This window comes from Hyaena hyaena, unplaced genomic scaffold (genome assembly GCF_003009895.1).
Source record: "Hyaena hyaena isolate Hyena2069 unplaced genomic scaffold, ASM300989v1 scaffold_473, whole genome shotgun sequence".
Lineage (NCBI taxonomy): Eukaryota > Metazoa > Chordata > Mammalia > Carnivora > Hyaenidae > Hyaena > Hyaena hyaena.
The window spans coordinates 117,299-405,656 of record NW_024081105.1 but is presented as its reverse complement, the minus strand read 5'-3'; the positions used below and the strand labels follow the sequence as shown (position 1 = coordinate 405,656).

Genomic DNA, 288,358 nt, shown 5'->3' with positions numbered 1-288,358 from the left:
CCTCCTTAATGTTAGCATTTGTTAAACAGGTGGTTTTTTTTTTCTTCTTCTTTTGCCTATTAGTGAAGCAGGAAACCAAGTTACTGGACTGCACCTAGAACTTTTTTATTAATAAGGGCATAGAACATAGCACAGTAAAACAAAGGAAAAAATGGAAAAGAGTGCAATAGAAGATAAAACACCATAGGATTTACTCTTCTTTATAAGAATTCCATATATTGCAATACATTCTACAGGAAATTGATAATCAAGGAGTGTAGACACAGTAGGGGATGATGTAACAAATTTGTCCCCTGGCGTTTCATAATTTATGGTTTATGATGCTTATGGGTGAGGTCCCCTGGGACCCTCTAGCGCTGGCATATCCACCAGATAAATGTGGCTGCGCATGTGAACCTAGGTGATTCTGGCAGAACAATCTCCAAGACAAGGCACAAAATGTGGAAAATAAAATAAAATATTGGCAAGCTTTTACTTTTGGTACTAACTATGCTTTATAGAGAAAAAATACACATATATTTCCATTTCCATTGAACCCTTTTATTATTTTTGTTTTCAAGCAGGCCAAGGATGAAAGTCCTACTTTATGTAAAGTGGACATGGTAAATAGTATTGATAACAACACACTCTTTAAAATTATCAGTGGAATTTTTTCTTATAGCATACTCTAGTTTGACAATGTATAGTTGTTATAATAAACTTTAGTTGTTTTATTTTTTAATTTTAGAATGAGCATAAGCAGGGGAAGGGACAGAGGAATAGAGAGAATGTTAAGCAGGATCCAAGCTCAGCATGGAGCCCACGACACTGAAATCATGACCTGAGCTGACACCAAGTCAGATATTGAACCTACTAAGCCACTCAGGTGTCCCAATCCTCTTTAGTTTATTGAAAAACAAGAATGCAAATATATTTTTTATAGGAGGCAATGTTAACCTAAACATGAACTCAGATTTTCAAATGTAGATAATTATTTCTTCAATATTTCAATATTCTCTGCTGGGAATAATTAATATTTTACATGAAAAAGTGAAATAAGAGTAACTTTCACCTAAACTTATTTTATCAGTAATGTTTTCTTCACACCACTATAACAATATTAAGAATATATAGTAACTAGGGCAATTAACTTAGAGTCTTGCTTTCTATGACAATAATGTGTTTTTTAAATGTTTGCTTATTAGTTAATTAATAGCACATACGAGCAGGAGAGGGGCAGAGGGAGAGGAAGAGAGAGAACCCTAGGCGGTCTCTGTGCTGTCACACAGAGACCAATGCAGGGCTGAACTCATGAACTGTGAGATCATGACCTGAACTGAAATCAAGAGTTGGACAGTTAACCAATTGAGTCACCCAGGCACCCCAACACTGTGGGTTTGTTTGTTTGTTTTTTTTTTTTGACATTTTGAGTCCTTTGGTGTACTAAATGTATTGGAAAAGATCATTTTTCTCCACAGAATTTAAAATTTAGCCTGTTAAGTGTTCTGGAAATGCCAGATGGGAACATGACAGAGAAACTCTGGCACCAGCTGGAAGTGGCTTACATTGGCCAAATTTGAGACAATTTGAACCTCAAAAAGAATAATGATACTAATGGGTTATAAAATATCAAATAAAAATTAAAAATGAATTTTTGTGAAAACAAATAATAATCACATATTATTCCTTCAAAAAGGCTGAATGTCTTAATTCAGAATAATAGGTGTCTAAATTTGGAAAGCAGGAACTATGTCAGATGAATGAATTCCTATCAGCAATATGCTTTATGGGTACTCAGTTAACTTATATATAATTGGTCACCTAATTGAAAATTTTACTCATTTATAAAGTGAAGCCAGTGGATATCTTCTGGAATAATCACAAACAATACACAAAACCACACAAAGAGCATGTATTGCCTACACTAAATACATAATGATTACTTGTATACAACTGTATACAACTAAATACATAATGGTTACTTGTATACAACTGATAAAAATTATACAGATACATGTAATAGTTGCTGAAAGAGAATATTCCATGAATAATATTTTATTGTAGGCAGCAAGACCTGGTAATCAGTGGTTAAAGACAGATTGCTGGGTTCAGTTTTGGTGTGTCTATATACAAGTCTGTGAGGTTCATGCTTCATCTCTAAAATAGGAATGATGGGGGCGCCTGGGTGGCTTAGTCGGTTGAGCGTCCGACTTTCGCTTAGGTCATGATCTCGCGGTTCGTGGGTTCGAGCCCCGCGTCGGGCTCTGTGCTGACTGCCAGCTTGGAGCCTGGAGCTTGTTTCAGTCTGTGACTTCCTCTCTCTCTGCCCTCCCCTGCTCACGCTGTCTCTCTCTCTCTCTCCTAGAAATAAATAAAACATTAAAAAATAAATAAATAAATTAGGAATGATAATTGTAGCTAACCTAAAGGGATTTGTGAAGAATATACCTTTTCAAATTTAGAGTAGGGCCTACTATGTGACAAGTCTTCAATTATACCTCAGTAGTCGAAATAATCTAATAATAAATACTGATCTGCATCTGTACCAGACACCATGTTAAATGTTGACATTATTCAATATATTTGCTCTTCATTCTCATCTCTGTTTACTATCAATGGGAATCTTGCAACTGTAAGTGAAAGTGAAGTACTATAACTGTCCTTGTTTTACTTAATGAATAACTGGGTTACCTGGGCCCCAAATTCTTATGTGTAATAATGGCAGACTTTGAATCTTAAGTACTATAAACTCTTCTAAGTGGGTGGGTTCAGTTTCGGATATGACAACTTTGGGTATTGGCGGGGTCATCCTAATTGTAAATTGTGAAACAAATTGCCTTTTTTTCCTAGAAGATCTCAAAAGACTGTATCCCAAATCCTAAAATTAACAGATAATTATTCCCCATCGCCTGCATATAAGATTAATTGGCATTTGGCCATATTGGACCAGGGTTACTGAGAGTGGGACTTTCGTTTTTTGTTTTTTGAGTATTATTTTTTTAAGCATAATAAACACAAGCATATCTGTTTCCTCTGGGTATTGCTAGCTGTAAGCCTGAAAAATTGATATGATAACTAAAACTGGAAAACATAGTTTTTAATTTGTTCTTATGGTCTGCTGAGCAAGACATTCATCCATGACAAATACCCACCTGTCCATACCTAGAGTTTCTGTAGCTACCTACAGTTACTGCACACGGTATAGCAAGACATAAATCATTGTTTCACTCTCTGGGGATTTAAATGCATGTACTTACACAGAATCATTATTCATACTTATAGCAAGATAATTATGAAGAGGGATTCTTTACAAATGATGACCAATGTAGGTGATATGAACATAAATGACTAATTTATTTGTTCTGAAGAAATATATTATATGGTCAAATGATAAGCTAAGGCATTATTTTGATTTCTATGTCTTGAATTAGTTAAATGCACTTACTTCAAAATACAAAATCATGTACTTTGTACATTTTTAAACTAAAAAAAGAATTTATACATAAGAATTAGAAATTTCTTAGTTCTATGCTATCATTTGAGTTATAGCAGTGGTGTACTAGATTGAATTATCACTCCTTTTGGTTTTACTTCTTTATAATAGCACACCCCTTCATTGGAGGTATGAATTTTTCAGTGACTCCAACTATGGGCAGAGTATCATCTCTGTCCCATAGATGCTGTGTGTGCTAGTATGATTTGATTTTGGCCAATGGAATACTAGTGTATGAGTTTAACATGATAGGTTTGAGTTTCCTCATTCTGTTGATCCATGGTGAGAATAACATACCCCAAATAGCCACTGATGATGCTCCTTCAATCCAGATCCCAAAGTGAGACATGTAGGGTTGATCTGTAATATCTAGCCTACCAAAGTCAGCCAAACCGCACCTCAACTTCAGGCCTGTGTGTGGAAAATAGTTTTTATAGAAATACATTTAAGTTTACATTATTTTTCCCCAGCAAAACATTATTCCTACAGATAATTTAACATGTGTTGCTTCTTAGTTGTTAAATGTCACTTCTATTTTATCAATTATTTGTCCCTTATATTCATCATGTTTTCACTGTTTTCCCATTCTCTCTCTCATTGGTTAATTAATTAATTAACAGCTTTCTCTGCAGTTCTACTTGGGAAAGATCTAACGTTATTGGGGAGTTTTGAAGATTAATGTTTTTGGTAGTGATGAGTGTTAGTGTGAGAGGATACACAGGAAGTAATATGATAAATCATTTTAATATTTAATATTATGTTCTTAATAGCAATAACCTTTATTTTAGGTGAGATTTCTTCCATAGTATTTCAAATACATTTCTGGTACCACTCATTACAAATGAGCAGCAGTGATTACAATTCCTTCAATAGTAAAACATCAACCTTTCATCTATTTCTGGAGGCATATGCTTGAAAGAGGAATTCATCAATATATGAGAGGCTATTTTAAGTTTTAATGAATACAGTTTTGTGCAACTTAGCTATCTCACAAGAGCAATAAATATTTAATCCAATTGAAATAGTAAAGAGCAAAAAGATTCATGTACTCCTTAGAGAAAGATGAAATATAAATTGATATGAAGATAAGTCTATTTCTATAGATTAAAATTCTTCTTGTAAATGTACTTGGATTTATTTATCAGTTGTTTATAGTTTTGCTTAGAGAATCACTTAAATTGGTTGTGGTTCCAAGGAAAACAGTAATTATTAGATTGAAATGAATGAAATCCTGAGACTCTGAATACTTTTTAATATTACTTTCCATGTCTATATTTGTGAGAAGTAGCATAACTTCAAAAAGAAGAATGGTTCTGTATAAATGGGTGTGGTTTTAATGAATGTCTAAAAATGTTTACCAGACTTGCAGGAGCTCTTTTTCAAGGTCCATTGCTGCCTGGATAATTAGCTCACTTGGAATTTCAGGTTCCTATGTTGAAGCTTACTAGAGAGAAAATTTATACTGTTTGATAATTAACAAATATATATCATCATGTACTATTATTATTATTTCCTCATATATTACTAAAAGCAGACAGTTGGAGTCAACTTCAAAGGAGTAATGGTAGTGATCACTCTCATCTAAATTAAGAATAACACCAGGATTAACAGCAATATATTACCTTGCATACTTAAACCCCTTGAGGATTTTCTTCAGTTTTGGAGGAAAAGTTGAATTTTCTAAAATATACTTTGTAGTCAATTTTTATATAATTTTTGTCAATTCATTTATTTTACACATTAAATCTCTCCCATATTAATCTCTTTTCTCACATCTGGTAACTATACCTCCAGAGAGAGTGATACATTTTCTCAATGGAAAATTCTCAGATTTGTCAAATCTAAACTTTTTTTTCATAAATAATTCCTTTAACATGTGCCATAGCTCAGCTTCTATTTATCATATTAGATTCTTTTTCATTGAATCATTACTATTTTCTCTATTTCATCTTAAGATGCCACAACTAGAATTAGATGCTACTTACAGGCACACCATTTCCTTATATCATAGGCCATTTTCAAATAAGAAGTCAGTAAAACTGTAGACGGGAAAGAGGTCAGGAGATTGTTTTCAACCTTGAACATTCCCATCATTTTTTAAATTATTTTCTTTTAAATTGAACATTCCCATCTTAATAAGACTGAGGGTTATTTCCACAGTTTGAGTCATTTGCACACACTTATACCTGGAACATAACAATGATATTATTACAGAGCTGATGGGAATAATAGAAGAAATTTTCTTTCAAAATTTTAAACGCTGTTTAAGAAACAAAACAAACAAGGAAAGGGAAAAAGAGAGAGAGAGAAATCATGAAACATTCATAACTATAAGGAAAACACTGATGGTTACCAGAGGGGAGGTGGGTAGATGGATGGGTGAAATTGGTGATGAGGATTAAGTCCACTTGTGAGGAGCATAGGGTGATGTATGGAAGTGTTGAATCACTGTATTGTACACCTGAAACTAATAGAACACTGTAGGTTAACTATACTGGAATTAAAAGAAAATTTTGAAAACAAATTGAAGCTAGGGAAAAAACCCCAAAATTTTAAGGATTAATTTTTAAAATTAAATGCCCTGATAAGCTAGATATTAAAAATGACTGTTAAATACTTTTAAACACACATTAATAGTTAATTTATAAAGCATAGATAATAATAATGCCAACTTTTCTATTAATGGTTCCAGTTTTAATAAATAAGCAGGCTATTATCTTTAAGTTTGAAGCATTTTTTGTTTACACATTTATCAACTAATGAAAAGATCTACTTTTCTTCAGGTGATTAAGTGCAGTAAAGAAATGATATTAATCCTAAATAATGTAACTATTTTTGTGGCTTTTCAGAATTGAAATTAGTAACACTTGTTTCTTTAAAATATTACCACTGAAGCCTTTCCAAATGTCTACTTCTTCATTCACTCTGCTGTTATTGAGTTATATCTATTTCATCATGTTTCAATTTAGTTGTTATACAGATTTGAATGATTTGTAAATTGGAGGATTAATAGAACTTACTTAGAATATTAAACATATGCAGGTGACCCTTGAATGTCATGGATTTGAACTATGCTGATCTCCTTATATGTGGATATTTTCTAATAAATACAGTACAGTATTATAGGCATATTTTCTCTTCCTTATGATTTTCTTAATAATGTTTTCTTTCTTCTAGCCTACTTTATTATAAGAATACAATATATAATATATACAACATATAAAATATGTATTACTTGACTATGTTATCAGTAAAGCTTATGGTCAATGATAGGCTCTTAATAGTTAAGATTTGGGGGGAATTAATGTATTTTGGAGGTAATATCCAGTAGTGAAATTATCTGACTATAGGTGCAATTACCTGATTTAACTTTTTGAGGAACTTCCATACTGTTTTCCAGAGTAGCTAGACTAGTTGGGATTCCCATTAACAGCGCAAGAGGATTCCTTTCTCTCCACATCCTTGACAATACTTGTTTCTTGTGTTGTTGATTTTAACCATTCTGACAGGTATGAGGTGATATCTCATTGTAGTTTAGATTTGCAATTCCCTGCTGGTGAGTGATGTTGAATATATTTTCATGAGGTTGTTGGCCATCTATGTATCTTCTTTGGAGAAATGTCTGTTTATGTCTTCTGCCCATTTTTAATTGGATTATTGTGTGTGTGTGTGTGTGTGTGTGTGTGTGTGTGTGTGTAGTTGTTTAAGTTCTTTTTCAAAGGGACACATACAGCCTTGTGTTTGTAGGAGCATTATTTACAATAGCCAAATTATGGAAGCAGACCAAGTGTCTAGTGATAGATGAGTGGATAAAGAAGATGTGGAATATATATACACAATGGAATATTTTTCATCCATAAAAAGTGAAATCTTGCCATTTACAACAACAGAGATGGAGCCAGAGAGTATAATGGTAAGCAATATATGTCAATAAGAACAAGACTCATACCATATTATTTCATTCACATGTGGAATTTAAGAGTCAAAACAAATGAGCACAGGGGAAAAGAGGGAAAAGCCAAGAAACTCACCCTTGACTGTAGAGAACAAATGGATGGTTACCAGGGGGGAAGTGGGTGGGAGGATGGGGGAAATAGGTGATGAACGCTGGTTGCTGTATAAATTCTTGAATCACTATGTTGTTTACCAGAAACTAAAATAATATAGTATGTCAACCATACTAGAATTTAAAATAAAAAAAAATAAAATAAAAAATAAAGTTTGGAGAAGTCAAAAGTTACATGCAGATTTACAAATGTGGAGGATGAGTGCCCCTAATCCTGTATTATTCAATAGTCAACTATAATTACTATTTGTAATGTAAAACTAGTATTAATCTACAGTGTTCTATTTATCCTGAGTTTTTGTCTATTGATGTCAAATATACTATAAACTTTCAAATGTCATTTTTAAAAAATATGTTTTTGACATTCATTTTTGAGAGACAGAGAGAAGCAGAGCATGAGTAGGGGAAGGGGAGAGAGAAAGAGAGGGAGAGAGGGAGAGAGAGAATCTGAAGCAGGCTCCAGGCTCTGAGCTGTTTGTCAGCATAAAGCATCATGCAGGGCTTGAACTCAAAAACCATGAGATCGTGACCTGAGCTGAAGTCGGACACTCAACCAACTGAGCCACTCAGGTGTCCCTCAAATGTCATTTTTAAAATAAAGTAACACTATCAGAGATTGGATGTGGCATATCATTAATTTTGTCTCCATAACAATTTGGTAGAGAATAAGATTAGACCAAATGTAAAAACTACAGAATACTATATTATTTATTGACATATTACCAAATTTTTGATACATGAGATTTTACATATATTATTGCTCCATTCATGTATTTAGAAAATAGTTCTTGGAGCACCTAGGTGGCTCAGTAGGTTAAGCATCCAACTTTGGCTTAGGTCATGATCTCACAGTTTGTGGGTTTGGGCCCTACACTGGGCTCTGTGCTGACAGCACAGAGCCTGGAGCCTGCTTCAGATTCTGTCTCCCTCTCTCTCTGACCCTCCTCCACTTTCTCTCTGTCTCTATCTCTCAAAACTATATAAACATTAAAAACTGTTTTTAAATAAAAAAATAAAAAAAATAGTTCTTGAATTTGTACCATGGGAAAGTGCTATTTTAGATTTTGTGACTATTATAATTAACTGTTTTAAGTAAATCTTAGATTTATATTCTTTCTAACCAAAATGATATTAAAATGTATTTGCAATTAACATTGACTAAAACATCAAAATAAATTTTGAAAGCATCAAAGTATTCTCTAATATTTTTAACATAAATTAGAGTCAGTTGATAAAATTACCAGTATCAGGAACACCTGGGTGGCTTAGTAAGTTGAATGTCCAGTTTGGCTCAGGTCATGATCTCATGGTTCATGGGTTCCAGTGCCACATCCAGCTCGCTGCTGTCAGCTCAGAGCCTGCTTTAGATCCTCTGTTCCCCTCTCTCTCTGACCCTCCCCTGCTCATGTTCTCTCCCTCAAAAATCAATAAACATTTTAAAAAATACTAGCTTCAGATATATTTCATTGTCTCTTTCAAAATTAGTTTTAGATCACACAAAACTAGACTATCTATTGCAATTAGGAAAATAAACTAAGTGGAAATGTAAAAATGTTCATTTCCAATCTCCTCTCTGAACTCTTTGAAATATTTTCCTCCTCTTTAGCTCATACATCACTGACATTGTACAGTGTAATCTGGCTTATAGTTGGAGAGAGAGAACAATATCTATAGCAATATATATAGGTAAAATTCTATTTTTATTGAAGTAAAGTTATTAATTTAAGAATATTATTAATAATATTTCTTTCTGTACTAAGATGCAAGACTACTTTGGAGACTATTATTTAGTAAACATTTTCTGTCTTTTGAAATTTCAATATAATTCTCATATATTTTATATTATCCATGAGAGTTTTGTGAAATGAATCCTGTCATTCTTTTTTGAATTTTTGTTTTTTTCATCTATAGATGACTAACCTCCAGACTAATTGTTAATTTATTAATTCAATTAGAAACAAAATCAGAACTGTAGTTTAGTCATTGTGGGGACAAATTTTGAAGTCAGACAACTAGATGAAAACTCAGGTTTTGGAAATAAGTAGCTATTCCATCTTGGATAAATTGTTTATTTGTTCTAGAACTCAATTTACTTAACTGTTCAAAATGTATCATAATGAGAGTAGGATCTACCCAAAAAAATTACTCTGAGAATTACAAAAGTTAATATATGAACACTTAGAAGAGTACTTAGTGTGTATAAATCATTAAAAAATTAATAAATTTTAAGCTAATTGAGTATATCAATAATGGATATTGAAATAATTGTCAAGAAAAACAAAAATTCCATCAGAGCCATGCCAAGAGATCATTAACATTGTACAAGGGATGTTTAGTAGGGTAAATTATATTAGTGTAAATGTCTAGGAAACACACTGGAATGGATTACACCTCAGCATACATTTTACAATTAGATTCGGTGATTTTTCTTTATTTAAGATGAACAATATGTCTCTTTCTCCCTTTAATGGGCAATTATGTCAGATATATAAATCTTAACTCTATGCTGTTCATAGTTCTCATGCAATAAAAATGTCTAAATTAAATTTTACTGTGTATTAGAGAAGTTTTTGCTTGACACATTTAATTTCAAGATAATATAGTTGTTAAAGTAACAAGAGAATTTTCAATATACAAAGCTCTGTAAATTCACAATGACAAACTAATTATGATGGTGGATGCAATTCCTTGACAAAGGTTATTCTGACACTCTGTAAATCTGCGGTTCATAAATCCCAGTAGTTTAGATTACAGCTCAATAATGGAGCGAGGACTAATCAAACAATACTTCTGACAGCAAATATTTGCTCATTTCCTTCTTTACCCATGTACCAGAAGTCAATAATTAGTCTTTTCCATAACTATTCTGTCTATGAGCCAAGATTATTATTGTAGCAGGATTATATCTTTGGAAAAGTATTTCATAAATAAAGGGTTCCCCAGACACTGTTCTATATTATATTTTAAATATTTGCTAAAAATGTAAAATGTTTTTTGTGTCAAGAAGTTTAAGAATTACGGGGTAAAGTTACCTTAAATAATTTTGGGGGGGAGGGAGTTTCTTAATAAGCGACATAGTACACCTCACTTTCCAAACTTGTATGAACACAGAGAACTTTCATTTTGGAATGCTATGAACATTCACTAGTGCTATATGGGGAACACTATCATACACTGAAAAATAGTGAATTAGTCTTTCACCAAAGTGAATTAACAGAATGTATTTAAAAATTTTTCTATTTTAGCTGAAAATCTGTCTCTTGCTGGATTTAACAAACATTTAAAGAAAAATTCAATATTAAAATGGTAGCATTTTTTTAAACACTATTTTTCAATCCATATCAAAGGTGTCTGGAATACTCTTTCTAACACTACTTGTAATTTAATTCTTGGTGATTTTATCATCCATAGAATATTATCTTTTCGCTTCTTTAAACAGAGTTAACCTCCCTGTTTCTAAAATCTATTCTATTGTCATTCCTCATTTTACTTGAGATATATGAACACTTGGTTGCACCATTCTCTTCCATGTCTACACTGAATTCCTGAATTCCATGTTTTAAGATCACGTCAACATGAGTTCAACTTCCAAACAGATACAGCTGCAGCCAATATAGCCCTCCCCTCTAGATATTTGGATTATTGCCATTTTTTGGCTGCTACTAATATTTCTTCCATGTATATTCTTGCTTTTTTTTTTTTTTTTTTGCTGCACAGAAGTATTTATTCTCTTGACTATATATGTAGTAACAAATCTCTGAGATCAGATAATATGCTTCTGCTTATTAGTGATTAAAGATTTCAAAGTGGTTGCACTGATTTGTACCCCAACCAGCAATGATAAAAGGCCTAGTTATTCCAAACTGCAGCTAATACACTTCGTAAAAATTTCAGCTCTTTTTATTTTAATCAGTCTACTTACTGTAAAGTGGCACCCTATGGGGTAGGTAATTTTGATATATTTTCTTGTTGTCAAATGCTTGTTTAAAAACCATGCCCTGTGCCTTGCCCTTGGGATGCAGAGAATACCTTGGTTTCTGGTGGGACCAAGACCCCACCTCCTGGTCTGTGCACCCTTGACTACCAGTGCAGACCCAGAGGAAAGAGGTTCGGTGCAGGCCTGGTGCACCCTTCTGTCTAGGAATGGACAAAGGGAACAATGCAGAAGGACTCAGTGTACTAGTGCCTTTAGATTGGATTGGCTTTGGCTGAGAGGCACTGGTTGCTTCTGGTGGGGTCATTGGCTCTGCAAAAGCAGGCAGTGTCCCGTCCCTGGCTGTGGGCTCCTTTTGGGTGATTTGGCAGGCCTGGTGCTTATCGATTATCTCAGGAACCAGGACACATGTAGGATTTCCTGGCTAGGTCTGGAACTGGCATTATGGGAATGAGATTCCACCACTCTGGAAAAATGTATGCCTGGGGCTTAGTTTAATGCTGCTGGTCACCAAATTTGGGATTAATGTGTTCAAAAGACCCTATCAGTAGTGGTCATGTCCCAGCTTGGATTCATGAAGAATTAAAAACTTCCACTATTTTTAGTGTATTAAGAGAAACGATCAGCATTTTCACATATTCTGACATTTTACTTAAAACAAAACAGAACAAAAGACTTTAAACTTCCCAAAAGAGAAATCAGTTAGTATCATTATAACCTTAAAGAGGTACATGGTATGTAAGTCAATAACTTATTATTATAATCTCATACAGTTTGGTTTTTATGTTGATGTTCTCTCTTCTTTCTGTATCTGTAGATAAAAAATCTAAGGGGGTAAAATGGTATCAAGGTTGGGGGCCCTGAAACCCCATGCCCTACCCAAAACAGTGTGAAAAAAGTCTTTTATGAAATTTAGGATTTCTGTTCTTTGGCTCAACTTAGAGCACAGATCTACTTTGAAATGATATATCAATGAAAATAAAGTTTACCTAAATAATAAAAAGAAGTGCCCTTTGGAACAAGTAGGTGGCTCAGTTGGTTAAGCATCCAACTTTAGCTCAAGTCATGATCTCACAGCTTGTGAGTTCAAGCCTCATGTCAGGCTCAGTGCTGACAGCTCAGAGACTAGACTCTCCTTCATATCCTGTGTGTGTCTCTCTCTCTGCCCCTCCCCCACTCACACTCTGTCTCTCTCTGTCTCTGTGTCTCTCTCAAAAATAAATAAATATTTTTAAAAGATTTAAAAAAATAAAAAAGGCCTTTTCTCATAGGATTAATAGATAGCATTTTCTCATAGTTTGGAAGAATTTTTTGTAATCACTTGGTATAATTCTTTCTTCCATAGATAATATAAATCTTATATATCCACACATCCATTCCTGTTTATATGCATATTTAAAAATTAGTTATTTTCTCACTAAGTGGTTTGCTATTTAACTCTTCTAATGATAAATTCTGATGAACAAAGTCCTTAATTCAAAAGTAGTTCAAATCAGCAAGTCTCTTCCTGCTGTGAAGATATTTTCTGAGGTTTGCGTCCTATTTAAGAATTCTCCTATTCCAAGTAATCAAGAAAGTCTCCAATGATTTCTTCAAATGTTTCATTGTTTCACTATGTATATTTCTAACCATCGTCCATATAAAATTTTGTTTCTGTAGTATGATTTTGGGGGTGAGGATTATTATTATTTTCTTACGGATGACCAATTGCTCCAGCATTATTAATTGAAAAGACATTAGCCACATATTGTACCTTTTATTATTAATCAAATATTTTTATATGTGGGGGACTATTTTCACTCTCTCTGTTCTGCTCCACTATTATATTACTAGTTTGATTGCTAATATTCTCTTATAATTATATAATGTTCTTGATTAGGAATGACATAAATTTCTTTTCTTTGAAAATCCTAGTTAGCCTTTGGTGTTGGCCTCATAAAACAATTTAGGGTATTTTCTCTTATACTTTTTTCCTTAATAATTAATTTTGTGATTTGGGCAGGTGTGTGGCTCAGTCAGTTGAGCATCAGATTTCAGCCTAGATCATCGTTTGTGAGTTCAAGTGTCACATTGTGCTCACAGCTGTCAGCCTGTTAGCATGGAACCTGCTTTGGATCATCTGTCCCCCCTCTCTCTGCCCCTCTAACACTATGCTTACTCATAAATAAATAAATATTTAAAAAATATTGGTTTATGATTGTTTTGTTTTTTGTTGATGTTTGGAGGAATTTGAAAAACATAAGATCCTTGAAAGTTGTATAAATATAGAATCAAATTATTTAATAAATATGCAAACTTCAAGATTTTCCAGTATTTTTGTACAATCACTGATTATCTTTGTCTAGCAATTCTATCATTCCATCTACACTTCCAAATATGTAGGTACTGATATTTCATAATGAACCTTAAATGTGTATTTATATTTTTGGATCGATAATGATGCTTTTGTTTTTTTTCTTTAAATTATTTTAAGTTGTTATTTCATTCTTCTTAATATGTCTTGATAGATGTTTATCAATTCTACTAGCTTTTTCAGAGCTTCAATTTTGGTTTTGTTGATTTTTCTAACATCCATTTTCTAATATATTATCTTATTAGAAATAAGATATATATTACACTTTATTATGTATTAATGTATTACTTTATATGAACTTCTCATTGTTGCTTCTATATTAATTCTCTTTGCATTTAATTTTCATTTAATTCATATTTTTTTCAGGTAGATGCTTTTAGCCTTGATTTTTTGCCCTTTTTCTTATTCTGAATTTAGATTTACAACTATGCTTAATTGAAACTTAAAACTATATATCAAAAATTATCATTTTGTTTATTATCCAATTTTCCATATGATTCCTCATTTTACTTGTACTACTTAAAAAATAATTGCTAGCCCTCAAAACATTTTATTTTTATTCATCATTTAGTTACTGTTATATCATCAGGAGTTTGTATGATTTACTCTTCACTCTTTTAGAGTAGGAAGTACAAATTTTCTTACTATTTATTATCTTTAAGGATGTGAAGGCAGAAAGGAACAACACTTGAAAAAAACTTTATATTTTAGATATAAATATTTTTGATGATATGAAACCTCAACTTGCAATTATTGACTTAATCTGATATAATTTGATCTCAGAGGTCTTTCAAATCATCAGGGAATTTCATTTACTTATATAAAATTTTAAGTGAAATTACATATTAATGACTTTATATTAATTACCATAAAATAAATTTAAAAGACACTCACTTTTATGTGAAACATGATATCTTCTTATTTCTTGAAATCTACACACATTCATTACTCTCCAATTTGATTAATTATGGAACCCATAAAATAGAAGACCTTTAAATTCATCATTTTGACAAAAACAGTGTAGTGGCATAATTAATTTAATTTTTAAGATGCTCAAAAATTTATTTTCAATGTCTGTTATCAATCATAATGAATCAAACACTATGAACTAGAATTAACCTATCATAATAAACATCTAGAAAATTTGCCACATAAAATATAAAGCAATAATTTTCAGACACTGGAAAAAAGTACAGTACAGACCTCTGATCGCCATTGGATAGAAACAAAGTGAGAGCTCCATGGGACTTTCTGCCTAGAAATGCTTTGGGGGGCCATAGTACAGGAAGGGCTATCTGAAAGCAAAACATGGTAGTCTTAGACATACAGTATAGTAGAGACCAAATTTCAATGGAGCATGACTAATTTTCTACTTGCACTTTACAGGAGAGTACCATATAATGAAAGAGCTCCAGAAATCAGTATAATGTTCCCCTTAAATCTGTTGCTAAATGTTAAGGTATCTTGAAACTCCACAGGGCTGGCAAAGAACAGCAGGTAGCTATAGTCTGAACAATTTACAAATTTTACATACAACTTGAAAACAGTTTTTTTCATCCATAGTGGACAGTCCTCTTTTATCATCCAGAGTATCTAGAAGACCCAAGAATGACCATGCATTAGTAGCAATATTAAATTATTTATAGAATGAAGGCTACTTAAAACTTATTAATAATTTTTTAAACATGCATAAATTGAGGGGTGCCTGGGTAGCTCAGTTGGTTAAGCATCTGACTTCAGCTCAGGTCATGATCTTATGGTTTGTGGGTTCAAGCCCCGCATGGGGTTCTGTGGTGACAGCTCCAAGCCTGGAGCCTGCTTTGGATTCTGTACTTCCCTACCCTACTTCTGTCTCTGCCCCTACCCTACTCATGCTCTGTCTTTCTCTGCCTCTTTCTCTCAAAAATAAACAACATCAACATCAAAAAAAATACACAAATTGATCACACTGACCAGATATGATGCAACTACCTGTAAGTGTTATATATATTACTCAATAAGGAAGAGAAACAATTTAAAAATCCTTTATAATAATATAAAGGCTAGAATATGGAGGGTCTAGCCATGCAGCAAAGCAATAATGTTGGATACAGTTAGGAGGAAATCAATCAATGGCAGAAATGGTGGAATTAGCAGAAAAAGTCCATAAAATGCTCCTATAAATATGATTATTAGGCTGAATATACAAAATTACCCTAGCTGGAATTAAGAGCAACTTAAACATTACAAAACCAATAACCAGTGAACTTGTAGACATAGCTATCAAAATTATGCAAATGAAGACAGTGAGAGGAAAAACAAAGTTGAATAAATGAACAGAACCTCAGTAACTTGAGAGATAAAATATCAAGAATTCTAACATATTTTTCATTCAAATACCAGATAGAAAGAGAGGAGGAGGGTGCTTGGGTGACTAACTTGGTTGAGCATCCTGTTGATTTTGGCTCAGGTCATGATCTCAACTTTGGTGAGGCTGAATCCTCCATCAGGCTCTGTGCTGACAGCACGGAACCTGCTTGCGATTCTCTTCCTTTCTCTCTGCCCCTCCACTGCTCATGCACTCATGATTTATCAAAAAAAAAAGTAAATAAACTTAAATAAAAGAGGGACACCTAAGTGGCACCGTTGGTTGAGCATCTGACTTCAACTCAGCTCATTATCTCAGGATTATTGAGTTAGAAACCTGCATATGACTCTGCTTCGAGCAGGGAGCCCTCTTGGATCAGGTCATCTCTCCCCTCTGTCTCTACCCCTCCCCAGATTGCATGTGCTCTCTCTCTCAAAAATAAAAAAATGAACATTAAAAACAGAGAGAGAGAGAGAGAGAGAGAGAGGATCAATTCTATAACTTTAAATATGTATTTAAAGGCAATTTAGTTTTTGGGGCACCTGAATGACTTAGTCATTGAAGTATTCAACTTTGGCTCAGATCATGATCTCACGGTGCATGGGGATGAGACTCACATCAGGCTCTGTGCTGACAACTCTGGACCTGGAGCTTGCTTCAGATTCTGTGTCTCCCTCTCTCTCACCCCTCCCCTGCTCAAGCTCTGTCTCTCTCTGTAAATTTTATTTTATTTAAAAATAAAATAAACATTAGAAAAATAAAATACAAGCAAATCAGTTTTTAAACAGGAATAATAGAAAGCGTATTTAACATATATAGGAGTATATATACTGACATATATAGAAGGATATTATACAACAATAAGAATATAAGTGATTGGAGAAGAAAAATAAAACGATATTGTTATGTTTCCTGTATTACTGTAAATTAGTGTAATAATATTTGAAGGCATAAAATGATAAGTTAGAGATATATATTTTAAATTGTAAGGTAATTAGTGAAGAAATAAATAACTCATAGTGATATAACCAAAGATGCAATAGTGAAAATACAAATGGAATGTTAAAATATATACAGGCTAAGTTTTATGCCCTCCAAATTTCACATGCTGAAGTTCTAACCATTAGTACCTCAGAACACAACATATTTGGAGATAGGGTCTTTAAAGACATATTTAAGTTAAATGGCTTTGGCAGGATATGCCCTAACCCAAATGACTAGTGTTCTTACAAGAAGAAGAAATGAGGACAGATTCATTAGGAAAAAAGAAAATCAAGGAAACACACATTAAAAAATAGAACTTCAAAAAAAATCAAAGAGATGCAAAGCTCATTTTTTAAGGTTAAATGAAATTGATCTTCTGTCTTGATTAATCAAGCAAAAACAGAAGAAACAAATTGTTCTATATTGTACTGAAGATCTTGACTATTTCAATAAGATAAATAAATAAATGAGGTGCATATTGCAAAGGAAGATGATATGATTGTGTATACAGAAAATCCTAAAGTATGGAGAAAACTGGGTCATGATTAATAATTGTAGTAAAGTTGCAGACTACATGTAATTATATAAAATTAACTTTATTTCTCTAAAATAAAAGTAAAACCTTAACAATGTAATTAAAACAATTCCATTTAGGGAATCATCTGAAAAATGAAATGCTTAAGAGAATATGTGCAAATTATGTGCAAGATTTGCACATTTTACTATTAAGCATTGATGAATGAATTTAAAGATTACCTATATTAATGAAAATATGTATATCTACCTATCTATATGTCTATGTATATATATCCAATATATGTTGGAGATATATATATATATGTGTGTGTATATATATAATTTGAATGGTCATGAAATAAGGGAATCAAATAAAGCATCAATACTCTGCATTAATCTGTAAATTTAATGCAATGCCAATCCATATCCTAGCAGGCTTACTTGAAATGCTGCATAGTAGACAAATGAAGTAGATGCTGAATTATCCATTTTGGTATTGTCAATTTTGGCCTCATTAAACCAAATACAAGAGGTGAAACCTTAATAATCAGAACCCAATTCCAATTAATTCATCAGAGGACTGCATATATAATTAGCTATGTTTCACTGCTTGTGTTAAAGAAAATTTGAGATGGTTCATATAAGCAGCTGTGAAAAGACTATTAAAATCTCCAACCTTGCTTCTAGGCTGGGGTTGCATGGCATGCTCTAAGGCATCTTATGTTTACTAAATGATGCTTTGACTTCATTAGTGAAAACAAAAACTGCCTAGCAATAATTACAATATGTTCCAAGGGTGTTCACTCACAGCATCATTGCTGCCAACCATAATAATGGAAGGGAGAGTGCCTGAAATATGCCACCATTCTGTTTTAGGATGAGAGGATGCAGGTAAGGGTGGTGGGAATTTTCTGCCTGCTTGGAGAATGTAGATTATATAGGTTTTTTATTTTTTTTATTTACAGAATCCACACAGGTGGGCTAGAGGAAAGAACAGCTGAACCAACTGCATGTCTGCCTCCGTTGTCTGGCTGAATGGAAGCCCTTGAGCCTCTGTGGGTCCCTTCTTTCTCCTCTTGCTCTCCCCAAGTCCTTTATGGGCTCTTGACCACGTGGTAAGAACCCTGCATCCCTGGAGAAGGTCTATCTCAGCTTTCTTGCCCTACCCTGTCCTTTAGTAATCTGTGATCTTGCACATAGAGGCATGGTCACCTGTGGGTGAGGTTTCTCCAAGCCCTCCAAGACTGTCTTTGGGCTTCAAAGCACTAAAGCCACATACCTGCTGAAGGCCCTGGGAATTCACTGGCAAAGAGATATGGATTCACTTTGTGACTTTAGGGTCTCAGAATCCCACTCCTCATAGGTGGCTATGAAAAGGACATTAAAGTTTAGCTGTTACTGCTTACCCCTCTCCATGGTGTGTTTACCCTTCAGTGCATCCAGTGGCCACAGGAATGGAAACTCCTAAGGATCTCCTCTTTCCACGAATCTGTACATCTCATTTTGGAATTTATGTATGTGAGTTTCTCTACTTGTCCTCACCATTCTGATGGTAAAAATAAACAGATAAACAAATACATATATATACATACATACACAAAAATAAGATTTTGTAACTTGTGCTGCTCTTACTCTCTGTTAGAATGAAAATATTGATCTTTGCAACATTATACTTTCTAATCCACATTGGAAGACCCTTAGTGAGATGTCTATTTCTGTTTATGGTAGTTTAAATATTTAAATATATATAATTGCCCTCTTTCATGTTCTTCTTTTGGAGTTGAGACTGAGTGCTTTTTATTTACTATATGTTTATAGAGAATATTTTTTATGTTTGCACATTAAACTGTTCTGGAATTGTTTAAGGCATATTTTAAATTGTGTTCTTTATCCTTGCTAGTTTCATAATACTGTGATTCTGAGAGAATATTAGCTAATTCAGAAAACTGAATTTAATTATTTAGGTTTAAAGGGTTGAATCAAACAATAACAGAGTTAAATTACAATAAACCCTGGATTGAATTGTTAAGATAATTGAAATAAACAAAGTCACTTCTCTTGGACTAATCTGATTCTGAAGCTTCTCTGGGCAAAAAATAGATTTGATTTTGCTCTGTTATACACTTAAGCATCTGTGATAGAAACAATTATTTTGGCAAGATGAATATAATCAACGTTATTTTAGTAATCTTCTGTCATCTTTAGTGGTCATCTTTGAAGTAGATTTAGAGGATTATGAAAAGAAATAATAAACGATATGCTGTAAAAAATGTCTTTATCAATTGCTTTGCTAACATTTAGATGGAGTATTTATTAGTAGACTCACACACATAATGCATACTGTGATAGAAACATCCCGATTACACTGCTGAGGAAGGTCTGGGTAACCTTGATTGCACAAGCAGCCAGATGCTCCTCTGTATACAGACTCCTAATATATTTTCTTTCTTAGAACATGATGCTAAGAAGTTGATAGATTCTTTAACTGAAAAAAACAAAACAAAACAAAACAAAAAACTAAAGGCATGATGGAGGACTAATCTTATTTATTTTGATCTAAAATAATTTAATAAATTGTCGACTTGTGTACTATGTACTACTATTCAGCAGTAGAGTTCTGACATTAATGTCCTTTTCCTCTCATATGTCACTTATAAGTTGTATGTTTAAGGACACTAATCATTCCTGTGTTCCCGTTGGAGGAGGTCGCCAGAGGAATGTGACTTCAGGTGGACCCACAAGGTGGATCTGTTAATCGGAGACACCTCACTGCTTCCACTGTCCTCAGAATGAATGTTCCACTCACCATTCCCAGACATGGAGCCATTTCAAACATGCAGCCTTGAGAGCGAGGTGTTGTTGAGACTGTCTGGACGGTGTACGTAACTGAACACTGTTAAGGCCTCTTATACATTTTTAAAAATGTCTTTAAGTTTATTTGCTTATTGAGAGAGAGAGAGAGAGAGAGCGAGAGAGAGAGAGAGAGAGAGAGAGAGAGAGAGAGAGCACACAAGCAGAGAGAAGGAGACAGAACCCCTAAGCAAGCTCCACGCCATCAGTGCAGAACCCGACGAGGGGCTCCATCTCATGAACTGTGAGATCATGACCTGAGCTGAGATCAGGTGTGGGATGCCTAACCACATGTGCCACCCAGGAACCCCTACATTTTTAAGACTCTGGGGGAGGGGAGAGTGTGACATCTACTCATTTTGCAAGGATCAGTACGAGCTTCCTCTGTATGTTCTTTTGCTTATTAAATCTGCCACCTGCCTACCAATCTGAAGCAGCCTATCTCCTTCATTGTTTCTGTGTTTCCTCTGTGCACAGGGACAAGTCTGAGATTTTATCAGGGCAAAACCGAAGGTTACAAACCAAGAGTTACATGTTATAATTTTCTTCTTTCGTTACTGAGTTTCTCTGATTCTTAGCAAAGGAATCCCACTTTGTGCTTGAACTACTTTGGTCAATGGCAAGATACTATTTTCTTACCAGATTTTAATACTATTTCCATGATATCACTCCAATCTCTCTGTCTCTCTGTCTCTCTGTCTCTCTCTGTCTCTCTTCCTCTCTCTCTCTCTCTCTCTTTACTCTTCTCTCAGTTTTAGTTGCTGATAATTCACTTGGAGTACAGAACCATTATTAACTGCATTGTAAAAGAAACTATTTCCTTCAATCACATTTTTAAAATGCTCACTACAATACAGATATTAAAGTGCTGGGAGCCACACTGGCCTCGCTGGATGACAGTCACAACTAGGAAATGGCAGCGTTTGCACAGCTCCTGCCATGAGAAACGAAAACTGGTATCTCCTTCTGCTACTACTGGCTCATGTTGGAAATGAGCCTGCTGGTATTGACCAGGCCTCACAATATTCCAGATCAGACCCATATTCCCCACACAGATTGCTCATAGGGCAAAGCATATTCCTGCCTTTTCAAAAGAGACTTCAGATGAAAGCACTGTGTATGATTGTCAAAAGGCTCTTCCTATGGGCCTTGCGGATCCAAGACTTAGATAATAAAGGGGGCTAAGAACACAAGAGTTACAATTGAGCCTGGTCCTGAGACAAAGAGCCTAATTTAGAGTTAAGGACAGATATCCACCCCCACCTAATTGTTTCTGCTTGGAGCACCTGCCCCCCAAGGCATTTGTGATCAGTATTTGGAGTGACTTATTCTGGTCTTGAATATGCTGATTGTACCCTGTGAGGAACCTACTGAGGAACTTCTTCTTTTGTGATTATGGGAGCAAAAGTGTTTCCTGAAAGACCTGTTTTTCTTAACACTTGTCATTAAACAAGCTATTGACCCCTGTCCACAAAGGACTAACTTCACCCTTTTTATGCTAAAAACATTGTCTGATATGCTAAAGATACCTTCCTTCCCCATAGGATAAGCATCTAAATCACCTACCTTAATCACTATTGATAAAGGTTATGCATGAGTCTTCTACAAATCTATGTTCTGGGAAATTCTTACAGATCAAAAAAGTTTGTCATCAGAAATCATTGTCGAAGGCAAATGCCACTTCTGTGCCATCCCCCAAACACTTAATTACAAAATAAAGTTGAGCCCCAGTCAGAGCAGAGATGCTGCCTGGTGACCAGAAAGATTCTCGGGCCTTTCTCATCCCTCCCTCGCCGACACCGTCCATCCTTCAGGGACCCCTGGACCTGCTGGAGCCGGCCTCTGACATTAAAGTTTTGTTTTTCTTTGCCTTCTGCCTGTGTGTTCTGTGATCTCTCTTCACCCTTCTGATATGAAATATATATTGGTTTTATTTTACACACCACTCAATTTTATGTGAATGTATCCCTTGTTGGATAGAAAGAAAATCTATGAAAGTTACTGTGTAACATAAATGCATATCATCTCTAGTTACAGCTACTTGGAGTTGTTTCTAATGTTTGAAGATGGCCCATTCACTGAGTTTTGGAATATGTTGAATCTGTTTGACTACTAGTTTCACACATACAGGTACTCTAATATACATGGCACATAAAGAGATTTGAAAAGTGTATCAATTATGATATGTAGACATTATGTCAGCAATGTTCTCTTTTTAAAATAATTTTATTAAGAATTTTTTTAAGTTTATTTCTTTTTGAGGAAGAGAGAGAGAGAGCAGGGAGGGGCAGAGAAAGGGACAGATTCCCACACAGGCTCCATGCTGTCAGCACACAGCCTGATGCAGGGCTCTGCCTCTTGAACTATGAAATCATGACCTGATCCAAAATCAAGAGTCAGATATTTAACCTACTGAGCCATCCAGGCACTTAAGACTTTTTGTTTTTATAGCACTTTTACCTCACAATTACTTCTCTTTTGTTTTCAATAATATATAATAAAGAGTTAAATTAATGAAACTGATATATGATGTAGGGCATGACTAATGATTAAGACTCATTCAATTAAAAAATGCATTTCCATATTTACTGAATACTTAATACATGCCAATGTTTTCCTCAATTCTGAGAATGCAAAACCAAATAAAAAATACAGTCACCATTGTACTAATGCTTACATTTTAGAAGAATAAGACAGGGAGTGAAAAACAAATTGCTAGAAAATGTGTGCTTCCAGATGATGCTAAAGAAATTAGTCTCAGTGCTAGATAAAGTTTTACCAGACAAGTTTAAAGTATTTTAATCATAATTCCAACATGCTCATTCCTGAGAATACTTTCATGCAAGGTGTCTTGTAGTGCTAAAATCTGTTTCATTGATGAAACCTTCAATTTGGCCTATTTGCATAAATATCAGTTGGAAAGACACATACTTTAGTTTGGTCTCGATGAGTGGTTCAGAAATTCTGTTCAAAGATCATTCTTATTTCTGAAAAGTAATGTTCATCACTGAAATGAAGTGAGAAAAATAAATACATTATTTTAGGTGTTTCATAAATATGAATCAATTTGACTTAAAGAGTTATTCTTTTTTAAATCATTTTTCCTATATTTTTATAATAAACTTTGCTTGCTTTATGAAACTATAGCAATAATTGGTAGTTATTCTTTTAATACTGATAACTGGGAGAATTAAAATAGAACACCCATTGTTACTTTTGAAATTTAAAAGCCTAGAAACACCTAGAAATATTCAAGAGCACACTAACATGTTCCAACCGCTATTTGAGAACTTGGCAAATTTGTTAAACAAGTCATTAGTCTAGTTGATTGAGCAATGACCAATAATTTTTCTTAAGTAACAAAACACTGTGTGGCTACTTAGTGAAATCTGCCCAATTATTCATGCTGTACATTGAAGTCTGATAGTATGAAGTATTTTGTGTCCTCAGAATATGCATTGCTCAGGTAGCAAGAGGTTATACATCTTTTTACATGGCAAACATATGTGTATTCTATATGTTTTATAGTTGTAGCTAAAACCAACGTTGAAAAATGTCCAGTACTAAATAAGACCAATGCTGACAAAAAGTTGTTTACTAACATGCATGAGTCCATGTCAATGGGACAGGCTCTCTCTATTCTAACTCTTTGGAGATCACGATTTTTAAAAGATGGAGACAGGTGGATTAGAAGCTATGTGTGTTTTTCCTAAGTTGAGTTTTCTTTCACTTTGTTATTTAAATTTATAAATTTGCTATGGTTAAATTAGATTCTGCTCTTGTTTCATAAAAGCAAGCCTGTTCTATGAAAGGTAAATATTACTATTTTGTAAATTTCCAAATGGCATATAGTATGTAAAATGTTTGGGTGATCTCTGTTCATATGTAAACATATGCCTTGGCTTTCTTATTCTGATGAATCCAGCATAAACTACAATAAGGTCTTTTTGCACACTGGTTGCAACAAAAGAAAGCGATCTGTCATGAAGAGGTTGAGTGCAGTGCACTGAGATGGTCTGTAGTAAAGCTGGGGGAGAGAACAAATCACTAATATTGAAATATATCCTCTTTCTCATCATAATTCCTACATAAGAATGGTTGAAATTTGGTTTTCGATTTGTTTCTTTTCCATTTACAAGAACATATTGCTTTGAGGTGAATGCAATCCTGTATTCACAGGTTTCCATTAAGGGTGAGATTGTGTGTCTGCCATTCCTAAATAAACCTAACGTAATATTTTCTCCACATGTTTAAGCAAGCTCTATTCATAAACAGAATAACTGTAAGATATTTTCATATTGATTATGTTCGCACTTGGTATTGATTATTATAACAGAAAAGAAAAACTCTCATAATTATTTAATATTCAAAAAATAACTTAGAAAAATTTTAATGTTTAATTTTGACAGAGAGAAAGACAGACAGATAGACAGAGTGTAAGCAAGCAATGGGTGGAGAGAGGGAAACACAGAATCTGAAGTAGGCCCCAGGCTGCGAGCTGTCAGCACAGAGCCCAACGCAAGGCTCAAACTCATGAACCGTGAGATTACGACCTGAGCTGAAGTCAGATGCTTAACCGACTGAGCTACCTAGGTACCCCTTAAAAATCGCTTTTTTTTGTCAATTTTATATTAACTGATTCTTCAGTAACTTGCATTTTTTTGATTACACGTGCAATTCTTTGGTTATTTCAGTGATGATGTGTAATTAGTTAAGAACTATTTCTGAATAAATTTGCGAGAGAATGGGATTTAAATCAAGCACTTGATATTGTTTCCCTTACCCAGTTAGCTACATACTAACACAGATTTTAAAGTGCGAAAAGGACTAAATGTCTATCTGATATTCATATATTAATAATGGATTAATATTGCGTTTATCATTTGGATATTATAAATAAAATTCTATTGTTAAAGAGCAACAAAACAACACTCACTCATTTTAATATTGTTCTGTAAAGATGCATTAGCTAACAATTAAGTTTTGGGAAATGAGGATCATGTGCTGTTTGCTTATGCAGTTATCCAAATGTTAACCACACATACTAGCTATTTTCATTTCTTTTCATCTGGGTTCATTTGCATGAAGCATGTACTTGGAGGAGAGCCAATTTTAGAAATTCAGCTGTTAGGGTTGGCTGAAAAACTGTAACATTGGAAGATGATCATAAAATGCTTGGTTTGAAAACTGGAAAATAGTAGGTAATTCTGTTGGTTATATACTTTTTTATGAATACAATGGAAAGCATGTTTTATGCATTTTCTTTAATATCAAAAATTGAGTGTCTATGAACTCCAATTATCTCCAGATAAAAGAAAAAAAAAAAACCTGTCTCCATACGCAAATAATTACCATATTTTTTATCAATTGTTATTGAAAATATAGCTATAGATTAATATTCCTGTTCTAAGCATATGCATACCTCTTGAGCAGTAACAATGATAAATTTCAGCTTAATTATCTCTGCCATTTATTCCTGTTTTCTCCTATCTTTATGATTAAATTTTATTTTCTTTCCTGATTAAGTTAGGTCAAAGAACACCAAAATGTTTGTTCACAAATATATCTTTGAATGCATTTGGATATATTCCCAAAATTTCACATGAAATAATAACAATGTATTTGCATGGCACTTATAGCCTTTTCTTCCTTTTTCCTCACTCTACCTAACCTGAATCCCATTATATGGTAAAGATAAACATCCTTACATATGATGACTAACAATGAGCAGATTTTTACTTTCAAGACATGTTTATTGGCTCACAGAATCATTGTTCTAATATTTTTATGAAGCTAGTTTCTATTTTTAAATTTTACTTTAAAAACAATTTTAGGTTCAAAAGAGTTGTAAAATCAAATATTAGATTCCTCAAAAAGTCCTCATAGCAAGAGGACTACATAGAGTACTATATTTTCTATATAGAAAATAATTTTCTTTAGAGCTTTGATCTTTAAAGGCTATGTGGACTGGTTATAAAATTATTTTGTTTCATTGGATAAAAAAAAATTCTGTTGCATTTGCATGTCCATTGTTTATAGTTGCCTTTGAAAAGTCTCATGATGGGGGCACCTGGGCATCTGACTTCAGCTCAGGTAATGACCTCATGGTTTATGGGTTCAAACTCTGGATCAAGCTCTGTGATGATAGTTCAGAACCTAGAGCCTGCTTCAGATTCTGTGTCTCCCTCTCTCTGACCCTCTCCCTGCTCATGCTGTGTCTCCCTCTGTCTCTCAAAAATAAATTTAAAAAATGTTAAAAATATTTAAAAAGTCTGATTCCAGAGCAATTATTCTGTTTTCATAAGTTGTTTCATCACTTGCCTGGGCCTTTAGGATTTTTTTTCTTTATCCTTAATTATTTTAAATGTTTATATATTTTTGAGAAAAAGAGAGAGATAGAGTCTGAATGGGTGAGGGGCAGAGAAAGAGGGAGACACAGAATCCGAAGCAGGTTCCAGGCTTTGAGCTGTTAGCACAGAGCCTAATGTGGGGCTTGAACCCACAAACTATGAGATCATGACCTGAGCCAAAGTTAGACACTTAACTGACTGAGCCACCTAGACACCCCTTTATCTTTAAAATGTAGTAGCTTTACTGAGATAGACCTTGAAGTTGATTGTGCTGTTTAATTTTCCTAAGTATCCAGTGAAACATTTTAATATATAAATTCAGGCCCCTTGCTTTCCCCTCAGAAGATCTTCTTAGATAATAATTTAAAATGTTAATTCTGTTCTATTATGTTATTTTTGTTCTTCAGAAGATCTAGTAATACAAATGTTACTCCTTCTTTCTTATCTTCTACTACCCCTATTTTCTCTTGAACCTTTCTTTCTCTATAGTTTATTGCCACCCCATTGATTATTTTCCTGTCTTTCTTCATGTTCCATATTAATTTTTGGAGTGTATTCTGTTTTAGGCACCTGCATTATATTCTTGACATTTTTTAAAATTTTATTTATTTCCTTGGAGAGAGGTGGGGGAGAGGGACAGAGTTGAGGGGAGAGAGAATCTCAAGCAGGCTCCACACTACCCAACTTGGGGCTCAGACTCACAAACCATGAGATAATGACCTGGACCTAAATCCAGATTCAGAAGCTTAACCGACTGAAATGCCCAGCTGCCCCTATATTCTTGAGCTTTAAGAAGATGGTATATTCTTCTACTTCTTACTTGAATTTCATCAATTATATATATTTTTTAAAATTTAAGAGTATTTATTTATTGTGAGAGAGAAAGAGAGTGAGAGTGAACAGGGGAAGGGCAGAGAGATAGGGAGAAAGAGAATCTATGCTGTCAACACAGAGCCCTACGCAGTGCTTGCTTGAACTCATGATTCATGATCTGAGCTGAAATCAAGAGCCTAACGCTTAACTGACTGAGCACCGAGGAACTCCATCAATTCTATTTTCCTTTATTTTTTCTGTATATATTCCTAGTTTTTGAATTTCTAATTTATAGTTATTTTTTTATACTTCATATTTTGCTTGAGCATATTTAAGTCTATTTGGAGTAGTGTCTTCAAGTTTTCTTCTGCTTTATGCTTGCATTTCTAGGGAACATTGTATTCAATTGATAAATGATATACTTTGTTTTCTAATATTTGCAGATCTGTTAATTGTTTTGTTATTATTGCTTGTGTTTGTGTTATTGGGCTGTTCATAGGCTTCTTAACTTAGGCTTCCTCATGTGTGAGTATAGCAAAGTAAGTTATTTAGTGTTTCTTCTGTTTTTGTTTATTTTGTTTGCTTCGGTCATGGGCAGGGGTCATGTGCCCTCTAAGCCTTTAAGCCTCTTCTGATGCGCAGGACCTAAAATTTCCATTTTTGCTTCTTCCACCTACAACATCTAATGGCCAAAGAACACTTTCCTTCCTTTTTAACTTTTTTCAGTAGGTGTCATTCCAGATCACATGGATATTTTAGTCCCTTCCTTGGGGATATATTTTGTCCATGCCCTGGACCACCAGATGCAGTCAGCATCTCAAACTGAAATACCTGCAGGCAGAGTCTTTCTGGTGATAACTCGCGATCCCTCTTAGGACCCACTGCTCATTCTCTCTTCCATTCAGTGTTTCTAGGGCTGTCTCTGTTTGCCACTCACCCTGCCATGGGGCAGAACTGGTATAAGTTTGTGAGAAATTGCACACTGTGATTTGTTTCTTTTTTTCTGGCTTTACCTATATTATTTTAAAGTTCAGGCATTCTGTTCCTTCAGGTTAAGCTGAAGGCATGGGTTTATGAGCTTTTCTTTTTCCCTCAGTATTATTTTAGAGAAAATATGGGAGATTGAGTCCTGGTTGCTGCCATTGTCCTTAGCCCCTAGAAATTCTTTATTTCTTTCCTTTTAATATTTTAAATTTAAGCCATATTATAGTATTATCCCTATTTTGAATAATTTATACATATTATCCACAAATTTTAATACATAACTTTTGTCATATTGTTTAAATATCTGTCAAATATTCTTCCTTTTATACAGAAGGAAACAAATACTTTTAAAGACTATCATCCAGTAAGACCTGTATATAAGTTATTACACCATAGAACAACCTGGCATAATACATTCTATTGTTCTAGACTCAGATATAAAAGGACTGTAATCCAACAGCATGATTGAGTGTGTATTTGAATATAATTTTATATAACTTCAATGATAATAAAGTTTTCATCAATATATTCTCCAAATTTCAAGTTCTAGTTAAAATTTTATATATATTATAAATATATTTTATATATATTTATATAAAATATAAATATGTTTTATATTTATAATATATATAAAATGCTAGTTAAAATCAAATAAATATATATACACATATATGTATATATGTATATATATGTGTATATATATATATGTGTATATATATATATCTCAAGTTCTAATTAAAATCAAATGATGGAAACATACAACCTTAGATTATCCAAATCCAAAAGAGTGCAAACTCATAGAAGGTGGAAATTAGTCCATATTTTGAAGACTGACTTTATTAATCTTCAAAGAAAAAAACAAATAAAAAAATTGAATACAATTATTTGTGGGATTATATTAATCCAAAATGAAATGCTACTTTCAATTACCATTGATAAAAAGCAAGTGCTGCATGAAAATCAATGTAGAACTGTAGATCAGGGTGGTGGTGTCCAATATGATTCCATGTTGTGCATGCCCAATAATTGCACAGATCCTACTAGTAAATAAATTTAATTTTTGAAGACAGAAATGAAAATGTTCTTATTTTTCTTTCAGTTTATGTCTGTTGATATTTCAGGTGACTGCTATGTTTTAAGATGTAAATATTTGTTGAGGTTTTTGAACTTTGGCACTTAAAATTGAAACTCCTTTAACAAAGGAGCACTGTGTTTAGACATGGTAAATGGTGAATATTTTGAAGCTCTGACATAGGTTTTGTTTCTGTGTCCTTGGGATGGAATCCTAGTTTGATTAACCTCAGATATAACTTCACTTAGTTTTCTTACCTGAAAAATGTGAACAAAGTATTTAGCATCTCATAGCTTATTTTTTCTTCCAGAATTAAATGCTTTAATATACATGAATCATGGGGTGCCTGGGTGGCTCAGTTGGTTAAGTGTCCAACTTCATCTCAGGTCATGATCTCATGGTTCCTTGGTTCAAGCTCTGCATTGGACTTTCTGCTGTCAACACAGAGCTCACTTCAGATCCTCTGTCCCCTTCTCTCTCTGTCCTTCCCCTGCGAGCTTGCTCTCTCCCTTTCAAAAATAAACATTAAAAGCTATATGTATATATAATATATGATATATATATATGAAGCATATGAAGCAACATGTCACATATTAATATTAGTGCAATAAGTGTTAACTATATATGTCAGTAAACTATGATTTTGGCAGTCAAGAAACTGAAAAAAATTTTTTTTAGTTTATTTATTTACTTTGAAAGAGAGAGTGTGAGAGTGGGGAAGGACAGAGAGAGAGGGAGAGAGAGAATACCAAGCAGGCTCTGCACTGTCAGAGACTGATGCAAGGCTCAATTTCACTAACCACAAGATCATGACCTGAGCTGAAACCCAGAGTTGGACACATAACCGACTGAACCACCCAAGCACCCTGGGACTGAAATTTTTTGAAGAACAAATCGGCAACTGCTCAAATAGCTAGAAGTCAGATGGTATAAGCTTCATTATAGAGTAGTAAATAAAGTCACATGGAAGTGTGGAGAAAGATGTGAACAGTCTATTACTTAATCTACATGAACATTTTGTTTAGGGAAATTTCTGTTCAGCAATCACACACCTAAGTTAAAAACACTGGTTAAGTTCACAAGATTACATGAGATAATTTGGAATATTATAGTTTTTAAGCCTCAATCTACATTTTTATAAAATATCTTTAAAAAAATTAACAGGCATGTCTATACAATTTGGTAGATTATGGATGCAGACATGCATGCCAGCTATTTCAAAGTGTAAGGCAAAGGTTAATACTGGACCCAGTACACTGGTTACTATTTTGCAGTACTGCCTCTGGGGAGGTCACAAAGTCCACCTAGGGTATAGATGACACTATATTATGTTATAGCATGTGATATTATATTGTATCATATCATATATCACATCATATTATGTCATTATATTATATTTATTATATATTATATTATATTATATTATATTTATAAAGGACTAAGCATACTGATGTTCATTTTATTAATTTTATACTACATTCTATATTTTCTTGATTCTTCTTATATTTCAAAATATAAATAGAGATCACAACAAAAGTTGAGAGTTCAAAATTTCTCAACTCTGCTTTTGAAATGTGGAAAACCCCAGCAATCCATCTGCTTTACAAATGATCTTACTTTACATTCACACCACATCCCTTTTTGATAAGTCAACACCACTGGAACATAGGCATTTCAACTGCAGAAACCTGAAAAAGAAACGCGCTCCTGCTAACGTCTTTAACAGGGTAACTAACTTTTTCTGTTAATAATCATGTGAGTACTCGCCTTTGAAAAATAACGCTGACTAAATTACCATAATTTTAAAACATGAAATGGTTTTAATGAATGCTACCTTAAAATGTTTTCACATAGTGAGATTTATAAGGAACCAAAAATAGGGGGTGACATTTTGCAGGAAGCATTTATGACGATTCTAGCAGAAAACACCCATTTTCCTCGTGTGGCTCTGCAAGGCAGTGTCTACACAACAGTGCTCACTCCTATTAGAATATTAAACTTAAAAGGATTGTCTTAAAAACACCAAAGCCCGGCTACAGGCCTACTTTGGGACATGAAGTGAACTAGAGACACAGAAAATGACAGATTTTTCCTGATTATCCTCACAGGGCAGCAGGCCTAAGCGATACTTATTCTTGGCACTGTCATCCTGAAATACAGTAGTCAGAAAATAGAATATCTGCCAAATTTTATTATGCTGGCAAGCTTTTTTTTACTTTCTCAACTCTCATCTGCTCTTGAAAGCTAGGGTAAAGAAAAGTCTGACAAAATTTAATAGCTCTAACATTAAGACTCTTCCCTCCCTCTCAGCTTGCCCTTTCTTTTCTTTTCTTTCTTTCTTTCTTTCTTTCTTTCTTTCTTTCTTTCTTTCTTTCTTTCTTTCTTTCTTTCTTTCTTTCTTTTCTTCCTTCCTTCCTTCCTTCCTTCCTTCCTTCCTTCCTTCCTTCCTTCCTTTCTTTCTGAAACTTAGAGGTCTATAGTATGAACTATCAAACTGTCTCTCTTCTCCCTTAAGCTCTTTGTTCAGCGCTAAATTATTTTTAATATCATTACTTTATAAAATCAACATAATAGATTATTAGATTTTATTATATAATTCAAAAGTTGGATAAATTGTTAATAGAGTATTTGAGAACAAGTTCCAGTGAGAATCCACAGATGACACAACTGCGAACATTGAGGATGGAACTGCACCTCATGAAAACAGATCAGGTTAGGAAATTCATTTTACGATACCAATTTTAGAGTAAAAAGTACAGTATGAACACAAATCTACAAATAGATTAATCAAGTAATTATAAATTTATTAAATTCTTACTGTGTGCCAAAAATTGTGATGTAGTTGTACTTCCTGCCTTTGAAAAATTTAGAATATAATGGGAAAAATTGCTTGTAAACATATAAAGTAAACAATAACATAATGCCATATGCAGAGCTGGATGCCTGAGACTTATCAATAGTAGAGCTATGAATAATGGAAATAGGTAGAGAGATAACAGGAGGGTCAATGATCCAATGAATTTTACAATCTGAGGAGCTGAAAAACAACCATTTGAAATTTGAAAACTTCTACAAAATTCTCTGAAAAATACTAGCCATAATGTATATATTCAGTTTCATATAATTGCTTCTATATCCAAATGTTGGAAATATATATTTGAAGCATCATATTGTCAAATGTGAAGAGTAAGTTATTTTTTAAATATAATTTATTGTCATGTTAGCTAACATACATTATATACAGTGTGCTCTTGATTTCAGGTGTGTGAAGAATAAGTTATGATGTAGAGACATGTAGGTGATATGTTTTACCTTGGTACTGATGATAGTTGGATTATTAGGATTTTTCTCCAGTCAAGTGAGTTGTTCCTAGACCTGTTAGTTGCTGAAGTTCCTGGTAGTGATATCACCAAGAAAACTAGTAAAAAAAATAATAAATAATAAATAACTTGAAAATTGAGCTGAAAAATAAGCCAAGGAACTTGGAAGCCTTCAAGTCATCCTTCGACAGGTGGATGGGTAAATAAACTGTGATATATCCACACAATGGAATAGCACTACAATGAAATATTGATATCGTCATGATAATGATATAGTAAGCCATGGAAAAACATGTAGGAAACTTAAACACATATTGCCAAGTAAAAGAAGTCAATCTGAAAAAGCTGTATTACTATGATTCCGATTATATGACATTCTGGAAAAGTTAAAACTATGGAGACTATACAAAGATCAATTGTTGCCAGAGTTGGGAAGAGTGGAACAAGGAGTAGGTGTGATTTAGAGATGAACCATATTCTGTATAATACTACTCTCATAGTGGGTACATGTAGTTATATATTTGTCAAACCCACAAAATGTACAGTCCCAAGAGGGAATTCTAATATAAACTACATATTTTAGATAATAATAATATGCCAGTATTGGCTCATCATTTGCAACAAATATACCATCCTCATACAAGAAGTTTGTAATAGGAAAAGTTCTGTGTGTGTGTTTGCGTAAGTGTACATGCACAGGACCTTTCCACTCAATATTTCAGTTAACCTAAAGCTACTCTAAAAATTAGAATTGATTAATTTTAAAAATAGACCAAATAAGGGAGATTTGAGAAAAAAGAGAGTAGGAATATTTTTTCCTTAATTCAACAAATATTTATGGAATGATGTCTATGTACCATGCATCACACCAATTACTGAAGAAGAAATGAAAATAAGATAAACACAATGCTTTCACAAAGCTTATAGTCAATTGTGGCCACTAAGTCCATTGTGAAATTAAAATAATAACACATTGGAATTAGCACTATACAGATTATTTCTTCTGGATATATGTACTTTAAAACACCATGTAGTCCTCTTCTTCAATAAGAATATTTGTGATTACTTGTATCTACAGAAGAGCAGATTTTTTTTTTTTATCTCATTTCACTGAATGTTGATTGGAGAGCTTTACAGTTAGGACATCTCAGTTAAGTTAGTTAAATTATGTTGCACCATCTGAAACTACTGGTTATCCATAGGCTTTTTCCCAGCAACATTCAATACTGAATAGCAATGTGACCATAGCACATTTTCTTAACGTAAGAGAAATCATTGTCAAATATGAAAGACTTCAAAAATAAAACACCCATGAACTTTTTACACGAAATGTATTTTTAAGGTTTTTTCTCCCTAGAGCTATGACCATATTCATTTTTTCTGAGGTTTCTATTTGAAGAATATGCCAGATATTTAACTCTTAAGATTTTATGAAATACTTACTACTTGTTGGTACTATTTTGCATTCTTAATGAATTTAACAGAATAATCTTAACATTATAACGCAGGTACAGTAATTGTCCATATTTTATATCAGGGCCATATTTGAAGGAACCATGATAGAGGGCTTATCAGGATAACAAAACTATTAAATGGTAATACCAAGACTTGAACTCAGGAAATCTGATTCTAATTTCTATATTCCCTACTACTGTGCCCTGTCTCTCTTATGGATTAGTATAAATAGATTTACATAACTGAAACATCCAAACTCTTAAGGGAAAGCAAAAGATTATTTCTTTTCAAAATGAATATGTTAAAAAGCTTTTTTTTTTCAATTGCCTATATGTCTAGGGACAAAAATCCTCCATCTTTGTTCAATAGCTTGTAACGTGGTTAATCGAATTTTTAATTATAAAATCTATTCTTATTCTGATCCAGCACAGCCTTTTTAGAATTTTATCTGTTAACCCTAACTCCCTCTCTAGAGATGGAGGTAGAGAAACTTGTGCTATCTTTATAAAAATACTTTACACAAGTGAAGAATATTATCTAAGATTTTATAAATGTGCAAGGGGAAATGAGAGAAACCACAGTGGAAATGGAAAGAATTAAGTTGATTCAAGCTCAATATAATAGCTCAGTGTCCTTTGACACTTTTTCTCAAATGAATATAAGGATACTTTTAAAAGACATATTAATTCATTCCTAGTAAAAGTGATAATATTTTGACTCATGATAAAAATATGCTATGGAACTTCAGGACATATATCTGAGTTACATTCAGACAGTTATTTATACCACTAAAGCATTACCCATGAAATCAATTATTATCAGGAATGGCAAAAAATGTTGGAGACCACTTTGCTATGTGGATGAGGACTCCCAAATGCCTCTTTTCAGTATAAATTATGACTATTGAAAAGGGAGGTTTGAAAACCACAAAAAGTTAAAGTTAGCAAATATGGAGCACTGGTTCTCAATGTTCATGGGAAAGAAGTAGCTGGGTTCTTCTGGGGTGGAATATTTCATAAAATATCTAATGGAAACACAAAACATAGTAGACTAGGGTACAAAGAGAACATTGTGCTGGATTAAGCACGGAGAAGGTAATTACTAGAGAAAGAAGATTATAAATTCACTAGGAATCTTGTATCCTTTTATCTCCTCAATAAGCATGCAGTGCAAAAGCACACAATAGAAAAAGCATCTTTTAAAGTATTGCACTTCTTTCCTTTTCCAAGGATGTGGTGGGAGGAACTTTCTACAAAGGTAAAGATCATAAATACAAAAAAACAAGAGGTAAAAACTTTACACAGTCAGACATGAAGTAAGTTACATACAAAAACAAAAATCAACACTTATTTGAATAGTAGACTTAAAATGCTTTGAAAAGTGCAAGGTCAACTTTATGGGTGATACTAAGACTTAATGTGCTGTTTTACATGTATACTTGTTCCCTTATTTTCACGCATTTAGATGAAAACAACCTTTTCTTTTCACCTTCAATGACCTCCCTAGACCCATGTTCTGTGAATCAAATTTTTACTCCTACTTCACAATTTAGCTCAAGGCTCATTTTCAAGGATAAGTGCACAGTTTATTCTTTATATAAATGTTAAGATGCACAAAAGCATAGTGTATGTTTCTCAGTGCAATAGAAATTAGCCTAAAGTATAGATTTAAGTTGTCCATTATATAAAGGATAAAGTGAGAAGTCTAGAACATAACCTTTCATGGCTACCAGTACTTTCATATTTCTAGTACACATTTCCCATTCCAAAGAAGGTTGAGATACCCAAAATAAATGTCATATTCTCCAGTCTTCCCAGATGACACGTATGTCATTGTGTGTATTAAAGTGATCTACTGGGCACCTGGGTGGCTCAATCTGTTAAGCATCCCACTCTTGACTTGGGCTCAGGTCATGACCTCCTCTCTCTTTCTCTCTCTCTCTGCCCCTCCCCTGGTCTCTCTCTGTTTCTCAAAATAAGTAAACAAGTAAATAAATAAATAATAAATAAACAAACAAATAATAAATAGTGAGTTACCTATGCTAACCTAAGGAATTTATGTTGAGGGGAATAAAGTAAGAAAATATGAGAGCCAAAGGTAAAACAATCATCAAAAATTATTATTTACATTTACCTTCAAAGAGAAGTTTTAACTAGAAAATATTAGTTGGAGGGAACAATATTTGTTCATCTAATTTATATTATAACAAGATTTCTAAAAATATAAGAAATTATCTGCATATTATGTCTTTAAACATTATAGAAGAAAAATACAGCACGTCCTAGTATGTGATGTGCATGAATAATCTTCAGGGTACAGATTTTCTAATTGGAGTTTGACAGTAAGAGAAAAATTATTTCTAAAGACATGCATGCTGAAAAACTTTCGGAAGTATGATTTTGCACTTTCAGATTAACAGAATATGTGTGAATCAAAGATGATGAAAGAAAATAAAAAGTTTTCATGGAAAAGCAACAGTTTCAAATCAGACTTATGGGATGAATGGATGCAATTCTGAGAGGATTTTACAAAAAAATTAAAACAATGATGTATATTATTTGCGTGAAAGTACACTTTGATAATTAACTCCAAGAATAATTAATAAGGAAGCACAATTACATCATCACTGTCTACATATATTGGATGATTCTCTAACATATTAGCATTCTCCAGAGAAATAGGACCAATTACATGTGAGTGTGTATACATAATATATGTGTGTGTGTGTGTGCGCTTATATATGTATAAATATATATATTTCAATATATTTATGCTGTGTGCCATCTATATATACATTCTCCATTATATAGCATGCTACTATATATATCTATCATGTATGATTGTATATATAATATATAATAGTGTGTCTATAATAGTGTATATACTATTAAAATATATATAGTACTATATACAAAATATATGTAAACACACTATACTATATTAAATAATATAGATGTGTATAATAGTATATCTATTTTATATCTAGATATTCTATATGTAATAGACATATTGTTAGATATACCACTCTATATGTGTGTATATATATATATATATATATATATATATATAGTGAGCATATACAGATTGAGAGAGAGAGAACAAATGATAAAACAAGTGGAGTAAAATGTCAACAATAAATAAACCTGGATCAAGATATACTATGTATGTAATTTTTCTGTAGGTGTAAAAAATAAGTAACAAGAATAACAATCAAAAAGTATAAAAGGGCTAGTAAGGAATAATCATGGAAGGAATTAAGGATCATTCTGAGAGGAAGAAAGAGAGGCTTACCTAAGGTGTGTTGATAGGTAAGCTCAGACTTAAATAAAGTAAAGAAAATAATTTAAGTAGACAAACATATGAGTATTCCTGAAAGTTTGTGATAAAGTTAATTTTAAGAAACTAAAATGGGCAACAGAGCTGAGTTGAGTGGAGGGAGACCAGCAAGGAAAAGTGGTTAGCAGCACAGTCATATATGTCCATTTAATCCAATATGAGGAATCAGACTTTATTTCTGGGATCAACAGGATTTTTAGCACAGGATTTACTTGGCAACTAGATTGGGGTAGTCTTTTGAGGTCATTAAAAGTGGAGCATTCTGGATCAACAATACCACTTTCATTTTTACAGTATTTTGAGATAGCGATATATCGCTAGTTTGAACTAGTGATACTTGGAATTGACACTTGGAGTGCAGATAAGGAGATGGACTAAAAAAGAGATTTGGAAGTTGAGCCCATAGACATTTGGCATAGGGTTCATGAGAAGGATGAGTCAAAGATATGGCAGTCATGTTAGGGATCCATGTACTCTGTAAGAGAAAGACCCACTTTAAGGGTGATTTTCGGTAGGTAGCAAACAAAATTTTTCACCCCAAACACCCAGACATCATCTTGGATAACTCTAACCAAAAGGAAAAAACAGAAACAAAAACAAAAACCAACACTAATTCTCATTTAAATGACAGGCCTCCAACAACCAACTTTCAGAGCCAGGTATTGGATTACTTGATCACTAAAAAATATCCCAATTCAAAAATCTGCAATTGTTTGATATGACCTCAACTTCCTCCTTTGCCATCTTTCTAACTCAGTTATTCCACCGTATTTGTTTTTAACTGAAACGTTTTACTAAATATTTTTCTGAAACTTCCAAACTGGGTCTCTCTTCTATGCTTTTCATGTTTATTGGTGTTTTTCTGTTTTCTCTTGATAGCACGGACTCTGGAGTCACACTGCGTGGTTTTAAATACTGGTTTCCTACTTATCCTGTGGAGCAACTTCATTATCTTCTTTGCACAGGGTTCTTTAAATGCAAATGGTGATCACTATAGAACCTACTTAAGAGAATTATGATAAGGGAAATAGGCCAACCACTCTGCAACTGAAAGCTCTTTTTACAGACCCTTTGTGATTTATAGCAGTCTTGGTTTAGTACTCTTGAAAACATGGATTTAACTGAATTAAAATTAGTCCACATTCTTCAATAGATTTCAAATTCCTTGATAAAGTTGTACCAAATTTTTAAAATCTCCCCGTCCTTTGGGCCTTGTTTTTTCCTGGCCATATATGTAGTCAATAACTGTGTTGAATAGACACATTATCAAAGCTAAGTCCATCCTCGATGGAATAATTTTTATCTAGATGACTGGTCCCAAGCCATTGCTGCATATGTTATAATGGCTAAACCTTTTAAGAATGCCTGACATCCTGGTATGTTTTAGGATTAAGCTTAATGATGTCAAGAAAACTTCCACAGTGACCTATGTGTATGTGTTTGTCTCCTTCATTAGATTGTAAATCCCTGTATTGGAGAAACTGTATTTTATTCACTTCTGTATGCTTCACAGCACCACAGCAGAGTAACTTGAATTTAGTAAGTCTTCAATACATATTGAGTTGAACTGGTTATTTGCTCCTTTAAAATCCAGACCAGATAACACTCCTTAGGCAAGACTTCCCTGAATCTTCCATCCAGAACTGATTATTCCCCATGCTATAGTAAGGATTGACTTTTGACTGTATACATATGATCATACTGATCAAACTATAGTTCCCTTCTTCCAAACATATTGATTCATTAGTCCAGAACAGGCATTTTACCCCAAACAGGGCTGTTGGAAAGCTTCACAAGAAAACAGAAAAAAATCAGTGAAGAAATTCAGTCAAGAGAAACAATATCCAATTCCCTGAAACTTGTGTTTCTTGCAATTCTGAATTTGTTTCTGTACACCGTCTAGGAAAAATTAAATTTATTCAAATAAAATGTTTGTAACTTACAACCAACAAAGTGTATACCAATACATCTTATCTCATCAATAACCTAAAGATTTCTGTCCTTCTTCTGTTGTTCTCCTCCTTTCTTTTCCTTCTTCCTCCTGTCTCTTCTGTACTCCTTTCCTCTCCCTCCCTGCTCCTGCTCCAGCTCTCGCACTCTCCTTCTTCCTAGTATGTTTTATCTTTCTTAAAATGTTAAAAAAGTATAATTCAATCCTACTTATTTTAACTCAGACTAAGTTTCCAAATTTACTTACTTACAGTTACCTTCACTTGTTCTATTGTAGGCAAAGCCGAATCCTGAGTTAAAAGATAGGTCGGTGGTGGGCGGATAGATAGATAAGTAGGTAGAAGATAGATAGATAGATAGATAGATAGATAGATAGATAGATAGATAGATAGAAAGATAGATCCATCCATCCATCCATCCATCCATCCATCCATCCATCCATCCATCCATCCATAGATGAATAGATAGATACTGTATTATCCCTTTTTAAAATCCTCATTAGCTTTTTGTTTTGTTCAGAATGAAATAAAGTATTTTATATGAATTATCTAGCTCCACACTATACCAGATCAGATCCCTGCCTAACTTTACTTCATCTACTTCCTCTGACCCTTTGTTTAAAATTATTCAGCCACATTGGTCACTCCTTGTCCCTTAAGCACACAGAGCTCACCTCTGCCATGGATCTTGCAAGTATTTTTCCTGTTTGGTGTTCTCCTCATGGCTGAATTCTTCTCTCATTCTCCATAAATCTCTCTTCTCAGAGATCCTTTCCTTGAACTCTCAATATGAAGGAGTTCCTCTTTCCCTTCCTAGTATCACATGCTTTTATTTTCATTACAGGCCTTATCATCAACTGTCATTTATTTACTTGCTTATTACCTGTCTTCTCTACACTTTATGAGGTAGAAACCCTATCTTGTTCACCTTTGTAACTGTAAGACAAAGCACAATGATTGGCTAATTTCCAACAAATGTTTATTTTCTTAAATTCCACATATCAGTGAAGTCATATGGTATTTGTATTTCTCTGATTGACTTATTTTCCTAAGCTTAATACATTCTAGCTCTATCCACATCATTGTAAATGGCAAGATTTCATTCTTTTAGACGGCTGAGTAATATTCATTATACATACATACATATATATATATACACATACATCTATACACATATGTACATACATACATATATACACATACATACACATGTGTTAGTTCTCTCTTGTCCAGCAAGAGAGCAGGATGCAGGATTGAAAAAAAGCAAGAGAAGCTAATGTCTGGGAGGAGACAAGATTTCTGAGTAAGGGTCCTTGCTCCATTTTTATTAAAATCAGAACTCCTACAAGCATGACGGGCATGCACAAAGATACAATGAAACCATGAACATTAACTCATGGGCATGGGGAAAAGGGGGATTTGGAGATATGTGGTGTTAGAGATTTGGGTCAATAGGAAACAAGATTCTGGTGCTGGGTGGAAGGTTATTTACAGCAAACACAAGGCTCCACCTCTGTTTACCTGAACTGCTCTGGGGGAAGAGGAAGACAGAGCATGCTACCTCAGGGTCAACAAGGCACCGTTGTTTTGCCTATTATCTCTGCTCTGCTGCAGTCTAAAGCTCTGTTTTCCTGTTTACCTATTTTGGCCTTCTTTTCTGTGAAAGCAGCTTTCTGCCATTATACTAAGTTAGGTGGCATTTCTGCCCTGAATATCTAATCTTGTTTATCTCATTTTGGATGTTTTCACATGGAGATTTCCTATTTCTATACCTTTGTCCTATAATGGGGGCCTTTGCCCCTTTTACCTAACCTTAAAATTGGATATTTTCATCCTGTGGCTTTTTTCTAATTCTTTATGCCTTGTTAACCCATCAATCCAAACTCAGGGAATTCCTAAGCTTATTCTCCACAGCCTGGACACATAGCGTTGACATTCTAGAATGCTGCTATGCAATCTGATTTTACAAGTGAATTTAGCTAATTAAGTCAAAGTGGATTGACTCTAATTTCACAGGCACAGTTTTACTTGTATAACAACAATGACAACAAAAATCCCAGAAAAAAAAGGCAGCATTTTTTAAATTTTACATTGCCTTTGAAATTAATAAGCTAGCTTTCAATATTAATAAAATAACATATAAAACTATGATAAATTAGCATCTTTGAAAAATTATTGAAAAAATGATTACACCACAGACTTGAAACTCAGGTATTTACCAGGAGTCCTAGGTCTACTCTGCTTCTAGACTGTGTAACCTTGAGAAAAGTATTCCCAGATCTTCAGATTTTCCCATGTACGGTGTGAATAATAACAGTACAATGTCACCAGGTTTTTACAAGTGTTATATAAGGTACGAGTCTGTGGGGTCAGACCTGTCAGAATTAAGTCTGTAACTATTTCAATTTTCTTATGATTTTTGGTCCCACTTCCAGGAGTCAGTGCCACATCATTTTATGACAAATATCCTGGCTTGTTGAAACCCACCCTGTGAATCGTCAAGTAGGACAGAGGTGATTGGGAAAAAAAAAATGTACTGCAGAGAATACACCTTTAGCAATACCAGACAGGTGTGGAGTTGCTAATTTTCCTATTCTCACTCCTGTTGGCCACAATACATCTAAAGCATGTATTCTGCATCATTTCCCAGAGTGGTCCTTTAAGATTACTCCATGTCACTGCCTACAGAATATATTGCTCTTGGCTGCATGCCCTTTTCTGTACCACCTTCCTTCTCACCTGCCAGCGCATATTAACCTCTCCAAATAAACTGTCTTAGCTTCAGCTTCTGCTTCTAGGGAGAAGTGGACCAAGACAGCAAATAAAACTACTAAACTCAGCACAAAAGGCCCTTGCAACCATCTGCCATCTCCCCTCCACCCAACACACCCATCTTGTTTAAATATAGACTTTATTATTACTAGTTCTATGGCTTTGGGCAAATCATCTAATTTCACTGAATTGTTACCTCATCTGTAAACCAAAGCATTAATGTTTAAAATTACAGTGGTTTAAATCTTCAGAAGAAAAATAAAGGCATTACAACTGAGAAAAGTCATATAAATCTCAATTAGGTGTTTCATAAGGTTATTACAAAATGTGAAAAAAAAACTGAGTACAAGTGACAGCATGATAAATAGAAAGATGAGAATATAGTTCCTATTTGTACATCAAATCTTCAGTTGCTTACCAACACCTGTTGCTGATTCTCTTTCTTTTCATTACTCATTTCAGTCAAGTGTCACCAAATGCTGAATCACATCTATAGAATGCCAGGTGCATCAGGAAGAACACCAACTTCAAAATAGTCAAAGAATTTTGGAAGCTGAAGCAGGAAGATATTTTCATGTGCATAACTAGATGTGGCATCTCTCTGTTTCTGAAATGATTACTTCTGGCCTATCCTTTCTAGAGTCATTAAGTTGGTGTCCTGTGTATTTTTAACTTGATCTTTAGAAAATCGCCTCATTTGGCAATACCTATTGATCTTCTACAACATCTGAGTGTCCTAAGGCTTGACTGGACAAAGATAATTAACACATGAAGGTAACTTCTGGATAATCCAATCGCTGCTTGTTTACACTATTCCCCACCTAAATAGTAATTGATTACACTATTCATGACTTTCTTATTGATGTCACGATATTTTGAGCTTCATTCTTGCTATAAATGAACTCTTTGAATCCAAAACATAGTCTTATGTTTTCTCTTAGTTGTTCATGGCACCATATTATGTAATATATACTGTATGTTCATATAAGTCATGAAAAACAAATGTTAAAACCTTGAATGTGACTTGAATATTTCTTTATGACTGATGAAATAATAGGCTAAAAGTAGTCTAATGACTAGAATTTCTTCTTTGTGTCCGCCTCAGAGTTTATTCACAAATTTAATATGTTCAAGAAGTTGCAGGGTTTTTTCAAATCAACAAAGATAGATAGAAGATTACGATTTACTTTAAGTAATCTCAATTATAACAACAATATGCAAGCAATCAGTTTAAAAATTTGTCTCAATCTTTTTCCGAACTCAAAAACAAAATCCAGAATATAAATTCTTTACTTGGAGGAAAGTTTCACTGGGAATGCTACTGTGTCTAGCTTGTCTTTATATATCCTTGCAAATATTTCCCTTTGCAGAAATCAATCGGCAGAGTCAACCTGTGCTCTCTGTCAAAGTGCCAGAAAGAGAACGAGAATGGAAATGTACCAGATGTGGGCATCCCACAACTCTCCTTCCATTGGGTACAATTCAACACATGACCAGATCAAATGCCTAGGGAGCCCAGTAAATGTACTTTAACTTGTGCCAAGTAGAAAAGAAAAAAATAGTTTTGATAAACAGTAATCTTTACCATATTACCTTAATTTCTCTTTGATTGTAGTCAGAAATAATCATGCCCTGCTTGCACTAGAGTTTCAGCTAACTTTTAGTGAAGACTTGATCCCTTCACAGATACTTTGTGGTCTTCTTTTTTCAGGTGGGTGGAGGTTAAAAGTAATTTGTAAACAGTAATAGTCATTATTTCTACTGTGCACTTTTTAAAGGTTTATTTATCTATTTTTTGTGGGGGGAAGAGGGGCAGAGAACGAGGGAGACAGAGAATCCCAAGCAGGCTGTGCTCTGTCAGCACAGAACCTGGCGTGGGCTTGAGCTCACAAACTGTGAGATCATGACCTGAACCAAAATTTAGAGCCAGATCCTTAACCAACTGAGATACCCAGATAGCCCCTTTATCGTGCATTTTAATGAGTTTTTACAATCACAATAAATGATCTGAATCATCTCCAAAGACTCCATTGTCCTCCTTTGCAGACAATCCCTTGTCCCATCCACAGCCCATCTCAACCGCTGATCAGTTTTGTGTTTTGAGAGTTTGCTTTTCAAGAAATTTATAAGAATGGAGTCATGTAATAAGTAGTATTTCATGTTTCACTCCTTTTACTTAGGATAATGCATTGGAGAGTCACCCTGTTCTTTGTGTCTCATACAACTAATTATTTTATATCACTGAGTAGTACTCAATTATGTGAATCACTGTATGATTACCCATGCACCAGTTGAAGAGATTGACAATTATGAATAGAGGTATTTAAAAAATGTACACATAGCTTTTGTGTACACTTGGATAGCAGGTCAGGTTTCTATTTAATAAGGTACACACATGTTTAACTACATAAGAAATCACCAAACAGTTTTCCAAAGTAATTCATAGTCTTTACATTAATAATTTTAATGCAAAAAAGTAAATTGTCTAACAATATATTATTTCTACTTAAAGTACGTTATTTCTTACACAGCATTTGTTAAATATATAAATCACACAATTCCCTCCAAAATCACCATTTAGTTTTTATTCTGCTGTCTGATCTTGGGATTTAACCCTATTTTAAACTATATGAGTTCATTTGTCTTTGATTTTAAATGTATGCAATACCCATATAAAGAAAAATGTATTTCCTAGGCAGTTTGAAACATCTTTCACAGATCAATCCCAATTACACACAAAATGAGGGTTAAGCCCTCATTTTACAGAAATAAACCAAAACTCAGTAAAATTAGTCATAGGACTAATGTTACCATGTCAACTTACACATTTACCAAGTATCCTACAGACTAAAGAAGCATTTACATTAGCACATTATCCCAGCAGGCAAACTCACAAGGGCTGTTAATGGTGTCACACTAATTGAGGAATAAAGATCTCTGTCACATTTATAGCTTATTCTTATGAGTAATAATAAGATGAAAAAATCAAATGTGTGTGGAAATGATTAGAGTGGAGATAACAGTCTATTATATAGTTTTAGGGCTTACCCTTCTTTCCTTCCTTCCTTTAAGTTAACGTTATTAACACTGGCAAACTTTGATAGGGAATTAACTATCATCTGCTTACAATATTTTATTTTACTTCTTAGCACTTCTCATTTCTAAGCAAATTTGACTCTGAGAGTTTAGTTAGATTATTAATTATCTTGTATCACTTGCCTTCACATATCTTTGCAAAATTCATGAATTTGAAAGCATTGCAGTGAAGACCATGTGTGAGAGATCAGTGGGGTAAGGTCTATCACGTATGAGAGCACAGAGCATTGTGAGAAGGTAGGAAGTATAGGGCTTTGTCTAACAAGAGAAATATTCTCTCATCTCAAGAGCCACTGAATTGATTAAATTGATTTGAACAGAGGATGTCTGTGTGAAAGTGTGGAAGCTGTACTCAGTCAAAAAAGTAATGGCTGTTGAATGTTGTATTGTGGTGGTAGTGGAGTTTGAAAGGAAGTAATATTTAAAAGTCTAGTTCATGAAAAAATAAAACTACCTTGGAGAAAACTATCTCATTTACCAAAAAGTGAAGAAACTGTTACATAAAAATATCCAATACCGCTTAGATGTTTTCTAAATTAAAAAAAAAAATGCTAAAATGAAAGTTATCATATATTTTAAAAACACCATGTACTCACCACTGGATTTCAAAGCTATTAGCTCATAGTCAATCTTGTTTCATTTATACTTATTCTAACACAACCCATCTCACAAAGGAATTAATGTGAGACAAATATCTGGAAAGATATTATTTATTCTGTCTACCTCTTAGTACACACATACAATTTTTTTTAGAAATCTGACACCTTATGATTGAAAATAAAACATATACAGGGATATTGCTATTTCTGTAGATAAACATTTATATGACTTGTTCATCCTTCTTCTATAGAAGAAATGCAGCCCCCCAATTGTAATTAAAAGTTCCATTTAATATCCCAAAATGGAGCATGAAATACTATTTTTACCCTGCTTAATTAATCATCATTTAAGATTGAAGGAAATATTTAAAATCCACTGATTTGGGGGATGAAGCTTATTGAATATAATATATATTGTCCACTTTTATAAAATACATTCCTTTTAGAATATTGGAAGAACATTTTCATTCTAGTTTTTAATACACAGGAATGCATTAATGAGTTCATTCAAAAGTTGAAGTTGTAATATAATATTTTTTTAAACTCTGTGGAACAATATAGCATTAATAAAGTATTGAGAATAAAAATTCTAAAATTTGACCAAACATATAATATAAATCTAAAATGGTTCTATGCATCAAATTTTAAATATTCATGCAAATTATTAATCATGTGAAGATTTAAAGAGCAGAATTGCTTTCCAGTCATTCACATAGGTTGAGAAATATGAGAACTGTCATGAGTGGTCAGACACATTTATCTAGAACTGAAATAAGTCTTCTAAAATAAGTATGTGATCTTTCAAAAGTAAATGAAGAGGCATAAGAAATGAGTATCATAAAACAATTTTCTTTCTAATTTTCTTCTTAGATTGTCATTTGTTCTTTTTAAGCTTTGATTGATCTTAATAAACCAAACTACCTAGGTTATTCTCCACGGCTCCCCTTCCTTTAATCATGTATTTATGAGCATAATGTTTGGTTGACTACTTCCTGTCATCTACTGCCCTCCTCTGCCAATGAGCTCTGGTTCACACAGATCAGTTTCATTAATTTTGAATGCTAGACAATGTAATTGTCATTTTAATATTTTTTACTCTCATATGGACTGTATCATCATTATAAAAATGTGCCTAATACTTTTTTCCAGAAACATTCAGCCTGTATGTTTGTAGTTACCTAATAATCTTAACATCTTTGGAGAAAAAATTATTCTGACACTTGTGACAACTTGTATAGAAGACGGCTCATGATGGTTGTGATAGATGTCAAGACTGTTGCAGATTGGGAGAGAGATTGGATTCAATTCCAGACAGAACAAGCACAAGGGGAATTTATGTCCAAGAACCTTGTTGAGGGGGTCAGTGGTTAGAAAATTACTAAGAGAGAGAGACATCAAAGATAAGGAGAATTCTTGATACACTGACATAGCAGGATTCTTGTGAAGGGCAGGCTAGGGTGATCAGATGTGAGTGTAGGGGAGGAGTCTCTCTAAACTGACTTAAGAGGAGTTTTGCTGAAACTGGGCTATGTATACCTGGTAAGAAATGGGGCCAAGGTTCAGGCTTAGTGAAAAGAGGGCTTAGAGGAGCCTGACTAAAGTTTGGTCAAGGAGTGTCTGTCACACCATATGCAATATCATTATGAATTATGTTTTTTGAATTCCACAAAATGATTTTTTTAAGTAGGCTCCATGCCTAACAAGGGGCTTGAACTCATAACCCTGAGATCAAGAGTTGTGTGTTCCATTGACTGAGCCAGCCAGATGCCTCCCCTACCCCAAATTAATTTTAAATTACTTTTAACATAAAAATGTTAAACATGTAAATGTGATTTACATTCATGTTTGGATAATCTAATTTCATTAATCAGCCTTTTAATGAAAATCTGGTTGAATTAGCTTTTCATGTCATTTCAGAGTCTTATCTGTAATGCAATCTGTCAACTGAGTTTTCTGGGAAGACTCTTCCTTTGGTATGAAAATCTGAATCAGAAGACAGTCATTTACTATGCACATATGCCTTTTTCTTTGAATCACAAAACTCTAAAACATCAGATTTCATAGAGTGGTCTTAATTAGCAACCAGTATATACATAGAATACGGATATAAATCACATAATTATTTTCAGTGTTTTAGGATATTACTGCTACTCTTGTATTACTCAAGTGTTACTGAAAAATATATGTACGAACAAAAGCCACAATAAAAATGTTCATGCATTAAGAAAAAAATAAATAAATAAATACTTTGAAAGCCTAATAAGTCCTAGGGACTATGCTAAGAGGTGGGGAAATGTAAACTTGTCAGATAGACTATTTACTGCCCGCGAGTACTTCACACCTTGCTGAAGATCATATAATAATCATTTTCATATAATTTTTGATATTTTTGTTCACTTTCTTAATTTTAAGTTTACCTAACTCTGAGGATCTAAAACCTCATGAGCTTTCTGTATAATGGCCCAGTGTGCCCTTTGTGTTAACAACCCTTGCAATTCTGTGTATCTGCTGAGAGGTTAATTGCTTACATTCTTGCTCTATCTAAAAGACAGGAAATCACCTATTTAAAGAAAAACCCTGCTGTTACACTCTGTAACTCTCTTACTTAGCTTCTGCTCTCAAACTCACTTTCCATCTCTAACTATCTGATTATAGAGTATAAACTTAGACAAATGTGGGTACAAATGAAGAAACATTTTATTTATAAATTATTTCTTTTGAAAAATAACATCTTTTAGCCTCAGTCTCCTTATCTGTGAAAGGAGAGGAATAATGCCTATTCCATAGACTTATTTTAAAAACTAAATGAGGTAATGTAGACTTATAAAGGGATGTAGACAAGTAACCCAAGAAATATGATCCCAAATGATAGCTAAATTCCATTTCTTTTTTTTATAGAACTGACTAGTTCTTTATTACTAGTATTTCATTTAAGAAGTTGTGCTATAGTGGAAAGGTACCACTTTGAGGATAAACAAAATTTAAATAGAGAGATAAAAGCAAATATTCTGAATACTTACTATGTTCCAAGCACTCTGCTATGCTTTTCTGGTTCTAATTTTCTCTATGACCTTGAACAAATACCCTAATGTATTAAGCTTAATTTAAGTTGCTTTGTCTTCAGAATGAGTAAGTTAAAAGCAATTTTCATTTCCCCAAGAACATTTCATGGACACCTCTATAGGGCATTAATAAAGATTATTGGGGTGTAGAAAAAGTTTTCCATACTTAAGTAATTTGGGGAATGATAGATTAAACCTAGTTAAGCATTGTTTTTCTTTATCTCTCTTTTATTTTTCTCTTGGATTTGTATGTAGATATACCTTGGTCTGATTGTTGGTTCCCCACTACATAAACTTGGCTAACTTTCTTAGCCTGTCTCACTTTGATTATCATTAAAATAGAGAAGACGGAATAACTGAAGAATGTTATACAGAAAAGAAAGGGTTAGGTTAAATCTCTAAAATGCACAGGATGGCTAGAACATAATAAGAGGGTAGTTATTATTGTTATTATTATTTTAATTAGCCTCATCTCTTCAGAAGTATAAAATAATAAGATTTATTTTCCCCTTTCCTTTCTGGAATTGATTAAGGAGATTTTTAAAAAGCAAGAACAGATTCCTTCTCATGTGAGATTTTCTCTCCTTCAAGCTCCAACTCTGTAGGTAACATCTCAGCAGAAGTTGTAGCATCGCCATAAAAAGCATGTAACTGTTATTCCTTCTACAACATCAGCCAGGTAGGAACTTGTTTACCTAACAGTACACACAGGAGAATAGATAGCTAGAACCTTACTGGCTCTAAATTAGTAATTAAAACCAATTAGTTTTTCACACCCAATTGTACTGTATTTTGGCCTGTACGGTTTAGTGCATAAACAGGTAGATAAAAGTGCATGACTAATTAGAGAAATGCTCTTATATAATTTAGAATGTACAACTTTATATTCAAATGTGAGATGTGAATACAATTTTATGAAATTTTTATAGCTAATGAACTATCAGATTAGTCAATTCCAAAAAATGATGAGCAAAAATACTTAGGCAAAGGAGCATTATTAGAATAGACACATATCTCATAATGACTAAACTGGAAGAGAACATTTGAATGCAAAAATACATAAACATCCAGGAATTTCAAAACTTTAAATTGTATCTAAATTCTTATTTTTTTATTAACATTTAAAAAAATATATTTATTTATTTATTTTGGAGAGAGAGAGAGAGATACACAGCTGGGGAGGGGCAGAAAGAGAGGGAGACAGAGAATCCCAAGCAGACTCCGCAACTGTCAGTACAGAGCCCCACTTGGTGGCTGGAACTCGCAAAGTGTGAGACCATGACCTGAGCAGTAACCAAGAGTCAGACGCTTAACTAAGACACTTAGGTGCCCCATACTTTTGTTTATTTATTTATTTATGTATTTAGTACTTGTTTAATGTTTATTTATTTTTGAGAGAGAGAGAGAAACAGAGTGTGGGCTAAGGACAGGTGGAGAGAGAGGGAGACACAGAATCCGAAACAGGCTCCAAGCTCTGAGCTGTCAGCACAGAGCCCAGTGTAGGACTTGAACTCACAAGCTGTGAGATCATGACTTGAGCTAAAGTCAGGTGCTTAACCAACTGAGCCACTCAGGCACCCCAATTTTTGCATTTTAATTAAAAACTCTGTAATTACAATTTCTAAGTGTTTTATTAGATTTTCCACATAGCAAAAATAATTCTTTAAAAAATACACATGCTAGAATTTTGATCCTTTAAAAAATCAATACTAAGCGTACATTTATGCAATGAAAAGCTTAAAATGTTTTGAGCAATAGAATAGTTACTAGAATAAATGCCCAGAAATGCAGGTGCCTCACATAAAGGGAAAAATGAATTTGAAACCATAAGTCATATTATGTTTATTTTAAAATCTGTTACATCAAAATGTGTATATAATTGTGGAAAGTAGCATGAGGGGGCTATGTGTTTTGGGGTAAAATCTAAGCAATCTTGGATTGTTTTCTAAAGACTTCTGACCAACAAGGTATCAGTTTTTAAAATGAGAAGGATTATATCTAATTTGAAAAGCTGTATGTTGTGAAGAATAGTGAAATATCTAAAACACCTGGCACATAGCTAGTAAACAAAATATTTCTACTTGAACATCTGTGTAAATGACAATGGCATTTGTTGAAATGGGGAAAAGAAGATTGAAACATGGTTAGTTGTTAAAACAAAAAAGAGGCACAATTCTGGATACCTTAAATTTAATGTGCTGTGGAAAAATCATTAAAGAGAGGAAGTAGCAATTTGGTATAAAAAGAGACAAAAGATGAGATCTAAAAATATGTATTTATCAGAAGCCATCAGCATGCAGAAAAATATACAAAATATGGAAAATGATGGAATCAATTAAAAAGAAAATATATATAAAGAAAAGATGTGGCTCATATGAAACGCCTGGGAAAATAATAATTAGAGGTTAAGTGAATAAGTTTGAAAAAGTGACTGAGAAGAAACATCAAGAAGTAAATAATTCAAACCAGGATGAAGAGCCTAGAGAACCAAACGGTTCATAGACAATGAAGTAACGATGGATACTCCTTAGAGTTGAGAAAACTGAGAAGTGACATAATGTAAGAAGGAAAGTTTAATGAGTTTGATATGAAAATTAAAGCTTTAATAGGGGTAACTGAAGAGATAGGGGTTGTTTTCCTTTCTTTTTTTGGTGTTTTTTCTTGTATATTTGTTTGTTTACTATTTGTTATTTTAGAGGAGATCAATGAACAATACTTTCACACTCCTAGACTTGAGTTAAAGGTGTGGAGATCAGGATGTGGAATGCAGATGGAGTAGCAGAAGAGGAACAATAGAATGAATCGGCAGGGCACAGAGAATATTTTAGGGCAGGGAAACTATTCTGCATGATACTGCAGTGGTGGGCTCATGTCAGTTTACATTTGTCAAAATCCATAAAATGTATGGCAAGAGTGAACCCTAATGTAAACTGTAGGCTTTGCATGATAATCATGCATCATTGTAGGTTCATCAATTGTAACAAATGTACCACTGTGGTGTGGTATGTTGATAGCAAATGGGTCGAGGCTGTGCATGTATGGGGGAGGAGTTTATACTCCTGTACTTTTATTCAGTGTTTCTGTGAACCTAAAACTGCTCTAAAAATAAATCTATTTAAATAATTCAGTAGTGCAGTGTGGAGCTGATCACTTGCATAAATCTCTATGTCACAAGGAATGTTGATGGAAGCTGGTGTGTTACATATGGTAACACCAACCAGTATAAAAGAATACTTATAATTTCCAGCTCTAAAATTTTCATTTGGTATGTATTTATATTTTCTCCATGCTTTTGTGATAAGTTGTATAATTGCCCCATAAGGTGTCCATGTACTAATCCTCAGAATATTATATCACATGGCTAAAAAGTATTTACATATGTGATTAGTTAAGCATTTTGAGATCGAGAATTTCCTGAATTACCTGGGTAGGCCCTAATTATAATTGACAGTATCCTTATAGAAGAGAAGTAAGAGAGATTTGATATATTAGAGGAGATGGTGACATGAAATCAGGAGCAGAGATTTGAGTGATATGGCCAAGAGCCACGGAATGCTGGCAGCCTCCTTAAGTGGAAGAAGTGAGGAAAGGATGTTCCCTGATGCATGCTGAGGAACCAAGTCTCCTGACCATCTGCCTTTATCCCAATAAACGAATTTCAGATTTGTAATCCCACTACTATGAACTAATAAATTTGTATTGTTTTAAGTTACCAAATTTGGAGTAATTTGTTACAGAAACTGTAAGAAACGAATACAAACTTTCAGGGCTCTATTCGCATGTTACCATCTTTACCAATACCAATATTTTATATTTATCTACAAAATCCAAAATCTCAGAGGACATGGAGTCACTGTCTATAGGCTGCTTTCTTTCCTGATTATAAATGATAATTTCCTGTGTCTTTTCATTTCTATTGTTTTCTGGTTGAGGACTGGACATTGTAGATAACACATCAATAACCATGACACTTTTTCTGTCAACTGCTGGATTACTGGGATACTAGAAAGTATCTCAATACTGGTATTATCTCAGACTATAATGTCCGTCTGCCACGTGTGGGATATAATACCTCTCCTTATCTAACTAACTTGACCTCTATGTGGGTGTCACCCCTGGCACTTCTTAGCCTATGAGGAAATTAAGGATTGGTACAGCTTCAAGACTTTTGGACTTAGTCTTTCTGTAGTTCTCTTGTTGCTGTGCTCTCTCTGTATTTTCATGTCCTTTAAGAACCAAGAACAGCTCTTTGCCATCTCAATCCCGGAAGGCTTTCACGTTTTGCCACCTGAGATGCATGTTAGTTTCTGGTTCTCACCAGGCCCTCTGAGTTCCCCCATGGCATACAAAATTTAATAATCAGCCAGGGATTGGAATAGAGTTAATACTTAAATTTCAGATTTCAAATTGTCTGTAGCTCTCTTACTCAACAATGTTCCCATTAAAAACAGTGGCTCAGCTGTTCTAAAATCTGTTATCTTTCCCAGACCTTATAAGACTACAGTTTTCCACATGAGGGGGATCAGGGGAATATCCCAGATATAAACTTACAGTTTACAGTTCTTACCTGAAACACTAACAATGTTTCATTATAAATTATTTTAAAGTGTTGTCTTTACTCTGCCCATTTTCTAGGCCCTTGAAATATAAGTTATCAGTTTCTTTGTGAATTTTAATTGTCTTCTGCAAGAGTAAATACTCAGTCTCTCCATGCCCTATTATCAGATAATCTTTGCCAAATTTTATGAATACATTTGATAGACTTGCTGAAATAATATTAAAATGAGGTCAAATCTTTTGAGATTAACAGGATTATCATTACCTTGATACCAGAAAGTTACAAATAAGAACTTAGTCATTTTGAGTATATAAGGATGTTAACATATTTAACAATTAGTATAAAATATCAGTATCAAATTTACAGACTTAATCTTTAATATTCACTTAACTTATTTTGTAAAAAACATATTTAATTATGGTTTAAATAAAATATTGAGAGAATAAAACTACATAGTTTGATCAATAAAAACTATATTAAAATTTTATTAGTTTTACACCATTTTTATTTTTACACCATAAAAGATTTTGCAACTAACTTGTCTGACACTTAGACTTTCTTTACAAAAAAAAACAAAAACAGTCACCAATGATAAGGTTACAAAGTTCACCCATCCCCAGGAATTTAATCTATTGCCTGTCCCCAGATCACTCATTCAGTCAATTATTCTCAGTCAAGAGTCACAGGGGGATGACTTCCCACTAGCATCCAGATGCCGTGATTATATTTATCTTCTTCACATCTAAACACATAGCATACTTTTTTACTTTCCTAATGTTAATTCAAAAATTTTCAAGCTGTGGCATCCCGAATGCCTTGGAGAATGAAGAGATGTTAATAGTCTTAAAGCTGTATTTCATGGACTTCTAGTATTTGTCCAAATTAATGTGGTTTATATAAGTCACTTACTCTACTTATTAGCACAGATTATTACATATTTCAGAAATAATAGATTTCCTATATCCAAGCAATTAAACATCAATCTAGAAAGGAAAATAAGCGTAAAACAGATCAATGCCTCTATAGCCTAGAAAACACAGAAATCTTCGATAAATGAAGGAGATATGATATTTTATGTAACTGACAATAGATAAATAATAAATTTAGTCAATTAGATTGGAGTCATATGGGTAGATGAATGACATTTTTGTTATTTTTAATCACACATCTTAAAAAGTAGAGGAAGTTTCATTTTAAAAATTGGGAGATAAGTATCTTTTTGTTACTATCCCAAATAGACACAAACTTTTTCCAATTACTGTGTCTGAAACTCAAAAGAAGATGGAATAAAGGAATTGGCTGATGCCTTTAGGATTCAAGGTTTTCATTTAAAATGAAAATCGATAAACTACCACTCTTCTTTCAATTTTAAACCCTTTCATTTTGATTCTTTTAGTTTCTAAAATAGTATGGGATGTCAAAACCACATTGTGGAAAATATAAAAAGGGCATGTTCTTTAAAAGGTTGTTGCTTGCAAAACTTTATATATTTGACTTCTTTTTTATGTAAACTCCACTATCATATCATTAAGTCTAGAATTGTAACACCTATTATAATGGTTTTTAGTATATTACCTATAATTTTGAGAAAATAGTAATAGATTAGAAAGTAATCACTTTGTAACTCTATATATACCGTAAATGGATTATATATAATAACATCTCTATATTGAAAATATATTGAGAGGGGTGTCTGGGTGGCTCAGTAGGTTAAGCCTCTGACTTCCGCTCAGGTCATGATCTCGCAGTTTGTGAGTTTGGGCCCCGCATCAGGCTCTGTGCTGACAGCTCAAAGCCTGGAGCCGGCTTTGAATTCTGTCTCTCCCTCTCTCTCTGCCCCTCCCCTGTTCATACTCTATCTCTGTCTCTCAAAAATGAATAAATGTTTAAAATTTTCTTTAAAAAATAAAGAAAACATATTGAGAATATACTACTAGTTGTACCCCAATGAACTACTATCTATAAATTGAGGGCACAATAATATACATGAATTTAAGTAGGAAAAGCTTTGCTATTATTCCAATTTTGTGTATTCATTTCAATATCACTCGATTTCTTTTTTTTTTATTTATTTATTTCTAGGAGAGAGAGAGAGAGAGACAGCGTGAGCAGGGGAGGTTCAGAGAGAGAGGGAGTCACAGACGGAAACAGGCTCCAGGCTCTGAGCTAGCAGTCAGCACAGAGCCCGACGCGGGGCTCGAACCCATGAACCGTGAGATCATGACCTAAGCAAAAGTCGGATGCTTAACCGACTAAGCCACCCAGGCGCCCCTGGATTTCTTTTTTAATGTTTTTTAATCTAACACTTAAGGCAAATTATCTAGAAATTCAAATATAGTTGCAAATGTCAAATAAACCCTCCAATGTCCCTGTTATTTTATCTGTTTCCAAAATAAAATACTTTCATTGGTACATACAGGTATTTTCAGTAGTATTTACCTCCATATGTCCAAATATTTTTGTTCTCTTATTTATTGTAATAGAACATTTGTCTTACTATTATGACAGAGAATTTTAGCTCAAATACTATGAGTCCCCTGCTTTTCCATTTATATTAAATTGTGAAGCACCAAAGAACTGATTAGAATTTCTGTCTATGTGATTCTGTGTGTGTGTGAGTGTGTGTATGCTAGTGCATGTTTGAGAGAGCTCAGGGTATACTGGCTGGTCTTCAGTGTAAGATATTTAATGAATTTAATGATTCTATAAGTTGGATTCAATGAAGGTTATTTAAACCTAAAGTGGAAAGGGATTTTTGAAGGTATTAGGTAGTTGAAATTTTGGTTGAGGGTCTAAAGGAGAAAAAGGCACACTGATATTTTAGACTGTTTAGTTCAAGGGCACATGATGATACTTGCAACATAGGTCAGGAAGTCACTGCTGCTATTACAATGAATTTGTTCATCAGTAGTGGTGGTGATTACACACTGTGTCCCTGGATCAAGATGCCATGAGCTTTCTCAACCTCTTATTTTATAACTAGCATTATCTATATAGCATCAGCACCGGGAAGATAATTTTTACCCTATTTCTACTCTTCAAAATACAGTAAATTGTGTGGTTACATTTTAACCCAGAAACTTATTAACAAGGGAATCTGTGGAATGTAGTTTATAATTCTTGGAGCAGAAAGCCAGAATACTACATTTTATACAGGAATAATTAAAGTCAAGTTATCATTACTTATTGATCTTTTCTCCTGAGCAATTTGTATCCTCCATAAACATATCCTCCAATATCTTGCCTGTGAAGTTTGGGCCTTACGTGGATAAGATAACTTGTTTCCTCAAATGTGAAAGGAACTTCATTCCTGTTTTTCTCATGGCACATTTCCACCATCACCTGCAGAGCCTTCCCTCTTCTTTAGTAGAGGAGCTCTTCCTCACTTGTGCAAGCTTTAAGTATGAATATAAAAGTCAGACTTTATGCCTTTTCAAACTGTTCTTTTCCACCACTATACTCTCCTTAATTCCATTTTCTGTTGTGCACAATGCCTCTGGATCCTGAAAAGTTACTTAGATCCATGGTATAAGCCAGTTTATACACACACACCATTTTACCTTCATTATTTCATTGTTATTTGTTCGTTCTTCTTACCTCCATTTTTTTGTCTTCATGTAGTATTATTTGGAGAAAGAAACATCTCTAATTTTCATTAAATGTAGAACAAATGTTTCTTTTTTTAATGCTTTGTTTTAGTGTGATGGAGGAAAACTATATACAATTTCTGTATTGTATGTAGAATGTCACATTGAGTTCAAAATTTTCAAACATTTTTCTTGAGGAAACTGTGATTTTATGAAATTACTGAGTGAATTAGTAGTCCAGATTAAGAATATAAATTAGAGGTGATCCACATGCACTTGTAAAATCAGTTGGCTTGTCTCTTTTAGTCACAGTTAATTAGGTATGGATTTTTTTTTGTTGATTTTTATTGGAGTTTTCTGTACCTCTTGGATTTGGATAAATGTTTCCTTCCCCAGATTGGTAAGTTTTCAGCTATTATTTCTTCAAATTAATATCCTTCACCTTTTGCTCTCTCTTCTTCTGGGATTCCTACAAAATGAATCTTACTATTTTGAAGGAGTCCCTGGGTTCCCTACGTCTATTCTCATTTTGCTTTTTTTTTTTTTTGCTTTCTTTTGTTCATCCTAATTACTTTTACTCTGTCTTCTATATCACTAATTTGTCCTCTGTTTTTCCAACCTGCTGCTCATTCTACCAAGCATGTATCTCATTTTATTTTTTGAGCCCTTTATCTCTGCAGTGTCTTTGCTATCTCTCACTCATGTCTTTCACTCTGTTCTCAAGTCCAGTGAACATCCTTATGATCATTCTCTTAAATTTTTTTCTCAGGCATGCTACTTATGTCTGTTTCACATAGATCTTTGATCAGAGCCTTGTCCTATTCTTTCATTTTGGATAAATTTCTCTGTGTTCTCATTTTGTCTCGGTCTCCGTGCCTGTTTCTGTATGTTAGGAAAGTCGACCATGTCTCCTGTTTTGGGGGTAATGATCTTACGAAGAAGAAGTCCTATAGTGCTCTTCCATGCAGTGTCCCCTGTTCCCCAGGGCCTGGTGCTTCCAGGGGCATCTCCAATGTGTGCTGTGTGCTCTGCTGTCTCATTCTGGCTACTCTATCCTTCAGGCCAGGCATCTGCAGAGGCTCTCTTTGCCTGTTGTGGGCAGTGCTTTGTTCCCGACGGGAATATAGTGCACTTTTGCTAGGTGTGCTCCAGTCTATTTGTGAAATGAGTCCTGCCACCACTGCCACAGAAACCAGGGCTGTGCAAAATTCCACTTTCAGGACATGTGTTATGAGCAGGGTTTTGTGCCAGTCTTGTTGGGGAGGGAATCCACATCACTGAGACTGATGCAAGCATGACTGGGAGCTGGGGTTCCATAGAAGCATGGGGTATGTAAGTAAGCACTGAAGCACTCTTCAGATCACTGTTTCTAGCTGTATGTCCACAGTTATTTGTGTGCCTTCTCTCCAGGAGCAGCACAATGCCCTCTGGGCTCTACTCCAGCCAACTCTGTTGACCTTTAAAACTGCAAGAACTCACGAAATCTGGCCCCTCTCACTTTCACTTTCCCCATGTGCTCCCCCGTGTGCTAGTCTGTTTCTCATCTTTCGCTATGATCACAGCTCTCTCCCCACCACAGGGGCCACAATCCAATTCTCTCCCAAACTGTGACTCCACACTTCCTATCTTCTTTGATGTGGCCTCTTTCTTAATCTTTAGTTGTGGAGTTTGTTTTGCCAGTCTTCAGGTCAATTTCTGGGGTATTTAGGACGATGACTTATTACTTATCTAGTTGTATTCAAGGCATGAAGTGAACTTAGAGACCTCCTACTCCATAGCCATCTTCCACGCACTTGCTCAAATTTAAATAACTCAAAGTATTTTTATATATCCTTAAATGATCTCATTAAAAATTACCTTGTTTGGGGGCACCTGGGTGGCTCAGTCGGTTGAGCGTCTGACTTTGGCTCAGGTCATGATCTCAAGGTTTGTGGGTTCGAGCCCCGTGTCGGGCTCTGTGCTGACAGCTCAGAGCCTGGAGCCTGCTTCAGATTCTGTGTCTCCCTCTCTCTCTGCCCCTCCCCTGCTCATGCTGTCTCTATCTCTCTCTCAGAAATAAATAAAATATTTAAAAAAATTGCCTTGTTTGAATTTTTAAGCTACTATATTAGATCTCAAAAGTCTTTATAAAATATATATTTTACACACTCATGTAAGAAATGGACAGTCTAAGTATCCTTGAACCAGAAAAGCCAAACACAGTGTTTATTTATTTAAAAAAATTTTTAATGTTTATTTATTTTTGAGACAGAGAGAGACAGAGCATGAGCAGGGAAGGTGCAGAGAGAGAGGGAGATAACAGAATCTAAAGCAGGCTCCAGGCTCTGAGCTGTGAGCACAGAGCCCAATGTGGGGCTCGGACCCAGAAACTGTGAGATCATGACCTGAGATGAAGTTGTACACTTAACTGACTGAGCCACCTAGGCGACTCTAAGCACAGTGTTTAAATCAATACTGTTTTTCAAAGTTTTGTTTAATGATTTCATCTAGTAGTTGAATTTGAAACTTAATTTGAAATTCAGAGTTTGCCATTTTACAAGTAGTCCACTTACCTCTTCCTAAAACTTTAATCATAGGGTTTAACTCTTAAAGAATTTTGGATTACAAGTATCAAACTTATCCTCAAATCATTTTATTGCTTTATTGTTTTCCCTTCATTTAATTGGATTCTCTTGAGTTTAATTAGGTTTAAAGCATAGTGATTATAGAAAGACTATGCTTGTTTAATGCACACATTCTCCCAAGTGGTCTTTACAAATTCTCCCACTTTATTTAATGGATATTCAATCACCTTACTAATTACTGGAAGAAAACAGCTCAAAGCACATTGCCTCCTGATGGTTGTTTAGTATTATCATTCTATTATAGGAAATACAGCATAATTAAGCTAAGAAGTTAGTAAAGCTTACAACATAATTATTATTCAATGTTTTTAAAGAAATGCAGTGATATCCTACTTATCTTGTACTTATGTTCTTGTCCAAGTGTAAAATCAATTTAATTGCTAATATACTTTCAGAAAGTCAAATCCAAACAAATTGAAATAATCTAAATAGCCTACAGAATTATTATTATTATTTTAATATTTTATTTAGTTTTAAGAGAGAGATAGAGACAGCATGAGCAGGGGAGGGTCAGAGATAGAGGGAGTCACAGAATCTGAAGCAGGCTCCAGGCTCTGAGCTAGCTGTCAGCACAGAGCCCGACAAGGGGCTCGAACCCATGAACCGAGAGATTATGACCTAAGCCGAAATTGGACGCTTAACTGACTGAGCCACCCAGGTGCCCCTCATTTCTTTTTCAAATGAAAATACCTTGGAGAACAGCAATTGGTATGATGAATAGGCTCATTAAGTAAGACTGGGAAATTTAAATAAATTTCTATTTTGCTCAGGCCACACTTAACCATGTTCTTGTATCTGGGTACTTGTTTATTTGTATTGGATTTTTTAAATGATGCAATTTTTTGCCAAAATTAGTAATACAACTTATCATTGAAATGGTTCTGTGACATTTAGATTATTATATTTTTAAAAATAAATAAACATATATCCTGACAGTAAAAACAATTTTTAAAGAGTCACCTAATATTGATTAAAGAACAAAATATCAAATAAAATTCAAAATCTAAAAAGAAACAGGAAAAATAGTACATGCTTTGATTTTTATAATTCTTTGTCATTTTATTCTAACAAAACTACCCCCCACCCCCACAAAATCTTTTTTTTTCTTTTTCTCTATCCTTGATTGGTAATGTATTATGGTATAATTTTTCTAAAATTGCATCTATTATTCACTCCTTTTGTTATAGTTTTATAGATGTGTAGTTCATAGGGAAAAGCTACAAATATATTTTTAATATTTGAGTTTTCCTTTGTAGCTTACTAATTTAAATGGGATTAATTGTTTAATACTGCTTTAAAACAAGAAAATGTTTATTCCCAAACTGCTGACTGCAAAAGTACATGATATCTAATAGATCATACTTATTTATATTTGTTCAAAGCTTACATAACCACCACTAAACTTTATGAACTAAAGCTATTGATTTATGAGATTTAAAAATTCTGTTTCTCTCTTTCTGTGTATGTCATATATTTTAAGAGTACATATTTATGAGGTTTGATGTTAAGATTTTAATATTTTCTTTGTGAAATTTTCCCTTTTATCAGGAAATCATTTTCTTCCATGAATTTATAATTTGTTTCTTCTCCAATTCTTCAAATTGCATCCATTACAGAGTAATAGGTGATGGATCTCCCCTACCATTGAAACAAAGAAATTGAAAGACACGTGAAATAACAGTTATCAAACATTGCATACGAGGCAGTGCAGAATGGTGATGCCTGAGATAGTGGAAATAAAATAGGTGAGGTCTGTGATTGCTCCAGCCTATTTCTCAAAAAGAGTTTTCAGACTAAGTCAAAGGGAGGAATTTTTGGTTGTTTTTTTTTTTTATGTTTTTATTTCTGAGAGAGAGAGAGAACGTGAGCAGGGGAGAGTCAGAGAGAGAGGGAGACACAGAATCTGAAGCAGCCTTGAGGCTCTGAGCTGGCTGTCAGCACAGAGCCCGATGTGGGGCTCGAACCCACTAATCGTGAGATCATGACCTGAGCTGAAGTCGGACGCTTAACCGACGGAGCCACCCAGGCGCCCCTAAGGAATGAATTTTGAAACCAACCCTAATAGTATCCCTGAGTTAAGAAGATGGAGCTGTGAATCAGGGTGGGAAGTCTGGAGTGACTTGTGTGTATTACTACAGAGGTGAAACAACATTAGACTTGGATGAGGTTTGCTCTGCTCTTGCCTATCAAAGTTTAAAAGAAAATCTTGAAAGGTCAAAAGTTATTCCATGTGATTAATTGCATCTTAGAACAAAACCACACGATTTATAGGGATACAAAAATATTCTGCTTCCAGGGCGCCTGGGCGGCTCAGTTGGTTGGGCGTCCGAGTTTGGCTCAGGTCATGATCTCAAGGTTCTTGGGTTCAAGCCCTGCATTGGGCTCTGTGATGACAGCCAGCTCAGAGCCTGGAGCCTATGTCAGATTCTGTGTCTCCCTCTCTCTCTGACCCTCCACTGCTCATGCTGTCTCTCTCTCAGAAATAAATAAAAAACATTAAAAAAATTAAAAATAATTCTTCATCCAAAAGTTGAAATTTATAATGTCTAGCAACCAATCAAAATTGCCAGGCATGCAAAAAATTTGGAAAATATGACACATATTGATGGGGAAAGTCAATCCGTAGGAACAGACTTAGAAATGACAGTCAAAATTATTAGACAAGATTATTCAACACATTTCATACGTACGAGAAAGTAAAGAGAAAAAAATCATCAATTTAAGAAGAGCTATGGAAGATTTAAAAGAGACCCAAATTGAACACCTAGAAATAAATAATACAATATGTGAGGAGAAAAGTACTCTGGGTGGGATTAATATCAGATACTGAACTGAAAGACCTATCAGAAGAACCTGTCTGAAATGAACCATAGAGGAAAAGAAAAAAAAAAAAAAAACAAACCTTGAAAAATAAATTAATGAATGATCAGTTAACTGTGGGACAAATTGAAGAGGCCAAATATCTGTGTAAAGGAAAGCCCAAAAGAGAGGGGTAGAGACAAAAATATTTGAAACTTAATAGCCAGACTTTTAAAACTTAATGAAACTATAAACCCACCTATCCAAAATGTTCAACAAACCCCAAGCACGAGAACCATAAAGAAGATTTCAACAGGGAATGCCATCATCAAATTGCTAAAAATCAGTGTTAGCAAGAAAACCTTGCAAGTAGGCAGAGAAAAGAAAAGGGAAAGGATGAAAGAAAACTATAACTTGGAAGCAATGTAAGACAGAAGAGATTGGAAGTATTTCTTAAAATGCTGAAAGACAAAAAGTTCCCAGCCTAGAATGCTTATGAAAATATCATTGAAAAACAAAGATAAAATAGATCAGCAGTAGACATGCACTAAAAGAAATATCAGAGGAATTATGGAAGGCAGAGGAGAAAATGACAGACGGAAATGTTAATCTACACGCAAGATTAGGAATGCTAGAAATGGTAAATATATAGATAAATATAAATGATATTTTCACTTAAAATATTATATGTTATTATTTCCATTTTTTAAAGAATAAATTGTCAAGGAAGGAAAGACAACTGTTGCTTTAGAATTCTATTAGCTATGTCCTTATTTCAGTGCTAATGTAAAGAAGACTTTAGGGGGAAAAAAGGAAGACAGTCAACATGGAGTCTCATTTATAGAACTACTGAAATATGTGCTATAATACAAAGAATATTGATCGCCAAAGTTAGAAGTTGTGTTTAAGATATATGACAGAGGGGCACCTGAGTGACTCCGTTGGTTAAGTGTCTGAGTCTTAGTTTTGACTTGGGTCATGATCTCACAGTCCTGAAATCAAGCCCCATGTTGGGCTCTGCCCTGGGCATTATAGCCTGCTTTAGATTCTCTCTCTCTCTCTCTCTCTCCCTCTGTCTCTCTCTCTGCCTCTGCCCCTCTCCCTTGCTCGTGATCTGTTTCTCAAAAAAAAAAAAAAAAAAAATAAGTGACATAACACAAAAGGTATAATTTTGGTATACAGAAATATTTTCTTCTTATAATATTAGAACAAATAGTACTATTTAGAAACAAGTTGTGCATTGATTTTAATATACTACTCAATACTCATTAAATAATGGAAATTTTATTCACTCACTTATTCTTTCAATAAATATTAATAATGATTATCTAATGAGAAAACAAAACCAAATATTTCTCCTCCATGTATCTTCTAGCCAGAAAGGATAGAATTAATTCTAACGAAATAGTATACAGATAAACAATAATTTTCCCCTAAGTTCTATAGAGAGGAATAAAGCAGAATAATGATTATAAAAAATACAAACATATAATAGTCATGGGGACCTCTCTGGAGAGATTGCATTGAGGTGGGGCAGAGGTCTTAAGGACTGGAGAAATAAAATGAGCTTTTCAAGAAAGAGGGGGTATTAAATGTGAAGATCCTAAAGCATGAAGTGTAGTAAGTAACAGAAAACAGTAAGACTGGAGAGAGAAGGAGAGGGGTGAATAGGATACAGTCCAGATGGAGTGAAATGTGTTGTCGGAGCTCGGAGAAGGGAAGGAGGAGTATACTGCTGCCACTGGAGCCCTGCAGTCTCTGACAAAAATGCCACTGGCACAGAAGGATCAGGGGTGGGGACGTGGACCATAAATGCCTTGGTCTTCTGTTTAATCTACATGACAGTCTCCTCCCAGGACTTCCCTTTAACCAAACATTAATTACAAGCCAGAGGGCAGGGGTGCCAGGATGAAAAAACCCACAGAAATAAGCTTTGCAGGTTACAGAATGGAGCAGAAAAGATGGATGGTGGATATGGCAGAACGGAGGTTATCTGGCACAATTACTACTGACTGTATTTTTCGTAACAACAGATCCACGAAACCATCATAAATCGTTATATTCCCAGCTCCAAAGACAATGCAGAATAAATAGGTCATGGCAGACATCACATATTTCTGTGCTTGACACCATCCTCTTCCTAGCCATCTATATACAAACCGCTGCTCTATTCCTTGAGACACAGTATATATACCATTTCTATTTGAAGTCTCCTTAGCTTCTCCTTCCTCCTTTTTTCCCTCTCTACATAACCCAAGACCTCTCTAGGTAGAAATATGATAGATTTTTGTTCTGTTGTTACATGTCATCTCACACCAACCTCCATTGTATTATGTACCCATAGCATGTTGTAGACTAGTTCTATAGGGCAATTTTATTTTGTGGCCTATTTCTGCACCCCTTAAGAAGTGAAAAAATATTTTAGTCTTTGAATTTTCAGGACCTACTACAGTTAATTGAATAGAGTAGCACCTTAATAAATATTTAGTGAACTATGGGGATGTTAAGAAATGAATGACCAAATGGATGAGTGAATCTGGAAAAAATATTTTAAAATCTAAGGATGTCCTACCTTTATATCCTACTTCTGATTCTACTTATGACTTTGTTGCTATTTTTTTTTAGAGAGTTTAGTGATCTAGCATATTCTCAAGAGAATTCAACTCGATTCTTCACCTGCAGAACAATTTTAAATTAAACTTTGCTTCTTATTTGATGTTCTTGTCTCTTTGCCCTGGACCCTCCCATGTGATCATGAAACCGCTTTTAGGGAATGTGGTATGATTGATTGTATTCATTTTACATAGAGAGTATCCTCCCACATACATATGCCACTACCTGAGGAAAAGCCAAGTCACTAAAATAGACACAGTTTTTTACTCTAAACATTCACCATATATAATGGATAAAAGTGGAACTGAAATTATATATGAAAGCAGGACAATGCAAAACATTTTGACAAGCACTAACTACCAACAAATAAAATAAATGAAACAGATACATTGTAAAAAAACATTTGGTCCTATTCTAGAATAATGCTACTGAGGGAATTACATGTCACAAAACTTATTTGCATTATCTACTCTCAGGCACCAAAATGATCTACTTAAAGAAAACAACCTTATAGTCAATAAAACCAAAAATTTTCATTTGAAGTTTTCATTGTATCAGTTCATGGATATGTCAGTACCACCAGTTCTTTAGTGCCAAGAGTGTTTAAAAATGAAATAAAATGAGGTCCTATCATTAACAGTCACTTTAACAAACATAAAAAGGTTAACACATAAGAGTCCTGATTAAAAAAAAAGTTTTTAATATTCTGTTGCAAATTCTTGTTTTCAAGTTTTTTCTTTACATTACTATGTACTATTACTATGTAATATAAGAATAAAAGTCCATAAAAAGCAGGAATAATGATTCTATTGAAAGGACTTGAATATAATGCCTCTACTATAACATTATTGAATCCCAAGAAAGATTTGGTTCTGAGCAGACACAGTCACAAACCAACTCAGAATTATGAAAGTAAGTCTCTTCTTGCCTAAGAGATGGGAGGGAGGAGAAGAAAACATAGTAGTTACTACCTCACAGAGTCAATATATTTCTTTTTTAATTTAGGGAGAGAACATGAGCAGGGAAGAGGGGCAGAGGGAGACAGAGAATCCCAAGCAGACTCCATGGTCAACACGGAGCCCAAAGTGGGGCTCTATCCCATGAGCCCTAACCTGAGCTGAAATCAAGTGTCAATCGCTCAACCAGCTGAGATCCCCCCAAACAGCCAGAGAGTCAGTATTCAGATTAAACATAATAATGTTTAATTTTGACTAACACAATCACTGACCAATATTAGACACATAATAACCGTGTATCTCCTTTTGAGATAACTAACTTCTCCAAATAGGATTTGAATTATATTTTCTTGGATTAACATTTTCCTCTACTATTTTTAGAAAACTTTCTAAGTCTTATATTTACATTATTTTATTGTTGTATTTTTTACTTTCAGATGTGGGTCACACATATCAAATATAGGTCATATCTTTGTTCATGTGAGTCAACAATCAAAGTTTATATTTAAATTAAATAGCTTCTGAAACGATTAATTTTAAGTGACAGTGATTGTTTATAGCATATTTTGTGGACACCATCATTAATATTAATTAGTAATTATTCTGTGATTAATGAGATAATTACCTAGGGGTAGTAATTACTTCAATACTACGTAAGTAGAACATCTACAAAATAAGTTGTTTTGAATATTTCCATCATTGCATAAATCACATATTTGTGCAGTTGTTATAAGCTTCCAAGTAACGACAACCTTATTTGTAAGGCCTCAGGACATAATTCTCTTTCCTATATCACATAGCACTTTGATGTTCAACCACTTCAGTTCCAGTAGTCATGCATATTGGAGGTTATCATTCCTGTTATGAACCTAGGAAAAAAACTGAAGGCAGAGACAGCCAATGGAAATAGTAGCAAACCCTCATGGACCAAGCATGGTCCCATTTATATAGGTCTTACAACTTCCCTCTAAGGTGGTTACTGTTATTATTCCCACTTTACAGATGAAGGAACCGATAGAAGTTACTTTCTTTTTCTCAGGTCATACAACTTTGGCATGTTACTGAAGGGCTCCAAACTCAGTCTAAGTCTCAACTGGATTATTTTACTTTTCATCTTTTAACATATCTTATTGCTTATCCACTGCCCCTGTCCCCCATTTATACTGCTGTCTTTATTTTCACTGCTACTTTTTACTAAGTAATGCAGATTCCTAATATGTTGGACTCAAGCACTTATAACTTTAATACATGTAATGCGGTTGCATGAGTAGTTTGGAATCAAATCCTCTCTTGGTAACTTTGTTAGAATAGATAGATGTCCAGTGAAGTCAAGAGGTGGATGGTGCGTTTGAGGATAATATGTTTCTGGTCTACAATATTTACCAGAAGACTGCAGAGAAAATGTCTGCATAAGTACAGATGTTGGAGACATTAATGCAAAAAGCACTAGCTAGATTATATTTAGATTACAGGACTGCACTTCTGTGCTTATTCAGAAGATGTGCCAACAGGGTAAAAATTACAAACTGAACCAGGAATAACTGGAACACATTTAGCCACTTATTCTAACAGGGGAGCAAGGGGTACACAACTGGAATGGGGCATGATGTGGGACCTGATATGTAGCAGCTCAACAGATTAACAGGAATTTCAGCCATGTGTATACAGGATATTGGAAGACTGAGTGAAATTAATCTCCATGCCATGTCTACCCTCAAAAACAAGCTGTATAGTTGAGGCATTGCTTCGTCAAACAAGCTACAATTGGATATACTATACTTTGTCAAGTTTCAAGTTGCTTGGAGAAGAGGGTTGGGGGCTTGGTAATTGAGTCAGCTAAAAATGAAAGCCTCTGGGACACAAGACTTTCAGGCACCACCCAGGAAATTTCATGTTGGGCAGTGGGATCTGAATCTTCCCATATAAGACAGTAGTCTATTCCAGTGTTTCTCACTCTATGGCAGTTTCCGGAGACTCAGACCATTTTCCTGGGAAGTTCAATCATAAAACAAAACACTAAATGCCTTCCTTTTTTTTTTTTTTTAATATTTTTATTTATTTCTAGGAGAGAGAGAGAGACAGTGTGAGCAGGGGAGGGTCAGAGAGAGAGGGAGTCACAGACTGAAACAGGCTCCAGGCTCTGAGCTGGCAGTCAGCACAGAGCTCGACGCGGGGCTCGAACCCACGAACCGCGAGATCATGACCTAAGCGAAAGTCGGATGCTTAACCGACTAAGCCACCCAGGCGCCCCGACTAAATGCCTCCTTTTGAGTTGTATTGGAATCCAGGAGGTTATAATAGTTTTTTGGGGTGAGGAGGACTCTCCATTCTACTCAACTCTGAGTCCCAGGTCTCTTGAGATTCTCTGGACCACTGTGTGTCACAGAAAGAAAGAAGTAGAGTGAAGATGATGGGGATGATACCATTTTCTTAAATAAGTGAAAAGTCCCTCCCCCTCAAATTGCCAAGTTGAGGAGGTAAGCAGATGAACCTTCGAACAGGATTGGATGTAGTTATCCTAGAAAGTAGGAAACAAGTGATCACTGTATTGAATTTGTTTTATGACAAGCGTCTGAGCCACTTCCCACTTTAGAGATTAGCTATGCTGAAATGATGTTTGGTCTTTACACTTGTTGATATATTCTTATCTTTCTGATGGAATTATTTGACAGGACCAGTGATGAGTATTGAACTGGGTTGATTTTGCTACCTTTTTATCACTCAGAGATGATGACTAGAGCATTCCAATCAGCTAGCCCTTTTTGCTTCTGGTAAATACTGGATAGCTAGAAGGTCTCTTTACTTACTCTCTGTATGTCTGTGCCTATTGAAAGATAACTTCTGAGCAGATGTACAAGCCTTCAGCTTTCATTTTCCTGCCTGGGGTTGTACACATGGGACAATTTTTTACAAGTGTAAAATAACCATGAAGTTAAGTAAGAATTATAGAGAACATTCCAAGATATTTGTCAAATTGTGAGGTATGAATCTACCAGAAAAATTTAGGATAGATTTAAGTGATATTCTATTTTCCTTGACAGATCCATAAAGACAGCATTGGTCAAAACCATAAATAATTCATGGTACACTAAGGAATTATATTTTTGGAATCATATCTAAATCCCAAAAGTATTAATCACTCATAGTGGTGGTGCAAAAGACATTGTCAAGATACACATGTGTGGTGTCTACTATACTCTTAATAACATCAAAAATTGGATAAGTATACTATCTCAGGATTCTAAAAATGGACTATATTCTAGGATGATACCGATTTTCACTATTGGATTTGTATGTTATTATCAAATGTATGTACTTGTAGGAATATAGATTAAAGCTGTCAACATATACCACCTGAGTTGTATCAATGTGAAAGTGTGAGAGAGAGCCCTGAACTGCCAGGTGTTAAGGTGGTCAATTAAGATAATAAAACAAACTAAAAGTAACAATCAAGCCTTTATTCACTCTGCAAAAATGCAAGCAAGAAACCAAAAGAGAAGGTACTGGCTTCTTCAATGTTCCATTTTACCCCCACAGATCTAAGGGTTTGCTGTATCAGTGCAGGTGGGGAGGGCAGGGAACTGAGTCCTTGGCTGAGTTTTTGGCTGAGTCTCATTTAAGATCACAGAGGTGAACTGTCACATGTCTCTCATTGTTTTGCAAGCCATCTCATGGTTCTTCATAGGATGGTCATGGAAGGGCTTCCTCATCAGAGCAAGAGATGATGTCCCAGCGAACAGTAGTGCTTTTTGAGATTTTGCTCAGATCATGTTTAGTCATTGACCAAATCTCTTTTTGTGGCATTTCAAACTTAGGAGGCAGAGAAAAAAATCATACCTTTTGATAGGAGAGGAAAGACTACAGGCATTTTTTGGTTAATCTATCAAAAAGTAAACAGGCCACTTGTAGAAGGAAAAGGAAGGTCAGATATAAAATCATTTGACCCGGATAAGAAAAAAAAAAAAAAAAAGATACAGAGAGAAGTTAATAAGCATGCTTGATTGTTACCAGCAAAGAAGTGAGTTTATTTAAAACCAATGCCTACAGCTATGTCTTGGGGTGCCTGGATGGCTCAGTCAGTTAAGCATCTGACTATTGATGTCAGGTCAGATAATGAGCTCATGGTCATGAGATCAAGTTCTGCCCTGAGCATGGAGCCTGTTTAAAATTCTCTGTCTCTCTCTTCCTCTGCTTCTCCCCTGCCTGTGCTTGCTCTGTCTCTCTCTCTCTCAAATTATAAAATAAAAAAGAGAAAAAAAAGACTATGTTTTATCACTCCGAGTGAACATAATTTTGTTTATGCAGAAGGAAAAAAATCAGCATTGTCTTCACTGTCAGGTAAGTGCCTTCTCTTAAGAATTACCTATGTATATTTTGAGTTCATGAAGCAATAGAAGATAAAGTCCTGAGACTTTGCTAAGCAACCTGATTTTAAAGTTCAAGAGCCTAACAGGAGTCTGTACTGTTTTTTAAAAACCCAGGGCAAATATAAACCACTAAAAGCTTAGGTATTTATTACTAATCCCTAAACACAGTGGAGGTAAGGAAGTGACAATTATAATAACAGCTCTTGGGTTTGGTTGATCGTGGCTGAAATACAATTTTATATATTCTTTGTAGAATCATTAGATAAACTAAAAAAATTAGGAAGATTACGTACTATGAATAACAATCGTTCTGATTTCTCACTCTTTGAAAAATCTGAATAAGAAACACTGAACACTTGGAGTACTATTGTTTTAGGTATAGCATCTTGCTGTTTACCCATGCCTTTTATAAACATCAATTACCAGTACATTGCAGCGGATATGATAACTGAAATACTCTTTCTTCTTTAGAAATGAGTTCAGCATTTTCCTATACATATAGTCATTTCTATTCATAAAATTTGCATATTTTGTCACAAAATTATTAGATTTAAATTAGATGACACAAGAGACTAGAGCTAGAAGGCACTGATATTGTATGCCAAGTATGCTTTGTGCTTTTGCTTTCCTCCATACGATAAGATGGTATTTCTCCACCGCTTTGCATTTCATCGTGGCCATTTGAATTGCTCTGCCAAGTGAATATGAGCAGAAATGATATGTCTCTTCTTGGCTCACAGTGGAATAAGGAAGGAATGGGCTACCATGTTTTCTTCCCATCATGTGGAAGCACCACTGAGATGAAACCTCTTGTATTCTGGTTACATGAGTGAGTTTGGTGATCAAAGATGCTTGCTCTCCTCACTTATCCCCCCCATGCCAATTTAGTTAGACATTTACTATGCTAGAGGAATAAATTTTCTGGATTAAGTCTCTGGGATTTGGGAGTGGCTTGTTACCACAGTGACCTCACTTTGACTAAAACAGACATTGACATCTAGAAGTCAGGTATTGCCAGAACACAACAACATAACAGCAGTTGGCTAAGAAACTCTTTTGAAGTCTTGAACAGTGGCCACCAATATATTTCAGTGGCATTTGTATTTGGTAAAATCGTCACTGGTGATCACTAGGAAAGCAGATAAAATACGCAATAAACTTGGCAAACTTGTGGAATAAGACTGGAAAATAGGAAATTATTACTGTGAGTTTGTTTCTGTGCTTGGCAGGATAATACAAGAAAGTGTTAAGTGCTCACAGTAATTGGGTTATTTGCAAGCAGAGTTGAATAGACTAGAAGGTATACATACACTTTAGGGATTATAGAGCAAGAAGCAGCAAGTACTACTTACAAAAACCAGTAAAATATAAAATGGAATCATTTTTGGAGCAACTGATTCATAAAGCAGGAATTAATAATTTGACATTTACACCCATTGATAAAATGCCTGTATTGACTATGGTGGCATACATTCAATTCTTCATCTGAAAAACATGGCTCTGAGGAAAGTCTTTGAAAGTGTGGCTCTCCCATAGATGTCCATAGAGCCCCAAAGTACCCCAAATTAAGTCCAATGATATAAAGAAATGATGCAAAAAGATACAGAATTCCTAGGATGTATTTCCAGTATTATCTAGGAGTGTGGCTATTGGCTTTGGGAGCAGATTGGGCAAAGTAGGGGCAGCTACTTGTCTTTTTTGTTCATGAGCATCCAACCACAGAAAGGCTACCTCAAGACATAATACAGAAGCCACTCTATATTTTACCAGATGTAGAGACACTTTCTTTTTTAAAATGTTTTATTTATTTTTCAGAGAGGGAGAGAGGGAGAAAGAAAGAGAGAGAGAGGGAGAGAGAGAGAAAGCACAAGCAGACGAGGGGCAGAGAGACAGAGGGAGATATAATCCAAAGCACATTCCAGGCTCTGAGCTGTCAGTTTATAACCCACTTGAGGGCTCCAACCCACCAACCATGAGATCATGACCTGAGCCGATTGAGCTACCCAGGCGTCCCCCAGACTCTTTATTTATCCAGACATTATAGACTCTAAGCTTGATGATCTGAGTGGATGGGAAGAATACCTCCAGGGAAAGCCTGAGTTAAATTTTAGGATCAATTAAAAAGTGACCATGTGACTTGACTTGCATGGCAACGAGGAAGTACCTCTATCCTGAGTCTACGATCTACTGTCTGACTTGCCTGTTCCTGCGCCCATTCTCCCATTCGGTCGTGGCAATGGGAAGGATCGAGGACTCACCTGGGTTTTTCTTACCGTTTATGCTTTTTCATCGCTGCAAAATAAACCTGCTTGAAGGCAAACTGCCTTGCACAAGGTCAGAGGCCATCTGAGATCCCAGACTGAGCCTTGTCTCTTAAAAGGATCACGCTTCATGTCGCCCAATTCGTATCTGCTTTTAATCCCGAACATTCCTGAAGCACTGTTTACACAGCAAGCTCAGCATCTGTTTCCCGCGACCGGGGACCTAAGCTTCGGCTCGGAGGGGCCGGGTGCGGCGGCCTCGGGCGCAGGAGGGCCTGACTCAGACCACAGGCTGTACGCGGGCGGGGCCCGGCACCTTCTAGAAGCAGGAGGTTACACACCAGGGGTCTCTGCCCAGTGTCCAGGAGAAGTCGGGTGGCCTCCCGCGTGACCGCGTGCAGAGAGCACAGAGAGGGCCCTCCCGACACTCCCCCACCCACGGCCGACCAGCAGGAGCCTGGGTGAGTGGGCCTCACCCTGCAGCCAGGCGCAGGGGGAAGAGGCCCGTCTCCCGCGCGGCGACCTGAGCCTCTCGGCCGCGTGGCCGAGCAGAGCGCGCACCTGGGCAGGTGAGAGGGCCGTAGCCACAGCCGCCTCTCGCGGCTGCCGCCCGCCTGAGCGCTGCTTCCGGTTCTCGGCCGGCGCCTGAGCGCTGCTTCCGGTTCTCGGCCGGCGCCTGAGCGCTGCTTCCGGTTCTCGGCCGGCGCCTGAGCGCTGCTTCCGGTTCTCGGCCGGCGCCTGAGCGCTGCTTCCGGTTCTCGGCCGGCGCCTGAGCGCTGCTTCCGGTTCTCGGCCGGCGCCCGCAGGCCTTCTGTGGCCTCGAGCACCCGAGCGCCGCCCGCCACCCTGGCTGCTTGGCCGTGTTGGGAGGCGGGGGGCGGGGCACCGACGGGCAGCTCCCGGAACATCTTCCGGAAGTGCTCCAGGAGCAGGTCCTCGTAGCCTCCGGGTCTGGACTCGCCCGGGCGGCGGCTCCTGAGCCTGCCGACGCTGACCTGGTCGCCCTGCTGTGGCCCGACTGGCTGCCCTGCGGGTGCCCTTCCTGGATGTTCTCGGGGACCAGGTAGACCCGTGGCGCGGGGCCCATTCTGGGTGCTCTCGTGGTGTTTTTATACGTGCAAACATGTATCACAAGTATAGTAACTACCAGAGGATGTAGCATAAATCGCGTTTATACCAACGCAGTATCTACATGTACGTATTATTTACCATATATGTGTAAATTCATATACATACACACATGTTATATAATACACATATTTTAAGTGTGTAATACATATTTTAACATATATAATGTGCGTGTTATATAATATATAATACATGCACAGTTTTGTATGTATGCATTATCTATATATAAAATGTTTCTATATATGTATACGTATAATTTTCAAGTTTATTTTTTAATTTATCTTGAAAGAAAGGGAGAGAGGGAGGAGGAAACAGAGACTTCCAAGCAGGCTCCTTGCTATCAGCAGAGCCCAACTTGGGGCTTGAAGTCACAAACTGTGAGATCATGACCTGAGCTGAAACCAAGAGCCCCACTCTTAAACAACTGAGCCACCCAGGTGACCTTATGTATACATATAATTATGTACAACCCAGGACCCTGACTTCTTCCATGATCAAAACGGAAACTTTTCCTGTGCTATCCCATGAGATTTGGGGCTGATTGTTACTACAGAATAACCTAGCTCACAATTTATTATTTGACAATATATTATTCACTATATATCATGTATCATTTATTATTTTTACTCTGTGCATCAGAGTAGCCTTAAGCAAATCTCAAATTCTCTAACCTTCCTTGTGCATATTCTAATTGAAGAAAATAATGCCTGTCCTTCCTGTGTGTATGAGAGAGTGCACGCGAAAATTCTTTTTACTTTTAATGCTTTAAAAATTATATCATTATAGAATAATTCATTGAGAAGGGTAAGAAAAGGAAAAAGTGAAATTTTACAAATTATCAAAATTTCAAAATTTCAAAATTGCCGTTGTAATTATTTAAGAACATTTCCCTAAACTTCATAATCTGAGTTTATAAAATTTCTGTCATAAATTCTCTATATCTGAGCATTATAAAACCAGCCTTTTTATTTGACAGAGACTACTAATGAGAAAAAAATGAAAGATAATGTTGCAAAATAACTATATATACAAATTTTCAGTTAAAGTCATATTTTAAAATAAATATTGGGATATACATCTATATACAATTATAAAAAACATTATTTAAATATGGGTACATAAATTTGAGTGCAGTATCATTGTATAAATATCTTCTAAAGATCATAGTAAGTTTTTTAACCAAATATACTGATAAGAAATGTTTATGTAATATTATAATATTCAGAGTTGTTCCCAGTACTAATCTCATAATCCTGGATATTGTGTGTAATATTATTCCTTATACATCTGACACATTCACCACTCAGGAGAAATTATTTTGAATCTGTGCAGAGAGATGCTTTCCTAGTTTGATTTATTATTTACTCAAATATATTCCTTAGGCGTTCTTTGTTTCATGTTGAAAACAAATAACAGAGAGTGTTCCCTGTTTTTGAACTCAAAACTTGCAATTCTAATGGGCAGATATCAATTTTTCAATAATTTTTAGAATTAATGTTAAATACACTTATATACATTATATATGTTAATCACATTTATAGCTAATACCATATATCTAATAATATATTTTCAAAAGTTCAGAAATGGAAGTAAAACCAATGATTCACTGAAATAGTAATTACTGAAAGTTTATTATGCACATGCCAAAAAGACAGTCTGCAAACCAGGAACACTCAAACTAAAACATGGAATAAGGCTCTGGGATAAATTGTCATAATGCAGCTTATGTAGTGAGAAGGCAGCAACTATTTCCTCTTGATAGTGATTGGCTATACTATTAGAATTTTCTTAAATGATAAGAAATTGGTCAGTGGTTACCTCATATCAACCTTGGGATACAGTTTAAGTTTTGCTTATGATTTCTAGAGGCATAAACAAGAAGTCTTGCAAAATAAGCTAGACTAAGCTTTATTTGTATGACTGAACTAATTTTGTCTGCTCAGGGAATTTTTGAGGCTGGTTTCTTTTTTATTTTAACTCTGTAAGTGTATTTATATTAATTAGCATGCGGTGAAGAAGCAAAGAAGCAGGTTTAAGTAAAGTGCTTCCAGCTACTCCTGGTAGTTTTAAATAGTTTACTTATTGAGAACATAATAAGTAAACAAAGAATGATGTAACAATTTTGAAACTTCTACTATTCTCTAGTCAGGTTTCAATTCTGTACATTGGAGTGCTGTGTGTCTACTGCACAATTTCCCCACAGTCCTATGCTTCAGGCAGGATTCTTCAAAACCATTAGTTCATTTATAGACCTGAAATTAGATGCCTAAGAAAAATATTTCTAAGAAGAAATACTCCTCTTGAAAGAATAGCAATGATATTTATCAAGGGTATGTCTATCAAGACCAATGTAATAAATGACTTAAAACTTAAATTCTATAGAAAGTTTCTGGAAGAAACTTTAGATGTCCCTCTGTTTCTTCTAGACATATGTAATATTTCTTTATGCTTTAAGCCTGATAAAACTAAGTAAAAAACTTAACGCTCAGGAAAAACAGGTCACACTTTCCACACTCCACTCAAATTTATAAATTTAGAATGTGTTAAAATTGAAAAGGAAAATATTTGCACAAATGTTGATCAGAGTAAGCCTTTAGTACCCAGTATATTTGGTTCCAAAAGGTGAAAATTTTAGACCCATTTCTATCTCCTTTCAACAGTTTTTTTTCCTTAGCAAATTGAATTGTTGACAGCTCTTTTTCAGAAGCTTTTAATAAGCACCCACTGAATCAGCTGTTTTTGGACGCCCAGTTGAAATAGAGTGTAATCAAGCTATTTTGCATCTGTGAATATCTTCTGGCATTTTTCATAGCTACTGTTCTTTGTTTGTCAAATAATCATTTCCTATAATAAGGGAGCAGGGTGTAAACATGTTTTTTAATAATTTCTCTATCTTTAGATATCTGATTTTTCATAGAATGAACGTGAAATTTTGATGAGTTTTGTAACTGCAATAGTGTGTTTCCACACTTGATCTTATCCAAAAGGCAGAGAAGCGATGCATAGTGTGTATCCAATTAGATATTTGATGAAAAGAAGGTGAAGCTTAACAGTGATTTATTGTAAAGTATTGACTTGATAATCTTTCTGGCACATTTTACTATCTCCCACATTTTCACCAAAGAGTATTTCATTCTGTAAAAGTACACTATTTTTCCACCTTACCTACAAAAGTTATGGATTCTCGTAAGTGTTACTGTATGGGTACTGTTCATACATCTCAAATATATATGTTTAAAATTTTTAACTTCATATATTATTTTCAGAAGAATTTAAGTCATTTTATGTAACTTCTGGCTTATAGAACTCTGATCAGCTTCTTATAAGAAATATGTTAGGGGTGCCTAGGTGGCTCAGATGGCATCTGACTCTTGATTTTGGCTCAAGTCATGATCTCATGGTTCATGAGTTTGAGCCCCGCATCTCGTTGGTCTCAGCGCTGATAGCATGGAGCCTGCTTGAGATTCTGTCTCCTCCTCTCTCTGTGTCCCCTGCCCCACCCCCTGCTTGCTCTTTGTATTTTCTCAAAATTAATAAAAGAGAAGCTTAAAAAAAGAAACATAAAAAATGAGATCTTATTTTTGTTATGGTATAAGCTGGCAGTTCAATTTCATTCATCTGCATATAGCTGTCTATGTTACCAACACCATTTATTGAAGAGACTGTCTTTTCCACACCTTCTATGCATGGGTTTATTACTGGGCTCTTTATTCCATTGATCTATGTGCCTATTTTTCTGCCAGTACCATAGTGTTTTGATTACTATAGCTTAGTAGTGTAGTTTGAAATCAGGGTATGTGATGCCTGCAGCTTCATTCTTCCTTCTCAAGATAGCTTAAGCTCTTCAGAGTCTTTTGTGTTTCACACAAATGCTAGAATTATTTTTTCTAGTTTTGTGAAAAATGCCATTTAGAATAAGCAATTCTATTTCTGGGTGTTTATCCATATAAAACAAAACACCAATTCAAAGAGATGTATGTACACCTATGTTTATTGCAGCATTATTTACAATAGCCAAGATCTGGAAGCAACCTAAGTATCTATCATAAGATGAATAAATAAAGAAGGTGTGGTGTGTGTGTGTGTGTGTGTGTGTGTGTGTGTAGAGAAAGAGCACACACTTATATACAATTGTTAAACTCAAATGATAGTATGTGTGATATGAACTTATACTGTGGACATGAAAAGCTACATAGAATATCGCTTCATTAACTCTACAGCAATGAGGAGGCAGTTTATTCTCTTTACCTTTTTCTGGTTGATAAATGTTCAAATTTATGTCATTTAGTATATTATAAATTAGTCTTTAGAGAAATTTATCTGAAATCTTATTCTTTAAAAAATCAAAATATATGCCATACAAAGGGAGAGATAACTGCTCAAAAATACCAAGCTAAAATATAGAATTGTTATTAATGCTAGAGATTGTTCCTTTTAAACTCTACAGGGGTTTCATAGACAGCATATTTAGTATGTATGATTGTATACTATAAGACACAAAGCCATGATTTGATGGATTCTCATGCAGTGTGATTTGTTAATATATTCATTTTTAACTAGTCCTATAACTTAATTATCTAAAGGGAGACAAATATTCCCTAAAAATAATATTTACATTATATTTTAAGAGTGATTTAGTGACAGGCAAAACTGGGAACTAAAACACTCCTTCATGCCTTATGCCTGAGATAATTTCTATAAAGTTGCAAAGTTTCACAGAGGAATATACTTGGAATCATAACAGTGCATTAAAAAAAATTGTATCAGGGGGCACCTGGGTGGCTCAGTTGGTTAAGTGTCCAACTCTTGATTTCAGTTCAGGTCATGATCTCATAGTTGAGATTGAGCCCCACATCAGGCTCTGCACTAACAGCATGGAGCCTGCTTGGGATTCTCTCTCTCTCCCTCTCTCTGCCCCTCCTGTTCTCTCTAAAAAGAATTAAAATAAACATTAAAAAAATGTATCTGAATGAGGAAGTAGTGTACAACAGAAAGAGAATTCAGGACAATTCATTTAATCCAATATTGATTGAGCCACATTCTAACCTTTACAGCAAGATTAGTATTAGAGAGTTACTACAGAATTAAGTAGATACACAGTCCTGGATTATACAATAGTCAAAGATCTGACTCCTTCCATGTCACTGATTAAATGTATGAATTTTATAATATTCTTTCTTCATCTCAATTTCTTGATACAGTTTCATTACAGATTACTTTTGTGAAGTAATAATGTTAACAAAATCTCTATTGCAATTATTGTTTGGAATGGAATTAAATGCTACCATGAATTTTAAACTGTAAAAGCACTATGCAAATGTCAAGGTTACATAACTAACCAATCTGTAGAAGATGTACCAATCAGGATAGTGGTTTAGAGGTTCAAGTGCTTAAAGCAAGTGTTTTTAAAAGTTAAATTCAGGGGCGACTGGGTGGCTCAGTTAGTTAAGCATCTGATTCCTGATTTTGGCTCAGGTCATAACCTCTTGGTTTTGTTAGACTGAGCCCACAATCAGACTCTGTGCTGGCAGTGTGGAGCCTGCTTGGGATACATTTTTTGTCTCTCTCTCTAAAAATAAATAAATAAATCTTAAACACATACAGACACACACACCCACTCACTCCCCCCCCCTCACAAAACATGTATCAGTCCAATTCTTTATCTACTCTCCCACTTTTTTCTCTGCTAATACGTGGACAAGAATTTATTTTGCTGGTTAACTCCTGTAATTCACTATATGAGCTGCAGTATATCACTAATCAAGGAAGATTACTGTTTTTCTGACCTTGAATAGTTTATTTGACTCTCTGTAGCTATTTCTCTTGAACTGGAAAATTAAATCTAAGTAGAACCTCAGAGCCAAACAGATGCTACCTTTGGCTTGAATTGTCTTGGGTGAATTATAAAATAATAATTAATAACTGAGAGCCAATGCCCAGAAATTATGCAGGCATATCCATTACCTCTGTACATAAACAAAATCAATTTTCATTAAATATGTTAATTCCACACAGCATCACTATCAAAGCTTTGCCAGTGCCTGAGTAGGCATTATGCCTTATTTTGCAAATCAAGCAAACCATTTCTCATTATTTGTTTTGATTATCTTCAATATGGCCTATCCTAATTGTGTTGAGAACAGGTGCATTTGTGTTGCTGAAGAACCCAAAATAACAGTCTGAATATAAACCTTTTATTTGCCGTGTGGTGCAATTATTTCATAGGGATGCACAGTGGGAAGTGTTCTACTGATAGTAACCTTAATGTAATTACAGGCCAAATGGAGAATAAAAAGGAAACAGGAGAAATGTAAATGATTATTTCCAACCGCATCTTTTAGTCAAATCAGTGAATGGTAATATTTGTAGATATTTGAGATTTTTAAAATAAAACCTCTGATTATTTAGAATTTATTCCTGCTCTACATTTATACTGTTTCAGTAAAATATATTTCATAAGAAATTATTTAATGTTACTCTTTAATTAAATTTGTTTACATGTTCTATATCATCAAGTAAGTTTGCTTACTTACAAAAAGTGTGATGGCTCTATAACCGAGTAGGTAAGTTGTAAAAGGATTCTGTCACTTACTAATTGAATTCAGCATTTTTATTATTGATTTGAGTAACAATAGTAACTGATCTATCCAGTGTTCACTGTTATTATCAGATAGGTGATTTACATGTCATATATTCCTTGTATCTATTATATATTAAGTTGACACAATTATTATTGTTATTAATATTTACATCTTAAAAATGAGGAAACCAAAGTTGGTCCAAGCAAAATAATTTGTCCAGTGTGAAACTCTTAGTGGATTAGTGGAAAGAACTTTCAAAAAAGCTAAGTCTGAACATTGTATTCTCTACACACATATTTTTCAGGGCTGAGTAATATTGCATGTAATGAAATACTGCATATCACTTAGCAAGTAAAGATTCCTGGAGCAGATGTTTATGTTTTTGTAAATGTTATTTTCAACCTCCTCCTGCCTCGCCAGTTGAATCTTATTTTCCACTGGAAAGGTTTAGTGTTAAAATATCTGTTTAAAACTATGATAAATTATTAATTAGGATGATAATAGGAAAATATATCCAAGTTTTAATTATATATACTATATGGAGACAAGAATTATCAAATAACAGAAAAAGTGGACATTCTCACCAATTGTTTCAATTTCCTCTCTTCCACACAAATGATAGGCCATGCCAGTAATGTATTTAACTACTATGCATTTTATATAGTTTCTTTCACTGTGTAATTCAAGATTGGAATTGAGAGTAACATGTATTTGACACAACATGTTTATTTCATAAATGAGGTCATTCTACATGCTATGGATGCACTCTAGTCAACTCAGTAAAAGATTTAGACATTTCATTTTAAAAGAAAAATAAGGTATAAACTATGTTTACTTTACCTTATGTACTTAAGTTGGCCAAGGGCAGTTAGAGTCTAATTGCTCAGACTTCTCTATAACTCATCAAAAAGTTTTATATAATACTACATACACATCTCTTGAGTTTGTTTCATGTAAATTATGTGCTTCTTGATTTTTTTCCACTCTGTTTCACTAAATATCAGTAGGTAATAAAACTGTAATTCAGGCATTTCTGAAATAACTAAAAGCTATTATGGAAAGTGCAACATCTCATCTTATTTCAGAGGTCATGTTTAATTTTGCACTTGAATTAAAAACATATCCATACTTCAAATATAGAATAAATATTATCACCTACATGTCTATATATTAGTGATTCAGTATGAGATACCATATCCTTATATTCACTAATATGGGTACAATATGAATAGGTAGCAATAACTATTTAATACATGTTAGGAAATATCTTAAACCTTTCATATATGGTATTTCTTTAAATCATCAAAATCACTAGATGAGAGAGAATTTATTATCCCTATCTGATTGATGAGGTCACTGAAACTCCAAAGAATTGCATTCATGGAGCTTTGTGTAATCTGCCCTGACAAGCTTGACACTCTATTCTTGGAACCATTAGTGTTCATTACTTTTTACAATTCACCTATGCAGTGTAGCACATTTTGGTCATGTCAATGATGGTACACTTAAGAATTTGTCTCGCTGAGATTATAATTTCCTAAACATGCTGTTAATCAGACAAAAGTAAAATGTATTTTGTCTGATCACAAACACTCTATTTATATAACTCTAGGTGATCACAGAAAATGGTTTTATTTAAAAATAATTTTAAAAAAATGAAAACAATTATTCATATTCCTTTCTACTGTTATCAAATGGATATGTCTTCAAAAATATTTTAAAAATATATAAGGGCACAGTACGTAGTCAATCAATAAAACAGTGTTTATTAATTTTTAGCAGATGCCAAAATGATCTAGGAACTGGAGACTCAGTGAATAATGATGTAACAAAATTTGCTGCTCTCAAGAAGTTTCCATTTTGATCTGGAGAATACATAAATAATTTTAGGTAGTAATAAATGCTAGATAATCATAAGAGGAAATGTAATTAGAAGATTTGACACATGGAAAATCAAAATGAAAATGAAATGTTTGGTAATGTAAGACTAGATGTTTTAGCAGTGGAATCCTTTGCCAAGCATGAATGGACTAGATTTTATGACAAACTCAAGCAAGCGATTGTGTCCAGGATGATAGGAATAAGAACACACAAAGAAAACTAAAAAAATGTACAGGGAACAGTTGAAATTTGATCCATAAAATTTAAAGAGGCAATAAGGCATTGTTTGAGATTGAAAAAAGCTAGTAGATTCACATTAGAGTATGAATAGGGACTAGATGGTAATGTGTGGGTCATTAAAGACCACTCTTATATAAGGACTTCATGTTTCTATATCTAAATAATGTTCTACTCCTTTATTAATTCAACAATTACTAATTCAACACAGGTTGTATTCAAATCTTGTTGCTAAAGTACTGGAATAAGTAAGTAGACCAGATTATATATTTTATGAAGCTATTGTCTGATTAGGAAATATAGCTAAAAAACAAATAACGATATATGCTTATGAACTTACCAGTGCTATGAAATGAAGTACAAAGTTAGGGAATAATATAATAATATTCATAATAATTAGGAGTGAAGAAAGCATCCTTATGAAAATGATGCTTAGGCAGAAGCCTGAAATATGTATATGAATTGTCAATCAAGACAAAGTATCCCTGGTAGTTGGAAGTGCATGTTCAAGATCCAGAGTATAGGACAAAGATGCACATTCTTAAGTTCCATATGGCTGGAGAATGCTGTGTTAATAAGTGGAATAAGGTTCAGGCAGAAAACTGCAGGGGTGCATAGACAACTGAGATACAGAATTTATTTTAGTTGAAGGAAGCAAGTGACTAACATTGAAATTTGACTTTTGGGGCACCTGGATGGTTCAATCGATTGAGTATCTGACTTCAGCTCAGGTCATGATCCCATGGTTCCTGAGTTCGAACACCACACTTCCAGATCCTCTAGCCTCTTTTCTCTGCCCCTCCCTGACTTGTGTTCACTCTCTCGCTTTCTCTCTCTTAAAAAAATAAACATTAAAAAAAGAAATTTGATTTTTAACACTCTTTCTGTTGTGTGGATATTGGACTATATATTATGCAAAACTGATGGTAGGAAGACATGTAGCAGAATATTTTACTCCACTCAGTTGAGGCAAGCTGCAGATTAGACATCATAAGTGAAGTAATGTCATCCAAGGTGACTTAAAGTGAATGTTTTTTGGTTTTTATGTTTCTATGTTGTTTTTGGCTTTTGGTTGTTTGCATTTAATGTTGGCTGCAAGGAAATAAAGAAATGTTTCTGTTAGAATTGTTTTCTATGGTTGGCAAGCTGTGGCACTTTTGAGTTCAAGGAAGAGTAATTGAGAGTAATTGACCAGTGAGATAATCAATTCAGACAAGTTGAAATGGAGAAAAACATATATCCAAGAGATAAGCGATACGTACCAGGTAGAATTTCAAGATAAAAATGTTCAAGATGCTGCAAAATTTTAAGTTTCATAACTTAAGAAATGTGGTGAATGATTATAATTTTTTCCATTGTGTTTACTGTGTTTTCCAAGCATTTAAATGAATGTCTGACACAAGTAATCAGTAAATATTTTTCAATGAACAATTAAGTGAGTGGATGAATGATATAGTCTGTTGAGACTGTGAACAAGAAATACAGATACACACACATATATACATTTTACGTTAACATTATTAAATACTATGGATATACAAATGACATAAAGTATTATAAATGAAGTCTGATGAAGAAGGATGGCATACTAATAAATTCAGTATAGAATAATAACCAATATTGTGGAGTTAATTACTATATTTTTAGATGTCAGTTTTTTGAGATATTGTCTTTCCAATTTTACTGAATGTCTTTAGGCAGACATCAAGATGTTTTATCACTTTTTTAATTTTTTTTTTTAATTTTTAATGTTTTTTATTTATTTCTAGGAGAGAGAGAGAGAGACAGCGTGAGCAGGGGAGGGTCAGAGAGAGAGGGAGTCACAGACTGAAACAGGCTCCAGGCTCTGAGCTGGCAGTCAGCACAGAGCCCGACGCGGGGCCCGAACCCACGAACCGCAAGATCATGACCTAAGCGAAAGTCGGACGCTTAACCGACTAAGCCACCCAGGCGCCCCTTAATTCATTTTTTAAACAATTATGATGAGGGGCACCTGGGTGGCTCAGTCGGTTTAGCATCTGACTTAGGCTCAGGTCATGATCTCACAGTTTGTGGATTTGAGCCCTGCATTGGGCTCTGTGCTGACAGTTAGCTAAGAGCCTGGAGCCTGTTTCAGATTCTGTATCTCCCTCTCTCTCTCACCCTCCGCTGTTCACGCTCTCTCACTCTCTGTCTCTCTCTCTCCCAGAAATAAATAAAACATAAAAAAATTAAACAGTTATGATGATTAATTCTATTTGTCAACATGTCTTGGCACAATGCCCAAATATTTGGTAAAAATATTATTCTGCATGCTTCTGTGAGAGTGGTTGTGATGAGATATATATTTAAATCTGTAAACTTCGATGAATGGATAAAGATGTGATATGTATATACAACAGAATATTACTCAACAATCAAAAAGAATGAAACCTTGCCATTTGCAACACTGTGAATGGAACTAGAATATATTATGCTAAGCAAAATAAGTCAGTCAGAGAAAGACAAATATATGACTTCATGATATGGAATTTAAGAAACAAAACAGATGAATATAGGTTAAGGGAAGGAAAAAGAAGATGAAAACAGAGGGAGGCAAACCATGAGATTCTTAAATACAGAGAAGTAATTGATGCTTGCTGGAGGGTTGCTGGGTGGGGGATGGGCTAAATGATGGTCATCAAGGGGGCACTTGTTGGGATGAACACTGGGTGTGATATGTAAGTGATGAGTCACCACATTCTACTTCTGAAACCATGATTGCATTATATGTTATCTGACTTGGATTTAAATAAAATAAAAATAAATAAACCTGTAAACTTTGAGTAAAGCAGATTATCCTCCTAAATGTGAATAGACTTTGTCCAATCAGTTCAAGGCCTTTAGTTTGAATAGAGCTAAAAGGATGACCTCACCGAGCAAAAGGGAATTCTCTGGCATATTATCTTGGGCTTAAACAGCAACGTTTTCCTGAGTCTCTGGTCTCTAGGCCTCCCCCATCAGATGCTTGACTCACAAAGCCTCCACAATTGAATGATTTTACATTTTAAAATAAATTGCTTTACATATATATTTGTCTCTGTCTCTCTCTCTACCTGTCTCCTACCGATGTTTATATCTACCTGTGCATCCTGTTGGTTCTGTTTGTCTGTGAAATCCTGATTGATACACTCAGATTGCAGAAATCCTATCACTTCAAAGGGAGGTCACATTGTGTGTGTGTGTGTGTGTGTGTGTGTGTGTGTGTGTGTGTGTGTGTTACTAAAGATGGGAAGGCAGACATTGTATAATAATAGGAATCATTTGATATAGCAGAGGGTCAAGGAATGTTGGAAGGGTAATACCAATCTAAGTCAGGATCTTAGAAAAAAGAAAAGTTACTTAAACCCATGGAGAATTACACTGACATGGTGTTACAGATCCCCTCCCAGCAAAACCACAGATGACTTTTGCAGTCGGGCTATACTACAGCACTTTGAAACCTATCAAACCGGCTCTCTGAATAGCCCATCACCATTGATCCCTGACTTTACTCTCCTTCTGGTGCCCTATGGGCGACTTTGTCCGTGAATCTATCTAAGGCATTTTATTTCATATACATCACAGTCTAAATCTCTTTCTGTAGAGTGGAAGTCTTTGAACCTTGGTTTACTTATGTTGTACTCTGATGCATTTTGGTCTAGGAAACTCTACAATAATTCATATTTTCTTGTTTTGCTTTCTTAAAGCCCCAAAGTGCTGGACAGTGCTGTGCAATAACCTCTGTAGCTCAGCCGTTACACAGAGAGAGCATCAGTCAAATTTTGTACACATTCTCTGTACTTTCCCCTTCACACCTGATCAAATTGCAGGCTGTAAATACAAATCAAATGGCAAAGGAAAGAATATGCTTTTTTGGTTGATACATTCCAAGAAATTGATGAGCCTTTAAATGCAATTTGTCTATTTTTCCTCCTCCTTCACTTTTATATTTTATGCTTTAAAGTTTCATATAGTCATCTACTTCATTTTTAATTGGATTTTCATTTTATAATTATACTTTAAAAACTTTTATTGAAGTATGGTTAACATACAATATACACCAGTTTCAATGGACAACATACTGATTCAGCAATTCTATATGTTACTCAGTGCTCACCATGATGAGTGTAGTCAGTCCCTGTCACCATGCAGTGTTACTGACTATATTCTCTTTGCTGTACTTTTCATCTGCATTACTTATTGATTTTATAACTGGAGGTTTTACCTTTTAATCCTTTTTATCTATGAAATTATACATTTTAATTTAGCTAAATTAAAAAGGAAACTTCATGTAGTAAAAGTCAACTAATATGAGATAATTGTGGACTGATTTAGGTGTATAGAGATGGTAAGATAAGGTGGTATAGAGAATAATTTAAAAGAGCACCTGTATTGGCACCTCACAGACTTTATTGTACATAGGAATCACCTAACAAACATTAAAATTTAAATTGTAAATCAGGAGGTTTGGGATTGTGCCCCAAGTTCTGAATTTCCAACAATCTTCTGGTAGATGCTTATGTTCACAGACCATATTTTGAGTAGCAAAGAGCTATACTGCAGTCATGAGAATCCTCAATGTAATATAAAAGAGAGGGATCAAATATGAGTCCTTGAAATGTAAAGCCAGTGTATTCTGTCACTTCATAAGACTGCACCTCAGGTCAAGTACTAATCGATGAAATTGCACACATTAACTTATTTAACACTTGCAAGAACTCTAAGAGGGGCCTACCATCGTAAGTTCCATTTTCAGATGAGGAAGTAAGTGCACAGAGGTAGTCTTGTACTTTACCAAAGTCTCAGAGTCTTTGTCATTTTTAATAATTGCATTCTCTCTTCTGATCAGTAAGCTGTTACTAATGAATTTTGTCATGGTTCCTCACAAAATTAAAACAAAATGAACTATTGCCATATAATGAACTGACCTTAGTAAAATTTTAGTATGTTGTAGTACATACATGCTGTTCTAACATGCTGTTGTCATAATACATGCTCCTTTTAATCATTTGAATCATATTAGCTGATTCTGAATACATGCTTAAACCATAACCTAATGTGATACACACCGATACCTCTATCATTTATAAAAATCATAAATGATTTGAAATCCCCTAAAACCATAGGATGTTAAGTCACAGATAGAAAATATTAATTTTTTCATTTCACAAATAGCACTTTTAGGTCAAAATTAGATCTTGTTTTATACTTGATTAGTAGTGACTTTGGAAGAAATAATGTAACTATGGAACTGCTTGAGGTAGCACAGCTCTAAGGATTTGGATACCTCAGCCTAACTTTAAATGTATGTGAGATTATTTTCCCACCTCCCTGCAGAGAGGATTATGATGAGAAGATTACATTCTAATGGGTCTTTAGATCACCCCATGTGATGGTCACAGTTGTGTAATCAAAATGATTAGGTTCATTTTAATAGATTCAGAAAAGACATTTGGCAGAGTCCAACACACATTCATGATAAAACCCTCAACACAGTAGGTTTAGAGGGAATATATCTCAACATAATAAAGGCCATATATGAAAAACCTGCATCTAATATCATACTCAATAGGGAAAAACTGAGAGCTTTCCCCCCAAGGTCAGGAACAAGACAAGGACATCCATTCTTACCAGTTTTTTTTCAACATAATACTGGAAGTCCTTACTGCAGCAATTGGACAATAAAAAGAAATAAAAGATGTCCAAATTGGTAAGAAAGAAATAAAACTTTCGCTATTTGCCTGTAACATGATAGTGTATGTAGAGAACCCTAAAGAATCCACAAAAAACTACTAGAACTAATAAATGAATTCAGTAAGATCACAGAATACAAAATCAATGTACGGACATCCATTGCATTTCTACACACTAATAATGAAGCAGCAGAAGGAGAAATTAATAAAACAATCCCATTTACAGTTGCACCAAAAATAATAAAATACCTAGGAATAAACCCAACTTAGGTGGTGAAAGACCAATCCTCTGAAAACTATAAAATATTGATGGGAAAACAAAGTGAACACAACACAAACAAATGGAAATAAATTTAATACTCCTGGATTGAAAGAACAAATATTGTTAAAATGTCCATATTACCGAAAGCAACCTATAGATTTAATGTAATTCCTATAAAAATACCAGCAGCATTTTTCACAGAACTAGAAATAATCAATCCTCAAATTTGTATGGGACCACAAAAGACCCCAAATAACCAAAACAATTTTAAAAAGAAAAAGAGCTGGAAGTATTACAATTCCAGATTTCAAGCTATGTTACAAAGCTGTAGTAATCAAAGCAGTATGGTACCGCCAAAAAAATAGACACAAATATTAGTGGAACCGAACAGAAAGTCCAGAAATAAACCCACAATTATATGGTCAATTAATCTTCATCAAAAGGCATAAGAATATGCAATGGGCCAAAGACAGTCTCTTCAAGAAATGGTGTTGGGAAAACTGGACGTGCAAAAATATGAAACAGGATCACTTTCTTACACCATACACAGTAATGAACTCAAAATGGATTAAGGATCTAAATGTGAAACTTGAAACCTTAAAAATCCAAGAAGAGAGCACAGACAGTAATTTATCTGACATTGCCAGCAAAAACATTTTTCTAAATATTGTCTCTTGAGGCAAGGGAAACCAAAGCAAAAATGAACCACTGGGACTACATCAAAATAAAAAGCTTCTGCACACAAAGGAAGTTATCAACAAAACTATAAGACACCCTACTAAATGGGAGAAGATATTTTCAGATGACATATCTGATAAAGAGTTAGTATTGAAAATATATAAAGGACTTTGCAACTCAACACCCAAAAACCAAATAATCCAATTAAAATGTGCAAAAGACATGAACCAGACTTTCTCCAAAGACATACAGATGGCCAACAAACACATGAAAAGATCATTCATCATCAGAGATATATACACCCAAACCACAATGAAATATCACCTCACACCTGTCAAAATGGCTAAAGTCAACAACACAAGAAATAGCAGGTATTGAAAAGGGTGTGGAGAAAAAGGAACACTTGTGCACTGTTGGTGGGAATGCAAACTGGTGCACCCACCCTGGAAAACACTATGGAAGTTCCTCAAAAGGTTAAAAATAGAGTTACCTTATAACCCAGCAATCGCACCACTGGGTATTTACCCAAATAATACAAAAACTGTAATTCAAAAGGATACATGTACCCCTATGTTTATAGCAACATTATTAATAGCCAAATTATGGAAGCAGGCCAAGTGTCTGTTGATTGATGAATGGAAAAGAAGATGTAGTGTGTGTGTGTGTGCGCGCGCGCGCACGCGTGTGTGTGCACACATGCAGCCTTGTGCACAGTGGAATATTATTCAAATTAATTTAATATTCAAATAAAAAGAATGAAATCTTGCCATCTGCAATGGTATGGATGGAACTAGAGAGTATTATTCTAAGCAAAATAAGTCACTCAGAGAAAGACAAATACATATTTCACTCATATGTGGAATTTAAGAAACAAATGAGCAAAGGGAAAAAAGAGAGAGAGAAATTAAGGAATAGACTCTGAATTATAGAGAACAGATTGATGGTTACCAGAAGGGAGGTCAGTGTGGGGATGGATGAAATAGGTGATGGGGATTAAGGAATGCACTGGGTGGTATATGGAATTGTTGAATCACTCTCTTGTACACCTGAAACTAATATAACACTTTAATTAACAGAAATTAAAATAAAAACTTAAAAATACCAAAACATAATAACCTCTGAAATTCTGTCCCTAATCTGGATGGTAAGAGTTTAGTAGCTTTCTGCAGATAATTTATCTGAATTTTAATAGTACTCATAACAACTATTAGCTATGTGACTTTGGGCAAGTTACATAAAACCTCTTTTCATCTGAATTTCTCCATCTTCAAAATGGCAATAAGAGTAGAACCTACTTGATAATGTTAATGTGAAATTAAAAGAGTTAATATTTACAAAGTATTTGGCACCATGTCTGAAACACTGCCAACACTGTTATCATTGATCCCTGTTAGTTTTTGTTGCACTTCATACTGAAATAATTTCAGTATATAGTCTCCTTAAATTTCCTACTTCCTAGATTAAGTCAATATTATTTCCCTTGTCTGGAATTTTCCTTTCTCTTTGTATCCTCATATGGCACAGAGCAGAGAGAGGAAGCACACTCTTTCCTGACTTTTATAAGGGTTCTGATCCCATTCATAAGCGTCGCCCCCTAATGGCTTCATCTAATCCCAATTTTCTCCCAAATGCCCTACCTCTCATACCATCACAGTGGGAATTAGGATGCCAATACGTGAATTTGGGTATATACAGATATCCAGTCTATAGCAGAATATATTCTAGGGGACAGGAGTCTTAGGGCCATTTTACCATTCTGAATACTACAGTCCATTTTTTGACCATAATATTTTACTTTTCTCCCACTTTCATAGCACACTAATCCATACCAAAATTTCTAAGAGCCTCATTCCATGAGGGTATCAGTTCAAATTCCAAAATCTCATTATCTAAATTACCCGAGTATACGTTGTGGGGCACAGTTAGTCTCCATCTGTGGACAAAGTTAAAGACCCCTAACACTCAACATACAGTAGTGGGATGTCATTGAATAGCAGTTATAGACATTTGGTTCAGAAAAAAATGTGAAAATGAGCCACTGGACCCTAAGAGTCCTGAAATCCAGCCAGGCAAATGTTGGGTTTCCCTTGATTAGGTTTCAAGATCTGGGAATAATCCTCCATGATTCACTGTTCTCCCTCTGGACTCCGTTCCACCCTCTGAGTCATTGTTCCTTTCTTCGTGAAAGGTATTATGTGTTCACAGCTGAGTAGTTTTATTGTGTTCCTTTCTGCTAACAGACTTTTGTGAGGATGACAGCCTTATTTCATTACATACTCTGCTCCTCTCATTCCAAGCTGACGGTAGTCCTGTTGAAACAATTTTCTCAAAAACTCTGTGAGCCTTCATGGATTTCAAGGGGATTTAATTCATTAAACAAAAGCCACAGCTACAAATCTTTCTGAGATAATCTTTTTTTCTATCTTTGGCTCTTGCTGAGATGGCTGCGAGACAATGTTCTTCCAAGGGACCCTCTCTCTTATTTGAGACATTCTGAGAGGTACACCTTTAATCTCTTCAGCGGGCTCTGGTCACTGTGTGTTCTGACCTGTTGGTCTTTCTGAAGTTTTATCAAAACACTGTGCAGTCACACACTTGGCCTATTCTCTATGCCATGTTTTTCATAGCCATTTCCAAATTTTAGCATCTTTTACATTTTGAAAGGCTAATGTTTGACTCTTCCCTTTATTGACCTCTCTCATCTCACATTTCAGTGTAAGCACCAACAAGAAACCAGACAGCATCTCCAGTACTTTTCTTGGAAATCTCCTTAGGAATATCTAAGTTAATGCCTTCTTACAAGGTTTTTTTCTTCATATAGCTGCAGGGCACAGTTTTGCTAAGTATTCTTACCTACTTATATATCACTACATAGCAGGTATTCCACCTCCTCTAATTCCCCAATAACGTCTCTCACTTCCAAGTCTTCAGCATCCTCAATAACCAGATTTACACTAATAGTTTGTCAATTTGATTTACTTTCTCTGTCATTCTCTCTCAAATTCTGTCAGAGCCCCTTGTCCAGTCTCAGCCTCTTAAATACATTTAAGGTATTTGTGGCAATACCACACGATTTCTTATACCAAAGTCAGTATTAGTTTTCTCTTTCTCTGTAACAAATCATGACAGAATTAGCTTCGTATTGAACCCATTTTTCATCTCGTGGTTCCATGTGCTGGGAAGGAGTCAAACCACATGTAATGAATCAGCTCTTCAGGTTCCCTCAGGTCAACATTGAAGATGTTGGCTTGACTACATGTTCATTTACATCTAAGGGTCTTCTTTCAACTTTATTCAGATTGTTGGCAGGAGTTAGCTTCTGGTGGTCATATGTTTGAGGCTCTTGACCCCCGAGGCTGCCTTTTTCCATAAGAGGTTCCCAATAGCAGCGTGATCTCTGACTTGTGAACCCTGTTTTATACGGCTCATCTGATTAGATTAGTCGTATTCCAGAGACCCTTACTTTTAAGTAATTCAGTATCAAGTTATTTGGACTCTTATCTCACATTTCTAAAATATCCTTTCTCCTTTGGTATATAAAACAGCATAATTATGGAGATCTTATCCATCATAGTCACAAGTCCTACTATCACTCAAGAGAAGACGATTATACAGGGATAGAAATCCTGGGGGCCATTTTAGAATTCTGCCCACCACACCAGGTAAATTATCACTTCCCATTTCCAATCCCTCTATGTCCTCTCAGAGTAATGAGAACCCTTAATATCTGTAACTCCTGAGGACTTTATGAATTCACATAATTATTCTGCTTCTTTTTTGTGATACTTTCCAAATGTCCTTACAAAGTTAGTATACTTGAGTCGCACCTGGGTGGCTCATTTTGCTAAGCATCTGACTTTGGCTCAGGTCATGATCTCACAGTCCATGGGATCAAGCCCCACATCAGGCTCTGTGCTGACAGCTCAGAGCCTGGAGCCTGTTTCAGATTCCGTGTCTCCCTCTCTCTCTGCCCCTCCCCCACTTGCTCTCTGTCTGTGTCTCTCAAAATAAAATAAAGAGATAAAAAATGATAAAAAAGTATACTTGATTCTCATATTCTTTTTTTAATGATTTTTTAAAATTTATTTTCAAGAGAGATAGTGACAGAGCCTGAGCAGGAGAGGGGCAGAGAGAGAGGGAGACAGAATCTGAAGCAGGCTCCAGGTTCTGAGCTGTCAGCACAGAGCCCGATGTGGAACTCTAACTCACAAACTGTGAGGCCATGACCTGAGACAAAGTTTGAGCTTAACCAACTGAGCCAACCAGGCATCCCTGATTCTCAGATTCCTAATGTACCAGTTGGAAATAACACAAACCCTCATCTCTCACAAGGGAGGAATACTGTAAAGTCTTTAGAATTATAGGATGCTTTAAAACTCATGGTGATGTCTCCAATAAAAATGCTCTCTAACCTTCACTGAAAAAAACTGTTGCTAACATTGCCATTCATATCAGACCCAAATGGAGTTGATGCAAATGTCTGTGAAGAGTAGAATGGATAAAAACTATGTCGTATATTAATATAAAGGCATAGTGTGCTACAATAACAATAACCTACAGCTAAACCCAAAATACAGAAAAATTTCTTGCATATTATATTTAGGGGGAAGTCAAATGTAAGTTTTGTGTTAATAGTAGTATTACATTACATAAAGTCAAAAACAGGCTAAGCTAATTTATTATGTTCACAATCCATATAACCCAGAAGGGACAAGTGGTAATGATGGAAGGGAAATTCAGTGGTGTGGTTCATTTTCTATGTCTCGATCTAGATAATTATTTTATTTTACTATTTTCAGAGGGGGAGAGGGACAAATGGAGGGAGGGAGAGTGAGAGACAGAGACATAGAGACAGAGAGAGACAGGTAGAGAGACTGAGAAAGAGACAAAGAGAATCTTAAGCAGTATCCACGCTTAACATGGAGCCCAACATGGGGCTCAATTCCACAACCCTGGGATCATGACCTGAGCTGAAATCAAGAGTTGGGCACTCAACTGACTGAGCCACTCAGGTTCCCCTTGATCTCAGTGATTTTTATGAGTTAGCTCAGATAGTGAAAATTCATTAGCCTCTGTGCTTTGAATTGTATTAGTTTCTGCATGTAATTTATACTTTAATAAAAAGCACAAGGATATATCAAATAAATGGTGACTACAAGAAAATATAAAGAAGTAAAAATACCCTCAGATAAATAAAAAAACAAAAAAATATGTATCATCCATATGTTTGTGATAACATATTCCCTGTACTTACAAAAATATTGACTTCTAAATTATTTTAAAAATTAAATCAGATTACAAAGAGTTTAGAATTACCTACCACCTCTTACATATTGGAACGTAAGCACTTTTTTTGGACCAAAACTGTTCCTTTTATTTCTCATAGATCAAGAAGATGAAGAAATTCTGCCCTGAGGCTTTTTGTGCTGTCACTTTCATTTCAACACAGAGTTTGGGGTTTATTATAGTAGAATTACTATATGCCCTCTAGCATCTCAGGATATTTTAATGGGATATTTGTTAGGCGTGAGTGTGTGTGTGTGTGTGTGTGTGTGTATCATTTTTAAAGTGCAAGAAGTAAATAACTATTTAAAATATAAAACCTTGTTTGGGTACCTGAGTGACTCAGTAGTTGAGCATCCATCCTTTGATTTGGGGCAAGTCATGATGCCAGGGTCTTAGGATTGACCCCATGTCGGGCTCCACACTCAGTATGGAGCCTGCTTGGGATTCTCTCTCTCTTTCCCTCTGCTCCTCTCCAACATGCACAGTCTCTCTCTTAGATAAAATTTTAGAAAATTAAAAGGTAATAAATAAGCAGTTTATTTCCAGTTATTTTGTTTATGCAGAACAAAACAAATTGTGGCATATCGTATTTAATTGAAGAATAATCTTCTCAAAAGAGGTTTGTAAGTTCCGTTAAGGGATACATTATTTTGTTTGAATATTAATTGTAATGTGCCTTAGAATGAATGGCATCTATTTTGACATGAAATCTACATTTTATTTCACATTTAATTCTGGAAAATCATAATTGTCATAACACTTTTCTTATTTTGTGTAGGTATCAACCACTGGTGATAGATTTCATTATTTCTATGGTAGTTTTCTATGTAGAGATTGATTAAATGTAGAGTAATTTAAACCGATGGTATCAGAAGTCTTTTTTTTAAAGTATATTTATTTTTTTAGAGAGAAAAAGTGTAAGTGGGGGAGGGATAGAGAGAAAGGAGAGACTGAGAATCCTAATCAGGCTCCGCACCAACAGTGCAGAGCTCAACACAGGGCTCAAACTCAGGAACCCTGAGATCATGACCTGAGCCTAAGTCAGACACTTAACTGAGCCACCCAGGAGCCCCTCAGAGTTTTTCAGTAGTTAATATATTTGCATTCTGTTTCTACTGGTCCTGTCTTCGACTTTGTATCTTCTCTTTTTATATATCTTCCCTAGGAGATCCAATCCAGTCGTTGCTATGCTTTACAAAATCTTTACACACCTGACATTTTTTTTTTTTTTTAATTTTAGAGCAGTACATCTAATAACCTACAGTAGATTACCTGGGTGGCCACAAATATTTAAGCAGAGCATGTGTAAATGGAATTAACAGGAATGACTGTATTTACCACATACTTCTTGCTTCTTAGTTTCCTATCTCTCTAGATGTCTGCAAACATAATTCTCAAAGATATAATTAAGTATTGCTCTTATTCAAAATATTTAATTAATTAATGTGCTATATTGATTTTCTTTTCATACAAATCCTAGCATTCATCCATTTTTAATCATTCTGATGACTGTTTCTCTGTCCCAGGCCATTTCCTAACTCCTGGATTAAAGTTGCATTCCACACACATTCTACTGGATGTCAATTTTTATATTTGCTGATACATTATCAAGATATTTCATGGATGCTTTTTATTTCTTTTTTATTGATATATAATTGACATAATATTGTACTAGTTTTAGATGTACAGCATACATTTGAAATATGTATTACAAATGATCACATTAAGTTGGTAACATCCAAGGATGTTGCAAAGGACACTCTTTAAAATTATATATTTTCCATTACATGTTTCCACATTGCTTACCACTCTCCAATGTCTCTCAAGTTTATTTAGAATAAGCACATTAACAAGGCACATACCTTCCTCCAAATGTCTCCTGACTAGCAAAAGGCCTACATTTTGACCCTTTCCTTCACACAAATATCCCTTAAACTGCAACAGGCTTCCATTTCTGCAAGTTTGGTGTGTTCTTTCTTTCCTGTCTGGGTCTTCACAAATAGCATTTATTGTAGTTTATTAGAACCTGCCTAGTTCCTACTCATTCTTAAAATCTCAAGTTAAATAGCCACTGGTGTATCACTAATGTCTAAGTGCTGTGTCAGAAACCTCAAAAATCTCACCTAGAACACATTAGAGTTTTCCTATTGCACCATTTACCCTACATCAATGAGAAATATTATATGTCTTCAATATTTACAAGAATGAATAAATAAACTGCTGAACACACTGATGAATTTACAGAATTATATTAGGGTATAATTCTAACTTTCTTCCATAGATGATTAGACGATGACAAAAGAATATATATTTTTTAATGTTTTATTTATTTCTGAGAAAGAGACAGTGTGAGCAGGGGAGGGTCAGAGAGAGAGGGAAATACAGAATCTGAAGCAGGCTCCAGGCTCTGAGCTAGCTGTCAACACAGAGCCCGACGTGGGGCTCTAACCCACGAACCGGGAGATCATGACCTGAGCTGAAGTCGGACGCTTAACTGACTGAGCCACACAGGCGCCCTGGCAAAAGAATATTTTAAGTGCATTTTTTTAAAAAGATATGAAACCAATGTGCTGGGACAATAAATTTATTTGTATTGGCATTGTTTCAAGATGTTAAGTAATATTTAACCATAGTATTCTACAAACTGATAATAAAATAACCAACCTTTTAAAAAGCCACCATACTTTAAGGTGAATAAAATTAATAACATCTCTAAACTGAAAGAGATATTGGAATGAATGCCTGATAGTTAATTTTACATGATCAGCACATCAGCAGTATTGTCTACATTGTTATTTTTGCAAGACTCTAGTGGATTTACTATCATTTTTCCACATAAATTTTTCTTGCATTTATTTGAAAACTCTAATTGTGCCTAGATGCATCTAGGATCAATGTGATGATTTTCTTAATTGATAAATATAATTGAAGAACAAATGGGGAGTATGTATTCTCTATCATGTTTTAGCACTTCTGTGTTCTTGCTTCCCTTAGAATGAGAACTACATTTCCCATAATCCCATGGTGACCAAGAAAGGAACCAGCATCAAATTTTTCAGTATTGAAGCAGAATCTTTCTTCCTGGAAGGTCTGATCATCAGACAGCCTGAGCCATAAATAAACACAGAAATGCCCAGGGATTTCTAGCTTGTCTTGGCATTCTTCCATTCTATCCTCACATAACTCTTTATTCTTAGTACTGTAGATATGTTCAGCTCCCCCCCCTCCCCCCCTAGAAATTAGTTTTAGAAAGAAAGGAGAGTTTTCCATCTAAATCACCTATGGAGCATCAACTAAGTGTCCTTTGTTGTTTTTCCTCTTTATACTTTGGAGAACTTATCTCCTCATGAAAGACTATCTAAATCCAAATGGTTATTTTAAACAAAAGTCACACCAACACAGCAGAATAACTTATTAGTCATGAAAATGTACTTTCTGTATGATTTGTATTATACATTATTACTTGTATTATACATTATTATTTGCATTATGCACCTGAATGTAAATTCCTAGAGATCAAGAATTAGTTTTGTGCACTGATATACACACAAAAGATGACTAACACAAACTGTCACACAATAAATTATATTGACTGATTTTTTTATATGTGTGATCATTGTTCATAATGTTGTAAACCTCACATTGAAAATGATTAGATTAAAGAGAAGGTTACTGATAAATGAAGTAGTTTCCTTTTTTACCAGAAGTATGATCAAAAATTAGATGGGCTACAGAACTCATGAATTACTTTTTACATATACTGTGATATATTATGATATACCCATACAGAAAAGTGCAGAGAATCACCTAAGAAGACTTTATACATAAACAAATCAGGTTTAGAAATTCTTACTGATGTGTTATTTAATATAAGATATTTTGAAGTAAAAATTATATATAGGTTTATAATCCTATTTTATAATTCCCCAATCTCACACTTCTATCTTATTCTTTCCCTTCTTTCTGTGAGCTCATGCCATATCAACCACTTAAAAATAAGTGCTTTGTATCCTTCTTGATTAGAATTTATTAGTTTAATTATATAATTGAATCCACAAGGATTTTATTATGTGTCTTTAAACTTTATTGAAATTTTAACTTTGCATACTTATGTTAAAATGTACTTTCTTTACTCAACATTGAGTTTTAGAGATTTTTCTGTATTCCTTCTTATAACTATTTGTAATTTTAGGTATGATATAATATTCTATTGTATGGATATTCTGATGTTCTATGTGTTTTGTATTCTCTTCTTGATGGACAATATATTTTCAATCTTTTTGTCACTGTAAATTATGCTGCAGGTTCTTTGTATATAATCCTTGTGCAGATTTAAAAAAAAAAAAGTGAGGGCCCACAATATAGATAGGGAGAATTTCTATAACACTTATCTAAAATCTAGTATATATTGGGGTGCCTGAGTGGCTCAGTCGTTTAAGTGTCCATTCAACTCAGGTCATAGTCTCACAGTTCCTGAGTTCCAGCCCTGTGTTGGGCTCCGTGCTGACAGCATGGTGCCTTGAGCCTGCTTCAGATTCTGTTATCTCCTTCTTTCTCTATACCTCCTCTGTTCACACCCTGTGTCTCTGTCTCTCTATCTCAAAATATAAATAAACATTAAAAAAATAAAAATAAATAAAATCCAATGTATATTGACAAATTATTTTTCAAAATAGTCAGTGACTTAGTTTCTTGGGTGTATAATGCTATCTTCTTGTGTTTTTTTTTTCTTTTTTTCCCCATAATTTATTTGATGACTCTTGTGATTAAGCATCTTAACAGATTAAGACAGTCATGTTTCTTCATCCATGAATAGCCTATATAAGGCATATTTTTTATTTGTTGATTTTTAGTTCTGTACATATTTTACATATAAATTCTTTAAAATTATTTCTAAGTCTACAATTTCATATTACTCAGCAAAATTTTGTTCCTAGTTTATCTATGGTAAGATAAAATATATTATTCATTGTGAGGTCATGATTTGATTTAAAGGCTATTATTATTTTGTATTTACTACTTCTACTTTCTTTTTGTTTTTGTGATTACTCTTGATACTGCTCTGGCAGGTTGAACTACAGAATTGTGGTAGTTTACACCATCATCATTTTCTAATTTCTCTCTGGAATAAAAAGTTAGTTTAAATATTTTTAAGGTATTTATATTAGTAGATGTGCTTCTTCAGTAACTTCCTGCCAGAAATATAATGCTCCTTCTTTTATATTAAAATGTTTAAAGGGGCACCTGGGTGGTTTAGTCAGTTGAGCGTCCGACTTTGGCTCAGGTTAGTGGGTTTGAACCCCACGTCGGGCTCTATGCTGATGGCTAGCTCAGAGCCTGGAGCCTCCTTTGGATTCTGTATCTCCCTCTCTGACTCTCCCCTGCTCATGCTGTCTCTCTCTCTCTCTCTCTCAGAAAAAATAAAAATAAAAAAATAAAATGTTTAAATCATATTTTAGCTGTTTTTCTTTTTAAGTAGTATATTAGATGGTTTTATGTTTATTGAATTAGAAAGGTCTCTATTTGAAAAGTTGTTTGTATTTAGTATCATTGTTAATATATTTTGATACATTGTTCTTTCTCATATCTCTACAAATATTTAATAAAATATTGATGCTCATTTCTGTGTGTGTGTATGTGTGTGACAGAAAAAGCTTATATGTATGAACTGTCTGCATGTGTTACAATTTGAATTAAGCAAAAGAGGAAATATATATTTACATTTACCTCTCCTCATAGAAGTCCTTAAGTATAAATGATTTATAAACCATAGATACATTTGTGAAATTTAAGCATGTATCTTTTAATAGCTGTTTTCTTGCTCATTTTCAAATCAGTTGTTTTTTTGTTCTTCATAAACTTGCAGGTAATATTTTTGTTAAAAATCTTCCCTTTATCCCCCATTTGTAAAAGATACTTATTTTTTCAATATTAATTGCATTTATTTTTTTCTGTTTGCTTTATATATATATATATATATAAAACTCATTGTCAAATTGGCTAACATACAGTGTGCACAGTGTGCTTTTGGTTTGTGGGGTAGAATCCCGTGATTCATCGCTTACATACAACACCCAGTGCTCATCCCTACAAGTGCCCTCCTCAATGCCCATCACCCATTTTCTCCTCTCCCCCAACCACATCAACCCTCAATTTGTTCTCTGTATTTACAGCTTATGGTTTGTCTCCCTTTCTGTTTGAAAATATTTTTTCCCTTTTCTCCTCCCCCATGGTGTTCTGTTAAGTTTCTCAAGTTCCACATATGAGTGAAAATACATGATATCTGTCTATCTGACTGACTTATTTCATTTAACATAATATCTTCCAGTTCCATCCATGTTGTTGCAAATGGCAAGAATTCATTCTTTCTCATTGCCAAGTAGTATCGCATTGTATCTATAAACCACCTCTTATTTATCCATTTGTCAGTTGATGGACATTTTGGCTTTTCATAATTTGGCTATTGTTGAAAGTGCTGCTGTGAACATTGGTACAAGTGCCCCTGTGAATCAGTACTCCTTATCCTTGGATAAATTCTTTGGTAGTGGCATTGCTGGGTCATAGGGTAGTTCTATTTTTTAATTTTTGAGGACCCTCCACACTGTTTTCCAGAGCGACTGCACCAGTTTGCATTTGCACCAACAGTGCAAGAGGGTTCTTGTTTCTCCACATCCTCACCAGCATCTGCTGTTTCCTGATTTGTTAATGTTAGCCATTCTGACAGGTGTGAGATGATATCTCACTGTGGTTTTAATTTATATTTTCTTGATGATGGGTGATGTTGAGCATTTTTTAACGTGTCTGTTTGCCATCTGGCTGTCTTCTTTGGAAAAGTGTCTATTCATGTCTTCTCATTTCTTCACTGGATTATTTGTTCTTTTGGGTGTTGAGTTTGGAAATTCTTTATAGATTTTGGATACTAACCCTCTATCTGATATGTCATTTGCAAATATCTTCTCCTACTTAATCAGTTGCCTTTTAGTTTTGTTGATTGTTTCTTTTGCAGTGCAGAAGCTTTTTATCTTGAAGAGGTCATTTTTGCTTTTATTTCCCTTGCCTTCTGAGACATGTTGAGAAAGAAATTGCTGCAGCTGAGATCAAAGGGGTTGTTGCCTGTTTTCTCCTCTAGGGTTTTTATAGTTTTCTGTCTCACATTTAGTTCTTTCATCCACTGTGAGTTTATTTTTGTGTATGGTGTGAGAACCTCAAAATTAATTAATTAATTTATTTGAAGTCAAGTTATTTCAGTCAAATCATTTTTAAAACTCTTAATTTAATAGTAAATTTCCTGCTCTTGTTTTAAAATTTGACTTCTTTCCTTTGAACGCTCCATAGACTTAATTCTTCCCTAAAATCCATTTGTTACTTTCTTCATTTCACCCTCTTAATGGAACAACACCACAGCAATCACAGTAATAATATCTCTTTTGACTATTAAAGTTAGTTCATTGTTTCTGGTGTAAAATCTTCTTTCTTGCACTTCTATCAAAAGCAGTATTCAACTTTGTAAGTTTCATTGTTTACAAAGATCATTCACATGCATTTGTCTTTAACTTTCTCTTCTAATTATTTACTGTATAAGCTATTATTTTAGTCCTAATTATCATACTTAACTTTCTGGAATGCTTAGGATTCATTTGGATAAATGTTGCCCTACTAAAGTATGATTTGCTAAGACCAACAACTCAAGTGGTTTTTAAAAATTTGTTGATTTCCAACATGTCATTTCGTTTTAGAGAATGACGAGATTTCTGAGGATCTGAAAATATGGGTCTTCTTGAGTTTCATGTTTGAATTAGGCTCTGATGGGAATATTTTTCTAGGTCCTTTTCAGTGTTTTCAGAACAAGTTTCATTTCAGTATTACTGTGCATATGTCTTTGAGAACAGAGAGAGAGGAGAGAGAGAAAGGGAGAAAAGGGAATCATTTTCTCACCATGAATTCTCTTTTTGTTGCCATCTGTGTTGACACACAATTTCATTGTCCTAAAGAACTATGTAGAGTCAGACTTTCTGTTTAAAACAAGTTACTTTACGTATATGTAAATATAAATATGTATATATATGTGTACTGAAAAATTATAGTAGTGTAATTGATAGATTTTAAATTTTTTTCCATGGAACAGGGGTTGGAGGTATTTCCTTTCCTGTATTTTTCACATTCGAGAATTTTATTAATAAAGTTATATTAACTACTGATTAACTACTATCTCCATAAAAAAATAGTATTCACAGATCAGCTTAAACAAAAAGATTCATTACATACAGAATTATTTTTCCTTTTCATGTTGAAACCAATTATATTTTCTACATTGCATATGCTGCCTTGCATATTCAACATATCCTGTAAGGATTAGTAGAGATAAATGAGAAAAATATGTATAAAATATTTCATTATGAATGAATGCTTTTTTCTATCATTGTAATTCACAAATTAAAGAAATGCTTTTATGTTGTTGCTTTTGTTGTTATCATAGCTTTTTACTCTTCACAGTTAAATTGACTTTTTACATAGAGTTATGCTAATGATTAAAAATGGAATTTGTATGAGGTATTATACACCTAATGTGTCTACCTTTGATTGAGTCATGTCTATTTATGGCTGCCTTTGTTCTTGGCATTCTTCTTATAGACATCCTGCCTGGGAAATACTTGTCACTTTCAAGAGACCTATTTAATTATCTAAATTCTTCAATGTAGGCTTCTTTTAGATATATTAATTAATTCTCTCATTAAAAAATATAAGTTAATTACTTGCCACATGCCAGGCAGTTTGCTAGGCCTAGAAGTAAGAGACAATATGACTCATTCTCACGGAAGTTATAGCTTAATGATAGGGAGGTAGGCAGAAAGGTTGCAATCTTGCATCAGAATAAGCTATACAAAATACTGAGAACACAAAATATTATACTAAGTATATGGTGTATATATGTAGATATGAAGTCTTTAATTTCTTTATTTGTATATATGTGTATACATATGTTTATATTATATACACATATTGTAGATTATATTTTACATGTATTTATAAATTTTAATGCTGTTGCAAAGTATGTGTCAAAATGGCCTTTATGGAGAGTTGAAACTGGATAGGTATGTAGCTAAAGTGAAGAGGACAAATATAGTACAGTTTGAAAAGGTCTTTCATATTTAATTACATGCATAAATGCTTAAATCATTTAGAATAGATGATGTACAGATGGAAGCTTGAGAGGAGCTGCATTTTAAAGACAGATCATGTGCAAATTATGCAGGCTGTTGTGATTCTTTCTATTTCATCAGCTAGCTTGATGCTCCAGGTTATTAAGTAATTGTTTCTCAGCTCCAGACTCACCATTCTATACTCTCTTTTGGTTTGCTGGGATTTTGACAACCACATTTCTTATTTTCCAGCTGGGTTTATGCAAGGCTATGCCAACAGGAAGTACTAGACGGAGATTGTAAGGTTGTAAAAGGAAGACGAGAATTATTTTTCCTATGTACTTCTTATGGGTTCCTTGTAGGCTTCCTCATTCAGTGGGCAGCGGCCAGCAGTGCTTCTTTATCTCAGGAGCAGTAATTCCTTTTTGAACAGTTAATGAGTCAAGTCTTCAGTTTTTTCTGGTGTGCACAACCAGCGTCAATGTGTTCAACCTCAGAGATGCACACACCAGCCAGCTGGGGCCCCTCCTCAAAGGTGTGAGTGTCAGCTCTTGGCTGAGGGGATGGGGGAGGGAAGATGCTTCTGAGCTCAGAGATGGTAGCTCCGGTCAGGCCAACGTATAACCTCCACTTCTGAGCTCTGAATTTCAGCTCCGGGGGCCCCTTGTAGAAATTTCTAAGTTTGAATTGTTACAACTACTTTGTTTACTCCCTCAACACTTAAGCAGATGCTGCTTGAAATTTATACTTCAGTGATCCCTTACAGTTCTCTTTTTGTCTTTCAGTTATCTAGATTAAGAATCTTCTATTTAGTTAATAATGTCTTACATTAAATTTTCTTTTTTATTTTTTTCAACTTCTGTGGTTTTTGACGGGGCACCAACTGAAATTAACCAATGCTTTTTACCACTAAGAAATCATACTTCAAATATAGTACTTGTTTATTATAAAGATTCCAAGGGTACTACTTCTCTGAGATTCCAGTCCTATTGTTCTGGGTCTGGAAACACATGTATTTTTCAAAACCTTATATGATTCTGGTGACTGGTCAAGTTTTAACAGTGGTCTTATAAACTAATAGGAAACCCTTTAAGTGTTTCTTTTTAAATGTTTTATTTCTGAGAGAGAGACAGATGGAGTGAGCAGGGGAGGGTCAGGGAGAGGGGGAGATACAGAATCTGAAACAGTCTCCAGACTCTGAGCTAGCTGTCAGCACAGAGCCCAATGCGGGGCTCGGACCCACGAACTGAGAGATCATGACCTAAGTTGAAGTCAGATGCTTTAACTGACTGAGCCACCCAGGCGCCCCCTTTAAGTGTTTCTTAAGTGAATCATTTTAGAAAGATATTTTTACAATCCATGACCATTTGAAGTAACTTTGTTGGAGGAAAGGCTGGAAACTTGAGATTCAGTTATAAGGCTTCATGTATGAGGTCTAGGCTGAGCCATAGAATTTGGGCTGGGTAATGGGAGGAGCCATTATAAAGCTAAATATAAAGCTAAAGGGTATAGATAATAGTTTAAAACTAATTATTAGTAGTTTCATCAATGTTTTAGGAAAACTATCTTCATGCTTAGACTATATTTGCTCCCCAGTCCTTCTCCACGAATGAGTATCTCCCCAAAGGGACTATGTTCTAATCAATGACAAGAACCAAGCACTCTGTCTTTTGTTTTCCTAGATCAAATGCAGCAATATGGTAAATGTCCAGTACATATTTGCTAAATTAAAAAACAAGCTATAAGGAAATGCACACGCACACTTGTTTAATACATTGCCTCGTGTTTAAAATTTGAGCAGCACTTTCAACAATAGCCAAATCATGGAAAGAGCCTAAATGTTCAAAACTGATCAAGAAGATGTGGTTTATATACACAATGGAATACTACATGGCAATGAGAAAGAATGAAATCTGGCCATTTGTAGCAATGTGGATGGAACTCGAGAGTGTTATGCTAAGTGTGGATGGAACTCGAGGGTGTTATGCTAAGTGAAATAAGCCAGGCAGAGAAAGATGCCATATGTTTTTACTCATCTGTGGATCAAGAGAAACTTAACAATGGACCATGGGGGAGGGGAAAGGGAAAAAATAGTTAAGGAGAGAGAGGGAGACAGACCATAAGAAACTCTTAAATACTGAGAACAAGCTGAGGGCTGATAGGGTGAGGGAGACGGGAAGGGGAGTGATGGACATAGAGGAGGGCACTTTTTGGGATGAGCACTGTGTCTTATATGGAAACCAACTTGACAATGAAGTACATTGAAAAAATAAAATAAAGTTTTGATTCAGAATATTTGAGTCTTTTAAACTACATATAAAACATGTACGGCTTTTATTATGCATCTAATCTGGATTGTATTATGCCACGAGAGATATTATATAATCAAAAGTTACCAAGATTCTACTTAAATAGAGCATGTGTTCATAATATTCTACTTAAGATCTAATTAAATTTTAAGTACAATTCTAGAATACCCTCATTCCGAGGTTTTGTTGGACTCCACAAACTCTCCATCTGAGCCTAACCATTAAAATTTCTTTTTAAGTTAACTGTGTTAACATCTTTCCTAATTTATTCTCCTGAGCAGTACAGTCCCCTACTGCTTGTCTGTTTTAGTGTTTAATTGCTTCACAGACTCCCAGATTGAATTCTGTAGCAATTTACTTTGCTCTCCTGGTGAAACAGTGAGATTTTCAGCATGAATTAAACAAAAATGGAAATGCTAATAAGTAAAAATTGTAAGGTTTCCTGAAACACTCCACCCTTTCATTTGATTGGAAGCTAACAGTGAATTGATTAATATTATAGAATGCTGTTAGCAGATTTATAGTTCCATTACAAGGAAGTAAAGACTGCTGAAGCTACCCCCAGGTCAAAATTTCCAAGACTGCACCCACTTACCTGAAAGAGGGATCGCTGTCTCATATCAAGACTGAATTAGGGGAGCCTGGGGTGGTTCAATCGGTTGAGTGTCCGACTTTGGCTCAGGTCATGGGTTCGAGCCCCTTGTCGGGCTCTGTGCTGACAGCTAAGCTCAGAGCCTGGAGCCTGTCTTCAGATTCTGTGTCTCCCCCTCTCTCTGACCCTCCCCTGTCAGCTTATGCAGTCTGTCTGTCTCTCTCAAAAATAAATAAAACATTTCCAAAATTTAAAAAAATAATGAAATAAAATTTGTATTATAATTTCTTTACAATCTTCTCAATCAGCTTTTCAAATTTTCCCTGAGAGTTCTTAAACTAACCAGTACACATGCTTTGCCCTGTCTTAACATCTTAAATCTATTGAACAGGGTAAGATCTGAAGGGTTGAGTAACTATATGTCACCAAGTTAAAGAACTAATTAACAAGTGAAATTTTAAAATAAAATAGTATATGAATTTTGTATACAATGCAATGCCAAATTTCTGAATTTTAATTACAAGAGGTAACAACTAATAGTTTTTTTCATTGGGAAGATACTTGAAGACATTAGACTCATGTTTAATATTCTATATTTCTGCATTTTCTGAATCAGTTCCAAAAATTCATAGAACAGCAGCACTCTAAATTGATACCCAATAATCATAACTAATAAGTAGCAAATTTAATTTTACTCACCTAGAACTATAGTTGCCAATCAGGTTTCAAAAGTAACTTTTACCCTTTGGAAGCCAAGGCTTGCCATCTACTTTGTGAGAGGCAACTAACCTGCAATTTGATTAGAGTGAGGTGAGTCTAGTTGAATGATCTTGTATATAAAACTATCACACATAAAAAATGTGAATACAGTTATAATCAGTAAAACTCTAAATGGAAAAATAATATTGACTAAATTTGTATATGTTGTATAGATAATCAGCCTCTAATCCTTGAATCTTTAATTCACCTCATTTTCACTATGATTACAGATTTTTGTATTTCAGAAACTTCAGGAGCTATGTTAATGAGCTCAATGTTAAAAAATGTCCTGATTTGCAAACCTGTTAATGGTCTATTTCAGTAGAAAGAACTGCCACGAGGAGATGTTCTGTATCCGCACTCTCCTCTACTGTTGTTAGCTGCATGTGGCTATTGAGTGTATGGAATGTGTCTAGTGTGATTGTAAAAGTTATTTTGGGGGCGTTCACCTGGGTGGCTCAGTGGGTTAAGTGTCCAACTTCGGCTCAGGTCATGATCTCACAGTTAGTGGGTTGGAGCCCCATGTCAAGCTCTGTGCTGACAGCTCACAGCCTGGAGCCTGCTTCAGATTCTGTGTCTCCCTCTCTCTCCATCCCTCCCCAACTCTTACATAGGCTTGCATGCTCTCTCTCTCTCTGAAAAATAAACATTAAAAAAAGTTATTTTTTTAAATTTAAGAATAATTAAATTAAACTCATATAGCCTCATGTGGCTCATAGCCACTGTATCTGTAGGACAGCAGGGCTATGTAGTATTTTCAGTTAACTTTATTTAATTTTTTCTTATTCTTATGAAGTTACAGAACAAATAAATACGTTATTTCTTATGTTTTTTTTGTTTTGTTTCAGGTTTTTATGTAAATTTCAGTTAACATATAGTGTAATATTCGTTTTGGGATTGTTATTTAGTGATTCATCACTTATAGATAACACCCAGTGTTCATCAAATCAAGTGCCCTCCTTAATGCCCATCACCCATTTAGCCTATCTCTGCCCACCTCCCCTTCTGATAAGTATATATAGCAATTTTTCATGAGTTCTCTCACAGTGACTCCCAAAATTTGAAGATATCTGTAAATAATAAAGGTGTTTGTTTCAGTTAGAAAGCAAAGAAAAAGACAGATGCAGTCCATGTTAAAATAACAAACCCACTGTCGCTAGAATTTGCTGTTGAGATATTAAAAAAATCTTTTCCCCACATTGTTCAGTATATTATAGAATGCATAAAACTTTGAAGTAGTTTTGTAAAAAAAGAAAAAAAAGAAGGATCTCACATGTATTAAAAGTGTTCATGGGGAAAAGATAATGAGAGATTTATCTTTTGGACATATAATTCTTGAATGTATATCCATATTAAAGATTTCCAAAGCAATTCACTCAATTTATTTTTGCATTGTAGGCAGTGGAAATGCCATCTCTAGGATTCACATTTCATTAAATCATTTAATCAATTGATATGACCACTTACTTACAAAAAGAGGTTTCATAATTTATAATTGACTTATCTTTACATAAGATATGCTACCTCCAGGGTACAGAGCATTCTTAGGTTTTCACTGTGAATAGAAATCTCCGTAGTCTACTCTATTCCTCTCCTGAACAGTTGGATTTAGTACTTGAATCTCTATCCTGGAGTGTAATTTTCAGAAATATTTCTCAAAGTCTAATTTCCTGTGAAACTCATCCCCTAAGTTCATTCTTGATGAATTGCACTACAATTAAGTTGAACAAAGTAGGCCCTTTCTTTTAACTCATATGGAAAAGAAAACACACACACACACACACACACACACACACACCACACATACACAAAATAATATTTTCACAGTGATTATCACATGAAAATGGAACTACAAATCATTGCATTACTATTATCATTTTATAGATTCTTTACAGAATTTTAAAAGACACTAGCTGTAGAGAATTTAAATTAACATTGACATATGGGAGTCAAATTTTATGTTTCACACTAAATGATTCTCCTTAATGTGAATATTTAAAAAATATTTGTCAATGCATATGTTAATAATTATGAATAATTTTGGAAAAACATGTGAAAAATGATTGAAATCTATAGTTTATCATGCATGCATTTTTTATTAAGTTTCACATTAAAGAGTCCAGCCACAAGGATTAACTTATTTTACAATATATTTGGTTGAAAAATTCATTATTTGTTTAAAAATTGAGACACTGATTTTACTTAAAATAATTTTCTAGTATGATGTGTATTCTTTAAGAAACTGCTTCATATCCTAATTTGGTAATTTTGATTTCTTCTTCAATGGATGCATTATTCAAATACAAAATAGCTTTTATTTTTTTTTTTATTGAGGAGTAAGTGATATATAACATATCAGTTTCACTGTACAACACACTTATTCAATATTTATGTATAATGATGAAATGATTGCCACAATAAGTCTAGTTAGCATCCATTACCACATATAGTTGAAATTTTTAATGATAAAGTTATTTTTTTTAATTAAATTTTTTTTCTTTCATAGTTTATTGTCAGGTTGGTGTCCATATAACACCCAATGTTCATCCCAACAAGTGCCCTTTTCCATGTCCATCACCCCCCTTCCCCTCTCCCCCAACCCCGTCAGCCCTCAGCTTGTTTTCAGTGTTCAGGAGTCTCCCATGGTTTGCCTCCCTCCCTCTCCCCAACTATTTTTCCCCTTCTCCTCCCCCACCATCCTCCATTAAGTTTCTCCTGATCCACCTATAAGTGAAAAGATATGGTATCTGTCTTTCTCTGCCTGACTTACTTCACTCAGCATAACACCCTCAAGTTCCACCCACATTGCTACACATGGCCAGATTTCATTCTTTCTCATTGCTATGTAGTATTCCATTGTATAGATAAACAAAACCTCCTTGATCCACTTGTCAGTTGATGGACATTTAGGCTCTTTCCATGGTTTGGCTATTGTTGAATGTGCTGCTATGAACATTGGGATCCATGTGCCCCTATGCATCAGCACTCCTGTATCCCTTGAGTAAATTCCTAGCAGTGCTATTACTGGGTCATAGGGGAGTTCTATTGTTATTTTTTTGAGAAACCTCCACACTGTTTTCCAGAGAGGCTGTGCCAGTTTACATTCCCACCAACAGTGTAGGAGGGTGCCTGTTTCTTCACATCCTCGCCAGCATCTATAGTCTCCTGAGTTGTTCATTTTAGCCACTCTGACTGGTATGAGGTGGTATCTTAGTGTGGTTTTGATTTGTATTTCCCTGATGATGAGGGCTGTTGAGCATCGTTTCATGTGTCTGTTGGCCATCTGGATGTCCTCTTTGGAGAAGTGTCTGTTGATGTCTTCTCATTTCTTCACTGGATTATTTGTTTTTTAGGTGTGGAGTTTGGTGAGTTCCTTATAGATTTTGGACACTAGCCCTTTATCTGATATGTCATTTGGAACGATCTTTTCCCACTCTGTCAGTTGCCTATTAGTTTTATTGATTGTTTCCTTTGCTGTGCAGAAGCTTTGATAAAAATTTTAATATCAACTCTTTAAGCAACTTTTAAAAATCCAATGAAGTATCATTATATACTCAGGACTATGCTGTCCATTATATACCCAGAACTAATTTATTTTATAGCTGGAAGTTTGTACCTTTTGACCCCCTTCATTCATTTTGCCAGCCCTCACCTTGTGACTCTGGCAACCACCAATCTGTTCTCTATCTAAGTTTGTTTGTTTTTGTTTGTTTTTAGATTCTACATGTAAGCGAGGTCATATGTTGTATGTCTTTCTTTGTCTGATTTATTTCATATAGCACAGTGCCCTGAAGGTCCATCTGTGTTGTCACAAAAGGCAAGATTTCTTACTTTTTTATGAAAAATACTCTGTAAATAGATGATGTTAGAGTGTTTATTTTATGGTTTTAAAAACGTATTCATCATGTTAAATTATTATTAATACTGTTATAGAATAAATCTTCTAAAGATATAGCAACTCCTTTAAACAATTTCTCTCAATACTTCTAAATGCAACACATAAGAATTTGAATTGAAATATTCCCTCCATCAACCCTAAATATTATAGATAATTGAATCATGACATATCCCTATTGCAATGTTCTGCTACTCTTTCATTACCAGAACTCCTACCCCGCAATGCCCCGTGATTACCCTAGAACATGATTTGACCTTTAACTTTGCCAGAAATTCATGCTAGCCAATATGAGAAGGAGAAAGTTTTAGCCAAGACATTTTCCAGTTCTCTCCCTCCACCTTTCACGTAGGTGACTCAGTACAGTTCTTCTTTCCAGTGTATCAGTGAATTATTTCTTGACTGAGTTGCTAACATATGTTGGTATATCTTCCTACACATTCTCATCTGTCAGTTGTTTATTTTCTTGACAAGCTTAGGAAGCCACGTGTTTAAAATAAGAAAGGCAAGTGACTGGAGCACTTGGTATTATCTTGACTACTATAACACACATTTTACTTTTTTCAGGATAAAGTCAGTTACACACAACAGATATTTTGTTTTGGTATTCTTTGTTTTCACAACAAACATGCCACAGTTTACTAATTTATAGAAATCCATCGTGTGATTGAGATTTTATCCTAAATAATGTGGGAATAAAGAATATAAAATGAATATTTTACCCATATAGGGAGACCATTTTTAAAAGGATTTGTCAGCTCTTGTACTGAATGAAAGAGTCAAAATATTGACTTCTGATATTAGTGTAGGTTTGTTGATTCAGTTTTCTTTCCTTATTTAAAATGATTGAAAAATCTTTTATGAGGTCATGAGAATAATTTATTGAAAAATCTGATAAAAATAATTAAGAGTATTTGTCTATGATACAATATAATGGACTTTTAAAGTGTGTGTGTGTGTGTGTGTGTGTATTCTCATTTTACTTTAGGATTTCTGTTATTGGGATTGTATAAAATTTATATAAGACACTTGCATCTCCAAAACCCTCTATAGAAAATCTGATGTTTTGTGTTTTAAAATAAGTTCTTTTTTTTAAATTTTTTTTTTTTTTACGTTTTATTTATTTCTAGGAGAGAGAGAAAGAGACAGTGTGAGCAGGGAAGGATCAGAGAGAGAGGGAGTCACAGACTGAAACAGGCTCCAGGCTCTGAGCTGGCAGTCAGCACAGAGCCCGACGCGGGGCTCGAACCCACGAACCGCGAGATCATGACCTAAGCGAAAGTCGGACGCTTAACCGACTAAGCCACCCAGGTGCCCCTAAAATAAGTTCTTTAATATGTTTACCAAGATATGTGCTTAGTTATGCTAAATCTACAAAATGTATTATGTTTAGGAGCTATTTTCTCTTTAATTTTACTAAGAAAATAAGGTTAGAAAATATGAGACGCAGAAAATTATAATCACTTTATTTCAATATGTCCTTGGAATATCACCTTCCTATTTTCTTCTTTTAAATTTTTGTATCCGTAAATAAAGTTTTATTGGAACACAGTTATGCTTATTCATTAGTGTGGTGTCTGTGACTGCATTTGCACTTTAGTGTGAGAGTTGAGTGGTTGCAAAAGACAGACTTTATAGCTTGCAAAATCTGAAATATTTACTCTTTATTTTATGTTTAAACTTTATTTTCATTTATTTTTTATTATTTATTTATTTTTATTCTCAAGTTAACATACAGCATAGTCTTGGTGTAGAACCCAGTGATTCTTCACTTACATATCATACATGTTCCCTTCTTAAGGCCCATTGCCCATTTACCCCACCCCCCACCCCTCCACCCCCATCAACTGTCAGTTTGTTCTCTGTATTTAAGAATCTCTTGTGGGGGTGCCTGGGTGGCTCAGTCAGTTAAGCATCGACTTCAGTTCAGGTCACAAATCTCACAGATTGTGAGATCAAGCTCTGTATCAGGCTCTGTCCTGACAGCTGGGAGCCTGGAATTCTCTCTCTCTCTCTCTATACCCCTTCCCCACTCATTCTCTCTCTCTCTCTCTCTCTCTCTCCCTCTCTCCCTCTCTCCCTCCCTCCATCCCTCTCTCAAAAATAAATAAACATAAAAAAAAGAAGAGTCCTTTTTGGTTTGCCTCCTCTGTTCTTAATCTTCTTTTTCCGTCCCTTCCCCTATGATCATCTGTTCAATTTCTCAAATTCCACATATAAGTGTAATGATATGATACCTGTCTTGCTCTGACTTATTTCACTTAGTATGATATAATATCCTCCAGTTGTATCCACATTGTTGCAAATGGCAAGATTTCATTATTTTTCAACACCAGGTAGTATTCATTTTCCTGTTTTCTGTTATTTGTTTGTCTAAAGAAGAACTTCTGTCCCTATGATGAAGAGCTATCTCAAATCTTTAGTACTTCATATTTTACATTAATCTTAAAAGACCATACTAGGTCCCTCCTTTGGTAATTTCAGGTTAAAAAATACAATTTTTCAAGAAATATAAGGATAAAAGCCAAAGGGCAAAGAAAACAAATAACTCAATTTAAAAATGGGCCAAAAACCTTAAAAGACACCTCGTCAAAGAAAATATATAGATGGTAAATAAGCATGTTAAAAGATGCTCCACATCATTTGTCATTAGAGAAACACAAGTTAAAATGATGATGAGATACTACTACACAGATAGTAGAATGACTGAAATCCAGAACACTGACAACACCAAATGATGGTGTGAATGTGGAACAACAGGAACTCTCATTTATTGCTGGTGGGAATTCCAAATGGCACAGATGCTCTAGAAGATGGTTTGGTGGTTTCTGACAAGGCTAAACATACTCTCACCATGATCCAGCAATTGTGTCCCTCAGTATTTACCCAAATGAGTTGAAGACTTATGTCCACAGATAAAGTAGCATACACATGTTTATAGCAGCTTTATTTATAATTTTCAAAACTTGAAAGCAACCAAGATGTCCTTTAGTAAAGAATAAACTACTATACATTCCTACCGTGGAATATTATTTGACTAAAAAGTTATGAGCTAAAAAGAAATGAGTTATCAAAGCCATGAAAAGACCAGGAAGAAACCTAACTGCACATTACTGATTGAAAGAATCCAATTTGAAAGACTCCGTGTTTTATGATTACAACCATATGGCATTCTAGAAAGGTAATACTATGAACAATAAGAAGTTCAGCAGTTGCCAGGTACTCCAGTTAAGAAGATGAAAGGTGGAGTATATAAGATTTTTAGGGCAGTGAAAATACTCTGTATAATATTATAAAGAAATATGTCGAACATTTATTCAAACGCATAGAATATACAACACCAAAAATGAACCCTAAATTAAACTGTGGATATTGGTTGATTATGTGTCAGTGTAGGTTCATCTTTGGTTAAAAAAAATAAAACATTTCTGATAAATGATGTTAATAATGGGGAAGGTTGTACATGTTTTATGTAGGGAGTATATAGGAAATCTCTGTACATTTTTCTCAACTTTGTTATAAACCTAACAAAAAGGGTTCTTAAACTCTTAAACTGCTCTTAAAAAACAAGCCTAAAAAAAGATAATTCACAGACCTTTATTTGGTTAACCTGAAAACTGAATAATCCTTAAGTTGCATAATGAAAATTGTTGCTCTGACTGACAGAAGGTAATCCCTTAATAAAAGCAATCCTTAAATTTCAGAATCTCTCCTACAATCAGATTTGCCCTAAATATAATGATAAAATTAGAATGTACACTATAGTCTTATATATTATGGATAAATAAAATCATTTCCTGAGTTAGTAAAAAATAAATGAATAAATTTCAGAGCAACGCAAAGAAAAAAACACACCATTCATTACAATAAAATGAAATACTATACTGAAAATGAAAGATGTTAAAAATAAAAGGGATTTAGGGCATGGGTGCTAAAATGGAAATTGAGGCTTCTCTATACTATTAGCTCAATTTTTTCTGTAAATCTAAAACTGCTCTAAAATTCAATTTATTAATTAAAAAATTAAAAATTAAATTATTTGATTTTATGATTTAATATACTTATAAATACATTTTTTATAGTTGGAAAAAGAGGCAATGGATGGAGTTTTCAACAAAGCCTATTTCATTTAGAAATGGAAAATCATCAGCCTCCACTTGTATTCCTGTCTCCATTTCTGTCTCTGTTAGTCTTTCCTATTGCCAGTAATCTTTCTTTCCATTAATAAAGGAAGGCTCCCACCCCTCATGGGTTTCAACATATAGAAATACAAAGGAAGATTCTAATTTACCAACTTGAGTTTTGTGTTGGTTCTTATAATCTTCTAAGCATGATCTGACTAGGTGTTCTTACTCCTCAATTAGGTAGTAAACATGTATTTCTTAGCCAAAACTGAGAGTCTCAATTTAATGTAATTTACTGTATGTATGTGTATATATATATGTGTATGCATATATATGCATATGGCATATGTGTATATATATATGTATATATATGGTTATTTTCTTAAATATTTTGTTATTCTGAGTTTAATATGACCTTTTTATGTAGAACCATTATTCCATTATTTCTTCTGGGTTTTTTTTGACTGGTATATAATAAGCATAGAGCTAGGAAATAATAAATATTTGTTGAGGGAAAAATAGTACTAGCCCATCTCAAGACATTCAATGAAGAGTTTCAAGAGATTCCAAGAACAAAATATCACTGATGTTACTCAAGACATCTTTACCAATTCTTTGCAAAAGTGAGTTTTTGGCTTTATATGCTAAGTATTAGAACAATCATTGCATTAATAAATCTCTGTTTCTTAATATATATTTTGGGAATGACAGATATAGAATAAGTAACTACTTTAATTTTGTATCCCAATTCTTTATAAAGAAACTAAGCTAGGAGTTGACCCTTCAATCAGATTCCTTATAGGGACTTATAATAATAATAATAATAATAATACAATAATAATATTAATCTAATTTACTAAACAGACATAGTGTTCCAATTTAGTACTGTTTAAATAATAAATTGGCCAAATGAAATATAAAAGTATATTGTTTCCATATATTATTGAATCTATAACCAAAAGCGAAAATTTCTAGATGTCTGAAACAAAAAGGAAACTCAAAGTAAGGTTGGGAAGAAGGCATTGATTCCAAAATTGCCTATCGGTATCAGAAGCAGATTGGGACTCTGAAGTTTCTGATCTGGCTCAAACTTAATGTCAGGGAGCAGAGAGCCCTAGAAAACCTGTTCTTGGAAAGCATGGGAATTCGTTCCGAGTATGCATTATGTTTGTTTTGGAAACAGCAAATACACTCTTACTCATGTAAAAATTGAATCAGAAATTTAAAGAAGGGGTTTTGCTATAGGCAACTTCCAGGAGAGATGTGCTTTTGCAGGAAACAACTTCCATTGAAAATGAACTTTTAAAACTACCCCACCTAAAAACCCCACAAAAAAACAAAAAAAAAACAAAACAAACAAACAAAAAACACATTGGCATGAGAGCATCAGTAAAGAAACCAGTTGGACCATTTGAAGTGTAAAAACTAGAAAAGAAATAGAACGTCCCCAAAACTTAGAGTAATTATGCTAAATATGTGAAGAAAGGCTTTTGTTATTGGCTAAAACAGTTAGAGTTCTGAATTATACTAATTCACTCATTGAAAGTAACTTTGGAAGATGATGGGTGGGCATAAGGTACTGGGTAAAAGCTTTAGAAACTGATGAGATGAGAGAGTCACTAAGAAAAGAGAAGCCAACACCCTGCAGACACTTGAACAGAAAGGCTGTAGAGTCCTAGCAGAAACCAACTGGTATACAAATAGAAGTTGGATTTGGATCTGTCCAAGTGGCTGTACCTAAAGAGAAAACATTGGAATGAAAGGAATTTAAGAGAAGTCAGCAAAAATCTATATGTTTTCTTAACATGAGTCATTTGCCAAATCCCAAATTGTGCATACAGAGGATAAGAAATGAAGACGTTCAGCAGAAAGCAACCTCTGGAAAGCTAGAGTCATACAGTGGTCTCAACAACTTCAAGATATTGGCAAGAATGAACTTGATTTTCATCTGAACTTAGAAACACTGGCTCCAGTAAACCGCTCAAAGCATCACATCCTGTGATGAAGACTAAACTGAAAAAGACCACTAACCTTATGGATATCTAAAATAAACCCTCTGTATGATAAGAGTAAATTGCTAGTAATTACATTGCTAGCAAGGAATGGGGGAACCTTAAATTTCTTAAAATGATTTTATCCTTCAGAGCTTCTATAAGTTTAAAAATACAAAATTTGGCCAAAGGGAGATAAATGATAAAAACCAAAATCAAACCCCTAGAGAAGAAAAAAAAGACAAAGAGAAACAGACTATTAGGAATCCCATTAAAGGCATCACCAATTAAGAAAAAGTAAAACAAGGAACATAAACTTCCCTAAAATATTAAACTGTATGAATGAAAAGAAAATTGATATAGAAATAATGTGAATTATTTATATTGGCTCTAGATAAATTAGAAGCCAAAATATAAATATCAGAAATATTAAAACTGTCATATAGAGGGAAGCCTGGGTGGCTCAGTCTGTTAAGCATCCAACTGGATTTTGGCTTAGGTCATGATTACTTAGTTGGAGGATTCCAGCCCCACATTGGTCTCTGTGCTGACAGCATGGAGTGACTTGGGACTCTCCCTGTCTTTCTCTCTCTCTGACACGCTGCTGCTCTCTCTCTCTCTATAGAAAATAACTGAATAAACATTGAGAAAAAAGTTATATAGATACAGAAAATACATACACAAATCACCTCAGAGAAGTTTCTATACAGATGCAAACCATGTGATTTTGTTATAAAGTTCTGTAGACTATAAAAAGATATTATTAACATCTCTTTTAAAGTAGAGAAAGTGCAAGATCTCATTTATAAATATTTTGCAAAACAGTTACTAGAGACAGCTAGAAGTATCAATTTATCAATATTATTTATTCATCATTGTAAAACCGATATATTCCAAGAATGAAAAAATAGGCATTATAATAGAATAGTCAATTTAATAGAATGATGGATTCTATTAAATTCACCATAATAAAGACTTTAAACATGAAATATTTTCTAAACCTGTTCCTACGTATGTTTGCTTGTACACTGCATTTGCGTATGCAAAATTGTGGGAATAATTGTAGGCCAGTGATAATTATATCTTCCTCCAGAAAAGAAGGAAGATCCAATGAAGGTTTTTTCTTTATAATTATATTGCTGGTGGATTACTAAATAATTAGTTGGGTTTGGGCTTGGTAGTTTTATTTTGTATCTTAATAACATATGTATTGCTTTTGAGAACAGAATTAAATTTCTTTGTAATCTAATTAGAAATTTACAAGGCAGAAACATTTTCTTAGAAACTGTATCATGGAAGCAATTCAGGATCCACACAAGGACAAGGAAAAATCTAAGTATCTGACTCGGGTACCCACATTCTCCCTTTGATCTGAGCATTTTGACTTAAAATGCTAAGGGCATCCATGTCAGATTTATGCATCTGTTACATTTGGTTGGGTTTTTTAAAATATAATTTAAAGTTATGTGGCTTATAGAAGTCTTTGTAAAAATAAGTAAAATCTTTTTTTAAAAATATTAAGGGATGCTGGGTGGTTCAGTCAGTTAAGTGTCTGACATTGGTTCAGGTCATGATCTCAAGGTTTGTGGGTTTGAGCCCCATGTCAGGTTCTGTGCTGATAGCTCAGAGCCTGGAACCTTTCAGATTTTGTGTCTTTCTCTCTCTCTGTAACCCTCCTATTTGCACTCCATGTCTCTTCCTCTCTCAAAAAGAGGTAAACATTAAAAATTTTAAAAAAATATTGAAATGTAAGACCTATTAATTGACATACCATAAATGGATTCAGAATTGGCTAACTAATCTTTGACAAAGAAAGAATATCCAATGGAAAAAAGTGTCTTTAAGCAAATGATGTTGGGAAAACCGGACAATGACATGCAGAAGAGTGAAACTGAACCCTTTCTTACACCATACACAAAAATAAATTCAAAATGGATGGAAGACTTAAATATAAGACAGGAAACCGTCAAAATCCTAAAAGAGAATACAGGCAGCAACCTCTTTGTGCTTGGGTGCGACAACTTCTTACTAGACATGTGTCTAAAAGCAAGGGAAACAAAAGCAAAAATGAACTCTCTCATCAAGATTAACAGCTTCTGCACAGGGTAGAGAACAATAAACAAAACTAAAAGAAAACCAAATGGAATAGGAGAAGATGTTTGCAAATAACATAGTGGATAAAGGGTTAATATACAAAATCCATAAAGAACTCATCAAACTCAACACTGAAAAAACAAATAATCTGGTGAAGAAATGGGTAGAAAACATGAATAGACACTTGTCAAAAGAAGACATTCAGAGGGCTAACAGACATGTAAAAAAGATGCTCAACATCACTCATCATTATGGAAATATAAATCAAAACCACAATGAGATACCACCTCACACATATGTGGGCAAGAATGTGGAGAAAGGAGTATATGTTTGTACCATTGGTGGGAATGCAAACTAGTCCAGCAACTCTGGAGAACAGTATTGAAGGTCCCCAAAGAATTAAAAATAGAAGTATCCTATGCATTACTAGGTATTTTTTCAAAGGATACAAAAGTGCTGACTTGAAGGGGCACATGCACCCCAATGTTTATAGGAGCATTATCAAGAATAGCAAAATTTTGGGAAGAGCCAAAATGTCCATTGATTGATGAATGGATAAAGAAGATGTAGGATATGGTATGTATGTATGTACCATCTATATGGTAGAATATTACACACCAATAAAAAATGAAATCTTGCCATTTATAACAACATGATGGAACTATAGTGTATTGTGCTAAGTGAAATGAATCAGAGAAAGACAAATATCATATGATTTAACTCATGTAGAATTTAAGGAACAAAATAGATTAACATAGGGGAATGGAAGGAAAAATAAGATAAAAACAGAAAAGAGGCAAACTATAAGAGATTCTTAAATACAGAGAACAAACAGGGTTGCTGGAGGGGAGGTGGGCTGGAGATGGGCTAAACGGATGATTGCCATTAAAGAGGGCACTTGTTGGGATGAGCACTGTGTTTTGTATGTAAGTGATGAATCACTAAGTTCTACTTCTGAAATCAATATTGCACTGTATGTTACCTAACTTGAATGAAAATTTAAAAATATATATAATTAGACCGGAAAGTCAACTAATTTGATTCTAATTCTCACATCTTACAAAGTAGAAAATATCCTCTCTCTTCCCTTAGTCTCAAAATGTGATTTGTGGACTCTTGTTGTCAGTATTTCCAATGCTACTGGGAGGCACATTCCTTGATCCAAAATAAGGCCTGCTAATTTGGAATCCCAGGGAGTCAGACCCCCAAATCTTCATTGTTTTCATCATTTTGCTGATTGGTTCTTAATTATTTTAAACATACAAAACTAAAATTTGTGTAATTATTTTTTAATCAGTTGATTCTGTAGTGTTAGGAAAGTACCTAATATTTGATGAAATATCCTACAGGCCCCTCTTCACACTTCTATTGTGCTTCATGTGCACTCATATTACTAATGAATGATTACACAAAAAACGGAATGTGTTTTTTAATATGAAGTTATGATTCTGAGAGAAAGTAAATTCAGAAACATATTTTTTTTATTCTATGTCATCTGAAATTTAAATTTACTTACTATTGAAGTTAAGAAAAGCAATTTAAGAAAAACCTTATGGGAGAAAACTATGATAATTTTTTTTTTCCTCAGAAAAAGATAAGTTAAAGAAAATAGATTTGGGGATAATCTTTTTCAGAAAATAGATAGATTTGGAGAGTGGAAGGTGATATAGAGAAAATATCCCAAATGATTCACTTAACATTTTTAAAAGGTAGGATAAAGTGTCTTAAAAGAATATATCTAGAGTATTAGTGTGCAAAATAATAAAATGAGAAGTATCTGATATAATATACAATTTTATTTAATTACCTTTTATGAATCCCGTCAAATTAAAAAAAAAAATTCTGGACAATATTAAGCCACCTCACACTGCATAATACACATCATTTGAGCGGATGTTGTCATCAATTTTATGGACTTTCATGAAACAGCTGGATTGCTGCCTTACATTTATGGCACCAATCGTCTCAAATTTATCTCACTATCCTAGCAAATGCCACATATTAGTGAAAAAAAGCTGTCTTTTGAATCTTCATTTAAAATAAGCTGAAATTCCTGGAAAGAAAGTCACTTTTGTAATAATTTTTATTGTAGATGAGACCAAAACTTTTCAGTTTCACTTTTACAAGCACACACATGTCCAAATCATGTAATACATAATCAAAGAAAATGAAGCATTGATATGTGGTTATAGCAATATATATGGAAGAGAATCAGATTGTATATTAATTACAAAAGTGGGTTTCCTCAACAAAATCACTATGAAGGAAATTAAATTTCACTGTATACTGCAAATGTGGTGTTAATAGCTGTTTTACCTTGGTCTAAACCTTTCTAAGGATTTTATTTTTCTCAATTGTGGAGCCCAGGGTATTATTTTAGAAACTCCTCAATACATTTCCCAGCATTAAATATCTGTGGTACTACTTAGACAAAAAGAAAAAAATATAGGGCATAAAAAAACTCAACATAGCTATTAAAGGTTGAAATAAAAAAAAATTCTATCTTTTATTAAAATTTTAGGCTTTTGTTAAAAAACAGTTACCCAGGTGAACTCTCTCCTCCATATGAATAAAAATGTATGAATGTAAAATATGCTATTTAGGGATTTGTTTCACTGCCCCTAGGTGTCATGACAGAAAGAAAATACCCTCATGTTCATTTATTTTCCATGTAGATGAGACTACAAAGCTGTTGTAGCTAAGACTTGATCATCTCTACCAATTAGTCATTTACCCCTCTCCTCATGTCAGGGAAGACAACCTGTGGAACCTGGACTCCTTCCCTACCTGGTAGCAGTGAGGCACCCTTTCCCTTCCTCCCTAGGTGGCATCAGAGAAGGCCAAATAGAGTGTCAGGAGTTTCCCCACCATGCGACAGTAGCAGTAAACAGACATCATTCCCGTATGCATCCAGTTTGATATCAGTGGAGAATGAGTGAGGAACATGCACGCTAATATCCACTCAGTAACAAGGAACTCCTCCCTCCTCCGTGTCAGAAGATGCTAAGGGGAGAACCTGGCCTTCCTGGGGTGTGTGCATCATCACAGTGATGCCAGATTGTCAGGAGCCATTTATTTAGTAAATTGAAATTAACAGGAAGCAATTTCATTAATAGATAGTGCTGCCAGATAAGTGTTCTCCAATTCAGGGCTTATTTTTAAAGTGTCCTTAAGCTATGGGGAATATGCTAAAGAGCTGAATCTGATTTAGTGGAAATTGCTTGACACTGATGTCTCATCTGAGAACATCGAGACATAGAGGGCTTTCTCTTGAGTTGTAAGGACCCTTCCAAGCCACAGTGTTCTCCTCCAATTTGAAGAAGAGACAGGTGTAGACAGTGGTGTGCATACCTGAAGGTAGGCTCTGGAAGTAGTGGGCCCAGTTAGAGAAGGGAACTCAACTCAGCAAATGTTTTAGCCCCTGGAGCAACTCTCAGACTGGCCAGGACAAAGTCACAGAAAGAAAGAAGTCAGACTTACCTAACTTGTGAGGGCTGGATGTACCATGGACATACGTTGATGTCTAGCCCCCCAGAGAAGAGAAGTCCCATATAGTAGTTACCTCAAATCAGGGCAAATTCAGGAAGTCCAGATCACCCTCAGGGCCAGTGTAAACTGGATGAACTATTCAAAGTGACACATTGCTGGTCACAAGTAGTTTCAAAGAAATTTCAAACTTGCTTTGACAGCCCTTAAGGAACAGTTTGCATGTTCTTCTCTTTCTAGTCTCCACAATTGTACTGGACTCTTTCTTTTTACCTCTGCTCACTACCACCTTCACCCTCAGTTGTTCATTATTTCAGTCAATGGCCTCAAATATTTCCCATTGCCCATCCCCCAGATTCTCAACAAAATCATCTGCACCGCCTAAGAACTTGTTAGAAATTCAGATCCTCAGACACCACTGTAGACGTTCTGAAGGAGAAACTCAGAGTTTTAACAACCCCCCCACCAAGGGATTCAGAAGCACAGTTGAACCACTGCGTTAGGTCAAAGGAGAGCCCAAGAGCTATTTTAAGAAAACCCAATCAACAAAACAAAAAGCAAAAAACCTGGCAGTAGAGTCAGCATCCCCTTTTTACCAAGAAAGTTTCAATTTCTTCTTAGATCAATAATGTCCAGGTTTTAATAAAAATCACTTATTATACCTAGAAGTAGGAAAATCTGAAATTGAGTCAGCAGATGACAGCCCTGAGATGACACAGATGTTAGAATTGTCTGACAAGGATTTTAAAACAGCCGTTGTAAAAATGCTTCTTTAGCGATTATGAACATGTTTGAGGCAATTGAGTTGATGTAAAGTCTTAGAAAAAGCAAAAGAGGAGTCTCAGCAAAGAAAATGAAGATACAGAGAAGAGATAAATGGGAATCTAAGAACTGAAAAAGACAACTGGAATAAAAATCTCCATGTTTCAGACACCAAGTAAAGGAATTTGCAAACATCTTATTTTCTCTTCATAACACCATGAGATGGAGAAGTCTCTTGTTTAAGCTCTCCCCACAGCTGCTAAAATGTGCAGTAAGGTTTCAGTTTCAAGTAGATTTGTCAAAAAGGCACTTGCTGTAGTTGCTACACTGTACAACTTTCTTCCTGAAGAAAGTATCTAAAACATAAAAGATAAAAATATGTATAACACTATTCACTGCAACATTGTTCAGAGTGGAAAGAAAAAAATAATAAATGCCTACCATCAGGATAATGGCTAAATGAATGTTAGTATATCCACACCTTAAAATATTGTGTAGTTGTCAAAAAACAATGAATTAAAGATGGTGCCAACTGAAAAAAAAACTCAATGGATAGGTATAATGGCAGAATTGAAAAGGCTGAGTAGAATCGGTGAATTTGAGGACAGAAAATACCTATTTTTTTTTAAATAACAGGGCTTCTGGCATATGTGAGATCACAACAAAAATATCTAACATTTGAAATATATTAATCTATCTACCTATTTATCTAAATATCTATCTGAAATCTTTTGGCTTCTGTCAATTTAAAAAAAAACACCTCAAGGTATTTTGAGACCACTTAACCAAATTTCGGGAAAAAAAAGTGTAATTGGTAATATGGATTTCCAGAAAATGTAGTAATTTACAGAAATTTGTTTTATAAAAATGTGGAATATTTAAGCCTTTGTTCTCAATTTTCTAAATACATCTGGATAGTAATATCTATTGATGAGAACCACTTCTGGTATACTCCTTGAAATACAGGCATACAGCATTCCAGAATCAAATGTCTGCTGGCCTTAAAAAATATCAGCTATTATCATTTGGTCTCAGCCAAACAATTACAGAAAAATAATAATCTTGAATTCTTTAACTTTGTAAAAAGTGCAGCAAAACTTATTCTGTGATATGAATTATATGTCTATCTTCATTTACACGTTTCTACATAATGTGCAATGACTTTACTTGACATATCCCATTGATCTACATAGGCTTTTGAAAGAGACTTCCAATTTTGTTATTAAAACAATAAAATCTTAATATCATTGAAATTGCATGAGGCATAAGTTAGTAATGAATGTAATACATAACAAAAGGCTATTGTCAGGAATACAGAAAACACACCAAAAGAGTTACACCTTAGTTTTGTCAAATTTAACACAAATTTGCAAAATATGTTACCTCTGGCTATTAACTATATAGTATTTATGTGGCATTTATAATATATGGTATGTATATTATATATAGTATAGTATGGTGTACACAGTATATATAGTATATGGTATAGTATATATGGTATAGAGCATAAATACTTTATACAATAGAATATATAATTTATGTAACATTATTATATAGTATTACATATTCATTTCATATCTTTTATTCAAATTCACTGTTAAGAAAATATCATGTTTTTCAATATATTGTCTATTCACTATATATAGTCTATTGTGCTGAAACTCAAGAGGTATTTTTATCACTTAATTTTCTCCTTAAAATGCTGCTTTGAAAATATTTATTTTGTGTTTCACTTAAATATTTTGGGATCTTTTTAAACATTAGAATTCCAAATTACAAGGCATATAAAAATATAAGTTGAAGTGTGTGTGTGTGTGTGTGTGTGTATGTAGGAGAGTGTTAAAAAATTTTAACTTTATGAATAAATTCATAGTTGAAACTTTATATATGATATTCCAAAGGACATTTAATAAATTATCTAATTTTACCTAGTTATCTAAAAATTTAATGAACTTTCCTAAGGTTAAAAATTTATTTCTTTCTTTAAAAGATTATCTCTATATAATTTAAATTAGATTTAAACTTAAAAATGATTTTCGAGATTCTCCATTTTAATTAAAATTATTGATCTAGTCTCTTTATATTGCAATGATATTAACTGCACAAGGGAAATATCTATTTTCTTTTGTCTTGCATATAATGGTGATAGTAAAAATTCAATATAATATTTCCAGTTTATGCTCTTTCTAAAATTCAGTTAATATGAACATTTATTTGAGGAAACCATTAAATAGATTAGCTGTATTTATAATGCCATCAGCTCTACTATTTGGTTTCAAAATATTCCCTATATCTCAGTTTTTCGGAAACAGAAAAACCTATAAACAAAATGTAATAAAGGCATATTTTTTCAAGGCACCCAGTTCTTAAAGAACTATCAAATGCTCTAGTTGGGTGATAAATAGGACTGCAGTAATTCATAGTTTTTTCACTTGATTCCGTTTGTTTGGTTTGCATATGATTCTATTTCCTAATAAATTATATAACAAAGAAAAACTTGACATGTAAAAGGAAAATATTGGTCTTGGGAAGATTTCAAAGAAGTTAAATTTTTCTTTTATTCAAGTTATTCTTTTTTTTCCCCCCAAGAGCTTAATCACTATTCTGTTTTTTAGATTCTCTAAATTTTATGGATTAAAAATGATTTGTGAGAAATTTAATAAATTATACCTTTTTTTAAAAAAAAGGAATCACTCTTCAATGGATTTATAAAGTTCCGGTAACTTAAAAGACCTTCATGTTTCTCTAACTTCATGAGTGATCTCAACACTGACTTTGGAAAGCACCTTCGTTAAGTTTTCATTGATCCATAAAGATTTAATTGCACCATATGTTGCAAATTCACTGCTAACTGAAGTGTAATCAGTACTTTGCATTTTTCTGATTACCATATTTCTTTGGGAATATTTCATTAATGTTTTAAAATAATTGAAAACTATTTTTTAATTGATAATGATTCCCTTCATTCTTTACTTCATGGTCAGCACTCCCTAATGTGCCACTCCATATTATGATTACTAGCCCTGGAGAGCACTTCACTTGAATAATTTTTTAAAAGCCATTTTATTTGCTCAAGTCAAGTGAATTCCACCTAATTTTTTCTAAGTAAACTAAAACAACAAAAAGGATCTTTTAAGAGAATAGTATCTCATTTACATGCCTTTTCACCCTTTTTAATGAGAAAATTAACATTACATTACTTGTAAGGTAGATATTACTGCCAGTATATTTGCAATACCCAGTAAGCCTTATAATTATGAGTTTATATAAGATGTAGGGCATCATATTATAAAAATATTCTGACAGTGATTAGGTTACCTCCATGTTAACCCTAGGGGAAGTTACCCTCCCAAGGGTTTCTGTGTATAATTAGAAGTCATAAAAATGTATTTAATTTTCACATCACCTTTTATTGTTTTTTTGTAGCATTAGCTATTTGTATTATTGCAAAATATATCCTTTGGGATACATAACTTGGAAAATATAGAAAACTAATGGAAAATAATTAAAATTCACTTATCATCCCTCAATAATGGATTCTGTTAAATATTTAGTCTATTAGTATCTAGAAAAGATTATATTTCCCAGACTTCCACAACTTAATGTGCAAATCTAAGAGGGTGTTCCTGACCTCTCTTGCATCCACACAACTCATGGCAACATTGAAAAGAACACGCAGATGAGTAGCACATTGAAGATCTTCTTGTAAAAATATACCAATAGTTGGAGATAAACACAACGACTAAGGAGTCCAACACGTCACTGAAATGATTAGTAATCTACAGGAATTGACCATGAAATAGTAATTAAAAAAAAAAAAACTTTTAAACAGGCCAACAAACAAAACACATTATCATTGCATTTTGCACCAACCAACATTAAAAACACACACCTAGTAACTTTATGGAAACATTATATTTAATACTTTGAAATGTTGTACCAACCCATTTACAAAAGGAGAAATAAGTTGGCCAGGTTTGAGTATGGTTTAGGGTAAAAACAGTTTCTGAAGCAAGTACATACTGTATATAAATAGTCCTATCTATCCTTTGAACCACATGAGTGAAAAGACTCTATTGATTTAGAAATCTCTATAGCAGAAAAGAATTCCATGGATCTAAGAGTACTGTATGGCAAGCTTCATTAAAAGGAGAAAAAATGAAGCCTAAATGGCTTCTGGAAAAAATCCTTGTTTCTGCCAAAAGAATTATAGGCTTTTGAAAACAAATAGCTTCTATTGTGCCCCTGGACCCAATTATGAAGGAGGATTAGATGACGAAGTGACCATATGCCCAGAGCTGGGTTCTGTTAGGCTTATGCAATCATAAGAGGTCAGACCCACCAGAAATCAACTCAATATAATATTAACATATCATAAACTGTACATGAACCATATACCATAGATTGGACAGAGAACACAAGAGAGCCACACATCCAGTGCCTCAGTCTGCGAAACCCACCATCATTGGACCATTGCCTCTTCCTCAGCTCACAACTGTGTCTGCAAAGAAGCTTCCTATAACAAGCTAATTAAGGTTGAAAAGGGCTAAGCCTGGTTCATGGCCATGGACGGATCAACACAGGATTTGAGTCCAGGATGGAAATAATGTGTGACTGTAGTACAGCCTTATTTCGGGTGGTCCTGACAGAGCCAAGAAATTATTCTCACAAATAAACAAGAGTTTCAAGTGTATTTGTTGATATACTTTGTATAAAAAGAAATGTGGCTTGTGGTTAGAATGTGTATATTAGACGGGCAGTTGAAAATGCCTTGGCTGTTTGTTCAGGCCTGGTTAAAGAAAGAATGAAAGATTATTAGGAGGTATGTATAGGGGAGAGGAACATATGGGCAGACCTATGAAAGTGTTTATGAAATATGAACCTATTTGTATCACATGTTAACATTCTTTAGAGACTACTCACCATAGAAGAATAAGTAAACAACAAATTAGACAAAATGATCTAGCCAGTTGAGTCAACTGGGTCAGCTAGTAGATATCAGCCAGTCCCTGTTATTGACCACCAAAATATCTGCACAACAGGTTAATGAATATTGTACCTATGGTGGCAAAAATCAGTGTATGAATGGACCCACCAGGATGCACTCTCAACTCACCAAAGCTGTTTTAGCTACTGAGAATGTCAAATATATAAACTACTAACAACTGAGACAAATGCTAAAGAGGACAAGATCTCTTGAGAAGGCCAACCAGCCACTTAGTAACAAGTGAATTATAGTAAATGCCTTCGAGTAAGGAAAGGGCATGATTTACTTTCACTGTAATTGACATATTTTCTGTGTATGAGTTTGACTTGGATCAAAGAGGCTCAGCTGACTCCACAGTCCAAAAACTTAGTGTTTGATACATTGACATAGGATTTTGCATAACATTACATTCAAAGAACTTACCTCACAGAAAGCAATTTTGGCAGAGTGCATACAACCATGATATCTGTTGACCACATCATAGGTTATACCACTCAGAAACTATCCATCTCAGAATGATAATGTGACTCTTGAAGACGTGGTTGACACAACATCTTGGAGATGATGCTCACTGAGAATGGGGTCCATTGCCTAGGACACAGTGCAAATCATTTTATGAGACTTTGTCTCAAATAGGCAGAATGTGTGGTGTGGGAAACAAAGGATGGAAGTTAAGAGTGGTTTCACAGACCATAACTTAGATATACAGACTTTCTTTTCTCACGAATCAAGGCTCTGTGAATGTATAGGTGCTGGTTTCCAGGATGGAAATGCTTAACTCAGGAACCACAAGGAGATTTCCATTAAACTTTAAACTGTCCCATCACATTGAGCCCCTTGTGACAAGAGATTAGCTGGAAAGGAGTTATCTTGCTGGTTTTCTGTTGCTGTGTACTGATTTATCCCACAAGCTCACAGCATAAAACAAGTATTTATTATGGTCATGGGTTCCCTAGGTCAGAAATTTGGACAGATCATAGAGCGGGGGCTCCTTCATGATACCAGGGTTTTCAGCAGGAAAACTCAAAGTCTTCGACTAGAATCATTTGAAGGACTGTCTAGTGATTGATACTGGTTAAAACCTCAGGTTTTTTATTTGTAGACCTTTCCACGTATCTATCAGATTAGGTAAGACTTCATCAAAACATGGTGACTGTTTTCCCCAGAGCTGGAAGCATCCTCCAAAGAGAAAAACCTAACATCAATCACACATCATCTTTTCTACCCTATTCTCTTAGGTGAAGCAGTCATAAACCTGCCAGATTCAATAGGAAGAACCTACTTCTTGATGGGAAATTATCAAATCTTAGAAAAAGCATGTGGAACTAGATACACAACTGTGGCTATTTTTTAAAACAAACTCTGTGATCTTGTCCTAGGGACAATGTGATATTGTTTGGGGACATGCAATTGAAAGTTACCATCAGCAACAGCTAGGGCTGCTGTTATACAGAAGATCAGAGACAAATACTTTTAGCATCCAGGCAATCCACTGATGTGTTGCTTCTGAATTGTCTACCAAGTCCTGATAGTGAGTGGATAAATATGGAAGCAAGGCCTGGGACTTTATGTGATCAGTACCTTGGAGATCTCTTATGTGAGGGTGGTGGTCCTGTTAGATAAGCCATAGATAGGAGCAGAGAAGCTACATGAGGATGGGGGAAAGAAAGGACTGATAGAAAACAGCTGTGATGCATATCTGTGATGATTAGTCTTATGTGTCGATTTGACTGGCTACAGGTTGCCCTGGTTAAAGGTTTCTGAGTGTCTATGAGAGCTTTTCCAGATGAGATTACCATTTGAAGCATTGGATTTAGTGAAGTAGATTGTTCTTGCCAGTATGATGTGATTGGACATCATCCAATTCAATGAGGACCTGAACTGAACTAAAGGTGCAGGAATGCAGACTTCGTCTCCTTTTCTGTCTCACCAGTTGTGCTAGGACATCTCATCTTATCTTCTTCTGCCCTTAGACTAAAATTTACACTGTCAACTCCCCTCGTTCTCAGGCCTTTGGACTCAGAGTGAATTATATCACTGACTATCCTGGATCTCCAGCTTGCAGAAGGCATCATGGGACTTCTTAGCCTCCAAAACCACATTTGCCAATTATTCATAAGAAATATTTTCATGTATATATATATATATGAACTATATTATGAACATAATATATAATAGGATATAAATTTTTATATATGATACATATGAGATAGATGTAAATAAATATATAAATTTTATATATATATGAATAGATATATAAATTCTACATAGAAATAAATATAAACAAACATATATAAATATATCCTTCTGATTCTTTTTCTCTGGAAAACCCTGACTAATATAGCATCAGTTACAGACTTGAGATTGTTTGTCCCAGTACCTTATTCATATCAATTTCTCCTGGAAAAGATAACAGACTCTAAGGGAATTATCTACCTTAGCTATGTATATCTTATGAAATAGGTGGTTCTAAGCAGTGCAAAGCATGGAACGTAATGGAGTGTAGTGGATTCTGTGCTGAAGGGTTCAGACCTCCTACAGAGCTGAGACACTCATTCCTCCAGATCCTGGGAATAATGGCTCTCAGCTAAATCTATCTTGATAATTACTTTTAATTAAAGAGAGCCCCTTCACTTGAGAACACAGCTAATCTCACGAACACCCTGGAAGCAAGGAATAGGTGATGTTTGATATATAAGGCCTTTCCCCTGTTGCATCAAACTGGAAACACAGAGGCTGAGCACTCTGTTGTGATTGTGTTACCATTCAACTTCTTTCCACACTCAACCCTACTTCGCTAACATTTCCAAGATATTTTTGTCAAAGCACCACAATATATATCTTGCATGTAAACCTCATACTGTTTTCCATGGAAGATTAACTTTGATACATAATACCGCACCAAGAAATAAGACATCTGATAAAATAAACAGCTCTATAAGTATAATAGTAATATTTAATAAAGATTAAGAAAGAGAGCTTTTCTCAAAATTATATAAAGAGTATGATACCAAAGAAATGAAATTAAATGGAATATGAAGTCATTTGTTTGCAGATGTGTGTGTGTGTATGTATGAAATACAAATTGGCTTAGTCGGTTAAGCGTCCGACTTTCGCTTAGGTCATGATCTCGCGGTTCGTGGGTTCGAGCCCCGCGTCGGGCTCTGTGCTGACTGCCAGCTCAGAGCCTGGAGCCTGTTTCAGTCTGTGACTCCCTCTCTCTCTGACCCTCCCCTGCTCATGCTGTCTCTCTCTCTCTCTCCTAGAAATAAATAAAACATAAAAAAAAAATTAAAAAAAAAAAAAGAGAATAGGAGATTGTTTTAAAAAGAAATTTCCAGTAGTACGGTTTCTGATTTGTTTGATTTTTAAAATATGATAATATGTTTTTAATTTTTTTGTAAGACCTAATAATCTGTTTTCAGTCAAGAAAAGCTTTCATTCTGCTGTAATGTTCAAATATAATATACAGTTGCTCTTAATAAGGTCTACTGCAGCTACAAGGTAGAATGCAAGATTATCCCTTTCCTCATAGAGAATACAGTCAATTAAGTCTCCTCTAGAATTTCATTTAAAATATATTAATGTGAATGTAGTCATTTAAATATGCCATGTATTTTTTCAACCATGCATTGTTATAAAGACATTTATTATATATGTATTTAGATTTTAATAATTGCCTTATACTCTAGGCCAAGCTTTTCAAATTTCTTTTCCAGGAATATTGTGATAGAGAAAAATTCTAATTGTTAGGAGTCAATAGAAAAATGTAAATTTCAAACAAGAATTACTGCATCAAGTTATTAAGAAATAAAGAAAGCAATAACAAACCATTTTCCAGATCCTTTTGCATCAATGTTCTGTTCAAAAGCTAAGTGCACTCTCCACGGCCCTATCTCATGCACAAACATAACACACACACACACACACACACACACGCACGCACATTTATTTTCTATTTTTGGATTTCGTATGCTCTTCTAGAACTAACAATAAATGAGAGTTGATTATGCATAAGTCAATAGGATGTCATTTCCAGTGTAAAATGTTCAGTGTTAGTAATCACCACCTTCTATGCATAAATGTGCAGTACACTAATTTTACAGTCTGTGTCACAGTAAGAAAAATGACAGGTGGTATCATGCTCTGTGCTACACTTGAATAACTAATCTACATAAGCGCAGTAAGAAAACTCATTACACAACAACATATGTGGACACATCATTTCAGGGCACCATATGTTTCTAAGACACATATAAAATAATTATCACAGCTAGCCTCAGATCGTGTCATGTGTGTTTCAGCAAACTTAGCTAGGAGGCTTAATTATGCCATCATCTCTCCATTTCTTTTATGTTCCTTCCATCTCAAGTCACTTTAGTCTCATTATCACTGGTAGTTTTATTTTCTACCAATAATCTCTTTTTCTTTGTCCTTGGCCCCAGAGAAATGAAGTAAGGTTTTAGTTATGATCCTTAAGCCATAACTTTAATTTATTGTTGTCTTAGTTATTTTATTTAAAATCTTTATCTTTTTTTGTAGATATTTGGGTGGAATTTCTTTTTTCCTGGTTTTTCCAAGTAACTTTCCTTTTATTAATTTCACCACTGTCATTTGTTTAAAAATTTTTATTTCTAAAGATATCTGAGGATGATTTGAATATGGGTTTTAAAAATTTTAATAGCTATATTAACCCAAACTGATGACATCTTGCCTAGAAAATGGACAAAAGGGAACTTATGATTACAACAACTTGGGCTGTATTCAAATTGATCCTCAAATTCCATGTATAGTTTACTCCTGATTTGGATTCAATTGAGGAGTTTTAGCATAACAATTACTACCCAGTTCTGGTCATCTAAGCCTGGGGATCTTCAAATTACATTGTATGTAGTTATGTAAATACCAGAAGACTTCCTTTAGGTTACATATGCAAAGATAGTTTTAAGCAAATTTATTTTTAGTTCACAACTTCTATCTATTCACAGCCTGAAAACATTCCTGCTTGCAGAAAAACAGGTAGATTTCTATGTGCTTACCATCCCTACATTAATGACTTTTTATCTTCACAAAGAAAGGAGAATCTGTAATCTGTCCCACACTTAGTCATGCTACATACATCCCACACCTATCCCCAAATAAAAAACTCTGGCACTTGACTTGAAGAAGTAAATGGCCGGATAACAATATCCCTTTTTATACCTATTGATTTCTAGTTCTTTTCTTTCAAAAAGTGAAAGGAATCTAAGTGTGCTGTCAGTAACCAGAATATTAATTATAATTTTGAAGGCAAATCCCTATTGATTTTTGGCAGATCTTTGGGAAATTTTTCAAATAATTGAATGGTATTGTTTAACAAAACCACTTTTTTAATTTTTAAAAAATTAAAAATTTTGTTTTTTATTTATAAGAGAAAGAGATAGTGTGAGCAGGAGATATATAAGAGCAAGAGATAGTGTGAGGGTCAGAGAGAGAGGGAGATACAGAATCTGAAACAGGCTCCAAGTTTTGAGCTAGCTGTCAGCACAGAGCCTGATGCGGGGCTCCAACTGTGAGATCATGACCTGTGCCGATGTCAGATGCTTAACCGACTGAACCACCCAGGCGCTCCAACAAAACCACTTTTAAATTCCATTTACTTATTTCAATTTCAGTGCCAAAAGACCCCCCAGGAACACATTCTATTCAAACGCGATTAGGTTTCTTGACTTCTGCAAGTGAGGAAGCACCAAGGCAAATATAGATGATCTCCAGAAGGAGGAATTCAGAGGGTTCTTAAAGATGTCAGAGATCAGGGGCGCCTGGGTGGCTTAGTCGGTTAAGCGTCCGACTCTTGCTTAGGTCATGATCTCGCGGTTCGTGGGTTCGAGCCCCGCGTCGGGCTCTGTGCTGACTGCCAGCTCAGAGCCTGGAGCCTGTTTCAGTCTGTGACTCCCTCTCTCTCTGACCCTCCCCTGCTCACGCTGTCTCTCTCTCTCTCCTAGAAATAAATAAAACATAAAAAAAAAAAAAAAAGATGTCAGAGATCAGAGCTAGTTCTATGGTCAGAATATGTAAACTAAGGAATTACTGGAAAGTTTAGTAGTCTTAAAACATTTAAGTCCATATGAAATTATTGTTTGGTCTTAGCTTAGAATATATGGATCTGAATGAATGAGCGTTAAAACAGTTCAAGAGCATCATGACTTGGTTGGGCACAATTTATCATTTTTATGTGTATATGGAAAGGTCTGATTTTAAATCTCACTACCACTCCATAGGCTAAACTCTAGTATGGGCATTTTTCAGTTTATTGACACTTCCCTTCCAGTTAATTTTCACCTTAAAGCCAAAGATTATGCCATTATCTTTTGTGAACATGGAGAATCTTGTCCTGTACCATTTCGCTGATTAGAATGTTGTTCCGAGAATATTATCTACAGTTAAACAAAAACAGCTCCATTGGGTTTGTTTTGTTGCAAATTAATGTAAAAAAAAAAAAAGCTGTGCACTAGCATTTAAGTCTTTGATAATCATGTATTTGGCAAAGACAACAAATTAACTGCAGTATTTTTGTTAAATTTGAAACATGTTTCATACACCCTGTAATCTATTTGGATATTCTTACATAACCAAGAATCCCAAGGGTCCCTTTGTTTTGGTATAACTGGTCAAATTCTTTTTTAACATCTGAAGAATTGATCCCATGTTTACAAATTGTCCAAGGTGAGAGAATATCATGGGAGTATCTTGCTTAGAAAACAGGCATAACTGCCAACAATATAGACCTGAACCAACTGAGAGGGAAGGAATAAACCAAGAGTATAAAGAACAAAATACATGGGAAGTGAAATAATCAGTCGTGCCCAATATCTAGCTGCTTTTACTTCTGTGGTCTGGGGCAGAAAGAGTCATATCTCTGTGTGCATTAAAACATGCCACATTATACATTTTTTTGAAGATTTACTCTAGGGGCTCCTAGATGGCTTAGTCAGTTAAGCATCCAATTTCAGCTCAGGTGATGATCTCACAGTTCATGGGTTTCAGCCATGCGTCGGGCTCCGTGCTGACAGCTAGCTCAAAGCCTGGAGCCTGTTTTAGATTCTGTGTCTTCCTCTCTCTCCGACCCTTTCCCGCTGGTACCCTTTCTCAGTCTCTCTCTCTCTCTCTCTCTCTCTCCCCCCCTCTCAAAAATGCATAAACATTTTTTAAAAATTTTAAAGAAAATTTACTGTAAAATCACTTTCTGAAAAAGTTTACACCTTTATCAATGTTAATAACATGTTTATACTTTATTCAATCCAATTAAACACACCTCTCTTTCAGGCACATTGTCACTGTTACAAGAGAGGCATGAGTAATGCCTTGTATCACTGCACATTTGCCGTATGATTTGACATTAATCCTAAGAATTCATAAGAATCTCATAAGAACATATATTTTAAGGTTTTAATAAATAATCACAAAGTGCTATTCAGAAAGTCTATTCCAATTTACAGTCTCATCACTGACATTTATACAAACTGTCACAAACTGCAAACAGTTAGTTAATCTGCCAATATGTTAGGTGAAATCATTTCCGTTTTTGTTTTAATGTCATTGTGTAATTAATTTTTATGAAACTAAAGTTAGTTATTTTTTCTTTTGAAATTTATACCAGTAGGAAATGGAGTTTTATAATCTGAATTCTGTACTATCTGATTTTATAATGAGAATTTTAGTATTGTACTTATCTTCAAAAGCGGTACAATGTTAATATACATTCTTTGAGAAGTTAGGTTTTATGTGTTTCCAATTTGAGTTTTGTTTGTATTTGACAGCTGTTTCTGTATGGAAGACTTTAATTTTCAGGTAGTAAAATTTATCAATATTTTCTTTAAAGTTTCCTGATTATGGTTCACACTTAGAAAAAGGCCCCAGAGAGCACTTGTGTGGCTCTGTTGGTTAAGTGTCCAACTCTTGATCTCAGCTCAGGTCTTTATGTAAGGGTCTTGATCTCAGAGTTGTGAGTTCAAGCCCCAGGTTGGGCTCCATGCTGGGCATGCAGCCTACTTAAAAAAAAAAAGGAAAGGCCTTGTTCTCTAAGATTCTACAAATCTTCAACTATTTTTATGATATTGTAGAATAACATATAACCATGTTATAAAAAATCAAATTTCTGTAGTGAAAAAGGAAGATTGTTAAACACTATAATGGAATTATGTGAAATATAAGCTTTACATTCACACAGGCAATATATGAGATTCCAATTTCTCCATGTCATACTGCTTGTTATCTGTCTTTTTATTTTTTCCATCTTACTGACATGGTTTCATTCACCCCTGTGGCTTTGAATTGCATCTCTCTAATGACAAATGATGTTGAACATCTTTCTGTGTGCTTATTGGCTATTTGTATATACTTTTTGGTATAATGTCTATTCAAATAATTTGCCCACTTTTAATTGTATCATTTGTTTTTATACTGTTGAATTATTGTTGAATTGTATTTGTTCATTATGTAAACTATATATTTTTTTCTTTGCAGTGTTTTTCGGAAGAAAAAAACTTTTTTTCATGTAGTCTAAAATATTTTGTTTTCATATTTTGAATCACATATATAAAATGATCATATTACATTCCTAAGCTATAGTGCAGTTCATTCACATTTTTCCAGTACTTTTTTAGTTTTATTTTCTTACATTCAGATATATGATGCCTTTGGAATTTATTCTTGTCCATTCTGTGTGATATGATTGTGAACTTTCATTTTCCAGATAATTTTCTGTTTTTTCAAGCCTCTTTGATTCTCCCACAGTTTGTTAATGAATCTTTCGATGATTTTTCTTTTTTTTTTTTTAACTTATTTTATCTTAGCATTCACCTACAACAGAGAGTTGGTTAGGATTTTCCCCAATGTTAAATGTTCTTATTTCTTCTCTATGAGGTTTTCACTCAGAAAGTAGGAATAAGTATAGAGAAAGAGGATGAATACTTGTATTTTTTGAGGGGGAGGTTGCTTTGTTTTTGTTTTGTTTTTTGCTTTTTTAGTGATTTCTGTGTTGTTGATTAGAATGGAGGTTAATGGAGATAATGGGAATGCCTATTTTGGTGACTTCTGAGTTACCAACCTCCTAGATTTTTCTCAAAGCTCCCCTTCACGTTTGTGTGGGTCCTGCAATACTGCTACTAACACTACACCACTTGTGCCATTAATACATTATGTATCTGTGAATCCTCCCTGTTATGAATTTTTTTAATGACATAATTCATGGATTTATTCTGTTGCATTCCGAGGTGCTTTGCCTGGTTTTATGAGATAACCATACGTTATATTGAAAAAAAATGCACTGAATTAATTTCCTACGGCTGCATAACACATTACCACAACATAGTGGCCAATACAAAACCTATTTATGATCTCATAGTTTTCTTGGGTCAGGAGTTAAAGCATAACTTAACTGGGTCCCCTGCTCAGTGTCTCACGAGACTATAATCAAGGTGTCAGCCAAGGGCTGGGATATCATTGAGACCCAGGGTCTTCTTCCAAGTTCACATGGTTGCTGTAGAATTAATTTCCTTGATGCTATATAACAATTGTTGCATGCTTCTACAGAGCCAGGAAATACATTCATTGTTGACAAATGGAAAATATAGCCTCAGCCCACTACACATTTTTAAATCCCCTCTTGACTTGTGCCAAATCTTTAAAGGCCTCTGCTTCTTTGCTTAGTAAGGTATAGATTTATGTTGCCCAATTTGATACCCAACTAGAAAGTGGGATTTCAGTCCCATTGTAAGCAATCCAATTTCTGTGAGTGATTCTCTCAATTCTGCCCCCAATAAGCACACACAAAAAAAGACATTTCTTGGCATAAACCCTGCAATTCCTTCTCCAAAAAATTTTATATGGATAACATAAGGAATGGCATAGAATGCCAGATGACTGTGAGGCATTTTAATGTGCCCTGGAGAAAGCTATTAGGATTTAATTGATAGTTGCTTTCATGGAGCATGGAGTTTTAAGTGTATCTTGATTTGAACTGTGTATTCCTATACTAGTACCAGGACCAGAAAATATTCTGTCCACTCCCTGTTACAAGTATTTGTATGAAAACAATCTAAAAGTTTGATAAATTATAGTAGGACTGTATATGCATATTATTTAAAAGGAAGATGCATTTCTTCCTCCCCTCCCTAAGTTTCAAGGTCCCACAACTTTCTAATAATGCTTAAACTTCACACTGTAGACACTCATAAATCCAACTTGCACTGTATTCAGGCAACACTTTAATCTGTGGGTTTGGTTTTTAGAAATTTTAGTGATATGTTTGCAACAAATGAAGGTTTCTTTCAAGGCCCTCATAGTAGCTTTCTGGTTTCTCATTTGGGTCTTGACCTGAGAATTTGCCTTGATCTGATACACTTCATTTTTCAAGTTTCTCAGTGTACCTGGAAGCAATCCTCTCCCATTTCCCTTATACCCCCTAGTTTTAGTAAGATATTCTAATATGCTAGAACCCACTTGATAAATTATAACTATACTTTCAGTATGCACTTGAATACAGATGTCTACAGGTAATAATTAAAGGCATTTCCCACTGACATGACCTTCTTTTAACACTGGCAGGAGGGCATTTGGATCTTTAAAACAATAAAATAAGAAGACCAATGACAGTACTATATCTTTAATTGTTAGTTCCTCTAGAATTACTTCTGGCATCAGTAACTGTTTGAAGCAGGGTTGAACAGGAAAGTACAGTGACTTTGTTTCTGTGCCTGGTGGGAGGCCTGAGGTGACTGATAATCCACCAGGTCAGCAGGTGGGAGAAGGAGCTGGATGCAGTAGGTGAGAACAGAAATAGGAACCGATTGGTATTTATTTGTTAACTCTCACACAAGGAGTAGAGCAAAGACAAGTGGAAAACCAACAGCACCTCCGAATTTTTCTCTTGGTTTATCTAATTACAGTGACCTTCAGAAACTTTAATTCTACCTTCCAAATCTGACTCCATTTTCTCTCACTTTTTTAAACTCTAAATGGGAACCATGCAGAGAAGGGAATTCCTAGAAAAATAGTTCCAGATTATCCATGTTGACCTAGTATTAAAATGGGAGAGCAAAATAGGAAATTTATGATGATATTTTTTGACATTTCTAATATTCAATACATTTTATAATGTATTGGTAAAATAATTTCCACCCACTCCCCTCCCTCCCCACCCCAGACTGTAACTATATGGCTACTTACAGTGGTTCCTATGTCATCTGCGAATTTTTCTTAACATTTTTGTTTTTAATTTGAGAGTGAGAGAGAGTGCAAGTTGGGGAGAGGGGCAAAGAGAGAAAATCTTAAGCAGGCTCCATGCTCAGCATAGGGCTCAGTGCAGGATTCAATGAAGGCTAGTTCTAGCGACCCTGAGATCATGACCAGAGCTGACATCAAGAGTGGGATTCTCAACCCACTGAACCACCCAGGCGTCCTTGTTGTTTCCATATATTTATTCCTGATACAGCACAATGCATTGTTCAATTTGGGGTTGAGGGACATATAGGAAAATAGGACTTAAAACTTGAGATCAAATTTAACTGGAAAACTTCCATAAGAAAATATGTGTGAACAATCATTTTTTTAATACAATGAGGTCAACTGCAGGCATAAGCAGAAATTGTCGTTTAGAATGTTTACCTAATAAAAGGAAGCAAAGAGCTAATTTAAGTTTAGTCTAGAAATACTAATCTGCTTACTTTTTCAAGAAATGTTGACATCTAATCAGAAACTTTGAGGATTATTATGTTTAGCAAAAATATGCTTACATATCATCTTCTATCGTTTTTTGTAACTAATATTTTTGCATAAAACATATTTTTATACGTTTATAGTTAATCTTTTGATGGGATCATAAAATAACTTTCACAGCAAGGAATTATGTCAAGTCACTTTTCATTTTGCATTGGTTGAGGTATAAATATAAAGACTTAAATGTTTCTTGGAAAACCGAGCTTTTTATTTTAAGCTTTTATTTTTTTTCAGGATTACTTGATTGTGTATGCTATGACAGTAGAACTGTTTTTCAATTCTTAAGGAAATGTCTGAAATAAAGAAATGGAGAATTAATTGCCTATTTGTGGAGTGGGTGAGGATTTACTTTACCTTTCAGTAACTTTTAATAACTGTATGGCCTAGAAGGAGTAAATCAAAATTTCAATATAAGTGGCTTCTAGTTGGAAAACCTGTAAATGTACCTACTATTTGAAAAAAGTTTTTTATTTTAAGAAATTACTTTTACTTCATAATTACCTTTTTAAAAATGTTAGGACATAAGATTTTATGGCTGTTATCACGGTGATAACCTTTTTGTGACCAATTAAAATTGAAAGGACATAGGTCTTCTAGATTATCTGACAACTTTTCCAGGATTTAGTCAATCAAAGGAAATTATAATGGACTTCTATCATCTCAGGTGAGGACCATTCTAATGCTTTCAGTGTTGATGGCTTCTGTCTTCTCCAAAATTGGCTTTAATTTTATATACGACTCGAACACTAGTTGATCCATTTAACATAGTCAATTAATATTTGATGCATTAATGAATTAATTGATTAACCAACAGGTGAATGAGTGGCATAGTCTATAGAATCCCATGAAGTTTTATAATGCTGAAAACTACACAGCAGTTGCTAAACAAAAAGAGTCTTGTTATTTAATCTTAAAATAAAAGCCAGTGGATGGGCTTTTTGTTTTGTTTTGTTTCATTTCTAAAAATCTCCTATTGCTAATTGTCTTTAGACTCTGGGAATTATTTCTTACATGGATTTATAAGTTTTAATTTGAGCAATTTTTCTTGTGAAACAGGTAATAATGCTGAAAATGCCACCTGTGACAAATTAATTTTTTCTCGACCTTTTGTTACAGTATTGTCATGCTTGAAAAGGAATTTAGAAATTACCCAACCCTATCCTATTATATTTCTGTGAAATCTGTGATCTGAGCCACCTAATATTTCCAGTTCTGAGATTCTTTCCTATATGCAGGTATGCATTCCAGTGTCCCAACGCTCAGTTGAGACAGAGGTGCTGGTTAATACACTAACATTAATATCATAGATTTAATCCTTTGGATATAAAATTATGAAATGTCAATTAGCCTGGAGTGATACATGGACTTTTCAATCTACAATTATTTAAATTCTCTACAAAGAACTCAGTAGCAAATTTGTTTTCACACATTTAAAGACAGGCACACAATACAGTGACCACTCTCATATATCAACAAATGAAATAATAAAGAAACACTATTTCTCCATATATCAAAAAGTCACTATTTTATTTCAAAGTTTCAAGTTTCTCTATTTCCAAACATCTTGTTTGCCATACTGTTCAATTGCTAGAGAATGGACCACCCACTTAAATTTGAAGATTTGTTCATTATACCATCTTATAAAATCTTGTTTTAATTAGTGTTATTCTCTGCTTTTTCTTACATTAGATAACAGTTGAGTGATGTCTTCTTCAGGATAGGGATATGTGTAAAACTGGTTCTGATTCAAGTTTGTTAAACGTTTGAAGTGATTAGTAATATTAATAAACCTAACCAAAGAGGTGAAAACCTATACACTGAAAACTATAGAAAGCTTATGAATGAAATTGAAGAAGAAACAAAAAAGTGGAAAAAAAATTTTCCATATTCATGGATTGGAAGAAAAAATATTGTTAAAATGTTGATACTACCCAAAGCAATCTATATATTCAATGCAATCTTTATCAAAATACACCAGCATTCTTCACAGAGCTAGACCAGACAATCCTAAAATTTGTATGGAACCAGAAAAGTCCCCCCAACTAGCCAAAGCAATCCTAAAAAATAAAACCAAAGCTGGAGGCATCACAATCCCAGACTTCAAGCTGTATTACAAAGCTGTAATCATCAAGACAGTATGGTACTGGCACAAAAACAGATCAATGGAACATAATAGAGAACCCAGAAATGGACCCACAAATGTATGGCCAACCAATCATTGATAAAGCAGAAAGAATATTCAATGGAATAAAGACAGTCTCTTCAGCAAACGGTGCTGAGAAAAAGTGACATGCAGAAAATAGAACCTGGACTCCTTTCTTACACTATACACAAAAATAAACTCAAAACTAATGAAAGACCTAAATGTTAGACAGTAAGCCATCAAAATCCTAGAGGAAAAAGCAGGCAAAAACCTCTTTGACCTCAGCTGCGGCAACTTCTTACTCAGCACGTCTCCGGAGGCAAGAGAAACAAAAGTAGAAATGAACTCTTGGGGTCTCATCAAAATAAAAATGTGCAAGCAAAGAACACAGTCAGCAAAACTAAAAAGTAACTGATGGAGTGGGAGGAGATATTTACAAATGACATATTAGATAAAAGCTTAGTATCCAAAATCTACAAAGAACTTATCAGACCCAATACACAAAAAACAAATAATCCAGTGAAAAAATAGGCAAAAGACATGAAGAGACACTTTTCCAAAGAAGACACCTATATGGCAAACATACACATGAAAAAAAGCTCGACATCACTCATTATGAGGGAAATACAAATTAAAACCACAATGAGATACCACCTCACACCTGTCAGAATGGCTAAAATTACAACTCAGCAACAACAGATGTGGACAAGGATGTGGAGAAAGAGGAGCTCTTTTGCACTGCTGGTGAGAACGCACACTGGTGCAGCCACTCTTGAAACTGTATGGAGGTTCCTCAAAATATTAAAAATAGAACTACAACCCAACAATTGTACTACTAGGTATTTATCCAAGAGATACAGGTGTGCTGTTTCGGAGGGGAACATGCACCCCAGTGTTTATAGTAGCACTATCAGCAATAGGCAAAGTATGTAAAGAACCCAAATGTCCATCGACGGATGAATGGATAAAGAAGATATGGTGTGTATGTATGTGTACACACACACACACACACACACACACACACACACACACACAGGACTATTGGCAATCAAAAAAGATGAACTCTTGTCATTTGCAACTATGTGGGTGAAACTAGAGGGTATTATGCTAAGTGAAATAAGTCAGAAAAAGACAAATGTATGACATCACTCATATGAGGAATTTAAGATACAAAACAAATGCAACAGAAAAGAAAGGAAGCAAAAATAATGTGAAAACAAGGAGGGAGACAAAATATAAGAGACTCTTAAATACAGAAAACAGACAGCATTGCTGGAAGGGTTTTGGGTGGAAGTTGGGCTAAATGGTTCAGGGGCATTAAGGAAGACACTTACTGGGATGAGCACTGGGTGTAATACATAGGGAATACTGGAATCTACTCCTGAAATCATTATTGCACTATATTGCTAACTAACTAGGGTGTAAATTTTAAAAACATAATTAATTAATTTTAAAAAGTAAAGTGATTAGTAATATTTAAACATTCCTTTATGATTCCTATAGATTATGTAAATCCTCAAGTAGCCTACATGGTACATGTGTGTGGATATTCCTGATATTAAGTGGAAACTAGTGAGTTTGAAAACTGTTTCTCATTTAGAGGGCCCCCCAAGTTAAGATTTTGAGATTTAATTTAATTTTAATATTATTCTGTATTAAACTGGACAATACTGCTGCTCCCATATTGAGTTGGATATTCACTCTGGGAAATTCATATAGAAAAATAAATATTTAAGTACATGGCACTTTTTATATAATTAAAATTTTTATTGAAATATTTAAAATATTTATTTATAATGTTTATAATTAAAATATTTAAAACAAATAATTTAAATTTTAATACTAGAAACCTGTATAACTATGATCCAGCTTATGGGGGGGATATATTTGTAAAGACTATACATGGAGATCTGTGTATTTCCATGTATAATCTTTTCTGCTCCCATTCATTTGTTTAGCAACAACAGGTACTTCTTAGTTGGCTGATTTGTGCCAGGGACTCTTCTATGCGGTGAAAATATGGCAGTGTATTAGTTACCTTATTGCTGTGATAGCAAATGATCAAAAACTGAATGGTTCAAAACAAGACAAATTTATCTTACAGTGCTGAATGTTAGAAGTCCAAAATGCATTTCACTGGTCAAAAATCAAAGAGCCTTCTGGGACCTCTAATGGACCCTCCATGTCTTTAACTTTCCCAGCTTCTAGAGGCCACCTACACATCTTGACTTGACACCCTTTTTCCATTTTCAAAGCCAGCATCAGAACATCTTCAAATCTTTTTCTGATGCTGCCTCTGTTCCTCCCTTTTTCACCAGACTCATTTGGGTAATCCTGGATGCTGTCTATATCTCAAGATCCTTAATCACATTTGCAAAGCCCCTTTTGCAAATAAGGTAACAACAGTTACAGTCATTCAGATTAGGATATGAACATTTTAGGGGACCATTGTTTTGCCAGTCATAAGCAGTAAATAAAACAGAGGCAAATCTCTACTTCTAAGAAAGTATGTTTTACTGAGAAAAGCACACAAAAAATAGACACATAATTTCTCCTCTTTATTACTTCTACTACTTTTTTATACCTTCAGTATTTTTTTGTAGTTTTATCAAGGAATTACCTATGTTATTAACCTTTTAATCAATTTTTGCATTTGCCTACAAACACACTATTTCATACATTTATGTTCATGTATGTTTCTCTTTCCTTCTACTTTATTTGGTTAAATTTTATTTTTACCCCCCGATTTTATTGCTTTGTTATCCTTGGGGTTTTTTTTTCTTATTTATAAAACATTTATGTGAAAATTTGCCCCATAGATACCAATAAGATGGAAAATGTAAACATTTCCAAATGTGTTTTTTTACAGTTATTAGGATCAAATATTTGTTTAATTTTTCTTTGAACTGTAAAATAGTGAAGGTGTGTGTTTATGTGTGTGTGTGTGTGTGTGTGTGTGTGTATGATTTCCAAAGGTTGGTGTAAATTTTAAAGTATGTTTTATTGTGGTGAAATGCCTATAGTATAACAGTTATTATTATTTTAACCATTTTTAAGTGAACAATTCAAGTGGCATTAAGTACATTGAAAGTGTTTTCCATCCATTATCACTGTTTCAAGGACTTTTTTTCATCAACCCCACCAGATCTCTGTGCCTAATAACTAACTCTCCATTCTCCCTATCCCTTCGCCTGGCAATCTGTTCTACTTTCCGTCCTTAGGTAATTTGCCTAGTCTAAGTACCACATGTAAGTGGGATCATGTAATATTTCTCTTATTGTGTCTGGCTTATTTCACATAATATTTTCAAGGTTTAATTTAAAAAATAATGGAATTGTGTTAGAAATAACCCTGATCTGCTACCATAAATGAAATATGTGGAGATGTGCTTTTGTCTTGTACTTAAATCATTTTCTGCATGTAATCTAATTCCTTTATGCTTATGACAAATGTGTTTATCCTAATAGTGGGGATAGATCAAAATTGTAATTGTGTTTTTCACATATTCCATATCTTTACTCCATTTTGGCCTTCAGGAGAAGATATATAGCATGTGCACTGTAGCAGAGCTATAAAGAACAAATGCAGCTACCTCAGGACTTATCAGGAAGGCCAAGAAAGAGCAAGGAAAGAAGGACTTAAAATGCTAATCAGACTGCCTTTTATTTTCACAGAATCCCTATTAGGTTAACTTCCCCAAACCTTTACTGTCTTCTCAGATATAATCCAATAAGCACGCGCACACACGCACACACACACACACACGCACGCACGCACACACACACGGACACGTAAATATATACACTGAAGATGATATAAACCTTCACATCACTATCCATCTTTCTTTAAAATCCTACACATATATACAGCCATATCTGTATATACACAGAGATACATTCAAATATATATTGATACTTATCTCATTAACATAGCTTTTGTAACTCTTTTCAAATATGAATTAGAATTCTAATTTTCCAATAACACTGGATTGTGTTGTTGAATGCCTTTTGTACTTGAAATATACAAGCTTTGTTTTACTAAATGAGAACTGAGGAAAACTAGGCATTCGATGTGGGTATGTTTGAAATAGCCCTGTTCTTAATTTCTGATTCTAGAACTCCTTACCTTTATGACACTGAAGTGGTTTGCTATTGTGGTAGGTAGAATAATACCCGCCCAAAGGTGCCTTTTCCCTAATCCCCAGAAAGTGTGAGTGCGTTATATTATGTGGCATAAATGCATTTTCACATGCAATTAAAGTCAAGGACCTTAAAATAGGGACATTATCCTAGACTATCAGGTGAATGCGTCTAATGACATGAGTCCTTAAACATACAGAATTTTCTCTGGCAAAAGAGATGTGGCAGAAGGTGAGTCGGAAACTGCAAGCATGAGCAGGATTCAGGGCACTGTTGCTGGCTCTGGGATATAGAGGCCCACTGCAGGGACCAGTCCCACGTGCAGGGACTGAGAAAAACCTCTAGGAGCTAGGGGCATCTGCCAGCTGACAGGCAGCAGGGAATGGGATCTCAGTCCTATGACTATAAGGACCTGAATTCTGCCAACAGCCTGAATGAACTTGGAAGTAAAATTTTCCCAGACTCTCCTGAGAAGAGTCCAGTTGGCTGACACCTTGACTTTGGCTTTGTGAAATCCAGAGCAGAGAAGTCAGCAGAGCCAACCAGAACTTCTGACCTACAATATGAGATACTAAATCTCTGTTGTTTTAAGCCAGTGAGTTTGTGGTTTTTTGCTATGGCAACAATAGAAAACAAGTACAATTATCCTCTTCTGGTACGCAGGTACAGACTCAGAAAACAAGAGAAAATGGTTGTTACAAGTGTCTGAATGTCCTGAGTGTTCAAAGTAATTGATAAATAAATAAGTTATTTTTGTCACACATTTTAAAATTTGAATGTAGGTTATACAAATCACTTTTTCCTCTTTGTTTGTATGTAAAACATTGATCACATTTAATTATCCCAGGGGAAAATACCTACTGTCTGATTACTTAATACTTGTAGTAATGTATCTGAATCCAATATGGTGATATGTCACAGTGGAAAGTTCCGGACATGAATGGCACCAATGAATCACTATTCTTGGGAATAAAGATATACTACTCTGTGACAGACAAAAAGCTATAACATTTGATATATTTCATTAAAATATTATACATTCCTATTCCATCAGCCAATTTATTACCTTGCAAAATGCTTAAGAATGTTCTTGAATACTATATGAGTGTTCTACTGTTGTTCATTAAAATAAAATTACTCTGACAACTGCTTGGCTTCTGATGTTTAAAATTTAGTTTTGTTAATGAAAATATAATTTACACTGTATTTGATGACTTTCAAATAGATACAAATTATATACTCAATATTTTAAAGTTATGACTGAATGATTCCACATTTCAGTAGAAAACATGCCAGAAGTGAGATCACATGGCTTATAAAAGATTTTCAATGAACCCGATGCTTCAATTTTATTTTCACATTTGGATTTTTTTTTACCAAGAATGAACATAGTTTTCATTTTTAATAGATAATTCTATTTTCTTTTTCAGAACTTAAGTTGATTTGTGAATGTATAGGAAACATATATCAGAGATAGTATTTATATATGGTTATAATAGTAATAGAATAGTTTTATTTATTTTCTATTAATTAGACAGTCAATTGGGTATTATTTCATAGTATTATTTTCTTCCTTTTCTGTTACTGAATAGGGTAGTGTTGAATGAAAACATATTTGCCTGAGACTTTCCATTAATCCCCCACTACTCAGAAAACATGAAGGTACATTCTGAAGTAATATGGATTTTATTTTGCTATTTCTGAAAAAAAATAATTGCAAAATATTTTAATGAAAACATTTTGACACCAAGTTTTCAGTAACACATTTTTTAAACAAAATAGCTTTGAATTAATCAAATAAATGGTTTCATTGAATGAATGGTTTCACTTTCTTTGTCCTCTCTTTCACTTTTTAAAATCAGTAATTTGGTCTCCAACATGAGAAGAGTCCATAAGAATTTACTTATTGTCTGCCCTTAAGGAAGAAGCAGCAAAAGTCTTTGTAGGTTATTAACCTTACATCCCAGCTTGCGAGAGCGAGGGATCCACACAGGACTTTTTTACAGACTTTCCATTGCTTAGACCCTATTATATGGATTGTTGCATTGTTGAGGGTCTGGGGAGACCCTCAGATTTAAGATTCTGCCTCTGCTTTAATCTTCTCTATATCTTTTTTGAAGTTATACTAATTACAAAGATAAACTGATGAGCGAAGGTAACCAAGTAAATTATACACATACACCCCCATAATATTTTACATAAAAATTTTTATTCAAGAAGAAAGTTAAAGGCCCCTTCTTTAAAAATCTTTTGAGTGCTCAATGAATAATGCTTCTTTTGCTGTGTCATAAAATAAACATTCTTAGAGGTCTAAGAATTGGCTACTGAATACAAAACACTGATGTTAAAATCCAAATCAAGGCATTTAAATTCACATATGGTCATAAGTTCACACAAAACAAGTGAGATATAAAAGATATAAAAAGGTGGGTGAAACATTAGACTACAGTAAAAACAAAATAGAAAAATGGAATATTTCTTCTGCAAGTAGATATTATATTTATAACATATCTTGAATGCAGTGTTTAGAAAGAATTTCATATATTTGATTAATAATAATGTACAGAGATATTCCTATATATCCCTCCAGATAGAATTTTTTGTGTGTTCCTGTTAGTATACTATGTGAATTATGAAATTTTGGTGTTAAAAAATGTTCTCAAAGAAATGTTCAATAAAAAACATAAACAACCATAAAAATATTTGAAATGCAAATTAACATTATTTACATCACCAAATGTAATATATTTTTTACTTGTGGATAACTGGCAGAGGTTTTATTGAGATAAATTTACATATGGTGAAAAGTACAGATCTTAGTTACATAGTACTATGAGTGTTGATGATAGGTATGCTTGACACGACACTATCAACCTGCAGAATATTTCCCACTCTGGAAATATCCTTTGTGCCTTCTCAGTTAGTCTTCTTAAGGGAGGACACCATTCTCATTTGACTTTACAGGCTAATTTAAAGATTATCTATCATTCTTTAATTTATAGATTTAGAAATTCATGTATTTAAGAAGATACTGTTCTTTTGCAGAGTAACATATTTTTGAGAGATGCTCATGATTTTATATATATATATATATATAATCAGTTGTCTGTAACACTTTTAAAGTTGAGTAGTATTCCAGTGTATGAGTGTATCACAATGTGTTTATTGATTTACCTCTTTTTGAAAATTCTTTGTATCTAGTTTTTGTCTTTTATGACTAAGAATACCAGAAACATCTTTGAAAACCTACTTGTAGTCATGTATTTGCATTTCTCTTTGGTGTATATTTAGGAGTGACATTTCTAGATCATAGAGTATGTGTGTATATTTAATTCTATACAGATTTTATTAGATATAACAGATGATATGCTTCTACCCCACTCTCTTTATTGAGGAATAATATTCATACATTAAATTCACTCATTTTAGATTTATTATTTAATACATTTTGTTCATTTTTGTACAGTCATATCACCTTTACCACAAGCAAGATATGAGAAATTTCCATTATTTTAAAATGTTTCCTCATCCCTCTCTAGAGTCTTACCCTCTACCTCTGGACCCTAACAAATCATCTTCTGCATTTTTACTATAATTTTATCTTTTCTAGAATTTCTTATACCTTATATAGTGTTTATGACTTTCATCACTTAGCTATTACTATCTTATCTATGAAATCTATGCCAATTTCAAAGCTATTAATATTTTCATCTAGGAATTTTACAGTTTTAGTTTTGTCTTTAAATCTATGGTCCAATGCAAATAAATTTTAATATATGCTATGAAGAAATGGTTGGTGTTCTTGATGTTCTTTTTATCTTCAGCATAAATATTGTTATCCTATGATTCATTTTTGTACTTTATTTTGTATTCATTTGACAATACCACACTATTTTGATTACCATAGTTTTAGGATAATTTTTTAAATAAGGGAGTGTAAGAATTACACTTTTTGCTATTCTAGATTATATCCCCTTCTATATAAATATTAGAATCAGCCTGTAAATTTCTATAAATTACACAAATTATCTTGTTGGATTTTGATTAGGTTTGTCTGGAATCTGTAGATAGATTTAAGAGGGATTCTTATCCTAAGTGTTTAATTCTGATGTATATTTTGCTGTATTTATTAGATTTTAAGGTAAAAAAAAATTTCCTGAGCTTCTAGGTCAAAATATCAAGTTGCTTATTAAGGATAGAAAATCGGCTACAAGAAAATAATGTAAGGCAACACTAGAGTAATGGTATCAAGAAACAGAAAGGAGAGTCTCAGTCAACGATTTTATATATCTGAAATTACTTTCTTCAAATATTGAAGTAATAAAAAATACTTTACACATTCAAGAACTCAGGGAAAATTTCTTTATGAAGTCCTGAGGTATCATCTAGAGCAAAGGTTTTCTGGTTTTCTGGTTTTGTTTGGTGACGGGCAGATAGTGTATATTTTAGTTTTGCAGGTCATATGACCTTTGTCATATGAGTTCTGCGGTTAAAACAGATCTGCTGAAAGCAGCCATAGAAAATTGGTCAATACACAATTATGGCCCTGTTCCTAAATCAGGAGGCCCATGGGTTTGGATATATATCGTTTGCTAATTTTGATCTAGGGCAGTGATTTTCAGTGTTTTCCCCAGATAAACAACCATCCATAACACTTCACAGAAATACATATTTTCACATTGTCTCTCAAACCTACTGAATCTGAAACGTTAGGGAAACTGCTTAGCAATATGTGTCACCAAACCTCCAGGTTATTCCAAAGCATGCTAAGGATTGAAAAATACTAATATCAGTCTTATCAAACAAAGGATGACTGAATGGACATCAGCAAAATGGCAATTGATGAGTAATGGATACACTTAATGTAGATTTATACTAAAACAAAAGAAGATGAACTCTGCACTGGTACTAGGCACAAGTTGGATGCCCCCAGAGGCAGGGGCAGAGAAACAAGTAACCCACATCCTCCACCAACAGAAGGAAGAAGCCATGGCCACTAGACTGGAAACCTCTGATAACAAGGTAGAGACCTTAAGTCACTAGGGACAGAGCTGGAAGACTGCTTGTGCTCTGAACCCTGCACTGAGTAGGAGGAAGAAGGTGTTCCTTATCTGAATGGGCAAGAACGCTAAGAATGTCCAAACCTGAGACTAGACCGTGTACTATTGTGGAAGGAGCAGTGTGGGATGAGATATGCAGGCCTGGTATGCAAGACCTGTTGTGTAAAACCTGAGGGTAGGGAGAAAGCCTCTAGTACTCTACATTTGAAAAAGTGACAGTGAAATTAACTAAGAGAGAAATCTGAAGCTTCAGTATGTGATGGAGGATGAAAAAAATCAAAGCCCAAATTCAGCACAACTGGGTCAGATGGACTCAACTATGAACAGGATGGTAGAAGCGGGGGCATGCCTACTTCAGGGTGTAAATATTGTTTACCTTAGCTTCTATTATTCTCTTACACACAATGTCTGACATTACATCATAACACACACAATTAGTAAACATAGTTAATAGATACTGGAAAAGTACCTGCTTGTATAAAAAATTAGTCGAATGATGGAAATTATATAAAAGAGTCAAGTGAACGTGTACTCATAGGGGCTTTTTATTTTGTATAGATCAAAAAAAAATCTTGTCCACACTTGGTATTGTCATAGAACACATATATTGTATCCATATGGGAAAACAATTTCCTGTCATTCTGCTTCTGGGAAAAACATCCATCTTTTTTAAAAATAAGATACAGACCCAAGCAGCAGAAATATTCTATCCCTTGGGTCAAAGATGTAGTCGAAGTTTCAATCAAAACCTTGGCATAGGTGATGATTTTAAGCTACTAAAGTAGATATTTTATTAGATAGATATATGGAAATATAGTTTTTATGAAAAGTTTTTGTTGGTTATATAAACTTGGAAGCATCAAGACAAGTGATTTAAGCTATTTTAGGGAGTATAGCTTGCGAAAAAGAGCCTGGAATTAAGGTATAAAGACCTCTCTTCAAATTCGGGATGAGGAAAATGAAACATTAAACTATTCAGATGAACTTTTCAAAGAAGTAGGAAGAAAACCAGGTGAACATAGTGTAATGAGAGCCATAAAAAGAGTTATTCAAGTAGGTCATGGTCAGAAATGTTGCAGGTTTTTGTTTTTTTTTTTTTATTGCTGCACAGTTTTAAATGACTCCACATTCACCTTTTCTTTTTTGTTTTAAAGATACTGCTACTTTTTTATTAAGGTTTACATGTATTCTGATTCTTCACTACTGGGATTTTAGCATCCTTTATATTTCATAGCACAATACAATAATTATAACTTTTGTTTGACAATTTTGTTTCCACCATCATTTTCTCTATCAATAAATTCCACACTCCACACAGTATGAATAGGCCTATGTTCCAAGACCAATTATTTTTCTCAGAATTCTTAACTTGAAAAGAAGCACTTATCAATAAATTAGTATTTTTGCCTCAAATCCTGTTATGCTCCATTAGTGAGAATTCTTTCCTGGGACTATGATAAATTCTTAACTTTTAACATAACATTCATTGCAGCCCTCATTATTAGAGAATTTAGTTGTATCCTAACATGTAACATTGTTATATCCTAACATAGATAGTAATTATTTTTATTTTTTTATTAAAAATTTTTAAATGTTTTTTAGTTTTGTTTTTTCATATTTTTTAAAAAATTTATTTCTGAGAGAGAGAGAGAGAGAGAGAGAGACAGCATAAATAGGGGAGGGTCAGAGAGAGGGAGATAGAGAATCTGAAACAGGCTCCAGACTATGAGCTAGCTGTCAGCATAGAGCTTGACGCGGGGCTCGAACCCACGAACCGTGAGATGATGACCTGAGCTGAAGTCGGAGGCTTAACCGACTGAGCCACCCAGGTGCCCCTATTTTTAATTTATTTTTGAGAGAGCGATAGAGACAGCATGAGCAGGGGAGGGTCAGAGAGAGAGGGAGACACAGAATCCGAAGACAGGCTCCAGGCTCTGAGCTAGCTGTCAGCACAGATCTCGACGGGGGGCTCGAACCGACGAACCGTGAGATCATGACCTGAGCTGAAGTCGGACGCTTAACCAACTGAGCCACCCAGAGGCCCCAATAGTAATTATTTTTAACAACTACACTAGTGTTTATTCCATATGGAAGTGATCATGCATAATCAAAGGCAAAATTCGACAGTATAGTTAATGAGTTTAGAACACCTAAGTTTAGAATTATATAATAAAGGCAATTATATTGGTCTTTTATAGTTTATGATTTCCTCTTGCTGTTATTGCTCAACAATTGATTGTTATCCAGATGTTTAAAGCTCTCTCTGTTTTTAAATTTCAATTTACTAGGAAATTTTGTCTTAGCACTACACTCAAGGAAGCATGTGATTTCTTTCGAAGAGAAGAATATATATTAGAAAAATGAAGCCGTTCTCTGAGATTTTATTAATTTCATGATCAGTATACCTGTCAGTGTTTTTTTTAACAGTTGATAATACCCCCAGCAGCAGTAACACACAACCATATCCGTACCATCTATGGTTACTGGTTCCTTTTATTGGAACTACTGACCTATAATCATTATAACACCCATTATAAATGTTTAAACATATTTATGTAGCCAGGAATAGGCAAATCAGCGATTCTGATGTAAATTTAAACTACATTTTATTTGAATGCATATTATTGAGTAAAAAACTTTAAGGTAAAAAAAAAAAAATCTATTTGCCCCCTCCTACTCTCCAAAAAAGTATTTAGCTCAATTAGACTGATTTCTAAAGTTAGTAATGCCAATCTGAGTATAGGCAGAAAAACAATAATGGCTCTGAAAGGATAAAAAAATGTGAGCGAATATAGCAAGAAAGGTTTTCATGTATATATGAAGAGGTTCCCTTCAGAAAGGGAATGAAATATTACCTCCTAGCTAAGGAGTAAAGATGCTGCTTAGGCTTTAATTTTGGTGTGTCTTCAGGGCACTGTTGGTTTTGGAGTAGTAAATTAACGATGAAAGTAGTGGTTGTTAGAAAATGTAGGGGAAAAGAGTTATGATCGAAAAAGAAGAATAAAAAGAATCCTATAACTATAAATCCATGAGAAAGAAACACAGATAATCTTAAACACCCATCTTTATAGAGTACAAAAGAAAGTGAAGATTTTGTATGCTTTTGGTCACAGGAACCAAATATATTTGTATACTCAACATAGAAAAACAATGTACAAAAAGAAAGCAAAAAAATTTTATACAAATCCAAAAGATTGTCCATGCTACCTGAATAAAGTTCCCAGTAGTATTTTTACATGCTATACATGAAGACATTAAACACCCAAACCTGGTTCAGGCCATCTTTTAGGAGACAATATGGGACAGTACACAGGAATAGAAGTATCATCCCACAGATTTTTCCATCTGTGTTGGACGGATACTGGATTGCTGTAATTTGCTTCTAAATATTTTGTGTGGTTTAGGTATTCAGGTAATTCTGAAAGAGTAAAATTAATTAGAAGGTGTTCATGTTTCTGCTGTTTTCAGAAAGTTTGGATAAAACTGTTTTTATTTCCTCCTTAAATGTTTGAAACAAGAGGAGATAATAAACCCTGTGTCTCAGACATGATACTAGCCTTGCAAAGGTACCCATGTGCTAATCTTCAGAACTTGTGAATATATGTGTTATATGACAGAAGGGACTTTGCAGATGTGATTAAGGATAGACCTTGTTTTGAAGAGAATTTTTCAGTTATCCATCTGGGCCTAATCTAATTAGAATTCTTTTTTTTTTTTTAATTTATTTCTAGGAGAGAGAGAGAGACAGCGTGAGCAGGGGAGGGTCAGAGAGAGAGGGAGTCACAGACTGAAACAGGCTCCAGGCTCTGAACTGGCAGTCAGCACAGAGCCCGACGCGGGGCTCGAACCCACGAACCGCGAGATCATGACCTGAGCAAAAGTCGGACGCTTAACCGACTAAGCCACCCAGGCACCCCTAATCTAATTAGAATTCTTAAATGCAAAGGATCTTTCCAGGCTGTGACTAGAGACAGAAATGTGAGGAAGAGGAAAGGCCAAAGATTTAAGAATTTCTTGCTTTGAAGATGGAAGAAGTGGTCATGAGCCAATTAAGATTCAGGGGTCTTCTAGAATCTGTAAAAGGTAAGGAAACAGATTATTCTCTAGAACTCCAAAGAGCACTACAGCCTTGCCAACACACATAAGAATACTGGGATATTAGCTAGGGAACACCTGCTTATCTACTAGAGCAATAATACATTTAGAAGTTCAAGAAAAAAAGCCTTGAATCTATAGATTGAAATTTCATACCACATTGTAGAAACATGTAATACAGAATAACCTGTAAGTATTACTTTATATATTTCTTACACTTCAAAATAAGGAAAGAATTTGTCATGTATGTAGTTGAAATGGTATGCCATGCTTGTTTTATTTTAGAGAGAGAGAGGGAGAATGTGAGTGGGGGAGATGGCGCAGAGGGAGAGAGAGAGAGAATCTCAAGTTGAGCTCCATGCTCAGCCACAGCCCACCTGACATAGGGCTCGATCCCACAACCTTGAAATAATGACCTGAGTCAAAACCAAGTGTCAGCAATAGCTAAAACATGAAAAGAGCCTAAGTGTCCATCAACAGATGAATGGATCAAGAAGATGTGGTTTATCTATACCATGGAATACTACATGGCAATGAGAAACAATGAAATCTGGCCATGTGTAGCAACATGGATGGACCTTGAGGGTGTTATGCTGAGCGAAATAAGTCAGGCAGATAAGGACAAATATCATATGTTTGCACGTATAGGAGGATTAGGAGGAACTTGACGGAGGAACAAGGGGGAGAAGAAGGGCGGAAATGGTGGGGGAAAGGGAGAGAGGCAAACCATGAGAGACTCTTGAATGCTGACAAAAACTGAGGACTGATGGATGTGGGGGGGAGGGGGGGATGGGCATGGAGGAGGGCACTTTGGGGATGAGCACTGAGTGTTATGTAGAAACTAATTTGACAATAAACTATTTGTAAAAAAAAAAAAAAAAACCAAGTGTCAGATGCTCAACTGACAGCTACCGGGGTATCCTGTGTATGCCATGATCAAAACAAAACAAGAAATTTATGTTAAAATTTTCTCAACTAACAGTCATTGATAAAAAAGAGAGGATACATATTTATAAAATTCTAGGAAGGAACCTGGTAGATAAATGGATAGACCAGAGACCAACTCTATTCTATAAGTTTGTCCTGGAGTTTACATGTCTTCCAGTCTTGTAGTTCTGTCACACCTTAAGGGCTTTTTATTCATGTACATGGTCAAAAAACTGTCACTCATAATGTGTCACTGCTGCAGGTTGCAAAGGAAGGAAAGAGAGAATAAAGGAGAAGCAACTTTCTCTGATGGATATGATCCACAAAAGTTGCATATCTGATTTCTGTATCCTAGTAACCAGAATATATAGTCAGTAGTTACAAAGTAGAGTAGGATTGGACCAATGCTGTGTGGCCATGTGCCCAGTTGTAATTTAGGGATTCTATTGCTAAAAAAAGAGGAATCAAAAGCGTTTGTTTCAGTATATTCAAGTTTCTGTATATGTCAATGTCAATGACTTCCCAAAGAACATACTAGTTACTGAATATAACTTGTCATCCAGGTTCTTGGGAGAGGCACTATACTTTGTAGTCCATCAAGATATGGCTATTAATTTCCTGATGATTGAGCCATTAAAAGACGAATTATCTACTCTTTCCAATATAAATTGAGGAAGAAGGAGGGAGATAAAAATATAATAGTGGGGAGCAGAGTGGAAAGCATATTCAGTCAGTAATTTATAGAAGTTTTGAACCTCTATTGGCAGACATTGTGAAAACTCTCTGTTCTGCAATGGAAAAATTTCATGATTACCTATCTGGCAACTTTAGTTCTATCCTTTAGGAATCCTCTCTTTCATTATCCTCCATGGATCCTGGCTCTCCCTTGTAGGATGATCTTTCTAGTCCATTATTCTCTTTGGACCCGTTTAAAGTGAGCATTGGTATCTATAGACTGAACAGCCTTTCAAACCTAGTGATTGCAGGTTTATGTTATCCTTGAGAACATAGATCCCCTCAGAGGCTTTTGGTTTATTTGCTTCCTATGATTTCAACAGTCACAGATCACATCTGGTCACAATTCTTGAGAGGCCAGCTGAAACAGCAGGCTTGGAGTGAGCTGGGAGAGCAGTGCCATTAATCTCTTCTTTGCAGCTGAGCTGGCTTCTACTGTCTGGCATTTAACTAGAGGCTCTTGAAAAAGACACTGAATGACAATCCTATCTCCTGCTGCTTGGCCTTCAGAAGCCTTTGGCTTTTCCAGCTCTAAGGACCAACATTACCAAAATTTCAATCAATTTAAATTGTAGGCCATATGCATAGAAAATTTCCTACAGCAGAGCTGAATTCCCTTCCATTTCTATTTGCGAATTAACTGATTTTTGCCTGAACCAGCCACTTTCTAGTAATTTTAGTTTTTCCAATCACTTTTATAGAATTACAGGCTCAATACACACATGCTCTGCCTTCTAAGCAATCATCAGTGACCATAGTATCACCTGTGTTGCCAAAAAAAGGATAAACTTTCTATCCTGTATCATATATACTGCCTGTGTGCCAGCTGCTAAGCCAATGTCATGTATTTTAGACATTTTTATGACAGCATTATACTTCCAAGTATCATTTTTACATATTCATGGAATGTGAGTTAAGCCTCTCTAACAGAGGGTTCAACACAAGATGGATATTTCTTCCTTCTTATGTGATAGTGCAGAGGATATTTGATGGTCCAGAGTTGGTGGAAAGTTCTGCTCCACAAGGACATCTAAAAGTTCCTGGGATATCTCTATTTTGTGAAACACTCCCTAAGGTGTTACCATAGTTTGCATTGGCAACTAGCTAACTATTTCTACCTTCTAGCCTGTAGGATAGAGAATGTAAAAGGCAATCTTCGTTCTAAAGAGGTGACCTGTAATTTATGAATATCATTTCCCCACCCTGCCCATTGGCCATAATTAGTCATAAAGTCAAGACTGTTTATAAATCAAGGTGAGAACTGAGCTTGCAAGAACCCAGTAGTTATGTTACAATAAAGAAAAGAAACTTTAGTGGAAAAATTAGCATACATAAAAAATAATAGAATTACTAACTTTTTACTATGTTCCAGGAATGGTGTTATATCAACCTCTATTATCCATGAGCAACTCATTATTTTCTGAGTTTATGAAATGAGCAGTCTTAGCAAACATTTTGGGTATAATGTGCAGATCAATTAACTTAATTGTAGACTCTAGAACTCTAAGCCCTATTATTATTACATAAATATTTACTGATATGTCATATAATTATGGGTTTTTAAAAAGAGATATTGCCTTAGTGAATAGTTAGGTTCAGTTGTATCAAATATAGAACTGTATCTGAATCAATTCAGGAAATGTGATGATTAAACAAAGCTTTTAGAATCTAACTGCTATTTTAAAAAATACATTATTGGCTCTTAATTATAATGTTATATATGAAAATCATATATGTAACATTTACATATGATATTCACGAAGACCATTGTCTGGACTTGAATGGCACAAAACAGTAGCTATTACCCACACGTGACTATTATAAATTTAAATTTAAATGAATTAAAATGAGGGACGCCTGGGTGGCTTAGTCGGTTAAGCGTCTGACTTTAGCTTAGGTCATGATCTCGCGGTTCGTGGGTTCAAGTCCTGCATCAGGCTCTGTGCTGACAGCCAGCTCGGAGCCTGGAGCCTGTTTCCGTCTGTGACTCCCTCTCTCTCTGACCCTCCCCTGCTCACACTGTCTCTCTCTCTCCTAGAAATGAATAAAACATTTAAAAAAAATGAAAATCAACTTATCAACTTTAAAAAAATAAATGAATGAATTAAAATGAAAGAAAAGTAGCAATATAGTTCCTTAGTTACTCCAGACACATTTCCAGTGCTCCAAAGCTGCCAAGGACTAGTGGTTACTACATTGGGCAGTACAGATATAGACCATTCCCATCACTGTGGAAAGTTCTATTGCATTGTACTTGCCTAGGCATTTGGTAGCATTTTGTGAATACAAATATAAATAAGGCTGGGGTGCTGGGTGGCTCAGTCAGTTGAATATCCAAATCTTGGTTTCGGCTCAGATCATGATCCCAGAGTTGTGGCATTGAGTCTCACATGGGGCTTTGCACTGAGCATGGAGCCTGCTGAAAGAGGCCCTCTCTCTCTCTCTCTCTCTCTCTCTCCCCCCCCACCTTATGTGCTCTCTCTCTCTCCCCCCCACCTTATGTGCTCTCTCTCTCTCTCAAAAAGAAAAAAAAAGTATATATATGTATATAATGTATACGCATATTATGTGGGTGTGTGTATTAAGCACCTGATTTGGTTAATAATCTCACTAATAAATATAAAATATTCTGATGAAAAATGTTTAGGTGGCAAAAACAAATAACCCAATCACTCTTTTGTGAATCCAGTGTGGCAAAAAAAGAAAATGCCCTTTCTTTGGCATACTGGATTCACAAAACAGTGATTTGGGCTATTTATTATATTAATTACTTCTTTCCAAAATGTCAGTTTCCTTTTTTGTTGGTATGATCTCTAACTTGGGCACTTTACTTTAAATGGTTTTTGTGCTATTCATCCCTGAGTAAAAATATATGAAATAAAGAATGACCTAAAAAAGATCTGGATTTATTTTCTTATAAAATAATGATATGGAAATTTGCAATGTAAATATATCTTTATTATTTAATTTTATACCTTTATAAAATTTATGTTAATTTAATACCTTTCCTACTTGTTTTTCTGATTAAAACATAAATACAATGGCTGAATAGAAAATCTTAAGATTTAGAACATATAAAATTAATAGAAGTCTAAATATACTATCCAAAAATATCATTATAACATTTCTGTTCATCTTTCCCATATTGACGCAAGAAAAGTTTACCTTAATTTTAGTAAAAAATTATTTTTTCTTAATATATGTAAATATTACTTTAATTACTATTTTTTGTTTTATGACTTTCTATATGTATGATTCCTTATTCTAAACTTCTAGACTAATTTGGTAGAGAAATAAACATGTAATTAATGTAGCTATTAGTAGTTTTTTTTATCAAAAACACAAGGCATGTGTGTTTAAGTTAAGTGTTAAAGATAAGCTCCTTGCCACAAATCTTTGCTAAGAAAATAAACATGCCTTATATTTAATTAAATATAAATTAAAATCTACATTAAATGATTTTTGTAATTAATGAGTCTATACCCCGATTCAATTACTTTAAGTTATAACGATTACCTCTAAAATATTATGTTTGTTTTCATTCAGTGTTGTGACTACATTTACAGGGATCATTTATAATTTGCGTTTTGTATGTAAATCTTTAAAGATTGATTTTCATCCTATTTTTATTCTTTAAAATTTTATTAATTACTGTTATAATTTATTTTCAAAGTAGTTTTCAGGTAAAGGACCTATTTAACTTTATTTATTTTTATATCTGAAAATATTTTCTTTTAGGCAACAGTTATTGTTATTAAATAATTTGTGGTTTGTTTAAGAACTGTGCTTCATTTATTTTTGGGGTAAGGCAGTGAGATTTGTAGTAAAGAATAAGGTCAAGCTATCTTTTGTTCCCTTGAGGAAAACCACTTTTTCCTTATTTTAGATTGATATTTTTTCTAATAAAAGTGATTAATTTTTAAGCTTATTTATTTATTTTGGGAGAGAGAGAAATAACACGAGTGGGAGTGTAGCAGAGCCCTAGTGAGCTCAAGTTCATAGGGCTGGATCTCAAGAAACATGAGATCACAACCTGAGCTGAAACCAAGAGTCAGCTCCAAAAGTGATTATTTTTAAATATAACTAAGTCAAGTCTTTGTACAATTGAGAAATTAATAATAATTATTATTCTTCTTTTACTCATTTTTCATTTTCAACTTCTTAAATCTTCCATATCTGATTTGGATTTAATCCATATCACTTTTTAACATACCCTTCTTTGTATTCTATGTTCTTAAAAAATAAACAAACAAATGAAACACTATTACTCAGGATAACCTCTGCATAGTATAAGATTATTTTCTTTACTCAATGAAGAAAAAATTTATTTATTTTAATGTTTGCTATCCAATAATAGAAAAACCCTTCTCTGCATCCCTGAAGCTAGAAGAGTAACCTAAGACTGACAATTATTATTTTCTGTCCTCTGGGAATGAAGCAACAGCATGCAGGCACAGGGCAGAAGCGAGGCTGAATGCGCAGAAGATCAACTGTGCCTGGAGGGATTGGGAAGAGATGGAGGGGGCAGTTCTACCACCTGCCCAGCAGGTTATGGGTACTTGTTTCAGGCCCCCTTGATATGTTCCTGCTATCATCAGTGCTGTTTCCTGTCATTTTCTTAGAGACTGGATTCTTAAATACATTCTTCCAATTAATTATTTTCCTGATTGAACTAGGTGGATCTGCTGCTTGCAATAAGATGATTAATATAATGGTGGGTTCTCTCTGATGCCAGAATTTTTTCTATTTAAAATGTCTTTACTTCTATCTCTACAATCAAATCGTTCTAGTCTCTCCCGTTTACTATTTCTTGCATGAAGACACAGAACTTTTGTATATTTCTGGGTAGATCAAACTTCCTGGCATATATTATATATTCAGAAAATATTTTTGTTAATAAAGGAAGCGGCCAAGGAAAAACTGTGAGAATGGAACATTCAACAAGGAGTAAGATGGAAAATACTTAAAAAATCAGTTATTTTCCCCAGTGAAGTCTTTTGGAAATAGTGATAGACACAGAAAACAACAAGGTTTTGCTAAAAAAATAAACAAAGAATCTTCTCCTTCTCCTAAGGTAATCTCTCTCTCTTTTTTTTAATAGAGAACTAGTTGAGCTTTTCTTTAGCCAGCTTGTCTTCTTTCAGGTGACAAGAACTATCTTACTTCCAAATCCTGCTATGAACAATGTTTATCCATATATCTAAACTCCCCCCCCAATGAAAATTATAATTATTTACTTTTTTACTTAAATCCACATGTTTCTGTTAGTGTTTTTTGTTTGGTTGGTTTTCAGTCAATTTTCCGCATTGTCCATTGGAAAAATGGTGAACATTGAAAGAAATGAATGACTGACTTATTTCTGCAGATCCATGTTAATCATCTTCACCTACTTCCTGAGCTATCCGTTAATGATAATGACTCAGATAAGGAGTCCTTTCCTACACATCAGTTTCTTTTTAAAACACTTCTGCCTCATGAATGTAGAGTATCTATGTCTTAACCATCCAGTATATTTTTAAGCTTATTTATTTATTGACGGAGAGAGAAAGAGAGAGAGGCAGAGGCAGAGAGAGGGATAGAGAGAATCCCAAGCAGGCTCCCTATTCACCCCAGAGCTCGACACAGGGCTTATGACAGTGAGGTCATGACCTGAGCTGAGATAAAGAGCCGGATACTTAATTAACTGAACCACCCAGTTGCCCCAACTAATCCAGTATGTTTAATATGCACATTTTTAGCAAACAGAAATGTATCAAAGTAAGAGCACCAAAAACATCTACTAGAAAATTCATAGGTAGACACGTAATTCCTGGACAACAGTATTGAGACTCCTGGGGGGAAGAAGAAAAAAGACATACAGACAGACATTAACTCACTCCAGACAGAAGTCAGGAGCAGAATGGGAGCTAGTAGTTTGGAAACCATTGTGACTTGAAGGTAACTGCACAAAAACACAGATGATTGGTAATAACCTTACTAATACTGTCCAGTAATAAAACAAAGGCATCTCTAAAACAATGGCAAACGAATCTAAATTGTTTTAGAAATAGAACTTTTATAAAAATGCATTTATAAGTCAGAAAAGTTTGAAATCATTTTATTTTTATTTTTTAAAAAAATTTTTTTTTTTAATGTTTTGTTTTTATTTCTAGGAGGGAGAGAGAGAGAGACAGACAGCGTGAGCAGGGGAGGGTCAGAGAGAGAGGGAGTCACAGACTGAAATAGGCTCCAGGCTCTGAGCTGGCAGTCAGCACAGAGCCCGACGCGGGGCTTGAACCCACGAACCGCGAGATCATGACCTAAGCGAAAGTCGGACGCTTAACCGACTAAGCCACCCAGGCGCCCCATGAAATCATTTTAAATTTATATGTACAATGAAATGTTTTAATTTTGAGTTAATTATAATTATACAAAATAAATATGATTTTGATTATTTTCAGCAAGAAGATGATTATATAACAATACTATTTAAATGTACATAGATTTTAGGTTGACTATGGCTATAATCCAAATAGAAAATGGAGCCAGTCATATTAAATATAATATATGTTTTCAATGATAATCCATCATCATAATTAAAATTTCCCTGGACTTGCCAGAGAAATCCTCAGCATAATATCCACTCTGTGAATTCAAGATGAACTGAGTTTTTCCAATATGTCACTTAATATCATAATTAAATTGATATACTCCAGGAGTGCCTGTATGTCTCAGTAGGTTAAGTGTCTGACTTCTTTTGGCTCAGGTCATGATCACATGGCTCATGGGTTTGAGCCCCACATGGTGCTCTGTGTTGACAGCTCAGAACCTGGAGCCTGCTTTGTATTCTGTTTCCCTTTCTCTCTGCCCCTCCCCCACTCCAAATCTGTCTCTCTCTCAAAAGTAAATAAACATTAAAAAAATGATATACTCTGGGACTGTTATGGAATGAATGTTTGTGTTCCCCTACTCCCCACAAATTCCTATCAGGAAGCCTTCATTGCCAATGTGGCTATATTTGTGGTAGGATTTCTAAGTAAGTAATTAAGATTTAATTAGGTTGTAAGAAGGGCCTGACTGATAGGATTAGTGTCTTTATGAGAAAAGATACCATAGAGCTACTCTCTCTCACCAAGGAAAGGCCATATGTGCACAGGCAAAAACACAACCATTTGCGCACCAGGAAGAGAGCTCTCACCAGAGTTGACCATCCTGGCCCCTGATCTCAGATTTCCAGGTTCCGGAATTGTGAGAAAATACATTTCTGTTGTTTAAGCCATGCAGACTGTGGTGTTTTGTTAGGGCAGCCCAAGATGGTTGATGCAGGCATTCAAGTTATTCTCTGTCTTAAGTATATCATCTAGGCTCATTGGTGATAACAGCATGGGTCTCTTTAACAATCAAATACGTGAAGAAACAGTACAAAATTATGCAAACATTATTGAAGTCCTTAAATTGAAATGTGGAAGAAAAAAACACATAGAATCATCTTTCTTGTGCTGTCTGCAAGCTCCCACTGTAAATCACAATAAATCCATAGGAGCTGTTAATATATTCTCTTTAAATACCCAAATGATTGCTATTCTAGTAAATAATTCACATATTAAAATAGTTTTCTACACTATTTGCATATGTACATAAAACACTTATGAGAAAGATTTGAAGATAATGTTTCCTTCTACTTTAGATAATTTGAGCATGGCTATGCATATTTCATAAGTTGTTCTGCCAATACGTGTCCAATGTGATGCAAAAATTCCAGGAACTTACATGCTTATATATCTACATTATTGAATATATAGTCATTTTGAAATTTCAGAAATATGAAATAATACTTCAGGAAACTCCAGGTATGTCATGAATTTAATGAATTTTAATCCATATTCCCTTTGAAATAATCACACAATATCCAGATGTCTGTGATTCAGCTTCTAATGCCTACAAATAGGGCAGTGCAAGAAAAAATTAGTTTTGTGACTAATGATATTCACTATCTTAGCTTTAAGGTAATGGGACTTTGAATGCCAAGAGATTCCTGTCACCACTTTGATAGTGTAATGTGAATTGGATTATTGAATTATATTCACACCCTTTTGAACACCCAAAACCAATCATAGTAATCCAAGTTTGAGGTGTTTATTTTCCCATTCAAATATAATGAAGCCAAGGTGATGTGAAAGAGTTATTCTTCCTCTCCACTCCATTTAAAAATATGTGTTCCTGACTTTACAAAGACTGAAATTCAGGGTCTGATAACATACAATATGTCTGCAAACTCTATAAAATAAGAGCAGTAATAGAATCATTGTCCTGTTTTATGAGGTAATAATTTGATTCCAACTAAATGAAAATAAAGGCAAGATAATAAAACTAAGAATAGATGTTCAGAAAAATAATTATATCTATTATTTTACTGTTCTTACTCAGGGATTATTTTTTTCCTATGGAAGGAGCTTCGAAAGAAACACAATTTGGTGAGAACAAAGAGGGTGCATGCATTATTTGTAAATATAATTAGGAAATATTTCCAGTGACAGAAATGTTCGTTTCCTGATTTCCAAAGGAATGTCACCATCTGCAAGGTCTTTCTGTCCAGTCTCAATTGTCTCTTTTGTTCTTTTAGCCTCACCCTTGCCATAACTCTCAATAAATGCCTGCCTCTCAAGGGCTAGGGAAGAGAATGTTTAATAAACTAAACAATTCTTATCATAGCTTCTCTGCTTGTTGCTTATCCTTAGGTTTTAGAACACAAGGTAACCTTCGTGTCTACTGGCTAATATTATGACAGGTATAGTGATTATAGCACAGTATTATATTCTTGGAATTCGTGGATAAAACATTGCTGGGGGATGCAAATCTCACATATTTCTCGAGAATGAGGAGATGGATATAGAGTTTATAAAAATAAATATTATTTACTATATTAATCTGGTCAATCCTATAGAGAAAAAATAAATCAGAGGGCACAGTAAAGATCTCCGGGAATGAATTTAGGTTTCATATTTGTTGTCCAAAAAAGGATTCACATTTGAATTGTGAGGAGATTACAATCTTTCCACTCTCAGACTTTCAACCCCCTTTTACAGATCGTCCCTTATGTATTGACTTCTGTTCTTTGGAGATCAAATATCATGGAAACCATAGGCTCTCTTCCTTTGATATTCTGTCAACTCTTGTGCCCCTTGTATTTTACTTTTTTTTCTTGGAAAAGCCTTAACTCTGATTAAATCCAACTCTTTTGCTAGCACCCATTCAGCTGAAAGTGGCTGGAGAAAACACACAAACCAGTGCTGACTGATGTAATGTGAATACATGACCATGACCACAAGTGGACTCTTTTTTTTTTTTCATTTTTTTAATGTTTTATTTATTTCTAGGAGAGAGAGAGACAGCGTGAGCAGGGGAAAGTCAGAGAGAAAGGGAGTCACAGACTCTGAAACAGGCTCCAGGCTCTGAGCTGGCAGTCAGCACAGAGCCCGACGCAGGGCTCGAACCCACGAACCGCGAGATCATGACCTAAGCAAAAGTCGGACGCTTAACCGACTAAGCCACCCAGGTGCCCCAATAGGACTCTTAATTCTGCTTAGTGAGTACACAAACTTTCTAAGCCATTTATTTGAAGATATGTGATACGTATCCAACTGCATGCAAAACAAAGTAGTAATGATAAAAACAAAATAGGAAATATTTGTATACAAGTGCTTGTACATTCCATTATATATCAATTTTGTAAGCCCTCTTTCAGATATACAATGGAGGAGCACCTGAGTGGCTCAGTCAGTTAAGCATCTGACTCTTATTTTGGGCTCAGGTCATAATCTAATGGTTTATGAGATTGAGCCCCACATTGGACTCTGCTGATAGCATGGAGCCTGATTGGGATTCTCGCTCTTCCTCTTTCTGTTCCTCCCCTGCTCATGTTCTCTCTATCTCTCTCAAAATAAATAAATAAACATGAAAAAAACCTAAAACTAAAATAAAATGTACAATGGAGTATTATTCAGACTTAAAAAACCAAAAAGGAAATCCTGCTATATATGACAACTTGGATGAAACTGCGATTAGGCTAAGTAAGAGAAGCTAGTACACGACAAGTAGTACATGATTCCACTTTTGAAGGTCTTTAAGAGAGTCTAATTCATAGAAGAAGAGACTAGAATGCTGGTCTCCAGGTGCCAAGGTGAGGTGAAATGGAAAATTTCCATTCAAAGGGTATAAAGTCTCAGTTGTGAAAGATGAGTAAGTTCTAGAGAACTGCTGTGCAGCATTGTGCTTATAGTTAACATTTCTGTATTGTGCACTGAGAAGTTGCAGATCGCATGTTATGTGTTTTTACCGCAATTTAAAAAAATCTCACTTGACTCTCACATAATGTATCTGCTCACTCTATATTTTCTAGATTGTTGATTTCTCATTAGAATGATAAATTTGGTTTCTGTTCATAGTGATTATTATTTTATGTTAGTGAAGATGAGAGTACCCATTTTTCATCAATAGTTTGATTTTTAAAATATTTTTATAGTGTATTCAGAAATTGATGCTTAAGCATTCCATATTTATGAAATTATTTGATGAGATTTTTGGTAATATATCATAATTATATTACCTTTACACTATATCTCTGAAGTTTAATTTAAATTTAATTTTTATTCTTTCTGACATTGTTATGTATAATTTTTGTTAGTAATGAGTCTTTTTAATTTTGAGATTTAAAATAAAGGAATAATTACATCCACTCATGTAATCTGTTTAGATTTTCAGGGGAAGTTTCTTAGATAATCAATATATTTTTATCTTTCTGATATTATCTTGCAACTGAAATAAGAATCCAGAAGGCAGGGATGTTCCCTCCATTTATAATTATGACATTATTCAATAGATAGCATAAGAAGAATCTTTAATCTCCTTGTTAGAAAAGAGACAGTAAATCAGAACAGAATGCTAAATATGTAATTTTGATAGATTAAGTAGGATTAATACCTACTCTAGGAAACACTGTGTTTGCACATTTAGCAGATCATTTGAGCTATAAGAAAGTTTCATTTAATGTATCATTTACTTAACTTGTCAACTTAAAAACTTTTTGAACTAAATCACTAAACTCCCAGTAATAATGAAGAATGAAAAAGAAACTACAGATGGATCATGCAGTAAGTTATTAACATCTGGCCACGGATAATCAGGTTTAGGCGTGCACTTCTTTGATATGCAGTGCAGAGGATGTGAAGAACTTGCTAATGATTCACTCAGTCTCTATTCAGTCCTCTTTATGTATGATACACAGTTTAGGAACTCAAAGAGGTTGATCAAGGCTTATGGATGTAATTAGATTTTAAAAAATGCCATAATTGGACACCCATTGACATTGGGAATGGAGCAACCTGCTTTGTTACTGGGATGGCAAAGATTTTGGAAAGACGGCATAACAGTGAGGCAAGATGAGACAATGTTGATAAATAATTTTAAGGAAAATGAGGCAAATTGTGAATATTTTCTGCTATGTATGCTGCTTATAAAACTCAGGGTGGGATTGGGCTGTGAAGAGCAAGAAATGTGTGGTATGTATTTCTGCCTCTAACTGTCTTTGTGGAGTATATTGATTCATTCAGCTCTCCTTAAGCAAATTTTCTCCCTTTGCTTTTTGGTTAGAATAAAGACCCCATGAGCATAGTGCCTGAGATGGTTCCTAACTCGGTTGTCTTGAGCAAGTTCCTTAAGTTTCCTGTGCCTCAGTTCCCCTCTTTGTAAAACAGAGCTAGTAAAAATACATAATTTGTAGTAATTTGTGAAGATATTGAATAAGTTTCTGTTAAAACGTAACATGACCATTCCTGGTAAGAGGTCTACATACTTTCTAAAAGTGCTATTTGTCTCTTCAAAATATCAACAATTATTCAATAAGAAATTACCCATCATTTTTGCTGATCAGACAATATGTTACATAGACTGCAAATCCAAGCTATCTCAGAAAGCCTGGCAGGCTCTGAGGTAACAAGTATTCTCTAGGTATGTTGCTTCTGGCTACTAGCAATGATGTAAGAGGACCTTTCGTCTTGGTGCCGTCAGAATATGGTCTGACACTGTGTCCCATGAGTCCAGGAATTAAAGAGCACATGAGCTAGATTTGGCACTCAGGGCTTTGTCCTTATATACTGATTATAGCCAAAGAAACTTCCACCCCCAGAACATTTATTTCAAGGATATCTTAGACAAATGACCCCTGGAGTTAACAGATGGGTTTATGTTCCGGGAGCCAGGGAGAATGACACATTCTCCAAGAAATGTGCCCACTGGTGGGGTCTCCTAGCTCGTTCAATTTCTGGCTGCAGTCCTGTCTTTTTGTAGCTCAAGACCTTTTTAATTTTATTCAAATGAACTTCAAGGGTTATTGCTCTGCCAAGACAGGTATGCTGAAAATTGGGGCTTCTAGTTATTTTGAAATTTTTGATATTAATATATTCAAATGAATTAATGAATGCAGTTAATGGATTCCAATTCATTTAGAGGTTCAAGTAAATTGAAATACTACAGTCGTTCACAGAAAGAAAGTGAAGGTATTAACTCTTTTAACTTCATCTGTTGTAAAATTTTAAAAGATGCTTAAAGAAGAGATTTAATATTTTTAATTTACTTATGGAAAAATAATACAGTTGTGTCTATATCTAAAATTTGAAGAACCATTTTTAAAATTCATGATCAAAATTACATGTATTACATCCATATTCAATATTTATTATATCCATGAAACTGTATTTTATTTTTGTTTCTCTAATAGATAATGAAAAAGAGGTAAATTTTACCAAAGAGCATATGGATGCTCCCAAGTTCCCCAAATTCTTTCCTATTTATGCAGTAATGAATTACAATTTTCTATACATTCCAGAGACCAAAAAAAGTAGAAAAGTAGTCTCCCAGAATTTAGGCACCTATCTCTGAATAAAAGTTGGAAGTGAAAAACTAGTTTCCTTAGCCAATGAGATATTGAAAATAAACTTTTTCTTACCTAAAGATGAAATTACTCTCAGAAGGAAATTAGGTTCACCAATGGAAAATTTTGCTTCAAACTGGAACTTCTCTTGAATATAATTAAAAATTGAATTTTCCTAGTTTTCATTTAGAGTGACATCGGCATTAGTTTTTGAACATTAATCCAATCAAATTGATGTCTTTGCATATATTTGTTAGATAGAACCTATTTAAGTTTTCCTTATCCTTAGAGAGAAAGTAAGATGAGGTGAGGAATTATTACATACATTTGGATTACTGTAAGCTTCTATTTAAGATGTTTTAATCTTACATTAAATACATGTCCTTATTCACAGCAATTAGGTGAAATACATAGACTTGCAGAAGTTCAAATAACTTAGAATAAAACAAAAAGAGACTGAAGAAATAAATAGAAAAAATTGGAATAACTTGGAATAAAGCAAAATCAGACTGAAGAAATAAATTTTCCTTAATGAGAGGAGGAAATATTTCCTTAATATTTCCAGGAGGTAAATATTTATGTGTGTAAATCCAACAGGAAGTATAAAGTTGAAATATATATTCTTGATTCCTACTTTTTCTGGGCTCATGTTTCCCACTGCCTGGATTCCTACAAATGCTAAGGCTTCTATACCTAGGTTTTATAAATCATCATATATACATATATACACACATACACACACATAAAAAGATATATAAACACATCTATCTATCTATCTATCTGTCTATCTATCATCTATCTATCTATCTTCCAGATTGTTGTACTTTTACTTGTAGAAATTTGTTCTAGTGAAATAAACATAAGCATATGCAATGTACAATTTTTCATCTATGAGGTATTTTTATAACAAAAAAACCCAAAGGTCAAAAATAATGTGTTACTAAAAGAAATTAATTATGAAATATTCATGAAGATAATAATGATAATAGTATTAGCTGGCAGATATCGCTGCCTACCTGTACATTTCACACTGAGTTGATGGATTTTATGTTTAAATATACACTCCAGTTTTGCCCATCTGATGTCCATTTGTGACACTATCACTTCCTCTGGCTCTACTGTAGACCCCAAAGCAGCTGGAATATGCTTTATCTAAGCACTCCTAAATGGCAAAACAATCCTTATGATGCAGGTCCACACAATGAGATACAAGTAGAATCTGCGAGAGTCATCCCTTTTTATTTTTTGCCTTTTGTTAAAAGTTCATTTATTTTCAGAAAGACAGAGTGAGTGGGGGAGGGACAGAGAGAGAGGAACAGAGAGAATCCCAAACAGGCTTCATGCCACCAGTGCAGAGCCCAAAGCAGAGCTTGAACCCACAAGATTATGAGATCATGACCTGAGCTAAAACCAAGAGCAGATGCTTAACCAACTAAGCCACCCAGATGCCCCAGAATCACTCCTTTCCCCCAAGATTTTCCTGAATTGATTGTAGCTATGACGGTTAGAATTGTGTCAGCCACCTTGAGACCATGGGGAAAGGCCAAGAGAATCATATAGGCCCCATATCAGCCTATTTATTTATCATTTTGTCGCTAAACCCATATCAGCAAATTAGCAAATGGTGCCTTCTAACTTCTTTTGTTATGCGAGGATATGGATATGGAGAGAGAGATAGACAGAGAGATAGAGAGAGGATAGATAGTCAGTTTTATAGTCATCTAAATGTTTCTTGCAACTTTCATATGCCAGACCAATATTTGAGCTTCATCTAACATTTTCATTAAAACAACCATAAAGTAGATACATCTCATTTTCAGTAGAGAATATCACATATTATAGAGTGTCGGAGGCCGGCTCCAACAGGTCCAGGGGTCCCTGAAGGATGGACGGTGTCGGCGAGGGAGGGAGTGAGAGCCCCGAGATTCTTTCTGATCACCAGGCAGGCATCTCTGTCCTGTCGGTTTTGGTATCTTTATTATAGGTCAAATGTTAACATGGCATCAGGAAATGGAATTTTTACAATGGATAGTTCTCTGTGATAGGTGTTTTTGGAAAATGTACAGAAACAGGTTTTAGGTTTTACAGAAGTCCTCTTGCAGAACTGCCCCAATTATAGTGAGGTTGAGTAACTAAGAAAATAACAGGGTGCTCATATTTTAATAACACTAAGATTAAGTCATAGGTTTGTAGATACTCTTATCCATCACAGCTGCAAGGGTAAGGGAAGGTGTTTGTGGAAAGTAGGCCTTAGGAAAGGGGCTGCTACATATCATCAGTTAGCAAAGGTGTATGTGGTAACTTATGTTCTGCTCTTCTCTGTTCCTTCTCACTAAGTTAGGCTCTTTGTCTCTGGGCAAGACTTGATTTTCCAGTTATATTCTTTATGGCACCAGAGAGCCAACCATACTTTTAAAGAGTTTAGCTCATTTCCAGTACACAGAATAGCCTCTTCGAGTGCATTTACCTTTGTGTCTAGTTTTATGATTTGTTGATTAGCTAGGGCATGAGAGACATTTTTGGTTAGCTGAATTACATGTTGAGCTGTATGAATATCCTGGACTAATGCAATGGTAGAAACAGAATTGTACATGTAAAGGTCAATCTTTTATGAGTAAGGGTCATTAGCCTGTTCATAGCTCAAGGGAAAGTATGGAGGGAAACAGGACCTGCTGGAGACACAATGTCTGTTCCCATAATTGAAAGAAGAAGTTCCCACAATAAGTTCCTTCACAAGGTGCAATCATCATACCAGGGCCAGAATAAGGGGACAAGTCACTCCCCATATTGATCAACAAGGTACCTTAGGGGTCAGCGCTGAAGCAGAAATAGTTGAGTGGGGGTGGATATTGTTCGTCATCTGATTGGCAAGAGACTGTGCAAACTTGCTTTAACCTCACCAGGAGTTTCCTCGACTAGTGGGCTCAGAATGGTTCCCAACAACAGAGATTAAATAACCTGCCTCAAATAACCTCATTTATAAGTGGGACAGCTGAGATTTGAACCACGTTTTTTTCTGTCTCCAAAACTTATAATCTCTGCCAGTCTACAGCTACTGAAATTCATGCTGTGAGAGGCTGGCTCCTGGTATAATCTTACACGTTGTTTTTAGGAGAAGAGAGTCTGCTCTTTTGTTCTCTGGCTTGTCTCTGAGAAGACAAATGTCTTATTGGAAGTACATGAAGGATATTGGGCAGTGGGAGGAAAGATTAGTAGAGATATGTACTGTTCTGATTCCTTCTCTTCTGGGCCCATGTTTCTCAGTGCCTGGGTCCCTACCAAACAGTGTGGCTCCTGCACCTGGGTTCTAGAAACTACTGTTTCCCCTTAGCCTCTCAGACTTATCAGTGCTAACAACTTCCCAGTGTTTATTGCTTTAGGTAATTTTCCATCCCTGTGGTTCCCCTTAACCCTCTCAATAACCTTTGTGATGGTTAATTTTATGTGTCAATCTGACTGGTATAATGGATGCCCAGACAGCTCATGGAATATTATTTCTGGGTATGTCTGTGAGGGGTTTTTGGAAAGAAATAGTACTTGAAACAGTAGTTTGAGCTATCCTCATTGATACAGAGAGACATCTTCCAATCTATTAAGGGCCTAAATAGAACAAAAAGGCAGAGGGAGGGCAAGCTCGCTCTCTCTCTCTCTGTCTCTCCTCCTGTTTGAGCTGAGACATATCTCTTCTCTTGCTCTCAGATATATTGGTGCTCCTTGTTCTTGACCTGAGATCAGTACTAACACCATTGACACCCCCACACTACTTCTTGTGCCTTCCAACTTGAACTGAATTACACATCATACTTTCCAGGTTCAGTTCTCCATCTTGCAGACCATGGGCCATAGGACTTCTTGGCCTCCATAACCATGTAAGCCAATTCCTATAATAAATCTCCTCCTATATATAATCTCTACATATCTATAGGTTCTCTTTCTCTGGAGAACCTGACTAATTCTCCTCCAAAACACTCCTTCCCTTCAGTCCACACTGTGGCAGCATTCTCTCTAATTATTGCCAGTTAGAACACCATATATTCTAGAATATTTTTCTTATCTTTTATAATCAAAATACTAAAAACTATGTGTATGTAGAATTTTACATATGTATGTTGGTTGTATTCAAATTTTATAAGAAAGAGCTTTGAAGACTAAATAAAGGTGGTGGTTGTCTGTAAAGCAATATTGGACAATGGAGTGAGTTGGAACAGAAGTAGATGAAGAACTTTCGATGTATATAATGTGATTGATTTGATGTTTAAAATATATAAATAGGTTACTTATTAAAAATAAGCCAAATAAAATTGAACATGCTTATTAATGACATACAGATGTTTAAATTCTAAAAGTGAACTTGTTTTGTTGTTTTTGTTCCAAAGAATAAGACTAAGATTGGTGTACTAAATTTATCTATAGTTATTATAGATCATATTTCCTCCTTTTCATACTCTTTTATTTTGGGAGACTCAAGCCTCTCTCCTCACTTGATCACCAGACAGAGATTTTTATATGATTCTAGGACAAAAAGGAGGCCAAAGATGGGAGAATTTCAGTGCAATAATGTATGAACAGAGAGACTGTTTTGATGTTTTCCTAGTTTAGACTTCCTCCCAATGCTGTCAGAATGGATGCATGATTTCTCAGGGCTCAGGGAAATCTCATGGAAAGCAGTCAGAGAACACTAAACTGATTCTCTAGACTTTGCAGAGACAGTAATCTTCATGGTCCTGCTCAGGGGCAGGAGCCCTGGGAGAGAGACCTGAAGCTCGCTCAGGAGACACACATGTGCAGGTAACAAAGCAGGTGATGTTCACTGGCAGTTGTTCTGGGACTCACCGCTCCAGCCTTCTGTGCTTATGAGCTATAACCCTCATGTGTGTGATCAGTCTAGAAAACATATCCAGTGTTAGTCATCTTGAAATTATATGGTAAATATTTGATTTACAAAAATAAGTTTCTGGGTATTATTTATTTTGTGGCAGATCAAGAAAAGTGTTAAATTGTAACAATTCTGTTTACCTCCATTCATTAGTAATCTCTAAAAACTTTTATATAAGGAATAACTTAATTTTTCATTTTATTTAGAACTCTTAACAGTGCAAATAGAGATGTTTTATTATTTCATCTTTAATAAAGAAATAACTGAATTTTATAAAAACAAATGTGTAGTCTCTCATATTTTTTTAAATTTTTGAATCCAAGAAAGGTATATATTTACAGGGGATATGCTGACCTTTTAGAATTTACTTCCTTTTCTTAATGCTTTTCTAATTTTATTGCTATTGTGTAAGTCTGCTCTATTGTTTATATGTCTTGATTTCATGAGTCCCAATAAAAGTTTTCCCCCTGGATGGATAGCATTTTGGGGGGAGTATGTGAGGCAAGTAAGAGCATTTCAGGGATCCACAGAGCCAATGGTGATGGCCATCAATCAGTTATGTGAAGACTTAAGTGGCAAATTTTCATGGCTACTACAAATTGATCTTACTATACTTCATCAGTCAGTATCACCTTCCCTAATGATAGAGCCTTATTATAGGTTTTAATGCACTGCATAAGACAGTACCTCACAATGTTTTACTTCACCCAAGGTTATAAAATCCTGTCACTGAGAAAGCTTATTAAAGTAGCAGTCATGCCAACTACAAAATCTATGCTTATTCATCTGTCATAAAGTATATTTACAGACCACAAATCCTTACACAGTTGTTTCTAAATCATTTTAAAAGTGGAACAAAGAAATAAGCATGGAAAATTCCAAGGCTAGCTGTTTGTTTGTCTCCCTTTCTTTTCTCTGCATATCTCAAATATTTCAGATTAGAAAATTTCATCAAACTATTAAAATATTGCTGTGTTCATCACTATGACCCTCACCTTGAAACGCAGGTGGTCATCAGGAAGACTTCATATTTAGTACGTCAGATCTCAGGTTAGAAGTGGGTTGGATTATTCTTTTCTTTCATTACTTTGTTTAAGAGGATAGTATCAGTGGCGCCTAGGTGGCTCAATCAGTTAGGTGTCTGACTTTGACTCGGGTCATGATCTCACTGTTCATGAGTTTGATAGCCCCGCATCAGGTTCTCTGCTGTCAACACAGAGCCTACTTCTGATCCTGTCTTCCTTTCTCTCTGCCCCTCCCACACTGCTCTCTCTCAAAAATAAACAAATATAAAAAAGAGGATAGTATTAAAATCCCTAGGTTGTTAGCTAGTATGTTCCACTTCAATTATTTTGTCAATAGCACAGTTAAGAGGTATAAATAATAATTTGAAGAATATTAATCAAAATATTTGTATTAAAAACATTATAGGTGATGTGAGGAGAATGAAAATGAAGTATTAGGAAAATGATCTCACATATGACTGAACATGACTATTTTTGTGTTCTACATTATTAAGATGAAAATGACATACATTACAATTCCCACAGGTAATGAGCTAAACTACCTACATTTAAATGTCAGCTGTATGGATTTCCAATTTAGTGACCATGAATGAGGGAGATGCCTCTCTGTGCCTTAGTTTTTTCATTTTCAAAATGGGGAGAGTAATGTGAGCCACCACAGAGATGGCTGGGAAGGTCAACTAGCATGTAAAACATGCTATAAGAAGCCTTATAGCAATTTTTAGTTTAAAAACTATGTTAGTTTAGGGGCACCTGGGTGGCTCAGTTGGTTAAGTGTCTGACTTTGGCTCAGGTCATGATCTCACAGTTTGTGGGTTCGAGCCCCGCATCAGGCTCTGTGCTGACAGCTCAGAGCCTGGAGCCTGTTTCAGATTCTGTATCTCCCTCTCTCTTTGACCCTCCCCTGCTCACACTGTCTCTCTCTGTCTCTCTCTCAGAAATAAATAAAAAACATTTAAAAAATAAAAAAATAAAATAAAATAAAAATTGATATAAATAGTATACCTGGATCACATAGCTATGTGAATGACTAATGTTATGGGATAACATCTCATAATACCGTCATTTTGCCAATATGACAATATTGGATCATCAGAATGGCAGGCCATCTATTGTTTCAGAAAAACTTATTGCAGTGAATGATATTTTAAAAGAAGTAGAATATAACTAGACTTATCACGATGATCATTTCACAATATATACAAATACTAAATAATTGTTTTATTCCTAAAACTAATATAATGCTTTATGTTATTTACATCTCAGGAAACATAAAAAATAAACTGGTAGAGAATGATCAATATATCTAGTATTTCTATTAAACTTACAAGATTTCAGTAGTACTGTGAATCTGAGACCAGCTTGCAAGTAGAATTTAGTTCAAAAGGGGTACAAGTTGAGTACCCACGAGTATGTTGAAATTGATGATTATTCTAGTCTTTGCTTATCCTGTAGTTCTAGAGAAGTACCAATAGTTCTAGGGCAGTACTCATGAGTATGTTGGAAACAATAATTATTCTATCATAGGCTTTGTTTATCCTGTAGGGGAACAAACTGCCAACACGGAGAATCCTCTATTGGTTTCGCCCACTTGGATATAATTCTTCCTATCAGGATACAAATGTTACTACTGCCAAAACACAGAAATGGACTAGGAAACATACTACATGGACCACTGTCATGCGGTTCGTGGGTTCGAGCCCCATGTCAGGCTCTGTGCTGTAAGCTCAGAGCCTGGAGCCTGCTTGGGGTTCTGTGTCTCCCTGCCTCTCTGCCCCTCTTCCACTCATGCCCTGTCCCTCCTTCTCTATCAAAAATAAATAAACATTGGGGTGCCTGGGTGGCTTAGTCGGTTAAGCGTCCGACTTTCGCTCAGGTCATGATCTCACGGTTCGTGGGTTCGAGCCCCGCGTCGGGCTCTGTGCTGACTGCCAGCTCAGAGCCTGGAGCCCATTTCGGAGTCTGTGTCTCCCTCTCTCTCTGACCCTCCCCTGCTCACGCTGTCTCTCTCTCTCTCCTAGAAATAAATAAAAAATATTAAAAAAAAAGAACAAAAATAAATAAACATTAAAAGAAAGAAAGAAAGAAAAGAGTTAATGGGACTTGTATCACCTTGAGGAGTGAGCATATGGATGATAAAGTGGCCAAATACCATTGGCAATTATCCTCTGATCTTTCCTGTGGGCCACTAATAGGGAGTTCCTACAGAATGCCCACACTGAGCTGCCTGTATCAGAGAATGTGCCCTATTAAATGTTTCAGGGAGCACCCAATATTGGTGTTCATAGAGAACTGTGTGCATACACTGTACTTAGTAATGTGGGACACGTTAAGGTTTCATCAACACTGGCCCCAAAATTAATTCTCAAATTTAGGAACTATATTTGGCTTACTAAATCAATTCAAAATGCTGTTCCTAGATAAAAAAGATCAAATGCCATCAATAGAGGGAGCACTTTTCTAAGAGTTTGTAAAAGATTGTTCCATGACTCTTGAGTGGACAAGACTTAATAACACTAGAGGAGGCCTTTATTCTCACTCAGGAAGGAGTGTTAAAGATTTATGTCACTATGGAATCTTAGAAACTGGGCAGGACTTCTAGAAGCCCAGTTTGGGGTAGGGGGAGGCAGTTTGCTGATAACCCTACAGTTGGTCTACCTTATAAAACAGACAAAACAAAACAAAACATCTTGTTGGGAAAGGTGGCTTTAATTAAACTATGTAAGATATTGTGCCCCATGGATATTTTGGGAGACTAATTTGAAATACCCATCAAGTGATAGGTAACAAACTTGATTAGCTGCAAGCACAGTTAATCTTTGTGTTTGTGTGTGTGTGTGTGTGTGTGTGTGTTTGTTTGTTTGTTTTTACAGTGCAATTACTTTTATAAAAGATACTTGTAATCATAATACATTTAAAGGGACTAAAGATTTCATGGAATTTTTGTGCCAAAACTTAGCCAATACTTTTATAGAAGGCTATTTGTTTTGCTTTCTCTACTAGAAATCCATCATGTGTTTTAGGGGAAAATATAATGGAAACTTCTTGAATGTACATGAGGTTTATTATATAAAACTATGATGCCATAGCAAAGCAAAAATATTTTTTTAATGTCCAATTTTATGAAATCCAATTGAAATTATTTCTGTATATTCCAGCAGAGATTCTTATACATATAATGTTATCAATAATTATTGGACTTAATTAGATATGTGCATATAAATTATTTATTTATTTATTTACTTATTTATTTATTTATTTTGATAGAGACAGCAACAGCAAAAGAAGGGAAGGGGCTGAGAGAGAGGGAGAATTCCAGGAAGAGCCTGATTTGGGACTCAAACACATGAACCATGAGATCATAATCTGAGCCAAAATCAAGAGTTGGATGCTTAACCAACTGAACCACCTAAGTGGCCCCAGTATGTGGATATTTGAATCCATGAGCCAAGCTGTAGACTTTAATAAGACAGTTGGCCTGTATAGGACTTTAGCCTTCTTCTGGTTTTAGTAGGAGCCTGATTGAAGCCTACCTGATTTTAAGTAAAACTAGTCATTAAGGCATTTACAGATTCTTGATGGAATCAATTCATTTAACTCACAATGTCTATCTCTTACCACCTTTTTGAACCTTACCCTTCTGTCAAACTGAGCCTCTATAACCCCTTGTTTGCTCTAATACTGTGCCTGGCAGAGCTTTATTCTCTGCCTACAAAGCTCCCTGGCCTCATTCTCACCATCATCTACCCAAGTGCTGGGAGCTGCACCGGCCTCGCTGGATGAAAGTCACAGTGAAGAAATGTCAGCGTTTGCACAGCTCCTGCCATTAGAAACGAAAACTGGTATCTCCTTCTGCCACTACTGGCTCATGTTGGAAATGAGGCTGCTGGTATTGACCAGGCCTCACAATATTCCAGATCAGACCCATATTCCCCACACAGATTCCTCATAAGGAAAAGTCTATTCCTGCCTTTTCAAAAGAGATTTCAGATGAAAGCATTGTGGATGATTGTCAAAAGGCTCTTCATATGGGCCTTGCAGTTCCAAGACTTACTTAATAAAGGGGCTAAGAACACAAGAGACACAATTGAGTCTACAATTGAGACAAAGAGCCTAATTTAGAGTTAAGGACAGATATCCACCCCCATCCAATTGTTTCTGCTTGGAGCACCTGCCCCCCAAGGCATTTGTGATCAGTATTGGGAGTCACTTATTCTGGCCTTGAAGATGCTGATTGCACCCTATGAAGGAATCTTTTGAGGAACTTCTTCTTTTGTGATTATGGGAGCAAAGTCGTTTCCCGAAGACCTGTTTTTCTTAATACTTCTCCTTAAGCAAACAAGCTATTGACCCCTGTCCACAAAGAAGTAACTTCACCCTTTTTATGCTAAAAACATTGTCTTATATGCTAAAGATACCTTCCTTCCCCATAGGATAAGCATCTAAATCACCTACTTCAATAACTATTGATAAAGGTTATGCATGAGTCTTCTACAAATCTATGTTCTGGGAAATTCTTACATATCAAAAAAGTTTGTCATTAGAAATCATTGTCTAAGGCAAATGCCACTTGTGTTCCATCCCCCAAACACTTAATTATAAAATAAATCTGAGCGCCAGTCAGAGCAGAGATATCCGCCTGGTGATCAGAAAGAATCTTGTGGCCTCTCTCATCCCTCCCTCGCTGACACCGTCCATCCTTCAGGGACCCCTGGACCCGGCCAGAGCCGGCCTCTGGCACCTAAGGAAACAATTTACATGACTCTTATCATCGGATCTGCTCCAGCACCTTGCTTTAGTTTTACCTCCCATGATTCTTATTCTATCTTGTCACATAATCATTTATCTTTTTATATTATTTATACTCAATAAGAGAATACATTGTATTTTATTCACAACTGTTTCACTTCAGTGGTTAGCCTAGTGCCCGATACATGTCAATTGTTCAATAATTGTGTCTTATTTATGAACTATAATCCCATCTGCTTCAAGAGAAAGATTGTTTATTATTTTTATGATAATAATGATGCTCTAATAGTCTTATTGCTAAAATGATTTGTGAAGGAAGCAATAATAGCCTCTCATGGTTACTCTGAAGATCTATATAGTGTTCATATAATAATACTGGCAAAGAAGCAAACCTGAACAAGTTTAATTCAATTCTAAAACAAAACCAAACAAAAAAAAATCCACTGAACTGCATTTGAACAAACTCAGCAATTCAAATGATAACTACCATTGTCCCTTCTCATTTTATTTTGATTTTCCAGTATTGTGTTCAATAAATGTCTCTTTCTATATTCTGCTCACATTACTAATACAGAGCCCAATTCTATGACCAATGCTGCTAGAGCCCTCTGCTGTGTGATGGAAATATAACAGTAGAATATAGCTGCATCAAACATGCTGGAAAAAGTACAGTGAGTAATGTGCTTCTAGTAACTCCCTTCTTGCTTCAGAACTACATCATTGAAGTTACCAAGGCCACTTATATAGGAATATATAGGCCATAAATACAGGAATATTTATTCCTGTATTAAATATTATTTTTGTAGACAACTATTGTTTTTCTTTATTTGCCGTATTTAACTAACTGATTTAGTTTTTTCATTTTGAGTATATTGCCTAAATCATTAATCAATGGGACACTTCTCCCCTCCCTCCCTCCCTTCCTTTCATTCCTCTCTTTCACAGCACCAAAAAAATATATAGACAGTATATGAACACAAAGTCAGTACCCTTCCTCAAGCCCTGTAAAGAAGGGTCAGAGAGGCAAATTTGTAAAATTTCAATTTAGTTTACATTTCAATAGCGACACATTATCTCAAGTAGCAGTCTTACTGTATTAGACAGAGGAATCTTAGCAATGTCAGGCAGTTTCTCTGTAACTTATAGATTAGAACTTTAGTAGAATACATTCCTTCTGATGGGGTTTCACATATTATTTGAGACACAGTGGTATCCTCATTGTGATTTTAGAGAAATGGTGTTCATAGAACATTAAAAGCAAACACAAACCAAAAACTATACTTAAAATGTTTTATGAGTTCAAGGGCAGGCTTTGTGTTTCTCACATCTGTGTCTTCAGTGCAATACATGGTTCCTGAAACATAGTAATTTTTCAATCTATCAGTTCTATGAAAATTATTAGTATTTGGACTGAACCCACAACCACTCTCTGTATTCAGTGATTCTTTAGCATGCTCAAACAGTGTGGTAACACTCACAGAAATCATTATAACCTGAAGTCAATTCAAGAAATTTTATTTCTCTGTAAAATAAAATAAAAAAGCATTTTGGAAAAGTTATTACTGCAAGTTCAGCAAGGATATAGTTCTACAAAGTGTAAATGGTCAGTAAATTCTTTTGGATAATAAGAAAACCTATTTTGTGAATTAATTATACAGAGTAATTTTATACTCTTTTCAATTAAACAAATACTTTATTTTGAAGTATTGTATTATAGTGGTATGAATGTATGCAGGGTAAATAAAGTTCTAATATTTTTATTAGCTTTATCTAAGGGTATACTATATCAGTTTAGCAATAATATGCAAAATTGATCAGGATAACCTTTAAAAATTCCTTTTTGAGCTATACCTCTATTGACACACTAAACCAAAACCAAAACACAAAACAAAACAGAAACAAAAAAAAAATATTTTTACTATTACAGGGATAAGTTAGGACAGTTATCTATCATCTTTCTCTCTCTCGGCTCTGGTTTCCAAATCATTTAAAAACACTGGACCTCATGGTGTTTGGGTGTTTGAATTTACATGGTTCACACTGTGTGAAAACCTCTACTTTCCTCACGAGCAAGTAATTTTTTAACATAAAATTTATTTTTGGTTAGTGTTTCTCCAGAGTCTCATATTAAGACCTTAGGAGAAGACAACCCACATGACTAGAAGTGCACAGAATGCAGTAGAGAGAGAGGAAAAGCCAGGGAGCATGGAAGACCTGTAAGACACCAGGGGTAAGGGATGTGAAGCCCAAGCTCTGTGGCTCATAGGAACCACAAAAGAGCTGTGGTAGAAAATAAGGGCCTAATATTTTTAAAACAGAAACAAAAATAACAAGTACAAAACACATGAGATGAACTTACTGTTTGCAATTTTGTCCTGAAAAAAAATATTTTTAAGATGTTCTTCATAAAGGTAGAACTAAAATGCATTTTTAAAAAAGGCGAGGGTTGGGGGGCACCAGGATGTCTCAATCGGTTGGGCATCCAAATTTGGCTCAGGTCATGATCTCGTGGTTCGTGAGTTCAAGCCCCACATTGGGCTCTGTGCTGACAGCTCAGAGCCTGGAGCCTGCTTTAGGTTCTTTGTCTCCCTCTCTCTCTGCCCCTCTCCCGCTCACACTCTGTCTCTCCCTCTCTCAAAAATAAATAAAATTAAATATTTTTTTAAAAGTAAAAAGCAAGAAGCTATAGTAAAGGAAATTCACTAATAAGTTTTGTGAAATTTGTACTAATAAATTTTTCTAATACAAAAATAAAAAAATCATAAAACATATTCATATCAATATAACTTATAAGTTGGAAAGAAATGGAGATGAATGAAAGTGTATTGTGGAGAAATAGAATGTGGAATTCTAACTAGCACAACAAAAGAACTCAGATTCGAGAAAAAACAATCGATCTAACAAATAAGGGAAAGAAACACCACTAAATTAGACAATAAAAATAAATCCAAATGTTCAATAATAAAAAATATGAATAGATTAATTAAGAAACTGTTTTTTTACATTTGATTAAATGTTCAATCTAGCTAGTTGACTTTCAGGAGTTAAACCATAACTGCACTGAAAGGGGAAGATGAGTCATTGCAGTGTTCTATGGTGGGGATACTTTCACCCAAAGCAACCTACGACCTCTAAACAGATAAACATGTTGTAAGGTAAAAAGGTCTATGAGGAATATAAAGTGAAAAATAGAGAATTTACCCCTATTTCTATAATATTTCCAATTGTGCCATACTAAATAGGAGGGAAATTAGGAATCCTAATGAAGGACTACCAATCTTGTGGTTCTAAATTAACCCACTTGACACTTTCCTACATTACATTTTCCTGAACTGTCAAAGTTAAGATTTGTACTAAATGATTTCAAATGTTCAATCACATTTAAACATATGTAATTTAGCTCAAGCAAGTCTTTATTATTTATGCTAATTGTGTGCTTAAAATAAATAAGATTAACAGATAACCAGTTAATCCCTGAACCTCACTGAGTATTTACTTCTTCCTTTTTTCCTCCAATGAAAGTCTTTACAGTAATCACTACTTTGTACAAAATTTGACTATTTGTTTAATATCCACTAGTATTTTTCCTTTTCTAATTCTCTGGGATAACAATTATAGAAGGAAAACTAAGTGATAATATGTAAAGAGAAATCAGTCAAAAAAATCTACAAAGTTCGTAGTTATTTTCTCTCTGATAATACAATGAATGAATACATTTATGATTTTTGTAGTCATACAACAAATACTAATTTGAGGACAGCTGATTTCCTGGTGAAGTGCTAAGTGTTAAGCTGACAAGTTTTACTATTTACAGATTTGAACTTTGAGTTTAGAAATATCAAAAATTCTAGCTCAAAAGTAAGATAAAGACAGAACAAAAATCAAATTATAAATCCAGTGTCCTTCCCTGCTTCTCATTACATTGGAAAGAATAATTAAATCAGAGTTTTCAAAAGAGGCTCTAATTAACCCATAATTACTAAATACCTCTGTTTCTATTGTTTTTTTTTGTTTTGTTTTGTTTTTCTGTTTCTATTGTTAATAAGAAAGCCACAGATCCAAAGTGGAGTCATTTGCCCCCAGAACATCAAGCCAAGATTGCAGTTTCTACCTCTCTGGTAGTGGATTTTTAAACCAATCAATCTAGAATTGTCTGATCAGAATTGGTAATCTGTCACATGGATCCCTCCATTTTTCTCCCTCCCCTCCACACAACCAAAGGAAAAAGATAATCTGCATGATAAGATGTCCTGCCCCTCCCCCTATGGGAAGGTGACCTTGCCTGAAACAATTCTTTTTTTTTTCTTTTGATAATAACTTCTTGTACCTCCCTCCTTCCTATAAAAACCTTCCATTTTCTATAACTCCTAGGAGCTTCCCTTTACTTGCCAGTGAAATGCTTTCCTATTCATGATTTATGTAACAGAGTCAATTAGATCTTCATATTTACTGGTTGAATTTTGATTTTTTACAATATTTGTTGTGGAAACACAGATACTAAAATAAGCAAATAGATTTGTTAACTGTGCTTTAATATTTATAGCATGCTTAAAATGTAATCTTTTGTATAAACTTAAAATTTTTAATGTATTGTTATATTCTTTCTTGCTCATTCCCATATTTTAAAGTATTCTACTGCTCCTTACCTCATCAAATTTTAGAATATCCCAATCAGTGGGCCTATAAGTGAAATAATAAATAAAATTCCAAATTGGCTGTTAAACTCTGCAACAGCACAAATATTCAAATTCTGAGGTTATTAACAATGGAATTTTTATTGTTACATTGATGATATCTCACATTAGGTCTCAGAGAGATATAATTTGCTCAATAATGTTTTCCTAACTGATACTGAAACAGGAAAACCAAAGGGATCGCAAGAAAAACTGCTTTTTTCATTCCTTTTCCTGCTTCTATTTTTGTTAGGACCTACATCCCCATCCTACACACACCTTACAGAACATATAATGTATGTTCTCCTTATAAAGGTCGAGGATTTAATTTCTTTGAAGACTTCCAGTACAATAGATAACATCTAAGGGATGACTGAGCAGAGTTGATCATCACTGTTTTCGGAGAAAAACTGACTCATCAAGACACCTGGCTCCAGGGCATAAGTGACTTATGGAGAACACTTACATACCAGTCCTTGATCCTGGATTATTCAGAAGACACATGCACAGACATCATCCTCAATCAAAACCCCAGGCCGCATGTAAACAGGAGACTCACTTTTCTTTCCCAGTCTCCCAGATGCTCTGTCTAGATCTATACTCTCTGTCTTCAGTACACTCTGCTCTCACTTCATCTCAGTTGACATTTGATTTCCAACCAGCACAAAGCCAAAAACCTTCTTGGCTAGTCCTGTGGGACCTCCTTTGGGTCCTTAGACCCAGCCAGCCTGCATCAATATGGTGCTTTTGCAAATTCTTCTTTCAGCACTGTGATTCTCTGTGACACTCATTCCCCAGCTGCCCTGAACATTGGATACAGATCACAGTTGTTTTTCTTTCTGAGCACTGCCTTCAGCTGTAGTGAGCTGTAAAGAGAGGTTATACTCTCTCCTAGCAAGAAGCCCCCGTCCATATCTGCTTGTGATGGTCCTGTAAAGCACCAGAGCCATCCTGGTCTTGCAGAATCTTGGAATCTGCAGAGGACACTGCCAGACTTCACTGAAGTTCAACTTCTTCCTTGTTCAATCCTAGTTTTTTTTTCATTCCTGACTTGAGTTACTCTTTTAAGCCATCTCCATAAAAATCATAATCATAGTCTGTTTCCTAGGGAAGTTGACCAAATATGATTGGTACCAGGAGTTTTCATAGGAAGGAGATTCTAAAATAAGTTACTAAGCTGATAACCAACTGGCTGACAATGGAGTATTCCATCACTGTCCCTTGGAAGATGGAATACTCATAACTCCTGAAAGTTTGTATAGGTGTAATTGTTAAAAATTTCACTGGTGGTGAATTGGTATAGCATAATGTAAGAACATTCCCTGATAGAGGCAATGTTTCCAGAATTTGATAGATTCAGGTAATAGTAACTATAAGGATTATGGTATTAAATGGATACTTATGTGTGTCATCAATGCCTTGAAGAAAGAAAGGCTATTGATGATTAATTACCAATTTAAAGAAAAGTGTGAAGACAGTCGTTCTCTTTGTCCACTTGTTAAAAGATTTTCATCTTCTACAGCCAGAGCAAGAAAAGTACTTTAGATAAGATCCAGTACTTAATTATAAAGTTAGTGAAGCTCAAGAGAAAGTTAAATTCTCGACACTGGTTAAGTCTTCTACACCAAGGATGAGACCCAGATTTGAAAGGAGTAAGAACTTGATACTTGGAATAGAGACATCTGGGTTCAGTTACTTGGAAAAATCTAAAATCTCTAGATTGCCAAGAACCCCATGGAACTACAGACATAGCTCACTCCTCTTGGTTAAAGTCTAGCCTTAATCCCTATCTTGAAGACAATGAAGAGGCTTCTGCCTTGAATGGAAATATGCACTGCCTTCAGAATCTCCTCATACCTCCTGTTCAGACCATGAGACTCTTAACTAAAGATTATGTTATATCATAACCCTTCACAGAAGTGCTTGCTTTGTTAAGAGACGGTTCTTCAAGATCCAACAAATATTTATCATTAAGATAGAACAGAGAATATATAGGATGGATCTTATGGGAGTAGATCCAATGGGACAAAACATAATATTGTATAAAAAAGGCCAGATGCCATGATCTGGAATTTAACACTATTTGAAGGATTCTGAGAGATGACAGCAAAACACTGTCACAGTGGATCTTGAAAGCTTGGAAATGAGATGGCCATGATAAGTGATGTTTATAGGCCAAACTGCCAAGACTGATACTGGCAAAGTGTATTGAAAGTCTCAGAAAAGAAAACATGTTAGCATGAAAAGATCTTCATCAACAGAAGGAGGGAAGGCTGCTTTAAACGAAGAGGGGAGAGTAGAATATGTTTGATACAAATTGGTCCATTAGGATGTCTCTTGATACTCCCCTACCCTATTTTGACAATCATAAGCAAGAGGGACATGGGGACCAGGAGAGAAGACACTACTGGATTGGGAATCTGTGTCACTCTGTCAGATAAGTCCTGTAGATCAGTAGAGTTTCTAACTCAAACTGAGGTGTTCCAGAAGGGATAGTGGAAGTAGAGAACAATAAGATTCATGTATTAATTGAGGCTTAAGACAGTTGAGGCTCACTGTAGGGGCTGGTGTTGGTTTTTGTAACCTTTCATTTTATAAGCTCCCCCAGAATAACAGACCACCCACATTACCGAAGGAGTGATTCACAGATGGGATGAACTGATTCTGTGAAGCCAGGGCATCGAAGAAGTGCTGCCTGGACTGTAGTGAAAGCTTTGGTGGATTACTCAGACCCTCTTACAAGACCAGGCACTCATTCTCCCAGCTGTGAGTTGCTGATGATTACAGCTGAGTTCTTTCCAGCAATTGTCCTCAGCTAAAGGAAGTGGCCTCGTGATTTGACTTCATACAAAATACTCTATGAGATTTGTTGATATCAAGGATTAGAGGACTTAATATTATGTAAGTAAACACCACTATGGCATGAATCAGCTTGATTAATAAATATACATATGCATATATATGATGTGTTAGAAAATACATAGATGAGTCCTAGAAAAATTTTAAATAGTTTGATGTGACAGTAATATAAAAAACTTTGGAATATTTTACTATTGATGAGAAAGTGAAACTCATTTTTGCTAACTTTTCCTGGCATTAAAAACTAATATATATTAAAGCAGTCAAAAATGTGTCAATGGCCATTTGGATTTGCTGATAGGAAGATATGATTAATTTCAAAGGAATATTCTTTTAAAATTTTTGTTTAAAGTTTATTTATTTTTGAGAGACAGAGAAAGAAAGAGTATAAGTGGGGTAGGGGCAGAGAGAGAGGGAAACAGAATCTGAAGTCAGCTCCAGGTTCTAAGCTGTCAGCATAGAGCCCGACACGTGGCTCAAACCCACGAATCAGGAGATCTTGACATGAGCTGAAGTCAGACGGTTAACCAAGTGAACCATCCAGGTAACCCTCAAAGGAATTATTTTTACACATACTGGATAAACTTGTGGATTGGAGGAAATAAATATTTGAAGACATCTTATGCATGAGGAAAATAATACTAAAAATAGCTTATGAGAATTTTTCATGACAGATATGTTAATAATAAGATCTATTTTCTGGTTTCCTGCACTGTTGGTCACTGATGAGGATGCAAAATGCTGCAGCCACTATAGATTATAGTATGAAGGTTTCTCATAAAAATTAAAAGTAGAACTGCCATACAATCCAGAAATTCCACTCTTGGGTATTTGTCAAAAATAAAACACAAAACACAAACAAAAAATACTAATTTGAAAAGTCATAGGGATCCCTATGTTCATTGCAACACTATTTACAATATTCCCTAGAATATTACCCATAAAGAGGAAAGGAATCTTGCCATTTTCAACAAGATGGACCAAGAGAATATTATGTTAAATGAAATAAGTCATTTCATAAGTCACAGAAAAAGACAAATACTGTACAGTTTCACATATAAGTGAAAAACTAAACAACTAAAAAATGAAGCAAAAGAACAAAACAGAACAGAAACGGACTCATAGATACAGAGAACCATCTGTTGGCTGCCAGAGGGGAGGGGGGCAGAGGGATGAGTGAAATAGGGAAAAAAGTACAAATTAGACATGAGGATACAATGTACAACATAGGGACTATAGTTAGTAATATGGAACAACTTTGAATGTGACAGATGGTATCTAGATTTATCCTGGTGTCACTTGCCTAATGCATATAACATTGAATCAGTGTTGTCCACGAGAAACTAACATAATATTATATGTCAACTACACTACAATAAAAAAGTCCATCTTCTCATTTTCTATGTTAATTACTTGAATTGCACTAATCAATATTTACTCATAATGGGTTTTTTTTTTTTTTTTAGTAAAGAAAAGTCATAAATGAAGCTGGTATATGCCCCAACTCCAGAAAAACATTAAAGCAATATTATTTTGTTTAATGTGGACCTTGGTAAATAGGATATATCAACCCATTATCTGAATAACAATTTTCATATGTTATACCTGAGTCAAGTATTTTCTTGAAACAAAATGAACTATAGGCATCTGATATTTAATCTTCAAATTTTATTCCCTTTAATATTTGATGAACTACATTTACCAGGTTCATGAAATATTTTGTTCTTACCCTGCCTGGTTTCTTTCTTTTTTTTTTTTTTCGTTTTTTTTGTTTGCTTTGATTCTTGATTCTGTTTCTCCCCCTCCTCATCAGTACAAAGGTGATCACTTCCTTTTACCATGAACATGTATGTACAGTCTAAAAATCTGTTATTACTTAGTTTTATGCACTGTCTATTTCTGATGTGTTATTCTGTAGATCCACACAGTGCTGAGAGTTAAGGAGAATGCATGTTTCCCAGTGGCATCTGCAGACAGTCTCCTGAATTTGTGTACGTTTCTCAAAAATGGCTTTTTGTTTGTTTTTTGAGTTCAGTTGAAGGTGTTTTGTTTGTTTGTTGTTATTGTTGTTTTGGCTGAAGGCAGCTATTTCTATGAGAAATCTTCTTCTTTGTCAAAAAGACATGAATAATTGCTATATACCAACCAAAATTATCCAATACTGATCACTCCTTTATTTATTCAAAGGTGTGAAATTCACTTACACTAATTTTCTATGAGCTGACTTACCTGAGGGGATAGATATTTAGTAAAGATTTAAAAATATAAATTTCATATTCTGAAAAATGATTATAGAGGATCTGCTAATTATAAAAATCAGTACCTTACAAGACAATGGAGATGACAGAGCCAACATTATATATATAATTCCTCCGTGTTCTTTAAAATATCCTTTTTTTAATTATTTTTTAAATGTAATATTTGCATTTCTCTGGAATGCTCTATGAAAATATGGCTATAAGGTGGGCACTTGTAATTTTGAATATATTTCAATCATCCAAATGTTTATAAATAGAGAAAAAATACCTATATAGAGAGAAAATGTGTGTATATGTATATAATTAATAATTTATTAAATAATGGGATCATAATAAACATGCCTATTTTATTTTAGTACAACTTGAACATTTCCTGCTTGTTTCCTCCTTATTCTCATTTCTCTCATTCTTACCTTCACTCTCTTCCCCCATTCTCTGTAACTGTGTTAAACTGATTTAAATACTTCTTAATAATCATATAATTACCTAATTGTTCATCTTTGTGCTGTTTGTTTTACAGCAGATGTCGTATTACTTTCAAAACATTGGAACATAACAATGGGAATATATAAATAAAGAAATAATTGCATAATGGTATTACAAACTCTTGAAAATAAAACATGTAAGAAGAAAATGCAGTGCACTTTAATAAGGAAGAATATTTGAACTGAAAATGACCTTTTACCTCTAAAACATTATGTATCTAATTTTTTGACTTTCTTATAAGTTAAGAAGAAACCCACTTTAAAGCAGTATTATCAAAAGCTTTTAGCAAACATAATTTGTGATAAATTGGCTCTTCCCCTAGGAACAAAGTATAATGGTACCTTGATTATCACCAGGGGATGATACCATTACTCCCTGGTTGCTCACTGAAACACAATGGCAGATAAATAGAGTAAGCACTTGGTGCCTGTTTGGTAAATTGAGTCAAATCATCGTCTAGCAATGTGAAAATAACTTTTCTGGCATTTCTATTATCCACCTCTCCATCTCCATCCTTAAGAGCTTCAATAATATTTCTAATGGTTCTTTTTCATATGATTAAAAAAAATCTTATCCATAGAACTGATAAAGATAAAACAGTAACTTTGTATTAATTAAATTAAAAATCCAAAGGGGCGCCTGGGTGGCTTAGTCGGTTAAGCGTCCGACTTTCGCTTAGGTCATGATCTCGCGGTTCGTGGGTTCGAGCCCCGCATCGGGCTCTGTGCTGACTGCCAGCTCAGAGCCTGGAGCCTGCTTCAGTCTGTGACTCCCTCTCTCTCTGACCCTCCCCTGCTCACGCTGTCTCTCTCTCTCTCTCTCTCCTAGAAAAAAAAAAAAATTAAAAATCCAAAGAGTGATATTTATCTAGCATTCTTTTATTATTTGTAAAATTGACTGTACTCTGTGCATGTGGCACAATCCTGAATTGATCAAAGAGCTTGATGACCACCATGTGAAAAATTTGCTGAGAGAAAACTAGCTTGATAAACTAGAAAAAAATATCAAAAATACGTCTCAATTATTTGGTAAAAATTCAAAAACATAAAAAAGTTACAAAATACATGAATTAACACTGACTAGTGACCCAATTTAAAGTGATAAAGAGAAGACAGCAGTCCATGGTGTGAAATGTGTAATTTTTAAAAAAAAATCTTGAGGTAATTGATGCCAAAAATATTTTTGTTTAAATATAGGAAGAGGCACCATTACATATTATTTATGATAGTGAAATTTATTTCAAATTCTGGAACCACTGACTATTAACTTCATTACATTTAGCAAGTGATTTAACTTTATGTGCCTCAGGTACTTTTATAAAATTGGGGAAAAGACAGTGCCAAATATATAGAGCTATTATATGAATTTAATTATACAGTTCAAGTAAAATAATAAGAATGGTGCCTGAAAAGTAGAAAGTTCTCCTTAAATATTACTTAATATTAGGAAATTCAGGTAATAGTTGAACTATGCAGCAGACCAAATAATATTTCTTTCTATTAGTTTTGTGAATAAGAAGCAAGATACAGCTACCTCCTTTGGGAAGATGGTTGGAAGGGACTTTGAAAAAAATCCTCTAATACCAAGTTAATGCATCAGGCATACTTGTTAAGAAAGCAAGAATTTATATAATATGAAATTAAAAAGAAAAAGCTCAACCATGTAGGTAAAAAAAATGGCAAGGAAAAATTAAATATAAAAATGTTTTATAAGTGGTTTTCCATTCTGTGTAATTGGGTTGTTTAAAATTTGTTTTAATTTTTATTTCTGAGAGAGAGAAAGAGAGAGAGACAGCATGAGCAGGGGAGGGTCAGAGAGAGAAGGAGATACAGAATCTGAAACAGGCTCCAGGCTCTGATCTGGCAGTTAGCACAGAGCCCGACGTGGGGCTCGAACCCATGAACAGTGAGATCATGACCTGAGCCGAAGTCAGATGCTTAACTGATTGAGCAAACCAGGTGCCCCAAATGGTTGTTTAGTATGTGGACAAGTAGACATGAAATCAGACCTGGACAGAGCTCCCGGGACTGGAAGTGCAATATACATTTATGGTAACTTCAATTTGGAACTAGAAGATGCTAGTATTTGCACATTCTTTTTTTTCTAGACTTGACAATATGATTGCATCCAGTAGTCAGTAAATACAGGGATTAATTATAGCAGTAAAGGGAAGAGAAATCAGGAACAGCCATCAACAATCAAAATCATTTAGCAAACCCGTAATATTAGACCATGAAGAAAATTCACATTATTTGAAAGAAATATTTTTACTATATTATCTTTTTACAAAACCAAATCTAATTTGTTGCTAAGTAGTTAAATTTATCTTGGGTATATTTCAGGTAATTCCACTGTACTAAAGGACTTGTTAGTAGATGCATTAACACTCTAAGTGTTAGGATTTGGCAGGTAGCTGCTTGGACTCTTGGCTCTAATGCTATCACTATGTTCAGAATGAGGTGAATGTGAATGACCCAAACAAGCCTTATTATTTACATGAGTAAAATATAATATGGCACTTAGCTGGAATTAATAGAATGTACACTAAATGTAACTAGATGGCTAATAAAAATCCCAAACAGGAAGAATGTAAAGATATGTGACTTCTACAGTAATTATCATGTTTTTACTGTGTAGTCTCCCAAACGTTCTATGACAGTCTGTTGTCTTTCAGAACTTATAATTTACCCTGAGCATTGAAATCAGAAATGCATCCAGCTTTGTTCTTTCTCAAGAATGCTTTGGCTATTTCAGAGTCTTTTGTGTACAAATTTGGGTACAAATTTTAGGATTTTTTTTTCTATTTCTGTGAAAAAATGTTATTGTGTTTTTGAGAGGGATTACATGTAATCTGTAGACCACTTTGGGATTTGTGGACATTTTAGCAATATTAATTCTTTCAATCCATCAATAAAATATCCATAAATAAAATACAAAACCCAGAAATAAGTTCACACAAATATAGACAACTAATCTGTGATAAGAGTATCACAAACACACACTCAAGAAAGGACAGTGTTTTCAATAAAGAGTGTTGGAAAAGCTGGATATCCATATGCAAAACAAGCAAGCAAACAAACAAAAAAGTGTAATTGGGCCCCTATCTAAATCACTCAAAAAATTCACTCAAAATGAAGACTTACATATAGGACCTGAAACCATAACAGTCTTTGAAAAAACCACCTTGAAAACCTCCTTGACATTGACCCTTCAATGATTATTTTGAATACGGGATTAAAAGCACAGGCAACAAAAGCAAAACTAAACAAGTGGACAACATTAAACTAACTTTTGCATAGCAAAGGAAATAATTGATAAAGTGAAATGCAACTTATGGAATGAGAGTATTTGCAAACCATATACCTGATGAGGAGTTAATATGCAAAATATGTAAGAAACTCATATAATTCAAAAGCAAAAGGAATAAGTCAATTAAAGAGTGGGCAAGGACTTGAATAGATATTTCTTGAAACAAGACATATGAATGGCCAATAGATACATAAAAATGTGCTCCACATGACTAAGCATTAGAGAAATACAAATCTAAACTGTTAAGATATTACTTCATACCTATTAGGAGGGCTATTATCAAAAACAAAAGAAGTAACAAGTGTGGCAGAGATGTAGAAAAATGGGAACTCTTGTACATTGTTGACAGGAATATATTTGGTATAGCCACTGGAAAATAGTGTGGAGGTTCCTGAAAAATTATAAATAGACCTACCATATGATCTAGCAATCACACTTCTAGAAATACATCTGAAGAACATTAAATCAATGCCTTGCTGAGAGACCTGTAGTCCCATGTTTATTGCAGTATTATTCAAATTAGTGAAGACAGGGGCACCAACCTAAGGATCTGTCAACACATGAATGAATGAAAAGTGATATAGGAGGAAGGGGATACAAATTATACATGCACACTATTTACATATGATATATATCTCTCATACCATAGACTATACTTGATTTTTATTTCTCTACCCCTACAGTTACAAACTTATGTTGGTTCTGCCTCTTAGATGATCCTCAAATTGTCCATTTCTCTCTACTCCCAATAATACTACTGTAAAACACACTACCATCAACTCTCACCTTGCTTATTGTAGGCACCCATATTGTCTACCTTCCTTTATATTTATATAGAAATTTTAGAGTATTCTATTTATTAAACCAGAATATGATAAATTTTTGACATATCTTTCCTCCTTCATGTTTACAGTTGTCTTTACTCTCCATAGTTGTCCTTACTCTCCATATTTGCGCTCCCCATGTCTTATGCTATATGAACTTTCTTGGACTGTCCTGTGTGTGGCAGCAAGAATATCTACTCTACATTCCTTTGCATTTCCGTGTTCTAGTCAATGATGATGTGAGATACTCCAATAATCTTTATTGAAGTAATAATGAACTTAATAAATTAATTTATTTATTTTATTAAGTTTATTAAGAGATTTATACTCCTAAGATGATAAAATGTGTAACTAGCACCAGCCGAGTAAAAACCCTCTTTATTCTTCATAGCTTAAAAAAACCAAGCACAAAATGTAACAGTGGGATAAAGATACTTTGCTATATAGATGGTGGAGGTATGTATGTAACGTGTGTTGAATTTGTGACTCAGATTCTTTATGCCTTTCTGTATCTATAGCCTTGTCCTACCTCACTGTGGGCAGAGTCCCTTGACTTTGAGCTTGGCCATATGACTCACTAAGGACAATCCCTAGGCCACTAAATTCAAGCTGAGGCCTGAAAAATTATCATGTGTTCTCAGTGGCTTGCTCTAACTTTTGACATCATCATGAAAGGATCGTGGACCCAGGAGGAGAAGAGTCATGGGCAGCAGAACTTCCACACCTGTGCTACTCTAGCCAATATTCTCCTAGAACAGCAAACTCCAGTAATGAATAGACACATTAGTAATAATAAATATTGTTACAAGCCACAGAGTGTTTGGTGGTTTTATGTAACAATAGTTGACTGATGCAGTTTTATTATACTTCATTTAAAGTACAGGCAAATCTGGAGTATTATTGCAGCATTCATTGTTAATCAACACCTGAGGCTGGTCATTTACTCATTAATAAAAATAGTTTTTATTTTGCTTCATATTAATTTCCCAAAAGCTGAAAGGTAAACCTATATTGGGAAAATAAGGGAAATAAAGCTATTAAATGCTGTTAAATACATGAGCTTTATAGGGAACAAAACAAACAGTGGCTTTATGCTATAAAGAATAAAAGATAACTAGGTTAAAATATTTAAAGTGATATAGAATGCTGTGTTTTCCTGTACAGAATTATAGGTAATATTTCAATTTGATCTTTGAAATATGCATGTACTTCTCAATCCTCACTGGAAAATAATGCTATTGACAAATAATAAAGTGAGGAAGTAAGTGATATGATTTATGTTACTAAAATTTCTTTATATTTTCATTATAAATAAAGTAAGCTTTAGTAACTATGATAACTTTCTATTTAATTGTCTATTACCTCAGACTTTGAATAAAAAACACCCTGTAATTAAGTTTTACAAATTCTCATAGTTCTTTGATGTGGGGTGAAAGTACTGAATAGCTCTGTCAACAGATTCTAGAGTTGAGTTATTGGTAATCCATTAGAACAGGCTGCATGTTAACATTCAGATTCTGAGGTAAAAAGACAATAAATGTGTCTGTATTTATTTTTATTCAAGTGCTATGACATATTTTTTTCTTTTTTTAATGCAGTAGCAGCTAGCACTTTTGTGTCCTATAAACATGAGGTCTGTTTGATAACTATTATCAAAACATCTGTTCTTCTGTATATGCCATTTCTAAAATGGGTATTTTTATGTCTCCTTCGTGGTATAATTGAATCCAGGTTTGGCTTGTGTATCTTATATGGATTTCTGGCTCTACTGTTTCAAGAGTTATTTTGTTCATGGCTATTATCAATTTTAAAATTCATTCAATGTGTATGGAAGAAAATAAATCTTGCTTTATATTTTGTGATAAAGCAAACATTGTGAACAAACAGTTATGGGCTGCAGGCTGCCCTGATGAGGGACCTGAGAACAGTTCTTAAAGAAGGATTTAGAGCAAAATTGTCTGTCATCAACATTCCCAGAAGCTGGAGGAATGGGGCCCCAAGTTTCCTTGGGGTTCTGGGAAGCACATCATAGCATGGATTGCAACATTTTTTTTTTTTTGAGAGAGAGAGAACGAGAAACTCACATCATGGATTTAAAATTACCTTGTTTACAATTTGAAAGTAGGCTTAAAAATGATACAAAATGCCACATGGATTCAGTCCATGTGTATGCTAACATACACAGAAAAACATTACCCTTATGTGTACTATTGGGGTCCATTGAGGTGAGTCATTTAATAACGTGCTTCATATTCTATATCAATTTTAAGACATTTATTTTTCTTCATATTGTAACATTTCCCAAACTAGGGCAAATTTAATGATCACTGATGGCCAGATTGAGATTATCTAAATATGTATGATATAGTTTATAGCTATTCCTGTTTCCTCACCTCAGTTGAAATATGTTCATCAATGATTCCACTTACATTTAAATAAATTCTTTATAAAACTTTTTTTAAATGTCTATTTACTTTTGAGAGAGAGAAAGAAAGAGCATGAGCAAAGGAGGGGCAGAGAGAGAGGGAGACACAGAATCTGAGGCAGGGTCCAGGCTCTGAGCTGTAAGCCCAGAACTGATGAGGGGCTTGAACTCACAAGCCATGAGATCATGACCTGAGCCGATTCCATTCTTGGCCAAGATGAAGTAATAATGACCAGACGTACTCACCCACATGTAACAACCCACAAAACAAATTAAATAAATGGAACAGTATATTTTAGGATGCATAACAGTACATTGGACATCCTGAGAGATGAGAAACAAACAACGCATGTTAGCCCCTCACTTGCCCAAAATTCCTGCCTGGAGACAGTGTCCAGATCCTGGCTTAGGGATGGTGAACCCAGGCAGAAACTATGGACTCTGTAACTTGAAACAAAGCTGAGAGACTAAGGAGATGAAGGCAGTGAGACTGTGCAGATGGAGTGCTGAGAGGAAAGGCCTGCACACAAAGAGAATGAGGGGCGTCTACAGAGGAGCACATGAATGTTGAGCTGATTATTGATCAATGAATGGGTGTGAGGTTGTTGGATACATTCTGAGCCCACTAGTCGAGAAAACTCCTGGTGAGGTTCAAGCAAGTTTGCACGGTCTCTTATCAATCAGATGATGACCTATATCCACCCCCACTCAATTATTTCTGCTTGAGTACCGACCCCCAAGGTACCTTGTTGATTTTATCGGGAGTGACTTGTCCCCTTATTCTGGCCCTGGTATGATGATTGCACCTTGTGAAGGAACTTATTGTGGGAACTTCTTTTGATTATGGGAACAGACATCGTGTCTCCAGCAGGTCCTGTTTCCCTCCGTACTTTCTCTTGAGCTATGAACAGGCTAATGACCCTTACTCATAAAAGATTGACCTTTACATGTACAATTCTGTTTCTACCATTGCATTCATCCAAGAGGTTCATACAGCTCAACATGTAAATCAGCTAACCAAAAATGTCTCTCATGCCCTAGCTATTCAAGAAATCATAAAACTAGACACAAAGGTAAATGCACTCGAAGAGGCTATTCTATGTATTGGAAATGAGCTAAACTCTTTAAAGGTATGGTTGGCTCTCTGGTGCCATAAAGAATATAACTGGACAATTAAGTCTTGCCCGGAGACAAAGAGTCTAACTTAGAAGGAACAGATAAGAGCAGAACATAAGTTACCACATATACCTTTGCTAACTGGTGATGTATAGCAGCCCCTTCTCTAAGGCCTACATTCCATAAGCACCTTCCCTTACCCTGGCAGCTGTGATGAGGATGAATAAGAGTATCTACAAACCTATGACTTACTCTTAGTGTTATTAAAATGTGTATGTTATCCTGTTTCTCACTACCCTGTTATTTTCTTAGTTACTCAACCTCACTATAATTGGGGCAGTTCTGCAAGAATACTTCTGTAAAACCTGTTTCTGTACATTTTCCAAAAACATCTTATCACAGAGAACTATTCACTCTAAAAATTCCATTTTCTGATGCCATGTTTACGTTTGACCTATAAATAAAGACACCAAAACCGAGAGGGCAGAGATGCCTGCCTGGTGACCAGAAAGATTCTTGTGCCTCTCTCACTCCCTCCCTCGCTGACACTGTCCATCCTTCAGGGACCCCTGGGCCCGGCCAGAGCTGTATAAAATTGAAAAAGAATAAGGATAACAAATATTTCTGAAAATGTGGACTAACCACACATTCAGTTAACACATGTCCCAGTAAGTACACATTTAGGTATTTGCCCAAGAGAAATAAAAACATAGTCCTGCAAAATACTTGTAAATGAATGCTTATAGCAGATCTTATCAGAATAGTTCTCTTGCAATTGAATAATACACAGAATAAGAATTCCATAAACTACTGTACTCCATAGTAACATAAATGACTCAAAATATTAAGTTGGGGGAAGAAGGTAGATTATAAAGTACATAACATTATTAATTTTTCACCCATAAAAAGCTCTATAAAGAAAAAATGTACATTTTACTGTCTTTAAGTATATAAGGAGGAAGAACATTTTTTCAAGTGTGTATGTTTGTGTGTGTATCTTATGAGATCACAAATTCTTTTGATAGAGCTGAATTATTTCTATTCAATGTTTTAAATCTATTTACTAAAATAAATTAGGAGAATACAGGGTCTTTTAGAATTTAGGACTCTTTATGTATGCTTCGCTTTTTCCCTTTTATAACCAGAGTTGTAAATAGATGGTTAATAGTAATATTAACTAATCTCTTACAGGAAGTGATGATTTTTATTTTTGAGTACAGAATGAGAACATGGGTTTCATTAATAATTATGTAGAGAGGAAATCTAAAATGCACAACACATACAAATTAGTTATACATGGAAGAAAACACAACAAACCTATACTCAAATTCCTCTTGTGTATGTGTGTGTGTGTGTGTGTGTGTGTGTGTGTGTGTAATAGAATCTTGGTACTTGAGGATTTTTTCAAAGTATGGTAAACATTAAAAACAAATCAAAATGGAATCCATTTTTAATTATTTCTGGTTTCCCATTCTGAAAACCAGCATCATTCTGAAAGAAGCAAACACTCCTTTCACACAAAAGTAGTAAAACAAGCCAAAATGATTTGTTGTTGTTGTTCTCACTCCAAGAGGAAACGAAGTCCATGCTACTTGGGCAGAGTTCTTACTCCAGATTGAACAGGAACCCATCTTGTTGAAGGAAAAACAGATATGCCGTTTGTGGCCAACAAGTAAATTGTATCATTTTGCTTATTTGCATATGGAACATGAGTCTGAAAATTATAATACCATTTCTTCAATTAGGCTTGAGAAATGTACTAAATCCTTCTGTGCTTAAAAACAAATAGTGTCATTTTTATTCACTACAAATAAAATATTTGAATGGGTAACACAAGTTAGCTTAAATAGAATAAGAATGATAAGGTAAATATTAAAGGAGATAGATTTCAGCTTGGTCTTAGAGGAATCTCTCTCTGCCCTAAACTACTCAGAGTTTACACACATGAGAGCCACGATGATGAAATCTGTATTTTTTTTATAATATCTAGTATCTTCAAATCTCCCGTCTAGAATATAGCAAAAATTTTAGAACAAATATCAAGTTCTTTTATTTGTTTTAATGTCTCGAAACATTACTTTTACAGTATGTCAATGTCTCTATTTTTTGTAACATATTTTATTACGTGAAACTCTTGACCAATGAAAGGAGATTATAATAGAGAAGAAGCTTAGATTTAAGATGGGCTTTTCTACCTTCTAGTTTTACTTTTTTTCTTTTGCTTAATTTTGCCGGTTCTGTAAAATTCTTCTAACAAGGAAAATGCAGTATTCTTGAATAAGAGTGTTTTCATGCCACAGGATTCTCCAGTCTGATTCCAAGATGCTCTCTGGATATGCTGGAATAAGAGCTCTCTAAACCTCCAGTTAAATAACCCTGGCTCTTTTTTGACCTGAGAGATGAATATGTACCTTATAGGCCAAAAACATTAGCTCTGCATTATACTGACTTTGAAATATTTATTGTGGTGTTTCTCACAGTCTGCTGGGATCTGTTCGGAAACACTGACACCATGCGTTGTCTCACACTGAATATATTCAAGGGACAGAGTTGATTGTTACAAGATAGAGTGATTTTTTTATGTTCTTAAGAATTGAATTTACTCCACAAATCTTCCATATCAAAAGTTAAATGTTTTTGTCTCTAATTTGAATATTTTCTTGGATCAATAATTGGCTTTTTTTTTCTTAAAAAAAAAAAAGATTCCAAATGTTTAGTAACACCCAGGGCATCGTAGGAATGAGTTATGTTTTAGTGAAAACTGCGTTACTTCAGGCCGCCTGGGTGGCTCAGTAGGCTAAGGGTCCGACTTCAGCTTAGGTCATGATCTCCCTGTTTGTGAGTTCAAGACCCCAGCAGGCTCTGTGCAAAGAGCTAGAGCCTGGAGCCTGCTTTAGATTCTGTGTTTCACTCTCTCTTTGCCCCTCCCCCACTGGTTCTCTCTCTCTCTCTCTCTCTCTCTCAAATATAAAAAAAAAAAAAAGAAAGAAAACCGCATTACCTAGTCTTATTTCTGGAAAAGTTGATCAAATGTCAATGTTTATATAATGCTAGATGTCTCTGGTTTACACGGACATGTGGCACCTCTACTGGCTGCCTCACATTACTGAAATTTCTATAGTTAAACATTTCATTAATAGCATTGTATTGGATGACTTAAAATAATTAATATCTTAATGTGGAATCACAAAAATACCCAACTTCCCTGTAGTTCTAAATTAATTATGATGGATTCTGAATTGCAGTTAAGCACTTTTAATGTAAATAATGCTGTATTTTCTCAAAAGTGTTTAGCACACTTCTCATTGTACGTGTTTATCTTCTGCAGTTTTATCTTATCTAATAATTTCTCATATACTTATGTGTTGATTGTTCACAAATTCAGTAGCTACCCTTCTTTTTCTTTAGTAGCTTTAGAGTCATCTCTCTGTTTCTCCACTAGTATCTTGTAAAGATACATTGATACACAGTGATCAATTGTAAGCTCATCTGCTTCTTTCAAATCCTACTGTCTCTCTCCATTCTTTAATTTAGATTAATTCAGTCCAACCAGTCATTAAAGATTGGTAGAATTTGGGTAGTTGTGTATGACTACATTCCAGATCCTAATTACTTTCTTTTATTTTTTAATGCTTATTCATTTTTCAAGAGAGAGATTGAGAGAGAGAGAGAGAAGAGGGGGGGAGCTGTGACCGCGGAGGGGTGGGGAGAGAGGAGTCACAGAATATGAAGGAGGCTCCAGGCTCTTAGTTGTCAGCACAGAGCCCAACTCGGAGCTCAAACTCACTAACCAGGAGATCATGACCTGAGCCAAAGTCCAATGCTTAATTGACAGAGTCACCCAGGTTCCCCCCTAATTAAGACTCATAATGCTGATTCCTATCAGAAGAAATGTGAAGACATTTTTTTCTCTTTACATTAAACATTAACAAAAATTTTGGCCCTCATGATGTGGCCACCTGGAATACTAATAAAGTGTCCCACTTTCAATCACGTTCAACATAAATTAATTATCTAAGCTTCTGCTCCAATGTTTTATTTTAAAAAATGGCATGATCTATTTTAAAATCTAAGAGCTTCTTTTTAAAATACCATATTTCATATAATCTCCTTTCTATGACTGAGAAATCTTTTCCTGATTTTTGTCTCTTAATATCTCTGCAGTGTCACTATGCATTGTTTCTTGTACTCATCTTTGTCTCTCCAAACACAAACCAACTTGTGATTTCATGTTTCTTTCCATGCCTTTCATAATGGTACTTCCTCATATGCTCACTCTTTACTGTACAATGATAGTTCTTTCCAGGATGAACTCAGACTTCACTTTCTCCATGAAGCCTTCACACACTTTCACAAGCTTTGTGGAGTATCTTACTTTTGTTTCTACACATTTGCTCATAGCTCTTATTCATCTTCTATTCAGTGATGCTTTGAGAACAGACCTTGAGGTTTACAGAGGGCACTAGGTAGTCTTATTTGAATGTAGGGTCTGGTGGTTACTCAGCTTCTATGGATGGAGTTGAAATTTTTGCTGAAATCCACATGCCATTAGCCAAGATCCATCCACAATTTAATTAACCCAACCAATAAAATAAATTAGCTTAACAAATTCCATTTTCAGTGTTATAGATTCTGAAGAGTTATACATTCTCTGACTGAATCTTTTTGAAGTTTGCATTTACAAACAGTCTCAAGACTAAATCTTACAAATTATAGTTTTCAAATTATAACTTGAAAAATAATACCTTATACATAAATGGCATTTAGCAAATTTTCATTGAATATAAAACAATATTTCAGAACAAAATACATGCCAGTGATATAATTAGAATTTTTATTAATAATTTCATTACTTCTTAAGTTAATAGTTTGACTAATGTGAAGTTATTTTTCATATTTCATATAAGAAGAAAAAAGGCATAAGGAATAGTAAGCAACCTGCTTACAACCTGGTAAATGGAGAAATGAATTTGGAATATGAATATTTGACACTGAAGTGGTACATTTAAGTATTACTTTTAATTACATACACAGTATTTTATTCTAATGAGATATATATTTTCCTAATGTTACTTTTACATTTCTAATATTTATGAATTACTTTTAAAGTAATTTAAGGAAGGTATTTTTTATTTCTTTGTTTAACAATTTGGCAGTATTTTAAAGGCATATATATCTACATTTACCAATTATTCTAACTTCAGGATATTATAATTATGAAATAAATCCTTAGGGGAAAAAAACACCTAAAGTTACATTGTAGCAAAAAAAATAGTGAAATGTTGAAAGCAATTGATATGTTTTAAAAAGTATTCACAATGTTTTCAAAATTTATTTTTAAAACATGGTTCTTTGATGATAGTGTGTTATGTCAAAAACTGATATTGACACCAAAATAAAAATTTAACCATCTAGCATAGGGAGAGAATATGAAGAAAAGGATCTGCTTGTCTGTATGGTGAGGTTATAGAAGTCTTTGTTCTTTACTCTATTTCTTTATTTATTAAAATTTAGCTAGTAATAGACATTACCTTCAAAACAGAACAAAGTTTAGAAGTTATTAAATAATACTTTACCATTGGTCATGTATTTTTGGCAATATATGGGCATACTAAAATTGGGTTAAATTAATGAAGTGTAAATATTAAAGTTATCAATTTCACATGAGATTTTTGAATACAAAAACATGAATAAGGTGTCCTTAAGATTAGCTAACTATGATTTAAGAAAAATAAACTTAGGTAATCATTTCACTATATATATGTACACCCACCTGTACATACACACATATATGTATATATGTCCTATATACAACTTGAACTTTTACACAGAGTGATGTAAATTATATCCCAATGAAACTGGTAAAAAAAAAAAAAAGGGGGGGAAAGGAAACCTAAAGTGACACTGACATATATTTTATCGAGTATTAATAGAATTCATTTAAAGATATAATTTTTAAGTATAAAGTAAAGGCAGATGGACCATAAGCTACCACCCAACCCATGGCCAGAAATGAGAAAGAGAAAGAGAGAGAGAGAGAGAGAGACAGACAGACAGACAGAGACAGAGAGAGAGACTGAGAGAGAAGACAAAGGAAAATCAAAGATTTCCTAAATTCTTGATGATAAATGTTTTATTTTTAAAAAATTTTTTAAATGTTTTATTTATTTCTGAGAGAGACAGACAGACAGAGAGACAGCATGAGCAGGGGAGGGTCAGAGAGAGAGGGAGACACAGAATCTGAAGCAGGCTCCAGGCTCGGAGCTGCCTGCACAGAGCCCGATGTGGGGCTCGAACCAATGAACCATGAGATCATGACCTGAGCCGAAGCTGGGCGTTTAACCAACTGAGTCAGGCAGGCACCCTGATAAATGTCTTATGAACATAATGACATATTCATGGAGTCTGATATTAATATTTTACCCAATATGAAATAATTTAAAATATTATTTCACTTTATGGAAAATTTCCTTAAAACCTTATTAGTACTTTCCTTAGGAAAATGGAAAGTAAAATAATAACTATTTAATTATTTTAAAACTATATTTTATTTTTTTTAAATATTCGGCATTTTGCAAGAGATTTGGCTATTAAAAATATACTCTTTGAATATATATAAAGCCAGTAAATGTAGACAAGCAATATTAAGTAAATTCAAAATTTTCAGGATCAAAATATAAAAGAGATAAACCTCTGTACCAATACACAAGCCTAGAGAATGTGCAAGAACTTCACTGGTATAGTCTTGAGGTTTGGGATGCAGAAAGTAGAGTCTAAGAAGGAAAAGAAGCCTGGGTATAAAATAAATGAGAGTGGTAAGATGCAGAGAAGTTTTGTGCAAGTCTGCATTTTTTTTTCAGTTGATGCTTTGCAAATTTTAAAAAATTTGTTTAGTGTTTATTTATTTTTGGGAGAGAGAGAGAAAAAAAAAGAAGGAGGGGAGGGGAAGAGAGAGAAGGGGACAGAGGATCCAAGGCAGGCTCTGTGCTGACTGACAGCAGAGAGGAACTCACAGACTTTGAGATCATGTCATGAACTAAAGTCAGGCGGTCAACATGCTGAGCCACCCAGGTGCTCCAATGCTTCGTAATTTTTGCATCCCTATGACTTATCATGGAAAACGTACAGTTGAAAATGTAGGCCCCTAGCAAGAATGATGTCCGGATTCAGAATCATCTTGGGGGAGTAGGTCGCTTTCTTATACTAAGTGTCTCTTGGACTAGATATCTAAGAAGAGGCCGGGGAGTGTTAAAAAAAATGATTTCTCCTACATTTTTGTGCATGTTAATCATTAAATAGCTTTTAAATTTTAATAAGTAAATGATTTGTTTATTTCATATGGAAGTAGAAAGTTGAACATTTAAAAATCATTTTACATTAATTTTTAAATTTCAATTGGGATGATTCTTCTAAGGATGAGAACTAAAATCCAAATAGATCACATAAATAAGCTTTCTTATGGAAGATCACTGCAAATTTCATAAGCACCCACAAAGTGTTATGAAAATACAAATGTCATCTAAGAGACAATTTTAAACCATCTCTTGAAGTTATAGAATAAATGTTAAATTATTCCTTGTAAGGAATAGAATTGCTTTATTATTTTATTATTATTTTAAGGAACCAGGGGCATATGGAGATGCCTGGGTCATAGAGGCCAGTGTCTTCTAACAATCTGCTCTCACGTGTTGGTGATATTTTGTACCATATTTCAGCCTTATTCCAAGCTTGAAATGTGGCACTGTAGTCACTATGAGCAACTGGCATATATCATGGCCATCTGGCATATTTTGGCAAAGTACAGTCCTAATTTCATAATGCTCTAGGAAATAGTAACATATGCTTGGTGTAGCATTCTATCCAAAATGGATAAACCAATACATTGTAATTATAAAATTATACTAATCCTGATACTGGAAATGTTGTGAACACTGTTTCACTGTGTGTACCTGTGCACACACTGGTAATCTTATAAAAGGGAACACATTTCTAATTTTCTATGAAAGTAAAGATGCTCTTTGAAACACGCACACACACACACACACACACACACACACACACACACACAAACTCAAAGCAAACCAAAATTACACAAAGGTGCAAAGAGCATAAAGGAGAAAAATATTTTTTCTCTACTGTTCCCAAGCAGTCCAAGTGCTCAGATATATAACTGCAACATTTTACATACATTTCCATATGCATGTACAAATTATATACAGATGAAAATATATACATACATTTTTGTATATACATACATACAAAATTGCAAATGTATTTTAGATAAGCAAGGCTATACACTGAATATTTCTCTACAACTGTGCCTAATTTATCTAATACACATTTTCATTTTTAACATCACTATATATAGATCTACCACAGTATTTTATATTGCTTTATACTTCTCCATTGTACATCTATATTAAAACTACAGAACTTGCTGAATCCAACCTATATTGCTAGTCATTTTGTTTCTAGGGCTTTGGTTTTGAGGGTAATTATAAATACTATTTTAGTATGTAAGTAAGTATATACCTGTGTCTTTGGTGCAGATTGCTTTAGATTATTTGTAACAGTAGAACTGAAAATTCTGTCCCAAATATTACTGATTACTTTTCAGTGAAATAAAGAAAGTGAGCAGGTGCATAAAGTGAGGGGCATCTTGGTGGCTCAGTCGGTTAAGTGTCCAACTTTGGCTCAGGTTATGATCTCATGGTTTGTGGGTTTGAGCCCCGCATTGGGCTCTGAACTGGCAGTTAGCTCAGAGCCTGGAGCCTGCTTCTGATTCTGTATCTCCCTCTCTGTCTGACCCTCCCCTGCTCATGCGCTCGCTCGCTCTCTCTCTCAGAAATAAATAAAAAACATTAAATTTTTTTTAAAAAGCTAGACAATTTATACTTTAGTCTGTACAATACTCATAGACACACAAAATAGTGAGCATTTTGCATAATGTTAGCATTATTGCAGATTCTTTATATTACAAAATTGAATATAAATATACTCTAGCCCCCTGTAGCACTAATATTTTTCTTAACCTAAAGCCTACTTAGTCATATAGTAGTACATACACAAAGCTTTATTTTGACTGTTATTTGCACAACATATATCTTCCTATTCTCACATTTTCTGTGTCCCAACTAAAAAATAAATGTTTCTTATGCACAGTATTTTTTTTTTCATTTCTTTGGAATTCAGTAGCTTTATTATTATGTGTTTATGTGTGATATTCTTTATATAAATTCTTACAGGGGTTTATTGTGCCTCAGGAGTCTGTGGGTGAATGTCTATCATGAGTTTCAGATAATGTTTAGCTAGTGATTCTTCAAGTATTTTCACTTAAATTATATGTACTTTAGACCCTTTTTTCTACTTCTCACATATTCCTTACCACCACCACACACATACACTTTTTTTTTTGTTCTGCACTATCCGTTCTCATTTCCCTTTATTTCCGCACATCCAATGCAATAAAATCTTCCACCGGATCTAGCCTGCTTTAAAATGACATATTGAATTCTTAATTTCATTTCATAAATTCTAAAACTCCCTGTTAAATCTCTTTTAGAGAATAAACTACCCTGGTCCAAATCTCTATTATGTTTTCAGCACATAAGAACACTGAATTTTTCCTAGAAGAAGATAAAAAAATCACTGGAGGGGTTAAGGGCAGGCCACCCCAAAATGGGCCATTCTGGCATAAGGATTATTTTGAGTTAAAAAACAATCAAACCCCAACAGATTCAGAAAAAGCTCTCCACCTTCCTCACCACTGCCTACAAAGGATCTAAATAGAATACCTGCTCCAGGTATCACTACCAGCTGTCACCACAGAGAACTGCATTATTCTGTGAGCGAGGTGTGGTAGACAGGGGGGATCCTAGTAAGGCCTATTTGACAGGGTCCTCTCTGTCGCATTGTCCCCTCTCTGACCCAGCAAATATATATCAGATTTTTCATCTTTTTATGAATTGCATTCCTTCCCTTTGAAGTCCCAGGTCTCTACCTGCTTCTTCTTAGTTCAAAATGATGCATATACCTCATTTTGCCTGACAGTCTGTGTAATTTCCATGTCTGTACGGACTCCCTATAGTATGCAGGAAATTAAATTTGTATTTTCCCCTGGTAATCTGTCTCATGTCAATTTGACTCTTGGTCCAGCTGCTAGAAGGAGCTCGAAGGGGACAGAGTATCCTTGCTCTCTAACATCACCTACATCTCAATATCTAAAATAATGCTTTAAAAAGCATTCGGTACTGAATAAAAAGTGTGTCACACAGACCAGTAGGTACTTCTGACTTGCTGGCTGCTGGCAGTGCCATCACTGGTGATATCAGCACTGGTGATAACGCAGCACAGAAAGTGCTACAGAGATGTCACAATGACAACATCTACCTGTAGACTTTCTGTTTCTCACTGTTTCACTAATCTCTCTTCCTATTAGGTTATATTTTATTAATAAATTCTATATATTTAAAGGAGACCTTAGGATGCCCCACAAATAGATATTTTTGTGCTTCCATTTTTTTTTTTTTTTTTTGCAATGATGCTCTTTGGTCTTGGAGGCATTTATTTTCCATGTGAACAACTGGAAAGTATATATAAAAAACAAGAAAAATTAAAATTCCCCATAATTACACTACCCAGAAATAACTACTATTTTGTCTTATATTTCATGTCCAGTTTTAAAATAGTTTCTTTTATTTTTCATCTTTATTTCTTTTTGAGAGAGAGAGAGAGAGAGTACATCCAGGGGCAGAGCAGAGAAAGAGGGAGACACAGCATCCAAAGCAGGCTCCAGGCTCCAAGCTGCCAGCACATAGCCTGATGCAGGGCTTGAACTCATGAACCGTGAGATCATGACCTGAGCCTAAGTCAGATACTTAACCAACTAAGCCACCCAATTGCCCTGAAAATCATTCCTTAATATTAATTTAATACACCTTACTTTTTAAGTTAAAATTCTTCCAGATTAACTTTACTGCTATTTGTAGCTTTTCAGATGAGTGATTGTTTGATTTAGCCATTTTCTAATAAAGTCTGTTTTATCTTTAATCCCTTAACTACTCACCCATATTCAAATATCCTATTATTGATAATCCTAAAACAATGAACCTTACTTATGTGTTTGCCATTACCCATGTATTTGTTCACCCACACCATTTTTATGCTGTGGACCAGACTAAAGAAGTGGAGAGACTATTAGGTATAAAACCAAAGAAGATATTTTGTTGTTATTTTTCAGAAAAATAAATTATTAGAGTATGTGGTTATATCAGTCTGCTTTTACTCTTGCTTGTGTAGATGACTATCATCTACAATATAAACATCTTCTGTAAGTAGTTACATCAAATATAAGGTGTTAAAAAATCTTTGATTTGGGTGTATTATGTAGATTTTGGGGCAGTCCTATGTCTGTATGTCCTGAAATTTTTGAGTTGTTCATTTAATTTCTTTTTGTAGAATGCCAAAGTTTTACTTGTATTTTGAGGAGCTTGTGCTTTATCTATCTGTGAAATATTGACATCAATACGGTTAGATCATTTTGTTGACCTTAAGGCTTGCTGAAGAGAAAATGAAATGTGTATTTTTCTTCAAATATTTAAGTCACGGTTACATTCAAAAGCAATTGAAATTGCCATGAGGTAAAAAGTATCCAGCTTATTAAAATATATGCACTGCAAGTGTTTTAAAATTAGAATCAAATACTGGCATTGATATTTAAAATGATTGCAGAGTAGTCATGTTTTCAAACCACATTTTTCCCCCTAGGTTTAACTGTTAACTCACTGATCGCTGCTATTTTTAATTATATTAAACAGCATATGGTTTTTGAAAAATAGATGTATTTTTCAAGATGTTTTTCTTGGTTTCTTCTGGTATGGTGTATGTACTCGATGATGGAAGGAAAAAAAGCTACAATTTGAACCCTTATAAATGTCTTAGCAAAGAATATATTAAATGTAGTTTTAAAATTGACTGAAGAGAATAGCCTTAATTAGGAATTGTAACCTGAGGTGTCAGTACAAGCTGCTGGTTTTGCACCATCTACTGTAAATAACATAAATCTTTTTATCATTAGATACATATATTAGAAGGAAGAAAACTAATGACCTGTGCTCTATTTATTAAAATGTTTGAAAGATAAAGACAATAACATGCCTTAATATAGTTGTAGAGCTAGATGACTTTTACATTAATATACACCTCTTTTACCATCACCCATCTCAAGGTATCTCCACATCTTTAATATTTTTCTTTTACATTTATTCATTTTTGAGAGACAGAGAGAGACAGGGAATGGGAAGAGGATGGGCAGAGAGAGAAGGAGACATGGAATCCGAAGCAGGCTCCAGGCTTTGAGCTGTCAGCACAGCCTGACACAGGGCTTGAATCCATGAACTGTGAGATCATGACCTGAGCCAAAAGTCAAATGCTTAACCAACTGAGCCACCCAGACATCCTGATATTTCCAGCATCTTTAAGCTTCTCTCAGTCAATTGGCTCTCAACAAAGTAGGTTCTAATACCATGAATTAATTTTGACTATTTTTAAAATTTCTTATGAATGATATACAGTGTATATTATCTTGTGCTTACTTCTTTTTCAGTGTTGTTTGTATAACAACAGTTTATTTTTTTGTTTCTTTGCTTTAGTGTCTTTGTAAGCTGTTGCATTGTATGAATATATCATAATTTAATGACACATATCTCTTGCAGACAATTGAGTTGTTTTTGCTTTTTTACTGTTATGAAAAAGATGCTATGAAAAAATTTTACATTTTTTGGTGGGCACTAGTACTCATTTTTTTGAGCACATACCTATAAGTATAAATGCTATATCATAAAATAGGAATATATTTAGTTTTACCAGAGAGTGTCGAAGAGTTTTCCAAAGTCATTGTATGAATTTTCACTTCCATCAAAAAAATATAAATTCCTGTGGCTTCATATTCCATCCAATTTGTAGTATTATCACTGTTTAATTATAACTCCAGTGTGTATATTTATTCTTCTTTTTATTTGATATGTACTTACTGAATAAGTACTGCTGTGAAATTACTTTTTCTTATTTTTGCAGGCCACTTGACAACCTCATTTACTCATTTTATTTAAATTATGTTATTTGTTCAGTGTCTTACTAAGTTAGGAGGTAAAAAAAATCTAGATAAAAGGTCTCACTCAGCTATTTGCATTGCAAATTCTTTCCCCTTTTCTGCCTTGTTCCTTATCTTCATGCAATTTTTGTTCAACAAGTTATCCATTTTAGTGATGTGCTAATGATCCATCTTTTCTTTTATGTTTATTGCTTTCTATGATCTGTGTAATGAATATTTGTCTACCCTGATTTCATAGTATTCTCCTTTAAAAAAAAAAAAAGCATTGTTTAAGCTTTAATAATTGTTTCTTGAATATCAATCACCTCTACTTCAATCACCTGTACTTGACACACTCATATTTTGAAATAAAGAGCACTACTCTCTTCATTATCTATTCTCTTCCATATATGTTCAATTACTCTTTTCTGCATCTGTCTACTCTTTAGTGGAGGAAGTGTCCCAGGATTTTTTCCTCAGTATTTCTTGTATATTCCCTTTTATTTATTCCTCATTCTTCTCCTCTGTTACCGTAATTTTCTCAGACACTTACATGCTGATGACTCCTGAGCATTTTCCTTGAACTCCTACCTTCCTTCCTGGATGCAAATGTGTATTTTCCACTGTTTAAAAGAAACATTTGCCCTATAGTTATCTCTTGTAACTTCACCGGACATAGAGGAAAAGAGAAATTGACAAAGTGAAGTAGCGTTTGAGAAGAAAAATTCAGAGCTAGGTAGCCTACTTTGGATTCTAGCTAGAAAATTTACTGGCTGGATACCTTGGAGAAGTCATTTAAGCTTTCTACTCCTCAGTCTCCTCTTATGAAAAAGGGAGTAATAATAGGAAGAGAAAATACTGAGTTAGGAGGAATGAGGAATGTTGTATGTACACCAGAGTAGAATATCCATTATGTGAACATGCAGTATCAGCCGATGAATGAGAAATTATATTGAGATACACACTGCTAAGAGGAGGAGGAGAATGGGAAAAATAACACTGAATTGATACTTGTTTATCTACTCTTAAAGATTATTTTCATAGAAGTCTATGGAAATTCCCCCACTTTTCTGTAAATAACACTCACCTACTATGTAGGTTTCCATTGTAATGCTGGATTCCACTATCTTAATTAATTTGATGTGAATAAAAACTGTTATGTAAATATATATGAATTCTACTATTTCATTAACTTACTTATTCTCTTATCCATTCATTCTTACATCCACTCACATATTCTATAAAACCCTCATTAGTTGTCTTCAAATCAGCAATCTTTAAATTTCTGAGTAGAGAGGGACACCTGGGTGGCTCAGTCGATCGGGCATCTGACTTCAGCTCAGGTAGTGATCTCATGGCTTGTGAGTTCAAGCCCCATGTTGGGCTCTGTGATGACAATTCAGAGCCTGGAGCCTCCTTCAGATTCAGTGTCTCTCCCTCTCTTTGCCCCTCCCATGCTCATACTCTGTCTCTCAATAATAAAACATTTAAAAAATTAAAAAAATTTTTGAGTAGGGAATTTTAAAAAATAGATTTGTATAATTAAGAAAAAATAGAATGAGTGTTGCCTGGATAGCTCAGTCAGTTAAGTGTCTGACTCTTGATTCCAGTTCAGGTCAGATCTCATGGTTCATGAGTTCAAGCCCCATGTTGAGCTCTGCGGTAACAAGCCTACTTGGGATTCTCTCTCCCTCTGTCTCTGCCTCTCTGAAAATAAATAAATAAACTTCAAAAAAAAAAAGAAAAAGAAGAATGAGATTTATCATGGTAAATTGTCCACATATTTTGAATGAACAGACATAGTGAAGACATAAGCTAGGATCACTTAATATGGGAATAATAATAAGAATTATGTTTTACTAACTTAAACAACATTGAGGTGTTCCTGCTCAGATCCGTATATTCTACTCATGCACCAGTCCAACGACCATTAGTACCGGTTGTCTATACATTCATTTACTTTTTTAAAAATTTTTAATATTTTTGAGAGAGAGAGAGACAGAGAAAGACAGAGGATGAGTGGAGAGGGGCAGAGAGAGAAGGAGACATAGAATCCAAAGCAGGCTTCAGGCTCTGAACTGTCAGCACAGAGCCTGACATGGGGCTCAAACCTACCAACCATGAGATCTTGACCTGAGCTGAAGCCAGACACTTAACCAACTGAGCCATCCAGGTGCCCCTATACATTCATTTTCAACAACATTCACTGAACATTTTCTAGAGAGATATATTTTCATATCTCATCTCATCCTTGCAGCCACAGTGACTTTATGGCATAGTCCTGTAAAATAAAGCATAAGCCATATGCTGCTAGAGATTTCTGATGTTTGCTTTCTTGATACAGGTGTCATTTTGTGTTTTATGCCCCTCAATTCTCCTCAATTCTCCCTGCCCCAAAAATGGATGCAGCGTTTTGAGTGCAGTATCCAACTAAAATCATGAGGAAAAAAGGCCACATACTGAGGATGCTGGACTTTAATTTGAAAAGATAAATGTTGAAATTTGAGCCACTCTTAATCAGCCAATGTGTCACATATGAACACATGCATTACAAATCAATACAGTTGGTAGAGATAAGAAGTCATTCAGGGAATCCTGAATCTAAGCCTACTCTCACTATCTAGCAATTTAAACAGACTTTCACACTGAGGATCTAATTGGATATGAAAATTACACATAAGTAAAATGTGGGACAGCCTTGACATCTTAGATGTTCTATGAAATAAAGTCTTGTTGGAATGGGGATAGAAAGAAGGGTAAGAGTTAAAAAAAAAGAAGAGGAGGAGGATGGAGGATAACAAATGATGAACAAGGGGATAAGAAATGATATTTCCCATTAATAGTTAGGAAAATATTGTATAAAACCATTAGACAAAGGAATTCAACAGTTTAAAACACATATGACAGTAATTTAGGAAAGTAATAGTTTATGTGAACCAGGAAAACTGAAGGGCAAATCTACATAGAATGACATTTCCTCCAATATCTTGCTCATTTAGAGAGAGCATGAGGAATGAAAGTGATCAGACTGATCTCAGGAGCAGGGAATGTGACACTTTGTAGAACAAACTGAGAATGTTGGGTTTCGTACTGTTTAATACAAACATGATGAACATTTCTTGTATGCTTCTTTGGGCTCTTAAAGGACCTGTGACATGAAAGACTTACTTGAGTAAATTATTCACAGTGGTCATTTCAAGATGCAAATATTTTTAAGTGATGAAGAAGGAGCACATTTATTCCCTGTTATCCAGGTTAATTGTTGTACTGAGGCAATTATAAGACTGAGTCCAGGAGCACCTGGGTGGCTCAGTGAGTCCAGGAGCACCTGGGTGGCTCAGTCGGTTAAATGTCTGACTACAACTCAGGTTATGATCTCACAGTTTGTGGGTTTGAGCCCCGCATTGGGCTCTGTGCTCACAGCTCAGATCCTGGAGCCTGTCTTCGGATTCTGTGTCTCCCTCTCTCTCTGACCCTCCCCTGCTCATGCTATTTCTATCTCTCTCTCTTTCAAACATTAAAAAAATTAAAAGAAAAAAGAAAGAAAAAAAAAAGACTGAGTCCAATGTCATCCCCAGGCCAATTCTTATATGAACATTTTTATATTCTGAATAAAGTGAAATATGACAACATTCTCTAGTGAACATTCAAGGTGATGACTCATTGGAGAAGAATATATCTTTCCCAGAATGCCATATGTTCCAACAAGGTGATATTCTCATTACTAACCTGACATGAAAACACTGAAAACAGAGAAGCTTTTAGGGATAGACAATAAAAGACCCAAGAACATTAATGAAAACTAAACAATACCCTAAGAAACAAACCAGTGTATCTCAAATAATCAGTTTTATGGCCCCTTGTTTTCATGTGCTATTCTGTGGAAATATGATAGCATGCAGAAATTGCTTAACTAAAGAAATGCAACAGAATCTTAAACTAATGGGTATGTTGTGCTATGCTTTAACTTAATGATGTGGCACTTTTTGGACTATCCCACTTTATATGTAAATTTCTCTAACCCTTGTAAATGGAAAATCTCACATAGACTATGAAACATCATTGTGCTGCATAAAAATTATATCAAAATAGTTTTTCTTGATGGCATGCATCCATTAGAAGGAGCCCATAAAAATGTTATAAACATATTTGGATCTGCTAGGTGATGATTTTTCCTGACAAGCTAATGTGCTGTGCTATAAGTAGAAATGGAGTAATATTGTTGAAAAGAACAAAATGACTTTACTATCTTTTATGCCAAGAAAATCTGAAGAAAAAACAAAAAACAGTACACTTTCCACAATCCCTGCAGTTAAGATAGCCCCTGGAAAATCACTAATTTTCATGGCTTTTTTACACATGCTGGCTAGATTGATAGGAAATATATTGATGGAGATAGAATTTTTTTAAAATTTTCATTGAAAAAATGCACAATTGCTAAGTTTGTCACGGCTTTTATAATAAACAATTTCCTTCTGAGTTTTCTGTAACTGGACCAATAGTTCTGCAGAACTGAAAATTTTTAAATACATGTGCCAATTTTCTATGAATATCATCTTAAAATTTCCTATATTAATCTAATTTTTAGAGGAAGACATACATGCAAGATTTAGTGTAGCATTTACATGTAAAGCTGGTGAAGCATTCGACTTCAGTTCAGCTCATAATCTCACTGGGCATAAATTGGAGCCCCACCTCAGGCTTTGCACTGTCAGAATTAAATCTCTCATCTTCTCATCTTCTGTCTCCCTTTCTCTGTGTTCCTCCCTTATGTGCACACATTCTCTCTCCCTCAAAAACAAATAAGTATTTTTAAAAAGATAAATCTTTGGAAGCTTGACTAAATTCTTACAGATCTGACAAATAATTCAATAATCATTCATTTTTTTGTCACAAACAGAATATTCAAATTTTAAGTATAGACTCAGCTAAAACTAAAAACTAATAAGCCTCTAAACCAGCCTGTGTCGAAAGTATTAAACACTTTTTAACAAAGAAACTTCCAATTCAATTCATAATTATGAACAGAAAAGTAAAACACAAAAGTAATATCATATATGGCAAATTTAACCCACAACATTGCAAATTTTAACATTATTTTAGATTTTTAAAAAATATTTACATAGTGAAAATATACTACAGTATTTCCAATTTTGGAATTGTAGGAGCCTGATCAAAATGATTTTCATTACCAACATGTAAAACATATGAGTATACTAGCACATCAATTACTAAAGTAATGATTGAATGCATTGTAAAATTGGTTTGGTGATGAAGACAGTTATATCAAGAGACAGTAGGCCATGTTCCAATGTAGTGTGATGGTTTAGATTCCATTGGAATTTGAGATAGATAGGAAGTTGGGAGAATTTTGTTTAGCTCTGGACAAGCTTGACAGTCAGGATTAAGACTAGAGTATAAAGTCAAGGCTCTGGAAGTGTTGCACTCATTGACAAAGAAACTGAAGACTAGTAAATAAATAACTAAACTGATTAATTAGTATAGATCTCTAAAAGCTAAAATAAGTTGGCCATAACTTGCAATATAGGGTAAAAACATTCTCTCTCTTTCATACACACACATTTACACACACACAAACACATGCACATATACACGTGCATTAATAACTTGTTAAGAATTAACCAAAATATATATCAGATATTAGCATGGAGTCCAAAAGTATAATAAACCTAAAGAACAAGAATTCCCAGGCTGAGTAATTATTTCAACAACCAATTCAATGCCGTTAAAACCCCCAACTACACATAGTAGTGGGAAGAAACAAAGAATGAGAAAATAAGAGAAAGAAATGAAAAGAAAATATCTTTATAAAAATGCTTTAAACCTATTTTAATTCAGAATTTATTGTGTACCAATGAGTCACAAAGTAAATTAAAAAGAGAAAGCAATTTGCTATAAAAATTAGTTTCACACACAAAATACACACACAAAAAAATAGTTCTAACATGTACAGAGTGAAAGGTACAAAAGATAAAGTTTACAATTTTAGAATCATTTTGTATGAGTTCCTTTACAATAGTAACAGACTTTACTTCAATATGAAATGGTAAAACCTAAGATATAGCCAAATAACCAACTTAAAAATACCATTCAGCCAGTAGTGAAAGACTTAATTAGACGTGTTGAGATTGTCATTGGAAATATATTTGAGGAGACCATTCAGAATACACCATGAAGATATAAATAAAATTTCTTTTTATAGTGAAATTAAGGAGCATGATGATAAAATAAGAAAGTCCAATAAATGTTGTTTAGGAGATTCAGGGAAAAAAATAGGAAGAATGGGAAGAAACAATATTTAAATAAATAATGTCTCAAATTTTGTTGAATAAATAAATATCCTTGTTGAAACTTAACACTGAGAATATCAAAAATCCATGAAAATAAAATTACACATACAAATAAATAGTGAATATAGAAATCGTTACTGGCAAGGAGTTTGTAAGATTTTAAAAGTAACCAAAGAGAGAAAAAGAAAAAGCAAGATTACCTATACAGGAAAAAATATTAGAATGAAAAAAGCTTTTAATTAATACCACAAAAAGCCAACACCAACAGAGATGTGTATTTTAAACATGAGATAAAAATCAGTTTTGTATCTAGCTCAGCTATCTCCAATAGTGCGGGGGAGGAAAAATTAAGGCAGAGAAACTAAGCATTTGCTAACAGTTCCTCACCTGAAAGAACTGGCAAGGATAGATTTAAGAAAAATAAATTAAAATGGAAACAAGAAATTATTGAGAAAACAAATGGTAAATAAATGGATAATCATTAAAGAAATAACTGAATAATATAAGTAGATGTTGGAAATGGCTGTTTTGGCAACAAAAATATAGCAGATGAAGATGAATGGAATTTTAGTTAAAATATTTATTTCTTAATCCTTATTGTTGAGTAGATAGATATTAGCTTCAAATGTACTCAATTTATAAGGATACCATTAAAAAAACAAATTGAGACTCAAATGTAGAAAATTAGATGAATAACTTGCAAAAAATGAGAAAAAATATAAAAAATAAATGAAAAAGGCATGCTATAAATAGCTGAGAATAGTAATAGTAATAAACCTATGTATATTAGTAATCACCATTATATAAATAAATTAAATCAGTTAAATGATCCAATGCATTCTGCAAAATAGTATGTTTATACGTATTCTCTCTCAGCGGACTCTTGCTATTTTGTGATGACAAACAAGAGTCAATGAAGCTCCATCTTTTCTCTACAAAGTCTATTTATGTTGCTTTAATAATTAGGTTTTTCCCCCTTGAATTGAAACTCATATTAAAAGCAAACTGCGGGGTGCCTGGGTGGCTTAGTCGGTTAAGCGTCCGACTTTCGCTTAGGTCATGATCTCGCGGTTGGTGGGTTCGAGCCCCGGGTCGGGCTCTGTGCTTACTGCCAGTTCAGAGCCTGGAGCCTGTTTCAGTCTGTGACTCCCTCTCTCTCTGACTCTCCCCTGCTCACGCTGTCTCTCTCTCTCTCTCCTAGAAATAAATAAAACATTAAAAAAAATTAAAAAAAATAAAAGCAAACTGCATTGTGTGAAATTATTCTGAGATTTGTACTAAAGATTCTCTAAATTGTCTCTTTATACTTTAACTCCATTCATGGAATTTCGCATTCCATCATCACTGAATGTTATTAGGGTTTACAAATGTCACTGTCATCAAAGGTGGGTTGCTTTCCATTCATATTTTTTTCTTTTGCTTTGAATAGGTGCTTGAGATGAATACAATGAGAGACAATTTTATTCCCCATTCATAAAACTGGGAAGGTGTGAACAGTCTTAGGAACTGTATATTCCATGCCATTATTATTTCAAAAAAATTTTTTAATACTATTGTTTATTACTTTTACTAGAGCAATAAAAATTCAAATGTCTGGAAAGTTTCCCAAAGTAATTAATGCGCCAGACAAAAGAAGGCCACTGTATATAAATACAACTTGTTAATTAATACCTGTTTGTGGTTGGTTGATTGATAAGGAAAGAAAAATAGGAACTGTTTCAGAGTTTTCTGCTTTTCACTATAATTAATTGCAATTCTGTGATATTAATCAGTCTTTCTATGTTTACTATTGTCATGAAAGCATTGCTTTTTTATAGACTTGGATAATTAACACTTATTAACTTGGTTTTCTTTTACATCATTGTCTTCATACACTCTCTTTTCTCTGCTTGGTAAATAACCACCCTTTAATATATCAATAAAATGTATATTTTATCAGATGCCCACTCAAGTATCATATCTTTCTGAACACTTAGAGATGACTCATTAAAAAAGTTTCCAAAGTCATTTATAGACAATTACTAGCTGCATACGCTAATGCCTACTTATTTCCCACTTTCTAAGACAGTCTCTCTATGAAAAAATTTGGTGGATGCAATCAGGAGGGAAATGCACTGTGTTAAGACATAAAACAATTGTTAGATAATAATACATATGGAATGTACCCTGTAAGGGCCTCTCTATATTGTCAGCAATGCTTGGGAATATTTTTGTGTATGGTATATATGCTGTTAAAAATCAGATATATTTCAGGGGCACCTGGGTGACTCAGTTGGTAAAATGTCTCTTGATTTCGGCTCAGATCATGATCTCATGGTTAGTGAGATCGAGCCCCGTATTGGGCTCTGTGCTGACAGCTAGAAGCCTGCTTGGGATTCTCGCTCTCCCGCTCTCTGTGCCTCCTCTGTCCATGCTCCCTCTCTCTCACCCTCTCTCTCAAAATAAATAAGTAAACATTTGAAAATAAATAAATGAAAATAAGATATATTCCATATAGTCCACATGTTAGAAAAATAAAATTTATTGAATATTACAGTTAATCAAAACTTCAAAGCTTAAGAAATTATTCAGAGTCTGTATGGATGAAAAACCTGTTTTCACCAAGAAGAGAAGCTGTTCATCAGATTGAAGGGTCTTCTTTCAAAAAATGGACCTGAGATCATACAGGGAAAGTTAAATTTATAGATTATCCAGAATCTACACAGCCGTACAACTGAAATTGTGTCAGGCTTTGAACATACCTGGTCATTTTCCTATGAATGTGGTTTCAGTGGGTATAAATAAAGTGTGAAATTATCATCTTTTTCTAGTCAGAGCTAATTATTAAATGGGAAGAAGCTTCTAGAGACAGTTGTCTACACTGCAGTCTTGGGGATAATGGTGATTGAGTGTTCGGAACCATTACTGCTGCCACTCACCCAAAACACATTCCTGTTGCCATAATTCATTACGAATTAACACTGTACAATCCAATTCTGATCATGTCGTTTTTCCCCTGGAGACCTTTCTGTGGGTTCTTCTTGCCTTAATAATAGAGGTCTATATCCCTATGTTAGCTTAACCTGAGCTGGCTTCTTACTAACTTTCCAAACTCATCCTGAGTTTTTCTCCCCATTGCTTACCACTGTACAAATGAACTGATCAAATTTCAGTTCATGGAAGAAAACTCAGCCCACACACCTGTCCAAAGATACACATATTGTTATCGTTGCTGTAGATTTCTTATTATGGTCTAACTCCAGTTTATTTATCATACATCAAGTTGGATATCAAAAAGTCTTTTTGGACACATTAGGCTAGATTAGGTTCCCGTTAGATGCTTTCATGTTACTTTTAGTTCTCCATCAGATAATTGACATGATCTTAATGAAATAATTAACCCTGTAAATTTTAAATGCCTTTCTTCCTATAATAGGATATGAGCCATGATAAATATGATCATATATCTTTGGTTCAGTATTCAGCATACTCTCAGTCATAGAAAAAGTACTAGTGCAACTTTATTCTTTACTTTTTATAAAATAGCCATAATGATATTTCCCTCATTTACAAGTTGAGATTAAATAAAAAAGTATACGCAGAGCCCCTTAATAAATTTGAATGACACTTCATATATGACCATGACATCATATAATTCAAGTCTCACAATAATTTTAGGTCAGGCATTTGCTCATTTTCTGAAGATTAGAAAAATTGTGTCTCAGATGGTTTCAGAATATTTTCCAGGTCATAAAACTAGCATATTTCTATTTTAATCCAAAGTGTGTACAATTTTTATCATTTATAATCTATAGTACTTTGTCCACTCTTTAATTTTAGGAATTATTTATGATTTTTAAATATCATCCCCACTAACACATTTTTTTCATCATAGAGATTATCATTCTTTAATTTCTCTCAATGACTAGCATAGTTGCTAAATTCTGGATTAATAAATTCTGTATTGTTTGCAAGGTTGTATACTTTGCGTAAATATCTTAAACTTGAAAAAATATAGCAAAATAATAAAACAGTTCTCTACCATGCACTTCTTGCAACAATGACCTAGATGTTTTTTTTTCTTTTTATAGTATCTGAATACTATAACCTAAAACATCATAATAATTGTATAAATATATTTTAAATATATTAATATGTTATATATTTTAGATCGCTAGAGGTTTCAGTAAAATATTCAGCTTAGAGTAGGTATAAAACCAGATATCAAATTCATTAATGAGTCACACATGCTTCTTTAGCTCAAGTCATACAAAACTAAAACAGAAATATTGCTTTCCTACATGCCTGTCTTTATCAATTTTACCTTTTTAAAAAATTTTTTTAATGTTTTGTTTATTTCTGAGAGAAATAACTAGAGAGAGAGAGAGAGACAGCGTGAGCAGAGGAGGGTCAGAGAGAGAGGGAGATACAGAATCTGAAGCAGGCTCCAAGCGCTGAGTGAGCTGTCAGCACAGAGGCAGATGCAGGGCTTGAACCCACCAACCATGAGATCATGACCTGAGCCGAAGTCGGTCGCTTAACCGACTGGGCCACCCAGGCGCCCCTCAATTTTACTTTTTACTTTGCATCTTCTTTGTAGCTTACAGAGGTAGATTAAAAATTGCTTGACTATTTTTACAAAGTATTTATAACTATACAAATATATATCTATAATGGGAAAATAGCAAAGGCAAAGTTTTGAAAAAGATACCTTTAGGATTTAAATATTTTGGGGCATCTGGGTGGCTCAGTTGGTAAAGCATCCGACTCTTGGTTTTCGCTCAGGTCATAATCTCGCAGTTTATGAGTTCAAGCCCCACACTAGGCTCTGCACTGACAGTGTGGAGCCTGCTTGGGATTCTCTCTCTCTCCCTCTCTGCCTGCCCTTCCCCTGTTCGCTCTCTCTCTCTCCAGAATAATAAATTAAAAAAACTTAAAAAAATAAATATTTAAAGATGGTTAGCGTGACAAATAATTTTAGTCTATAATTTGAAAAAAAGAAACTCCAAAAACCAGAAACAATTTGGCTTTTAACTAGATACAAAAGAAAGTCAATATTCCTTAGAGATGAAAAGACTGAAAAATGGTTTCCATATTAAATGACATATTGTTATTATACCAACATCGTTATCTACGTTTACTACTAAGTCAACTCAGTATGCTTTTCCATCAATTTATTGAATGAATGCAAGCCTCAAAATAATGAACAGGATAGAGAAACACATTTTGAAAAAAATGGAATTATTAATATAAGTGAGTGGATGATATAGAGGAAAGAATCCTGCACTTGGGAGTGAGAAGCTCTAGTCATAAATTAGACATATGATGCTGAAGAAAGCACTTACAACTTCTCTTCCGCGGTATGTACATTTATATTTATATGATGAGGTTTACACGCTTAGTTGTTTTTTTACAAAGTCTATTACAACTGATGTTCTAGTATATAAATAAATCAGATTAACAAATATGTCTAAATACTCACTACAGAGTCTTCTTATATAATAGGGAGACTCAACAGTTTCAGCTTAGTCTTTCCAAATGTTATAATTAGCAGCATAAGCTATTGTGCTTCCAGTTTCATCTCAGAGATATAGAGAGCCAGAAAGAGCATCTTTCCTACCCTTGCAACTAGGAAAATAAGCTGGACAACTGCAGATTTAAGGCTCTTGAACCCATTTAAGAGTTGATCTTACCTGATAGACAACTAAATTAAAGTCTAGAAAGAGATACATCTCTAGGCTTGTAGGCCATATGCTGTAAAATAATAATAAATTAGACATTTTAATGGTTTGCTGATGGCCAAGTATGAACTAGTGTGGGAGGGGGCCGCCCCAGAGGATTGCAGACATATGCATGGTCCTCTTACAGGTTTTTCATCCAGTATGTCATGCATTCTGACCAAGATTTTGGACAGGCTTCTTCTTGACTACAGGGTCCTGAACTCCCTTTTCTTAGAAGATTTACTTTAGAAAATTTGAAAATGTAAATTTTTTTTCTGTCCTTTGAGATATAAATTTTCTATAACCCAGGAATATCTTTCTCAAATACCAGGGAGCCATATCTTTGAAATGTAATTATTAAAATAATAATAAGGCCACTTTCACTCTTTTTTTTACTTTTTTAAATTTGTTTTGAGAGAGAGTGAGAGAGAAAGAATGTCTACACACATGCACTCATGTGCACAAGTAGGGGAGGGCCAGAGAGAGAGGAAGAGAGACAGAATCCCAAATGGAGTGTGGAGCTCAGTGGGGGGTCTTCATGCAGAGTTCAAACTCATAAACCATGAGATCATGACCTGAGCTGAGATCATGACCTGAGCTGAAGTTGATTGCTGAACTGACTGAGCCACTCAGGAGTCACCATCCCCCTTTCACTCTTTATGATAGAGTAGTTACCTAACTCTGATAGCAATGATTAGCAAACACCAATAACCTAATCACACTGACCATCCTAACTACTAATGTCCTTCAGTATTTTTTCTCTAGTTCAAATCAACATTTAAAATCTGCTTTTGTTTCAGTGAGATTGAGTTTAATCTTTTTCTCCTATTGCAATAGTATTGAATAAAGTCTACTTTGCTGTTTCTAATAAATATCCATTGAGATTTTTTTCTTTAACAACTCAAAGGGAAGATCAGGGAGAATCTTTACAAAGCCTTCCCTAAGATACTGGCTGGAAATGGAAAAGCTACCACCACTAAAATTTCATCCACACTGAGCTGAATTTTCAGGGAGAAGTTCATTAATATCAATAGTTCTTGGACACTGGTGGAAGTTACTGCAGCTTAGAGAGGTGGAGAGGTCAGTATCAAAGGTCACCCATGCACGTCTCCCTATCTCTCCTGAAGAACAAAAGCCTTGATCTTCAGGTGAAAAGTGATCAAACTACCACCTGAAATTATTGCAGTTGGAAAAAAGGGAAAATATTCTATCTTTATGGTGGTGCAAGAATACATGCTTATATCCACATTACCTCAGGATGAGGACTAATGAAAGCCATCCCTGAATCACAGGTTATGAACATCAGAGAACATCCCTCTGCCCCAACTCTGTAAGGTGAAAGAAGACAAGAAAGAAGTGGGGAGAGAGAGGGAGGAAGGAAGGGAGGGAAGAAGGGAGGGAATAAGGAAGAAGGAAGGGAGGGAGGGAGGGAGGGAGGGAGGAAGGAAGGAAGGAAGGAAGGAAGGAAGGAAGGAAGGAAGGAAGGGAGAAAAAAGAAGGATGGAATATAAACACTGAGTTAGTTGATAATTTGTGTTTCTCATAGGAATCTGGATTAGCAATTACTACTTTACATGTTTACTAGGGTTGAACAAACGAGTGAACTGTGGATAATAGCAGTCATATTTCCTATTATCAAAAGAAGAGGTTATAAATAAGTAAGAAGGGAGGACTATAATGAACTCTATGGATTGGATTCAAGTGGGGGATATCATTAGTAATTATTGTTTATTTTATATTATACACATAAATAAATATCAGAATCAATATAGAAATGCATCCTCCTGAAAGTAGTTTATTTTATTTTGTATTTTTATAAAATAATTTTATGCTATTTTTGTTTTTGGAAAATAAAATAAATATTGGAGGAGGGAAGGTTGAAAAAGAATGTATAAAGCTACTTTAAGAAACAAATTGTGGGGCACCAGGATGTCTTGGGTAAGCATCTGACTCTTGATTTTGGCCCAGGTCATGATCTCACAGTTCATGAAATGCAGCGGGCATCCGGCTCTGTGCTGACAATGCAGAGCTTGCTTGGGATTCTCTCTCTCTCCTTCTCTCTCTCTGCCCATCCCTGTGTGCTCCCTTCCTCAAAATAAATAAACATCAAAAAAAAAAAAGAAACACACAAATCTTCTTCTAGAAAAATTCATTTTAATGTTTTGGAATGAAATAAAAGCCATCAAGAAGAGTTTGTCCACTTCAAAATTCTTTACAACTTGTAAGAAAGAAAGCAAAATACAGAGCATAAGACTTTTTTTTTTTTTTTTAAAGATAACTAGCATAAGTTGTACACTTAACTGTTAGTGATGCATTTAAGCTCTTTCGGAGGGCTAAATAAACTTACTAATGTTAATGAGGTAAGTTTCAAAGGTTAGAAATGCATTTCAATATATAGTTACTTTGAAAACTGCTTTCCTAATCAGTGACTATAGAGTAGTGACAGAAGATAAATAGTAATCATCACTGCTATGCTTGTAGCCCCTGAAAATTAAACCTATGATGGTATCGTTTGTATAAAACTTCTATTTCTGAAAATTTTCTGCAATCAAACCTCCCTCTTAGGTAAATTGTTTTAAAATCATGGGGAAGGAAAAATCCAACATCTCTAACCATTCTGAAACATGATCTGATATCTTCGTGTATGCCACTTGTTTGTCCCTGAGAACAATAGTTGATTTTGAGATGTTTATCTTGAAATTTTTCAGTTATTTCTTAATTTGTTAGAAAAAAACCCATATTTCAAATATATTTTTGGCTTAAGGTGAAATTTACTGAACCTCATAATTATTTTTAAAGTTTAAAACTGGAATTATATTAAATCACATTAATATATTTAAAGGTCTCTGTGATATTCTTCTAGCTCATGAACAGAATGATTTCATCTTAACTATGCACTGTTAATTTCATTGCGGTGATTCATAAACCCTGTCACTATGCATTTATAAACCTGCTATTTCAGGGTTGCACATTTATTGCTCGCCTTTTTTTTTTTTTTCAAAGGGCCGTTTCATAGGAGCAGTTTAACAAATGTTAAATTTCAAAGACAGATAATAGATAATTACAGGCATTTAAATGATGGATGTTAATTTGATTCTAATAAAACGTCAGGTAAATTAAGGTCATGTCTATAGAAGACAGTCATTTTAAACTAAATTTTATTGTTATATAATAAATATGTCTCCCCTCTTACATCCTACCCGTACAGTTATCTACTCAAAATTTACTATAGTTTTTAAATAAGTGTTAGATATGACTAAATAGTTCTCATTACTCATCAACACAGATTGGAAACAAGCCATTGAATAAACTGTTCTAAAGTAATAGAAGGATACTGAATAACTTCACCACAACACACATAGATAAATAAATTCTACTATTTTCTCCACTTTAACAATAAGAAAAGTTTGGCAGAAAGAAATTCAGCAACCTGGAGGGCCTGGGTGGCTCAGTCGCTTGAGCGTCTGGCTCAGGATTTAGACTCAGGTCATGATCTCATGGTCATAAGATCAAGCCGTTTGTCAGGCTCTGCACTGAGTGTGGAGCCTCCTTGAGATTCTCTCTCTCTTTCCCGTTGTCCTTCTCCCCTGGTAAATTACACTATAAAAAAAGATTTGTATTAATTATATATTAATATAATACAACTGACATGCAAATAAAAGACGGTTTGTGGCTGCGTCTCTATAGAAGTTGCATTTAAAAGTGCTCATCTAAGGTCTCCAGGTAAGGGATAATTTGCAACATTTTTTACATTATCAATGAAACTATTTTAGACTTGAAGAAAAAAAAGACATTTCTAAAGAAAATAATTCAAGCAATCATGGTACTAGACGAGAACACTTGTGTCCAGAGAAATTTTAAGAAAAAGGAGTGAACAATTCAAGGAAGAAATAAGTAACAGTAAAACCAAATTTCACTTAGTAATAATCTATGAATGTACTCCTAAGGAAAAACATAGTATTTTTTTCTCAAATTATTCAAATAACAAATATTAAAAACATCCTGGAGCTCTTTGCTCACTTTTATTACATGGTATTTAAATATATACACTTTGCAACTTAATAGGTCTTTGGATAACTTTCCTTAATATTAAAACCCAATGGAATAATTTTATCTTCACCTCTTAAATATTACAAAAGCAAGAATGCTCACAGTTGGATACTGTGGGTTAATGCATGTGTTATGATTGCATATTTACACTCCCATAGTTTGTCATGGGAAACTTGATTTTTTAAATCATTGTAAGAAATTAAATCCATAAAAAACATAATTCTATGAATATGTTTTATGCTGTGTACTACACTCTCTGGAACACACTGATCAGTAAAACTAATTACTGCCTTTTCCTGGTTAAAAAGTTATTTGCAGGTCTGAAAATTTATACTATTCATTGCAAATATAGTTTTGATATGCACATTACAAAGACTCTTATAAAACATTTAGGTAGAATTTTGTTAGAACATCATCAATATACCAAACCCAAAATATAATTTATAGTCAATATAGTTCATTCATTCATTCATTGTGTTTAAATTTGGAATAAAGTATCATAATCAAATATAGTTTGTTCAGTGCCAGGAGCCGCACCGGCCTCTCTGGATGGCAGTCACAGCAAGGAAACTGGTATCTCCTTCTGCTACTACTGGCTCATGTTGTCAATGAGGCTGCTGGCATTGACCAGGTCTCACAATATTCCAGATCAGACCGATATTCCCCACACATATTGATCATAAGGAAAGGCGTGTCCTTGCCTTCCCAAAGATGATTGTCAAAAGGCTCTTCCTAAGGGTCTTGCAGATCCAAGACTTACATAATAAAGGGGGCTTGAGTCTGGCCCTGAGGCAAAGAGCCTAATTTAGAGTTAAGGGCAAAGATCTACCCCACCCATTTGTTTCTGCCGGGAGCATTTTCTGGCCTTATATTTGCTGACTACTCCCTGTGAAGGAACCTTTTGAGGAACTTCTTCTTTTTGTGATTATGAGAGCATAGGTATCTCCTGAAAGACCTGTTTTTGACCCCTGCTCACAGAGAAGTAACTTCACCCTCTTATGCTAAAAACATTTTCTGGTATGCTAAAGAAGCCTTCCTTCCCCATAAGATAAGCATCTAAATCCCCTACCTCAATTGCTATTGATAAAGGTTATGCATGAATCTTCTACAAATCTATGTTCTGGGAAATTCTTATATATCAAAGAAGTTTGTTGTCAGAAATCATTGTCTAAGGCAAATGCCACTTCTGTGCCATCTCCAAAACACTTAAAATAAAGTGGAGCCCCAGTCAGAGCAGAGATGCCTGCCTGGTGATCGGGGAAAGAATCTCCGGGGCTCTCTCACTCTCTCTCTCGCCGACACCCTCCATCCTTCACGGACTCCCGGACCTGCCGGATCCGGTCTCCAACAGTTCAGTTTATCTCATCCCTTTAGACAATCTAATAAGCCCATATTTTATTCATAATTGTGAAATGGAATACCATAGGCATATTCTCAGTGTCAGGAAATGGTATCCATGGATATAACCATGCTCTAGGTTTAGGATGAAGCTTCATACAGAGACCAAAATTGGTTTGCCTAATGCACTTGTCTCTCTGAATTTTTATTTCTATTTATTTTATACATGAACGCAACACACACTTCAAGTATTTGTAAAGAAGTTTTTATTGATACAAGTGGTTTTTGTTGTCATTTAGTTTTAATGTTTTTTTTGTATATGTGAATATAATGTTCAAATTAATTGCTTTGTTTAAGTGTATCAAGATCCTAATATTCACAAGAGATCTCTTCTTCATTAAAATACTAGTACTGGGGTACATGGGTGACTCAGTCAGTTAAGTGTCCAACTCTTGATTTTGGCTGAGGCCATGGTCTCATGGATTCTTGAGATCAAGCCCCATGTTGGGCTCTGTGCTGACAGTGCCGAGCCTGCTTGGGATTCTCTCTCTCCCTTTTTCTCTTTCTCTCCACTGCATGCACAGGCTCTCTCTCTCTTTCAGAATAAACAGTAAAAATATTTTTTTTTCAAAATATTAGCCAAAAATTAGAAAGCATTATTTTCAAAAACTTATTTTTAAAATGCCTCTATATGTTACTGTCAATATTTCTAAAAATAAAAATAAAAAATAAAATAAAAATATATTTTGACAGTGAGAAAGGCTGACATATTGAAAGCCATCATGGGAGACCCTGAATATTTGATTAAAAGCAGTGATTTTTATTCAGTTTTTATTTTATTTAAATATTTCATAAAATTATTGTCATCTGACATATGGTTTCAAAAATGTAGGATATATACACATTGTACATTAATTAAACATCTCCTTTTGATTTATTTAATAAACCTTAGTGATTTTACCAAAACAGAATGTTAGTCATTTTTTTTTTTAACAGAGTCATAGGAACAAAACACTAACAGTGAACATCTAAGCACAGAGAATACTGTCACATTGACTAGTCAAGTCCTTAAACTGTTTGTTTAGGGAAATATCCTTAGGGGCTTTTTCTGTAATAGCAAGTATAAACAACTCTCAAAAACTGAAGACCTGAGTGTTTGCTATTTTCATTATGAAATCTCTTAGATATTTGACTAACTTGTGTCACATTAATTAAAAAGGCCCCCTAATGATGGGGGCCTTTTATACATGCTGCTGTATTTTTTCAGTCCCCAAAGATCAAAGTACTACATTTTGAAAATAGTGACATGATTTTTTAAAATTTTAGTCTCAGTATAAATTAATATGGAGGCAGTATCAAGAGGGTAAAGAAGTTTCTTGCTGTGGTTGTTTTTTATCAACTATTTTTCAACAAATGGATAGGGTTTTTAGGAGGAGAATATATGGACAATGTACTGAGTCAGAGTTTTATATCAAACATTAGAAACCAATTCAATTTATTTAGGAAAGATAAAGGGAGTTTTAAAGTAGGCTGACTGATAGTTTCTAGAATCTAAGGGATGAATGGAAAACTGAATTTAGGTAGGAAACAAAGATGGGCATAGTTAGCATCTAGCCATTGGAATGTTGTGCTTAGGATGTAGCCACTAGTAAAGTCAGGGCAAACACTCTGCCTTTGTCTCTGGGAATGTCGCTGGGGAACGTGATCGGCAGGTCTGTACCCATGGGCCATGCCCGCTCTCATTTCTGGGAATGGTCTTTAATCAATTCTGAACCTTTGTGTGAATTTCTCAAAATGTAAAGTCTCATGACAGAGGACTTGATGGTCTGTGTATAGACCACATTTTTATATTTTGAAAGAGGAGAGAGGGTGTGTATAACTCCTTTTAGGCCTCCGTAGAACAAAAGTAGTTACTACCTGGCTACCACAATCTCCTAGTGGTTATGCTTTTTAAAATTGCTTTTATTGCCATGTGGTTTTTTTCTTTATATATTTTTGAGAGAAAACAAGTGGGGGAGAAGCAGAGAGAGAGGGAGACAGAGAATAGGAGGTAGGCTCCAGAAGGTCAGCACAGAGCCTGACACAGGGTTTGAACTCACAAACCGTGAGATCATCACCCAAGCTAAAATTAAGAGTCAAACGCTTAACAGAGTGAGCCACCCAGGTGCCCCTACCATGTTTTTTATTATCAGCCACTTTATAATTGATTATGAAATAACAGACTAAGCATATCCAAAAAATAAGTAAGAATGTAGTATTTTGCAAAATGTGAATCACAGTATTAAAAAGACTGGAAGGAACTTATGCTCTAACTTTTATACTGGTTCTCTTATATTTAAAAATATATACAAACCTTTCTGGCAATGAAGCCTTGTTACATAAATAATATAGTAGATGGATACATTCATAAATATTCAGTTTAAAATTATCTAGGAATGAGAACCCTGGAATTCATTAGTTGCCTGGAGTTGTACCCGAAGACACTTTGTGTCATATAGTTTCAAAAGTACAACCCATCTTAATTTCACCAATATGTAAACTGTAGGAAAGATAATGGATCACTCAAGGTAAAGGAATTAGAATTATAACTCTTAGTATAATTAACATATTCTATCTACTTCATGTATTTGGACTATATCTTACATTTTTGGCTATATTTCTAGGTATGAAAGTCTTTATTCTTCAGGGAAACATCTGCTATTAAATTTTTGACAATTTCACCTTATAAAAATCTATGCTGAATTGAATATATAGACATCAAATAAAAATATTTATATACATAGCTCACTAGATTTTTTCCAGAATAAGGATTTTTTCTGCTTTATAATCAACAAATAAAATCACAAGACATTTAAAATATCAAATGTAATGATTTGTACCTATACATTGTAGAAGGATTTTCCTCATTGAGTTAATGGAGTCATCAATCACCTCTTTTGTGAGTGTGAAAACACTTTAAGGTCTTCTCAGCAAATTTCAATAATACAATACAGTGTCAGCAAAGGTAGTCACATTGTTATAGATTAAATCCTCAAATATCATTCATCTTATAATTGAAAGTTTACATCCTTTGACCAAATGTCTACATTCCCTCTACCCTAGAGCCACCAGCAACTATAATTCTATTCTCTGTTTCTATGAATTTGACTTTTTATTTCCAGATGCCACATGGAAGTGGTACCATGCTATATTTTTCTTTATCTGGCTTATTTCATGAAGCCTTCCAGTTCATCTGTGTTGTTACAAACCATACGATTTCTTTCAAAGGCTGAGTATTATTTCACTGCGAATATACCACAACTTCTTTACCTACATATCCATCGATAAACACTTAGGTTGTTCCTATACTTTGAAAATTGTAAATAATACTGCGATGAACATGGCAGTACAGAGAGCTTTTCTGTGACTTCCAGAGAATAATATAAATAACATTGATAGGTTAATGTTAAGCTTTTTAGGTAAAGAGAAAAATAAGAATGAAGAGGAAGTAGAACTATAAATCTGCAAGGATAAATAATTGAATCTAACAACCAAGTGTGTACTGCTTTAGAAGTGGAGAGAAGCCAGGACAAATAGTAATAACATGCTATTTGTGCAAAGTTTAATCTATGTAATCATTATAGATTCCATATTACCTATTGAATAATTTTTTCTTGAATTTTTAAATGACATTTTTCTAATTATATGTGAGGGTGTTTGGTGGGGGGGGGTGTCAATTTTATCTTTGAATTGTCATCAAGCCGGACTGGACAACACTGATCCTATAGGAAAACCACAATGGCTCTTTTAACTTTATCCACCTTTTCAAATAATTCATGCTTTTTTCATGAATTCATGAAGCATAAGTACAGCATAAATATACAGATGATTTAGCCAGCTGTATGTACACTTATGCATTTCTCTCTTCCAACTTTATATGAACTATCTACCCCATGTCTCAAAATCCTGTAAACAATTGATTTGTTGAAAAATGATTATTCCCCGTCATATAATCGAAATGATCACATTACCTAAATGATAAGTTTTACTCATGAACTTTGTGTACAGTTAAAGACTCAGATATGTAAAAGTGGATTTAGACAGTTTAAAATACATTTTTAAAACAACTATTCATCATTAAAAATAATAATTTTTATAAAAGGCTTTCAAGTTTATATGACCTTTAATATATATAAATCACTAAGAAGAAAATGTGCATGAAAATATTAATGAATTATACCATCCAAAACCACACATAAAACATGCTTATCACTCCAAACATTTTTATATTTTGTTTTTTAAAATATTATACATGTTTCAGTTTCTCAAACTTCTTTTATTTCTTTAGACCCTTAGTAAAGCTAATTTGAGTAGAATAGCAGGGATTTTTATACATATTTTAAGAGTAAGAAATTTTTACATCAAGGGCAAATGCCAGAGAATTGAAAGAGTTTGAAACTTACACCTCTGTTTTTCACTAAATCTCAGAAAATAAAAATCAGTCTTTCCAATTAGTGGCTCTATGTCATTGAACAAATCAAATTTTCAGAATGAAATTTATAGGGTTTTTTTTCAATTCTAAAAGTAATTGTCTGCTGGGAGCCACACTGGCCTCGCTGGATGACAGTCACAGCAAGGAAATGGCATCGTTTGCCCAGCTCCTGCCATGAGGAATGAAAACTGGTATATCCTTCTGCTACTACTGGCTCGTGTTGGAAATGAGCCTGCTGGTATTGACCAGGCCTCACAATATTCCAGATCAGACCGATATTCCCCACACAGATTCCTCATAAGGAAAAGCATATTTCTGCCTCTGCAAATGAGATTTTAGCTGAAAACACTCTTGGGCAGAAATCATTCAAAAAGAGAAAGTCTAGGGGTACCTGGCTGGATCAGTCAGTAGAGCATTGACTCTTTATCTTGGGGTCAGGAGTTTGAGCCCCATGTTGGGCCCAGAGATTGTGTAAATAAATAAATAATGTTTTTAAAAAAGAGTTAGAAAATCTATCAATCTCTGCTGTCTGCACCTACTTCCAATCACCTTCATGGCACAACTTACATGTACAATCTTCAAAGGAGGCTCATATCCAACATGAGCCAGTAGTAGCAGAAGGAGATTCCAGTTTTGGTTTCTCATGGCAGGAGCTGTGCAAACACTGCCATTTCCTCGCTGTGACTGTCATCCAGTGAAGCCTGTGTGGCTCCCAGCACAGGTCATGTTCTCATAGTGTGTGAGATAGAGCCCCACATTGGGTTTTATGTTGACAGTACAGAGCCTGCTTGAGATTCTCTCTCTCCCTCTCTCTCGGCCTCTTCTCCACTTCTCTCTCTCTCTCAAAATAAATAATTAACCATTAAAAATGTATTATAAAAATAATTAGAACAGATCATTTCCAGCTCATTTTATGCTTGTCTTATTTCACTTATAAATTATGATGGAAAACAAATCTTAAGTAAAATATAATTGAAACATAAAGTACTTTTTTAAATGGCCAAAATGAACTCTGCTTTATATTTAAAGAACACAAAGTGGCTGATCATCAAAATATCTGTAAATAGAAATTAAAACATTAATAAGTTAATGGAGGAAACTATTTGGTTTCTTTCAGTACATACAGTAAAGGTGATGAATCTAAAGCATTTAAAAAATCACTTGCCAGAGGAGCATAGAGGTGAATTCCCTGAATTACATAACAATAATATACCAAAAAAGTCTTTAAAGTATAAAGAAAAAATATTATACACATATATATAATAAGGTGTTTCAGTTACCTATTCTATAGTATCATAAATCAACTATTTATTAATTTTTGTAAGTCCATGTATCCCTTGAGTATGTACTGTGATCTGGGTCAACTTGGTTGATCTCAGTTGCACTCCTTACATTTCAGTAGTTAGCTACATTTGTGGCTAGAGACTGCCTCTGCCAGGAAAACCTGTGACACACAACTGGCAGCTGGCTGTCTGTCTGATGGGCTAACAGGAGAGAACACACAGTGTGTTTTTCAGGATCCAGCTGGTTAGCCTTCTTCACACGGCAGCAGCAGGTTTCCAAGAGAGTAAGCAAAAGCATGCCAAGTTTTGTGAAGTGTATATTTGGAAGTGGTACAACACTTCTACTGCATGCTACAGGCACAAGTAAATCATAAGACCAATGCAAAAATTTGGAGGGAGGATATAAACTCCCATCTCATGATGGGAGAAGTGGTGAAGATGGAGATACAGAGTGGGCTCAGTCTAATAAAGAGAGAAGATATAAAATTGTCAATGTTAATATAAACATCTACAAAGCTAAACAAACTGTTAATATGCAATATAGAGAATCATTTTATGAAAGGAACAGGTGTAAATGATGATAATGTGGGGTACCTTCAACAAATGCATCTGAAGTCCACAGTAAGTACATACATACATACCTACCACCTACATATCTACAAGTACATGTAAGTTTTTTAGTTGAACTTGTATTTTGAAATAAGAAAAGTTACCAAGTTAATACAGAGAGTCTTTTGAATATCTATCACCATGCCTCTCACATTGTTAACACCTTACCTTACCATAGTATATTTGTCAAAACTAAGAAACTGACTTTGGTATATGTAGGAGTGCTGATGAAAGTGACTCCATCTTTGGTCTTTCATCTTGTTCATGTCTGCACAAAGACCTCCTATGGACTCTTGTGTTGCAGGCCCCTTGGGGGTTAATGTATGACCTGACCAAAATGTGGAAAGGCTTATTCTGACCTTCCCTCTGGAGCACAGAAGGCATCAGTTTAGATAAGTACCCTTTGACCTCATCACAATGATCCCTTCACTTTATAAATTCTGTGGATTAAGGTCCAGACTTTGAGGAGAATAGCTGAGTAGTGCCCAGATTGTCATTCTCTCAATTACCCCATCAGTAAATTACCCTGAATAAAACTCTATGTAAATAGTTTAGAGTAGCTTGCTTCATTTATCAGTCTCTAAGTGCCTTCTTGGTCTGGAGGATATTTTACCATCCTTCCTCCATATTCTAACAGTGTATTACTTTGAACGTTTAGGCTCCAGATTTTATTTGGATTTCACCTGTTTTTCTGTTAGTGTCTTCTTTCTGTTTCAGGATCCCATCCAAAATATCACATTGCATTTGATTGCCATGTGAACCTAGCCTCCTCTGGCCAATGATGTTTCCCCCTTCTTTTCTTGTTTCTCATCATCTTTACAATATTGATGTATGTGGTCCAGGTATACATGTCATTATAATCTAGGTCTATATTTTTCATGTTTTTAGACTGGAATTTTAGACTTTTAGAAAAAGTAAAACAGAGTTCTAGTTACATTTGTATGGAGACCACATGATATATACATGACATATTAGTGATTTTAACCATCATTACTTGTAGAAATGTTTGTCAAGTTTCTCTACTATAGATACTATTTTTAGATAATAAATTAACCCATATTAGAGGTAAAATAGGATGTGCAACTTTCTAATATGTTATTGCCTAAAACTCTATTAATATAGCCAAAATGTAAAATAAGATGGTATACAAATATATTTAAATATTATGACACAACAGAGATTTAAAAGATTTAGAAATTTTACCAAATAACTACATACTGTATCTTTAGATTTATTACAGGTCATTGTCTTAAATGTCCGGGTGTTGGCAACTGAAGTAATTTAATACTTAAAAATTACTAGAGCACCTGGGTGACTCAGCTGGTTAAGTGTTCAACTTTGGCTCACGTCGTGGTCCCAAGGTTCATGGTTTTGAGCTCTGCATGGGGCTTTGTGCTGACAGCTCAGAGCCTGGAGCTCCTTCCAATTCTGTTTCTCCCTCTCTCTGCCTCTCCCCCACTCATTCTCTGTCTCTGTCTCTCAAAAAAATAAAACATTAAAAATGTTTTAAATATTTAAAATTTACTCTTTTTAAATATACAATCGCCTAAACCACTGAGTACTTTGTTAAATTAATGTACATTTTTCTAATAATTTTTAGAATAAATATAAATATATTTAAATTTAAATTAATATAGGTATATTTATATTTTTCTATTTTTAACTTTTTATTTCTATTTTTAGTTTTAATTGGGTAGACAATTTTATGCATCTATTTTGTAAAAGGGGCATATTTGTGCTAATGAGCAGATTTTTAAATTTTTTTTTGTATCATCATCCTGCTAATTCACTGGCAATCTTAACTGAACACTGAATAAATAAGTCAGCTAAAAGGGTATCTACAGGGGATGATGTTTAGGGTTCACATTGAATAAGTCTTACTACATAGAGTGGTTAAAAAATGTAAGCGTAATGAACCTAGTAAATTAGTGATGAAAAAAAGTAAAAGAAACTAATGGATTCAAAAAATATTATAGATCATGACATGTTATTTCCAGACTATTAAACATGACTGTGGTGAGCAATTGCAGGTGCTTAAAATCCCCATGACTTCATAAAGCATTAATTAAATACTGAATGTCAGAAGAAAATCACTAACACTGTTTCTCAGAGAAAGGTGCGTGACCATCTTTATCTGTATTCCCCTTGGGAGACTGCAAAAATTGTAAATTTGTGTCCATTACCTGAGGTTTAATGAATTACAATACTAAGCAGAAGTGTCTGGAATTCTGACCAAATAAGTGATATCTCAGATGATCCTATGCACATTATGATTCACACTGCATTTGGGAAGAGAGACTGGCAAGAAAATTCTTCACGTCTATTCTGATAATTAATTTTGTGTATCAAATTTGGCTGGGCCTTGGTGTCCACATATGTGGTCAAACATTAGTCTAGATGTTTCTTTGGGGATATTTTTGGGTGAGATTAATATTGAAATTATGAATTTTAAATAAAGCAGATTGCCCACCATAATTTCAGTGTGCCTCATCCAATCAATTGAACATCTGAATAGAATAAAATGTTGACCTCCCCCAAACAAGAAAGATAAATCTGCCAGCAGATGGCCTCCAGCCTTCAACTGTAACATCAGCTCTTCCCTGGTTCTCCAGCCTGCTGGCCCATTCTGCTGATTTTGGATGTGGCCAGCCTCCATAATCACATGGGACAATTCCTTAAAATAAATCCAATTTTCTCTATATACTTCTTAATGTTCTATTTCTCTGGAGAACCTTGACTAATGCATCCAAGATGCACTGATTGGCCATCCGAGTTTATATTTACCTCACTTTAGCTTAGATTCTATACATAAGGACCCAGAAGATACTGAACAAAGGCCAATCCTCAGCCCTAGGCAGAACTACAAAGCTGAGGTGTCCCTTCTAAGTACCAACAGGCTACAGGAAAATATTCCTGCCCCAATCCCTGATCTTGGTTCTTTCTACCCTTGCTTTATCCCTCATATAAGAGAAAAGCTCTTTGCCTGATCTTCGAGATGCTTGCAGATTTTTTGTTTCAAGCATTCTTCTTGTTAAAATAAATCTCTTCTTCTTAATTCCAGATTTGGTTTGGTTTGGCGGTTTTCTAGTCCTGTGACTGCAATTGCAATGGGACCTCACGGACCTCTGCCATCTGTAAGTCATTTGAACTTTTCTCCTGTTCAGTAAATCAGGGATCCTTTGATGAGTTAAGCTCTCAAACCAGTGTCAAGGACATCGTATCTGTTGAAACGTGGTAAGGAATTACTTTGATTCTTTAGGGCAAAGAGACTTTTCCTTGATCTTTTTGTGCCTCTTCTGCTTTTCTTCAGCTCTCCAGGCTAAGAATTGTGTGAGAGAATGCTCTGGGCTCCTTGGCTTCCTGGTGATGGCATTGGATAAGGGAATTAATTGAATGGGATTACCTCATGTCTCCTTAAGGTCTTACCTTGGACTTAAGTATCTGTCCAAGATACTTAAGAGAAGAGGAGCACCTGCTCTCCTCTTCTCCCATTGACTGTATGGTCTACAGTTACAGTACTAGTTCTATTAATATCTGTAAAAATAACCATTTCTCTAAGAATAATTTAGAAGTAAAATGGCTTCTCTGGCATTGTTAGGATCTCCCTTTAATCAATAGTTTGCTTGTTTCTCATGTATATGGAGGCTGAAAAGTGACTTTCTCAATGTAAACTTAATCAGGCAATGCAGTAATTTCAACATATTTATCTGAGCTTGTTGAAAGTTTCAGGGCTAATTTGTCTTCTCAACTATTGCTCCCCTGCCTTCTACAACTTCAGATGCACTCCCAGCTTCCTTGTTCCCCCTTTTTTTTTAATCCCTCAAATCCTTCAAATCCATTTCCAGACATTCTAGCTACCTTGTCCTTCCTACATTTTCATATGGACTCGTATACCCCTAGATACTGCAAGGAAACAGTAAATTTAGCTAAAGTTTTTCCAACAAATGAATCCAACAAACTTTAAAGTCTCAATGATCTCTCTGAAGGATCTGCTTCCGTAGGCCCTCCAAGACCCTTGAACACACTGGGTGGAAGTAATAATCCCAGTTGATGAGCACTCTATGACCTTTCTGCTAGACTCTTAAACAACTTGCACCACTGTTAACACTTTACATTATCCCACCGTAATCCCTCAGAGTAGACAAACAATCTCTGATGGGATCAGACAACTTACACTTTGATTTCACTCTTTCTAAACTAGTTTCTGTATCTCTTCAACCTCACAAAACCCAACATAGGTTTTTAAGGCCTGTTAATCTATGAGGAAGAGATTTACTTAATAATTGGAGTGCTGATATTTGATGTTCACCCTAAAGAAATAATCCTAGAAATCCTGGACTCCCTCATCCGTGCTGTTGTTCCCCAAAACATTTCTGATAGATAACCCAGTTTTCTGGCCCTTTTCACAGCTCTCCAAGCCCTAGACAGTCCCCACATTCAGAATACACAAATTCATTGTTCTGAGTCCATTTGGGTTTCATAAAATGTATTGAGAAACAGAGCACTTGAAAAGGAAATGGTCCCCATCATCCCCCTCCAGACATTTACACTTTGAGAGCTGAAGCATTTGAAGGCCTCAGACCTATTTTTCAAGGATTCTTGGAAAAAGACCTTCTGTGTATAATTCCAGCTCTTACAATACTCCTCTTCTCACAGTTTAAAAAAAAAACTTAGTATCTCTCCTTATCATATGTAGATTTGTTGATTTTTATTTCCAGCTTTATTGAGATGTAATTTACATATTAACGCCATGTAAACTTAAAGTATACAACATGATGATTTGATATATATATATATTATGAAGGTTAATACACCTATCACCTCACATATTTTACAATATTTTTATGTGTGGAGAATTTTTAAGATTTACTCTTAGCAACTTTCTTTTTATCTGCATCTAAATAAATTATATTTATTTGACAAAGAAAAGGGTGCAGGTACATAAGAATATGGAATTCAGGACAGTTAAAAAATACTGATATTCTTGTGCTATGCTCACACATTTAATGCTTAATATATTATTATTTTATTTTATTTTTATTTATTTTATTTTTAAAATGTATTTATTGTCAAGTTGGCTTCCATACAACACCCAGTGCTCATCCCAACAAGTGCCCTTGTCAATGTCCATCAACCACTTTCCCCTCTCGCCCACCCCCCACCAACCCTCAGTTTGTTCTCTGTATTTAAGAGTCTCTTATGGTTTGCCTCCCACCCTCTCTGTTTGTAGCTATTTTTATTTACCCTTCCCTTCACTCATGGTCTTCTGTTAAATTGCTCAAGATCCACATATGAGTGACAACATATGATATTTGTCTTTCTCTGACTTATTTCACTTAGTGTAACACCCTCCAGTTCCATCCAACGTTCTTAGCAACTTTCAAGTAAACAATACAGTATTGTTGACTTTAGTTACCGTGCTGTACATTAGATACCCCAGAACTTATTCAGCATTATGTAAGTGAAATAAGTCAGACAGAAAATGACAAATATTGTATGATCTCATGTATAAGTAGAATAAAACAAATCTTCAAAAGCAGAGTAGATTGGCAGTTTCTAGGGGCTCTAGGGGGAGATGTTAAAGGAAATGGGTGAAGATACCATGAAGGTAAAATGAAAACAAATTATATGAGCTCTTTGCCTATTTTTCTAATCGGAGACACTTCCAGACACCATCCAGAGGAGAAAATCTCAGTGAATTGAGGAGATAGAGATTGGGAATACTGAGGCCGCTCAAATTGTAGGATAGAGAGATAAAGTACCAGAAAGGAGAGGTTAAATAAAGAAGAGTCCCAGAGGCCTGCCCAGAGGACTTTTTAAACTCTAAGCTGTTCATTTTTAGTGTAAGGCTCCAGAGGCCAGCCAAAGAATGACTACCAGGGATCTTTAGGTGGAATAAAAACTGAATTTCTGAGATACAGGAGTTTTGAATAATCACAGAAAATAGACTCCATTAAACTCCTGTGGTATTAAGTACTGACCTCCAGAGAGATTACACTTTAGGGATGGTGCTAAAGGAAAGCTACAATAAAAGGTATGCTAAGATTCATCTGTATAGCCATAATAGCAGTATTCTAAAAATTCAGCCATATCCAAAGTAACTGATATATTTGCAAGAAACAAATAAACAACAAATCAACACTATTTAAAGAAGGTAATAAAATCTAATCATGAGTTTGGCCTTATAAAATGAGCTGGAAAAAGGATCAGTGGTTTCCAGGGTTGGGTGCAGGGAGATGAATAGGTAGAGCACAGGGGATGTTTAGGGCAGGGAAAACACTCTCTCCATAATAATAATGGTGGATACATGCAATTACACATCTGTCCACACCCATAGAATGTGCACCAGCAAGAGTGAACCTTAATGTAAACTATGGACTTTGGGTAATTATGGTATTTCAGTGTAAATTCATCAATTGGAACAAATGTACCATTTTGATGGGGGATGTTGATAACGGAGGAAGCTATGCATGTGTGGGGTCAAGGTATAAAGGAAATCATGGTATCATCCCCTAGTCTTTCTGTGAGCTTAAAACTGTCCTTAAGAAGCAATCTTAAAACAATAACAGAATGTAAAATACCTCCTAATATGATATCAAACAGTAAATTGTAGGAGGTGTTTGGAGTAACAGAAAGAAAAGAATGCTAAGATTTATTTTCTGGTGAGTAATTAGTTCCACATATTAGTGAAGAATACATTCATATGTCTATGTTAGACATTTAATATTAACCATTAGAAGAGAGTTGTAATGTATGGCTTCCAAACAAGCAATAATAATAACAATGTACAATTTTAGACAATTGAATCATAAGAGCTTGTTAAGAAACCTTAGCATTGCCTTGCAATTTGTTTCAAAACTTTAATACATTAAGAACAACACAGTATCAAGATGTTCCTCACATGTACATGAAAAATCAAATAGGACTTTAAAAATTTATATTTCTCATGTTTATAAGTAATTTAAGAGGAATGACAACAGCAACAACAAGTACTAGAAATTTCCCAATTCAGTTTGTATACCAGCATTAACCAGGGAATGTGAATGCAAAAACAAAAATACGGACCACTATCACTTGTCAACGTTTTAGGCCGAATCATATGAAATTGCCAATTTCATAGATCGAATAAATGAATGCCAGCCATTTCAAATGTTTCACCTTCTTTAGGTCCAGATTTAATTAAATATAATGAGAAACACAACTATATTAGCATAAACGATTTTAACATGATATTTTTAAGTTTATAGAAACAAATCAATATGTGCCAACTTTAGAAAATATATAAGCACACCTTGTTAATATATTAAAAGATACAAAAAAGCATAGAACAATCTCAATAGATGCTAATAACAATAGCAAACAATCATACAATCGCCAAAACAAATCATGGCTTAGGTAAGTAGCGACTTTATTTTGAAAGGCTCTTCTAACAGAGAGAACACTATGACTTTAGGATTGCTAGTGTCTCAAAATTAAAAAGAGAAAAGATTTCTCTTTTATAGGCAGAGGAAAGCAAAACCGGCAGGAACTTTGTAGAGAGAAGGGCAAGCAGTCTGGGTGAGCAGGTGGCAAAGTCAGATGCTTCAGCAGGAAATGTTTCTTTCCTCTTTCCGTGGCCAGTAGATTCTTGGGATGAGCTATTAAGGGGCATGGGTGAAACTTAGGGTGTGCCAGTTTAGGGCTGAAGAGGAAGACAGAAGCCTGACTAAAGTTAGTCAAGCCAAGTGAGTGGTTAAGGAATGGGGAATTGTGAGCATTTGTAAGGACTATGTACCAGGCATTGTCCTATATGCTTTAAAAAAAAAAAAAAAGACTATAGTCATTTATTTATTTTTTAAAGTTTATTCATTTTTGACAGAGAGAGAAAAAGAGAGAGAGAGAACAAGGCAGAGAGAGAGAGAAAGGGAGAAAGAGAATCCCAAGCAGGATCCTCTCTGTCAGAGCAGAGCCCAACACGGAACTTGAATTCACAAACCTGTGATATCATGACCTAGCTGAAATCAAGAGTCGGTGGTATAACCAACTGAGCCAGGCACTCTATTTATTTATTTTGAGAGAGAGAGAGAGAGAGCAAGAGCGAGCGAGTAGGGGAGGGACAGAGAGGAGACAGAGGGTCTCAACGAGGCTCTAAGCTGTCAGCGCAGAGCCTGACACAGGACCCAAATTCACAAACTGTGAGGTCATGACCTGAGCTCAAACCAAGAATTGGACATTTCACCAACTGAGACACCTAGGTGCCCCTGCCCTGTATTCTTAATAAATACTTAACCAATAAAGTTCAAATTCTGCAGGGGAAAAAATTATGGTGACTCCTATATTGATTCATAAAGCTTCACAAAATAATGACTCCAAACCAGGTCATGGGGCCACACTTTACATCTGAAGAGAATCAGGAAGTGTGATTCTATGGAAGAGTCTGTGGATGTGACACAGGGACAGATTTCTGAGCATCACAATCAGTAACCTTGTGTACATGTTCAGTATACGTCTTAGGTGATCTATAAAGTGGACCATTAGGGAAATGAAGGGCTTCACCCCATTAGTGAATGATCCTAAGAAATTGGAATATAAAGGGGTACCTGGGCGGCTCAGTAGATTAAGCGGCTGACTTTGCCTCAGGTCATAATCTCGCCATTCTTGGATTCGAGCCCTGCAGGAGGCTCTGTGCTTAAAGCTCAGAGCCTGGAGCCTGCTTCTGATTCTGTGTCTCTCTCTCTCTCTCTGCCTCTCCCCTGCTTGTGATCGGTCTCTGTCTCTCAAAAAAAAAAAAAAAAAAAGAATAAAGAATAAAAATATTTAAAAATTAGAAAATAATACTAAAAAATTTGGAATCTTAAAAAAAATGTTAAAAAAACAAAGTTGTATTATAATCATGATCATGATTACTCTACTTTGCACAGCAAATAGAATAATTGTCCTTAGTTTATGCCACAGAGGAGACAGGGAATTTTTACGGCAATGATCACACAATGTAGAATATTTGGGTGTGTAAGAGGTTGTTCTTTTATATTTCACACATTATTTTGATGTTGCACTGGTTTTCTTAGACTTGTCGCATCTATTCATGAAATATTCATAGCTAACACTGAGTCTATAATTAGGTACATGTACATTCTATGATATATATATAATCTTTGTTACAGATGTATCTAGCTAAGATCATTATATTATTGATACTAAAGAAATAACATACCTTTTTTGACTTAATTCTAGCAATGAATTTATAAGCATTAATATAATGATAATATTTTCTTATAGACCAATATGGATTATATGAATACAGATTTTTAGAAGTGGATGTGCTGCATTGAAAGAAAAAAATGATGCATATACCAGTATGCATATATTCTACATGAAGTATTAGGTACAGACAGGCAAGAAAGCTTTGAAATGTGTGTGTATAGAACTTAATGAAAAAGAAAAAAAATGAAGTATTATAGTATTATACTTTTGTTATCTGTGTTTAAGTTGCGGTAATCTTAAAGTGGTGTAGAGCTAATTGAGACAAACTTTATATAGGTATTACTCATATTAAAATAATTTATAATATTACAAAATAATTCTCCTGAACAATTAAAGAGTGGTTATTGAGAAAATACATATAGAGGTTTCCTCAATTTTGATTACTCCTGTCACACCATCTACTGGTGGCTTTTGAGAATGCTATTCCTCTCCAGAAAAATCAGTTCACTTTTTCTAAAATATATTAAACTGTTTTTATTGATAAAACACACTTCAAAATTCGCTCTTTATTTACTTAATCATTAACTCCCCAAAAATATCTCTAAAATTTTGTGGTTGTCTCTGTTCTTTAAATATTACTAGCTTTTGCAATTGTAGTGTGCATTGGGAAGATAATGGTCCAATCAATCTCTCTGCATTCAGGAATCGTGCAGGTAAACTTAATGATGCTAACTAGTACTTACAATGAATTGGTTTGAAAAAATTTTTAATGAAAACTCTGCTGTGAACACACACACATATATACACACATATAGGGTGTGATATCATATGTTCTCACAGATATTATTGTTTATTTTAACTTGTTTTTCATTCTCTCTCTGTGTTTCTCTCTAAATATTTGAATCAAGATCAGGTAGCTATGTGGGAGAATGAAAATCGTAATTTGTGGGTTTTAAAATTTTTTTTATGTTTATTTATTTTTAAGAGACAGAGAGGACAGAGCATGAGTCAGGGAGGGTCAGAGAGAGAGGGAGACAGAATCTGAAGCAGGCTCCAGGCTCTGAGCTGACTACACAGAGCCTGATGCTGGGCTAAACCCACAAACGGTGAGATCATGACCTGAGCTGAAGTCGGAGGCTAAACCGACTGAGCCACCCAGGTGCCCCCCAAAATTGTTATTTGTTAATGAGTGTGTTTGTCTGCTCCACCTGCCATAACAAAATATCATAGCCTGGGTGACTAAAACAACACAATGGATTTTCTCAAAGTTCTGGAGACTGGAAGTCCCAGGTCAAGGTACCAGCAGGCTTGGTTTCTAGAGACCCCTCTTTCTGGTTTGCAGACCACCTTCTCACTGTGTCCACACACAGCCTTTCCTCTTTGCATGTACACCCCTGTTGTCTCTTCCTCTTCTTATAAAGTAAGCACTTCCTTGGGAATAGAGCCCTCCATTATGTCATCATATAACCTTAATTTCCTCCTTAAAGGCCCTGTCTCCAAATACAGTCACTTTGGGATATAGGGCATCATGATAAGAATTTGGGGGGTATACACTTCAGTACATAACAGTGGGGGTGTGAATTGACACAACTTAAAAAAAAAGTCTTGTAATTTGTGCCATTTACTTGAAAACTTTTATCTCTATATCCATTTACGTTGAGAAGTCTGATATACTAAGGAGTGTGAAACACTGAGTATGTTTTGTTCACAAATATGTTCATCTGTGAAAAATTGACATGACTGGAGCCATTGTAAAATAGAACCAGAGCTCACTGCAGAAAAACTCCCTTACCCATCTCAGAACTGGGCCAAAACGTTTGGATTGGGCAATATGGCAATTGTCTTGAGTAATTGCTTGAGAAGTTAATGGGAGAATCAATCTCAAGATTGATGGTTGTGGACTTTCTGAAGATAGAATCAGTAGTCAATCAGTGTATAATCCAGAGTAGCTTAGCCTGTTAACAACCGTAGAAAAATAAGAGTAACCTGGCATAAATAACACCCATAGAAAAATAAGAGTACCCTGGTACTATTACCAGCAAGAGGTCCAATATGCCTAGAACTTAGCCAGAAGCCCAAGCACAGAGCAGGTCTGTACTCTGGGTCACAGGGGACCCATCTGTGATAACTATTGATGCTGGGTATACTGAAAGGCTCTGGTATAAAGAGAATATGGGAATAGTTACTTGGCAGCAGACCTGATATGTTGCATTAATGTATCCTTCACTTGTGGAAAAACAAGATATCGAGTAGAGGGGCTGACAATAGATGAGAAATATATTGTCATTTGTCTATTACTCAAAATATTTTTGATTGTGTATTCATTGATTATATTTTAAAGCCTTTAAAATAATGTTTTGGAAAGTTTATCATGATAAAAAATATTGTAGAATCAACATTTACAGAACTCTGACTGTAATGGCCCTTGCCATTATATTGAGCATTTGCCCATATAAGTAGGAATGTAGGAAATTTTGTTCTTAATACTTCATCAGTGCTTCCTGTCTCCACCAAAATAAACAGGATTTATCTGATAACAAATAAACCTCATTTTAACATGTGATTTTTGCATATTACCTTTATTATGTCTGAATTGTGTCCCCCCAAAATGTATATGTTAAGCCCTAACAACCCAGGTGACTGTATTGGAGATAAGGTCTGTAAGGAGGTGATCAAGGTTAAGTGAGATCATAAGGGGGATCCCTGATCTAGTAGACTGGGAGCTCTCGTAAGAAAAGGGAGAGATACGAGAGCGCTTTCTGCCATGTGAGGACATAGCTAGAAGCAGGCTGTCAAAGCCAGGAAGAGTATCTCACCAGAACCCTCATCTCAGAGTTCTCCCCTCCAGAACTGTGAGAAAACAAATTTCTGTTGTTTAAGCCACCCAGCCTGTGATATTTTGTTGGTTAAGCCACCCAGTCTGTGGTATTTTGTTATGGCAGCCTGAGTTGACTAATACAACATGTCACTTCATGAATATCTCATAGATCTTTATAATAAACACACACACACATACAACATGCACACACAGAGAGACACACATATATACTTGTACATAATAGAAAATATTAGTATTCTAAGAGGTGCTTTACTCAAAAGAATATGTGTGTTTCAAGCTCCAAGAACTCTCAGGAAGCCTAAAATATCACTAATTTTCTTGTACATTTTGAAATCTTTCAGTGGTAATTTATGGTAATTACTGCAGCTTTATCAGAAATTGACACAAAAGGTTATGCCATTGTGACACTGTCACATTGTGAAAGTTCTGCATTTGCCTACCACGGTTCTGGAATTGCTTTGTCTCCTGAACCATGTGAGTACCATGTCTGAAGCTGACATTTTCAGGCCAAGATGATCCTAATCAATGGGCTTGTGATAATCCTGGGATGAACCTAATTCTCACCTTGTGAAGAATGGACATGGCTTTTGATGAGAGAGACAATCTGTCTATTGTTTCCACTTACACCTCTTACTCAGCCTTCATGGCTGAACTCTTCTCTTGGTTGTCTGTTTTCTTACTTGGTAATTGAATTTTGTTTCTGGTCCTTTATCATCCCTTGTTTGTATTATTTTATGATTGACTAGTCCTTTTCCTGATTTAATTCCAAATACGCTACACCTGAACTTTGCAAGGCTCTCATTGCCCGTAGCTATTCACTCGCCTACATATTTAAATTAAAATATCTTCCTATTCCAGTATTTGGTACCTAATTTCTTAAGTCTAAATTCAAAACCTGTAAAATTGTGCTGTTTGGCTTAATACTCTGGACACATAGCCTTTACCACAGTATTATAACAGAAGATTAAACCTAAACATACCCTTGGAAAATAACCTCTTCAATGAAGTCATTTTTAAAACAATGCAAATTTATTATGTTACTGTTCTGTAGACGAAGATAAATCTCACTGGGATTTCATCAAGTGTCAGCTGGTCTGCTTCCTTCTGGAAGCTCTAGGGGAGAATCCACTTTTTACCTTGTCCAGCTTCTAGAGGCACCTTGCATTTCCTGATTGTTTTGCATTGTGTAATTGTGATGCATTACAATGGCATCATTTCAACCTCTGCCTCTGTCACCCTGTCTTCTCTCTAACTCGATCTCCATTGTCTCCCTCCTACAAAGATCCTTGTGATTACATTGAGCTGTCAAATTAGAAACAAGTCCAGGATTAGGTAAAAAGAAACTTGATTTGAAAATACTATTGCAATAGAGAGAAAGCTCTGAACTTAAAATCTGTAAGCATATCAGAAAACAGGCAAAACAAGATTTTTCTTTTATAGTGAGGAACAAACAAGCAGAATGAACCCAATGTAGGGAAGTGAGATAAAAGGGTGGCCTGACTGGATTGTAGAGGCTCCCCTAGAGCCTCCAGAGGATGTTTTACCCTGAGGCCAGACTGTTTTCCCTGCAGGGGCCTCTAAGGAGGGACCCTGGCTCAGGCTGAGGGTTCCCACATTTCGGGACCTGGGGCAGGAGAGAATCTCAACTGAAGTTTAGTTAAAAGGCATTGGTTGTAATTGATGAGTAAAGACAAAACAGTTTAATTAATCATTTATGAGGTAAATAATGGAAATATGGAAGGTGTGTCTGGTCCTAGTGTAAGTAAACAAGAGTGATGTCAAGGGTGTCAGGAGGCTGGGGTAGAGGAATTTGGGATGGACATCTATGAGTTTTAGTTAAGTCACATGGGGAAAGATGATTCTTTTGGAATAGCCATTTTCCAGAACACAGAATAGTGGAGGATTTCTTTAACCACCACTCTTCTCAAGGATCACAGGTAAAGTTCAAGAGCATCAGAGCCCACCTGGATAATCCAGGATAACCTTCTCACATCAAGATGAGTTAATCTCAAACTGAGAATACAAATATGGGATTTAACTTAATGATTCCTGCAAATACAGGCTTGAGGTTTTTTATTTATTTATTCTACCACAAGTGATTCATGGAAAATCTTGGACAGATATTGGGTTTTCTTATTTCTAAACAGCCATTTCCTATCATAGGCTTTAGAAGAACTGATGCTTTCCCAGGGGCCTATGTGTGTCATGTTGCTCCAGATGCCAGGGGTATCTCTGAAAGCAGTTTCTGATGAGGGAGCACGGGGCAAGCTGAGGGCAAAATATAAGCTGGCACACACATCACCACCCCTCCCGGTAGAATATATGTGATATTCCTCGGACACTCTTAGCTATCCAAGAACAAAGGAAAGGGGTCTAAGTGCTTGCCATGGTAATGTGGGAAACTAAAGCAAATGAAAAATTAAATTCCCCTACTGCCTATAGTCCATTGACACGTCCTTGAAACTGACAGCATGACTCCCTCTAGGGGCTCACTCAGCTGCCTAGATGATGACATTTTGCTAGCGGCAAAAGACAACCTTGCTTAACATTATCCCAACCTGGAGAATTCTGTAGTCTACTTCCTTTATCTCAACTGCCCCAAAATATATGCTGGAAATCATATTCTAAGCTTATGGCCCCTTGATATACTTCTGAAGGGTCTCGACTGAGGATTTATTAAATGGTTATAAATGGTGTTTCCCTGGCAACAAATAGCCCCTCAAGGTCCTGGAATCCTTGGTTCCAAAATTATTTAGAGACTTATTCTATCCCTGACCCCCTCCCAACCTATATACCTATATATAGGGTATATAATGAGTTACTAACGACCCCCATGCAGCTCTTCCTGAACATGGGTCCTATCCTCATACTATAATAAAATCACATTTTTTTGCACAAAAGACATCTTCAAAAATTCTTTCTTGGCCGTTGGCTCCAGACCACCCCACTGTTGCTCCAAAACTTCATTAGTTTCTCCTCAAGCAAGAAAACTGGGAAAGTTTTAAGCTAATGGTTCATACCATATTCACCAAGAGGCTTGTCCAACAGTGAATTCAGTTTAGAATTGGAGTAAATGTCATCTTAAGGCTCAGGTCTCAATTGATTGAGGCCATGAAGGTTGGTAAGAGTCAGCGTCAACAATTGTCTGGCTCCACCTGGCCTGGAATTTGAATGCTGAAAGGGGTTTAAATCCTGCAAAGATAACTCAAGAATGTGCATCAAATCAATCTTTACTTTTGAATCAGTATTCGAAGTTTTATCACTGACTTATTGTCCCTGATATGATTAGGCTATCTCCTGATGGTGTCCATTTGTTCTTACATTCTTTTGTTCCCTTAAAATAATTAACTACTGAAGTCTATTCTTCTGCAGTTTCAACATAATCCAGATTCTACAAGAACTGTGCTTTGGACAAGTAGCCCTGGTCAGGCATAAATCACAAAATGGGAGAGGTCTAAAATGATTTTGCTTATGTCAAGAAATCTATGTCTTGTCTTTCTTTTTTGAGATCTCCTAATTCTTTTTTTAAAATTTTTAATGTTTATTTATTTTTGAGAGACAGAGACAGAGCATGAGAAGGGGAGGAGCAGAGAGAGGGAGACACAGAATCTGAAACAGCTTCCAGGCTCCAAGCTGTCAGCACAGAGCCTGATGTGGGGCTTGAACCCACAAACTGTGAGATCATGACCTGAGCTGAAGTCAGGTGCCCCTGAGAGCTCCTAATTCTTTTTGACACTGTCCTGTCCAAGAAATCATCTCTTCAATTTCAACAAACTTTATGATTTTTTTCTTCATCTGTTCTGAGTTTTTGCCTGCATTGCTGTCTCGGATGTCAAACCCTAACCCACATTCTATGATCTTTACATGTACTGCCAACATTAAAAGCTTTAAAAGCTCAGATGTCTGGTATAGCCATTTACTGTCTATCAAGCCTTGATGGGACAAGCATGTTTTCCTAGCCTGCCTTGCTCCATTGCCATTCTTGCCTTACAATAATATACACAAATTTTTCCCAGTGATGTGAGGGAGGGCATGTGCTTCCGCCATTCTGGTTTGTGTGCAGATGGGTATATGCTTTCTATCAAATTTGCTCTTCCCTATAAAAAACACATGCATACTTTTTTCAACTAACTTCTCTAGTGGAAACTATGCTTACCATAATCATTTTTCCATTTTAACTCTAATTCCTTTATCTAGGGCATTATACTTCTTTGAAGGCATTCTAAATATTCAATATTTACCAGTCTCTGGGCACAAAATAATATTATAGTCTGTTTAATGTGCTTATATATAGAGGTTGTCATCAATATTTCATTTTAGATAATACTTATAGTAGTGTATATTCTTCTTCATCTCTGGTCATCCATTTTCACTTGAATTCCTGTATTGGACTAATAGATTCCTAATTGCCTGTCCAATTTCTGCTCATACTTCCCCACAAATCAATTGTGTACAGAATTACTGGGGAAAAGAAATCTTATATTTATATATCTCTATCATATCCATATCTATCTACACAATAAATAGAAAATATGCAATAAATGCAATATATATGCACTTACATACACATTCAAATCTCTTCGTACTTAAAGCATGGTAAAGGTATAAAGGTGCTGTGTTATTCTTGGAATGAAGTCCAAGATTGTAAACCAAACTTGTCATCCTATGTGCTTTTTTTAAAAACATCTTTTATAATGATTGCTTATTTTTGAGAGAGATAAGGAGAGTTTGAAAGAATGGGAAGGCAAAGACAGAGTGGTACGGAGGATCCAAAGCAGACTCAGCACTGACAGCCGTGAGCCCACCTCAGGGCTGGAACTCACGAACCATGAGATCATGACCTGTGCTGAAATCTTACACTTAACTGACTAAGCAACCCAGGCGCCCCTGCAATGTGCTTGTTAATATGAACTCTTACCAAACTCCCAGTCTAAAAAGTGCTAATGACTTACTGCATAGTACATAATTTGACCTTGCCAAAAGAGAGGTCTGATACTTGCCCTCAGCTTTTGCAAGGTAGTCTGGATTATACCTGATAAGAGTGTTTTTGTTTAGGAGAGGGTTGATCACACTGCTATATTCTTACAGTCAGAGCTGATCATTCCAGAAAGACCCACAGTGGAACATAGGGTGGAGCCTTTGGGTCATGCAGTATCAGTCAACTTGAAGGCTGAGATTAACCATATAGGGAAGCAATAAATCAATCATGAATACCCAATGGACCCCTAACGAAAAACTCTGATCCTGGGCTCAGATAAGCCTCATTGTTTGGCAATACTCTGTTTGCATTTTTACATACTGATACTCCCAAAGTAAGGTGCCCTGACTATAGAGTGAGAGAAAAACAAAAGACTGCCTGTGTGTCTCTTTCTTTGGCAGACTTTAATTTGAATCATCTTCCTGTATGTTAAACGTTAACTATGAAAATAATTGCTTTCAGTAAGTTCTGTGAGTCCTTCTAGAGAATTATCAAGGCTGAGGGTAGTTTTTGAAATTCCTCTAATTTGAGCTGGTGTTGGAAGTGAAGACAGTCTTGTTGAGGACTGTGTGCCCATACCCTCTGCGGTTTGGGTGACTGGACATTTGGGCTGAGAAGTATAATTTGCTAAAATGACTCTGATTCATGAAAGTATGTGGTTTATGAAAAAAAGATGAGATGGTGGGGAATGACAAATCCCCGATTCTTTAGTGGCCATGGGGGAAGGGCGAGTCATCATTTTATGGAATTGCAGCTGTATTGCAATCAGTTACTGGAAGTGAAAGGTACCAAGTAAATTAGGAATCATGGGTCTAACTTCTGAGTTGATGCATAAGGAAAGGTATATATCAAGAAACAGGTAATATATGAAATCTCCTAGTTATTGTTTTCTCTAATAACTACAATGAAAATAAGATAGTGTTAGGATGATCCTACTGTCGGTCATGCTTGGATCTTAGACATTCAGGGTATCAACCTCTGACTTCAGAGCCACTACCAAAGGGAAATACTGAGCTAAAATAACAGATAGTGAAGAAAATTAGAATAATTTGCAGAAGAATGGAGAAAAGGTTCTAGAGTTTCATCACAACAAGATGAATATTTTTAAACAGATATTAAAAAATAAGGTACAGTGGATGCTGGTAGGGTTTTAATATAGTATTCTGGGAAGCTGGATGGACTGATGGTGCCCCAATATTGATGAATACTAAATAAATCTGCTTAGTAATCTTAGTTTGAAGAAATTTACAGAGCCGTAGGCAAAAGTGACAATGATAAACCCAACCCCAAATGCCTGGGTCTTTGGTCCAGTAATCTAATCACGATAAGTGCTGAGAAGTAGGCCTGCGTCCGTTGGCCTGAACCCTAGCTGTGGACCCAAGGTCATATGCATGAATGGGTAAATAGATGGTGAGGTTGGTAAAGAAATTTGGGGATTCCTTGAAATGGGAGCCTCATGCATTATGATTCCAAAATCTGTTGGTAGAGTTCCACTGGGAGACACAGTTAGATTAGGAGATTATAGGAATATAAATGGTGATGGGATTAAGGTAAAAGTTTAGATGGAAATTTATGTATTTGAACAGATTTTAGGTAACCTGTTTTTCAATCTCCTTTACCTGAAAGTATTATGAGGACAGACTTAGTATTGTAATACAGAATCCATGAAAACCTACTCTTCCCCCAATATTGATTGTACATTCATAAGAGTGTATGAACTCACACAAGTTGTTAATTTGCTAAACAATACCCTTATGTGGTGTGTAGATCGGACCTTATGGCACAAGTTTGTGAGTTTCACCCAACAACAGCAGTGAGGTTTGAATTGGAAATTTCCCATTTAGGAGACATTTACTAGCTTCCTGTTAGCAATAATTAAAACTGTCTCTATGACTGAGGGACATAAAATAATCTTTAAACCTATGAAGCCTATATTTCCTTGGGCGATGTCAAAGACATTCTAATGGGGAAGAGAGTGACTGTAAGAGTTCCATAATGAAATGGAAATGGTTCATGTTGGAACATGTCACCAGGGGAATGCAAGATGATCCTACTAAGCAGATAGCCTCTTTTCCTCAGGGGTGAATTTGGAACCTTCTGAGGAGGTGTTAGATGTTATAGTCATCCCATGGGCACCTGGGCCACTTGAGCAGTGCTCTTTGCTCACCAACAAAAAGTTTCTTGGTTTACAGACGGCAGTTCCCAGGTGAATGGACAACATCCTGTTCAGAGTCATTTTTATTAGGGAAGGTAAAAATAACTCAGTTCAATGGATTAAATTAGATGCTGTTTGCCCTTATGTTTGGGTTTTACTAACTCAAGTGTGGTGGCCAGTGGATTAGTCATATCATCAGGCAAAAGGGCAACAGAAGGTTGCATATCACAGGGATGTCGATATGGGATACTGCCCTGAGGGAACCATTGTGGATATTTCAGCAGTCCATTAAAGTAGGACCTGCTAATGCTAATCAGAATAATACCCTCCAACAGACTTGATTCTGCATGGAGGGGACAGTGAAATCTTGATTTTTGGATTCGTTTTGAACTCTCTCCAATGTGTATTTTCCTTTGGCTGCTTTTAATCTGTGTCCTTTCCTTGTAGTAAACTATAACTATGAGAGAAAGAGCCTTCTGTGAATCCTGAGTCCTGGCAAGTTGTTGAATTTAACTGTGGTTTGAGGAACCTCCTGAATTTGCCATTAGTCTCAGAAGTAAAGGCAGTCTCATGGAGTGCTATGTGCCCTCCAACTTTGTAGTTGGACTGAAACTCCTCATATTTATTTCAGTTTTTTCAGCATTTTTTTCTTTTTTTATTTTTTAATCCATCTGGATTACAGTTTAATTTCATACAGTAAAACTCTACTGAACCTTTATCAACTTTCACAATATAAGTAGATTGAAATCTCAAATTTATTAAAATGACAAACACATCTTTCTGTGATTTTATGCCACCTAGATTTCAAAAAGATGTCCAAAGGTAATACGTGTCAGTTTGTAAGTTAATTTTTTTATCATATCTATGCATTTTCATGTAGATATCTAAAAAATTTAGTCGTATAGCTAAAAATATACTCTTTTTTGGGATATATGTGAATTTCCCTTCCTTCCTCCCTCCCTCCCTCATCTCTTTCTGTTTCCCTCCCTCTCTCCCTCTCTCCCTCCCTCCCTCCCTCCCTCCCTCCCTCCCTTCCTTCCTTCCTTCCTTCCTTCCTTCCTTCCTTCCTTCCTTCCTTCCTTCCTCCCCTCCTTTCCTCTCTTCTACCCTTCATTTCTTCCTTCTTTCCTTCATTCCTTCACTCATAATATCCAAATGGCACAGATAGTCTTCATCTTCTGTGCCTTTTGATTTATTTGAGACAGCTTGGGATTTTTCATCTTAAGATATTTACACTTCTTATTTCCATAACCACTAGAATAACATTCTTACTAAATATTTTTTATTGATAAATACTTTGCAAAAGCCTCTTTGATTTGTTGAGATTGTATCTTCTAACCAAACAGTCTTGAATTTGTATTCTTGCTTAGTGTCTTACTAAATTTGAGTTCCTGGCCAGCCTTTGGTTTTTCTCATGTGGATTTTTAAGTTAACTGAAGCAGTATCTTCCAAAAAAATATTGCTGTTTCTATAATTTTTACTGTTATACTTAGGGGAAACTCCATTACTCTGTTACTAGACAGTTTGCCAAATGCTTGCTTCTGTATATTATACAGCAGTCTCACACCTTCATGCTCCTCCACCATCTGACGTCTTGATTCAGAGTTGTGCAGTGTTACTGTTGCTCTGCATTGATATGAGGGGTTTAAGTTTCAGTCCCTGTAAACTTCAGGGTTCTAGAATTTAAGTATGTCTTCATTATACAGAAATGTGAACAGGAGCATAGTTTTGACAGATGTACATTGCTCCCTGGTTTGTTACAGCTCAGGTGTTTTATCATCCAATCCCATATCCATTACACTAATGACATGTGCTCTTTTTCTGATATTTTCTGACTCTGGCCATAGCCTCATTCCTTCTTATGATCTTATTCCTGGTTTGTGTTCCCCTCACCTGTTTTAACCCCCTTTCTCTCACAACCTGCTGCTTACCTCCTGTTTTACCACTAGGTGGTACTCATATTTTTGGTATCTTTCAAATACACAACTTTGTTGTTATGGTAAGTGGAATTTAAATAACTCAGAAATATGGATAACTCTAAATATCAAATCTAAATTATAATTTTAGAGGCTTTTATTATATTTAATTATAACTATATACATTCCATGTTAAATTCAAATGCTGTATAGATTCTTTTTTTTGCCTAAATTCCTTGTAATGTATTTTTTCAGCATATATTTAGGAATGTGAAAATAAATATAAGAATAACAATGATTTATTTTACATTAAATTTATATGCATAATCACTGTTTATATGCAAAAAACTTTGGGGTTTTTGTAGCCCATCTTCCGCTGCATTTCTTCTCAATTTGGTGTACACATTTTGTCTTTCTGTTTATCTGGTACTCAATACTCCCATAGAACTATTTACTTTTAATTGGAGAATAAATTTGAATGCTGTCTTATATACATTACACCTCTTTTTTTTTTTTGGTTTAGTGTAAGCAGGAGACTACTCTAAATATTCTACAGTTGTTAAACTGATGTTATTACTGCATTGATCACATGAGACAAGTACTGTTTCAGTTCTCATTTTACATCTGAAGAAACTCAGAATTAGAGAAGTTAAGTAACTTCCTTATAGCCACATAGCTAGCTATTACTAGAGCTTGGAAGATGTCATTTCTAAATTCTACAATCTTTATTGTTATGTAATATCTTCTAACCCAATAACAATGCTTTTGTTATTATAAAGTGTCCTGTTCTTTGGCACCAATGGGGAAAAAAAAGTAACTGGGGCTTACATATGTATTTAAGTAAAGAAAATAAAATTTCTAGCTTTGTGGCCTTTGTTGAAAGAATAAAAATTAATACATATACTCTTGATGGGATCAGAAATTGAATATTAAGCAGCAGTGGCAGATTAAGAGGTCTTATAATCATAACCATAGCATCAGAATTTAGTTTTCACCTCATTATTTCTCTACTGCTCTTTAACATTAATCTAGTGTTTCCATTTCAACTATTTTTCTATGTAGTTGAAGGAGAAAAAATTATATATAGGATTTCATTTAAAGCAAGAACTGAAAAACTGACTGTATCCATAGCGTATTTTTCTATTTTTTAATGTTTATTTTTGAGAGAGAGAGAGAGACGTACACACAGAATTTGAGCAGGGAAAGGGCAGAGAGAGAGAGGGAGACACAGAATCTGAAGCAGGTTCCAGGCTCTGAGCTGTCAATGCAGAGCATGTGGTGGGACTGGAACCCATGAACCGTGAGATCATGACCTGAGCTGGTCTGACACTCAACCAGGGAGCCACCCAGGTGCCCCTCCATAGCTTCTTTCTAAGCAAGAAGTTGGTTATAAAAGTTACATTTTGAGCAGATTACATAAACGTTTCTATATTATATGACATCAATTTGCTTATGGACTCTAAAAGGGAGAAATTATGCTTAATGATTTCATTTACTAAAACATGTTTCTTTATTTCAAATTTAGTAGTGGTTAGTTTTTGCTGGTAGAGGTTGGAAATCAAAACTCAATGGCATTTGCCTTAGAAGTTTACCTCATAGACTTTTTGTATAAGCAAGATAGTCTTAGGATTAAAAGGGTAAGAAAGGGCCAAGCTCCTCAGTACATAGAGAGATATGTTTAACTTCAGGTCACCATGGTACAGAGGAGTGAATAAATGAGACACAAAGAATAATAAGAAGAATGAGATGAAAAGAAAAGAATAAGACAAACAGAAAAAATAAAAACATAGAAGGAGTGATGTGTTCAGTGAAACATTAGGAAATTGAAAGCTTTGGGAAGAGATGATTGATGAAAACTATCAAGGTCCATAAAATAATAAAGACATAATAATATAATTTTAAAGTAACTTCCAGTGTGGTACTTTGGTGTAGCCATTCTCAACCTTTCATTAAAGGACATTCATTAAAGTCTGCTTCACACAGTTTTGATTGACATCAAACAGAATAAGAAAGATTCAAGATTTAGACAACGATGCACAACTTCAACTATAAATAGAACTGGAGGTGAGCTCAAGAACACAGATTACAAACACAGAGGAAGCAATATGTCAGAGCTAGAATTGTTTAGGATTAAAAATATAACTGTGTTCTAAAATTCTCTGAAAGTAAAGAAGGGATTTCCAGCATAAATGGAATAGGGCAGAAGGCATTTATTGCAGGGGTTGGCCACTTTCAAACACAGGTGATATCTTGGGGACAGACATTTTAAATATCTATATATTTCAATTCTGATTCTAATTGCACTATTGTAACTTTTTTCTGTTATGTTGTTATAACTGAGTATATCTCACTTTCACTTCTTAAAACGTCTGCCAAAATGTTATTAGAGGGCAGTTGAAGAAGTATAGATAAGATAGGCAATCACAATATTGTGTGTAAGTGCAATACACACAATGTAAATTTTACTAGTAGAAGATTGAAAAAATTGTCACCAGTGCATCTAATTTGAAGGTCTATATAGGTGAAACACAGTGGCAGTGAATAATTGTAAGAAAAAAGCATGTTGCAGAAAAATATCTATCATTATATCATTTTAAAATGATAAACATGGACAAAAAGCCATGGATGAACACAAATATCTTTGTTTTTTATACTCCATCCCCAGACTTCCTTATCATGATTCGATATATATTGGCCATTTTTCCCTCCAAGCAAAACAAGCATCCAGGCATACATCTCCCAGCTCTGCTCCCCAGGAAGGTTCCCCTTCATTACTGCCTTTCAGGGGTATCTCAGAAAGGGCCTGGGACAGATGCAGCTGCACCTCACACAGAACTACTATAAACCAGCCCTGAGCTTTCTCTTCCTCTGTCAACTGGTCAAAGGGAACTGCCCCCAAGGCCATAGTTGCAGGTTAGGAGGAAGAAGGTACTGGAGCCAGAGTGGAAATCATGGGCATTTGGGTTACTTCTTCACATAATTTACTTGTGACTTCAGGTCCTGCTCAGGCTGACATTGTATATACCACTTCCATTTGATGATGGAGTACTGTTGTGCATGCCCGACGTAATGTCTATGTGAGCCAGATAACACCTAGCTAATGACTGGCAGCTTAGGTTGCATGATAACTTGTTGGCTCATGATTAAACAATCAGTCAGTCTCTGTTAAGGCCTGTTTCTACAAAGTAGAGTAGTTATTCACAGAAGGTGGCAAGGCTTTGTTTTTAAACCCTGAGGGATTGCCCTGTAATTCTCCTACGGAGAGCTGTCACAAGCTCCAAACAGTATTCCTATCAGCCACTGACGTTTCAAGCACCGTTGGATCTCCTGGATTGTATGGTCAAAGCAGTAGAGCAGCTTGAAGAGCAGTCTAGACTTGTTGCAGAGCCTTCTTTTGTTTTGGGCCTCACTCAAGGTTAGCAGATCTTGGGTGACTCACTAGAGTTAACATACTCAAATAAAGACTATGTTGTCTCTAAAATCCAAAAAAGCCCATTAGGTACTGTGCCTCTTGTCTGGTTTTAGAAGTGCCCAGATGCACCTACTTATTCTTAGCCTTGAAAGGGTCATCTCAACATGCCCCACACCTTGGTCAACTGGAAATTTCACTGACTAGAAGGCCTTAAATGTTTGATGGATTCACTTTCCACCTTTTGACACACATTTATTTTATCCGTAAGTCTAGAGTAGTTACTACTTCTTGCTTACCAAGTCTCATAAGGATAATGCCTCAGTGTAATGGATTAATGTGATATCTTGTTGAAGAGAAAGGTGATCAAGATCCCTGCAAGTTAAATTATGACTTAGGGTTGGAGAGTTGATATATGCCCAAGGTGGTGTAATTAAGGTATATTGCTGAAAGTAAACTAACTCAAGTGGTCCTTATCAACAAGCATGTAGGAAAAAAAAAAAAAAAAAAAAGCATTTGCTAGCTCAGTGGCTGCATACCTTGCATCTTGGAATATGTTAATTTGCTCAAGCAAAGAAATCGTATTTGGTAAAGTAGCTGTAATTAGGGTCACCACTTTGTTATGCTTGTGATAATCTACTGTCAGTCTCCAAGATCCATCTGTTCTCTGTGCAACAAAAAGGTAACTTGCATGGAGATGTAGTGGGAATCACCTACAGAGAAGAGCAATCACAGAAGCAATTAATTTCTCACAGTAAAGTTGAATGTTGCATCTTCTGCAACCTCCCAGGCTAGTTAAGTGGTTCTTAAATGATGAATGATCTGTAACTTTCCAATCTCCATAAGGCTTTGAGTCTTTTCCTCTACCATAAACCAAAGCAGGTCTAGAATTTCAAGTTCACTTAATGTGGGTCACTTTTACGTTTCATCTACATTTTAGCCAATCAAGCAAACAATCTGTTAGAGCCCTTTCTAATTCCCCCAAGCTGCAATATTAAATGCAAAAACCTCTGCTTAGAGGGTCCATATCAATGAATTTGGCCTGACCCAATTTTGTGGGATTTTTCCATCATTATCCCACACATATTCCCCAAATTTCTGTCTGCATAAATTAGAAAAATCAAGCAGCTCTTTTTCAGTGTAGTACACTTCTTCATGGGACACACTTTGTCCCTCACCTTTAGGACCATCCTGAGACTTGAGTCTAGTTATAGGTCAAAAAGCTAAGAGGGGTTGTGGAAGTAGGCAGCAGTGTCCTGCAGAACAACTTCCTCAGGGTAGACCATTCCACTGTCTATGGAAAATGGAGGATTAATCTCCTCAGACATGGATGGAGAGGTGTCTGGTCCTGGCAAGGAAGACTCATCAGAATTTAGAAGCTCAGGCAATCCAGTTCATTAAGGTCTTTGCACACATCCATATTCCAACTTTTAGTATCCAGTCCCTTCCCAATCAGTGCTCTCACTTTCACAGTAGACACCCTGTGAGGTGAGGGTTTCAATTTGAATTGTTATTCCGCCACTGACACAATAAGATTTGGGGTTTGAATTTAATAATCTCTTTTTTTTACATTTCTATTTAAATTTTAATTAGTTAAATTTTGCACATACAGTGCAATATTGGTTCCAGGAGTGGAATTCTTTGATTCATCAGTTACATACAACACCCAATGCCCATCACAAGTGCCCTCCTTAGTACCCATCACCCATCTATCCTATTCCCCATCCACTTTCCTCCATCAATCCTGTTTGTTCTCTATCACTGAGCCTCTTGGCATTTGTTTCCTTGTTCATCTATTTTCTTTCTTAAATTCCACATGTGAATGAAATCATGTGGTGCTTGTCTTTTTCTGACTGACTTATTTTGCTTAGCATAATATATTCTAGCTTCATTCACATCATTGCAAAAGGCAATATTTCGTTCTTTTTGATGGCTTAGTAATATTCCATTATATATAATACCATTATATACATGTATGATACATACATATATATATACATATTATATATTCATACATACCATTTCTTCTTTAGCCATTCATCAGTCAATAGACATTAGGGCTTTCTCCGTAGTTTAGCTATTTTTGATAATGCTACTATAAACATTGGATGCATGTACCCCTGTGAATCTTTATTTTTATATCCTTTGTATCTTTTGGGTAAATAACTAGCAGTGCAATTGCTGGATCTTCCAGTTTTAGTTTTTTAAGGAAACCTCATGCTGTTCTCCATAGTGTCTACATCAGTCTCCATTCCTACCAACAATGTTAAGAGGGTTCCCCGTTCTCCACATCCTTGCCAGCATATGTTGTTTCTTGTGTTGCTAACTTGTAGCCATTCGGACAAGTGTCAGGTGGTATTTCATCATGGTTTTGTCTTGTATGTCCCTAATGATGAGTTATGTTGAGCATCTTTTTTTTTTTTAAGTTTCTTTTTTGTTTGTTTGTTTATTTTTGAGAGAGAGAGAGAACATGAACAGTGGAGGGGCAGAGAGAGAAGAGGAGAGAAAGAATCCCAAACAGGTTCCACACTGTTGGTGCAGAGCCCCAGACAGGACTTGAACTTATTAACTGTTAGGTCATGACTGAGCTGAATCAAGAGTTGGAGGCTTACCTAGGCACCTCAAGCATCTTTTAATGTGTCTGTAGGCCATCTGGATGTATTCTTTGGAAAAGTGTCTACTCCTGTCTTGTGCCCATTTCTTAACCTGGTTATTTGTTTTTGGGGTGTTTTTGTAAGCTCTTTATAGATTTTGGGTACTAGTCCTTTATCAGATTCCATTTGCAAATATCTTCTCCCATTATGTACATTGCCTTTTCATATTATTGATTGTTTCCTTCAAAGTGCATAAGGTTTTTATCTTGATGAAGTCCCAATAGTTCATCTTTGCTTTTGCCATGTGACTATAGGAGATAACCGTCTTTTTCAGAGCAGACATCGAAGCTTTCGGGCCATTTATATAGCACTTGAGATGGAAACTCAAATCCTTGAGCTCATTCTTTGCTTTCTCTACTTTGTACAGAGATATTAGGAGCAACCAGTTTATCTCATTTTACTCACTGGTTTCATTAAAATGCTCAAAGGTATCATATATCTGGTTTATAAAATCCTTGCTTTGTAAGTGCTTTATTGTGAACATCCAGTGTTAATTTTTTGTGTATCTCTATAGCCACATCACAGGATGGACTTTAAGTGCTCTCTTTCTTCCTGAAAATAGAGTTATTAGGACACGAAATCTAATCAGAATAGAGTGCCCATTTTAGAAATTGCAAAACCAGTTTAGAAAACTTATTCTTGAGATTCTCTTCCTCACTACCAGTAACTTCTCTGTTTTAATCAGGATTCTCCAGAGAAACAGAAACAACAGGGTGTGTGTGCATGTGTATATATATGTGTCTGTGTGTGCATGTGTATATGTGTCTGTGTGTGCATGTGCGTGTGTGTGTGTATGTGTGTGTGTGTGTGTAAAGAGAAAAATATAGATATTTATTTTGATGATTTGGTTCACATGATTATAGAGCTTTCCAAATCCAAAATATGAAGGGTTTGGCAGAAAGTTGGAGAAGATTTGAGATTGTAGTTCAAGTTCAAAGGTAATCAGGCAAGGGCCAATGCTGTAGGTCATGTCTAAACAGTTCTAGTTTGAAGGTCATTTTCTGGCAGAATTCCTTTGCACCTGGGGAAGTTAGTTGTGTTCTTTGTTCAGACTTTTAACTTATTGTATGAAATCTGCTAACACTATGGAGGGCAATCTGCTTTACTCAAAGTCAATTGACTTAAATTTAATCTCATCCAAAACACCTTTGCAGAAACATCCAGAATAACATTTGACCAAATATTTAGGTATCACCCAGAGAAACTGACACATAAAATTAGCCATTCTACTCTACATAGCATGCAGCCTAATTGTGTATTTGCTATTTTATACCATTTATATAGTTTTTATTTCAATAGGTTTTACCACTTTTAGCACTTTTTTCAGGGAAAAATAAATTTTAATTAGTGTTTAAATTCTTCTTTCATTCTTTTTTTCATTTCTCAGTGGAATAGTGAAATGAGACTATATTTCCTCTGTTTACATAAATGCTCTTATTTCATATATTAATCAGCTTCTCCTTTGTTGATGAATAATCCCTAATCTCAGTGGCTTACAAAAACAAATTTTTATTTCTTCCTCTGGTTCTGCATCTGTTGGGCTCAGCTGGACTTCACAAGCTTTTCATTCTAGGATTCAGGGTGAAGAAATATCTGCTCTGTGGTATTGTTATTGAAGAGAACTCAAGAGGGGCAAGCATAAGGTAATGAATCTTAAAGCCTCTACTGGGACTGACCACACTCTTCTTCACAGAGTCAGTTGATCAAAGTCATTCATGTGGGAAAGACCAGAGTTGATGGGGGTGGGAATGCACATTCTCTCTAGTCTACTAGAATGTACCAAAGAGTCACATAGCAAAAACCAAGGAGGCATAATACTGTTACTAATAAGTAATTAAGAATTGTGAATCATCATCATCATCATCATCATCACCACCATCTAAGAGAGTGTTACTAAAGAAATGCAGTGTATCCACACGCATAACATTTTAATAAGTAGGGGGCGAAACTTTTCCAAACCAACCTGGTTCCTCTGCTGAAAAAAATATTTTTTCACATTAATTCATAGTGGAAACACAAACATCATGATTAACATGGATAACTTTCAGAACACCACAAAATAGTTATATCCAGAGGAAGATTATGAAAATCTGAAGAAATGGCACATCATGATAAAACCTTAATAGTAATAATTCTGTTTTTATGTATTTATATTGTTTCAGTCTCTTCTGCATGCTTGATTGGCGTGATCTTATTTAATTGTCATAAAATTCATATGAAGAAATTACTTTTATTACCTCCATTTTAAGATGAGAAAAGTGAGACAATAAAGGCTAACCCAGGTACCTATGAATAAGTAGGAAATAGCAGAATCAGAATTCAACTTTAACCATGTAAGAGCCACAGTATCACACTGTTACTGCTATAATGTTGAACTTTATAAATACCATCTTATTTAATACAATAAATACACTGTATGTTTTTCATTAAAAAATGCCCAATAAAAGTTTATAGCATATATTTAAAATTTACATCATTTCTTCTTACAAGTATATGGAAATATAGACGCATAAGTTCTCAACTTTTTCTAAAGATCTTTGAAAGCTTTTACACAATTTAGAAAGATGTATTTCACATGAAGACACTAGGTTATTGGATTCCACATTTACAGATTTACATTTAGGTAATAGATAATTTGACATAATCAGAATCCACAGGAATTATTTTTTAAGACATTCCTATCATTCATGTCATCAGTTTCTATCAGATATTCATGCTATAAATTTCTGTCTGTCTGTATATGCTTTAAAGTGTCAGTTATATACATGTTTTCAAGTAGACTATCTTTAGAAAGTTAACTTTTAGCATGTGTGCTGCTGAGACTATGTTTTTTTAAAAACATTAGTTTTCAAAAAAAAAAAGCTCACAGCTATATTTAATTATAGAAATCAAATGAAGAATTTTATGCGACAGCATATGCTGCCTGCATCTAAATCTGCTAAATTGTATAGAACACGCAATGTGAGTCATATATTGCTGGCAATGGGAATATAATGGCCTCAGTATTTTTTAGTTAGAACAAGAAAATACTAAGACACTTGGGATGTTTAAAAGTACACATAGATATGAATTATGAATATATCTAAGCCCATAAAAACTTTATAACCTATTGGGATAATTATAAGAAACCTCTTATTTGATGCATTTAGCATATCTGTGGGCACACCTGGATCCTCATAATAGATAAACAGGTGTATTTGCAATAGTTTCTCAGCTCCCTATAAGCAGTACACAAGCAAAAAAAATTAGAAGCCCATAAAATAGATACAAACATATATTTAGAGATTAGAGGAGACTTATATGATGTCCCCAAGTGATGGTAGCAATGGGTGCAGAAAATGGGAATGTAGAATAAGCAGATTATGTGTCATAGTACCTGGTATAATACAAAGAAGAATTTTTACTTACTTTTTAACGCTTTTAAAAATCCGTTCGATGATAAGGCTAACTTTAGTGTGTATGCATACACATTACAATTACTATCATACAATTTAAATGGGTTTAGGAAATTGCATTAACTCCACAAAACACTGATCACATATGCATCTGTTCAAAGTTATGCATCATGGTACCACTTCTATAAAGGGAAAAAGTAGTGGGTTTATTTGACAGGTTGCCTAACATTCCATTCAAAAGTAGTATCTGAGGGAATACCTGCTTTATTATTATGGCAAATGGAATAAGTATCTGGAGAAAGAGTGCAACTGAAACTTACAAAAGCATGAAAGTTTCTTTCATATAGTACAGAAGCCAATTTCCTGTTCATTTACTTGCCAGGATTCAGAATTACTTGTCAAGACTCAGTGATGACTCTTGAGTTTAAATCCTCACTGTCCTTGCTGGCAGAGAAGCAGGAGACAAAAGGATTCTAGAATAACAGTTGGGAATTTGAAAAGGCAAAACACTACGCCTCTGACACTTGTATTTCTGCATACTTCCTGGCCTTTGGTGCTGCTAATATGATGATATATATATACACATATATATCATAATATCATATGTATATAGTGAAGAGAACAATTATGTTAAGATCTGCCTTCTACAATTTCTAAGTGTAGAGTACAGTGTGCTAACTAGAAGCACAGTGTTTTATAGCAGATCTCTAGAACTTACCTTGTGTAACTGAAACACTAGACCCCTTGGACAGCAACTCCCCATTTCCCTCCTCACCTAGCTCCTGGCCACCATGATTCTACTTTCTGCTTCTATGAATTTGACCATTTTAGATATCTCATATAAGTGAGTATCCAGATAGTCTCAATATTTACTCCATCTCTGAAAATTTATCTTCTGGAAACCAGATTTGAAATTTGTAACTTAATGCTTATGTAATATTTTTGAAAATGTTTTTCTCCTGTTTTCTTGTTTGTCAGAATAGGAGGCATGGGAATAGTTCTTCAGAAGCAAATCACATTGCAACTACATTTCTTTATAATTTGGAGTATTCTTTAAAGTTTCGTATTCTATAATAAATTTTAAACAATTATTTTATTGTTTTATTGACTGTAGATTATATTAGTTTTTAGGATTACCTAATTAAGTATCACAGACTGAATAGAACAACAGAATTGTATTTCCTCACATTTATGGAAGCTGAAACTCCAAGATCAAGATGTAAGCAGCATCAGTTTCTTGTAGGGGGTCTCTCTTTCTGGTTTGTAGATGCATGTCTTCTTCGAGTGTTTTTACATGCTCTTCCCTCTGTGTGTATTTGTGTCAAAATCTCCTCTTCTTATAAGACCACTGGTTGTATTGAATTAAGATCCATTTCCTTTGAAGCCATTTAACCTTAAATGCTTTTTTAAAGACCTTAATTCCAGGGGTGCCTGGATGGCTCAATAGGTTAAATATCTGACTCTTGATTTTGGCTCAGTTCATGATCCCAGCGTCAGGGGATCAAATCCCACATCAAGCTCTGTGCTGACCATAGAACCTGCTTAAGATTCTCTGTCTCTCTCCCCTGCTCACACGCTGTCTCTCTCTCTCTCAAATAAATTAAAGAAAAAACATTAAAGACCGTAATTCCAAATATAGTCACATTCTGTATTGGGGATTAAGATTTTAACATATGAATTTGGGGGAGGGGCACAATTCAGTTCATAACATTAATATTGTTAGAATATATTGATTTGTTTATGTTGAATACAATGCAAAAATTGAAATTCATGAAATTGTATTTAATATAATTAATTCTGCTGGGAGCCGCACTGGCCTCTCTGGATGACAGTCACAGCAAGCAAATGACAGTGTTTGCACAGCTCCTGCCATGAGAAATGAAAACTGATATCTCTTTCGGCTACTACTGGCTCATGTTGGAAATAAGCCTGCTGGTATTGACCCGGACTCACAGTATTCCAGATCAGACCAATATTCTGAACACAGATACCTCATAAAGAAAAGCATATTCCTGCTTTTACAAAATATATTTTAGATAAAAGCTCTGTGGATGATTGTCAAAGGCTCTTCCTATGGGCCTTGCAGATCCAAGACTTAGATAATAAAAGGGGTTAAGAACACAAGAGTTACAATTGAGCCTGGCCCCGAGACAAAGAGCCTAATTTAGAGTTAAGGAATAGATAAGGGCAGAACTTAAGTTAATACTTACACCTTCTTCTAACTGGTGATGTATGGCAGTCCCTTCCCCAAGGCCTACTTTCTGCAAACACCTTCCCTTACAGGTGGCTGGGATGAGGATAGATAAGAGTAGCTAAAACATAACCCACAAATAAAAGGCTGACACATTTAGGGCCTCCATGGTGTTCACACATTCAACATCAAACAGGTTTCCACAAGCAACTCATTAACCAGCTCAAAAACATTCGTCCTCTTGAGAGCCAGACGGAATGACTCTTAGCCCATCTATACGTGACCTAACCTTAGCATTATTAACTTAGAACAAATATGTATCCTGTCTTTTACTAAGAATACCCTGTTAATTGTTTAGTTATAAGATTTACTTAACCTCACTATAATTGGAATAGTTCTGCAAGAATATTTCTGTAAAACCTGCTTCTGTACACTTTCCAAAGCATCTTATCACAAAGAGTTATCCATTGTAAAAATTCCTTTTTCTTATGTCATGTTATCATTTAACCTATAAATAGAGACACCAAAACCGACAGGACCGAGATGCCTGCCTGGTGATCAGAAAGGATCTCGGGGCTCTCTCACTCTCTCTCTCGCCGACACCGGCCATCCTTCAGGGACCCCTGGACCTGCCGGAGCCGGCCTCCAACATAATTCCACTTTCTAAATAACTATTCAGTATAGAAGATGGGTCACAGAAGAATATTTTCCATGAAAAAAAAAACACACACTGGGGAGGCTGGGTGGCTCAGTCGGGTCTGACTTCAGCTCAGGTCATGATCTCATGGTTTGTGGGTTCAAGCCCCGCGTCGGGCTCTGTGCTGACAGCTAGCTCAGAGCCTGGAGCCTGTTTCAGATTCTGTATTTCCCTCTCTCTCTGACCCTCCCCTGCTCATGCTGTCTCTCTCTCACTCTCTCTCAGAAATAAATAAAAAATAAAATTTAAAAAAAACCCACAAAAATTGTAAGAATTAAAAGAAAGGGGAATATTATATTCTTTAGTTGGTGAAGGTGTCAAAATAATGTCTCTACCCCTGATTACCTTAAGCTCAGCCCTGTGTTTCCTGTCCCTTTCTCTTTTGGGGGATTTTCTTTTCCCTTCTTCTTTTACCTTACTATATCAACTTCCATATTAGGACCTCAATTCTAATAATGGTGATATACATTCCTTCAGTTTCAACTTTACTTTTATTATTTTAAGACTCTTCATATATCATTTCTTAAGTTACCCTTCTAATATCTCAAAGGTAATATTTAAAAAGTAACACATCTTATTCTCCTTTCAAATCTTTCTCCTGACAAATCCATTCAGTTTCTCTTTATTTTGCTCTCCTTTAAAAAAAAAAATCCATGTCTGAAAGCAGATTTTTCAATATAGTTTCATAATTTGTATCATATCCTTTTTTTCCCCATTTATACAAACAACCTCTAAAATGTACTATAGCAACTTACTTCTTGTTTATTTTTATTGTTGCCTCTAGACTAACATAGGCTATCATACTTTGTCTTTAAATCGCTTTACAAGCCTCTTTAGCAGTTTCTATTTTTTTAAGTTTATTTATTTTTAAGAGAGAGGGAGAGAGCAGGGGAGGGGCTGAGAGAGAGAGAGAGAGAGAGAGAGAGAGAGAGAGAATTCCAAGCTAAGTGCTGTCAGTGCAGAGTTCAATACAGGACTCGAGCTCATGAACCGTGAGATCATGACCTGAGCTGAAACCAAGAGTCAGTTGCTTAACTGACTGAGCTACCTGGAGACCCTCTGTTTGGCATTTTCTTAAATTCTGGTTTCTTTTTCATATTCATGCTGAAACTGTTTCCAATTACCTTATCTGACTCTTATTTTTAACATAATATTTAATGGCCATGCTACCACCTCTTTCACTCACAGTGCTAACAGGAAAATGTTCAAAAATACTGGTATTTATAGCCTTCTACGTTTTAAGAGAATTCTAAGCAGCAAACAGTCTATCATTTTTCTCATGTTTCTACCATAAGCTTTCCATTTAAAAGGTTCAAATCTTTAGTTACTGTATTTGTCATCAGTTGCTGTGTGAAAATACTACCATAGACTTAGTAGCTTAAAATAACTAACACTTGTTTATCTTACAGTTTCAGTGAGTCCACAGTTAGTGCATAGCTTAATTTAGGTCCTCTGCTTTAAGGTCTAACAAGGCTGAACTCCAAGTGTTGAGTAGGCTAAGTGGTCTTATATGAGACTTGACAAGGGAAGATCTTCCAAGCTCATGTGGTTGTTGGCAACATTCAGTTCCTTTCAGGATACTGAGATGAAGACCTGTTTCTTTCTAGCTATTGGCTGGAAGCCACCCTCAGCTTCCTGCCTTATGATCCTTTCCATAGACACTACACAACATAAAAGCTTGAGCGTTAAGAGCCAGCAAGGGAAGGGAAATAGTATCTTCTAACAGTATGGTTGACACTCTTATATAAAATAATTATCTTGATCAACACATGCATCCTATCATATTTGTGGTATGCTGTTGAGTAGAAGCAAATCTCAGGTGCCACCCATGCCTAAGGAGACAAGATATCACAAGGACATGAATACCAAGACTTGGATCTCATGGGAACCACTTCAGGGTCTGTCTACCACAGCCACCTTTATATAAACCAAGATCTTCCTTGTCTATAACACCTAATGAGTAATGTTTACTCTGATATTTTGTTGTATTACGCTTCCATCTATGTTAATACATCCTCACCTTTCTTTTCAGAAAGCGTTCTCTGATCAGTACAATCACAGAACTATTAAGAAAGTTATTGTTTTTTTTAAATTTTTAATGTTTTATTTATTCCTGAGAGAGAGAGACAGCATGAGCAAGGGAGGGTCAGAGAGAGAGGGAGACACAGAATCTGAAATAGGCTCCAGGCTCTGAGCTAGCTGTCAGCACAGAGCCTGACGCAGGGCTCGAACCCACAAACTGTGAGATCATAACCTGAGCTGAAGTCGAACACTTAACTGACTGAGCCACCCAGGCGCCCTTAAGTAAGTTATTGTTGCAAGAAATCATTTGACCATTTGACAATTAAATAAAAATAAGAACTTTATATGATATTTGAACCTATCTACTATTTGTCTAGTCCTGTTAAGAGAAGAAAAGCTGCATACATTATAGGAGAAAAAGGTCTCTCTGCCGTCTATATTTTTAAGACACTATTTATAATTTTTTCTCAGTGCCTAATAGTATAGGTTCGTGTGTTTATAATCATAAGAAATTTGACAGCAGAAACCATGTCTTATATGTAAACTTCACAGAGGCACATAATCCAATATGTAGCAATAACTCAAAAATATTTAATTAATTGATTGAGTCAAGACTGAGTCATAAGTGATTAGATACAGAATGCAAAATTACTTTTAACCAAGCAATTTAATGTGATTTTGTAATATAATCTGCATAAACAACCATGTTCATGTTAAGAAGATGAATATTTCAAGTGTAGCTTAATGGCTACTAATCCAACATGATAAAGATTAATTTTGACATAAAAAAAATACACTACTCGGTAAATATTTCTTGCTGATTAAATGGATTCTTTAAATTAAATTCAGCATCAAATAACACTGTGGTTTCCTTTTTTTTCTTTAATAGTGATTTGCTCCAGAGTTTATATTAGTTATTTTAAATTGCTGTTGAAACTTAATCTAAGATGAGAGAATCATGTTATCAGAATATAAAATAATGACACATAATATAAACTTGGTAATAAAAAAGCAAATTCTTTCAGCTCAAAAAACATCACATTTAATAGCATGCAATCTAAAGGAAGAGTATGGCTGCCAGATAAATTACTAGCACTTCTATATTGAGCGGCGATATGCATTCGTTAATGGTTGCCAACAGATACTTATGTTAATGTACTGTCTTGCACCTCTTTTTTATCTAAAACTGTATATTTTTGATCACTCAGCATATATTTGCTAACAATTATTTGTTTGCTCTAGCACATGAGTCAAACATCAGATGTTTAAAATTGTTACTAGATTAAATATAATGTGGTTGCTAGATGTATGAAAAGTAGACTCTATGATTAAAATGATTTTTTACACGGTTAGATACCAAAATGAAATTCTTACAATAGTAATTCTTCATTTGAATTGGTTTATAAATGTCATGTTAGCTATAAGGCAATGAATTGTGTAATGGTTTTTAGAAATCTTTTTTTCCAAGTCATGTAAGGCAGTTCAGAGGTGAAGTTTCAAAGTCATGTAAACTTTCCATCAGAATAATATTAATAAAACTCATTATTTAAATAAGTTTTCAATATTAATTTTTCAACATTAAATAAATTTATACAGAAAATAGTATAATTTTTATGTAAGGAATATTTTAGTATCTAGGCAAACCACCTAAATTTTAAAAGTTGAAGCAAATTAATAGTTTAAGAACAGAGATATTATTGACTTATTAACTGGTGTCATTTAATAACTAAATTAAGTATATTGAATAACCATAAGGAAAATATTATATGCAACACTCTTAGGTGATACAAGGATGGTTATGATATACTTTTCTTAACAACTTGAAATAAGTGCTGAGTTTGAAGAAATTAATATAAATGGAGATAGTACAAAGCCCTAAAGAATACATTCATATTATGAATGAAATAATATGTATAGAATAAAATTATATAAAGATTAGTAAGATAAAATGTAATATCTAAATGGGGAAGTCAGAAAAACTTTATTGAAAATAAAAGGATATTATTGTACTTAAAAAATTGTGATGTTAATACTAATTTTACAATAGAATATAGGGAAACAGAAACTCCAAGCAGGAATACTTCTTTGAGCAATATTTTAGAGAAAAGAAAACTCAAAGATTTATATAAATCTGTGTTCAGTAGATTGTGATTTTGCTTCATTGTTCAGCTGTCTTTGCATCTGTACGTGTGACTGAAGTTCTTTGCGCTAAAGATGTTCAGTATTTTCTTGACTTTTGCTTCCAAAACTCGAGTTGTTTTCACTTGACTTGTACTTATTTATACATGCCATTGGGACTACTCACTTGGGCAATGCTGCTGATGTCAGGAGGAGAATACGACATACAAAACAAAGAAGCCTCAGTTAAGCCACTTCAGCCATGACTGAGAATGGCTTTCTCCAAGCTGACGAACAGATATGTGGGTGAATGTACCTCTGAGTCTGGAGATGTCCACCTGACCCCAGTCTCCGTCATTGACTTTGTTGACTGCATAAGTATGAATACATACTGTTATTTTCAGCCACTTAATTTAGGAGTTATTTTATACACAGCAATTATTGACATTTAAGATATGATACTTGAAGTTGAGGTACAGCTATAACAAAAAGTCTGTAACATGCCATTGTCATTAGAAGCACATAATGAATGGATGCTGGAGAAGTGGTGAAGAAGGTATTCCAGGGGACTAAAAAAAATGTTGGTCTTTATTATTGCGTTGTGAAACCTTTGGTAAATTAAACCTACAATAACTCGAAAGGCTGAATATGTATGTAATATAATGTCAACAGAGACATGGCATTCAGGTAAGATATGTGAGAATGAATTGTTTCTTTTTAGCCTCATGTGACATAATACAACAAGAACAGTATTATTTTGAGAAAAGAAAATTAAATTACTTCTCATATTTAGACTATGTACTGAGTAAAGAGCCTTCAAATTCAATTATAGCATGTGATCTTAGACCAATTCTAAGGTGCTACCCAGTATTCTGTGGTTTCCAGGTAAACTCTGTGGCTCACATAAAGGAGTCTCTATTGGTCTCTTTATTTTTTTTTGTTGTTGTTGTTGTTGGTTTTTTTTTTTATTTATTTCTAGGAGAGAGAGAGAGAGAGACAGCGTGAGCAGGGGAGGGTCAGAGAGAGAGGGAGTCACAGACTGAAACAGGCTCCAGGCTCTGAGCTGGCAGTCAGCACAGAGCCCGACGCGGGGCTCGAACCCACGAACCACGAGATCATGACCTAAGCGAAAGTCGGACGCTTAACCGACTAAGCCACCCAGGCGCCCCTCTATTGGTCTCTTTAACTGGGCGGGGGGGGGGAGGAGGGAGAGTGGGGAAGGACTGTAAGAAGGACTCTACATCATTCTAGAGTAGCCTCATTTTTTAAGGTTATGTCTAAAAAGAAGCATGTGTATAAAAGCATATTAGATATAGTTTTTGTGTAATGGACTAACTAGCATCAAATACACAGAAAACTCATACTGCTTACAAAAATACTGCTCTGAGAATGCTTTATTGGCTAAGTTATCTGCATTTGACTTAATAGATAACTGAATTTTTTTAGATATGACATGTTCTCTGGAATCTCAATGCTTAAGAGGCAGAAAGCAGGCTCAAAATATTTATCTGCCATCAAACACAACATTGTCCAATGTTCTCTTTGTAGGTGACCAAAGATAATAGCAGAAAAACTCTTTTTTTTTTAATGTTTTATTTATTTCTAGGAGAGAGAGAGAGACAGCGTGAGCAGAGGAAGGTCAGAGAGAGAGGGATTCACAGACTGAAACAGGCTCCAGGCTCTGAGCTGGCAGTCAGCACAGAGCCCGACGCAGGGCTCGAACCCACACACCGTGAGATCATAACCTAAGCGAAAGTCGGATGCTTAACCGACTAAGCCACCCAGGCGTCCCAATAGCAGAAAAACTCTTAGAGAACAACAGAGAGACAATGGAGCAGAATCAGGACCTAATTAAAAAAAAAATCCCTTATTCCCATTTTAGGGGGACCTATCAATTCTTACTCAGAATGATTTCAAAATTGCTAAGAATCAGTGACTGCTATATATATATGTCTATCATTCTTCTTCTTGTTGAATAACAGATTTTTTTTGCACTTTTCCTGCCTATGTTTTAACATTTTTTTTGTGGAATGTGTGATAAGGGAGGGAAGATAACATGCTTATCCATGGGTACATCTGATTAAGAAGAGTCATATTTGTTCTGATATAGTTGGGAACATCTTGGACTTTGAATCTTATGACGTGATTACTGAGTGGGCAGGGAGTCCCGAGGGTGAACACATTCTGCATGTGGGAGGGGCATAATTTCTCATGGCTAAAAGGGTGTGCCATGTGGGGCTTCAATATTGCCTCTAATTATTCTTTTTATGTACCTTTATGATGGAATATGCAACCCATATGTCAGACTCTGTCTCTACTACACAGAGATCAGCCTTGCTCTCTCTCTCACTCTCTTCTCTCTTTTTCTTATAAAGAGAAAATCAGAATGTTACACTGTTAAATATCTCTTCATTTATTATGCTGTCTTTCACCCTGAATCCCAGGTCCATTGTGGCTGTCATTCAGTGTTCTGATGTCCTCTTCTCAAATTATAGAGTAGCTTGAAAATGGAGTGAGGTTGGCTGGCTTTCCATGTCCATATTTTTACTTTTGAGTCTTTGAGACAGTGTCTCAGGGGCATATAATATAGAATTTGAATTTTGAAGGCTATTACTAAAGTAAAAATTACCCAGGGTCCTCAAAGGTAATAACTTTTAAAGTCATTATAATGTCTCCTTGTAGATACTCCTCACTTTATTTTATTTTCTAAATAGCTCTTCTTCCTTCTTTTTAAGAAATTATCTTCAATTTCTTCATCCTTGGTCACTAGGCAATATCCTGATTTCTGAATCTTATCTCTATTTTTGTTTCATATTTGTCTGCCTGATTGTGTTATTTTCTATAATAATCCTGAGATTCAGTACTAGCATCAGTATTAATTATCTAAGTCTACCCCAGAAACCATGGTCAAGACTGAATAGTGTCAGATTGTCTTTATCTGTCTTTATGTGTTCACAAAAAGATGCCAAATGGAAGCATGGTAGTTTCTTTAATATTACATTTTATTTTTCAAACACTCATTTATCTTTTAAGCACAGACATTTATTTTGAGGTTCAGTGTAGTGTCAAGAAGCAGCTAGATAACTCTATTTTCTTTACCAACCATGAATTGTATTATTGTGTAAAGTACTCATTGGTTTCTTTAATACTTTCTTTAATACTTAAACTTGGAGCCTACTAACATTTTTGTGTTATGTATATTATTTTCCAGAGGAGGGTTTCCCCTGTAGTAAGCGATCAAGTTAGTTTTCCTTCATTTTCTCTTGGCAAAGAGAGAGAGGATAGTAAATTGTTCCAGTTAGATTGAGATCACCAAAATCTGTTTACAAAGAAAAATACCTAGTTATGTAAGCTAAATAAATCACAACTCAAAAGTATTTAATCATGCCAAAACTAGATAATTATATTTAGTCATGATTTATTTTCATTTAATCTGTCCAAATCAATGGCAGTCTTATTTAGGAAGTATGCTTGAATGTCCTGTAGCTACAACTAAGTTATATTTGATAAATATTCTTTTTATCTACTTCAAATAGAAAAGCACAATTTATCCCACATTTAGAGAGGTTAAAATATGCTTTGCTGTTTTGTATTTCCAACATCTATTTTTTACAAAGAAAATGGTGATTTACAAAAGATGACAAGTTGCAAAATAGGTTTCACTAGGATTTATGAATTGCAAAATGCTCTCTTGATAGTAATCAATGGTAGTCACTGTTTAAATTATCCCATTTATTTGCAATTCATATATTACAGAGCTGGAAATAGAAGCAGCCTCTTCCAAACTTTCTGTATTATAAAAGATTGTATCTTTATTACAAAGGAATTGAGTTAAGGAATGAAAGTTATAAAATTTTATATTTCGGTCCATCCATTATCTTCTGATGATGTGAGAAGACATTTTTCTATCCTTATGTTTAGAATCTCAAGAACATGGTCACTGTGGGAATAGTCTGTGATTTCATCACACATAGTTGACAATGGATTTTTGGTTGAATGTCAGTGGCTTTAGGAAGAAGTAAAATTATACTTATTAATAATTAAATTGGTACAGAGCCAAATACTCAATATATTTTTCATAATATGTAACAATATAATACTAGACATGCAGAATATAAATAGTTAAATCTCCATATTAAGATTCAGGATCCTAAAACATTTGGTATCTTAATAATATTATAAACTAAATTATATTTATATGTTCATATGTTATATCCTACCAACTATTTATCAACCTTTGTCCCCTTTATGACCCACCCAGTTCTTCTGAGCTTTGTCCCTGGGTCTCCACTCACACCTCTTAGTGGTATCCAAACGTCTCTTGACTTCACCTGGGACTCTTCGTTCAGGTTTGAATCCACCCTAAATAATGTCTTTAGTTTTGTTTTTCTTAAAGAGATCTTCCTCTGATATTTCTAAGATCACTGAGAACGAGTCCATTGCAGTAAGTGCTTGTATTTCTCCTACCTTCTGCCGTTTATCAGCAAGAGGTATTTTAGAAAGACTCTCCTTAGTTTTGGCTGTTCCATCAATATATATATTGCTCCATGCTGGTTAGGTAACCACCCTTTTAGAGGAAGTGAATATTAGCTGGTAATTTCCAGGTTTCAAGCTATTAGGACCATCAAAAAGATCCCAGGTTTGTTTTCTTTGTTTTCTCACACATGGTTCATACTTCATTAGTCCCACTGATAACAGTGATGTGACTCCATGAAATTATATTCTGTGATTCATGAGTATACATCCAGCTGATTGTTGTGTCAAATTGAATATCCATCCTTCTATTGCTAAGTTAAATAGTCAAATTTTCAGTCCTTATCTGACATGCCCTATTAGCAGTGTTTGATGCAGTTGTTCTCTGTCTTCAGTGACTCACCTTTATTTTTTTTCTTTTCACTTGAATTTTAGATTGTATACCTACCCCTCACTGAGTATTTCTGTTTAGCTTCATTTGCTGGATTCTCCTCTTTCCCCAACCTTTAAATGTTGCCAGATTCTTAACCTCAATCTCCTTTTCTCTTCCCATGTGGAAACCTAATTCACAGCATGATAGTATTTTCAGTTGGGAGCTATTGGAGATGATCAGATCATGATGGTGGAGCTGTCACAAATGGGATTAGTGTCCTTCTAAAAGAAACCCCAGAGAAGTCCTTCATTCCTTTCACCATGGGAGGATACAGTGAGAAGATGGATGTTAATGAACTAGGAACTTGTTTCTCACTACATACCAAATCTTCCAGTGCCTTAACTTCAAACTTTTCAGCCTCCAGAAATGTGGGGTGTAAATTTCTGTTGCTTATAAGCCATCCATTCCATGGCATTTTATTGTAACAGCCCAAACAGACTAAAACATCATCTGCTGAAAACAGCAAGCAATGCTTGTCTGCACCAGATATTATCCTTCTGTCCATATATTCTTTCCCTCCTACTACAAAGACTGAAATCCTTGAATCTTTATTTCTTAGACTCCTTTAAAAAAAATCAAGCTTCAGGTTAAATGTTGCTAATAAAAAGTGCTCGTATAAAATTTTGAAAGTAACATTGAATGAGAAACTATTTTTCTTTTGGCTTCTGTGGACAGGCAATAAAGCAATTGTTGGCTTTTAGGCATCTTTCTAATAGTTATCTACTTTGGTGTTGAAAGCAACTGTCATCATTAGTCATTGTCTCCTTGTGATTCCTACAAGTGTCCAAAAGCTGAAGTTAGAAATAGCCTCTCTGACTATTCTTCCCAGTAGTTTGAATCATATCAATTCCGTATTGAATATTTCTTATTTGAAATACATAGTATAAACCTATGTATTCCTATTTGAGTCTTTCCTGATAGAACTTAGGTATTTGAAATGTTTTCACAAAGCAGAGGATCATAAATGGAAATTTAAAATTCCATATGTAACTTGATTTCAACTTAGTAAGAGTCTTACTACATCTAGGACTTGGATAGAAAAAGAAGGTGGTAGTGAAATATCTGTAACTTTCAGTTGGCTGCAATGACGTTCTTATGAAAGGCAAGGAGTTAGGAAAGAGGAAACATCCCTATTCCTATATTAAATCTCCTTAACCCATGTGCCTACCTTCCCAGCCAATACCATCTTCTTCAGAGGAGACCAAATTCCCTTTACCCGTAGAAACTATAAAATTTCAAAAAGGGACATTTGACCTACACACAGATTCCAACTTTTGCTAAGACCCACCCCACTACCTCTCCTTGCACCTATACCAACCTAGATCTAGATAACTAGGGTAAAATAACTAAAGCATCCAATTAGAAGACAAAACCTTTCTTGGAAGGAGATAGCATATCTCTAAAAGGAACTGTAAGGTTTTTACTATTTATATTGCCAGAACCTAAGTAATGATGTGAGAAAAAAATTCTAAGACATTATCTCATGGAAGAAGGTATACAGTTTGACAAAATTTGTCTTCTCAGTGTGTAAATTCACTGAGTTTGTTCCTGCCACAGAAGTGTTTCTAATAGACTGATTGAATGGCATGAGCCTAGATGGAAAAATAGCTTGCATAAAGATAGCTTTAGAATTCCTTCTTTATAGCATAGAAGGATTAATACTTGGAGAGGGAAACGTTTGAATGGATTTATAATAATCAAAAGTTTTAAACAATGCCCTCCACCTGGAATATCCCTCCAGTGCCCTTTCCTAAGAGGGCTTAACACTGTGCTCCGTATAAAGGAAGGAGTGATCCCTACAGAAATTCTGTCCATATTTCAGAGCAGGTATTGACAGGCCAATTTGGAGCAGAGAGGAAATGATTTAATAAATAGCCCAAGTGATCAATTACAAGTGAAGAGGTTTACCCGAATCTGCCTCAATGTGCCCACAAATATACATTATGCTATTTCTCTGTTCTTCAGTACACAGTTGGCAAACTGTTTTTATGTGAGTCCCCTGAACCAGAGACAGAGGTTTAATACAAGCAAAAAGGGAAAAGTGGAAGATCTTGGAACTTTTCTGTCCTAACAAAATCATAAACCAAAAGCAATATAACATAATTGATTACAAATATCATTACTACACTCAAAGACATGAAAATGTAAAAAAGTCCTTCCTTTCAGGTTCTCTGTATTTTTCTACTTGACTTTTAAAGGAAAACAGATATTGATAAATGAGTGTATTTTATTGTTATTTTTATCAGGTGTCAACTTTCAGCTCCACTTGCTGTGATGGTTAGTTTATCTTTAGTGGACTCGATCAACTAAACCTTTGTCTCCTGTTATACAAATGCCTTTTTTCCCCTTATCAAATAGAATATCCCAGCAGAAGCTTTGTATTCTTCCATTATAAGACATCAGTACAACTTCACTGTTTATGCTCAGGGCTATCATAGTTCTATAGCTCCCTGTCATAACTCATCTCACTGTTTTCTTTACCTTTTGATATTACACACCACATGCTGCTGCATTCAGTTGGTGACATCATGCTGGTTGGCACTTGTAAGCAAAAAATAGCAAAGGTCTATGTAACTTAAGACAATTAGTCTGCCAGAAGGTGGGGAGGAAAATCCCAGAGAAAATTTAAGAAGCCAATACCTCAGGGGGCACCTGGGTGGCTTAGTCGGTTAAGCGTCCGACTTTCGCTTAGGTCATGATCTCTCGGTTCGTGGGTTCGAGCCCCACGGCGGGCTCTGTGCTGACTGCCAACTCAAAAAGCCTGGAGCCTATTTCGGAGTCTGTATCTCCCTCTCTCTCTGACCCTCCCTTGCTCACGCTGTCTCTCTCTTTCTCCCCTAGAAATAAATTTAAAAAATATTAAAAAAAAAAAAGAAGCCAATACCTCAGAAAGAAGCTCAATAGCTGTTGAATCCCTTCAGTTTATAGAGGTAACATTTATGACGTGTGTGTGTTGCTTGAACCAATTCTTAGAAAGCCCATAGGCTACTGCTTTTGAGTGGGGATCAGATCCATTAAGTCCTTGTGATAGTACAGTCTGCAGCACAGGGCATTTCACTAATCATGCCTTATTGGGCCTCTCCGATCCTTTTTGTGTTCAGTTTGTACAGTTACCAGCAGAGTATAGGATCTCTGGTAAGGCCAATAGGAAAATCATAGTCGGGTATCTAAGAATTGAAAGAAAAATGGTTTTACATTGTGTCCTTATAGAGTGTAAATACCTGATGATGGGGAGCCACGTAAATAGGCATTTCCCCTCAACATTCCTTAGTGAACTGGGTATTATCTGATCCAGTAAATCATAAAATCAAGTTGTGCCACAGGACTCCATAATCAGGTGTAAGTGGTATGTATCAAATCAGGCTCTATCAGGTCCTAAGACTCCACCAAATTGTACAAACAGGTGGCCCAAACTCCCATGGCACTTGATTGTACTTCATTGTCACCTGGCCTTCAACTCATATCTATAGCCTCATGGGGAGTACCTTCTATATGACCTCTGGGCCTAAAACAAACAAAAAAATGTGATCTTGGTTTATGAATCATTATACATAAGATGCAAATACTGAATGTAGTCTGAAGCATTATAATCTTACTAAGGGTGAGTCAATTGCCCCAGTCAAAAATATTCACTAACTCATTGTGTAAGTTTTTTAGATATTGGATTTATTTAGTATTCCTTATTATCAGATACTAGGTATGTCACTATATCAGATGCTGGAAGCTAAAGTGATTATTTTTGTATAATTTGTTAGTTATGGTTTGACATTTGTTTTAGAACTAAGAGTAGATCATGTATTTTTACAAGAGTGTGTTTCATCATACTGTCATTTTTTTTTTTTTACTAAGCATTACTTTGAAATGTAACTATGAACAGAAAAAGATATACTTTTATCACTAAAATAATGCATACTATATTAAACTCCTGATATATACATTTCTCCCTCAATTTGGAATTGTAAGTACTTATGGAAAGCCTTAACTTTAAAGAAGATAAGCAAAAGCTATGAATACTAGGATTTACAGTCTACCTTTTGAGTGAATAGTTAACTCTATGTTATTTTGTTTATTAGAAAAAAGTTGTTACTGTGTTATCCTGTGGCACAAATAACATACAAAATATCTTTGTGGTAAAAAGGAAATTTAAATGTACATATTTATACTTTTATAACCTGAGGTAAAACGATGTCTTAGATTGTGTGTTTGTGTAAATGTATGATTACTCTGACTTATAAGCACATATTGCTTATAGTTTATTGTCCAAATTATTGAGTAGTAGTGGTGCTCCAAATTGTAATCATTTATAGTTTGTCCAACATTAAAGTGAAATAGCAAATATATATGTCAACTTTATTCCACTTAGAATTTAAAAAGTGCATTATTCTTTACAAGAATATATTCTAAGGTACTGCTCTTTGAAGTTTGTTAAAGAAAATTTTAAGATCCGCAGGAATGGTAAACAATAATATTTGAGCCTAGTTATTTGAAAATAAAGTTTTAAATCTATATGTGACGTTTTACCTCTTTTCCCAATAAGTCTTAGAGACATCTGAAATGCTATAATATATGTAATGTCTGAAATATATACATTTCATTCACATTTCCTGACTGAAAAACAAAATAAACAAACAAACAAAAAAGGTAGTCTATTGATATACAGTCTTGAAAGCTATTTTTTCACAGATCACAGTGGCACTGATCCTAAGGATGTTACTATGAAATAAAACAGGGAAGCATTTGACAGGAAGTACAAGAAGATGAAATAAAAGGTTGATATTTTTATATGAAATATGATATAAAATGAAAAGTTCTACACTAATATAAATTAAGCCAAGTACCTGGGAGAGAAAGATGAATATTCCTCCTCTTGACAAATAGTGTGGTTGAAATGCACAGAAAAGTAAATGACTTTTCCAATTTCTTCTAGGAAGTCAGAAATACAGCCTAGGGAAAATTCTTAAATTTACTTTCTCAATAAATTAGAGACAATGAAATGCTGTTATATTTCTTGATGAAAATGGAGGTATGAACATAAGGTCGAGAATAAGTTACTGGTTTTTATTTAATAGAAGTTGTAACCTGAACAATGTTAGGACAGGAGTGCCTACTTCTGGCCATGAAGTTTTGCAGCAGAACTTTCAATATGATCAACACTGCTCTTGTTCTATTCTTGATGGATGGGAGCTGTTGGAAAATTGCTGTCATGGTGGATTCCAGACACTCATTCCTTCCTGGGAAAAAAACAATCCATTGACTTTTGCACACTAATCTTTACCTTGTTCCTTCCTTAGATCACATTGCTTAACCACTGACAATAAGGCTTCAGAATAAAAAGAGTAAAATCCTGGACTACTGCTTAGTTTCATCCCTTCTACTTATAGTCTTCACTTAACACACACACACACACACACACACACACACACACACTCATGTTTGCACACATTCCCCCTCATAGAGCTACTAACTCCCCACCCCTCAACCAAGATATATATATATATCATATAGATGGCTGAGAACAGGCTTTTTCAGGACTACAGTTAATGTTCATCTACTAGATTTTCTACTGTCTGCTATTTATCTATGAAGTTCCCCTCAGTACACAAGATCACCACACATTTATATCAGTCTAATTCAAATGCTGTTAGCACAACCTAAATTTATTATGTTAGTTACAATTAAAATATATTAAAACTCTATATGCAAGTCCATGTGAATTGTTCAATATCTTATCAATACTAATAATTAAACTTTTTATTAAAATATTTTTCTTAACCGTATGCTGGAATCAATAATGTACATTTCATGACTTAAAAGTAAACAAATTGGGGCACCCAGGTGGCTCAGTCTGTTAAGCTTCTGACTCTTGATTTCAACTTAGGTTATGATCTCACATTTTGTAAAATTGAGCCCTCTCCCTCTATCTCTGCCCCTACCCTACTCATGTGCACTCTGTCCCTCTCAAAATACATAAATAAACATTTAAAAAGTAAACAAATTAACTATAATAATTTTTAAAGCTTTATTTTGTGAAACAAGGCACATATTTTCCCATTTAATTAACATTTCATTTCCTGTAGTACATTAGGCATATGATACTTAAAAACAGATTAAAACTCTGATGACTAAAACTTGGAGCTTTAAATTGTTAGTACAAATGAATGTGTTAATTTTATTTTATTTCATTTTTGTCACATGTTCAGTTTTTGTTTTGTGTTCCTAATCATTGTATATAATCTTATTCCTTCTTGCCTTAGTTAATAACAAGCAAATTACTTTAAATACATTATATGAATTCTGTGGAGGAAATGACTTAATGTAAATAATGAAAATCTAGAAAACAAGAAGAGAAGGAAACACAAAATAAGATAACCTCCTAATAATTCTTTGTAAAGTTATTATAATCATGAATAAATATTTATTCATTATAAACAATTATTGAAGTTTATCACTATCCCATGACAAAGCAAAATTTCTATGTTTTGAAGAGTGCTGTATCACTAACATAACAGTGTCAGGTGCAAAGGAGCCCTCAATTTGTTGTTTCAATTTCTAAATGTGAAATAAAGGCTGACGCAGATATTAACATTACAAAACACATGTAATAACCCTTTATTAGTTGAATATATGAATCTTTTTGGCTAGGACAGACTTACTTCTTATCTGACCTGGGATAATTATGAATACCATTACCAAGGTATTCCTGTCTGGATGAGAATTTGATAATCTCCCTTCTCTATCTCTAAGCCATTCTATGTTCTATGTGTTTTTATGTTTATCAACTCAGTTTTTAACAGATCCTTTAGTAGTAAGGACTATTGGTATCCCTGGTTGAAAGATGAGCAAATTGAATTAAAGAGCTCAGCTCATTTATGCTTTTGGAACATGGAGGACATAGGATTCAAAGTCAGGCTGTGTGACACCAAAACCCTAGCTCTTAAACTACACAATGTTGACCAAAGCATTTTATGGACATTATCCAGGATGCTGATATAGGAATGCTAATGCAACCAAAAGAAATTTTGAGTTTTTTTATCATTTTTTAAAATTTTTAAGTAATCTTTACACTCAGTGTGAGACTCAAACTCACAACCCCAAGATTGAGTTGCATGTTCTACCGACTGCCCCATCTGGTAGCCCCTTGAATTATTTTAGAAGAAAGAGAGGACTAACCACATAAAGATGTAGTCCACATGGGGAAGATACAGACCTTTAGTTCCATCTACTGCCCTCTGTATTTTCTCTAATTGCCACTCTGATAGCTGAGACAGGGTCAGCTGGTGAAATCTACTTGTGTGCTTTATGTTCTTGTCTTAACACGATACAGGTAATTCTTCTTTAGCTCTTGACTATGTACTGTGTCATAAGGGGAGCTTAATATTCCCCTTGGGGAGAGTTTTTTTTTTCTCCAGCTTATACATGATCAAGATAATCTATCCAAGAGGATTTCAGATTACTCTTTCTTTCTTTCGCTATGATTTTAGTTTTCTACTGCAGTATAAACTATTGCCACAGATACAGTGGCATAAAACAACATAAGTTTATTGCCCTATGTTGTCTGCTAGTCAAGAGCCTGGGCAAAACATAGCTGGTCCACTTATCCCCTAAAAACTGTATTTGTCCTTATGTTTTTCCAACGTCATCACACTGAAAAACAAAATGAATTTTCCATATTTGGCTTAAGGAAGACTTTTTCCTTTTTATAAAAACTGCTCCCTAATCATGACTTGTAATGCATCTCACTAATCAATTGATCCAGGCTTTAAGTATTGATTGGAAATTAGATTCCCTTTTAATGACTGAATCCTGAATATCAGGCCTATGATATGCATATATATATTCAGAAGTTCTACTTTACCAAATGGTAGACACTGATTCTATAATTTTCCCCGGTATCTCATGGTAATACAGAATGATAAAGGTTTATGTGATTTTTTTCTTCTTTTTAATTCTAGTAAAACACAGTAATAGAAGCAATCTTTGTAGAACCACTTTTACATTAACTTTTCTTAAGCATGGTAATTGTATTTCAGTGATTTTGTTTATGGACGCAAATCTCTTCTCTAGTGCATTTGAAATATTAAAAAATAACAACTATAATCTTGTCATATACTTATGAAATATTAAACACTTGTGGATGTATGACCTATATATGACTCATACTATGGTTTGCATTAGCGGGACGTTTGATGAATATTTAATTAAACAAAATGATAAATTTTCTGTCCAATTCAAAAAGCAAAATCATTCTGTTATAGTCAAACAATGAAACTAGTGTGTTTAGGTGGCTCCATTGGATAAGCGTCCAACTTCAGCTCAGGTCATGATCTCACAGTTTGTGAGTTCGAGCCCCACATTGGGCTCTGTGCTGACAGCTCGGAGCCTGGAGCCTGCTTCTGATTCTGTGTCTCCTGTTCTTTCTGCTCTCTCTTCTCTCTCTCTCTCTCTCTCTCTCTCTCTCTGTCTCTCTCTCAAAAATAAACATTTTTTAAAATAAACAATGAAATTAGTGCAATCAAGAAAAAAATGAAAATATTTTTAAAATTTACTGATAATCTTAGGTGATTGTTCTTTTCTATATATCACTGCCTATTTAATAATCTCAAATATATTGAAAGAGCAGGGGGAAAAAAACCTTCTGGCTAGAGTACTGTTCTGTTTTCTGAAAATGGGTCTTAGCTATTCATGCACAACCATTGGATATTCACTCACCATAACATTAACACATATGCATATCTACAGAGAGAGGGGGTCGGGAAGGAGAGAGGCTTAGATTTTGCCTTAATCTGATGTTAGTGTATGCATTGCTTCACTGGTTGACAAAACTTCTATCATGAGGGGCACCAAAAACACTGAAGAGATATCTGAATGGTGTTAGAGTCCAAGCTTTACTCAGGATGACCTCTTGGACACCGCCCTCGCCTAAGCAAACACAATTCTTTTTGGAAAAACAATGAGTTCTATCCCCAAACTAGTTGTCACAGAGCCACTAAACACCTTTTACCACCAGTATCTGAACTAGGACTTCATATGTTCAAGTTTTATTATTGTCACTCATCTCATTTTTTATGAACTTTGATATATCGTCATTAAAAAGAAAAAGAAAAACAAGAATATCACTACTTGCTCAACACAGCCCCCTTTTCAAATAGAGAAGGCAAGCATCAATGCATTTTGATTAGAGTCATTAAGTTTGATTCCTTAATTTTACTGACAGTATTTTCATCACAGACCTTTTCTATTCTGTATTTGACCGATATGGGAGTATTATTGTTGTTTCTAAACTGTTTGATAGTTGACAAAAGAATTTTCGGAGTAAATGACATTCGATCTAAACTTTAAAATTGAAGGAAGTTTTCTGGGCATAGATCGATTATACAGAAGTTCATTTCAGGTAGAGAGAAGAGTACATGTGAATGTCCTGAGGCAGAAATCGAATTGCCCCATTTGAGCAAATGAATTAAGCTCATGAAGCTAGAGTAATAAATAAAGAGATTGAGGTAAGAAACTTAAAACCAGAGAGTAAAGTCTTGACATTTTTTGGTAAGTGTTTTGAATCTATTCTAAGAGACTGGGGGTGGGAGGGCATTGAAGAGTTAAAAAATTAGAAACAAGACAAAATTTGCATTGAAATGTGGGTAGTAGTGATCACTTAGGAAGACTATTACTAGTAATTCAGACAAAAAAGTTGTAAATACTCAGGA

At 34.8% G+C, this 288,358-nt stretch overlaps 1 protein-coding gene and 1 pseudogene across 1 annotated transcript; both read left to right on the top strand.

Moving 5' to 3' along the window:
- The first annotated feature begins 11,681 nt into the window (after window positions 1–11,681).
- On the top strand, window positions 11,682–12,023 carry LOC120246584 (annotated as a pseudogene).
- A 61,202-nt stretch (window positions 12,024–73,225) lies between these two features.
- Window positions 73,226–280,939, top strand: LOC120246583. Its single transcript, XM_039254219.1, has 4 exons — window positions 73,226–73,465; window positions 73,902–74,158; window positions 239,256–239,328; window positions 280,904–280,939. The coding sequence occupies exons 1-4, from the start codon at window positions 73,226–73,228 to the stop codon at window positions 280,937–280,939; spliced, it is 606 nt and encodes a 201-aa protein (XP_039110150.1).
- Window positions 280,940–288,358: the final 7,419 nt, after the last annotated feature.

What these genes read in the sequence shown, in the direction of transcription:
- LOC120246583 (XM_039254219.1), top strand. Translation starts at nt 73,226, where the DNA reads ATGTCGCCCAATTCGTATCTGCTTTTAATCCCGAACATTCCTGAAGCA. An exon ending in CTGCCCAGTGTCCAGGAGAA is followed by an intron (nt 73,466 to 73,901) that starts GTCGGGTGGCCT and finishes CGGCGCCCGCAG; the next exon opens with GCCTTCTGTGGCCTCGAGCA. An exon ending in TGGATGTTCTCGGGGACCAG is followed by an intron (nt 74,159 to 239,255) that starts GTAGACCCGTGG and finishes TCTTAATTCCAG; the next exon opens with ATTTGGTTTGGTTTGGCGGT.